The 262,385-nt window shown below is 46.4% G+C and overlaps 10 protein-coding genes and 4 pseudogenes across 16 annotated transcripts; 9 read left to right on the top strand and 5 right to left on the bottom strand.

Annotated features, from left to right (window-relative positions):
- Window positions 1-32,479: 32,479 nt before the first annotated feature.
- Window positions 32,480-33,758, bottom strand: LOC136544567 (zinc finger BED domain-containing protein RICESLEEPER 2-like). Its single transcript, XM_066536686.1, has one exon. The coding sequence runs from the start codon at window positions 33,749-33,751 to the stop codon at window positions 32,480-32,482; it is 1,272 nt and encodes a 423-aa protein (XP_066392783.1). The 5' UTR covers window positions 33,752-33,758.
- An 8,805-nt stretch (window positions 33,759-42,563) lies between these two features.
- On the top strand, window positions 42,564-45,677 carry LOC136542639 (uncharacterized). Its single transcript, XM_066535163.1, has 5 exons — window positions 42,564-42,837; window positions 42,956-43,029; window positions 43,291-43,423; window positions 44,571-44,828; window positions 44,923-45,677. The coding sequence occupies exons 1-5, from the start codon at window positions 42,712-42,714 to the stop codon at window positions 45,187-45,189; spliced, it is 858 nt and encodes a 285-aa protein (XP_066391260.1). The 5' UTR covers window positions 42,564-42,711; the 3' UTR covers window positions 45,190-45,677.
- Window positions 45,678-67,440: 21,763 nt separating this feature from the next.
- On the top strand, window positions 67,441-70,794 carry LOC136547263 (transcription elongation factor SPT4 homolog 1-like). The gene is made up of 5 exons (XM_066539224.1): window positions 67,441-67,663; window positions 68,166-68,257; window positions 68,713-68,768; window positions 70,371-70,432; window positions 70,521-70,794. The coding sequence occupies exons 1-5, from the start codon at window positions 67,535-67,537 to the stop codon at window positions 70,569-70,571; spliced, it is 390 nt and encodes a 129-aa protein (XP_066395321.1). The 5' UTR covers window positions 67,441-67,534; the 3' UTR covers window positions 70,572-70,794.
- Window positions 70,795-79,737: 8,943 nt separating this feature from the next.
- LOC136547262 (carotenoid cleavage dioxygenase 8 homolog A, chloroplastic-like) lies at window positions 79,738-82,257 on the top strand. The gene is made up of 5 exons (XM_066539223.1): window positions 79,738-80,008; window positions 80,085-80,858; window positions 80,968-81,146; window positions 81,722-82,017; window positions 82,100-82,257. The coding sequence occupies exons 1-5, from the start codon at window positions 79,769-79,771 to the stop codon at window positions 82,246-82,248; spliced, it is 1,638 nt and encodes a 545-aa protein (XP_066395320.1). The 5' UTR covers window positions 79,738-79,768; the 3' UTR covers window positions 82,249-82,257.
- A 2,886-nt stretch (window positions 82,258-85,143) lies between these two features.
- On the bottom strand, window positions 85,144-88,758 carry LOC136542638 (serine/arginine-rich splicing factor SC35-like; annotated as a pseudogene).
- Window positions 88,759-91,079: 2,321 nt separating this feature from the next.
- Window positions 91,080-93,024, bottom strand: LOC136547261 (copper-transporting ATPase PAA1, chloroplastic-like). Its single transcript, XM_066539222.1, has 4 exons — window positions 92,698-93,024; window positions 92,496-92,549; window positions 92,009-92,162; window positions 91,080-91,394 (listed from the first exon to the last, which is right to left on the bottom strand). Exons 1-4 carry the CDS (start codon window positions 92,953-92,955, stop codon window positions 91,390-91,392), a joined length of 471 nt encoding a protein of 156 aa, XP_066395319.1. The 5' UTR covers window positions 92,956-93,024; the 3' UTR covers window positions 91,080-91,389.
- A 334-nt stretch (window positions 93,025-93,358) lies between these two features.
- LOC136547260 (ras-related protein RABH1b-like) lies at window positions 93,359-123,897 on the bottom strand (annotated as a pseudogene).
- Window positions 123,898-133,950: 10,053 nt separating this feature from the next.
- LOC136542634 (calmodulin-binding transcription activator 2-like) lies at window positions 133,951-141,028 on the top strand. Of its 2 annotated transcripts, none has more exons than XM_066535157.1 (13): window positions 133,951-134,141; window positions 134,574-134,693; window positions 135,283-135,398; window positions 135,998-136,086; window positions 136,231-136,273; window positions 136,720-136,897; window positions 137,010-137,129; window positions 137,208-137,530; window positions 138,024-138,362; window positions 138,484-139,169; window positions 139,251-139,830; window positions 140,327-140,659; window positions 140,768-141,028. In XM_066535157.1, the coding sequence occupies exons 1-13, from the start codon at window positions 134,099-134,101 to the stop codon at window positions 140,882-140,884; spliced, it is 3,087 nt and encodes a 1,028-aa protein (XP_066391254.1). In that variant the 5' UTR covers window positions 133,951-134,098; the 3' UTR covers window positions 140,885-141,028. The 2 variants fall into 2 exon arrangements, with proteins under 2 accessions (XP_066391254.1, XP_066391253.1); XM_066535156.1 differs by having other exon boundaries at window positions 137,202-137,530.
- Window positions 141,029-142,999: 1,971 nt separating this feature from the next.
- LOC136542635 (putative pentatricopeptide repeat-containing protein At1g19290) lies at window positions 143,000-147,799 on the top strand. 5 transcript variants are annotated; one of them, XM_066535160.1, is made up of 5 exons: window positions 143,000-146,234; window positions 146,659-146,868; window positions 146,963-147,072; window positions 147,437-147,528; window positions 147,640-147,799. In XM_066535160.1, the coding sequence occupies exon 1, from the start codon at window positions 143,234-143,236 to the stop codon at window positions 146,129-146,131; it is 2,898 nt and encodes a 965-aa protein (XP_066391257.1). In that variant the 5' UTR covers window positions 143,000-143,233; the 3' UTR covers window positions 146,132-146,234; window positions 146,659-146,868; window positions 146,963-147,072; window positions 147,437-147,528; window positions 147,640-147,799. The 5 variants fall into 5 exon arrangements, with proteins under 5 accessions (XP_066391257.1, XP_066391256.1, XP_066391255.1 ...); XM_066535159.1 differs by having other exon boundaries at window positions 146,659-147,072; XM_066535158.1 differs by lacking the exons at window positions 146,659-146,868; window positions 146,963-147,072.
- Window positions 147,620-149,082, top strand: LOC136542637 (auxin response factor 17-like; annotated as a pseudogene).
- A 446-nt stretch (window positions 149,083-149,528) lies between these two features.
- Window positions 149,529-150,366, top strand: LOC136547259 (multifunctional methyltransferase subunit TRM112 homolog A-like). Its single transcript, XM_066539220.1, has one exon. It carries the CDS (start codon window positions 149,659-149,661, stop codon window positions 150,052-150,054), a length of 396 nt encoding a protein of 131 aa, XP_066395317.1. The 5' UTR covers window positions 149,529-149,658; the 3' UTR covers window positions 150,055-150,366.
- Window positions 150,367-176,483: 26,117 nt separating this feature from the next.
- On the top strand, window positions 176,484-180,408 carry LOC136542633 (signal peptidase complex-like protein DTM1). 2 transcript variants are annotated; one of them, XM_066535154.1, is made up of 3 exons: window positions 176,617-176,999; window positions 180,039-180,110; window positions 180,221-180,408. In XM_066535154.1, exons 1-3 carry the CDS (start codon window positions 176,749-176,751, stop codon window positions 180,234-180,236), a joined length of 339 nt encoding a protein of 112 aa, XP_066391251.1. In that variant the 5' UTR covers window positions 176,617-176,748; the 3' UTR covers window positions 180,237-180,408. The 2 variants fall into 2 exon arrangements, with proteins under 2 accessions (XP_066391252.1, XP_066391251.1); XM_066535155.1 differs by having other exon boundaries at window positions 176,484-176,999; window positions 180,039-180,408.
- A 31,536-nt stretch (window positions 180,409-211,944) lies between these two features.
- On the top strand, window positions 211,945-216,112 carry LOC136542632 (uncharacterized). The gene is made up of 5 exons (XM_066535152.1): window positions 211,945-212,784; window positions 214,968-215,060; window positions 215,256-215,323; window positions 215,431-215,572; window positions 215,829-216,112. Exons 1-5 carry the CDS (start codon window positions 212,089-212,091, stop codon window positions 215,832-215,834), a joined length of 1,005 nt encoding a protein of 334 aa, XP_066391249.1. The 5' UTR covers window positions 211,945-212,088; the 3' UTR covers window positions 215,835-216,112.
- A 149-nt stretch (window positions 216,113-216,261) lies between these two features.
- LOC136544566 (UDP-glycosyltransferase 85A3-like) lies at window positions 216,262-217,412 on the bottom strand (annotated as a pseudogene).
- Between the last annotated feature and the right edge of the window lie 44,973 nt (window positions 217,413-262,385).

Raw genomic sequence — 262,385 nt, 5'->3', positions numbered from 1 at the left:
TCTTTGCAATAAGTAAACCCTACGGTTAGCCCACTTCACCCCTTGTGCCTAGAAAGTGTTCCTATTGTTCTATCACATAAAAGTTTAGCAACCTATGTTCCAATCCTACTCTAGCATAACAATTCTATGAATGTAAAGACAAGAATTGAATTGCTCAAAGTAAATGTTTAAAGTAAATAGAGAAGGAGGAACGTGGCGATGTTTTGCCGAGGTATCAGAGAGTCGTCACTCCCCACTAGTCCTCGTTGGAGCACCCATGCAAGGGTGTAGCTCCCCCTTGATCCACACTAAGGATCAAGTGCTCTCTATGGGTTGATTCTTCAACACTCCGTCATGGTGAATCACCCACAACCGCTCACAACTTGAGTTGGGTCATCCACAAGCTTCCGTCAGATGATCACCAAACTCCCAATCACCATCAAGCCAGTCTACGTGATGACGATCACCAAGAGTAATAAGCATGAACTCTCACTTGACCACTGACAAGCCTAATGAGAAGGGTGGATACACACTTTGCTACTCTTGCTTTCACTAATAAGGCCTCTCTCTTGGATTCTCAAATCTCAATCACCTCACTAGGACATTGCTCTTCTTAGCACTCTCAAGGGTGTTTCTCAGCTGTTGAAATGAGCAAAAGTGATCCCTTAAGTGAATAGAGGAAGTATTTATAACCCCGCATTCAAAACAACCGTTATGTGCCATTTGTAGGGGTAACTAGATGCTCTGGTTAAGGTGACCAGACGCTCTAGTCAGTTCTCCCCGCCATCGAGTAGTTAAGTTGTGACTGGACACTGACCAGTGTCTGGTCACCACTGACCGAACATGTCTGGTCACAAAAACTGCCCTCTAGAACCTTACTGATGTTGACCAGACTCAGGAACCTAGCGTTCGGTCACTTTGCTGCTCAACGTCTGGTCAGTAGCTAGAACCTGATCAGCGTCCGGTCAGCACTAACCGAACGCGTCTGATCAGGATTCTCTCTCTCTCTAGAACCTTACTAGAGTTGACCAGACTCTAGCACCCAGCGTCCGGTCACAACCAAACGACTTCACCTTAATCAAATGAACTGACCGGACTCTAGGTCAGCGTCCGGTCACACCGGAACCAGCGTCTGGTCAACATTTGACCCTCCATTTACTTCCAACTCGAAATCATATGTGAATGAAGTTTGCTCCAATTGATCTTAGGGCTATTTAGGAGCTACCTAGAGATAGATTTGATAAGTGTGCACCACACCTAATCCACTAGACTCACCTAGGTCAAGCTACCCATCTATACCCCCTTAATAGTATGGCCAAAGGAAAAATAAAGTCCTAAACTACTCTAAGTGTCTCTTCAACACCAAACGACACTTAGAACTAGTCCATCCTTAACCTTGTCGTCCATCCTTTGAAAACCGAAATGATTTCCATCATAGGGGCATGACAACTATGATTGCCCAATCAATTTCCATTACCATGACCTAACTTAATTGCATCTATAAAACACACGTTAGTCACAGTAATCCTCTATAGCTACAGTGCCCCTGGTAGTCTCATCCTACTGGGCTACAGTCTCTGGCATCTCTGGGCGATGGCTTAGCTGGCTAAGCGCCCTTGGCCTGCTATGACAAAGCATTTGGGTCATGTTATATACAGAGAACTTGGTAGTAGCACCATAATACTCTGCCAACATCTCTAGAGGCCTCACTGTAACTGCCCTGTGAATCAGAAATGTAATCCAATGAGCATAAGACAGCTGACGATGACCCATGAACCCCTCTGCAAGGGTATCTTCCATCTCTAACAGTATGAGATCCCTAATATCAAACAAAGTCTGCTACATCAGAGAGTTCGATAGCCATAACTGAATACAAGTCAAGCCCTCGCGATATCCCATCCTCGGAAGCAAGGTCCTCCTCATAATAGCATCAAGCAGTTTGGCTGTAGGAGTAAGATCCCTGGGTGTCCTGCTCGACCCCTCGCTGAATGGCTCTGTGAAGCAATGGTGGACCAGATCTGTAGGGGGCACAAGACCACCGTGAGGGCATCTAGGAGGCATTGCTCCTGAAGCCTGAGTATCTCTCTAACCCTAAAGCTCATCAGCTTGTAGTCTCTGCCTCTGAATGCAAAATGTAAAAATCTATGTTGCAGGTCAATCCAAAGTGTAGCATAGAACTCATGGACCCATAATGGAACATATATGCTTGTCCGTCCGAGTAAGTCTATTCAGCCCTGGCAAGTAAGATAGGTAAGGGCAAATCTACTCTCCTATTGCTGCTATAATGGACTTAATGGAGCAAACCCTCTGAGGCCTGAAAGCAACCCCACTGTTAAGATATGCATTATGGAAATTCTCCTATAGTGGTGTATATAAACCCTCAGAAGCACGCTTCATCCCTCCTAGGCGGGAACCACTCCTCAAACTACACAAATCTGAGCTACTGCACCTGCATGGCCAGTGGTGGCCCTCAAATCTAGATGAGTCACTGGAGGCAGACCCTGTGGTCTAGGAGGTGGATGAGAACCCTCCTCTGTGTCTCTGGTCTCGGTGTCACCTGAGTATGAGAGAATGTTAGTGGGTGTCCCTTCATAAATTCACCACGCTTATCAATAGGTGGTGCTTGAGGCGGGCTGTTCAACACACTTTGAGCAATAGTCTATAATAACTGAGTCTGCATCATCAAAGCTTGCTCTATAGATGGAGGATTAGGTGGCGGTAGATTAGAATTGGTAGGATTCCTTCCTAGTGAGAGCTAGAATCTACAAAACACCTTCACTTTGACTATCCCCCATTAAGAAAAGATCAACTAGGGGACACAAAAAGGGTAGCTTGCACCTTTTACAGATGAGCTAATTAGTATCAAGATGTTTTGACATCCCAGTGATACTCTTGTGTATGGGCAAAAACAAGAAATCTGAAATTCCTTGCGAGTAGAAAAACAACAGCGCAATAAACAGCTGTAACTCTCATATGTTAATCCAATGAAGTTGTAGCTTATACTGTTGGAAAGCTTATAAAAATCTCCACAACTTCCTTATAGAACACTTTTCCAAATTTTGTAGTTCAGGTAGTCAAAATCAGTGCACAACAGAAACTACTCCAGATTTCAGACAGCACCAATGTATCGCCTTGTGATTTTCATAACTCCATAACCACAATAGCTATCAGGGTGATTCTTGTGGTCAGAGAAAGATATTGAAGTATACTATTGTTCATAATTTTCTTATGATTTTTTATAGTCCAAAATCAAAGATATAAGCCAAAGAGTGTAGGCTACTCTAAAAGGACAGGATAGAGGAAACAGGAGATAACCAAAACCCAACTATTTATTTCATTAATCCTTATACCTTAGGCCTATAAACTAAATGAAATTGTGAAAACCCACAAGATCATTGCAATCATTACAAAGATCCAAAATAAGCATAAGCATAATGACAATTCAACAAAGCAATAAAGGTGCACAACTCAATCATTGACTCAACTTGTGATACTATCGTCCTCATTGTACTAGGGGTAACAATCCTAAGACTCATCTTTAGATTATGCAAGAAGGTGGTGAGGAACACTTCTAAAAGCATATCAAATCAAGGAGTGAAGATAAGAATAAAGACTTTAAAATAAGCACCAAGGTAGAGATGAATAACAGAGGTAGAGATATAGTAGAGAAGAAAATATCATGGTTCATAGAGCAAGGGTTTTTGTAGCAACTTCTAAACCTTAGAACGACTAGTTTTCTACTAGGCTTGCATCCTACAGTCAGTATTGCTCCGATACCACTTTATAGCTCCTGGTTGTCGGGTATCATTAATAGGGATACCCAAAGCAAGGAAGTTAGCGCCCACGCTGACTCCCCCGGATGGCTCGAGACATATTAAAAGGTCTCGCTCGACCCCAGGGCCACAGGATCCGTCTCGCTCGGCCCTTGGGTGCGGGCTCCGTCTTGCCTGACCCCTCGGGTGCAGGCTCCATCTCGCCTGACCTCAAGGCCATGGGCTCCGTCTCGCCCGACCCCTTGGGTGCAGGCTCCGTCTTGCCTGACCTCAAGGCTACGGGCTCCGTCTCGCCCAACCCCTTGGGTGCGGGCTCTGTCTCGCACGACCCCTTGGATTCATGCTCCGTCTCACCTGACCCTAAGTCCATAGGTTTCGTCTCGTCCGACGAGGACCCATACCACTGCCAACCACTCTAGGTCCAAGCGTATGGGTTTGGGTCAAAACTCTGACACCAGGAAAGAAGATGGCACGCCTCGATATACCCCATGTCCATGACGGGCCATACCTGGTGATTCACATCAAGAACAGTGTTGGGCATACTGGTATTATTCTATCTAATCCTCATATAGATGCTGACAGGCACATCAACTCACCGCGACGTCCGTCGGGATAGAGTGGAACACCATCATCGGTAGATGATGCATGCGCATGGCACCAGTGACGAACATGGCCATGACATGGAGCCATCCCTGTTGACATCTATTGGATTGGTGGGACCAGCATGAATGAGGAGAAGGACCTGGTGGAAGCCTTCTTCTCTCTCTCTCCTTCTCCTTTTCCTCCTCTATAACCCACGCTTTCCCTTCGTCGATAAAAGGGAAAGTAGGGCGCCCCTACCAGGGGATCTAGACGTACAAATCAGAATACAAGAGCATGACATGAGCACATGACTGAGCAGCAATCGAGCTCTCAGCACCCATTCACCCCTTCCGCCAGAGACTTGGGACCCTCTCCTTCTGAAAGGTCCTAATGGCTAGAGGGGGGTGAATAGCCTAATAAAAATTTCTACAACAACACTTAACAAAATAGTTAGATAATTATGAGGCGAAGCAAGTGTTGCGCTAGCCTTCTCAAAATGCAAGCCATCTACCACAATTCTAGTTTAGATAGTGTCGATTCACACAAGAGGTATGACACTACCCTATGTTAGTGTGCTCTCAAAGGCTAATTAAAGAGCCACACCAACCAACCAAGCAAGCTCTCATAAATAGTTACACTAAAAAGCATGTCAACTAGTTTGTGATAATATAAAGAGAGTGATCAAGATAGTTATACCGCCGTGTAGAGGAGTGAACCAATCAATCATAAGGATGAATAACAATGAAGACCAATTACCTCGGAATCAAAGGATGAACACAATGATTTTTACTGAGGTTCACTTGCTTGCCGTCAAGCTACTCCTCGTTGTGGCGATTCACTCACTCGGAGGTTCATGTGCTAATTGGCTTTACACGCCAAACTCTCAATAGGGTGCCGCACAACCAACACAAGATGAGGATCACACAAGCCACGAGCAATTCATAAGAGTACCTTTTGGTGCTCCACCGGGGAAAGGTCAAGAACCCCTCACAATCACCACGATCGAAGCCAGAGACAATCACCACCCTCCGCTCAACGATCCTCGTTGCTCCAAGCCGTCTAGGTGGCAGCAACCACCAAGAGTAACAAGCAAAATCCGCAGCGAAACACGAATACCAAGTGCCTCTAGATGCAAACACTCAAGCAATGCACTTGGATCACTCCCAATCTCACTATGATGATGAATCAATGATGGAGATGAGTGGGAGGACTTTGGCTAGGATCACAAGGTTGCTATGTCAATGAAAATGGCCAAAGATGTGAGCCATAGCCGGCCATGGGGCTTAAATAGAAGCCCCCACGAAATAGAGCCGTTGTACCCCTTCACTGGGCACACTGCGCTCTGACCGGACGCTCCGGTCCAACTGACCAGACCCTAGACTCAGCGTCTGGTCCACTGATGGACGCCATGTGTCACCAGCTTCAAACGTTGTTCGTCAGTCTTCAACGGCTATGAAGCTGACCGGATGCTTCGGCAAAACTGACCGGACGCTGGAGCCTCAGCATTTGGTCGAGTACAGTAAGGGTCAAAAACCGGTTTTCCTCGACCAGACGTGTCTGGTCCACCTCGACCGGACACAGCCCAGCGTTCGGTGGTAAACCCTAGCCTCTGTACCGCCAGTCAACACGACCGGACGCAAGCAGTCAGCGTTCGGTGCTTTTGGATCCAGCGTCCGGTCACTTGACCGACGCTGGCATCTCCTCTGTTTTCACTTCTAACTTCTTCACCCTTGCTCCAATGTGCCAACCACAAAGTGTATCACCTTGTGCACATGTGTTAGCATATTTTCATAAATATTATCAAGGGTATTAGCATTCCACTAGATCCTAAATGCACATGCAATGAGTTAGAGCATCTAGTGGCACTTTGATAACCGTATTCCAATACGAGTTTCACCCCTCTTAATAGTATGGCTATCAAACCTAAATATGATCACACTCTCTAAGTGTCTTGATCACAAAAACAAAATAGCTCTTTTGGTTTATACCTTTGCCTTGAGCTTTTTGTTTTTCTCTTTTTTCTTTTCAAGTTTAAGCCCTTGATCATCGCCACGCCATCACCATTGTCATGCTATGATCTTCATAAGCTTCTCTACTTGAAGTGTGCTACCTATCTCATGATCACTTGATAAACTAGGTTAGCACTTAGGGTTTCATCAATTCACCAAAACCAAACTAGAGCTTTCACCCTCTCTCGCCTGTTTGCAACCCCTACTACAAACCAAGTGCTGGTAACACGAGCAGCAGCGAACTGGACGTAGAGATGTTCTGCCCGAACTAGTATAAACCCTTGTGTCCTCTGAGCACACCATCCAAGCCAGACGTGCAAATACAAATTTACTCATCGGTGGTCTAAAAACACCAATAGTTGGAGTGCCAAGTTGGGACTTTTTTGTGCGTCTCAATGTCCACATCAGGCCTCAGATGGCTAGTCACGGCATCAGCTAGGTCTCAAGCGTGCACGTACACTTTGGGAACCTCGACTTCATCATTACGATAGAGGGAGAGTTGGTGCAGGTTCCCATCGCCATCCAACCTCTCCAATCCATAGGCCTCAATGCGATCGCCAAGGCGCTTGAGGAGCTATAGTTGCACACACCGAAGGCCCATGCCCCTAGGAGCGACTAGCTCTTTAGCTTTGATTATAGGAGGCTAGAGTGCTAGCTCAGTGCCTTCTTGGGACCCCGATCATCCCAGAAGGACCTGGGCTGCCTCACCTTCTCGTTTGCCAATGTTATGACGTAACTTGCTGGAGGAGAGCCGCTCTCTCTGGAATACCTCATTCGGAGCACCCCAACAGCGCTCCCATTCGGTCTGCGCCATGCTGTAGAGATCGTTGGCCACCTTATGGCACAGCGTAAGCCCTCATCCCCTACGAACGACGAGTTCATGGGGATGACCGAATATGTTGAGGAATCTTTCTATGACCACCTCATGGGAGAATTGGAGTTACCCTCCGACTCTGACTCTAGAGGGGGAGCTATCACCCCTCATGAGAATGTTTCATGGTAGGTACCCCTGAGGGATACGTCAAAAGCATCCATGAGGGAGGGCTACCCTAATAGATGACCTCGACGACGAGGTTGAGGGGGACATAGGGGCCCTACCTCGCCTGTGGGTAGAGCAGCTAAGGGCGCCACACCAAGAGCTCAAAGAAGCACAACTCTAGCTCGAGCAGGAACACACGGAGCATGAGCAAGAGATCGAGCGCCACGAAGACGGTGGGCATACGCATACCGTGGCCCATGAGATGAACCGGAGGATCATCGAGGACAACGAAGCCCTCTAACACTTCACCTAGGCAAGCCAGAACATTGCTACCACGGCGGCCTTGCTCTGGGGGCTTTCGGAGCACACGACACCCAAGGATCATCAGCCCCATCACGAGATTCACACGCTACTCAAGGGTGTGGCGGCACAGCAGGCCGAGAGCTCACTCTCCTGATGACGTGAGCTTGATGCTAGCCAACACATCCTCAGAGTGACCTAACAAGGACATGTTAGTCCACCAGGCATAGCAAGGCGGTAGGCCATGCGGTATAGCCCGGTGCATGAGCGTCTCAGCCTCCACCATGACACGCGCGACACCCTAGATGCCCGCAGGCATGCCCACAGCAATGAGAAGGAGGAGGCTAGCCACGGCTACCACCCTTGTTGTGGTGGATGCTACGACAGTGCCAAGGACCGAAGCCTAAGTCTCGACTTGTCAGGACCTTAGGCCTTTTGGCTGACACATCCTGAACGTCATCTTCCCACTGTGGTTCCGACCACCGACCAACATCCAAAAATACTCCCAAGAAATAAACCCCAGACTGAGGCTTGAGGATTATGGGCTTGCTTGCCAAACCGGTGGAGCAGATAGTGACAATTTCATTATCCGCAACCTTCCATTATTCCTAGCCAATTCGGCATGAACGTGGTTGGAACACCTTCCACCCAATCAAATCCAAAGTTAGGCGGACTTAAAAGAAATCTTTGTGGGAAACTTCTAGGGCACATACGCGTGTCTTGGGAACCCATGGGACGTGTAGGTTGTCATGTTCGTTGCTCTCCTTCTAGAGGGTGTCCTTCACCTCGCTGAGCTCCTTCTCTAGGCCACGGCTCTTCACCACCTCTGCCTCGAGCTTGTCATTGAGGCCTGCCCAAGTCACATACCGACCGTGTCAAAAGGCTTACCATGGATTTCAGTGAGAAAGACAATAAGGAAAACCGGAGACTTACCGTTCACATCCGCCCAAAGCTTGCACACCTCATCCAGCTGCTAGGTCACCTCGGCCACCAGGTGCCAGACCTCTTCTTGGCACTGACCGGCCTCCATGGCAAGCCTAGCGGACACGCCATCAATCGCAACCTTCAGGTTCCTCTCCCTCTAAAGCTCATCCTCGAGGCGGTCGATCCACTACTGAGCATCGGCGTGCTCCTAGCGAGCCAGGTTAATCCCAGTGTAGAGCTCCTCTATGGCCCAGAGCAAATTGTCCCGCTCCTTCCATGGCCGCTCAGCCTCCATGGCATCCATACATGCCCTCTCGATCAGCGCCATGAGCTTCTCATCGGCCTCACGGGCATCGTCATAAGCATCCTTCTCCTTGACTCAAAGGTCAGACACCTCCTAGGCGGTAGGGACAAGCTCAGCCACCTCCTGACAGGAGGCAGCAAGCTATGCGGCCAGCCCTTACTCCACCATGTCTCCTCAGCGAGGAACTAGAACTTCTCTTGGCTATGGGCCATAAGGACCTACGAAGAAGACAAGACTTAGAGGCACAGAAAGAGAACATGGGGGTCAGAAAGCACGATCAATTCAAACCTAGCCAACTGGGGTGACAATGTCGCCCATCGAGCTCATCATGGTGGTCAGGGCACGAACTGTGTCCCCAACCTCTGTGTGGACACTCCCCCATTCCCTCTCCTCTTCTACGTCATCAAGGGCAGCCACCCAGACCAGAGACCAAGATGTCCCCGTGCTGACCTCAACCGACGCTGACCTCTCTTGCAGCGGTAGCTCCTCTAGAGCGGCTCCTCTAGTGATAGAGGGAGCGGGTGATGTGGAGACATAAGCCTACCCTATCTCCACATCTATGAAGCATGCCTCGGGTGTGCCCCCTTTTGTCCACCCTGCTTCAGACATGGCCACCTACATAGACGATGGCTCCGGCCATGCCGCCTCCGCCTGCAACATCGAGGACATGACTGGCCGTGCCACGCCCGCCACAGGCGCCCTGGACGCACTGTAACACCCCAGGTGTTTGTCACCAGTTAAGCAATGGGTTTGAGCTCAAACATGACATGTCAAGTGGTAATCAAGGTGTCAAGATCAAATCTACATGATGGAGCTTCAACTTAAACTTGGGCCACGCACAATTGCTTACATATAGACCCTTGTTAAGATTATGCAAGAGTAATTCTAAACATGCTTCTTCCATGTACATTACATCCACATGCATCCATCTAGACCCATGGAAAAGTTTCATGAAGTTTGGAATCAAAAAGTCACATGAAATGATAAGTCATATCTTTGCATGAATTGCTTTATCAAGTGAATGGAAACATATGAAGTCAACCAAACCTTGTAACCTTGCTCAAACAACTCTAATTGAACTCTACAACAAAAGTTATGAAGGGTTCATGTTGAGCGAAGGTGGAGAAAATGTCCAAAAATAATGGAAACCCTATATTTTGTAGCAGAAAGGACTTTGCGTTGACCGAGAAATAAAGTTGACTTTTGGACTAGATATGAGGTTTGACCAAAAATGAAAGTTGAAGAAAAGTTTGAGTATAACAAACTTTCTTAAAGGACCAAGTCATGATTTAGCTTCGAAATAGATCAAAACAGTGCTCAAAGTATAAGAGAAAAAGCTGAAATCAACCCGACCGTGTTTGTAGTCCGGATTTCACCGATATCGACGTTGACATCCTGCGTTCTCCAAATTTTGCTAAGCAACTTGAGTTAGTCCAAAAATAAAAGTTCAAGTTTATGTTATGGAGAAGAGAATGCAAAAAGTTGCACTAAGTTTGATCGAGTTTCGACCTCCGAAAGCGAGTTTCCGTGATCGCTGTTAACATATTGACACTATCATCTTGGAGCTTAATTATCCGCTGTTACAAAGCTCAAATGGCCGGGCACCTTAAATAAGAAACGTAGAGCAGGCCGAGGTGAACAAACTTTGTTTATGGCCCAATGTCTAATTCGGCCTGGAAGAGACCCAAAACGGTGTTCCACCTTGCCCACGTCGTTGCCCGCCACGTGCTCGGTGAAATGACTCAACGGGCAACACCTGTCTGTGGACGTGGCCACCATTGACGGGCTTTGCTGCCATGTGGCCGCCACGCGCCATGGCCAGCCTGACGCCGCTGCCCACTGGCGACCGCTTGAAGGCCGCGCCCGCCTGCCCTCCCACTCAACCTTGCTCTCTATTTCCCTCTCGCGCTCTCCTCGCTCCGCTCTGAGGCAGGACGCGCGTCCACCATGGCCGGCTGGCCAAGCTCACCGACGCCGCATTCCCGCTGCCCCCGTGCTTTCTTGTGTCCCACCACGTGCGCCACCGGCTCAACCGCCCTCTCTTTGGCCTTGCGAGCCACTGCCCGGCCCTTCTTCATGGCCGTAGCGCGCTGCCACAGGTGCCGTGGCCGCCGTGGGCACCTATGCACGTGGCCAGGCCATTCTAGCCCATCTCAGGACATGCAAGATGGTCCTACGAGTCCGCTATGCCCCCTTGGTGCTCGTCCACCCCTCCTTTGTCGCCGTTGAGAACCACGGTGGCCGGAAGACCGAGCGCCGGCGAGGCTACCACGGCCGTCGCTGGCTCACGTGGCCGGCCCTCCACCGGCAGTCTTCGTCCAAGTTTGGGACCTCCTACAGGTGCGGCTGGGCTCGTTGATGCTCCGAGACCCCTCCTTCGTCGCTGGCGATCACCACGGCGGCCGGAATCATGAGCTCCGGCGAACTGCTCTGTTTCCGGTCGAGGGATGAAGCTGATGGACTTCGCGCTCAAATTCGAGAAAAGGGGAGGTCCTAACTGCGAAGTCAGTGACTCATGTGAATAGTGCCGTAAGGACTGGTTTGTAATTATTTTGCAGGAACTTTGGAAATTCATAGTAAATCATAGAAAATTCGTAAAATAGTAAATGAGGACTTTTTGGAATCCTTGTGAAATTATCTATGCAGTGGATCTATAATATGGCATGTTTTAGTTTAAATATTTTGCGGTAAAAATAGATTTGTGCAGTAAGGTTGTAATGCTAGTTGAATTTGTTATTTTTCATAACTATAGATCTAGGGCTCCAAATGAAGTGAAATTTTTGTGGCATGCTACTCATGTGATAGTTGATGTGTGGTAAAAATTTCATGAGTATTGGATGAAGTATGAGTGAGTTATTGGTTTATCTTGCTCTCACGTGATTTCTTGCTTTAGCAACTTGTCTTTTTCATAGAGGTTGCTATACATATCCAAATGGAGTGAAATTTGTACAGTAGACTATTGAGAGGATATGTGAGCCACTGTAATTTTTGTAGAAGTTATTGTGCACTTTTGGTATATGTTCATTAAGTCACCTTGTTATCTAAAATAAATTAAGAAATGCATTAAAAGAATTTATTTGGTCATGGACACTAGGTTTTCTGGTGTTCTTTAGTCATTTGTGAAATGTTGGTAAAGTTGGTCTTGCCCAATTATGTATTTACAACATAAGTTAATAATTATTTTCTTACCGATGTGGTTTATGGACAGATATAGGAACTTAGCAAAGTTCTTCATGATAATGTGCTTTGTTGTGAAACTTGTTTATACAAAAGTTGTAGATAATTTATGTATCTAGCTTCTATTAAAATTTGGTGTCATTTGGCCAAGTAGTTTAAGAGTTACAGCTATTTAAAGTTGGGTTTCAGAAATGGCTGCTTTCTGTCAATTGTAGACCAGTTTATGTAAATAGATATATTTGACTTAGTTAACTTGAGAATCATGCTAAGATGATTAAAGATGAATTGTAGAAAATTTCATAAGCTTTCCATAATGTCTTCTTGCAAGTCATTTGGATTTATGTAACTCCAGTTATAGCTAAATCTTATAGCTGCTGTTTGCATGTCCAGAAATTGGCAGATTCCAATTATAGTGTTTGCTTGTATATTGTTAAGTGTGACTTATGCCTTGAATGATGACTGAGTTAGAGCACCTGAGATCTTGGGAAACTTGTGTCATGCTTGGTGTTGTTGTCTCCGTTTGCCATCTTAGCATGATTGATTGTGTGATGTTTAAGTTAAGCATCGCAAAGTACTTAAGTGTGTTAGTGTAAACTATGCTTGTCTTGCTTGCTATTTTGTGATGTGTCTCATGATACTATTCTTCATATTTATGCACTTGCATATTGCATCTCATCTAGGTACGCTAGATGAACCACATGAAGGACGTGATGTTGGAGCCAAACCCGAAGACAGTGTTTGATGGATCTATCCCGAAGATGGAAGGACTAAGCGAATGCTAGAACCGGAGATGTCACCAGGATGGTGCAAGCTAACTGAACTGACTTGTGTCAGATCCCAGGCAAGCCCCGGAGCATTATAAGTCTCCTACTTTATAAAAGCAATTATTTATATATATATATAGGAGTTATATATTATTGCATTAAGTTGTAGGAGTTGATTGAAACCGTTGATGCATTTATTACTATCCTTGCCTACCTTATTACCTTTTCCCTGTTAGGTCAGGATCGAATAACTGCTTAGCCTTGCTTAGACCAGTAGCGATCGGTGATACTCGATCACCTACATTATGGGTGGTTACTGGAAGAAATTGGCTATGGAAAGAATGATATCCTGGATTATAACCATATGTGATGGAAAACTGGAGACCGGACGGAAAAGTTGGAGGCAACCAGATAGGGTTCTGGGGTGCTGTTAGTTTCCGTCTGTGTCGATTAAGGACCGATCGTTGCTCGTCCCTCTTGTCATGTTGAACGCATGCCTCACATTTAGCTGGCCGAATAAAGTATCTTTCGACCGCGAAGCTAGTGGCACATTTCGGGCCGGGATCTACACGAGTGCGCGTATTGGTGCTGATGGGGGTATGACAGGGGCGTGAAGAGTGAGCCCAAGGGCAGGTGTGACCTGATTCCTGACAGTCGGGCGGTCCCTGGGTACTGCGGCTCCAGATTGTCCCGCGGCTACCTGAAAAGTGTCATTGGTGATCTGTAGCTCACTTGATCGGTGGGTGTGGTTTGTGTGAGGAATAAATCACCAGCTGGTTAGGAATCGATTCGAATCGCCATCGCTCCTGGATAGTGAGCACTTGACTCGAGTTACGTCATCATAGTAATTATTATGGAACAATGATGGTTATCTGGATGATATGGGATATGCTAAATCTAAATTGGTAACTGGATGTTATTGGTTAATCAAGTGATTGCTATAGTATAGGTGCTTACCTAGATGGATAGGTCATAATAAAGATGATGCAAAGTACTTAAAATGGTTTCTTCATGATAGCTTATGCTTTTCGCAAACAAGTCAGCTAGCCCACTAAAGAAAGCCATGCATAATCCTTGGTGTCGCTTTATTTTGGTTTAAGACGGGTAAGTCTGGCTGAGTACATTCGAGTACTCAGGGTTTATCCCACCTTGTTGCAGGTGATGTTCTCGACCTGTTGATGATGGTGGCTAACCACCGGTGGGCTTGGTGATTCTATACTTACTTCTCATCTATATGCTTTTGTCGGATGATGTCACTATGCTAGCAATATATTTGGAACTTATATTACTGTAATCATTTGAAAGCTATGTTGTTTTCACTAAGCGGTTTTGAAACCCAAACTTGTACTATTATTTGTTAACCCCTTTGTAATATTATTTCCGCTGCAACCTGATGTATGTGATGTGTATTTGCTTAATCACGCGATCTTGGTTGTGATGTTGATTTACCGAGGTCTTTTGGGACACTCGGCGGACTACCGGGTTTATATGAGTGAAAGTATGGGTGTGTCAACGTGTTAGCGGGGACAACCGTACTTGATCTTGTATAAATTGGGCGGTTCTGTCACAGCTGGTATCAGAGCGAGATTAAGCATAATACTGTCAGGTACATAGTTTTAAAAGCTAAGTTTTGGTTTTAAAAGGTCTATTTTAACTAAAACTTCAGCTACAAGCAAATTTGTCAAAACTTATTCACAAAACTATGCTAGCGACATCTTCCTTTATGCCCAGTTAAGGACTATTAGGTGGCTATCTAAGTACTAATTTTGAGGGATGTACTTTATTGCAATTTTTCTTTCGTCGTCCATATGGCGTGCTATTGTATGGATGCCATTCGCTTGAATGGTAATGTATGGATCAATTACCTCTACGTCTAGGTAAGTGTGAGTTGTGAGAGCATGACCGTCCAACTATCGGTCTAAGGGAGAGTTAGCTGTGGCTACTGGAATATTTACATGTTACACACATGTATATATGAAGGTACTTAATTGCGGGTATATTTATCGGGTAGCTATGGATATCGAAGTATATACATCTGGGGATGTATATATGGAGAGTATCTTAGTTTACTGCTTTCATTGTGTGCTTATTTATCTCTTTGTGGGGATGGGTTGCAATAAATTTGCCTATAGGTACGCTAACCACGAATGCGTAGATTGAATGTAGCTGACGACTAGCTATATATCGAGAGAGTACGTGTCATGCCACCGACATAGAACGTGATTGCCACCTTAGGCTGGCAATTTCATGAGGACGAATAGGACGAGCATGCATCATGATTGTGCTTGTGCATAAATATGCTTTCCTTCCTTTGTTCTAAGTACTAAGTAACTTGTGATCGATGTATTGCACTATCTTCCTTGTGTGGAGTTAAACCAGAATGCCTTGTTCCATGTTGCTTGAATAGGAAGTGCTTGAGAAAAGTGTGTGCTTAGCCTTGGTAGAAATAATTGTGGTTACATGCTTAACCTATAATGTCCTCTAGTTTAGCCAAGTGGTGGGTATATATGCTTGTTATCTAATTAGTGCCATAGTTATCACCCCTTTTGTCCTCGGTAAGCATACGAGTGTTGAAGAGCGCTATCCTAGAACCACGTCCAAGTTTTGGTAATCACTTGGTGGACACAAGACGTATATGGAAATTTGGCAAGAAGTCCCCTGCTCAGTTGTCTTTGGCAATTAAGCTATGCTCTCTTGCATTGCGTTTTGATTTTCGGATCCCCTGCTTGTTGACTCCTAACCTTGTGACTACCTTTGTTTGCTATCCCTCCTTCGCATAGTGCTTGCTCCTATGCAACCCAATTTGTGCCATGTGAGATTTCTTGTAGGTTATATGTTCAGTAATGGTGCCACGATTAGCGATCTATGGTGCCGCGACGAAACCGAGAGCCTCCTGTGGGCGCACACACAAGGTTGTGCTGCTCGGCACGCGCTGGTATCAAGGTTTCTAGTCATGATCCATTGCAGAACTACACCGATATGTTATTCTCACTTGAGCTCTTCCTTGGTTATCTCTCCTTATCATGTCAAGAGATCTATATGTTGAACTAGATGCAATAGGACTTCCTTCTAGAGTAGTCCAACGGTTAAAGAATAGGTCACTAACAGGAACATAAACAGACTGCAAGAGGGTAGACAAGTGACTCTGCTCGACGTGACTGTCCCTGTAATGACGTCGGTCATCTAGTGAGCAACTTATGTCATTTTCGTTGGATCAGAAAGATGCACCACCCTTAAGGTTGAACAAGTTATCAATCGGAAGGTAAATGGACTAGGATATTATGTGCTGTAGTAGGTCACCTAGTGCTCATGAGCTTCCTGTCCAAGTCTTGACCTTTATGTGCAAGGTGATCAACCGACCTTCTTTGGTGTGACCCCTTTCTGCTGACTTCAATGGCGACCATCTATAGGCTTTGACCACAATTTTTTTTATTATCAAGAGTGAAGATTTGGAACCTTTTTAGTGTTGAGGAATAACTGATTTGTTACCAGTAGGAAAGTTAGTCTTCAGTTAGGTAACGACTATTTGGTAACTATGAAGGCCAGATCTCACAGAACGATGTTGATTAAGGAAACAGCAAACCTGGCCCCACAATGCAAGTGCTACTTCTTCTCCAAATGTGCTATCAAGTCAATTCCATCTTGGACAATCATGTATATAGTGCAAGATGTGGTATCGGCTAGGTAGGAGCTAGCGAAAGCATGTCCCTAGTTTTTAGTCAGCATCTTTATGCCCCAAGGTGCCACTAACACATGTGTCCGGACTCTATTGGATGAAGTGTCGAAGGATATATAGGAATGGTTCCTTGTCAATGTAGAAATGCCCTATAGGTGGACTAATGCTTTGTGCCCTGCAAAAACAGCCCACAAGTCCAATGCTTGTGCATAGTCTAGTTGGTGTCTAGAACGATGGTTGAAGTGTTACCAGAGAAGCATGTGAGGAAAACTCTAGCCTCCATCCTTAGCTAGGGAAAGGCTGCTACTGCTATGAGAAAGGTTAGAGAGTGCAAAACACACACATCAATGTGTGAAAGCAAAGAAAAGGGAGAACACGAAATATGTCCAGATTTTGTGGCACTAAACCGGTTATCTTCAAGCCGGCGATTAGTGACTCAAACGAAGTTGGATTGACCCCAAACTTCGTGATCTCATTCCTTGCTTAGGGCCCTTCAATGTCTTAAGTTAGTTTGAGTATTGGTTGAGTAAAACATCGGATTAGAGAGATATCTTGTCGGCTTGGTTTGCTGCCATTTCCGAACATAGCAGTTTTGGTAGATGAATTGTTTGGATGGTCAAACGGTGTCCGATTAAGTTGAATTTTGGTGAGTAGTTAGACGACCCATGGATCTACAAGTCCACCAAATTTTGTGCATATTGGAGCAGTAATTTGTGAGATATGAATAGAAAACAAAAGGGTATAGAATCTACAATTTCGCGGTGACTGCGGTCATCATTTGCATTAGACGGTTGTGTTTGTAATTCATGCCAAGGAATTACAACTTGTAGGTATATTGCTGATTAAACAACCCTCCATACCCTTGAGAAGACTAATTGCACCCCTATGTGCCTTGCCTTTGCCCTCTTAGATCAGCAATGCGTGAGCAGTCAAGGTGTTCTACCAGTCAACTTGTGCCGTTGCAAGTCAAAAATAGATTGGAAGGGTGTCAAACCGCAGATTTTTTAGATTATGGTTTTTGAGATATTAATTGGCCTTAGAATGGAAGTCTCGACGACAAATGTAGTAAGAAAGCTGGTTTTGCTATGATGCAAGTCAACCCAACTTGCTGTGCAACTGCACCACGAAGGCAAATTGTGCTCGACCTGCTTGGTAGTGAACTAGTCCCTAGTTTTGTGATTACTTGCAACTTGTGTTGTCCTCCAAGCCTTGCTAACATCCTTCTACGTCAATGGTTCTCCAATGCTGACATGCCTTTGGTACCTTATATGTGTTTTTACCCAAGAGGTTACATTAGATTCCACCTAGAATCACTGTTGCAACTTGGATCCAAAGGCTCCCTAAGGAATGATCATCGAGAATGTTAGAGCCGACAGAGTCAGCTACTATGTTTACCACTCACTCATCAAACTCAGACCATACAATATTGTTATCAAAGAAAGAGCACTGCGCACATGGAACATTATGTAGCTTTCCATCAGTTGACATTTGAGTGATTGCACCGCTACAACCAGTTTGGATATTGGTTAACTAGCTTCTCATACCCTCAAAGGACGTTTACCCGTTTATGATCACATCCTTTACGAGAAGTTGTGCTCAAGCCACTTTTATAGAGAACTGCTTTTCAAACCTTGGGAGCAAATATAGCACCATTGCAAGGAATATCCGTCAACCGACTGCGGTCTAGTGCAAAGTCCATAGGGTCTGTGCTATATCCACTTGGGAAGTAGATGCTGCAAGTATTTAGTCTACGTTTGTATCGCTCTTCGTACATCAAGGACGAAGTACGTAGGGCATTGCTATCTTGGATTCCTCCCAAAGTAACAATACATCATGAAGGCCAACGAAGGAAATTCTTCAGATAAAACTTACTACAAAGGACAAGTATCAGAAAGTGTCTTGACCAAATTAGCCTCTCTTATGCTTGAAGCTAGGTAGCCTAAAGCTATGGCTGATGTTGGAAACTGGTAGCATGTCTCTCTTCCATAAAAGTCTTTCGTCCTGAATCTTGGGGCGCGATTCTTTTAAGGGGGGAGGGCTGTAACACCCCAGGTGTTTGTCACCAGTTAAGCAATGGGTTTGAGCTCAAACATGACATGTCAAGTGGTAATCAAGGTGTCAAGATCAAATCTACATGATGGAGCTTCAACTTAAACTTGGGCCACGCACAATTGCTTACATATAGACCCTTGTTAAGATTATGCAAGAGTAATTCTAAACATGCTTCTTCCATGTACATTACATCCACATGCATCCATCTAGACCCGTGGAAAAGTTTCATGAAGTTTGGAATCAAAAAGTCACATGAAATGATAAGTCATATCTTTGCATGAATTGCTTTATCAAGTGAATGGAAACATATGAAGTCAACCAAACCTTGTAACCTTGCTCAAACAACTCTAATTGAACTCTACAACAAAAGTTATGAAGGGTTCGTGTTGAGCGAAGGTGGAGAAAATGTCCAAAAATAATGGAAACCCTATATTTTGTAGCAGAAAGGACTTTGCGTTGGCCGAGAAATAAAGTTGACTTCTGGACTAGATATGAGGTTTGACCAAAAATGAAAGTTGAAGAAAATTTTGAGTATAACAAACTTTATTAAAGGACTAAGTCATGATTTAGCTTCGAAATAGATCAAAGCAGTGCTCAAAGTATAAGAGAAAAGGCTGAAATCAACCCGACCGTGTTTGTAGTCCGGATTTCACTGATATCGATGTTGACATCCTGCGTTCTCCAAATTTTGCTAAGCAACTTGAGTTAGTCCAAAAATAAAAGTTCAAGGTTATGTTATGGAGAAGAGAATGCAAAAAGTTGCACTAAGTTTGATCGAGTTTCGACCTCCGAAAGCGAGTTTCCGTGATCGCTGTTAACATATTGACACTATCATCTTGGAGCTTAATTATCCGCTGTTACAAAGCTCAAATGGCCAGGCACCTTAAATAAGAAACGTAGAGCAGGCCGAGGTGAACAAACTTTGTTTATGGCCCAATGTCTAATTCGGCCTGGAAGAGACCCAAAATGGTGTTCCACCTTGCCCACGTCGCTGCCCGCCACGTGCTCGGTGAAATGACTCAACGGGCAACACCTGTCTGTGGACGTGGCCACCATTGACGGGCTTTGCTGCCGTGTGGCCGCCACGCGCCATGGCCAGCCTGACGCCGCTGCCCGCTGGCGACCGCTTGAAGGCCGCGCCCGCCTGCCCTCCCACTCAACCTTGCTCTCTATTTCCCTCTCGCGCTCTCCTCGCTCCGCTCTGAGGCAGGACGCATGTCCGCCATGGCCGGCTGGCCAAGCTCGCCGATGCCGCATTCCCGCTGCCCCCGTGCTTTCTTGTGTCCCACCGCGTGCGCCACCGGCTCAACCGCCCTCTCTTTGGCCTTGCGAGCCACTGCCCGGCCCTTCTTCGCGGCCATAGCGCGCTGCCACAGGTGCCGTGGCCGCCGTGGGCACCTGTGCACGCGGTCAGGCCATTCTGGCCCATCTCAGGACATGCAAGATGGTCCTACGAGTCCGCTATGCCCCCTTGGTGCTCGTCCACCCCTCCTTTGCCGCCGTTGAGAACCACGGTGGCCGGAAGAGCGAGCGCCGGCGAGGCTGCCGCGGCCGTCGCTGGCTCACGTGGCCGGCCCTCCACCGGTAGTCTTCGTCCAAGTTTGGGACCTCCTACAGGTGCGGCTGGGCTCGTTGATGCTCCGGGACCCCTCCTTCGTCGCTGGCGATCACCACGGCGGCCGGAATCACGAGCTCCGGCGAACTGCTCTGTTTTCGGCCGAGGGATGAAGCTGATGGACTTCACGCTCAAATTCGAGAAAAGGGGAGGTCCTAACTGCGAAGTCAGTGACTCATGTGAATAGTGCCGCAAGGACTGGTTTGTAATTATTTTGCAGGAACTTTGGAAATTCATAGTAAATCGTAGAAAATTCGTAAAATAGTAAATGAGGACTTTTTGGAATCCTTGTGAAATTGTCTATGCAGTGGATCTATAATATGCATGTTTTAGTTTAAATATTTTGCGGTAAAAATAGATTTGTGCAGTAAGGTTGTAATGCTAGTTGAATTTGTTATTTTTCATAACTGTAGATCTAGGGCTCCAAATGAGGTGAAATTTTTGTGGCATGCTACTCATGTGATAGTTGATGTGTGGTAAAAATTTCATGAGTATTGGATGAAGTATGAGTGAGTTATTGGTTTATCTTGCTCTCACATGATTTCTTGCTTTAGCAACTTGTCTTTTTCATAGAGGTTGCTATATATATCCAAATGGAGTGAAATTTGTACAGTAGACTATTGAGAGGATATGTGAGCCACTGTAATTTTTGTAGAAGTTATTGTGCACTTTTGGCATATGTTCATTAAGTCACCTTGTTATCTAAAATAAATTAAGAAATGCATTAAAAGAATTTATTTGGTCATGGACACTAGGTTTTCTGGTGTTCTTTAGTCATGTGTGAAATGTTGGTAAAGTTGGTCTTGCCCAATTATGTATTTGCAACATAAGTTAATAATTATTTTCTTGCCGATGTGGTTTATGGACAGATCTAGGAACTTAGCAAAGTTCTTCATGATAATGTGCTTTGTTGTGAAACTTGTTTATACAAAAGTTGTAGATAATTCATGTATCTAGCTTCTATTAAAATTTGGTGTCATTTGGCCAAGTAGTTTAAGAGTTACAGCTGTTTAAAGTTGGGTTTCAGAAATGGCTGCTTTCTATCAATTGTAGACCAGTTTCTGTAAATAGATATATTTGACTTAGTTAACTTGAGAATCATGCTAAGATGATTAAAGATGAATTGTAGAAAATTTCATAAGCTTTCCATAATGTCTTCTTGCAAGTCATTTGGATTTGTGTAACTCCAGTTATAGCTAAATCTTATAGCTGCTGTTTGCATGTCCAGAAATTGGCAGATTCCAATTATAGTGTTTGCTTGTATATTGTTAAGTGTGACTTATGCCTTGAATGATGACTGAGTTAGAGCACCTGAGATCTTGGGAAACTTGTGTCATGCTTGGTGTTGTTGTCTCCGTTTGTCATCTTAGCATGATTGATTGTGTGATGTTTAAGTTAAGCATCGCAAAGTACTTAAGTGTGTTAGTGTAAACTATGCTTGTCTTGCTTGCTATTTTGTGATGTGTCTCATGATACTATTCTTCATATTTATGCACTTGCATATTGCATCTCATCTAGGTACGCTAGATGAACCACGTGAAGGACGTGATGTTGGAGCCAAACCCGAAGACAGTGTTTGATGGATCTATCCCGAAGATGGAAGGACTAAGCGAATGCTAGAACCGGAGATGTCACCAGGATGGTGCAAGCTAACTGAACTGACTTGTGTTGGATCCCAGGCAAGCCCCGGAGCATTATAAGTCTCCTACTTTATAAAAGCAATTATTTATATATATATATATATATAGGAGTTATATATTATTGCATTAAGTTGTGGGAGTTGATTGAAACCGTTGATGCATTTATTACTATCCTTGCCTACCTTATTACCTTTTCCCTGTTAGGTCAGGATCGAATAACTGCTTAGCCTTGCTTAGACCGGTAGCGATCGGTGATACTCGATCACCTACATTATGGGTGGTTACTGGAAGAAATTGGCTATGGAAAGAATGATATCCTGGATTATAACCATATGTGATGGAAAACTGGAGACCGGACAGAAAAGTTGGAGGCAACCAGACAGGGTTCTGGGGTGCTGTTAGTTTCCATCTGTGTCGATTAAGGACCGATCGTTGCTCGTCCCTCTTGTCATGTTGAACGCATGTCTCACATTTAGCTGGCCGAATAAAGTATCTTTCGACCGCGAAGCTAGTGGCACATTTCGGGCCGGGATCTACACGAGTGCGCGTATTGGTGCTGATGGGGGTATGACAGGGGCGCGAAGAGTGAGCCCAAGGGCAGGTGTGACCTGATTCCTGGCAGTCGGGCGGTCCCTGGGTACTGCGGCTCTAGATTGTCCCGCGGCTACCTGAAAAGTGTCATTGGTGATCTGTAGCTCACTTGATCGGTGGGTGTGATTTGTGTGAGGAATAAATCACCAGCTGGTTAGGAATCGATTCGAATCGCCATCGCTCCTAGATAGTGAGCACTTGACTCGAGTTACGGTATCGTAGTAATTATTATGGAACAATGATGGTTATCTGGATGATATGGGATATGCTAAATCTAAATTGGTAACTGGATGTTATTGGTTAATCAAGTGATTGCTATAGTACAGGTGCTTACCTAGATGGATAGGTCATAATAAAGATGATGCAAAGTACTTAAAATGGTTTCTTCATGATAGCTTATGCTTTTCGCAAACAAGTCAGCTAGCCCACTAAAGAAAGCCATGCATAATCCTTGGTGTCGCTTTATTTTGGTTTAAGACGGGTAAGTCTGGCTGAGTACATTCGAGTACTCAGGGTTTATCCCACCTTGTTGCAGGTGATGTTCTCGACCTATTGATGATGGTGGCTAACCACCGGTGGGCTCGGTGATTCTATACTTACTTCTCATCTATATGCTTTTGTCGGATGATGTCACTATGCTAGCAATATATTTGGAACTTATATTACTGTAATCATTTGAAAGCTATGTTGTTTTCACTAAGCGGTTTTGAAACCCAAACTTGTACTATTATTTGTTAACCCCTTTGTAATATTATTTCCGCTGCAACCCGATGTATGTGATGTGTATTTGGCTATTTGCTTAATCACGCGATCTTGGTTGTGATGTTGATTTACCGAGGTCTTTCAGGACACTCGGCGGACTACCGGGTTTATATGAGTGAAAGTATGGGTGTGTCAATGTGTTAGTGGGGACAACCATACTTGATCTTGTATAAATTGGGCAGTTCTGTCACATGCACCCTTCTCCTCCTGCTCTCCCATGGACATGGACATCGGATGCCCCTCCCCAGTCGATGCCGTGGCCACCCCAGCGCCACTCACGCTCACCACCGGCGCGGCGCTAGTCGGCTCCTAGCGTGTTTGCTGGAAGAGGATCTTTTTTAGAGCAAGCCGCAGGAGAGTCCCACATCCTCCGACGCTACAAGGGACATGGCGGTCAGTTCACGGCAAAAATTCATTAAGACAAATGGACAAAAAAAGTCTTGATTCACCTTGACACCATCACGCGAGGATGTTTTGCACTCGGCTTGCCTGACCCGACTGCTCCTCGTCGGCACGTTGCCGCTTTGAGCCCTCCCTCGGCTCGGAGGGCTCGGACAAATCAAAATGGCCGCCTCCTGTGGACTCTAGAGGCACCGCTGAGGGCTCAGATTGAGCAAAGTGACCCATTTTTGCCGGCTCCAGAGCCGCCGTCAAGGCCCAGACAAGGCGAGGCGGCCTAATTTTGCCAGCTGTGAGGTCGTCGTTGAAGGTCTGGACGGGGCAGGGCGATTTGATTCTGCCGGCTTTGGGGCGCATCCTTCCCCTCCTGGCCCATGGCATGCCATAGGAAGGGCCCTGCCTATGGCGAAGGCGGGTCCTTGTCCTGCTCATGCTTCTTCTTCTTCTTCTTCCTCCTCTTCTGCCAACAAACCATGACGCTGCTTCCCTCGCTGTAGTTTCGCTCGTTGCTTCGACCACCGTTTCCTCTCCTCATCATCCTTCTTCTTCTTCCTTTGTTCATCTATGGCATGGTTTGCCACCCAAACGACCACGTGCTCTGGCAACGGCGCGATAGAGTCCCGGAAGACTAAACCCATTGGCAGCTTGATGAAGCCCACGTCCGGCCACATCACATGATGCATCAGGATCGGGAACACGGCATTAGCCTCCCCCATGGCCTCCTTGATACATTGCATGACCTTGCTGTTGTGGAGCAGCCCCTGGGTGAGTGTCGTCCTGACGAGCTATGCATCGGGCGTCATCCCGTACAGCGGGAGGATGCGTGCCATCTAGGGTGCCACCCTCCTCGCATGATACCCCCCGATGACACTGGCCCCATGGAGGACGTGGGTCTTTAGGAATGTGATGGCCTCGAGGAGGTCGTGCATCCTCTTCTTCTCCTTAATGGGTGGCCCCCACGACCATGACGGTGGTACCTCTTCGATCAAGCACTCAGAGAAGACTGATAAGGGAGTGGTAGGGTCATCCTTCAGGTAGAACCAATGCGAGTGCCACCCCTTGTTGGATCTAGAGAGCTAATAGGGCATGTACTCGGCCACCCGCTGCACCTAGAGGTGGATGTGTATGCATCCTATCAGCACCGGAGTCTCCCTGCCTCTCTCCTTCTTTTTGATCAAGGAGATGGAGAAGAAATATCTCCATAGCTTGAAGTGAGGCTTGATCCCTAGGTACCGCTCACACATCACGATGAAGGCCATGATGTGCTAAATCCCATTGGGGTTCAAGTGCTGTAGCTTGATCTAATAGTGGTGCAGCAGACCCTGGAAGAACGGGTGGGGAGGAACCATGAGTCCACGCTCGTGGATGGGTACGAAGGAGACGACATAGCCGTCGAGCGGTGATGGCACTTCCTCATGGCCAGGCACGAGCCACTCTGCCGCATTGGTCCTCTCGTGGAGAAGACCACGCTTGACGACTCCCTCCATGCACACATGAGTAACATCGGAGCGGTACCATGAATCCATGGAGGATGGAGGCGGCTGCGGAGTAGCAAAGGCGACGACAGAGAAGCGGAAGCTAGAGATCTAGGGCTCCGGTGGTGGACTAGCAAGCACAGCAGATCCGAACGACGGTGGCAGAGAAATGGAGAAGGTAAGGTTGTGGTTTCAACGTGTAGAAATGTGAAGGGGGAGGCCACTATTTATAGGACGGAGCGAGACAAGAAGGCAAACCTTCCGCCGAAGTTCACGCACCCACTGCGCCACGTCTCGTCACCTCCCTCCAAAGATCATGCACACGCTATCTCTGGCTGGGCCCTCAAAGGACACATGGGATGACGGTTCACCCGGTCAATGGGCCAAGAACCATCGTAGGTAAGGAGGGATACGGAGCTAAAAACACTCCTATGACCCATTCAGGCCCATGAGTTCGAAGGCCAGCCCTTCGATGGGTTCACAACCACTCCAGGGCACCCTTAGAGCAAGGGGTGGAAAGTGATGGGCCCACTAGCAGTCAATACCTGGGTGCACGAGGCCGCGGGCATCCTGGCCCATGTTCAAGTCTTGGTCGGCTCCCAATTCATGGTTTTTCCTTGAAGAAAGGCAACGAGCCCTTGGGACCGGTCGAACGAAGCCAAGAACTATATGGATTGGCCACTGAGAATCTAGAGTCGGTCACCAGCTGACCCATGTTAGACCCCCATGAATGGGAAGCTGGGGCCCCACTTGGACTAGCCCATTAACAGCTCACTGAGCACCATGTTTCTTCCTTCGAGGAAAAATGTGGCACAGCTCAGCCCCTCTATTTTATCAAAAAAGACGCTAGAGGGATAACAATCACAAAGATGTACCAACCCTCGACCAGACCCTTGCTACGTGCGGGGGCTCGAGGGAAGTTGGACTCGCAAGGAGACTGAACACGCGGTCGTAGTACGACGATGGACTAATCGGAGCCTAGGGGACTAGAATAAAAAAAATCTTTCTAACCTATCGAATCCTATGGCTACATGCCCCCAAGAAGACCAATCATGACAAAAGGGAATCATCGTCCTACCAGGACACATTGTGGGCTACAAAATGAAGACCAAGGCCCTCAGAGTCCTCCCATCCAAAAAATCCTCCAGAGGAGTATCTACTCCTCAGTAGGCTCGGGGGCGACTATCGGGTATTATTATTAGGGATACCTAAAGCAAGGAAGTTAGCGCCAACGCTGACTCCCCCGGATGGGTCAAGACATATTAAAAGGTCTCACCCGACCCCAAGGCCGTAGGCTCTATCTCGCCCGACCCTTGGGTGAGGGCTCCGTCTCTTCCGACCCCTCGAGTGCAGGCTCTGTCTCGCCCGACCTCAAGGCCGTGGCCTCCGTCTCACCCGAATCCTCGGGTGCAGGCTCTATCTCGCCTGACCTTAAGGTCGTGGGCTCCGTCTCGCTTGACCCCTTAGGTTCGTGCTCTGTCTCGCCCAACCCTAAGGCCATAGGTTCCGTCTTGTCCGACCACTCTAAGTCCAAGAGTATGGGATTGGGTCAAAACTCTGAGACCAGAGAAGAAGCTAGCATGCCTCGATGTAACCCGTGGCCATGATAGGCCATAGCTGATGATTCACATCAAGAACAGTGTTGGGCATGCCGGTACTATTCTACCTAATCCTCGTACGGACGCTGATAGGCGCGTTAGCTCACCGTGATGTCCGTCCGGACAGAGTGGAATGCCATGATCGGCAGATGATGCCTACGCAAGGTGCCAATGATGAATAGGGCCATGACATGGAGCCATCCCTATTGACATCTATAGGATCAGCAGGACCCGCATGAAGGAGGAGAAGGACCCGGTGATCCTAGAAGCCTTCTTCTCTCTATCTTGTTCTTCTCCTTTTCCTCCTCAGTAACCTACGCTTTCCCATTGCCTATAAAAGGAAAAGCAGGGCACCCCTACTAGGGGATCCAGACACATGAATTAGAATACAAGAGCACGATACGAGCACACGGCTCAGCAGCAATCGAGCTCTCAGCACCCGTTCACCCCTTTCACCAGAGACTTGGGACCATCTCCCTCTCTCGCCTGTTTATAACCCCTACTGCGAACCAAGTGCCGGTAACACAAGCAGCAGCGAACTGGACGTAGGGACGTTCCACCCGAACTAGTATAAACCCTTGTGTCCTCTAAGCAAACCATTTGAGTCAAACGCACAAATACAAATTTACTCATCGGTGGTCCGAAAACACCCGCACTAGTTTTAAGAACAAAACTAGATACACACCATACATGAGCTCAGGAAGTCAAATCTCACATATAGCTACAAATAAGAGTAATATCAATAGACAATGCTCAATATATAACGTACTTAGTATAAAGAATATAACCTTAGATAGCAAACAGCGGAAAGACAACTCCGATCTTCGGGTGAAGACTCCAATTCCATAGGGACAACTGACTGGTTAATCACAAGCCTAATTCCTCCAAACTCTAGCAATCTAGTATCCATCCAAGATTTTTTCCAAAGATTTAAAAAGTAAAGCAAGCGTAAGTACATGTCGTACTCAACAAATATAACATGGGATTCATGAGGCTCAAAAGGCTGACACTGGTTCAACTTCGATTAGCTTTTAATGAGTTATAATTTTAAGCAATTGAGTAGCAATAAGTTTATCATAGCCCATGTAAACACATGATCAGGTAAACATGAGTAATGAATAGCATAAACGGTAATCATTAGTGAGCATCTTCATCATCAGTATCATCCATGTTCATCATCTATTCCATAAGGGTCCAAGGCCGCTCATGACCGTGAGCACGGCTGACATACCAGTTTTACAATCTACCAAGGTTGTACACTTTCACTGTGAGTCGTGAATTACCCTTTCGCTCGAGGTAGCTAATCTCTTGACCCACTTCCTAGGAAGGTCGACAGAGTTAACTATGAAGCCTTTCAAAGATTTGTCTAACAAGTTAGGACCATTAGATTCACTCGGCAAACAGATATAGGAACCCCCTATCGAATGGCACAATGACACACAACCTATACAAATAAGAGTAGAGGTTGTCCTATACCCGATTTGGCAAGCCATTCTTACACCATAAAAGGTAACCTCTAACAAGCTAGAAAAGATCCTCATACTGAGCTAAAGCTAGAGCTATGTAGCCCTCACAGTTGTACTATAAGTCCCAGATGTTCGCTTATAGATAAGTCCTTAGGGAGAGGAATCTAAAGCTCCATAAAAATAGCCCAATGCTCTAGCCCCCTTATTCCATGTTGCTAAAAAGCATCTTTTAGTGTTTATTGTATATACCATTAGTCAAGTTACAAGATCATGGTTGTAGTTGAGCACTACCCAATGCAATAACCCAAAGAAATCAAGGTATAAGGTAGCAAAGTACTAGAGAATCCTTAGTGGTAGTCAAGGTAGACACATGCAGTATGAATTAAATGATTAAAGGTGTATAAGTCAACAAGGAAGATCCCATGATATACTTGCCTTAAACTTAGATCTTCTTCTAATCAATTGTAACATCTAAAGGACTTCTTTTGGATCACCAACTTCTTCTATATCACCAACGCAAAACTCAGCGACGGGAAATGATCATAAAGCACTATACAAGCATCCATGCAATTATACACGAAGTAAACAATAGAACTAAATTAGAACAGTACACCAGACATGAAACAACGAGTGAAAAAAGGTTTTAAAGATGTTCTACACGTTGCTACGAACACACAGACGCGAAATGCACTCTAATCGGAGCTATAACGAAAAAGTTATGAATTAAACAAGATTTCCCTTAATAAAATAATAGATTAAATCTAATCTCAAATTTCAAAAGTTGAAAATGTATTTAACAGTAGAATGAATATGTAAATTACGCAATTACGAATCTAACGCAACTTGAACGGATCAAATCGGAGCTAAAACGGAGATTTTATGGCTAAAACAAGATCAGTGGCACTTCTGTAAATAGATGTAACTTGATTTTAGAATTTAAATTAATAAAATTGGATTTTAAACTGAGCCAGGGACGGCGAGCATGATAAAGAAGAAGTATAGGGATTCTTTAGAAAATGTGCAGGGACGATGGGTTCTATTACGTGAAACTACAGGGACTCTTTTGAAAGATTGTCGGCTGAAGAGGTATGGTTGGATTTAAGCCGTTCGATGGAGATTGGACGGTGGGGATTAGATGGGGGTGAGTGAGGGCGCGACCGGAACAGGGAACTAGCATGGCGGGACACCATTGCCAGCGACGCAGAGCTCGTCGACGAGCGCGAAAACGGTCCTAGAGACCACGAGAAGGCAAACCGGAAGCACGGGGAGGAAAAAGGAGAGAACTACGAACTCGGCTAGGCATCTTACCAGGGCGCGGAGCGCACAGAGGCGGTGCGTGGCTCGGCGAGGCGACGACGGACGGCGGCGCGGCGATTCGGCGACTTGGCTGCGGCTCCGAGGCTAGGGATGGAATCGGCATGGTGTGTGGCTGCTATTTATGGCCGGGAAACGTGAGGCGCAAGGCAAGGCGCGGAGTCATGGCAGCGGACAGAGTCCGTGGAGGGGACGACGGAGGTAGAAGATGGCGCGACTGACAACTGGGTCCCACAAGTCAGCGACAGGGGAGGCGCGGAAGAGAGGGGGCACGGCGACGCGGCTACGTGGCTAGGCCGGTGGCGGGGAAGCAGGCCGAGAGAGGAGAGAGGTGGCGCGAGCGCGCTGGGCCGCGGGAGAAGGAAAAGCGGAGCTGGGCCGAGAGCGGAGGCGAGGGGAAACTGGGCCGCGGCGATGGACTGGGCCAGAGCGGGAGGGGAAAAGGTGGGAACGGACCGGGCTGAGGAGAAAAGGCTGGCGGGCCAGATGAGAGAAAGGAAATTTCTTTTCTTTTTAACTCATTTCCTTTTATTTTAAAGCCATTTCAAAACCCTTTTTAAAAGCAATTTAAATTATTTTGAATTTTATCAAAGCCACACTTCCAATAATTTCCATGCACCAGCATGTATGCACAAACTAGTTGCTAAACCTTAGGATGAAATTTAATTTACTGAAAAATTTTATTTTTCTATATTTTCATGAGCACAAAAATATAAAATTAAATCTTTTTAGCCGTATTTAAAAAAACAAATTTTATGGTGTTACATGCAACTGCATGCTGGTGTTGACGACAGGCGTATAGAACTTGGCACGTGGGTTCTTTTAAGTCACACAGCAATAGTATTTCAGCAAGGATATGTATGGACTCAGGGGCGGATCCAGCAGTGGGGCGGGAGGGGGGGGCTCAAGCCCCCCTACCCATACAGAAGCAGTGCAAATTACTGTAGAGCCTCTATGATTTTTCAGGCAAAGTTCTATAGTGTAAGAGGGATGAGACTTAAGATCGAGCAACAGTGTTGTTCAGTCCCCCTAAAATATTTCGTAGATCCGCCGGTGTATGGACTATGATACGCGCGCATGCATATATGCATGCATGGTAGTGCTATGTACGTAGCTAGCATAGTCCTATTCCTATGGTAGTGCTATGTACGTAGCTAGCATAGTCCTATTCCTATATATGATTCGACTCTCATTAGTCATTTCACCTTTATTTCTGCGTAAATATTGCTCGACTTTCCTCTCACGCGCGCACACGCTGGCAGTTACCGCACCGGTGCATGCAGTGTTGGTCCCTGCAGGACGTGCACCAACCACCAAGGGTGATAGATGCACGGGCGGCAAAAGGACGGCACCATTATTTCCATGCGTACGTGAAATAAAGGCAGCTGTACGTGTGGATCACCCAGCGCCGACTTCCCTTTGTCTTTGGACACGGATAACATTTAGGGAAAATGAGTTTCATAGCGCAGAAAGATCATGAGAATCGGAAAATACCACGGAAAGATGTAGGTCACGTGAAATACTATTGAAAGATTACTCTGTTACCTGAAACTGGCATTCTGTCACGGTTTGAGCTAACGACGTAAATCCATACAGTCTAGCTGCTTCTTTCTCCTTCCCACGCGGAATGAGTGAAGCGCTGCAGCGAGGTCCGGACCTACCACCATGGTGCGCGGCTAGTTGCTGCCGCCGTTACAGAGCACGGCTCCCACGGGGGCGAGGCAGCTGCCGCCGGGCGTGGCCACTACGTTGGGGAGATGGCGTTGTCGGCATTGCCGAGCGCGGCCCGTGCGAGGGCGAGGCAGCAGTCGCCCTCCGCCGCCGTCGGGTGTGACCATTGCACTGGGAAGATGGCGCTATCGCTGTTGCCGAGCGCGGCCCCTGCGAGGGCGACGCATCCGCCGCCGCTGCCGCCGTTGCCGGGCATGGCCCCTGCGCTGAGGCAGATGGCGTTGTCACCAACCAGCATGGGCGCGCAGAGGTGTTGTCATCGACGAGGCCAGGTACTACTGCTTCCGCCGCCACCCTCGGGCATGGCCCCCGCGCGTGGAGAGATTGCCCGGTTGCCGACTAGCACGGACGGGGAGATGCGTCGTCACCGGCGAGGCCCGACGGAACGGAGCACGCCAGCCATCGTGGGCGGAGGCAGGGTGGAGCGCGCGCGCCAGCCAGCATGGGTGGAGGCAGGGTGCTGGCGCAGCGGAGCTCGACATCGTGGTCGCCGGCGCATGCGCAGCCCTCCTTTGCAGCGTCGGAGTGATGGATCGAGTGGATTTGTTTTTGTTTCTTCTTTATTTTTTTGCGTTTATTATATTGACGGAGATCCACGGTGCCGACGTCGTTGCCTCCGGGAGGGACGGAATGCTATTTTTAGATAACAGTCCTATTTTTTTATGGTATTTTACGTAACGATCTTTTTTTAGTGGTATTTTCTGATTCTTGCAATCTTTGAGGCTATGAAACTAATTTTCCCTAACATTTATCGTATAGAGAGACCTTATCTTCAAAACCATGTTGGAAACGAACAAAAGGAACAAACAAACACCACCTGCTGGTCGATCCAACAACGTTAGTACACGTATGATTAAACAAGGTAATCATGTCTTACTTGCATACCTGGGCATCGGGCCGGCCCGGCCCGGCACGGCACGATGGCTATCGGGCCAAGGAGGCACGCCGTGCCCTGCGGGCCGTGCCTCATCGGCCTGCGGGCCTGGCCTTCGGCCCAGGCACGGGCCTGTGGGCCATTTTTCGTGCCGTGCTGGCCCGTGAGGCACGGCAAAAATAACAGGCCGTGCCAGCCCACAGCCCGTTAAATTTAAAACACCTCCAAATAAACATCTCAATCCATTTAAATATCAAAAAGAGCTGTTTTGTGCAATGCTGCCTCATTAAAAACCTACCTAGGTAAAACTCACCCTTGTGAGAAACCCTAGGCAGGAAAAAAGAGTGCAGCCAGCTCCAAATATCTTAATCTTACATAGTTATTACAGACCATTGTTCAAATGTTCAAATGAAAACTAAGCAAGTGAGTGATGGACACATCCACTCTCAACTCACACAAAAGTACTCCAACACTCCCAGCCAACCAATGCCACTGTCAGCCACCAGATCCATCATCTTCACCTTCTGGTTCATCCAGGAACAGATTCTCGAATGCATCTTCAATTTCCTTGGTATCAGCAGCTTCATGTTGTTCCCTCTTCTCTCCTAGCTCCCAGTCCTTCAATAAGGTCAGCATCTCAACATGTTCTGGTTTCAAGCTCCGGCGCCGTTCTTCTAGGATCCTCCCTGCTAAGCTGAAACAAGACTCTGAAGAACAAGTGGAAACAGGAACTGACATGATATCTCTGGCCATAATAGCCAGGATGGGATAGGTTAGTTTGTGGTCCTTCCACCACAGAAGAATGTCAAAACCATCCTCATAAGTAGTTATGCAGTCGCTGTCCAAATAGCTTGAAAGTTCAGAAGCAGTAGAGTGAGAAGAAGAACAGACAGTGCCACTGGAAGGACCAGGCAGACCTGATCCTCCAAAAATTACCCCCCAAGCCTGTTTTCTCTTACCAGTGGGTGGGGTAGGACCAGCAACCCTTTGTGACCTGGTTACACCAAACTTTCTCAAATATTTCTCAAACATTTTATGCAACTCAGTTTTCAAATCAGCATAGTAAGTAGTGTAATCAGTACCAGTATATTCAGTAAGTAAATGGAGGACCCTTTGCATACCTCTCAGCTTAGCTCTAGGGTCAAGAATGAATGCAAATGAGTATAAGAGAGGAATGTCCTTCCAATACTTAAGAAATTTATGCTGCATAGGGTACACAAAGGGTCTAAGATTAACATCCCTTTCACATGCATGCAAATGGGTTGCAATCTCCAGAACATGGTGCAGCACAAGAGGACTGGTAGGATAATAAACACCAGACAGTGTAACAGTAGAGTCATAAAATACTTCCAGGAACTCCAATATTTTCCCAGCCACGTGCCAATGGGCTGGAGACAACAGTGCAGAACCATAATTTGAATTTATGAACACAGAAAATACTTCACTGTAAGGAACCAAGTGTTTTAGCATGAGATAAGTAGCATTCCATCTAACATCCATGTCTAAGCCAAATTTTCTAGGTCTCATACCTTTAGCTTCACAGTAGTTTCTAAACATAGCAATTCTTTGATTAGAGGAGTTCAAGAAATTAATTGCAGTTCTAAAATCCTCTATATAAGGTTTGATTCTTTTTAGTCCAGATTTGACTATCAGATTAATAATGTGACAAGCACAGCGTTGATGCACAAGACTGTAACCAGGTGCAGGATCATCAGGTGCAGGATCACAACCAAGATAACCAGCAAACATGGGTGTCAAAGTTTCCATAGCCTTAGCATTAGAAGATGCATTATCTAAAAGTGATACAAAAGATTTTATCAACCAAGCCATACTCCTCAACAATAGATGCAATAGAAGCAGAAATGTTTTCACCAGAATGCTTAACTTGAATCAACCTAAGACCAATAATCTTCTTTTGCAATTCCCAATCAGCATTCACATAGTGAGCAACAACAGATATGTAATCCTCTTTAGCATTACCAGACCATATGTCAGAAGTCAAAGCAACAGATGCAGAAGCATGCACACAGTTCCTAATCATAGCACGACGTTCAGCAAATAACTTATCCAGATCTCTAGTGGTGGTTCTTCTAGATGATCTAACAAATCTTGGGTTATGAGAATTTTTAATATATTCCTCAAATGCATCAGTGTCACCAAAACCAAGAGGAAGATCAAGCCTAGCAATCAATCTACACAGTTCAGTTCTAGCAACAGCAGGATCATAGTTCCAATTATGCAAAGACCCATCAGCATTAAAAGCTAGTCGAGACTGAACCCTAGAAGCATTATCAAGTTTCTGTTTGCAAGATTTTTGATGCCTAAGAATGTGACCAGTACCAGCAGTAGATCTAGCACTCAACACAGTTCTACACATCTTACATATAGCTCTAACACGCACATCGACACCATTAATCTTCTCATAAACCTCCTCAAAGTCACCCCAGCACTGAGACTTGCGCTTACCAAGTCCAGAAACAGCACTAGAGGAAGGAGTACGAGTACCATTACCATCAGCATTACCATTAACACCAGTGTAGTTGGAGTGGGTGTTGGAGTCCACCGTCCCTGTCCCTATTGCCCCTGCATCGACGGCATCGACGTCGATCGCCGGCTGTGTCCCGCGGGTGGCGTCATCAAACACCGCAAAGGGGTCACGGCCGTCGTCGTCGTGCTCCGGGGACAGCCCAGCCGTGACCAAGTCATCGTCGCCAGTCACAGGGAACATGGCACCGTCGACCTGCGGGTCACACGCCATGGGGCCCTCGGCCGCGGACGGCTGAACTCCAGCACCGTTCCTCAACGGTGCACGGCTACGGCTTGGCCGCGGTGCCATTGCCCGTCGTCCGTCTACGCCAAGGCTAGTTGACGACGAGGCATCGGCAGCAGACCTGCAAAGAAAAAGAACACGCAAAGAAGAAAAGGATGAGAAAATGATCCCAAAAACAGAATCAAAACACTGAGAAATGTATAGATCTAGGGGCTAGGGTTAGGGTTACGAATGGGGATGGACTTACCTACGCAACCGGAGCCGGATGAGAAAATGATCCCAAAAACAGAATCAAAACACTGAGAAACGTATAGATCTAGGGGCTAGGGTTAGGGTTACGAATGGGGATGGACTTGCCTGAGCAACCGAAGCCCGGCGCCGGAAAAGACGAGGGCCACACAAGGGCAAGACGGGATTAAGAAGGACGGCGAGCGACGGTGGAAGAGAGACGGGGAGGCGGACTTACATGTTCATCGACAAACAGAGGAGAAGGAGTAAAAAGGAAGACGGAGAGGGACTGAGGGAGCAGGGAACTCAGGGAGAGGTGATGGAGCGGCGGCGATATCACCGGATCCAAGGACGACGGTCGCACCGGCGACGAAGATGGATCGACGAGAGGAGACGAAGATGGACCGAGCGGGTGTCGAGTGTAGCTCGGTTGGGAGGCGAATGGGATTAGGGTTAGGGTGTCAAGTGCGGCTGCGGCCTGCGGTTGGGAGGCGAGGCGAATGGGGTTAGGGTTAGGGTGATGGAGCGGCGGCGATATCACTGGATCCAAGGACGACGGTCGCACCGGCGACGAAGATGGATCGACGAGAGGAGGCGAAGATGGACCGAGCGGGTGTCGAGTGCGGCTGCGGTTGGGAGGCGAATGGGATTAGGGTTAGGGTGTCGAGTGCGGCTGCGGCCTGCGGTTGGGAGGCGAGGCAAATGGGGTTAGTGTTAGGGTGGGGGTGGGGGCCGGCCGGGGGGGGTCTCGGTTATATGGGGAGCTGGGGAGGAGCCGAGGAGGCCAGGACCCAGGAGGGGAGGGGGCCGTTCTTGGGCCGCCGGCCTGCTTGCCTGCTTGCGGGCCGTGCCGTGCCGGCCTGTGGGCCTAGGGTTCGGCCCAAGCACGGCCTGCACCCCGTGCCGTGCCAGCCAGGGCCCATTGACCTTCGGGCCGGGCCGGGCTAGGGCCGGGCCTAAATAGCGGGCTCCGTGCCGGGCTCACGGGCTCGGGCTTTGTGCCCAGATATACTTACTTGAGAGACGACAGTGACGTGCCGGTGCAGTGGATTGTAAGTACATACTCGCATATATATACTACGTGCCATGCCACCACGGGGCCGGCCGGGCACACTGCAAGCTAGCAAAAATGCTTCTACGTCAAGTCAAAGCAATATACACACATACTCCTATCAACGTTTGTTGAAGTAGTAGCTCTCTCGTTTGTTAGTGCGGATTATTGGGAGTATTTTTCACCGGTAGAGATAATGCCAGCTTTGAATCTTTATTTATATGCCAGCTTTTTAGTAGAACTCATGGTTGTCTTTCAAAGGAATTTATAGGGTAGGGGTTGTCTTTCAAAGGAATTTATAGGGTAGGGGCCCTCCGCTTTCGTTTACCTAAAAACGGTAGTATATATATACACTGTTGATGCATAGTTGAAATGGATTAAAAATGGTTAAGCTTGCAGCCTCAATGCAACACCTGGCTCCAGCCACCTTGCACACACTAAGTCCAGTAATATTTGTAGGGGCGGCTCTAGAGACTTTGTATGGACGGTTTATTCAGCCACTCCTATCAAGCGTTTCTACAAATTATGCATTTGTAAAGGCGGTTCCTAAACCGCCCATACAAATCGATTTGTAGAGGCTGCTGGTGTTATTAGCCGCCCCTACAAATCAATTTACAGAAATCACGAAAAAGGGACAAAAAATAGTATTTTTTTAATCCGAGGAGGTCCCACCCCACACACTCACTCTATGGTTACAATTTTTTTTTATGATTTTTGCATCGGCCAAGATTCGAACCCGCAACCTCTCCCTCACGTGTAAACTCCTCTACCACTGCACCTTACGATCACTTGTGTTTATAATCAATTCTGGTTCCCCACATATTATACAAAACTGAGCATAAATTGATTGTTTGAGGACCTAAACTAATTCAAATAAAAAAGTTGTCAACTACAAAGTTTTATAACTTTTCGAGATCTACAACTTTTATTTTGGTAATTTCTCCATCCGAGGTCACTTATAAAATTTGAATTTCAAATTTGAAAAATTCGAACGTAGTTTTCCATGACAAGATGATTTCAAATGAGAAAGTTATCAACTACAAAGTTTCATAACTTTTCAAGATCTACAACTTTCATTTTTAATGTTTGTCCATCCGAGGTCGTTTAAAAAATTAAAATTTTAAATTTTTAGAAATTCAAACGTAGTTTTCCTTGACAAGATGATTTCAAATCAAAAAGTTGTCAACTACAAAGTTTTATATCTTTTCAAGATTTACAACTTTCATTTTGGTTGTTTCTCCATCCGAGGTCGTTTACAAAATTTGAATTTTAGTGCTTAATTTTTAATACTCGTGTCTATTTGTAGGGGTTGTTCAATATTGAGCCGCCCCTAGGGGCAGCTGGATATAGAGCCGCCCCTACAAATCGGGCCATTTGTAGAGGCGGCTAATAACACCGGCCGCCCCTACAAATCTATTTGTAAGAGCGGCTCATTTGGCAACCATTTATAGGGGCGGCTCAATATAGAGCCGCCCTACAAAGAAAGAGGGGCGTTGTCACAAATCGTTTTTGTAGCAGTGACAACCTTTTTCTTTTTGGAGCGTGCAAAAGCCATGATATTCGATTTTAAAAGGGGGGGAAAGAGTTGATGTAATATGTGTCATCTTCTCTTTTGCATTAATTAAATATATAAAAGGCCCATTGCGCGGTTAGGGATTTTGCACCATGCAGCAGAATGAATATTCTTGTTGCTAGTGGAGTACTTCCCAATCAGAAAAGCCAGCCAATGAATTAATTAATATTTTGGGCGATTCTTGTTTAATTTGGCCATGCTAGCTTCTGTCCGGGGCCTCTTAGCTTCTCAACCGCGTCGAGGAAAAGTCAGTTTGGGCAGTTGAAATGCCAACATCTTTTTTTTCTTTAGTTCTATCATTTTTCTGAAACGAACGTACAGGAAAGCTGCCTACTATGTTAAGGTCCTGTTTATCCAAAATCTAAAATTTTTCAAGATTCCCCGTCACATCAAATTTTGCGGCACATGCATGGAGCATTAAATATAGGTAAAAAGAATAACTAATTGCACAGTTTGCTCGTAATTGGCGAGACGAATCTTTTAAGCCTAAATAGTCCATAATTGAACAATTTTTGTCAAATACAAATGAAAGTGCTACAGTAACCAAAAGCCAAAAAAATTCGCATCTAAACGGGGCCTAAAATGAAGTGAAGCCTAGACTAAGCAATCTTTTTTTTTTCTTTCCCCTTTGGAGCCAAAGTTGAGAGGCAATTTGTAATTTGCTATTTGGTACAATGATCCTACTATACATACCCATGATTAGTTGATTACTACTAGCTGAGTTTTCATATGAACTAGAGGAATATGAGGCGAAAGAAAAAGGTTGAAGTAGCCATGCTAGGCTAGGACCATCACATCCATATTTTGTGAGCCCTAGCTTGATCTAGAGTCGTCATTTTCCACCGGAGGCACTATAAAAACCTTCACCAAAAGAAAAATATATATGAGTCCAAATGTGGAGCAAAAGCTTTTGACCTAAATATATAGCTCTACATGATTATAACTTATTATATGATTAATAGTAAGCACTCTTTTCTCCCCCCAAAAAATCATATCGCCTTGTGGTTTGGTAGCCATAGCACATAAAGTAATTATTTTTGCTCGTTGTGATGTCATGCTTATTTTAATATGTTCATCTATTCATTTGCTTCATTTTGCAGCGCCAAGCATGAGATGCGTACTTTATTAGTGACATCTGCACTTGAGACTTAAAAACTGTTGTATCGCGGTCATATTTGATCCTCCTTTACTTTGCAGTTATCAGCCCTGCTGCATCATATTTATTTTTCCTTTTCTTTTTCGTAATCAATAATGAATTTTTACTACTCTCGGGTGTAACTACTCCAATCTTCAATAAACCAACTTTCGTACTCATTTATCAATTTGAGTATGTTATATATACTTATTTTAAAATATTACAAATCTTACTATGTGAAAAAATCAAACAAGTCCATATTTTCTTAGTATATTGCTTGTTATAATACAATCATATATAATAGTATATAAAATAAGTATAAACCTATTATACTTGCATGTATAATATGACTCCGTCGGACCTTATTATATCTTTTTTTAGATATATATGTTTTTGAGCCAGTGCCGTGTTGTTGCGACATGCATGTTAGCCTGTTAGGTGTTGCTTCCACGTTTGGTACAGTTACCCTACTAGTAGCTTATCTAGCAAATTTGCTGAAACGGCTGTGCACTAGGCATTATTCCATGTGGCATGAAGGGAACCGTTGCTTTCTTGATACTACTGCTTGTCAGCATGATTTGTTTTATTTTGCTTAGCGCGTTTGGTACAATAAGGCTCGCAAAATCATGCCGAAACGGCCACTTCGTCGGGGCATTAGTGCCTACGAGAAAGCCGTTGGCCCATCCGCTCCGGTGGCGGTCCCGGCCCCGTACGTTGGTTAATGGTTATGGTTGGGACTTGGCCGGGAGTAGTTCCAAATCCCCTCACTTTCTTAGGAGGTCGCCATCATACATGCATCAAAACAGTGATGATCAAGGGCTGGCACAGTGGCACGTATGTATATGTACCTGCACGTACGTCTTAGAGTCGTTGGACACTTGGACCAACAAATTTTACATGTACGAATTACTACAAGTAATATACCTTCTCTCTTTTTTTGTTCATTGGGAGTTTGGAGTTCAACACATGCATATTTTGTTATGTGTGGGTTCATTATACATCAGCGAGGTTAGTGTATACGCGCGCGAATATATATTATGTGCCCTTAGATAAAATTCTAAAGATGGTTATGTTTCGTAGAGCATAGGTAGAAAAGAAAAACAACTCTACTAAACCCCTATTTTTTTTAAAAAAAAACATGTCCACGTTGGAGAGTTGAATCATTTTTTTTTACTTTAGGAGATCCTTTTCCCCATCCCTTTTAATAGTGATATACAAAAATAAGCCCAAGCCCCCTCAAACACAGGGGGAGATGCACCTGCTGCAATCCCAATTACAACAATTTCTCCTTCCTGTGTGCAGGACATGCCAACCCCTCACCATTTGTGCAACGTTCGCTGGCGGTTCACTGGTCGCGGTGCTAGGCCGAGCCGCTGCCACCCAAGCTTGGTTTGCGCAGAGATCTGCTCCAAGCTTGACTACCCGAGATGTGATTAGACATGCTCCGCATGCTTTAATTTGATTGGAGTTGGACAAGATGGAGTGAGACTGTGCGGGTGCTTCTACCTGCAAGGGCATGGTACTAGAGAGTTAGATTGGCTCACGCTCGCCCGAGTGACCTGTAGACCAGCGAGATCCATGACTACGTCAACCATGCCGCCTTGTTGCACCGTCGTTGCTTGCTCCCTTATGCCGTAGGAGGACCGAGCACATCTTTGCTCGCCCATGCGCCATCAAGACACTACTACACAAATCTTAACCGTGACGGTAAAAAAGATTAACCGAGGCGAAACCGCCTCGGTGAAAAGGTCACGATTAATCGTGGTCGTAACCGAGGCGGTTGCCCTGCCCGCCTCGGTTAATCAAATAAAAAATAAAAAAATAAAAAAAATCCATGGACATGACTGAGGAGCCCATCCACGGGCCCGCCGAGCCCATCCCCACACTGCCGCCGTAGCTCGCCCGATCCGGCTTCCCAGCGCTGGAGCTGACGAAGAGGTGAAGGAGGAGCGCCGTCGTAGCCCGCCTACGCCGCCTCGCTCGTCGGAGGAGGAGCGCCGCCTCGCTCGCCGGATCCGCCTCCCCGCCACCGGATCGGGACTCTCCGCCGCCAGATCCGGCCTCACTGGCCCAGGATCCGCCGCCGGAGGAGGGTCCGCGCCCCGCGCCGCTGCTCGCTTTGGAGAGGAGTGAGAGAGGGAGAGAGAGGAGTGAGAGAGGGAGAGGAGTGAAAGAGGGCGCTACTCCGCTGCTCGCTCAGGGAGAGAGGGCGATGCACCGGGCACCGCAGGGAGAGAGGGAGCGACGGGATTGAGGAGGGTGTGACTGAGTGAAACCTTAGTCACCGTATATATACTCAGGGATGATATCTGCTAGACCTCAAGGAACAAGAGTAGATATGAGCTCATCAAATCGGTGAACAATCAATGGAGGGGTGGGGGTGGATCTACATCTACGATTAGGGAGAGAGGGAAAGATAAGAAAACTTGGAGCGTAGGTAAAAAAAGAAAAAAAATGACAAATGGGACATTACTTAAGGTAATTAGGTATGACCACTTTTATTTCCGCTTATATTCAGATTTTTGATAAAAAGGTAAGAATCCCACCAAATGCTTCGTTTTTTCCTAGGGTATGATGATTACTCCCCTCATCTCAAAATGTAGGACGCGATTTGACATGATGTGGCCTTCAAAAAATATATTCTTACCTATAATTTCTCGTATAATATATAATTTATAGGATCAAAAGTTTGATCATTGGAAAGTATTTCTAAATACAAATCTAATGTAGTTACTTTTATAGTATAAACTTTTTATATGATTACGCTAATTGTTAGTCACAGATAACAACGTTTGAATGGAAATACGTGCAAACCTTATATTTCAGGATGGCGTGATTATAAGCAAAAACGATTAGGCCTATCGGTGATATGCAAATGCCCAATAATAATCCTAAAACCAACTATTGCCTATTGGGACATTCCATTACCACTCTACTGAAGAGTGAAGATTTGGTGAAGATGCTCTCTAAAGCAACAATATTTTCTCTCCAGCTTAAAAAAAAAAGTTCTCTCCATGGTAAAAAAAAAACCAATGCGTGCTCTTCCTCCCTCAGCATAAGGAACAAAGTCACCTGGACCAAGTTTTGTACTGCCGGCACTTTTTTAAATATGTACGATGTTTAAGATAAACTAATCAGTACAAAATAGAATAGTTAACCTGTCCTAAATGGTTGAACGTTTCAAACGGGATGGAAATTACACAACATTATACTCGTAATTATAATCGACCGTAGCACGTACTCCGTACTTGCATGACACAAGAATACAAGATCTAGAACATTCTTGTTGTCAGCCTGGATATCGTATCGTGGATTATTTACTGCTAGCTGGTTTGGTGTGAGAGAAAAACACTATTCCCAACTAGAAATTTACGATCGTTTAGAAACAAGCGAACATGCTTACCTGCCCCGTGTCCGTGGCTGACAAAACAAAAAGGAGAGAGAGGAGACAGAAACGGCGATCGTTACTCCGTGCGAGCCGCCCGCAAGCGTTCAAATTTTCAAATACTGACACGGCCGTAGCGTACGGCGTCGCGGACGCGATCGTTACGGGGCGTCCCGTCCCGTCCGGTCGTGACGCGGTCAACCCCTCCGCCGCGGGCCCCGCCTGGCAGCGCCTCGCGGAGGCCGTCCCGCCGATGCCCGGGCCCGCGTGTCATCGGCTGCGGAGGGTGGGTGGTGGTGTGGCTGGTGGGCGCGCCTTGGGCCTACAAAAGAGGGTGGGGCCCGTGAGCACCACACAGCGACCCCTCACCTTCCTTCCATTCGACTCCATACTCCACTGTCCACTCCCACCCTCGCCTTTTTAGAGAGAGAAACCCCGGCTGCCCCAGCGAGCTAGAGAGAGAAACCCCGGCCAAGGAGCACCGCCCCCAGTCCGTCCCCAGCAGGAGAGAGAGAGAGAGAGAGAGAGAGAGAGAGAGAGGGAGCTGTGCGAAGGAAAGAAGAGGCGGTGGGAGAGGAGTGCGACATGCAGAGGCCGGCGCCGGTGAGGAAGTCCCACACGTCGACGGCGGACCTGCTGATCTGGCCGGAGGGGGCGCCGCAGGAGTCGCCCATCGGGGCCACGCCGCCGTCCAACTGCCGGCCGCACCAGGTGAGCGGGCCCCCCGGTTCCCCACGGGGCGCCCTGGGAGTACCCACTCTCCTCTGTCATTGTTAATGGAGGAGGGGGTTCGCCCTGCCTGAACTTTTCTGTTCTCTGTTCGGTGCAGCCGTCGGAGGCGCTCAAGAAGGTGGTGTTCGGCGGGCAGGTGACGGAGGAGGAGGCCGAGAGCCTCAACAAGAGGTGAGTGTCCGGGCGTTTGCCCTGCCATATTCTCTTCCCGGATTGGTGGGATTTTGTGCTCTGATCTTGTTGCGTTGCCTGATGACGAGCTTCTGGCCTTGGCGACTAGATCTCCCGAGATTTACGGTCACAACTAGGCTCCTGATTTGTTTATGTTTTGGCACGTTCTGCATATCATTGTAGTTTCATTGGTTATTCAGATTTCAGATTAGCACATGAAGGGAGCTGTGGTTCACCAAGCTGGTTCTTTTTTCCCTTCAGGAAACCATGCTCTGCTCCCAAGTGGAAGGAGATGACAGGAAGCGGCATATTTGCAGCTGGGAGCGAGGCTGAAGAAGATGAATCTGCCAATGCCTCTGCAATTCCCACCCGAACGGCTCCAAAGAATTATCAGGTACTGCTTTGCCATTTTTTAAAGGACTATGTAGGTTAATTTTTATTCTGTTTTGTTTAGGCTGTACCCCTGGCAACCCTTCTGTGTTGATACTTGATAGTATAGTTTTATTTTCAGATGCTGCACTAATTTGTTAGTTTTGTAACAAGATGAAGAATTTGATTTATGTTCTTGCTTTGCTATAAATTTTAAACGCCATTGATATAAGCTGCTGGTTTCTATGATCAAACTTGTTTAATGTTGTACCTCTTACCTCAGAAGTTGTTGGGATGTATCTTGTGGGGAGGGTTTGGGCAAGCATTATTAGGGGGTGTTTGGATACCTCATCCTAAACTTTAGTCCCTGTCACATCGGATGTTTGACACTAATTAGGAGTATTAGACATAGACTAATTACAAAACTAATTGTACGAGGCTAATTTGTGAGACAAATCTATTAAGCCTAACGAGCCATGATTTGAAAATATGGTGCTACAGGAACATGTGCTAATAATAGATTACTTAGGTTTAATAAATTCGTCTCACGAATTATCCACGGCTTATACAATTAGTTTTATAATTAGCTCATATTTAGTCCTCCTAATTGACATCCAAACGTCCGATGTGACCCAGACTAAACTTTAGTCCCGGGATCCAAACACCCCTTTAGTTTGTATACATATTGGTTGGTGAGCTTTCCTTGTGATAGAACTGGACATTTTGATTTTTTTTTTTTGAGCATCTAGAACTGGACATTTTGATTGGTAAGTTGATCTGAACGAGAAATATTCAAGAACTTTGATTGATAGACAAACGTGACTTAGGTACTATTTACTGTAGACACCTTTTGTTTCTTAAGATGTCAATAAACAACAAACCTTGATTAAACTCTAAACATATATACTACATCAAGGTTCATGCTTTTCCCCTGTATAACTATGTATTTGCACTGAATTTTTCTGCAGACTGCTCAGCAACTCTAATATTTTTGCATATACTAATACACTATTCACAGCATACTCACTTTAGATGTTTTCTAACCCATAATCATCTTGATGTTGGCTTCGAAGTGAAAGGGTGAATATCCTTCGGGTTGTTATAGATTTAACTGCATGCGTAGGTGGAACACAGTTACACGGACTAATCCTACTGCATTTTCTCAATTACAGGCAATTAGTACTATAAGCCACATCTCATTTGCTGAGGAAGAAAGCATTTCTCCAAAGAAGCCGACTTCGATAGCAGAGGTGGCAAAGCAGCGCGAGCTAAGCGGCACGCTTCTGAGCGAGGATGACAGCAAGATGAAGAGGCAGATATCCGACCTGAAATCCAAGGGACTTAGCAGCCACGACATCTTTGCTCCTCCGGAAGATCCACGGCCACGCAACTCCGAGAACGGCTCGACCTCGCAGACCCCGGGCAAAAATGCATGTCCTGACCTCTGAACTCACCTCGTCCTAATATAAACCCCGTTACAACAGCTCCAGTGTTGCTCACTGTTGGTTTTCGTTCTCACCACAGGTAAGCAATATCAAGTTCGGCGAGGCCGACGAGGACAGCGTGGTGAAGACTGCGAAGAAGATCCCCACCAAGAAATTCACTGACCTCGCGGGCAATATCTTCAAGGGTGACGAGACCCCTGGGACGGCAGAGAAGCACCTGAGCACGGCGAAGCTGAAGGAGATGACCGGCAGCGATATCTTCACGGATGGGAAGGCCCCCTCCCGGGACTACCTGGGCGGGAACCGCAAGCCGCCCGGCGGGGAGAGCAGCATTGCACTGGTTTAACGGCAGCAGTTGCAGCTATTAGTTGATCTCCACCGGCCCTTGGATCTGCGTCCTGATCGAGGACGTCCAACCCTAATATGGTTGGTGGCCCCTATCGTACAACACTATAAAAGATAGGTGGGGATCATGGCTTTAACTATGAGGTTGACCTGAGCCGCCGTAACCACTAATAGAGAAACACTAATCCGATCTAAAGAAGAATGCTGCCAGCGATGGAAAGCTCCATCGACTTCGTCGTTGCCTCTGCATCGTCTCCACCACGCTGGACTCCACCGCGTCGAGCTCCCTTGACACCGGCGTCCACGAGGCTGCGGCGCAACTGTGCCAGGGCGAACTAGAGGAACCATAAGTAAGATGCTTACCTCGTTCTACGATTTAGAGGCACTGTTGTGTCTAACAATGGTACCAGAGCCAAGGTTGTCAGTGTGTAGATGTAGTATGGGATAAAGCATTGAAAAGAAATCAAAGAAAGAACAAGTGTTCGATCCGTTTCAGATTGAAACCCTAACACTAACCGGGTAAAAGAAAATAGAAAAGAGACCGGGAGGGTGGTGGACGTCACTGACTGCGGGTCAGCACCGCCACCGAGCAGGGGGAAAGGTGCCGCACTGTCGTCTTCGCCGACGCACGGCAAGAAAAGAACATCGGTGTTCGGATATGAGAAGAGAATATAAAGGGGTCTTGGCACTCGAGTCAAACCCTAACCCTAACCCCAAACCCAAATCATTTCAACTCTGAAAAGAAAAGAAAGAAGATCCAAAAGAGAAGGGGAAAAGGGGAAGGGACTAGAAACGATTAGAAAAGGAAAGAATGAATTAGATCCTTTCAGATCTGAGCAGACAGAAGGGGTTCCCTAACCCTAATTGGGTGAAGCAAAGAACAAAAGAAGAGGAATTCGGCCTAAAAGAGAATCAAAGCCGAACCCTAAACCTGTGAAGAACCTCTGGGGAAGAAGAACAGTGGGTCGGATTCCGAACCCTAACCCTAGATCTAAACCCCAATCCCCAACATCGGTTCGGATAAGAGAAGAATCCAAATTCAAAAGAAGGGGATGGGGAAGAAGAGGAAAGGCATCTACCTCGTCGTGCGTCGGGCTGATCCTTCGCCGGTGCGGGAGAAGAAGACCGAGCCGGGGGAGCTGTTGCCGGCCTAGGCCCAGGTTGCGGCCTGGGTGTGGGCAGCGCGTGTGGGGGTATTAACCCCTATACCCTTACGGCTAAGCTTGAGCTGGCCCGGATCGATGGGTTCAGTCCACCCGAAAGGTGACGTGCGGCCCAGTTAACCTGATCGGAGTCCCGCACAAGGAATCAAGACGGATTTGGCGACCAAGCAGGATCCTGGTCGGTTAGAATAGGAATCCTTATCCGGCCAGATATGGCAATTGTAACTGACTAGGATTAGTTTCCAGATCTGTAACCCTGCCCCCCGGACTATATAAGGCGGGCAGGGGACCCCTCTAAAAAATATCTCTCATTGACATACAGCAATACAAATCAGACGCAGGACGTAGGTATTACGCCTTCTTGGCGGCCGAACCTGGATAAAACCTCGTGTCTGTCTTGCGTCACCGTCTTGTTTGGGGCTTGCGCATCTGTCTGCCGATAATCTACTACCTTGGGCATACCCCTAGGTAGACTGCCGATCATATTTCATCGACAGTGGCGCGCCAGGTAGGGGTGTGCGTACTGCTCTCCAAGCAAACAAGATGGTCATCATCTCCGGCTCCATGGCTACGCCCAACGGCCTCACGTTCACCGTCGACCAGATCACCTGGACCACCAGCTCCGACGAGTCCATCGCCATGGCCACGGAGGAGGCATGGATTCAGCCTGCGCCGACGACTACTTCACCTGCATCGACTACGGCTCCGACCACGGTGAACACGGCTCCGACCACGGTGAACACGGCTCCGACCACGGTGAACACGGCTCCGACCACGATGGACCTGGCTCCGACCACGGGACATCTGGCTCCGACCACGCCTACAGCCACGCCAACAACCCGTCGTCCGCTTCCCCGCTACAAAGGGAAGCAGATCGACAACACCGACCTGCTCGACTCCGTTGATCGGGTCGGTATCCAACTCGCCGAAACCCTGGCTCTGGTAAGTACGATTCAAAGCCAACCTAACGAGCAGGTAACAGCTCCCCACAACAGATCTATCCGACCAGCTCGGGCCAGTCGTCCTGCACGGCTTGAAACAGATCTTGTGGTCGTATCTACTCCTGAGGGGCGCTCCGCTCGTCACCAGCCAGCCTTCGCGACGGGCCTCCGACTCTGCGAGTACGAAGTCCCGACGGAGAACCACCAGGTCCAGCCCTACGGCCTGCGAAACGCCGCCTTCAGCTACGCGTACAACCTACGATGCCGCTCGGATCTATGTCCTATACACCGATCTCGTCCGAAGCCATGCAACATCGTCAACATGGTCCGGATTGAAGATTATCAAGAAGGATCTGTCCACACAGTCCGAGAGGGTGACTCCAGCTCCTCATCCGGCATCGCATCCAACGCATCTGTCCACACCGAGCTTCAGCGTCACGAAGATGGAGGCGTCAAATACGATCTGGATCTACCAGACCGCGCCCCGGGTTTCCCCCAATTTCCGTCTTTCCCGCCAAGACGAGGGGATTTGATCCATGTTGTCAGCAACGACGAGCCGCCAGCAGTTGGCGAAACAGAACAAGAAAAGACTGCACGCGAAGCACGCAACATTGACCGGTTTAATCGCCGGCAAATCGAAGCTGAAGCAGACCAGGAGGCACGGCGCATAAGGATCCAACCGCGCGACCTCAACAATGCTTTCGACAGGGTGGGGGACAAACAAGTCTTCAAGACCCCAAGCGCCAACGTAGCCGTTGCCATGGCGACAATGCAGCGGCTGCCCAACACTCCAGAAACCCAAGCAGTCCGTGATGACATACAAGCGTATCTGACGGCTGCTATGGCTCAGACCGCAGAGATGAATCAAGCCCGGGCCCCATCCGTTTCGGTGGAATCAAGCCACAGCCGCCAATACTCAAGTCGCTCACAGCCGCTCAACCGACGTGGCTCGCGCAACAACGACCCGTCGGACAATCATCAAGGCGGAAACGGTGGTCATGATGGTGGTCGGGACGAAAACCGTCGCCGAGAGGATAACCGTCACGACGTTCGAGGTGACAACCGCCGAGATAACCGCGACAATCACCGTGATAACCACGGTCGCAGGGCTAGTCCAGATGGCAATCGAGATCGCCGCGACGGCAATAACGATCTTCGCCATTACCTCGGCGGACGTGATCTGCGTGCTCGCATCAACCAGAGAGCCAACGATCGTGCATCCCATGAAAGCTATCGCCGTATGGAGTATGACACCGCCCACGGCCCGCCGGGTCTGAAGCAGTTCACTCCACACCTTCGCCAAGTCATATGGCCCAAGAATTTCAAGCTCGAGAAACTTCAGAAGTACGACGGCAAGGAAAACCCCAAATTATGGGTCATGCTCTATGAAACCGTGTGCCGATCAGCCATGGCTGACGAGCACGTTATGTCTAACTACTTCCCAGTCGCCGTTGGTCATGCAGGTCACCAATGGCTAGTCAGCTTGCCGGCAAACTCTTTTGATTCTTGGCAGGAACTCAAGCAGGCCTTCATCGACAATATCATCGCTACTTGTGAACAACCCAGCAACAAGTATGATCTGTAACGGATCCGAGATCGGAAAGACGAACCACTGCGCGAATACGTTCGGCGTTTCTCGGAGATGCGCATCAAGGTTCCATCAATCTCCGACAACGAAGCAATCGAGGCTTTCGTCACCGGCCTCCGCTTCCACGACGCCCTAAGAGACAAGCTCCTCCGGAAAAGACCTGAGTCAGTCACAGCGCTCTTGGCCACCGCTAAGAAATATGCGGACGCTGACGACGCTAAAAAGATAATCGTCGAAGAAGAAGCAAGGGTCCCACGCTCCGACCACCCTCCACGCCACGACGATTACCGCGGCAACCATGGTCGGAACGACAATTTTGACCGCCGCAACCAGCGCAACGACTCCCACGACCACCGTGATCAACGTAATCAGCGGCGCAACCGCCGTGACGATTACAGGAGCAAGCGTGCTCGGGAAGACGACGGCGAGGTCAATACTGTGAAAAGGGCGGCGGACGTCGTAACTACGAGGACGACTACGCCAAGGCATTGAAGGGCCCCTGCCAGCTCCATCCCAAGTCGAACCATACCATGGAGAATTGTCGCGTCCTCAAGACTATCTACACGCGCCAACAGGCTCCGGATATGTCCGACAAGCCTAATGACGTGAGGGAACAGCGCAACGAGGACAACGACGACGACGATGCAGATCCTCGTCATAAATACGTCAAGCCGACTGATCGCGTGCACACCATCATCGGCGGCAAGGTGTCCATTGAGACCAAACGAGAACGCAAGCTGCTCGCCCGCGCCTGCTTGAACGTGGCAAAGAACGACAACCTTCTTACCGATCCGTGGCTTCCTCCGTGGTCTCACCGTGAAATCTACTTCAGCAAGAAGGACCAATGGGCCGCCATACCCGAGCCAGGGCGTTTTCCCCTGGTCCTCGATCCTTGTATCAACAAGGTTCAGTTCGACAGGGTTCTGATCGACGGCGGCAGCTCCATTGATATAATGTTCAAGAACAGCCTGCCCGCTCTGAAAATAGCCCAGGCGGACTTGAAGCCGTACGAGGCACAGTTCTGGGGCGTTCTCCCCGGACAGAGCTCCACACCTCTCGGGCAGATCACGCTACCTGTGCAGTTTGGGACTCCGGACCACTTCTGCACCGACTACGTCAACTTCGTGGTCGCTGATTTCGACGGCACCTACCATGCTATTCTTGGTCGACCGTCGCTCACCAAGTTCATGGCCATACCTCATTACAGGTATCTGGTGCTCAAAATGCCTACTGAGAAAGGAGTTTTAACCCTCAGGGGCAACGTATACGCAGCTTATACCTGCGAGGATGACAGCTTCAAAATAGCAGAGGCCCACGACCTCTCTATTCGCATGGCCGAGACCATGCTCGACGCTAAGAAGACCACGGCCGACCACTTGGAGATCCCAGAGCTCGAGGCTCCGCGCAAGAACATCAGGTCCAAGGAGCACAAGACGATCCAGCTGGTCGAGGGCGATCCCAGCAAAACGGCCCTCATCGGGGCCGACCTGGATCCTAAATAGGAAGACGCGCTCGTCAGGTTCTTGAGGGGCAACGTGGATGTGTTTGCATGGAAACCTTCCGACATGCCCAGTGTACCTCGGGACTTGATTGAGTACTCCTTAAATGTCAACAGCAAAGCCAAACCAATCAAGCAGAAGCTACGACGGTTCGCTCGCGACAAAAAGGAGGCGATTAGGGTAGAAGTTACACGGCTTTTGGCAGCCGGATTTATCAAAGAAGTGTATCATCCGGAATGGTTAGCCAACCCGGTTCTTGTACGCAAAAAGAATAATGAATGGAGAATGTGCGTTGATTACACTGATCTCAACAAACACTGCCCTAAGGACCCCTTTGGCTTACCTCGCATAGACGAGGTCGTAGATTCAACCGCCGGTTGCGAGCTGCTTTCCTTTCTCGATTGCTACTCTGGTTATCACCAGATCGCTCTCAAAAAGGACGACCAGATCAAGACGTCTTTCATCACGCCTTTCGGCGCCTACTGCTACACGACTATGTCGTTCGGGCTCAAAAACGCCGGTGCTACCTACCAACGCGCTATACAGGCCTGCCTCAACGACGAGATAAAAGACGGCCTCGTTGAGGCTTACGTCGACGATGTAGTTGTCAAAACCAAGGAAGCACATACCCTTGTTGACAATCTGGAACGCACCTTCGCAGCCCTTAATACGTTCCAATGGAAATTAAACCCAAAGAAGTGCATCTTTGGTGTCCCTTCTGGCATACTGCTCGGCAACGTCGTCAGTTACGACGGCATACGCCCTAACCCGGAGAAAGTCAAAGCTGTCTTAGACATGAAGCCCCCAAGAAAGGTGAAGGATGTCCAGAAGCTCACCGGCTGTATGGCTGCTCTAAGCCGTTTCATATCAAGATTAGGAGAAAAAGGACTACCGTTTTTCAAACTGCTCAAATCGTCCGAGAAGTTCGAGTGGTCGGAGGAAGCAGACGCTGCCTTCACGCAGCTGAAACAATACCTCACGTCACCTCCGGTACTTACTGCTCCCAGAGAAGACGAAACTCTCCTACTTTACATTGCGGCAACCGATCGGGTGGTTTCCACTACAATGGTGGTCGAGCGCGACGAGCCGGGCCATGCCTACAAGGTACAGCGGCCAATCTATTTCATTAGTGAGGTACTCAACGAATCCAAGACCAGGTACCCACAGATTCAGAAACTGCTCTACGCCATACTGATAACATCCCGAAAGTTGAGACATTACTTCGACGGATATCGTGTGGTGGTCATGACCGAGTATCCTTTGGGGGACATCATTCGCAATAAGGATGCGAACGGGCGCATCGTCAAATGGGCAATGGAGCTATGCCCCTTTTCCTTGGAATTTGCAAGCCGTACTACAATCAAGTCTCAGGCACTCGTCGATTTCATCGTCGAGTGGACAGACTTAAGCACGCCTGCCTCTCCGGGATCCGACGAATATTGGATGATGTACTTCGACGGTTCTCTCAACATTGACGGTGCGGGAGCAGGAGTTCTTTTCGTATCACCATCCAAGGAGCAGCTCCGGTACGTCCTCAGGATTTATTTCCCAGCATCTAATAATGCCGCCGAGTATGAAGCATGCCTGCATGGTCTACGCATTGCGGTTGAGCTCGGAGTTAAACATCTCTATGTTTACGGAGATTCGGCTCTGGTCATCAACCAACTCAACAAGGACTGGGACACGACCAGTGAAAAGATGGACGCATATTGCAAATCGATAAGAAAGCTGGAAGGCAGGTTCTATGGCATCGAGTACATACACGTGGTCCGGGACAAGAACCAGGCAGCGGATGCGTTGTCAAAGTTAGGATCATCCCGAGCCAAAATCCCACATGGCGTATTCGTCCAAGACCTGCTCACGCCTTCCATTGAAGACGAGGATTCAACGACCGACAAAGTTTCAGACCAGCAATTGGTGGCTACGGTTCCGGCGCCGAGCTCAACCAAGCCGCTTCTGACCACTCATGAGCCGGACTGGAGAACACTTTTCATCAAGTACTTAACAGACGGTAGCGGTTATATCGATCGAACAGAAAATGAACGCCTGATGCGTCGTAGTAAGCAGTATCTGCTCGTTGATGGCAAGTTATGGCGCAAAAACGTTAAGGAGGAAATCTTGATGAAGTGTATAACCCAGGAGGAAGGCAAGCATCTCCTAGACCAAATCCACTCTGGCTCCTGCGGCAACCACGTGGCCTCAAGAACACTGGTTGGTAAGGCTTTCCGAGCAGGGTTCTATTGGTCGTCAGCAGTGGCCGACGCAGAGAAGCTAGTCCGCCGCTGTGAAGGTTGTCAGTTCTTCTCCAAGAGAATCCATGTACCAGCACATGAGATCCAGACGATTCCAGCCTCTTGGCCCTTCGCATGCTGGGGACTGGACATGATCGGGCCTTTCAAACCAGCTCCTGGGAAATTTACATGCGTCTTCGTGCTAATTGATAAGTTTTCTAAGTGGATAGAATACATGCCTCTGGTACAGGCATCCTCAGAGAAAGCTGTCACATTCCTCGACCAGGTCATCCACCATTTCGGCGTGCCCAACAGCATCATTACTGATCTGGGTACTCAGTTCACCGGGAACGCTTTTTGGGACTTCTGCGATGAAAGGAGCATAGTTGTAAAATACGTCTCGGTGGCGCATCCTAGAGCTAATGGACAAGTCGAGTGGGCAAATGGCATGATCTTGGATGCATTGAAGAAGAGGATGTACAGAGAAAACGATAAAGCTCCTGGAAGATGGCTCAAGGAGTTACCAGCCGTTGTCTGGGGCCTCCGAACTCAGCCCAGTCGTAACACCGGCGTCTCACCATACTTTATGGTTTACGGCGCTGAGGCAGTCCTCCCACCAGATATAGCTTTCAGATCAGCACGGGTAGAGAACTTCGACGAAGGCAAGGTCGACGAAGTACGGGAGCTAGAAGTCAACAGCGCAGAAGAGAAAAGGCTTGATTCTTGCGTACGCACGGCCAAATACCTTGCTGTTTTGCGCAAGTACTACAACAAGAACGTTAAAGAGCATTTCTTCGTGGTCGGGGACTTAGTCCTGAAGTGGAAGACGAACCAGGCTGGTGTCCACAAACTCGCAACCCCATGGGAGGGACCCTTCATGGTCAAGGAAGTCACACGTCCAACGTCTTACAGGTTAGCTCATCTAGACGGCACGGACGTACCGAACTCATGGCACATCGACAAGCTTAGACGCTTCTATGCTTAACTACTGAGATATGTACTCTACTTGTATTTTCGATTTACTTTACTAAAGCAACTATGATTTCTCCGACCACTCTAATGTGTCACTCCGAATTTTATGGTTATTCTAACTAAAGCCAGTACAAGCCGACCACCACTCCTTCTACGGTTTTCGGAGCAGGCCCTGTCTCCGATTCCTCCCAACACGTGCACGGGATCCGCTCTCTACGTTGCGGGTGATCGGCAGGTCCCCCCTGGTTTGACTTGTCTGCGCCCACGTGTGCACAGGTTATAATACCTCACACTCCGACCACATGCCAGACTAGGGCCGCACAAACTTTTCAGGATGACGTGTCGAGCAAAACGGTACAACTAAACAGAACGTTAACACGTTCCCACTTAGTTACACCAACAAAAAATTTCAAGCTTAAAGTGCGTTTTGCATAAAACAAACAAGCTTATAATGATATACAGTTACGTTATTACAAGCTTGCCTGAAAAGGCTCAAGTTTACAATAACACAACTATGTCCTCCTTCTACAGCTTTAAGCCTATTACATTGGCTGGTCGGGGCGCATGGCATTTACTGCTCGCCGCCTCTGATACCCTACTCGAGTCTCCGAGACTCTAGAGCTAGTCAAACTGAAGGGGATGGCCCCGCCGGTGCCTGGCTGGTCGAGACCGCAGGCTTCGTTGGTTGGCTTGCAGCTGACAGCATTTCCAGCTGGCTTGTCGATGGCATACCCTGCACAGGTGCTGTCCCACCTCCGCACAGGTTAATATCGCCAATTATCTTTGACGACAAGTCCAGCTAGGCCGTCCGAAGCTCTTCGGCCTTGTCTGGGTCTATCTCCTTCGGGTACCCAGCCTCTAAGCGTTTGAGATCGATCAGGGGGTAGTGAGCACGCACCATGCTTAGCACATGGGCACCCGTGTACTCACCCGCCTCCTTCATGAAGTCTTGGAACCATCCCCATGCTTGCTTGCATCTCTCGACCAGCCCGAGCTGAGGTGTCCTTAGCTCTTGCTCTGTGAGCGCCGGGTCGATAAGGTCGAGGATGGGCACAATGCCAGTTGCCATTTCTTGGCACCGCTTGCTCCACGTGTCCCGCTCCTCGATGGCCTTAAGGCATTGTGCTTTCCAGTCGTCACGCTCCTTGATCACGGCTTCAAGGTGCCTCTTGGCATTGGCTTTCAAAACTGAAAACAGTACAAGACATCAAACGTGATGACACGACAAGGCAATGTGGGCAATTGAATGAGAAAGGTGGTCTGGAGTGCTTACTTTTCAGGTCGTCCTTCATTCTGTTAGTGTGGTCTTGGAGTTCCGACTGGCGGCGTGCCAGTTTCTCGTTGTCCTCCTTCAGGCGACCACATTCTGCAAGCGCACGGCTGTTCTCCCCCTGGAGGTGGGTCACTTCAGCTTCTAAACCTACATTACAGCTATTACTATCAAGAACAAAATAACACAAGTTCCGCACTTGCTATGATACGGTGAACACTTACCTGTTTTCTCCTACTCTTTGTTTTCGAGCTGGCCGACCAGGTTTTGGTTCTGTGCTTTTTGGTCTGTCCTCTCCTGGTCGGCGGTTTCAAGTTGGCACCGTAGGCGTTCTACTTCAGCCGTCAGCTTCTTATTGGTCATCATGATTCCTTCTATCTGGTCGAAGCACCTTTTTCGGTATCTTGCAGTTTTCATCAAGTCCTGCACACAGACAAGCTACGTCAGACAGTTCGACTACACAACAGGGTCAAGGGCTAAAACCAAATATACCTGGACTTCAGTCACCAGACGCTTGGCCGCCCGTTCGACTCTTAAGGTCTCTTCGACCTCTGGGATTTCCTCGTGCATGACCCATTCGTCGTTCCGATAGCGCGATACATATACATGTTGTCGCCTATCTTGGGGACGGCCCAGGACTTCTTCCACTTCCTCCTCTTCAGCCTCCTGTTCGGGAGGCGGCACTGGTCTGGAGTTCGCAGACTCCACGACCACCAGGGCTTTCCCATGAGCCATCGCGTCGGCAACCATGTCCCGGGCAACTTCTGGCTGCTGCTCCTCGGCTAGATCCAGCTCCCTTGGCGCCGTGGTATCCGCCTCATCAGGGTTCGTGCTTGGAGCACTTGTATTCTGCTCGGGGACTGGCGTCTGGTCGTCCACCTGCTGAGGCCCAGGCGGAGTCCCTGCCATGGGCTCCTCCACGGCTGGTTGCTGAGCAGTTTGTCTAGCTGTTGTTGGTAAGGACGTTCCGCACCCAGCTAGCTGGTCGGGGCTTTCGGTGGACGCCGATCTAATACGTTCAGAGACAAATTCAGAAGATAATATCATCCAATGCAAAATGCAAAGCTTACATCAAAAGTATAGATACTTACAGTTTTGACTTGCGGAAGGATGTGAGGAAGGAACGTCTCCTCGACCGCCCCTGCTCCGCTTGCTCAGCAGTTTCCACCGGGACTTGTTCAACCTCCGGTACGGGCGTCGGAATATGATGCGGCATGTTCTCTTCGTCTGTGCTCTGTGTTGTAGTGGTCGGTGCTGTGACCACTGCTGGCACAGAGAAGCCACCCTGCTCCAACGGTCCCACCTGCTTTCTCCTCTTTCGAGGGACGAGCCGGAAGATGTCCGCATCCTCTGCTTCGTCGTCCGACGGGGGGAAGATGGCTTGACGTCGTTTGCTGGCAGCCGGACGCTTGCCAGCGGCTCTGGTCGAGGCGTCCTCTACGGTCTCGAGTACCGCCCAGTGAATGTCGTCGGTCCTGGCGCTGGTCTGGGCGGCTGGCCTAGTAGCTTGTGGCCATTCTACACCGGGGGGAGGCGACACAAACACTCCTGCCCGGTCACGGCCATTACACTGAGACACAAAATGAAGGAAAAGACAGTTATTTTTTTGATGCAACATGACTCTACAGTTAAAAGGAGGCGTCATTTACCTTTGGGGGAGGGCGAGCCAGCTTGAAGGCGTGTTCGATGGCGTTCAGTGCAACATAATTGGGATCGGCCAGGTTGAACAGCTCTCCAATCCTGGCCTTGATTTCCATCTTGTCGAGCGGCTCCTTCCTGGTCCTCGTCGGATCAGCGCCTCCTTGGTACTCGAAGCCGGGGTGAATCCTTTTCTGGTAGGGCTGAATTCTTCGGCTGATGAAGTTGCCGACAACGCTCGGGCCATCAAGCCTTCCCCACGGGATCATCCCGAGCAGTTCGGCGATCTGCTCCAAGTTCTCGGGCCTCTCCGACCAGCTGCTTTTCTTCTCTGGAATCAGTCCCACATCGCACAGAGTGATGGTGTTCGGCTCTTCACGGATGTAGAACCACTTCTTGTACCACTCGTCCAATGAGGTGTTCCAGGGGCAGTGCAGGTATTGAGCCTTCATGCCGTCACGCAGGTTCAGGTAAACGCCCCCCGCGATCTTCGAGCCACCGCTTCCTTTCTTCCGAAGACAGAATAGGTGGCGAAAGAGGTCGAAATGGGGCTGGAAGCCACCATAAGCCTCGCAGAGATGGATAAAGGTGGAAACAAGAAGAATCGAGTTAGGATGCAGATTGCAAATCCTAATTTCGTAGTACAAGCAGAGACCCTGAAGGAAAGGGTGCACTGGAATCCCAAAACCCCGTTTGAAGAAATCTTCAAAGACCACAATCTCACCTGGTTGTGGATCGGGGAAGCTTTCTCCTTCCGGTGCACGCCATCCCGCAAGTGCCTTGTTGTGAAGCACTCCCATGGCGACGAGGTCCTCGATGGTCTGCTCGTTGCTCCGCGACTTCCACCATTCTTTCGCCATGACCCCGCCTTTCTTCTGGGCGTCTCTCTTCGCCATTAGTTCGTCCTTACTAAGTGGGTGGATGCGGGAGACCGAGGGGATTGGTGATGATTTTTGGGGGAATAGGGTTCGGCAGGAGGAAGAAGAAGGTTGTGGCGGCGGATGACAATGGGGAATGGTATGAGTAACTTACCAGATCTGCATTATATAAAACAACAAGCACCGTCGCTTCGTCCGCCCGAAAATATTGGGAGTCGTGCGCACGCGCCGCAGACGGTTGTTCACACAACCTCGAAATCTGGGCCAATAAACGCGCTCCTTCGTTAACAGTGTACGCGCCTCTTCGTTGATGGTGTAAGGGGGCCCACACTGACACACCTCAATACAGGTGTCAACCGACTGTTAGCAAAAAAAAAGAAGAAGAAGACGGAATGACGTACTATACCTCTTTACTTTTTTGACCAGACGTGTCAGACTGGCCTTGGCAGAGAATAGAGAAAAGTACACAAAATAATAGTACAAGCAGCGCAAGTGATCGTGGATTTGCCTTGACCACTACTGTGCTTGGATACTGCCCAGACCACTAATGTGCTCGGGGACTGCACAGACCACTACTGTGCTTGGATACTGCCCAGACCACTTTTGTGCTCGGGGATTGCTCCGACCACGGCCGTGCTCGGGGACTGCCCCGACCACTGCTTGCATAATGGTTCTCCTTGGCTACATGTAATTTATACTCACATACAGTTAAGAGACTTTTCTTTTAGACCTTGCTACAAGGCTCATACTTCGCCTTCCAGCAAGCTCGGGGACTACGTCGATACGATGCACCTGCCGGTGTATCTTGTTTTGCCTGTACGGTAATTGGATTCTTAACCTCAGCGGAATTTCTTTTTTAGACCCTGGCACCACGTACCTACGTCACCTACTACCAGGCTCGGGGACTAAGTGAGCACACTTCACCTTGCGGTGAATGTGTTTGTTTAAATCGACCCCTGTGTTTTGAATGATTATGAGGATTATTAGTATGCTCGGGGACTGCCCCGACCACTGCTTGAATAATGGTTCTTCTTGGCTACATGTGATTTGTACTCACATACAGTTAAGAGACTTTTCTTTTAGACCTTGCTACAAGGCTCATACTTTGCCTTCCAGCAAGCTCGGGGACTAAGTGGGCACACTTCACCTTGCGGTGAATGTGTTTGTTTTTCGACCCCTACGCTTCTGATGTTTAAGGATGCTATACATCAAGACCACTTACATTTCTTTTCAGAAATACAAGTGGGCACACTTCTCAGGACAGAAATCTTTTTCTTTTTTCTTAAGAGCACCATACATTCTTCGGACAACCTACTTCTCCGGTGATGACGGTGGTCGGAGGCGTCAAGAATTCAAGCCTTGCTTGTCGGAGAAGGTTCAAATGGCGTGTCGCAGCATAATACATGATGCTCGAGGACTAGCTGTGGGGGTATTAACTCCTATACCCTTACGGCTAAGCTTGAGCTGGCCCGGATCGATGGGTTCAGTCCACCCGAAAGGTGACGTGCGGCCCAGTTAACCTGATCGGAGTCCCGCACAAGGAATCAAGACGGATTTGGCGACCAAGCAGGATCCTGGTCGGTTAGAATAGGAATCCTTGTCCGGCCAGATATGGCAATTGTAACTGACTAGGATTAGTTTCCAGATCTGTAACCCTGCCCCCCGGACTATATAAGGCGGGCAGGGGACCCCTCTAAAAAATATCTCTCATTGACATACAGCAATACAAATCAGACGCAGGACGTAGGTATTACGCCTTCTTGGCGGCCGAACCTAGATAAAACCTCGTGTCTGTCTTGCGTCACCGTCTTGTTTGGGGCTTGCGCATCTGTCTGCCGATAATCTACTACCTTGGGCATACCCCTAGGTAGACTGCCGACCATATTTCGTCGACAGCGCGTGTGCGTGCGTTGATGTGGTAGGCTGGGCCGGTACTGTAGCTGCAGGCTAGGCCACAATGAACAATAAATAAAGCAGATTTTGATGATATTTGTCTACTTTAAATATCCCTGTTAAAATTTAAACCAACGGGATAATTTTTCAGATAATATTTGAGAAAAGTTTAATGCTTCTGAAAAATAGATAATGAATTTTTTTCATGTTTTCGCTGCTAAAGAAATTGTTTATTCTCCAGTTATTTTGAACCAACGTGATATTTAATTGGAGAAAAAGATATTTTGACATGATTATGATGTTGTTATTTTTTGACCAATGTTGTTAATAACAATATTGTAAATCTTAATGATTTTATGCATTAATTCTATTTCTATCCAACAGTGATGTAGAATTAGTGTATAAGAACAGTTGTAAATTTTATTGATTTTATGCATTAATTCTATTTCTTCCCAACGGTGATGTAGAATTAGTGTATAAGAATAGTTATAGATTTTAATGATTTTATGCATTAATTCTATTTTAGCCCAACAGTGATGTAGAATTAGTGTATAAGAATAGTTTTATGTTTTAATTTTGACCAACGTTGGAATTAAGGCATGCCATTGTTGTTATTTTTTAAGTTAAGAAAAAGTTTGATCTATCCTTCATCTTGTCTAAGGTGGACTGGGTAGTTACATCACCGTGTTACACTGAGCCTGTGGTACCGGTGAGGGAGACAAACGAGGATGATGTCGCTTGGGCAACTAAAGAGAGGGATTTTGAATCCTAAAAGATGTCATATGACCTTAAGCATAGAAAGTGGGTCACTGTCAACAAGAAATGTTTGGCTGTGATAAAGAACACGATTGAGACTGTAATTGTGGGCTCAATCCCAGAGTGTGACATGGTCACCGAGTACCTTGATAGAATAAAGAGTCAGTTCACTGGCTCTTCAAAGACATATGCTACCCAGCTTATAAAGCAGCTGGTGACAGAGAGTTACTCTGGAAATGGTGACATAAGAGAGCTCACGATGCGTCGTCGAAATTATGGTACTGTCGTTTAGGCTATATTTCGAGAGGGAGAATAGAAAGACTAGTTAAGAATGATATTCTTCCTCCATTGGAGCTCTCAGATTTAGAACAATGTAGATAATGCATAAGGGAAAGTATATTCTTCCTCCATTGGAGCTATCAGATTTAGAACAATGTAGAGAATGCATAAAGGAAAGTATATAAAGAAAATTAAGAAAGATGTCAAACGAAGCGCAGGAATTTTACAGATTATTCACACAGACATCTGTGGTCCGTTTTCCTATAAAGAGTGTGGATGGTTATGATTCGTTCATAACATTTACAAATGATTACTCCCATTATGACTATATTTATCCAATCAAAGAAAGAACAGAAGCATTGGATAAATTTAAGATATTTAAGGCAGAAGTTGAAAATCAACACAATTTATAGATTAAGATAGTCAGGTCCGATCGTGGGGGGGAGTACTACGGTTAGCATACCCCATATGGCCAAGTTCCTAGATCTTTTGCAAGGTTCTTACAGGAAAATGGTATAGTAGCCCAGTATTCTATACCGGACGAACCTTAGCAGAATGTAGTAGCTGAAAGACGCAATTGTACCCTGATGGACATGGTGCGCAGTATGATAAGTTACTCCACCTTACCGTTGAGCCTATGGATGGAGGCGTTAAAAACCGTCATTCATATTCTCAATAGAGTATCAAGTAAGTTGGTGCCTAAAACACCGTATGAGTTGTGGACAGAAAGAGTACCCTCACTAAACCACTTACATGTGTGGGAGAGTCCCGCTGAGGTTAAAGTATTTAACCCAAATATTGGGAAGCTAGATCCCAAAATAGTAAGTTATTATTTCATTGGCTACCCAGAAAAGTCAAAAGGTTTTTGTTTCTACTATCCAAACAGACATACAAGTTTGTGGAAATGAGACACGCTGTCTTTCTAGAGGATGAAATGATGAGGGGGAGCATGGTAGCTCGAGAAATTAACCTTGAAGAGAAGCGGGTGTATGCGTCCACTCCAATGATTCATGAGCCATTTTCTCACTATCTGCTGTCGCTACACCAACAGTGCAAGATACTGTGGTGCTAGCACCTGTTGTTATTCCGCCTGTGGCAACAATGAATGACGATAAGGAATCTGTTCTTCAGGATCCTGTAGAACCTATTGCCACACATGAGAGGGAGCAACAATAGCCTCAAACAGAAGATGTGTCAAATGTGGAGGCTCCTAGAAGGTCTCAAATAGTTAGAAAATCAGCTATTCCTGCTAACTATGAAGTATACAACACTGAAGAATTTCAAATGGAGAATGATCCCACCTCATTTGAAGAAGCCATGAGAAGTGATCATTCATCAAAGTGGCTTGAGGCCATGGAAGATGAAATAAAATAAATGAATGCCAATAAAGTTTGGGACTTGGAGATAATTCCTAAAGGAGCCAAAACAGTAGACTGTAAATGAGTCTACAAAACAAAACTTGACTCTCAAAGGAATATAGAGAGATATAAAGCACGACTTATGGCAAAAGGCTTTATGCAAAGAGAAGGGATTGATTACAATGAGACATTTTCTCCAGTCTTATGTAAGGATTCCTTTAGAATCATAATGGCATTAGTGACACATTGCGATTTAGAGTTACTTCAGATGGATGTAAAGACGTCATTTCTCAACGGAGACTTGGAGGAAAATGTTAACATGGCACAACCGAAAGGTTTTGTCATGGAAGGAAAAGAACGAATGGGTGCCGCCTAAAGAAATCCATTTTTGGATTAAAACAAGCTTCAAGACAGTGGTACTTGAAGTTTAATCAGACAATAAGGAATTTTGGGTTTAAAGAGAATGTAGAGGACAATTGTGTCTATGCAAAGTTTAAGAATATGAAGTTTATCTTCCTTGTCCTGTATGTGGACGATATCTTACTTGCTAGCAGTGATGTTAGTCTACTACTGGAGACAAAGAAGTTTTTATCCTCAAAATTTGATATGAAAGATCTTGATGAAGCCGTATTTGTTCTAGGAATTGAGATTCATCGAGATAGAAGTAAAGGGGTATTAGGACTGTCACAAAAGCCATACATAGAAAGGATCTTAAAGAAATTTAGTATGCACAAATATAGTCCCTCACCTGCTCCTATACTCAAGGGCGATAGATATGAGGATTTTCAATACCCCAGGAACCAATATGAGATCGATCAAATGAAAGTGGTCCCATATGCTTTAGCTGTCGGAAGCTTGCAATATGCTCAAGTGTGTACGTATCCTGACTTGGTATTTGTTACCGGGTTATTTGACAGATTCCAGAGCAATCCTAGAACAGAACACTGAAAATTAGTAAAGAAAGTCTTGCGTTATTTGCAATGAATGAAAAGCCTCATGATGACGTATAGAAGATATGATTCACTCCATATAGTGAGATATTCAGATTCTAATTGTGTGGGAGATGATAGAAAATCCACGTCTGGATATGTATTCACTCTCGCAGGGGGAGCTATTTCATCAAAAAGCTCAAAGCAAAACGTCACTACATCGTCCACAATGTATGACGGTTTATAGCGTGTTATGAGGCAACGGGGCAGGTGAACTGGCTAAAGAAGTTCATATCCAGTTTGAAGGTGGTTGACGACATCTATAGACCACTTAAGTTATACTACGATAATAATCCGACAGTACAATATGCTCACAATAATAAATCAAGTGGTGCTGTCAAACACATTGACATAAAGTATTATGTTGTGAAAGATAAAGTCCGGGATCATATCATAAGTCTTGAGCATATAAGTACCGAAAAGATGCTCGTGGATCCGCTTATAAAAGGCTTACCACCCAACGTGTTCAGTGAACATGTAGCTAGCATGGGTTTAAGAGAAAGCCTAAAATTTCTGGATAAAAGAAGGCCCAAAGTTAAGTATCTAATTCAGAACAGAGTGGTGTGTTGTAGCTGTTAAATCTATCGGCAATTGACTGTGACGATGAAACATGCTGTATGCGCTAATCTGTAATGGAATAAACAAAAGTAAATGATATGAAATTGAAAGATGGTAGTGAGATCAAGGGGGAGAATGTTAGTTGATCTCCACCAACGGTCTATTGAGCCCTTGGATCTACGCCCTGATCAAGGGCGCCCAACCCTAATATGGTTGGTGGGCCCTGTCGCACAGCACTATAAAAGATAGGTGGGGATCACGTCTCTAATTATGAGGTTGACCTGAGCTGCCGTAACCACCGACAGAGAAACACTAATCCAATCTAAAGAAAAGTGCTGTCAGCGACGGGAAGCTCCACCGACTCCGCCATCGCCTCTGCATTGTCTCCACCACGCTAGACTCCACCGCGCCGAGCTCCCTCGACACCGACGTCCACGAGGCTGCGGCGTAACTGCGCCAGGGCGAACTAGAGGAACCCTAAGTAAGGTGCTTAACCCGATCTATGGTTTAGAGACGCTGTTGTGTCTAACAGCAGCAACAACAACCTGATGGACATAGAGCCCCTACATCATTCGTTTCTTCCTCCTCGCCGTCGCCATCTCTAGGAGTGAGTCTTTTTCTTTTTTTATCCTTTCCTTGGAGGACCGATCGATTGGAACCCCCGATTTGCTTTCCTGTTTCCCGTGACTTGCGCCAGGTTTTTGTTGTTAATCCCCTCTGATGGTGGTGTTGTGTGGGTATGACAACAATGATGGTTATCTCTAATTTAACATTGATTTGGCTTGCCTCTTGTTGGTTGGTTGGCCGGTCGGTCATGGTGGGCCGTGCCATACCTGATGCAACAACAACCTAGCGGTTGTCGGGTACCATAAAAAGGGATCCCCTAAGCAAGAACCAAAAAAATCGCTTAGACCCCATCAAAATTAAAGCCAAGAGACAACTATTGGCTAACCTCCGGCCTTGTCCGAGGCCACCGGCTCTCTGCCTTGCTCGAGGCCTCGGATGGCCTATCGAATCTCCGCCTCGCACAAAAGGCCTCGGACGGGGAACCGATTCTCTGTCTCGCCCGAGGCCCCGCGCGTAATGCCTCGGACGAGATGCCGATTCTCCGTCTCGCTCGAGGCCGGCTCGGCAGTAACCCTGTCGCCCCTGCCTCGACCGATCTCCCCAACAGAGCGTCGCGTCCAATTAATGCGACCAACCACTCCCGCAACATCAGCCGGACGATGGCTCGACACAGCAGAGCGGCCGACGAGACGGGAAGTCGCATAACACCATACCGTCTGGGATGGGACAGGGCATGGGTTACCGGTCGCTGTGCTCGGTACTGTGCCCACGCACGGCGCCCGCACTACACTGTGCTACCTAACCTCTGCTCCAGGAACAACGCGGCGTGGGGAGTCAAGTTCGGGTCACTGTAGCCTCGGAATCAGTATACAGGACAAACTGCTCCCTCCAAGCCTCGGCAATCTACTTCAGGGTCTCGGCAACCTCGGGATTCATGCCCGTCGAGCCCCCCACGATAGCTCGGCCTCGGCACCAACTGAGCCTCGGCTCTTTACGCTGTCAACACACAGCGACCGGCACGTCGCCCGCCAGGCCCTGCGTCAAGCTATCACTGGAGCTCCCACGTCGCACAGGATCGGACGTGACCGGCGCGTTGCTCCAGCACTTCAAGGGCAGGACCACTCCATCGACCATGTCGCCACAGTGACAGGCTACAGGTCTCGGACATGCCGCCTCTGTTCGCACGACGCCATGTAGCTAACACATGTATCACCCCTATCCTCCCTTCAACTATAAAAGGGAGAGACCGGGGCCGTTTCTAGGGACGGAAGACATACTTACTCTCACGCTCACACACACTCAGGCATAGACGAGTTCACGAGATAGACGAACACACGCTCGACACTCTGTAACGTGCACGCTTCCCCGCTGCCTGGGATCAATATCTCAAGCAATCCACACCGCTTCACGCAGAGATCTGAGACTAGCTCCCTCTCTCGCCCTGCTTGTAACCCCCTACTACGAGCATTTCGGTGCAAGGAATACAAGATCGATCTCTCAGACTGGATGTAGGGCACCCATTGCCCGAACCAGTATAAACCTTGTGTCTCTTTGCATCACCATCCGGGATTAGGGGCACGCAGTACATTTTCACTAGTTGGTTGAGGGCCCGCCGGTCCAAAACACCGACAGCGGTGTATTTGCGTTGTTTTTTGGCTGATAAGCCTGGCCGGTGCTGGTTTGTTATGAGAGAAAAATACTGTTGGCTGGCTGATAAGCCCTGGCTGAAACCAACAAACGAACGGATGTTTCAGCTGCTGCAGGAGGATTTCCGTGACTGGATGTTTCAGCTGCTGCAGGAGGACGACGATGACGACCACAACGACAATCATCCCCTCCTTAGCGCTAATGCTGCCTTTTCCTAGTCCCTGATTTCTTTCAGTTGCATGAAGCGTCTCTGTTAGTAGGTCAGGAAGATGGAGATGGTCCCTCGATTGCTGCCCGGTGGTCAGTGGCCACCTAATCCCCATCTGATCGCTGCTACGAGAAAAAGGGAAAAAAAGCATGCCATTCTTCGTGGTCATGTTCCATTGGCGCCATTGGTGGGCGCAAGCCGCAAGGGTTTCTGTTGCTCTAGCCCTGAGCTGCTGACCACGCTAATGATAGTGGTGGACTGGTGGTGGCCATGCATGCAGCCATAGGATTCCCTGCCTTGCTTCTGAGTTCTGAGCAAGGCTCCTGCTCTGGCCGTCCCTGGGCCGGTGGTGACCACCGGGGATTATTCCCGTCTATCTATCGCTGCCATGGCAGGCGACTGGATCTCGTCGAGTCATTTAGGCCTTTTTTAGTTTCTACTTCTAAAATTTACTCCTTGTCCCATCGAATATTTACACACATACATAACGTATTAAATATAGACTAAAAATAACTAATTATATAGTTTACGACTAATTTGCGAGATAGATATTTTAAATCTAATTAGTCCATGATTTGACAATGTGATGCTACAATAACACATATGTTGATGATAGATTAATTAGGTTTAATAAATTCGTCTCGCTGATTATTGATGAATTCTATAATTTACTTTTTTACTAGTATCTAAATGCTCCATACGACACCCCATATAACACTCAACGTGACGTCTCAAAACTTTAACCATCGGATTTAAACAGGCCTTAGCGCGAAATGCTGTAGAGCCTCGTAGCTGCAGCATGCACTGTTGCTGATGTCATGGGAGTAGGCATTTGATGTGCAAAGTCTACAGTCTCAAGCTGTAGGATAAGAACAGTTGGGGCATAGAGCGAGGACCGTTTTGATGTGCCGTGCGTCTCCGTCTCCGTCCACGCCTCGTCCCCTCCCACGGTCCATGGGCCACCGCAAGCAACGCTTCCCGCAGCGCGCCCCCGCTCTCGTCCCTAGCCGAGTAACTCCACCGGTTTGAAAAAAAAAACAATTCTCTTTTCTAAAAGCATATAACGGAATGAGGTGAAAAAACTGCTCCAGTAAATTTACTTTCTCATTCTATTTTTCAATATTTTTCTCAATCCCTCGAGTAGAAGGGGCAGGCAGCTTTTTCCTCAATCCCTTTCCCTTTCTCAATCTGTTCCCTATACATTAAAGGTCTGTTTTCTTAATCTTGTTTAGCTACATATTACGAAATTAGATACCTTTAATTTGGTGGAGACGCTCTTAGTCCCTGTTTTGGAGAGCCGCGGTACGAGAAATCGAACTCCACATGTTAGTCCTGTGTATCCTATTTTAATACTACATTCATTCTAAATTATAGATCGTTTTAACTTTTCTAGTTCATCCATTGTATTATACGTTTAGATATATTATAAATCGCTTTGATTTTTTTAATTCATTTATTTTGCTATGCGTCTAGATATATTATTATATTTAGATGTATAGTAATATAAATATTAAAAAAATAAAACGACTTATAATTTGGAACCTCCGACCAGGTCCCACCTGCACCGCCGCTGGAAGGTCCGGAGCAACCTCTCGTAGTTGCCGATGACCGTCACACCTCACACGGGTGGGGGAGGAAACCGGAATGTGTAGTGCAGGTGTAGTTTTCTTCTTAAAACAAAATGGAAATAAGCAATTTGCGTCTGGGCCTCAACACCCACGCGCCCTTAGATGTCATGGGCTTCCTTGTAAGCCCAAACCTCCGAAATAAAGCCCAAAGGCTACAAGCTACCGGGGAAGACGGGAGAGACGAGAGTCGTCCATTCTGTGCGAACCAACGCGACGAGAGGGAGAGAGAAAGAGACAGAGAGAGAGAGAGCAGGAAACAGGGGCTAGACGCGGAGCGGCGAGCATGAGGGGCGGCGGCGGCGGCGGGATGATGGACGATGAAGAGCGGGTGGGCCACGCGGAGATCCCGACTAGCTTCGGCCCGGAGCTGCGCGCCTGCCTCCGATGCCGCCTCGTCAAGACCTACGACCAGGTACCCTCCTCCGCCGGCACCGCTCCCCTTCCCCCTCCTCGCGCCTAGGGCTGCGGTTTAGGTTCACCAGCCGCCCGTCGACAGGAGGGTTCTATTACTAGGGGTTTCGTTTCTCCGGGAGCAGTCCGTTCTCCGGCGGCTAGGGTTCAGGGTCCATGTTTTGACAATGTGGTGCAACAGTAAACATGTGCTAATGATGGATAAATTAGGCTTAATAGATTTGTCTCGCAAATTAGTCTCCATCTATGCTATTAGTTTTATAATTAGCTAATGTTTAGTCCTCCTAATTAGCATCCGAACGTCCGATGTGAGAGGGACTAAAGTTTAGTCAGGGAACAAAACCCCCCCTTAGCTCGCTGCCCCCTCGATTCCAGTCGATGCCAGATTTTTTGTTGTTGTGCCTTTTAGCATTGAATTCCTATTGCAGTTGTAGCGTTGATGCCGATGCTGGCCGCCTTCGCATGCTCACGTGTTTTATTGCTGTTTGGGGTGCTGTGTGCAGTTCAGGCAGAACGGCTGCGAGAACTGCCCGTTCCTGGAGATGGACAGGGAGCACGACAACGTCGTCAACTGCACCACCCCTAACTTCACCGGGTAACTCCACATCGTGTTGCTGGCATCTTATACGTGTTTTATTGTTGCTCTTGGTGCTTGCTCCCCTCTTTATTTCCACCTACAGTTCTAATTGCAGAGGGGATGAACTTAGTAACGATGAAATTAATATTTTGTGCTTTGATTTATCTCGAATTAATGAAAGAGATGAACAGCACAAACTAGTGTGCTGCCCTGTATTTTCATCCTTTGTGATTCTGGAGTTGCTCATGAAAGTGTTTTTCCATCCTTCATTATTCTAGAGTAGCTCATCGAAATGTCTAGCATAACGGATTATAAGTAGTATGAGCATTGGAACAATGAGATGCACAGATGTTGAATGATCAACAACAACAGCAACAACATAGCCTTCAGCAAAAAGCATTGATGCCCCTGATGTTATTTATGCAGTCCACTTTCGACAATAGCTAATTAATATGATTTTTTATCTTATGCAGAATTATCTCTCTGATGGACCCCAGTAGGAGTTGGGCAGCTCGTTGGTTGAGAATTGGTGAGCCTTGATCTCCTGTATCCTGCAATTTGTTTGTCCTCAATCTGCTGCATTCATTTTGTCTTTTTTTTCACTTGTGTAAGTTGTGTCTTCACCGAGCTTACTGCAGTATGCGTTTTATGCTGTAATGCCATTTTGAAGGACTCAGGCTGTATTGGTTATTTGTTCATTAACTGCATACTGGTCTGTTGCGACATTTTTACTGTAGCTTTTGGTAGTTGTTAAACACTTTTTAGGCAAAGTTCCTTAAGTTCAAATATATGAACTGAGTTTCATCTGCTTCTTACTCAGATCAATTCTTGCTGACCTGTTTTTATGTGGTTATTATTTGCCAAGGATCCTAAAACCAAAGCTAAAAATCTTGACCTGGGGGATTATCCTGTTCTAGCAACTTTAAGCTCAGAAAATTTGCCCCAAATCATGTCGTCCATAAGAAAATTCCTTGTTGATTAGGTCACTTGCTCACAAGAAGTACCAAAAAATTGCTGTCAAGAATTTGTGTTAATGCCGGTGGGCCAGACTTTCAGTGGTTTTATTTATAGACTTGGTGCGATTATTGAGTGCACCGTATGCTAAAAATTTCTGTTTCCTCTCCAAATTTCTATGGAGACTTGGCACAGACCATTGCTTCATAACGGATCTAATTCTTTGGTCTCTACACCTATAGAATTTGTGCCCTCTTAGTATCTTGAACTGTGAGCAAAGTCTCACTCACATCAGGTACAGGTTTTATATTAAATATTATTTATGTAGGGGTTCCCTTGGTTTACATGGTTTTCCAGTTTAGAGAGCAACATTCATGGAAAAGATGGTTTTGTTTTCAGTTGACATTTATAGTAAATTGCAGAGCTAAGGCTTTTTCATGTGGCATTGTAAAAAGTAAAAGAGATGAAAAGACATGTATATGTATACTTTTGTCATAAATTTTAGGTGGCTAGCATGCCTGTTTCATTATAATTTGCAAGTGTGTAGTAGTAGTAATTAAGAGCTTTACAAAATCATTCACTGTGAAGTTTTGAAAGATCACCTCTGTTTTTTGTGCAATACATGAATTAAGATATGTTAAAGCTTCTACATGATGAGCATTTCATTATAATTTGCAAGTGTGTAGTAGTAGTAGTAATTAAAAGCTTTACAAAATCATTCACTGTGAAGTTTTTGAAAGATCACCTCTGTTTTTGTGCAATACATGAATTAAGATATGTTAAAGCTTCTACATGATGAGCATTTCATTTACAAATTAATTCCTGCAGTTTATGTTTATGCTTGTAGTTTAGACCTAAATAAAATCAATGCCTTACAGATGGCAAACTTTGTTCAAAGTTCACTTCTGTTTTGGTCCTCACTTAGTAGCAGTTTGTGTTTCCATCTTTATAACCTGTGTTGGACGTCGATGGTTCCTGGTCGCCGGTTGGCTGAACCCATCATGTTCAGTTCAATTAGGCAGCTCTTTAGTTCAGAGGTGTTTGCGCTTTGGATTGTTAGACTTGTAATTTCGTTGCTGTTAAGTAATGAAATTCGGGTCGTCCGTGGTGGAAAAAAAGTCCATTTGTTGCACTGTGGCTTTACTGACCGAGATCATCCACCTATGTCAATCTACAGGTAGGTTCATTCCGGGGTGCTATACACTTGCTGTCTCGGAGGAGCTTCCAGAAGAGTATCAGGTATAAACTATGTACTTTTATTTTAGAAGCATTCGTTCTGCGATTTGATGAACTACTTGGGACCTCACGACTTTGTTCATCACCCCAGGGGATTTGTCAAGAGAACAACGTGCAGTATGTGCCGCCCAAGCGTGTCTAAGGCTCAAGATGGCCATGGTGTCTTGGTCCTGAAGCAGTATAGATAATTTGGTAGAAGTGCCTGTGCTTTGTTGCCAAGGGAACTGCTCGCCTTATGCATTGTATCTGAGTGCTAATCAGGACTTCAGTTAACCCTTCCGTGCTACTGATAAAGGAGTCTATTTAGGTGGTGAACTGGTTGTGGTTGAATCTACGAAATAATCATGATGCCCGTGCTTGACATCTGTGACCGTGCAGCTCATGTGCTTCTGTCATGTTCTTTCGCATCTATGTTTATACGAAGAAAATGGTTTAAATATCATACCTATTTTGTGTCATAAGTATTGCTAGTCTTTTTCTATAATTGTGGTTAAACTTTAGATAGTTTGACCAAGAAGATAGTAGATTTTGATGATGAAAGGTCCATAGTCCGGCCAATGATCTGAATCAACTATTATTATTTCAAGAGCAGAGCTTTTACATGTCATGATATCAAAGATGCATATCTCCCGAGTTATTCCTTAGCCTCAAGAAAATGCACGTGGCTTTGTGTCGTCTTGAAGGCATGACTATTGTTTGCAACGGCGGAACGAATTTTGTAAGCTACAAAGCATTAATACACTATTGTCAAAGAGCTGTACATCGCAATAACATATATGACGTGTGAAGGAGACAAATTCATTCATTGTACTTGCACAATGTTTGGTGGTTGATTTGAAGCTCTTGCCGCAGTCTCTTATAGCCTTGACTAGTTTTTTTCAGGACTGTTTGATCATCCAAGTCATTCAGATGCTCACAGATACCATCGACGTCCTCCCTTATAAAGGATTGACAACAGCGAAGGGTTGGCTCATCTGGACTTCCAGGTCCCTGCTTGATCATGTTATGACAAGCCTTGAAGACCTTAGCCTTTATAGTATACCAGTCCGTCTCTGCAATTGCTGGATCAAAGCTAAGCACCGTCAAAACAATTACAAAGGCCATGAGGGCAGGTGCTGATTTTCTGAAAACCATCATGTATGATGTCTTTCTTGAAGGTGTGCTATTTGGAAAGCAGTGGATAGCTGATAGTATATATAAGCATGCGAGGCCTGCACTATATGTCATCTAAAAGATGAAGAAATAATACTAGGAACCTGGTCATAATAGATATCTGAAATCTTCATGCCTTGATACCAAAATGTATACAAGAATATCTGACAAAGAGTAACTGTCCAAAAATCTTCATATGTCTATAATCACAATAAATGCTGGGCATCTACTAGCGTCCATTAGCTGAATAAATATCTATAACACTCTTATATCCTATGTCCGAAAATCAACGTTTGATGTCCCTACGTCCAGTACTCCAGTATCAACACAAGGCTTGACAGTGTGGTGATCTGAAAGTACCGTCCACGTCTCCAAAGCTGTAAGTTTTTTTAGAAGGGACGGCAAAAGTTTTGCCATGATTTATATTAGACGAAGGAAATAAAAAGTGAAAAATTAAACGGGCATATTTTGACCACACTCGATTTAATACAACTAATATGGCCGTTCCTGGAATCACATTACCTGTGCTATCCACTACGCGCAGAATCTGGATCAATGGCATATGAGAATGTCAGATAGCTCATCCAAGTTCTTGCTTAGTGAAAACAGTTAAGTTTACATCATTTTAGTCCAACACAAACTTAGTTCAACGGTCACACATCACAACTGAGTCTACACGTACGATAGTTTTAAAGATATATCTTGTGGTTGTGAGAGAGGGGTTTTTGAATTAGGTGCCTAAATCTAAACTTAAATTGTAGGGTTTAATTTAAAATACCACTAGAAAAGTCACAAACTACTCTAATAACATATGTACTTGAGGTTTTTCTAGTGTGCTTTCACTTATCCTCAGCGTAAAAGTGTTTTGCAACCTAGAGCCAATCCTATGATCGATGTCGAGGTTTCTACGGTCGACTAGTAAATTTATGGTCACGCATCGGTTTTGATGGTTTAAAACTCGGAGGTTTAGAATTTATAATCATTTAGGCAACCACGCCCTACATCCAATCGAGGGTGTTGAATCGTGTTCATAAACACTAAGGGATCACGTGTCTGCAGTAGGGTTACAAACGGTAGGGTGAGAGAGCTCAAGGAGCTATTGAAGAAGGTGATCAGAAAGATAAAAAATCTATTCTCAACATGCTTTTCAGCTTTTAGTTCATTTCCTCGTAAGCCAGTTTTTGGCTTTTCAAAAGCCAACTCGATAGCTGAGTTGTTTGTTTTAACTTTTGGCTGGCAGAAGCCAGATAAAAGCTATAACGAACATGCCTGTGTGGTGTAGCCCTCGTTGAGATAACCGAAGTGCATAAATGGAATGCGGAATTTAGAGTTTGCATTAGGAAATTATGGACTCATAAAGATTCCACCTTAGAAAACAGGGTGACCAATTTTAAAATACTATTACTAGGTGATCTAATTTTGACTGCACAGATCAAATTTCAGTTGATTTAAATTGTAAATCTTGATATATTAAATTTGAACTCAGCCACATGAATAGATGATCTCCCACCTTATATGATCACTTGCTAATGATATTCAAAATTCTTAAAACCTTTGAGATATGTGTATATGATATCCCGATGGAAGAGAGCTCACAAAAAAACAATAGAATATGCGTGCGCACACTTTGTCACCCTGATTGCGACCACCAATATTCCAAAATTTTTGAGCCAAAACTCAACTTGCAATAAAGATTTGATTTAATTTAACTTAACAAGTTCCAAAAAATTTTGTGAATATTTTTTATATATACTGATTGGTCAAATTTGAGGACATTTTAGGCTGATTGTATGGCTGACCGACCTATATAAGGCAGCTCGGCCTAGCTCCCGTGCCCATTTACTCTCTCCTCGATTCTGTAATACACAAGTGATCCAAGCTCCCCTGTAAAAGCCTAGCTCATTTGGACAAGTCTGAGATCAAAGGGACAACACCAAAAAGTGGAGTGTTGCCCTTTGATCCAACCAAACCCAAAATAATGCCCACTTCAACATGGAATATATTTTCGTATTATACCTATTTTGTGTCATAAATATTGATAATCTATAAACTTGGTCAAATTTTAGATAGTTTGACCAAGAATAGAATTATAATTGCATCCTTTCTAGATCGGTGGTAGTATATTTTAGTGACCAAGGATCCATTGTTCAATAGTCTGACTCAATTATTACTATTATTTCAACAGCAGAAGGGAGCTTTTACATGCTAGGATATCATTGATGCAATTAATGTCTGCTGAGTTATCCTTTGCCTCAAGAAATTACAGATGGCATTTTATCACCTTGAAGGCATGACTGCTCGCACAGGCAGGAGGATTACGAAAGCTACAAACAATTAACAAACTGTTGTCAAAGAGACGTGCATAGCAATAACAAACACATGTCAAAATGATTTATCGTACTTACTTTCACATTTATGGGTAGTTGGTTTGAATCTATGGCCGCAGCCTCTTATGACCTTGACAAGTTTTATAGGACTGACTGATTCTTCCTCTAACACATCCAGATGCTCACAGATACCATCGACATCCTCATGTTCTAAGGCTTGACAGCAGGGGTGAGTTGGCTCATCTGAACCTTTTGGTCCATACCGGATTGAATCATAACAAGCCTTAATGACCTTAGCCTTTATGTTGGACCAGTCCGTCTCTGCAATGGCTGGATCGAAGTTGAGCTTCGTCGGAATAATTACAAAGGCTATGAGGACCAGTGTCGACTTTGTGGGAGCCATATCATGTATGATGATGATGCCTTTATGCGAGGTGTGCTATATATGGATAGCCAATATTTATAAGCATGCGATGCCTGCACTATTTTCTAATTGTAGTATACCATTATTGGAGAATAATGTTGGGAACCTTTTGTATATCTAGCATCCAAATATCTAAAATCTTCATGTCTTGGATACCAAAATTAATGCTTGTTGTATGTATAAGATCCAACAAAGGGTAAATGTCCAGACATCTCCATATGTTTTTGGTCGCAAAAAATGTTAGATGTCTCCTGACGCTGTACTTTTCATGCAAAGTTGTTTTGCTCTTTCTTCTCTCAGAACAAGTGGAAGCTGGTAAATCTACTTTCTTGATCTTCACTGGCTTAAACAATCTGTTGCTAGTTGCTACAACCTCGAAAAGGTGGAGAAATCCAAACCGCAAGGTCGAGGTTGTGCCAGAAGAGATAATGCCGTCCTATAGCTCCCATAGTACTATTACCTTCCCTAATTCGTTTATACCCAATATCATTATTGTTTTCGCATTTTGAAATGACGATTTCTTAATGAAATTGTTTGCTGATGAATAGGCTACACATGAACGTTGTACCACCAAGAAAAAACATTCCAAAGTCCTTTCATCAGAAAGCGATATTCGAAGATATTGTTATTTGAGCAAGCGGCAAACTAAGCATAGCTCAGCTGGTTCGGTATTGTGGTGGAATCTTTCTACCTTGATTCAAGTTTTTGACTTGATGAGGGTGCTTGTGTTTCTCTGAAATTATTCTAGGATTTAATAATAATGTTCTTGTTTTTTTGGTCGTACGTGACGTGCCCGCAAGACGTTTGCGATGACTTCGTTAATCTTGATATCTGTCAGCTTAACCTTTTGAATGTGCTTAAAGGGATGGGTGTGCATGTATGCCTGAGGTGCAAAATGCAGTTATTTGAGCAAGCAAAATTTGATTCTGGGATTTTAATTAAATAAAAACAATTTACCTCCGCTGCAAACATACATTTGCTTAAATTTATGGCTCAATGACTTTTTTTACCTAGATAGTCATTGTGTTTCTCTCAATTATTTAGACATCAAATTAGCTCAAATTTTATGGCCAATATTACTTAATTGAGTATATTCACATTACTCAATTATATAACCCCAATTTGTTGTACTTTGGGGGTTAGTATATTCACATTACTCAATCATATAACCCCAATTTGTTGTACTTTGGGGGTTCATCATCGATTAATGGGGAATTTTTTCTGGACTAGCTAGAGCTTAGATCTTACATCTAGATTCAGGGAGAGATAGAATACTACTACTAATATATATGAATCCATGTTCATCATGTTATACTAGTAACTAGTAAACTATAGACATTTTCAAATCATTAGAAACCCAAATTGTTTTTTCACATGTTAATGTTTTTCTTTAGTTATTAATTCTAAACAAGTGCATGCAAATGGGGGCACATGCCCCTAAACAACTTTGCACTGATCCTATTGCCGCTTCTTCTAGCAAGGGTCCCTGATTTAACCCTAATTATCCTCTGTGATTCGTTCTTTATCACCTCATGTCAATACTACACTCACCATGGTCCTACTAGAAACAACACAAATTCTGCCTTAAAAATCTCTTTGAATCTTCCAACGATGGCAGACGATGGTCAAAGATGAGACCATTCCTCGCTTTCCAAATCGTCCAGCACATGAGTTGGTAGACGATGTGTTTCTTCATGTGTTTCTCACCACAAGGCCTTGTGGGGAACTCCTTTGTATAGACTCCATTCACATATAGGAACTCCTTGCAGCAGGCTTTCATAATGAGAATAATATGCTTTAAACCAAACATGAGCAGCATTTGCATTTCTATCAGGCACTTCCTCTCCATAAACTTTCATGAAACATACTCCAAAAAGATCGATTAACTTGTACCGCGGGACTAATAACAATGCAACCAAAAGGATTTTGTTTGCTTCATCCCAATATTTGTTGAACTTTGACTTCATGTCATCAGTCATCACACAGGACCTTCAAGAAATTATCACTTATGTTTTTTTCCATCAAGGACTAGTTCCATTATCCTCCAAACCTCTGTATTATATTACGTTGTGCCTACCTGGAGAGTAGCAAGGATGAGAGTTGGCAGAGCCGCAGAGGAGGGGGAGGACACGGAGAAGGCCATGGTGCAGGACTAATGGAGCAAGCAGTGAGCTTTGCACGCCTGCGCCGCTGTCGCCAATGCGAGTTTAATTCCTGCTGCCTAATAGAATTTGGATTGTCTAATTTTCTCTATCATATACAGAAATCTAGTGAAGTCCAAGTTCCAACGTCCAATTGGATTTAGACTAAGCCCAATCCAGTCCCAGGTCTAATTGTAGGGGACATCCAATCCCCAGATTCTTCTATCCCTAATAATAAAGAGGAAAATTTCTGGCTCTTTTTTTTCGTCCGTGGTTTCTAACGTCAAAATCCCAAGGGCTTACCACCACAGTGTACATGCTGATGTGAAGGTTCATGAAGTTTGTTTCATTTAGCGGTGCAAACACCTCCACGTATATATGACAACCTTGTTATGGTTGGTAAGACAATAAATAAATAAATAAAACTATGAAAATATGGTATTGCTTGCATATATTATATGTAGTAATGTTGAAATATATCCGCTGCTAGACTTGTCAGTTTACTTTAAATATGACGTAGCGGACTCCAAACATATGTTCTAGCTCCTCTTGCGTATGGGCGTTGCATGCTACTTGCAATGAGTTGTGTTAGCGTCAGAATCAAATTCCTCCTCAAGAATCATAAGAAAGGAAAGAAAAGAGAAGAAAAAATCGGCCTAAGCTCCAATACAATGGAAGAGGAGTTGGAAATCAATAAAAAAAGAACACAAGATTTTTCTGCCCTATTCTAAATTTCAGACTACTCCAATACAAATTGTTTAAAGCACTAAAGCTATTTTACACAGAAAGGAGTCCTTAGAAAGAGATGTTTGAAAATAGCAATCGAACTTATCTTCGATCCTATAGATAGAAAAAACCAACATTCCCTAGGCAATAGATCACAAATAAAATTTAAAATATATAAAAAACCGACAATCATGACAAGTGATTAGATCTGCAGCAAATTTTACAAATCAATTTGTTAGGTGAATAGATCTGCAATACATTTTACAAATTAATTTTTTAGGGGATTAAATAAGCATTAACTTTGATTTCATGGCTGCAATGCAACAAATACATATAGAAGTGTATTCTTTTTTTTTTTGGAGGAAGAGAGTACTTTGGTGCAATTTGATAAACTGATGTCCCATTCAAAAATGAATTGGATTACAAAGTGTTTTCATAGTCTGTCACTCTATCATGTACCATACAAGACATAGGACAAAGTTTGACTCCAAAGTGAATTCAAACACATGATGTGATGGTTGAATAAATCTTCTAGCCACAGGTGGTCTAAGTGACCATGCAACAAGCTCCCATTGCAACGCACGGGCATATTTGCTAGTAATACTAAAGCACTAAAATTTCTGTCCCAATAGATTTTTCGTCCAGCCTAAACCGCCATGTAAGGGTCTCGCATCCGTTTGACCGTAGCCGAGTCGTTCTAAAAGAAAGAGACCGTAACTAAGTCTGTTTTTTTTTCTGTTTCTGCCCGTTTTTTTTTTCTTTTCTTCTACCCGCTTTTCCGTGGAGCGTCCTCTAGTGTCCCTTTCATCCGCTTTTATGTGAGCATCAGCTTGATTTTCTTCTCTCCGTTCTACACCTTTTTTTTTCTTTTCTCTTTTCTAGAGTAGAGTATCTAATATTTTTCTTATAAATATAAAAAAATCAAGCGTGTTTGAACCCTTAACTTTTTCTAATAAACAAATATTTTGACCACTAAATTTTAATGTAGTTTTGATAAGGAATAATTTTTTACATTAAAAAAATAAGGAATAAATTTTACTTTTATTAGAATTTGAATCAGCCGATGGTCCAACTAATCGAACCATGAACTGAAATTTTAAGTAGTTTGTTATCCAATCTAATAAAATAAATCTATCTCGAAGCTGTATGCATATACCAATGCAATTGTTGATGTGAAAATTGAGAGATCTCTATTATAATCATGAATAGACAGACTAATCCCTGACACAAAATTCCTACCAACTTACGTCCTGTTTGCTTGGCTTATAAGCCGTACTTTTTCAGCCAACGAACAATATTTTTCTCTCACAACAAATCAGTCAACAGTACTTTCAGCCATGGCTTATCAGCCAAGCGAACAGAGCATTAGATTAGATAATAGAATTACATATTTTATGGGTCCTCAATAAAAATCAGGTACCTAGATATGTAACTCTACCAACACAATGGTAGTATCAAAATTAAAATTATGGTATATTTAACACTAAATATTTATATGCCTTACAAAGGAAGAAAAAATATAAATCAAGATTATATTTTCATTTAGAAACAGATATAATAGACATTATCATATTATTGCCAATATAAATAACTTATATCATAGATGTCATGATCATCAAAAAATAAATAAACTATAGCTTATTAACTTTATGGAAAGTGTAAAAAATAAATAGAACTGTAACATTTTCATTATCGTTTTCATTGAACTTTTGATAGTTTTTTTCTCTCGTTGCAACGCACATGCATATTTGCTAGTATCATAAAAAAAACGGATCATCCATCAACTGACAAACGCTCTAATAGTTAGCATCCATCCAACTAATAATTAGCAAGTTTATTAGTAGGTTTATTTGGATCCACTACTACTAATTTTAGCTGCTAATTTTTAGTGCTAATGATCCAAACAGGCCGCAATCTGCCCGCCAACGACTTCCGCTACGGAACGCGTGCATCGCCGGATGTACTTTGCGCGCACGGCGTGCCTGGGCGTTGGTGATGGCCAGCGCCGCCACTCCAGCGAGCTAAGCTTGGGAGTGGCACGCAAAAAGTTTGAGCAAAATCAAAGGCAAAACGTGATATCATGTAGACGACCGTGCCGATCGAGCAGGTAGCTAGTAAACTCCTAACAGCTAACAGGTAGTACGTCACTAGCCGACGGAAGACCTCGGCATGGAGCATGCACGCACGGAGGAGAAGAGGACGACGCGCTGGTAGCGGTAGTGGTACGTTTGCTTCCCGGCGATTAGTGCGGGTCAGCACTCAGCAAGAGGTACTAGCTAGCTAGAGCGGCGCCCGCGTGTCTGATATGGCCGCGACCGCGTTAAATTTGCACGTCCCAGTACGGTTCGGTCGCGCGCAGGTGCCCGTCGTCGCCCGTCGCCCCAACCGCCGCCCGCCGTCGTCGCTTCGCTTCGACCGCATTCAGTGGCGCTGGCGCGGGGGCCGGGAGGGCTGGCTTCTCCTGACGGCTGGCGCGTGGCCGCCATGCATCTCTTCGCCTCCACGGCATTCCGCTACTATTTCCATCGTGCCCGTTCCTCGAGCTTCGTCTATCCCTCACAGCACAAGAATGGCCACCTACCACTCCACGCTACGCGCTGCTCCTAAACCTGCATTCTTCTTGTCCAACTCTCTCTCCAATCAGACCTTCCTCAATATCAGCTTGGGAAGGGCAAGTCCTAGCCATGTCAGCTCGGTGAAGGCTGCCGCTGGAGAATGCTGGACGAAGCATCCTGCATGGAGCAATGTCCGGCAAGAACGGTGGGAGGGTCATTTGGCCGTGGAAGGACACCGCCTCCCTACCTGGCTGGTACGATCGACCTACTTTTCAGCAGAACATCGATCTTATAACATCGCATGTCTTGTAACTGCGTGCGCTTCCACAGAATGGCACGTACCTAAGGAACGGGCCAGGTCTCTGGGACGTCGGCGAGCACTCGTCGGACCACATATTCGACGGGTACGCCACACTGGTGCGCATCTCCTTCCGGCGAGGACGCGCCACCGGCGCACATCGTCAGGTCGAGTCGGACGCGTACAAAGCTGCCATGGCGCACGGCCGACCTCTCCACCGGGAGTTCTCCCAACTGTGTCGTCCCTCCTCCAAGCAGAAGCCTGGGGGGAGCCTGCTCGATCGCGTGTGCAACGTCGTCGGCCTCGGAAGTGGCGCTTTGCTCTCCGACAACGCTAACATCTCCGTGCTGCCGCTCGGTGACGGCCGGGTGATGTGCCTCACGGAGACCACCAAGAGCTCCCTTCTGATAGACCCGGAGACTCTCGACACGATCGGCAAGTTTCGGTACGCGGATAGGCTATGGGGTTTGCTACAGACCACGCACCCGGTTGTGACAGGGGCCGAGTTGTTGACGCTGCTCCCGGACATGGTCATCCGGCGTGGCCATCGTGTCGTCAGGATGGCAGCCGGGAGCAACGAGAGGAAAGTGATCGGGAGAGTGCACTGCCGGGGAGCAGGGCACGCACCACCGGGATGGGTGCATTCGTTCGCCGTCACGGACAAGTACATCGTCGTGCCGGAGATGCCACTGCGCTACTCCCTTACAGGCGTTCTCAAGTCTCAGCTCACACCTTGGTATATCTTCGACTGGCTACCGGAGTCTGGGAGCTACATGCACGTCATATGCAGGTTCACCGGAAAGACCGTAAGAACTACTCAACTCTTAACAGCATCATTATTAGGTATATATTCACGTTGATCTTTCCATGGATGTTCTTGATGCATACAATTTACATGTACCTTGCTTCTTGTAGGTGGCGAGCGTGGAGGTTCCTCCGTTCATGGCATTACACTTCATTAACGCATACGAACAGAGAGATGCGATCATCGCTGACTGCTGCGAGTACTATGCCGATCCTTCTGTCATCAAGGCACTTGCACTGCATAGACTACGATCACCCGGAATGAACAAGGATGCATTCCCTGATGCTAGGTATGAATGAATGTGCAGCTCGATCGAGCTACAAGGAATTATTATTATTATTTTGACAAGCAATTAGGAGTACTTTGTTAGACATAATTTGCTGCTCCCACCTCACCTTTACTGGTCGGCTCAGCTGTTCTCTCCTGGTTTAGGAGATGGAACTAGTCGGCTCGGCTGACCACTCACTGTTGTTGCAGCAGCAGTGAGGCAGTAGGTAGAAATGACTTACTTCAGTCATATAGTGTAGAGATGGCTGAGCTAAGCCTTGTACCTTAGGAGTAAGTAGTTGGTGTACTCACCAACAACTATATACCTTAGGAGTAGGTAGTTGGTGTACTCACCAACAACCATGTACCTAGTAGAGGTACAGCTAGAGTTGCATATATTCCATTCGAAGACAATGAAAAAACTCAGTTCAGTTTGCCACATCCAGAAGCAGAGCTTTCGGCCAGTGCTGGACTTGTGTTGTGTGTGTGAGCTATTCTCAATATCTTCTTCTATCCCTAGCCATAGTGAGTGAGTGCTTACCTGTGTAGGGTAGCCGAGAGACCAACATACTTGTTATCTTATGCATGCATGTGCAGGGTTGCCCGGTTCAGGATACCACTGGATGGTGGAACCCCCATGGGCGAGCTGGAGACTGTGCTGGACCCTGAGGTGCATGGCCGGGGAGTGGAGATGCCTTCCATCCATCCGGCTTACCAGGGTAAGGACTACCGTTATGTTTATGCTTGCGGCGCGCGACGGCCATGCAATTTCTTCAACTGCCTCACCAAGATCGACCTTGTGGAGAAAGAGGCCAAGAACTGGCACGAGCTGGGCTCTGTGCCATCAGAACCCTTCTTTGTGGCGAGGCCAGGGGGAACTGATGAAGATGACGGTAAGTATTATCGCTGAAATAGTTTCTTTGAGGTGATGATTTGTGATTCATTTGGACCACAATTAATTAGGAATGTTTGTAGGGGTTGTGATATCCATTGTAAGCACCATGGAAGGTGATGGGTATGCGCTCCTGCTGGACGCCGTGACTTTTGAAGAAATTGCTCGAGTAAGGCTCCCTTACGGCCTACCATACGGCTTCCACGGCTGCTGGATTCCAGAGAATATATGAGAACGCCATATTGCCCCTCAGTTCAGTATTGAAGTATGACCTATCAATTACTCCAGTACATCGATATGTATTCACATACAAATGCAGAAATCCAATTGCATTGGTAGCTATGATTTTACTATCCCATTACTATGGTAATGTTGTTGTTGACATCGATTCGGGTCACACATCGGTAAGGGCTAGACCACCCAGAGGCCACACACGGGCTAGCACTTCTCTGCTTGATTAGGTTTCTAGAGATTAATTTAATCAGGGACGCAGGGATTATTAAAATTTTAGACCATGGAACCTGTCTGTTTCTGACTTAAGGTATACTCCCTCCTTCCCCCAAAAAGTTATATAAATCGAATTTTTAAGTTTGATTAGGTTTATAGAAAATAATATCAACATTTGAATCTCAAAATATGTTTCATTATTAATCCAATGATAACTTTTTACTACCTCCGTCCCAAAATAAATGCACTTATAGGATTCAAATTATGTCCCAAAGTAATGGCTCATATAGCTATAAACTAGCCTTCTTTTAGCTATCTTACTTTTCAAGGCGCAATTATTACATGTTGGAGTAGGCTTTATAGGGGGATATAGGTAATTTTACTAGTAGCATTGGTATCTCCAACTAAATTTAGAAGTGTATTTATTTTGGGATGGAGGGAGTATGCATTATAAATATTAGTATTATTTCTGTATTCTATATTTAGTCAAAGATGGGACTAATTAACTCCTCAAAAAGTAATATAGGGATCAGTGTTGATGCTAAAGCTACATCTGTCCCTCTCGAAGTCTCGATCGATCAAGGCATCTAGCTTCTTTAGAGGGGAAGAGGACGATTGGACGAGAGAGTGACAGAGGTGCATTGTACATAGATACATTGCTTTAGGTCTTATTTGGATCCTACGGGATTTTTAGAATCCAAAATGAAAAAGATTGTAATCCTAGAATCCCATCCAAACAAACTAGATTCTAGTGAATTTTAACACACATATACACGGAAACCAATAAAACACATTAGATTTTTTTAACTAGATTCTTAAAATCCCAGTGGAACCAAACGAAAGCTTAGATTAGCCAAATTTTCTTAAGTTCGACAAAATTTATAGAAAGTAATATAAATATCTATATCTACAAATAGATTTATTGTACAAATATATTTTATAATTAATCTAACAATACTTAATTGGTACAATAAATATTTGTGTTTTTTCATATAAGTTTAATTAAACTTAAAATTGTTTGACTTCTTAAGAAGTGAGAATTACATTCTTTCTAATATAGAGGGAGTAAGGGAACGGAGGCGCCACAATTACACACACCCCCCGTGCTTTTAATTTAGACAGACACTACTCTCTAAAATGCTAAAAGGAAGAAGTAAATTAAGATCAACTTCAAGTACTCTCCCCCTCCCCGCGCGTGCTTTTAATTTAGACAAGCACTACTCTCTAAAATGCTAAAAGGAAGAAGTAAATTAAGAGCAACTTCAAGTACTAACTGAAGCTCTACCCTGAGGGGCTAAAATCCAAAATCTGCTCTCCAAAGGGACTCATTCCTCTCTCCCCTGAACCACCCCCGGATGTAGGAGGCCTCATCCTCTCCCCTACTTACTTTCTTTTTTTCCCAAAAAAGAATGACAAGCACCCCCGGACGTAGGAGGCCCTCATCCTCTCCCCTACTCTTACTTTCTTTTTTCCCACGTAGCTGACAAGCAGGGCCTGTGAGCAAGTCAAATATTAACCATAATTGTATCTCTTCAAATATTTTTTATAAAAATATTTTATGTACTATAAAAATAATAATTTTTGTAGGTTGGTGTATTCCGTAGTGACCAAACGGAAAAAGACTGACAATCTTTATGGGACATAGAGAGTAGTATTCCATAGTGACCAAGCATTTTTCGCTTTTGTTTTTTAAGCAAAGGAAAACAAGCAGAGAAGTGAGGAAGCATGAACGCACCGAGGCTAAAATATAACTCTGCACGCTGATCGGCAGTCACAGTCCGACACAGCGCCGGTATTCTAAACGCCCGGCACGGAGGTCGGAAGCTCATCATCAACTTTCGCATGGCAGGTTCAGCCCAGCGAATTTGCCGACGAACGTACTGTGCGACATGTCAGCACGCTCATCTACTCAGCGCTGCACAGTTCAGACTGGCGCGGTACATCAAAGTAAACAGGTATAGTTCCAGATGAAGACATGCAGTTCCTGAAGAGACCGGTGAAAATCAAGGCTATTCTCTGTCCATTTTTTTCAGTACCACGTGAGGTCAAATGATACGAGCGTAACTTATCAAAAAAACAATCAAATAAACAATTTAATTCAGCTGAGCATTAGTAACATTTAACCCGATTAACAATCCAACTAACAGTCAATGTTTACCAGTACTGAAAAGAGCAGAGCACAGCACCACCAAATGCTGAGCTGCTGAAGGTATCCCCCTTTTCACACACAAGCAGATCAAAGTTAGTGTTACAAAATCATCGGTAGTTACACAACTTGATCGGTCAACGGACTCCCCAAATGACATGGGACGAAGTCTTTGCAGCAAATCATCAGCATTCAGGTCCAGAAGGTCAATCGACCAGTCAGGCATTCTGTTGCCGAAACCTCTCCCACGCCTTCTATTGCTGAAGAAGGGTAGAGAGCACCAACAAATCCAAATACTCATATGCCATCACACCTTTCCTACTCTCAATGCATTAGTGCAGAGAACTTTCTAATTTCATGCAAAACATCAATTTGCAAGTGTAAGTGGGTGGTGAGTTTAATGAACAATTGGGGCAACCGGGCAAAGATACCCTTTTATGACTCATGAGCATGCCAATGAACTTGGATTGCACAACAGCATTCTGACACGAGAACAGCTTAAACAACACACACCTACTTACGCCAATGGAACAGTTCCAAAAGTAAGACTGAGCTCATGCATTCTTGATAAGACATGTTTGGCCAAATGTCAGAAATGAATTGACAGGACAAACAGTGCATGCAACAATTAATAGTGCACATGCAAGGCTTATGATCCAAAAACCCAAAACAGCTCTATGAAAAATCAGTGCAGACACTTCTAGATCCAAATACTAAAAGGGGTTTAACACCTAGCATGTAGATGGAATCTTACTTGTCAGCATAATAGGTGCAGACAGCAAATGGTGCAGGCAGCTGCAGTGCCATCATCTCATCAATCACCATCTCATCAGCCATCATCATCAACAACGCAAACAGCACAGATTATATCAACTTCAACAGTAAGCTACGTGCATGTTGACCGCATATCAGCCAGCACATCTTCACTCCATCATGTAACTAGAAAGGTGCAAGTCACCATGAATAGTAAGTACTAAATACTGATAAGATAGTGATAATAGGATAATACTAATATGAAGGTTAAAAGTGGAATGGAACTGGTGTACATAAAGTTTTTGATAAGCAGTTCAGGTGCCAAACGAAAGTAGTATTCCAAGGTTGAAGCAGCAACTGACAGACAGCACTACACAACTTTAACTGAGAACAGCCCACCATCGAGCAAATGCGTAGCCACACACAGGATCAGAGCAAGTCCATTCATCCTACAAGACAGCAACAATTTAGATTGACAAACTTTAGAGACGAATGACAATTCACAAAAATAATGAGAACAATCTAGGGACCTGAGCTGTTCAAGATGCTTTGCAAGTGAATTGTGCTTATGTCGAAGGGCTCCGAGAGCGCGGAGACCGGTCATCATTGTGCCTGACAGGAGATCTCTCAGGAGAAGGTGACTTCTTGCGAGGAGGGGAGCGACTAGGGCTCCTACTTGCAGGTGGCGCGCTGCTAACAATTGTAGAAAGAAAAAAAAATGTTTAATGCAATCTAGAAAGAAAAATGGTGTACCCAGTGCAGAGAGCTCCCGCTCTGTGCGGGGTCTGGGGAAGGGTGTCAGTGGCAAGCCTTACCCTCGCCTGTGCAATGCGAGGAGACCGCGACTCGAACCCGGGACCTTCTAGTCACAGGCGGTAAGACTCTACCGCTTGCACCAGGCCCGCCCTTCTTAATGCAAGCTAGAAAGACAGGAAGAAAAATGAAATCTGGCCCTCTCTAATTTTCAAACCTGTCTCTGCCACGCCTCTTGTAATCATCAGGACTGTAGCTGCGACTGCGGCTACGACTAGGGCTTCTTCGTGCAGGAGACAAACTGCCCATAATCACAGCAGAGAATGTGGTGAATAAGTGCAAACCAGCAAGATGGAACAATTAAACAAATGCTCTATGTATATACCTGTCTCTCCCACGCTTCTTGTAATCATCAGGACTGTAGCTGCGACTCGGGCTACGACGGCGGTAATCCCTATCTCTGTACCTGTCACGGGCGTATCTATCTCTACTCCGGCTATGGCTTCGCCTTCTATAATCTCTATCCTGGTAGTCATCTCGATAATCATCACGGTACCTTCAAATGAATCCAGTCACAGCATTAAGAAAACGAACAGAACAAAATTTGAATAAGCTCGAGCATAAACAGCAAATCACAAATTCACAGCCCATTTAAAGAATATAGCTTAATTCACCTTCACGGCAGAAATGACGACAAGGGTTAACAAAGCTATAGCTAATTCTGAAAATGAAATATGACTTTTGCACACAGGTGCTGCACGTGACAAGTGCATTCACACTTATCAATCAATGGTACACGCCACCATTAAACACACACAAACTACCCAATTTTACACCTTACTACCTTAGTGAAGTTAAAAGACAGTGGTGGGTAACATTTATTCTATAAATTTTGAAGAACAAAAACATGTGCATAACATTCAAAAAATGATGGCAGGCTATACCTCCGTCTTGGACTGCGGCTTCTGGAACGGCCCCTTGGCCTTGGAACTGGCTCCACTATTCTCCCTTTATTACTGTGAAAGTTGGACAATAAGAAGAATATCACGCATGGATTCAGTATGGACGATAAGAGCAGAGAAATTAACCCTGCAACAGTAGATATTTAACAAACTCGCACTAGGATGCTTTCCTATGAAAGCAATTAAAGGAAAAGTTGTGGTTGCTCAGTGTGTTCCTATGAGACATATGGTGATTCATGATTTAACTAATTTACTCTGTTATCATGTCGCACTAGGAACGTTTTTTTACATGGAAAATTAGGACATGTCATATTCACTAAAATGAAACCACAGTTTACTGTGTTCTTGTCAGTGAAGTACCAACAGACAAGACAAAATGAAACAAAAATAAATAAAGATACACCAAGAACTGTTGTTGCAGCATAAGTGGCTGTAGTATTGCATGAGGAACCAACATGACTAAATAAATTGTACCTGATTATTAAAATCCAACACAAGTACACTAATAGAGATGTCTAAACGTGGTTCAAACGTAAAACAGTCAGTCATATATATAGCATTATAAATGCTATACTAACCAGTGTTGTCTCTTTGCTCTAATGCAGGTATTGTACCAATGCACATGGCAAAAGGTTTCACTATTGGCTAATGTATCTATCCAACCAATAAACGATAGAGATTGAATTTAGGAATTATAAAATAAATGGCATATCACAATTCACAAGTACATTGATCAAGAACATGCAGAAAAATGGCAACTAAGAACTAAGTTAATCATTGAAGATCTCATGAACAGCCACAGAAGCAGGGGCCAAAAGTGATGTCTTACATCCGTTCAGCATTTGGGCCGTACTTGGCAAACTGCACCATGATCTCCCTCCCGTCTACCAATCTCCCTGCAAATAAAACGCAGCAAAGGTGAACAACCATGCAATCTTAAACCACACATGGAGTACACTAATTTCCACAGAGGTGAGAACCTCAAACTAAACTCACCATCGAGCCTATCAACTGCCTTCTGTGCCTCATCCTCGTACTTGTATCTCACGAACGCGAATCCGCGCGAGTCACCAGTCCTACAGCCATATAACCCTAGATGAGCACACACAAATTGGTGTTATCCCACATAAACACCTCCCGGAACGTACACGAGCGTCGCTCCCTAATTCCATATTCCACACCAGACACTCAGCCATCGCACGCGAATCAACTCTCGAATCGTAGATAGAAACATCCGTGGCCCCTGTTCGCCTCGCACTCACCTGCGGTCCCTTGGGATGTAGATGTCGACAATCTCGCCGTACTTGTCGAAGAGCGGGAAGAGGTCATCAGCAGTCGTGCCTGCGAGGCACCCAAATACAGATGAGGCACCAATTCAAAGCCCGTAGGGTAGCTGGAGACGGGAACGGAAGCGGGGAAGAGGGGAACTCACGGAAGGTGATGTTGAGGACGAGGAGTGAGTACGTGTCGCGAATCGGCGGCGGACCGGATCGACCGAAGCGTGACATCTCGCCGGAGCCGGAGGCGGCGCGGGACGGGGGGCTCGAGGAGCGGCGGGTGGATGAAGGGTGGGAAGGCGAGAGAGGGGAGAGGGGATGGGGAGGGAAGGGAAGGCCACAAAAGCTGCAGATTCTTCTAGGCATGCACGCACGCGGCAAGGTGAGACAACAAGTGGGCCCATTGCATACGAATATTTAGCCAATGGTCAGGCTATTCTTCGATGACGTTTTTGTTTCACACAATCAAACCGGCCCAACTCGAATCGAATTCCAAAAAAACGGCCTACTCCCTTTCAAAAGCGGAAATTTTTGCTGTTTCTTATATTTTCCATATATAAATGAATTGATTTCTATAAAAAAATTCAGGTTTCTATGAATTTTTGCGTTCTAAAAAGATCCTCACCCTACGTGATTTTTAAGAAGGGTTCTTTTATTTCTATGTATGCAAAAGTTTTATACTCAAACATCTATCTATCTATTGTTACGATTCACGAAGTTTTAGCGCCTTGGCAAGTAAAGAAAGCTTACAAAAAAAAGCATAGAATGGAGAGCCGGTCCTGGCTAAAATTGTTTAGCTGATGATTTTTATGGCTGATGTTGTTTTGTTGTGAGAGAAAAACAATGTACCATAGCTGATAAGCCGGGCTGATAAGTTCAAGCGAATGGAGATTATCAAAATTTTGGCATCGTTTTGGTTTGCTACTAAAATTTATCAACATTTATTATAATTAATATATCAAATCTATAGTATATTTTGTTTAAGTTTTAGCAACTTTTGAGGTATGGTAAATTTTGGTAGCCAACCAATTAAATGTAGACACGATGAGAAGGGCTAGGGGGACTATCCTCTCGTATTCGGGTTTATCCCCCGAATTTTGAGTGGACTACGTAATCCCTCTTCGACACCGTGAGTCACGTACTTACATGTTTGTTGTCCCTCCTTTTCAAGCCACGGCAGGCCATGGCGTGGGCAAGGTTGGAGCCATGGCAGGTGAGAGTAGAGGCTACCATGGCGGGCGGTGCCGCAGCCAGGGATGTCGGCACAACAGTGATGTCCATGGACGGCGAGGCCGAGGTCGGGGCACTGGGCGGGGGTGGAAGTGGTGTGCGGAGGCGGGGCGTCGAGCGCAAATGTGGTCGTACAGGGAAACGAAGAAGATGGTCATGTAGGCTGACGTGCATGTCCTACTGGATAGTTCCTAACAGATCTATCCCTCGTACCAAATACAATACAAAACAGGAGCATCTCTGTCCCTTCAACTAAACACACATGTCATCTTGTTTGTTTGAACTTATCAGTCGCCTTATCGGCTAGAATCTACAGTATTTTTCTCTCACGACAAAACAGCTTCAGCTGGCTTATCAGCCGGTTTTAATACCAGCCGAACAGGCCAAGACAGCTTGTTCGCTTAAATTTATCAGCCGGCTTATCAGCTAAAATCTACAGTATTTTTCTATCACAACAAAATAGTTTCAGCTAACTTATCAGCCAACTTTAATACCATCCGAACAGGCCGGCCCGTCCCTCCTCCGTTCCCAAACCAAAGGCAACTTTTAGAAAGGCACTCATTTGATGAAACTCTCCATTGGTGTAGTCTTCATTAATGGCTCTCTTCAGTCAAATTGGGTTGATCAGACTGCTTTTAAGGCCGGTCTTAATGAAAGTTTCACATAAATTTTATTTGCATTAGATAGGTTGTCACATAGGCATTTTTTATGACATAGCAGTGTATTTAAGAGGAGAGAGAAAAAATGTGACGCGATTACCAGCTCTCTATTAGTCTTGAAATTAAATGTCTATGAAACTCTAGAATGAAACTTTACATTAAGAGTGGATGTTTCGTCCAAATTTCATTTCACTGTATATGACAAGCAAGTCTTAGAAACAACTCGATGAAACTATTCACTGACACTGAGACAGGCAAGTACATGGACCGGGAGCACTTCATTAGCTGTACATTGAAATTTCCTAAAACAAACCGTTGAACATTAAAATGAAAAGTTCGAATAGGAAGACAGCTTCTTTATTGCCAACCTGTTAATCCAAACCTGGACAAAATATCAATGGTAGCAACATGATACTACCTCCCTCCCAAATCAAATCAACTATTAGGGCTAATTTGGAAGAAAGGGGAGGCACACCCAGGAATAAAAAATCCTCCACAAAGAACTAAATAATTATTCAAATTATTTTCCCATAGAGTTCCCACCCTAGAAAAAGTCAGGGTCCCAAAGGGATTTGAGTTTCCAAATTAGCCCTTAGAGTTATCCTAAATCAAACTATTTTAAGTTTGATCAAATTTATAGAAAAGAATGCCCGATATTTATGACACTAAATTAGTATCACTAGATACATCATCAAATATATTTCTATAATATACTTATTTGTGTCACATATATTGCTATTCTTTCTTATAAAGTTTGTTAAACACTTAAATTTAAAATAATTTGACTTATAATGATTTTAGAAATTGATTCATTTTAAGAGAATGGAGTATATTCATACTGAGATAGAGGGAGTACACTTTATTATATTTTCGAAGCAACGGGGAGCACAGAGCAAACTCCTTCCTTGCAACAGTGGCTTACTCCTACAATTTCAGCACTTTACCCTATACCAAATGACCTAGCTAAAGCGCATGGGAAAGGTAGGTACTAAGTATTATGCTAGCACACTAGCACTAAAGGCTTATAGTTCCATGCACAGCAAAGATGTAATTTGGGTACCAAAATTCTCAGTAACAGAGATGCTGGTACAAATTGCTCATTGAGGTGACATCTGAACTTCCATATCAGTTCTTTTTGGCTTCACCTTACTCTGTGAAAGAGATAAACAGGTATAGTTAAGTTCACGGCAGACTTAAGAGATATGATACTGAGGAAGTGCTACAGTCAATATCTGGACAAAACTGCCTCAGCTATTCGTCTACAACAATGCCTCAGATATCCTCAACATCATATATAGCATAAAAATCAGATTTACGTATTTTCCGAGAGCAATTTGCATTGTTCATTTAAGTTGGTGTTACTCATCATTTTATGACCAAATGCTGATTCCATTTCAATCCATTTTGCACAGTAAACGAAATCCATCAGTTGTTCGGCTGATGGTTTCTGCGGCTAATAAGCCGGCTGAAGCTGATTTGTTGTGAGAGAAAAACATTGTACCATAGCTGATAAGCCAAGCTGATAAGTTCAAGCGAAAAGCTTCTGGATCCGGAGCTAGAATTTTTCTCATGGTACTTTCCACTTTATAGTCAACTTTAATAACTATATCATAGGATTCATAGCTGAGCTTCTAGCATGTATCTTCATTTGATCATTCTATGGTTATCAGTGAATAATATGTAAGGTAGAGAATCATACAAACTCAAACACTTCAATGTATTCGCTGATCATCCTAAGATTGGGAAAAAGAAATACAACCATTACCTTGTAGGCGAGACTCAAATCCACAAGTGCCAAGGTGTTTAGCAAGCTTCTCTCCATACTGCTTCTGCCAGTCTTGTGTCCCCTTGGCCTCATCTGTTGTCCACACGACTGCACTTGCTTTCTTAAAATCAACGGTAGCAGAAGTAACCTCGGGCTACAAAAGTGTCCAGTTATAAGGGAAAGCAAATTGAAAGGTAATACTAGAAGAAATGAAAAAAGATCTTTTTTTTATCTCGAAATGAAAAAAGAACTTGGCATAGTACAGACCAATGCAGATGCAGATATAGGAAACAATCCATGAACAGATAAATTGCTCGGTTAGCTACATTTTTTTTATCTGAGCTATTAGTTAGCTACTTAGCTTTCACCGGTCATTATCTGCTTTTAATCTGTCATGCATTAGAACGTAAACCAACAATCATGGCGCAATATCATCTCTTCATCATTCCACGCCTCACAAACTCTGAACGGGAACAGATAAACATACTTGGCTCTCCAGGATCCGCTTCACGCTCGCAGCGCACCCGTCGCACATCATCCCCTGCAAACACCAAACAGGATTCAGGAAAGATCACGTCACAGGCCTAGTTAACCAACCATCGAAATCGAACAATCTATTCGAGAAGAGGACACGAGGGGAGGGGAGTTTCGAATTGGACTAGCGATTCTATTGATACAAGGATGCGTACCTGGACACTGAGCAGGATGGATTCGGATCCGGCATCCGCCGTATCCCCAGAAGACGCGGCGGCGGAGACCAAGGAACCAACGCCGGCATAGTCGCGGCTCCGGCGCGAGAGCAGGACGACGCTTCCGCTGCCAGAGGAGAAGGGGACAGAGTCGAGACGGCGAGCCGCCCTGGTGAAGGAGGCAGGGGAGAGGGGTTTGGAACGGTAGCCAGAAGTCGGGAGTGGTAACCTCGCGGTCATTAGCGCGAGAGACTCCATTGCTGACTCGGATGATCTCTCGTTTCCCCTGCTCGAGAGCGGAAACTCGAGATGGAAGAAGAGGGCTTATCCGATTCACAGTCGTTAGATCCGAGGGGATGGACTGCCACGTCATCCATTGTTTGCTTGTCCCGCTTGTCAGTGAGCTATGTGGGCCCGGTATGTTAGTGAGCTAGTATAGTGAATTTGCTCACGAAAGAGATTCCATAGCAGAAGAGCTGAATATTTCTGAAACTGCAAGAAAACATCTTGTCTTTCGCCGTACACAAAATCGTGATGGAAATCAAAAGACAAAGTAAGACTCACTACAGAAGAAGCATAAGGGAATTAAGGACAGCAGTAACACAACTGATATAACTGCTTAACAATTAACAACACGTTTGTCAAGCGAGCGTATGTGCAGAGCTAGCACTCTTCTAGCAGGCGCATCCGCTCCCCGCCTGCTGCTGCGAGTTGGACTGGCTTGAAGTCGGCTTCAGGTTCACGTCCACCATGTCCTCCTGCTTCGCCGACATCGTCTCCATTCCCGGCAGGGCCGCGGCGATCTTGCGGAACAGCGGCTGCACATATGAGAAATAACTGATGAGGTGCATGCAATCTGCGCAGGGCACATCAAAAGTCTAAGCATCTATGATCTATATCATTGCCTCATTGGAGACAAATGGCGTGCTCGGCATCTGAATCTGACCTTGATGTTGAAGCCGGCTTTCGCGCTGGTTTCGATGAACATGACGTTCAATTCTTTCGCCTTGCTCTCTCCTTCTTCTGTGGACACTTGTCTGGGCAGAACGAGGCAGAATGATCACGAACTTGCAAGGTAGCACCACTTGTATATTTCTCTGAATAAGCCTACAAACAAACTTGAGAGTTCAAATCAATATGGTCACCTCTTGTCAACAAGATCAGTTTTGTTCCCAACGAGCATGATTATCACATCGCCACCTCTCTCGGTGCGGACTTCATCGATCCACTTTGAGGTGTTCAGGAAGGACTGTGTATCTGCAGGGATGAACATTTCAGCTATGGTACCTATTCAGAGAAGAAAACTGAACAAGAACCAATGTCTATCTACAATGGTAACAGAAAAAGGAGCTGATGTCTTTTCCCCTTCATTAAAATTGAAATGCAACGGTAATTCACCATAAAGTTGATTGATTGCTATTTTGCTAAAATTAACATTTGCTGATACTCTAAGGTGTTCAAAAATGTGGTTCACTATACATGACATTGTTCGCTGGAACTGGAAAAGATCGGACACAAGCCGGTTGCATATAAAGTTTTTGGGTGACTTCCTGGATACATCATAAACAACCACCGCAACGGAAGAGTCCCTGATGTAGCTTGGAATAAGGCTCCTAAATCTCTCCTGTCCTGCAGTATCCCTGACAGCAAGAACAACGAAATGCTAACTGTTCTTCAAGAACATAACGTGAACTAATAAAGCTACTGAAACACAAATTGGTCATGCGAATCACTCGAAACTTAGATGCAGTCACTAAGTAGTTTCATATTTCATTTCATTTCATCTCATCTCATCTCATCTGTTAGCATCACGAAGTATCACTGATTTCATCATTTAAGTATCACTGTGACTGAACCTACTACGCTCGAATATGAACTACGGACAGACCAAAGATTGAGATGTTAGATCGATCTCTAATCCTGAATTGGGCTCAACGGCTCAGTTGGGCCTTTGATCTGCGTCCTAATCGAGGGCGCCCAACCCACTATAACTGCAGGGCCCCTGTCACACTACGCTATATATAGAGGTTGGGGTCGACGGCTCTGAGTACGAGGTTCGCCTGAGCCAAGCTCCCCACCGAAACCTAAACCATAATCCCGATCAGAGAGGGGGCGCAGCCAATGACGGAAAGCCACCAGCCGCGCCGCCCCGCTCCACCGACGTCGACGACTTCATTGACCTCTTCTCCGAACGTCGCTGTCCGTGCGCAGACTTCACCGACGAACGAGATGACGGCTTCTGGACCATCTCCCTCTGCGGTGTCAGGTTCGACACGTTCTTCTTCTATTCCTCTTTGTCCCTCTACTCTCGGTATCGCATTCACAGTATAGAGAACCCGCTAGACCTACTGTGTTCTTAACATTGGTACCAGAGTCAGGTTCTATTGAGTAGATCTCGGTATGGGTACAAATAGAAAAGAAAAGAAATCAAATGAAAGAGATGAACCGAATCGAACGAAACGAATCGGGAAAAGAAACCCTAGCCCTAGAAAGAGAAAGAGGACGATAGAGAAGGGGCTTCCTACCTGGGGCCCGACCGTCATGTCTTCACCGCCGGCCATCTCCGCGCGGGAAGAACCAGAGGCGCCGACCGGGCAGGTCACGCCACCGCGTGGCTCCGCCTCGGGCTCGGGTGTCAAGGGCACCGTAGCGCAACCCTTCGATGGCGGTGCGCTCACCCTCGGGTGAACGCACGCACTGATGAAGGGGCGCACGGCGGCGCCGCCACTGTAACACCTCGGGTGTTTAAATACTAAAACCTGACATATCATCATATGCATTACAAAGCATTTGGCATTTGGTGAAAACTTTGAGATGCACACACTAAAACAAGTTTATATTTATGTGTTAAGTATTGCTTGGTATTGTTTGAATCAAGTTTGAAACCTTTGTATTGATTTGAAATTCCGAAAACCCTGATTTTTCAATATTTAAATCCTACCCTGAAAATCCATTTTAAAATCTAAGCATATTTTGGGGTTGATCCTTAAAGCAAAAGTGTAGAGCTTGACAAGTTATACAAAGTTTATTTTTGGAGTTTTTCAAGTTGTTTAGAAAAATTTGGAGTAATTCAAAAAGGCGTAATTCGTTAAATATCCCCTATTTGAATTTAAAAGATCATTTCAAAATATAGACCGAATTAGGGGTTGGTTATAAAAGCAAAGTTGTAGAACTTTTGATTTTGAACAACTTTTGTTTTTGGAGATTTTTGAGTTGTTATGAAAATTTGGGAGTAATTTGTGAAATTTGGCGAATGGGAAACTTGTAATTTTGGTGAACAGTGTCCACCGCCGAAGCTACATTGCCGACGTTTCCTTCTTCGGCGTTCCAGGCGCAGTCGTGGCCGTTTTGGCGTCACGCTGGCGCGGTGAAGGCCACAGCGCAGCTTCCTCGAGCTTCTTGGCCCCCTTTATAGCCTGAGCCGCCGTTGTCTTTGTCTTTCTTCTTGCTCTGTTTTTCCCGTCGTCTTGCTCATCTCCGGCGAGCCCGCGCCCTCGTTGTTGTGCTCCATCGTCGCTGATAAGCTAGTTTCAGCTTCGCTTACTCCTTGCGCATTCAGCCGACCCACCAATTCGGCTTGTATTTGTCGGGAACTCGAGTTGCATCGTCTTCTTCCTCGCGGCTGGCAACTCCTCCGCCGAGCACGATTCGCCACGGCCAGAGCTCCACGGTGCATCTCTGTCCCTGGTTTTGGTTGATTCCGTTTCGTCTCGATGCTGTGGTACTTAATCCATAGTTGGTTGCTCATTTTGACCACTACAGTCGCCGGTTCTTCCTCACCGACGATCTTTGCTCCACCGTGATCGTCGTCACGCCTCTCCGTTGCTTCTCCGCCCTCGCTCCTTGCTTCAACGCGTTCGGGGTGAGCCACTGGTGCTTCCTGGATCCCTTGTTTGAGCTCTACCAGTTGCACGCCGCCGGCGTAGCGCTGCCGTGCCATCGCGTCCGCCATGGCCGACGACGAGCTAGTATAGGGCCGTAATCAGTGCTGATAGGGACGTCAATCGATGCGCCTAGTCTTGGTGATCATTTTGCTACTTTGGCCGTTGCCGTTGGACTCACCGTCGACGAGTTTACGTCGGTCAGCGCCATCGCCGTCATGGTCAAACGCGCGAGGTTAGGGATGACAGGTGGGGTCGGGTTGTCAGCGACTCAGCGTTCAAATGGATTTTTCTATTTTCAGATTTGAATGAATAGTGTCTGTTTTTGTTATTTTTATGTAGATTTCTTTAGAGCTCCAAAAATTATGAAAATTTTTGTGTGACCTCTATGTGATGTATATTATTTAAGAAAAATCTGAAATATTGTTTTTCAGCACTTTTTGAATGTGATAAAAATTGCCCAATTTATTAATAAATGAATTTCCATGATTTTTCTAGGCTTATTTAATTGTCCAAAAATTATGAAATTTGTTTTGCCACTTACTCATTATGTAATGAACATTTACAAAAATTTTGAGCTCCATTAGAATAAGTTGATTTATTTTATAATTTTGAATTAAATAATTAATTCATAAAAGCAAATAGTAACCTTTAATGATTTAGGTTTTGTTTGAAATTTTGGATTGAGTGATGACCTTGGGTCATTAGTAATGATCCTTGGCCATTGATGTATGTGTTACGAAAAAGATTTAGTTTGTTTGACTTGCAACTGTACCGCGAAGGAAAGTTGTATTCAAATTGTTAAATTTTGCATTCATCATCGAGCATCATGTTTCGTATTTCGCATCATGTTAAACATGGCATTGTTATTACGTGTAGTGAACGAAGATGAACACATGGTAGTTAATCAAGTTGTTGAGAAGGTTAATCCGTCTGTTGAGGTCGGATCGAATACTTATGAAACGTCGCAGGAATCGGATTTTTTTGTCAATGAAGGCAAGCCCCGGATGCATACAACCCTACCTTGTGTTTTACAAATTAATTTCGCTTTTGCTTTCCGTTACTGCATTAAGTGATTAGGAGTTAAGTAAGAGCCTAATTGGTGCATTACCAACCTTGTTATTTCATATTTACCATATTACCAGTTTTAAATTCGTATATGCCTAGTTTTGCTTAGCTATGCGTAGAACGATGAAGTCAAGTGATTAACTGTCACATGCAAGTTTTAAATGGAACCTTGGTTACTTATGTTATCATGTGATATGGGAATGTGGAGTAATAAATCTAGACCGGACGGACTCGGTGTGTGTGAGCCACAAGACATGGAGGTCTTGTGAGCGGGTTCTTTCCGCCTATATCGATTAAGGCACGTCCGTTGTTGAATTGCATGAGGTGAGAATTTGTAGTACTAACCACATACTCCGGTAAGCCTTTACTCGGCTATTCTATTATGAGAATGGCTACTCGCGCACTGGGAGTGGAGAGATGGTGAGAGTAGCGTGTACCCACGTGGCCATGGGCTAGAATGGTGGAGTACTGTATTCTCGGGTGGCGCGGATCCATTCTTGTTTTAGAGGATCTGAGTGCAGGTTGGTATATGTAGGTCAGGGACCTGCATATGTCGTGTGGTCTGGAATTCCTAGCTGGGTTTTAATCGGTTTGAATTGTCGTTGCTCCTCGGTTATGGAGACTCAACTCACTGTTCATCATCGTAGTATTAATAACTAGAACTTGAGAAAGGTTTGCGAAAGAGATTAATATGAAGTTCATGATCTCATTACGGATCATGGCAGATTCATATGTGGTACTTATAAAGTTTTACCTTTGAATTAAAGAATTTTGTTAAAGAGCTTTTACGCAAAAGAACTTTGATTATTGATAAAGCCATACCTTGAACCCATGAGCCGGCATTCCTGAGTTCTATCAGTTTTATTTCGGTTAAGTCTTGTTGAGTACTTTTGTACTCAGGGTTCGTTGACCTCTTGTTGCAGGTGAGCCTCATGAGCAGATCTGTTTTGGATCGTGTTGCATGACAGTTGTTCATTGTGATGACGATGAGAAGTAAATGTGTGGCCCTTGGGCAGGGCAGTTTCATTGTATGTTTTGTGTTATATTATAATGCCACTCCACTATTTCGTTTTGTAATAAACATCGAACCTAGTTGTGAGGTTTGAAACTACTGTTTTGTAAATTATGTTATTGTAAGACTTCCGCTGTTTTTACTCTGGTATTGATGTTTGAATAAATGTTGTAATACTGCAATGACTCTGTAACGTGATCCTGCTCGAAAATCGTGGATGATTCGGGGTTCCCCGAGGACACCCGACAGTCTTTTTAAGTTAATGGAAACATATGCATAAATGTCAAAGGTCGTCGGACAGTGACAGGTGTATGTGGGCCCTATAACTTAGGAGGTTCTGCCACAGCCACTTCCTCCGGACACCATGGCTGTTGCCTGCGCTTGCATGAAGAGCAGAAGGTGGCGAACAGAATGGGGGCTAGAGTTATGGGACAGCGGCTGGAGGTCGGTTTTGTCTCTGCGAGATTGAAGTATGTCCGTCGGATTCAGATCAACGGACGAGATCGCTCGGGCGAACATATTTGATGAATTTCAATTAAATTTTGATCCAATGACAATTTTGTTCAGAGAAAAGTACAGTACTATAAAGTTTCTAGAAAAATAATAATGAGAATATTTACGCTTTCCAATGCGTATTTAAAGTTGTTATTTTCATTATTAAATTCGAACCAACGGGAGAATTTAATTTTAAAAAATAGATATATTTTTAGTTTGTTATAATATTATTATTATTCTGACCAACATTGATTAATGACAATATTATGATGTTATTTATGAGTTTTGTCATGCATTAATTATATTTCTGCCCAACGTTGATGTAGAATTAGTGTAGAGGACAATTGTATGTTTTAATTTTGATCAACGTTGGAACTAAGGCATGCAATTATTATTACTATGTTTATGTTCTCACTCTATATGAATTGTGTTTTCATGCGGATACAACTTGATGGGTTGTATCAAATAAATCCTTACTCTCAAAGGTGATAACTATACGAAGTGGAAGAAAAAGATTGACCTATCCTTCATCTTGGCTGAGGTGGACTGGATAGTCACCTCACCGTGTCCCACTGAGCCTGTGGCACCGGTGAGGGAGACAAATGAGGCTAATGCCGCTTGGACAACTAGATAGAGGGATTTTGAATCTCAAAAGATGTCCTATGACCTTAAGCATAGGAAGTGGATCACTGTCAACAAGAAATGTTTGGCTGTGATAAAGAACACGATTGAGCCTGCAATTGTGGGCTCAATTCCAGAGTGTGACATGGTCACCGAGTATCTCGATAGAATAAAGAGTTAGTTCACTGGCTCTTCAAAGATATGTGCTACCCAGCTGATAAAACAGCTGGTGACAGAGAGGTACTCTAGAAATGGTGGCATAAGAGAGCACATACTAAGGATGGGCAATTTGGCATCCAAGCTAAAACCAATAGATCTGGCTCTCAAGGAAGAGCTCCTTATCCATCTGATTTTTGCTTCCTTGCCAAAGAAATTTAACACTTTTGTTGTCAACTACAACATACAGTCCGAGAAGTGGGACTTAGAGAGGCTCATGGCTATATGTATGCAAGAGGAGGAGAGAATGAAAGCTGCCAATGGTGACACTATTAATTATGTGAAAGACAACAAGAAAAAGAATAATAATGCTAACTCCTCCTCAAAGTCAAAGGGAAAGGGTCCCATGCTGCATCAGCCTTAGCAAAACAAGTTCACAGTAGAGAAAGACTAGTGTCTCTATTGTAAGAAGACGGGACATTATAAGAAAGATTGTCCCGATTACTTAAAGATGATCATGGCAAAGAAATGTGAGAATATTATTATGTTCATAAATGAATCCCCATATGTATAGTATTAGAAATCTACTTGGTGAATTGACTCAGGTGCAACTATTCATATTGATAATTCCTTACAGGGATTCCGTTCGACGAGGACTACGCAAAGAAGAGAAAGACATGTTAAATTTGTAAATAGAGTCCGAGCAGATGTTGAAGCCATTGGCGATCTTTCTCTAGAGCTTACTGATGGCTTCATACTTTTACTTAGAGATGTACTTTATGTTCCCTCTTTACAGAGAAACTTGATTAGTGTTTTATACTTGGACAATGATGGATATGATTGCCATTTTGGAAATAAAAAATGTAAGATAACATTTAATAATGCATGTGTTGGTCTTGCTATCTTACAAAATGAGCTTTATTTGTTATCACTATGCGATGATGTGAATGTTGTATGCGATGATGGGAACGTTACGTGCGACAATGAGAATGTATCCTCGTCTGCGGATGTAAATAGAAAACAAAAGAGAGCTCACGATACGTCATCTAAATTATGGCATTGTCGTTTAGGCCATATTTTGAGGGGGAGAATAGAAAGACTAGTTAAGAATGATATTCTTCCTCCATTAGAGTTTTTAGATTTAGAACAATACAGAGAATGCATAAAAGGAAAGTATATAAAGAAAATTAAGAAAGATGTCAAACGAAGTGCAGGAATTTTATAGATTATTCACACAGACATCTGTGGTCCATTTCCTATAAAGAGTGTGGATGATTATGATTCGTTCATAACATTCACAGATGATTACTCCCGTTATGGCTACATTTATCCAATCAAAGAAAGAACATAAGCATTGGATAAATTTAAGATATTTAAGGCAGAAGTTGAAAACCAACATAATTTAAAGATTAAGATAGTCAGGTCCGATCATGGGGGGAGTACTACGGTCGATATATCCCATATAGCCAAGTTCCTGGACCTTTTGCAAGGTTCTTACAGGAGAATGGCATAGTGGCCCAGTATTCTACACCGGGCGAACCTCAGCAGAATAGAGTAGCTGAAAGACGTAATCATACCCTGATGGATATGATGTGCAGTATGATAAGTTACTCCACCTTACCGTTGAGCTTGTGGATGGAGGCGTTAAAACCCGCCATTTATATTCTCAATAGAGTACCAAGTAAGTCGGTGCCCAAAACACCGTATGAGTTATGGACAGGAAGAGTACCCTCACTAAACCACTTACATGTGGGGAGGAGTCCTGCTGAGGCTAAAGTATTTAACCCAAACATTGGGAAGCTAGATTCCAAAACAGTAAGTTGCCATTTCATTGGCTACCTAGAAAAGTCAAAAGGTTTTTGTTTCTACTGTCCAGACATACATACAAAGTTTGTGGAAATAAGACACGCTATCTTCCTAGAGAATGAAATGATGAGGGGGAGCATAGTAGCTCAAGAAATTGACCTTGAAGAGAAGCGGGTGTATGCGCCCGCTCCATTGATTCATGAGCCATTTTTCTCACTACCTGCTATCGTTGCACCGACAGTGCAAGATACTGTGGTGCCAGCACCTGTTGTTATTCTGTTTGTGGCAACAATGAATGACGATGAGGAACCTGTTCTTTAGGATCCTATAGAACCTATTGCCACACATGAGGGGGAGCAACAATAGCCTCAAACATAAGATGTGCCAAATGTGGAGGGCCCTAGAAGGTCTCAAAGAGTTAGAAAATCAGCTATTCCTGCTGACTATAAAGTATACAACACTGAGGAATTTTAAATGGAGGATGATCCCACCTCATTTGAAGAAGCCATAAGAAGTGATCATTCATCAAAGTGGATTGAGGCTATAGAAGATGAAATAAATCTATGAATGCCAATAAAGTTTGGGACTTGGAAATAATTCCTAAATGAGCCAAAACAGTGGGTTGTAAATGGGTCTACAAAACAAAAGTTGACTCTCAAGGGAATATAGAGAGATATAAAGCGCGACTTTATGGCAAAAGGCTTTACACAAAGAGAAATGATTGATTACAATGAGACCTTTTCTCCAGTCTCATGTAAGGATTTCTTCAGAATCATAATAGCATTAGTGGCACATTACGATTAGAATTACATCAGATGGATTAAAGACGGCATTTCTCAATGGGAACTTGGAGAAAAATGTTTACATGGCACAACCGGAAGGTTTTATCATGAAAGGAAAAGAACGAATGGGATGCCACCTAAAAAAATCCATTTATGGATTAAAACAAGCTTCAAGACAGTGATACTTGAAGTTTGATCAGACAATAAGGAATTTTGGGTTTAAAGAGAATGCAGAGGACAATTATGTCTATGCAAAGTTTAAGAATGGGAAGTTTATCTTCCTTATCCTGTATGTGGATGATATCTTACTTGCTAGTAGTGATGTCAGTCTACTACTAGAGATAAAGAAGTTTTTGTCCTCAAAATTTGATATGAAAGATCATGGTGAAGTTTCGTTCGTTCTAGGGATCAAGATTCACCGAGATAGAAGTAAATGGGTATTAGGACTGTCACAAAAAGCATACATAGAAAAGATCTTAAAGAAATTCAATATGCATAAATGTAGTCCCTCACCTGCTCTTATAGTCAAGGGCGACATATATGGGGATTTTCAATGCCCTAGGAATCTGTGTGAGATCGATCAAATAAAAATGGTTCCATATGCTTCAGCTGTCGAAAGCTTGCAATATGCTCAAGTATGTATGCGCCCTGACTTGACATTTGTTACCAGGTTACTTGGTAGATTCTAGAGCAATCCTAGAACAAACACTGGAAATTAGTAAAGAAAGTCTTGCGTTATTTGCAAGGAATGAAAAGCTTCATGATGACGTATAGAAGATCAGATTCACTCCATATCATGAAATATTCAGATTCTGATTATGCAGGAGATGATAGAAAATCTACGTCTAGATATGTATTCACTCTCGTAGGGGGAGCTATTTTATGGAAAAGCTCAAAGCAAACCATCACTACATCGTCCACAATGTATGCCGAGTTTGTAGCGTGTTATGAGGCAACGGGGCAGGTGAACTGGCTAAAGAAGTTTGTACCCGGTTTGAAGGTGCTTGACAACATCTATAGACCACTTAAGTTATACTGCGATAATAATCCGGCAGTACAGTATGCTCACAACAATAAGTCAAGTGGTGCTGCCAAACACATTGACATAAAGTATTATGTTATGAAAGATAAAGTCCAGGATCATGTCATAAGTCTTGAGCATATAAGTACCGAAAAGATGCTCGTGGATCCGCTTACAAAAGACTTACCACCCAACGTGTTTAGAGAACATGTAGCCAGCATGGGTTTAAGGGAAAGCCTATAATTCCTGGACAAAAGAAGGCCTAAAGTTGAGTATCTATTTCATAACAGAGTGGTGTGTTGTTGTTGTTAAATCTATCAGTAATTGACTGTGATGATAAAACATGCTCTATGCGCTAATCTATAATGGAATGAATAAAAGTAAATGATATGAAATTGAAAGATAGTAGGAGATCAAGGGGGGATTATTAGATTGATCTCTAATCCCAAACTAGGCTCAATGACCCAGTTGGGCCTTTGATCCGCTCCCTGATCGGAGGCGCCCAACCCACTATGGCTAGAGGGCCCCTATCACACTGCGCTCTATATAGAGGTGGGGTCGACAGCTCTGAGTATGAGGTTCGTCTGAGCCAAGTTCCCCATCGAAACCTAAACCCTAATCCCAATCAGAGAGGGGCATAGCCAGTGACGGGAAGCCACCAGCCGCCTACCCCGCTCCACCGACATCGACGACTTCATTGACCTCTTCTCCAAACGTCGCTGCCCGTGCGCAGACTTCATCGACAAACGAGATGGCAGCTTTTGGACCATCTCCCTCTGCGGTGTCAGGTTTGACACGTTCTTCTTCTATTCCTCTCTGTCCCTCTACTCTTGATATCGCATTCACAGTATAGAGAACCCGCTAAACCTACTATGTTCTTAACATGAGATACTTACCAGAGTTGTAAACATATAGTTCAGTCTTCTAGATACAATGTTTTTGACAAAAAGTCAATGCCAATCATTGCCTGGACCAAGTACACACATGCAAGGACAAAAGGTGTAAGAAGCAAATTAACATATTCCCAAAATATATATTCAGTGCAATATTGATTCACCCAAAATATATGACATGCGTGTTGCATGCAGGAAGCTCCACTTTCCACAAAATGGATTATCAGGAATTCAGGAAGTAATCAAATTTGCAGACATGTCTAGGCCTTTGCATTCACCAGAAAACAGACCAACTATCCTGCAGCAACCGCTTACTAAAAAAAGAAACTCGGTCGGTGCGAGAAGACCACCCACATTTCATTAGGAGGGAAAACCCCAGCCTTTGCTCGATCAAAAAACTGCCAGGACCTTGACAATGCAGGGCCAATTTTTGTTCACGGTGAGGTGAATCATTTTAATGCATCCCAAAATTCATCTTCGTGGTGTCCCATTTGCTAAAGCTGCAGCATGTGCTTTCATTGTTCCGTCCAATAATATTTTCTTTAGAGTTGACCCACACAGACGACAACCACAAGTAGAGTTTGAAGTTTGGAGTCACCCTACTCCTACGTGACCAAACATCTTTAGGTTGTTAGATTGATCTCTTCTAATTGGGCCAACGGTCAATTGGGCCCTTAGATCCACGCCCTGATCGGGGGCGGCCAACCCTACATGGTTGGTGGACCCCCGTCACACTGCATTATAAAAAGAGAGGTGGGGGCCGGTGGCTCTCTTTATGAGGTTCACCGTGAGCAGTCATAGTCACCCCACCGACATAATCATAATCCAATCTAGAGGGTGCGCAGCCAGTGACAGGAAGCTCCATTGCCTCGCCGCCACCGGACCGCGTCACCGGACTTTACTACTACATCGCCACCGCCTCCATCGACTCGGACCGTACCACCACCATCGCCATGGATAGCTCCAGTAGCTCCTCTGCCAAGCCCTCTAATGGTCAGAGACCATTGCCCCTCTCCCTTCTTCTTCACCTAGATCTCATAGTTCATGTTCTAGGGTTTGTTCATCATGTTTATAGTAAAATATACCCACTAGATCTACGGCTAAGGTCCTGTAATGTTTCTATCAATGGTATCAGATGCCTAACTAGGTGTAGATCTAGCTATCAGAGTAGAAAACCGAGTAGCAGCATTTAGAAGGAGGTGATAGATCCGTTTCTGATCTAAGCAGAGGGTTCAACGAACCCTAAACCCAAATCGGGTGAAGAAAAGGAGTAAGAAAGGGTCTCGGTTTTGAAAAGGAACTTGAACCCTAACCCTAACCCGTGTAGACAACTCGGGGAAGAAGAACAATACTCAAACCCTAACCCCAACCCTAACCCTAACCCTACCCTAGAAAAATGAAAGGTTGGCGAAGGGAGAGACCTACCTAGGAATCTTCCTCACCGCCGATGGTACCGCCGTCGTGCAGGAAGACAGCACGTGCTGAGAGAGCCAGCATCACACTCAAGAGCACAGGGCACAAAAGAGCACCACCATGATGCCACTCGATGGCTCCACGCGTGGCTTCGGCCACACACGAGCACCGGCGAAGGGTGCCACGGCGGCGCAGCCACCTCCTACATTGACCTCAGGTGCGACGGGGAGAGAGGGCTAGATCTAGGGTTAAGGCCAAGCCCATCGTAGCGTGTATGGGGGATGAGGGCATCGTCGCCCAGACCGCTCGATGGCGGCCCACTCAGCCTATGGCGAGCGAGCGCGCCGATGAGGAGACCAGCGATGGTGCCACTATGTTTGTCTCTCTCTTCCTCTTCCGGCTGCACTGAGGAGAGGAAACGAGAGGAAGGCGAGAATGAGTTAGGGTTTAGGGCGCCCGCGACACGGAGGGGTTTTTGATCTCCCAAAAATGACGCCTAGCCATCGGATCTGGATGGACGGCTGAGAGCGCATCAGACCAGAATTGGCCTAGGCGGGAAGGCACTTTCCTGCCCCAAGCCTAGGTTGCGGCCTGGGCATGGGGGAGGCACCGCGAGCGCATGCGCGTGAGCCGCCGCTGCTGTCGGGCCACGCACTATTGCTGTTGGGCCGCTTACTGCTACGGCAGGCTGGGCCAAAATGAACAGCAAATGACGTTTGAAGTTTATTTATTTTCAGAAGCAGATTTGAATGAATTTTGATGAATTTAGAAGGTTTAAATTTTTTAGTAAAATTGCACCAACATGTTACTTTCCAAAAAGTAGATATGTATATGAAAATGCTTCTGAAAAGTAGATAATTATTATTTATTTATGTTTCCGCTGTGAAGTTAAAGTTTTTATCTTCTAATTAAATTAGAACGAACGGGAGGATTTAATTTTGAGGAGTAGTTATAATTTTTAGTAAATTTATGATTTTGCTATTTTTTGACCAAAGTTGTTGATAGCAATATTATAAATGTTTGATTTATATGTTTATGCATTAATACTATTTTCTGTCCAACGATGATGTAGAATTAATGTAGAAGAAGTTGTATGTTTTAATTTTGACCAACGTTAAATTAAGGCATGCAATTTATTTTGTTATGTTTTCTCACTTTTTTTTAACATCGTTTTTTAAAACTCAATCCAATGGCTTTTATCTCGCATATTCCGCCTCTTGAAGGGGACAATTATAGAGTATGGTGAGAGAAGTATGAGCTCGCACTTGCACTGTTCGAGAATGACTTAGCATTTACCTCTCCATGTCCTACTGAGCCAGAGGACCTAGTGAGGGCAGAAAATGAGACTAATGCTGATTTCAATGCTCGAAAACCTTGTGAAGGACAAGAAGAAGAAATTCAATAAGAATACCAAACCTTAAGGAAAAGCCCCTCAGACTGAGCATTATCAGAAGAACAACAATGCTCAAGTTAAAAAGGATGAGTGTAAATGGTGCCAGAAGCATGGATACTACCAGAGGGACTGTCTAGACTTCCTGAAGAACCTTCTAAAGAGATGTGAGGATTTTATTATATTTATAGATGAATCCTTGTATTTAAATTATGCAGATTCTATTTGGTGGATTGATTCAGGAGCAACTATTCATGTTGTAAATTCATTATAGGAATTCCATACGAGGAGAACCCTGCAAAGAGGAGAAAGAAGAATTAAAGTAGCAAATGGAGTTAAAGCTAAAGTTGAAGTCATTGGAGATCTTTCTCTAGAATTAGTTGATGGTTTTCTACTTAAACTTTCAGATGTTCTATTTGTACCCTCTTTGTGAAGAAACTTAATAAGTGTTTCACATTTAGATGACGATGGATATAATTGCCATTTTGGTAATGGCAAATGTCAGATTGTTTATAATAATAAATGTGTTGGTCTTGCCTTCCAACAAGACAAACTTTATTTATTATCACTTTCTGATAATATGAATGATGTAAGTACTAAGAATGAGAATGCTTCCTCGTCTATGAATGCAACAAATAAGCGAAAGAGAGTGCATGATGTATCTTCAAAATTATGGCACTATCGTTTAGGCCATATTTCGAGGGGGGAATTGAGCTATTGATTAAGAAATTAATTCTTCTGCCTTTATAATTTTTAGATTTAGAACAATGCATAGATTGCATAAAAGGAAAGTACATTAAGAAAATAAAGAAAGTTGACAAACGAATCATAGGAATTTTAGAAATAGTTCACACAGACATCTGTGGTCCTTTTCCTGTGAAAAACGTGGATGGTTATGATTCATTTATAATATTCACATATGACTATTCTTGTTTTGGCTATATTTATCCAATTAAGGAAAGATCTGAAGCATTGGATAAATTTAAAATGATCAAGGCCAAAGTAGAAAATCAGCACAACTAAAAGATTAAGGTAGTAAGGTCCGGCCATGGGGGAGAGTACTACGATCGACACACCCCATATGGCCAAGTTCCTGGACCCATTGCAAGGTACTTACAGGAAAATAACATAGTAGCCCGGTATTCTACACCGGACGAGCCTCAACAGAATGGAGTAGCTAAAAGACGCAATCGTACCTTAATAGATATGGTGAGAAGCATGATAAGTTACTCTACCCTACTGATAAGTTTATAGATGGAGGCGTTAAAAACCGCCATTCATATACTTAATCGAGTGTTGAGTAAGTCGTGGCCTAAAACACCGCATGAGTTGTGGACAGGAAAGGAACCCTCACTAAACTATTTACGTGTGTGGGGTTGTCCAGTTGAGGCAAAAGTATTTAACCCAAACATAGGGAAGCTGGACTCCAAGACAATCAGTTGTCATTTCATTGGCTATCCATAAAAGTCAAAAGGTTATCGCTTCTATTGTTCTAACAGACAAACAAAGTTTATAGAAACAAGACATGTTGTCTTCTTAGAGGATGATATGATCAAGGGGAGCATGGTAGTGTGTGAAATTAGTTTTGAAGAGAAGTGGGTATACGTGCCCACTCCTATGGTTCAGGAGCCATTCTTCACGCTAACTGTTGTTGTTGTACCAACAGTGCAAGAACTATAGTAAAACACCTGTTGTTAGTTCTCCTGTGGCAATAATGAATGAACATGAGGAACCTGTCCTTCAGGGTCCCCTAGAACCTGTTGTCACACATGTGGAAGAGCAACAACAGCCTCATATAGAACAAGCATCATCTAACGAGGCCCCTAGAAGGTCTCAAAGAGTTAGGAGATCAGCCATTCCTGATGACTATGAAGTTTATGAATATGAGGAATTTCAAATAGAGGGTGATCTCACCTCATTTGAAGAAGCCATGAGAAGCGCTCACTCATCCAAATGGCTTGAAGCCATGGAAGATGAAATGAAATCAATGAAAACTAACGGTGTTTGGAACTTAGAAACAATTCCTAAAAGAGCCAAGACAGTAGGTTGTAAATGGGTCTACAAAACTAAACATGACTCCAAAGGAAATATAGAAAGGTTTAAAGCATCACTTGTGGTGAAAGGTTTCACGCAAAGAGAAGGCATATATTACAATGAGACATTTTCTCCAGTCTCATGTAAGGATTCTTTTAGAATCATAATGGCACTTGTAGCACATTACAATTTAGAATTACATTAGATGGATGTAAAGACGACATTCCTAAATGGGGATCTAGAGGAAAATGTTTATATGGCACAACCAAAAGGTTTTGTTGTGAAAGAAAAAGAACGTATGGGATGCCGTCTGAAGAAATCCATTTACGGATTAAAACAAGCTTCAAGACAGTGGTATTTAAAGTTTGATAGTACAATAAGAAAGTTTGAGTTTTAAGAAAATGTAGAGGACAATTGCGTTTATGTAAAGTTCAAGAATGGGAAATACATTTTCCTAGTCTTGTATATGGATGACATCTTGCTCACTAGCAGTGATGTTAATCTACTACTAGAAATAAAGAAGTTCTTGTCCTCAAAGTTTGATATGAAAGATCTCGGTGAAGCTTCGTTCGTCCTAGGAATAGAGATTCACCGAGATAGAGAAAAGGGGGTTTTAAGATTACCACAAAAGGCATACTTAGAAAAAGTTCTAAAGAAATATAGTATGCAAAATTATAAGTCTTTGCCTGCTCCCATAGTCGAGGGCAATAGATATGGGGAATTTCAATATCCTAGGAACCAATATTAGATCGATCAAATGAAAGCGGTTCCATATAATTCAGCTATCGAAAGTTTGCAGTATGCTCAAGTGTGTACTCACTCTGACTTAGCATTTGTTACTGGGTTGCTTGGTAGATATTGGAGTAATCCAGGAATATAACACTAGAAATTAGTAAAGAAAGTTTTGCGTTACCTGCAAGGTACAAAGGGTCTCATGCTAACGTATAGAAGATCTGATTCTCTACACATAGAGGGGTATACAGATTTTGATTATGCGGGAGATGACAGAAAGTCCACGTCATGATACATATTCACTCTCATAGGAGGAGCTATATCATGGAAAAGCTCAAAGCAAATCATCACTATATCATCCACAATGTATACCGAGTTTGTAGCATGTTATGAGACAACAGGGCAGGTGAATTGGCTGAAGAAATTCATGCCTGGGTTGAAAGTGGTAGACGACATACATAAGCCACTTAAGTTATACTACGATAATAATCCAGCAGTATGTTATGCTCATAATAATAAGTCAAGTGGTGCTGCCAAACACATTGACATAAAGTATTATGTTGTGAAAGATAAAGTTCAGAATCATATAATTAGTCTTGAGCATGTAAGAACAGAAAAGATGCTCGTGGATCCGCTTATAAAAGGCTTACCACCTAACGTGTTCAGAGAACACTTAGCCAGTATGGGTTTAAGGGAAAGCCTATGATTCCTGGATAATAAGGGCCTAGTTGAGACTCTATTTCAAAATAGAGAGGTGCATTATAGCAGTTTAATCTAATGGCAGCTGACCATGATGATGAGGCACACTCCATACACTGATCTATGATGGAATGGGAACAAGATAAAGTAAGTAAGTTAAGTTTAAGTCATAAGGTGAGATCAAGGGGGAGAATGTTAGATTGATCTCTTCTAATTGGCCCAACGGCCAATTGGGCCCTTGGATCCGCACCCTGATCGGGGGCGCCCAACCCTACATGGTTGGTGGGCCCCTATCACACTACGCTATAAAAAGAGAGGTGGGTGTCGGTGGCTCTCTTCACAAGGTTCACCATGTGCAACCACAGTCACCCCACTGACATAACTCTAATCTGATCTAGAGGGTGTGCAACTAGTGATGGGAAGCTCCATTGCCTCACCGCCACCGAACCGTATCATCGGACTTTACTACTACATCGCCACCGCCTCCATCGACTCAAACCGCAACTCTGCCATCGCTATGGATGGCTCTAGCAGCTCCTCCACCAAGCCCTCTAACAGTCAGAGACCACTACCCCTCTCCTTTCTTCTTCACCTAGATCTTGTAGTTCATGTTCTAGGGTTTGTTCATCATGTTTATAGTAAGATGTACCCGCTAGATCTACGGCTAAGGTCCTATAATGTTTCTATCATAGGCATCACATGAAGCTAGAGAAACACGATGGCACATGTGGCATTGCCCACAATTTATGAAAGTATCTTCATTAGCGCCATTCTCTTTTGAGAGGAGAACTGGAGAAATGATAGAGCTAGCACCAACGAACGAAGGATCAATGAGGAAGAATGAGGATTTGGTTGGGCCAACCATGTTGGACCTGGGATCTCCCACATGGATCAGCCGACCGCTCGTCGACGTTGTCGACCACATACTATGGTTAGAGGTAGAAAAAGGAAGGGAGAACAGAGTGCGCGCACACACACAACATAAGCACCAGCGTTGGCCGGAGCTCTATAGAGGAGATGGCAAAACTGAACTCACTTACTTTACTAAGCTACAGTGGGAAGTTATATATATATAACTCTACCTAACTAATCCTAGTACGTAGACATGTCAGGCTGTCATGTTGCTACAGTAGCTAGATGTGACAGTAGAGCTAACTTTGACGCCTACCCCTGCTATGGCTACAGTGCGGCAGGGGAGCCTTTTGGTGCTTGCCCCTGCCACAGCTACAGTTGAAAGGGTCGAGATGGCGACTAGAGGGGGGGAGGGTGAATAGTCCTTTTTAAAACTTAATCATGTTGGCTAACCGAAACAAAGTGCGAAATTAAAACTATCGGTCTAGCCAAGACTACACCCCTCTATCTATGTTCACTAGCACCTTGCAAAGATACTAATAAAGCAATAAGGTGCCGGGCTAGCTAGAGCTCACCTAACCAATTCTAGGAGCAAGGTCACAAAACCTATGCCACTAGTACTTTAAGCAACAAGGGAGCTCCTACACATGCTAGTAAGTAAAAGCATAAAGTCAACTAAGCTCACTAGCAATGCTCAATAACAAGGCAACCAATGCCAAATTAGAGAGCACAATTATATAGCTACACAAACTAAGCAATGTGACTAATAAGGTTACACAAACCAAATTAGTCACGCAAGGGAGCTACTTCTATGCTACACAAGCAAGAAGGTAACTAGCAAGCTACACAAGCTAACTAATTACAAAAGCAACAACACAAGCTCAATGTATATGAATGTAATCGCAAGCTTGTGTAACGGGGATGCAAACCAATAGGAAGAACAAGGTTGACACGATGATTTTTCTCCCGAGGTTCACGTGTTTGCCAACATACTAGTCCTCGTTGTGTCGACCGCTCACTTGGTGGTTCGGCGGCTAATTGGCATCACCCGCCAAGCCCGCACGTCGGGCGCCGTAAGAACCTACCCTGGAAGTGAGGGTAGCTCAATGACACGCTTTACTAAAGTTGCTCTTCACGGCTCCCGCGGGGCGAGCACAATACCCCTCACAAGCACTTCTTCGGAGCGCCGCACAAGCTTCTTGCAGGCTTCGATGGAGACTACCACCAAGCTGTCTAGGAGGTGGCAACCTCCAAGAGTAACAAGCACCATCAGCTTGCAACTCGATCACCTAATGCCACTCGATGCAACCTCACGATGCAATCGCACTAGAATCGCTCACTCACACAATCGGATGAGCACTATCAAGTATGTGTGAGATAGAGGGCTCCTAAGCACTCTTAAGCATGGACACAAAGTCCCCTAGGGTACTCAGCACCAGCCATGGCCGAAGGCCACTTCTATTTATAGCCCCAAGGGCTAAACTAGCCGTTACCCCTTCACTGGGCAACTGTCAGGTCGACTGGACGCTCCGGTCATGTTGACCAGATGCTCCGGTCGTGTTGACCGGACGCTGGACCTCAGTGTCCGGTCACCCGCAGATGGACACGTGTCTCGATTCCAACGGTCACTTGACCTGACCGGACGCAGCAGCTTTAACTGATCGGACGCTGGACCTCAGCGTCCGGTCGTTTACAGTAAGGTACCGACCTTGACCGGACGCGTCCGGTCGCACTTGATCGGACGCAGCTCAGCATCTGGTCACACTCCAGCTCCTGTGTCACCATGTGTCAGCCTGACTGGATGCACTCAGCCAGCGTCCGGTCACTTCTAGTGCCAGCGTCCGGTGCACCTAGTGAGACTCTGTCTTTTCTGTGTGGGGCGCCAGTGGCACCGTCGGACTGTCCGCACTCTATGGGCGGACACTCCGCCGGTGGAGTTACTTCACCAAGTTGATCCACATCAACTCTAACTTCATCTCCTTTGTAAATGTGCCAACACTACCAAGTGTACACCACCATGTGTATGTGTATTAGCTTTTCACAATCATTTCCCAAAGGATGTTAGCCACTCAACTTGCCACGCCACTCGATCCTAGCGACGATGCAAAGTTAGATCACTCGAGTGGCACTAGATGACCGATATGCAAACAAGTTTGCCCCTCTTGATAGTACGGCCATCTATCCTAAACCCGGTCATAAACTTCTCTACACACCTATGACCGGTGAAATAAAATGCCCTAGGTTATACCTTTGCCTTGCGCATTCCATTCCATCTCCTCCAATATTGATGCAACACATGCACCAACACGATCAACAATGATATGATCCACTTCATATCATCACGTGATCATATTGGTTCATCGATCTTGACTTTACTTGCTCTTCACTGTTGCCATCGTCCATTGGCGCCAAGTCTTGCTCAAGCTTCACCGCCACGCGGTCCATCACTCCAAAGCCTTCGACTTGCCCTTCACGCTTGCAACCGGTCCATCAAGCCAAGTCTTGTCTTGATCTTCTCCACCTTGATCACATGACTCAATGGCATGTCTCATGTGCAATAAGCTCCTTCATCATCACATGTGTGAGCTTTGCAACATCTCCAAGCCATTTTCACCTCCATGGCATATGTTGCTCACACACATGTACCTGTGGACTAATCACCTGTGTATCTCACATAAACACAATTAGTCCACCTAAGTTGTCACTCAATTACCAAAAACCAAACAAGGACCTTTCAATCTCCCCCTTTTTAGTAATTGATGACAACTCTACAAAGATATATAAATTAAGCTCTTTTGGATTCATGTTGCTTGCCCAAGCAATTTTACCATGTGAAAATGATTTTGGACAAGTTTCATGAACCCCAAATGGTAGCAATTGCTCCCCCTACATATGTGCTAAGAGTTTGGATTGTAGCTTGCACATTTGCATGGATTAAAAATATGGGAGAGTAATTACTACAAAATGATGCTAAGGTGTATAGAATAAACCTTTGAAGCGTGTACCAATCGGAGTTGCACCTTTAAGTTCATCCTTAGCACCATGGTTAGCTAGATATCACTTGGCAATAAAACACTAGATATCTTGTGAGATCAACATTAAAAGCAAGGTACTAGCTTTACTTGAAAAGCATACCAAGTGTCTAGCTATCATCCTATGCATGCTAGTTATCAAATCATCAATCAAGCTCTACAACTAGCATACACCACACAAGCATGCATTATTGAATTTAAAAGCTTATGCAATGCAAGCAAGCACATGAATATGCACATATCAAATGCAATCAATCAAAGTTCATAAGCTTGCTCCCCCTACTTGTGTGCTTCTCTTGTCCAAGAATGATCCATCTCTTTTCTCCAATGTTGCTCCCTCTTTGTCCATATTCATGTCCAACCTCCTAAGCTTTCATATCTTATCTCTCTCCTTACACAATTTATCTCTCCCCCTTATAGAGGCTTTCATATCTTTGTACAATCTCTCCCCCTTTGTCATCAATTTCCATAAAAGGTGTGCTTCTCATTGATGTAAAGGTATGCATTTGGGGTAGATGGTTGAGGCTTGGATCTTGCATTTTTTTATGGACATCACTTGATTGTTGGAATGACATCATTTGTACATACCACTTGTAGCTTGTGTAGGGCTTCTTGAGATACCACACATAAGATTTTTTTTATCTTGTGATCAATTTGTGGGACACCTCCCCCTATGTGATAGCATGGGTCATCCATTTGATACACTTGAACTCTTATAGGTGAGGAATGCATTCTTCATTTGATGATCACTTAAAGTTGAGGATCACTTGTGGAACCATTATCTTGCATGATTGATACTATGTATAGATACCACTTGTAGGAAGTGAATACCATTTGAAAGAATCTTCTAGTATGGAACCACTTGTTTGATTTATTAATAAAGACTATTTCTTGAACATTTGCTATCTTCATGAGTACCACTTATAGGATATCACTTGTGAGTTGATCTAGACATTATTTGTAGATTCTTGATAAAATACTTGAGTCTAGATACCATTTGAAACAAACTAGATATCCATTTGCATTGTTGTCTTGTGCTTGTACTCTTATCACTATCATGAGCTTCTATGATTGACTTATACTAAAATGATTTGCCTAAGTTTCCAAGTTCCGTTTGAACCAATGACAAGCTTCTCCACACCTCTTGCAAGGGTTATCTTGCCAATGTTGTACTTGTCACTTGTTAGCAATCCAAATTAAGTCAAATACTTGGGTTCACTAGCTCATGAACAAATTCATGTATTAACCACTAGATCAAGTAATCATTCAAACAATAGTGGTAGGCTATAAATTTAAACATTTCATTTGTTATGCATGATCCTATGAAGCATGTACTATATGCACTAACTGCATACTAGTAAGGGATGAAATGATCATGCACATTACAATGATACCTTTGCTATGTTGGAGTAGAGGATAGTCAAATAGATTCCAATTCATTACTCCAATAGCAATATGAAGTCCAATTATAAGCTTGGTGAAGACCAATAGATACCATGTTAAATTTCTTTCTTCACCCATATGAAATGAATACCACTTATGATCAGGTGCACTTTCTTGTTGTGGTTGACTTGCTTTATCTTTTGATCTTTGCTTGTATGAGAGCATCAATTTGAGAATACCACTAGAAATATCATGACTAGCTCTCTTTTGGGTGTTGCTTGCTTTTCTTGATCAATCCTTTTGATTGCTTCAACTAAGCATCTTAAATGTTCCTTGGATCACCACTTCCATGTTAGCCTTCCAAGTACCACACTTGGTTCACCTACACATAGGCGGCAAGCCCCTACACTAGGGAGAAGTAACCTTTCTCCAAGAATCATTCTTGATACTCACTTGAAATGACTTGATTGATTGATCCAAGTGATGGACTTAACTTGATGAGTAACCTTGATTCCTTCTTTAAGTCCTTTTCTTTCTTCTTGTTTAAGTTCTTTTCTTTCTACCAAATGATTTCCAATCATATCCAGAACTTAACCTTCGACTTCATCTTGAGTTTGATCTTGATCTTCCAATTTGAGTACCAAATGTATGCAAAGTACATTCCACAATCAAATGGCCTTGTACTCTTTGCTTGTCATACTTTTAGATCATCTCAAAACCAAACTTAGGTACCTCAAACACTTGTAAACATGTTTCCAACTTGAGGACCTTTCAATCAAAGTGACTCTAGATCAATCCAACATTTGTCACTTTTTTTGACAGATTTTGTACCCTTCAAAGAAATAAGCATATCTCCCAAAGTACAAATCCAAATACTACAAAATTTGGTGGAGATGTTATTTACTAAGTTATTTAGCAGCTGTAAAAATTTGAGCTTCATTTGACTTCTAGATTGCTGCCATATATCAATTCTTCCACCACTGCTACATGCTGAAAACTGCTGCACTATAGCTGACAAGAACCACTCCAAAACCAAAGCATTTCTTATCCAATTTTCATGAAATTTCTACAGCATCTTATACCATAAGTCTAGAACATGTATACCAATTTTCATGCCAATCCAATAAGTTTTGATCACTCAAACATGGCTAAGATCACAGCTAGCTCAGATTTTGCAATATAGGACAGATTTCAACACTTGAGCTATACTTCATCAAATATGAATCAAACTTGAAGCTAACTTATTTGAATACTTTCATAAGACATATATCCATTCAAACCACTTCCTAAATGTCATCTTATGAACTTATCCAACACAAATCAATCCAAACTTGATTACTAAACAATTATCCATTCAATCATCTTATAGCAAGCAATAATGCATATTTATCCAATTCATTCAACTCATATGCATCCAAATAAAATGATCAACAAAAGATATACCTTGGTTAGCTCATGATCATCCAACTAGCAAGCTTCAACTCAATTATTTGCAAGTCATCAAATATTCCAATAAATTACCAACAACTTGAATTATAGCACTTGTATATTGATAGCGTTTGGACTTCACTCAATTTGTCATGGCATTGGGACAATGATCATCACTTAGCAATACTTGGCTCAACTATATAATCAACAAGATGAATATCATTTGAACCAAGCCTCCAATGTCGATGGTACCTGCAATCAATCATCCACTTTTTGATGGTACCCAAATAAGTTTGGGTCCTCTCAAGTTAGGAGCAACATACTTAGGCATAGCCTTAGTATGAGTAGCGGGATGTTTTGCAATTGCAACCAATGAGGTACCATTGCCATCCTTCCTAAGCATAGAATCATTATCAATTGAAATAGGCTTAGAAGTGTTACCTAGGGGACATGAATATGCCATGTGTCCTCTTTCCCGGCATGAGTAGCACTTTCTTTTTGCTTGAGCCTTCTCTTCTTTGCTCATGTGGTGCTTCTCATTGCCTTGCCTCTCATGGATTGCATGAGTCTTCTTCTCAAGCTTGGTGGGACACTTAGAGGCAAAGTGTCCTATATTTTCACACTTGAAGCACTTGATGTGAGCATAGACTTTCTTCTCATCTTCATTCTTGCTCATCATCTTGGCATCTTGAGTTTGCATTGGATGCCTTGCCTTTCCACCCCTTCTTGTTTTCTTCTTCTTTATCATCAAGTCACCACCATCTTCATGGTTGATCTTGATTTGAACTTGGGGTGTCTTCTCTTGCTCAACTTGTGGCTTTGGTTGAGGCTTCACTTGTTGCTTCACTAATTGCTTGGTTGGGCACATTGAGGTAAGATGACCCCAAGTGCGGCACTTGAAGCACTTGACATGCTTTAGCCTCTCTTCTTCTTTTATACTCTTGAGCTTCTCAATGTTAGGGCAACCATTTGCATGGTGTCCCGCTTCATGACACTGGTAGCACATGGTATGAGAGAGCTTTCTTTGTTGTAGCTTCTTCATTATTCTTTCTCTCTTTCTTTCACCATTTGTCATCTTCTTCTTGAAGCCAAGGCCACACTTGTCACTATAGTTTATTTGAGTCTTCAACATATGCTCAAAGCTGACTTTTGAGTTGTAGCACCTCTCTAACTTGTTGCTTAATTTCTTCACTTCACTTTTGAGCTCAATGTTCTCCTTCAAAATGTTAGTCTCACAAGACATAGAAGTAGAACAAGCATCTATATGTGAAGAGCATGGCATATCTAATAAATCATTACAAGAGATGGATACATGCTTCTTGCCTACATCACAAGGGTTAGCAACATTTTGCAATTTATCATTTGATCCATGTGATGAGCTCTCATTATTTTTAAGTTTCTTTGTAAACACTTTAATGAGAGAAGCGTGTTTTTCTAATAATTCATCATGAGATGCAAGTAGTGTCTCATGATTCAATTTTAGCTCATCAAGTGAAGATTTATAAGCATCAAGTAAGTCTTTATGTTCTTCACAAGAGTTCTTTAGAAATAAGTTTTTATTTTCTAATTTCAATGTTTTAACTTTCTCATTTTCTAAAGATATGGTCATGATAGCAAGTCTATTAACAAGCTCATCATATGAATCAACATGATCAACCACATTATCCTTTGATACCTTGGTGTCACCTTGTGACATGAAGCAATGTGGTGATGTAGTTGGAGAGCTTGTAGTAGCATCTTCATCATGGCTTGAGCATGAACCATCATCACTATCAAGTGTGCATGGGGTAGCATCATCACTTGCAACACTTGTGGCATCATCATCAACCTTGTCAAGTGAACTTGTAGTGGATCGATCATCATCATCATCACTTGACCATGAGGTGGAGCAATCTTTCACAATCACCAAATTGTGATCATGCTCAACACACTCATGCACCTCCTTCTTGGGCTCCTCCTCCTTCTTGAATTTGCCATCATCCCATGTGGAGGAATCACTGAAGGTTTCCTTGATGGACTCCCATATTTTATAAGCGGTTCCCTTGATGTTTACTTGTTTCATCAAATCAAAGATTAAAGCATCCATTAGAAAACAACAAGCATGTGCATCAAATTCATATAGAACACTTTGAGCTTTGGTGAGATTTCTATGGTCCAAGACATGGGTGAGACCACTTGTGACAACCCACCAAAATTTAGGTCCCTTTGCACGAAAATGATCAAGCATGTGATTTTTCCAAAGTGCAAAGTTTGTGCCATAAAAAATGTATGCCTCACAAATATCTAGCCCATTAGACGCCATCCTCTCGGGTCGGTGAAGACCACAGATGAGAGACCGTGCTCCGATACCAATTGAAAGGGTCGAGATGGTGACTAGAGGAGGGTGAATAGTCCTTTTTAAAACTTAATCACGTTGGCTAACCGAAACAAGTGCGGAATTAAAACTATCGGTCTAGCCAAGACTACACCCCACTATCTATGTTCACTAGCACCTTGCAAAGATAGTAATAAAGCAACAAGGTGCCAGGCTAGCTAGAGCTCACCTAACCAATTCTAGGAGCAAGGTCACAAAACCTATGCCACTAGTACTTTAAGCAACAAGGGAGCTCCTACACATGCTAGTAAGCAAAAGCACAAAGTCAACTAAGCTCACTAGCAATGCTCAATAACAAGGCAACCAATGCCAAATTAGAGAGCACAATTACTTAGCTACACAAACTAAGCAATGTGACTAACAAGGTTACACAAACTAAATTAGTCACACAAGGGAGCTACTTCTATGCTACACAAGCAAGAAGGTAACTAGCAAGCTACATAAGCTAACTAATTACAAAAGCAACAACACAAGCTCAATGTATATGAATGTAATCGCAAGCTTATGTAATGGGGATGCAAACCAACGGGAAGAACAAGGTTGACACGATGATTTTTCTCCCGAGGTTCATGTGTTTGCCAACACGCTAGTCCCCGTTGTGTCGACCGCTCACTTGGTGGTTCGGCGGCTAATTGGCATCACCCGCCAAGCCCGCACGTCAGGTGCCACAAGAACCTACCCTGGAAGTGAGGGTAGCTCAATGACACGCTTTACTAAAGTTGCTCTTCGCGGCTCCCGCGGGGCGAGCACAATACCCCTCACAAGCACTTCTCTGGAGCGCCGCACAAGCTTCTTACAGGCTTCGACGGAGACTACCACCAAGCTGTCTAGGAGGTGGCAACCTCCAAGAGTAACAAGCACCACCGACTTGCAACTCGATCACCTAGTGCCACTCGATGCAACCTCACGATGCAATCGCACTAGAATCGCTCACTCACACAATCGGATGATCACTATCAAGTATGTGTGAGATAGAGGGCTCCTAAGCACTCTTAAGCATGGACACAAAGTCCCCCAGAGTGCTCAGCACCAGCCATGGCCGAAGGCCACTTCTATTTATAGCCCCAAGGGCTAAACTAGTCGTTACCCCTTCACTGGGCAACTGTTGGGTCGACCGGACGCTCCGGTCGTGTTGACCGGACGCTGGACCTCAGCATCCGGTCGCCCACAGATGGACACGTGTCCTGATTCCAACGGTCACTTAACCTAACCGGACGCAGCAGCTTCAACTGACCGGATGCTGGACCTCAGCGTCTGGTCATTTACAGTAAGGTACCGACCTTGACTGGACGTGTCCGGTCGCACTTGATCGGACGCAGCCCAGCGTCCGGTCACACTCTAGCTCTTGTGTCACCATGCGTCAGCCTGACTGGACACACTCAGCCAGCGTCCGGTCACTTCTAGTGCCAGCGTCCAGTGCACCCAGTGAGACTCTATCTTTTCTGTGTGGGGACGCCGATGGCACCGTCGGACTGTCCGCACTCTACGGGCGGACACTCCACCGGTGGAGTTACTTCACCAAGTTGATCCACATCAACTCCAACTTCATCTCCTTTGTAAATGTGCCAACACCACCAAGTGTACACCACCATGTGTATGTGTATTAGCTTTTCACAATCATTTCCCAAAGGATGTTAGCCACTCAACTTGCCACGCCACTCGATCCTAGCGACGATGCAAAGTTAGATCACTCGAGTGGCACTAGATGACCGATATGCAAACAAGTTTGCCCCTCTTGATAGTACGGCCATCTATCCTAAACCCGGTCATAAACTTCTCTACACACCTATGACCGGTAAAATGAAATGCCCTAGGTTATACCTTTGCCTTGCGCATTCCATTCCATCTCCTCCAATATTGATGCAACACATGCACCAACACGATCAACAATGATATGATCCACTTCATATCATCACGTGATCATATTGGTTCATCGATCTTGACTTTACTTGCTCTTCACCGTTGCCATCGTCCATCGGCGCCAAGTCTTGCTCAAGCTTCACCGCCACATGGTCCATCACTCCAAAGCCTTCGACTTGCTCTTCACGCTTGCAACCGGTCCATCAAGCCAAGTCTTGTCTTGATCTTCTCCACCTTGATCACATGACTCAATGTCATGTCTCATGTGCAATAAGCTCCTTCATCATCACATGTGTGAGCTTTGCAACATCTCCAAGCCATTTTCACCTCCATAGCATATGTTGCTCACACACATGTACCTATGGACTAATCACCTATGTATCTCACATAAACACAATTAGTCCAACTAAGTTGTCACTCAATTACCAAAACCAAACAATGACCTTTCAACAGTGCAGCAGCAGGGAGCCCTTTTGGCGCCTACCCTTGCCGCCTGTTTAGAGATGGGAGAGCAGTAGATTACTTTACAAATCTTCTCATAATCCTACTGCTAACCCTAAAACCTCCACCATGTGAATCATCTTCTTCAACTCTGTGAACCAAAGACGGTCGAGCAGCTTGGTGAGGACGTCCATGAGTTGCTGACTAATTTCAACGAACTCGATGATGATCTGCCCTTTATCGACACAGTCCCTGAGTAAGAGGAACTTAATGTCGATGTACTTGCTCCGGTCATTTAGAACCAGATTCTTTGTGAGGACGATGATGGGCTGGTTGTCCACCATCAGGGCTAGTGGGTGAGCTTCCACACCGGTCAGCTCGACCAGTAGCCGGCGTAGCCACATAGCTTGGCACTCCGCTATGGCCGCCGCCACATACTCTATCTCGCATGTGGATAGCGCCACCACCTTCTGTTTCAATGATAGCCATGAGATTGGAGCTGACCCAAGGAAGACGAGCATGCCAGAGGTGCTCTGCCATCCATCGATGTCCCCCGCCATGTCTGCATCACTGAACACAGTGAGCTACAGTCACTTCTGCTGGTCTTGGGGAAGACGATCCCTTGATCCACCATCCTCTTGACATAGCGCAGCAGTCGCTTCACTGTGGCCCAGTGATCCTCTTAGAGATCCTCCATGAAGCAGCTGGCATAGCCCACGGCAAACGCAATATTCGACCTCATGTGGACTAGGTAGCACAGACCATTGACGATGCTCTGGTAGAGTGTTGCATCTACCCTCGCCGTGGTACTGGCCTTTGTTAGCTTCAGTCGCTCCTCCATCGGAGTCACGCACGTCTTGCACTTAGCCATGTCACTCTGCTCCAACAGCTTTGAGGCATAGCCTCTCTAACCGAGCGTGAGCACCTCTTTCCCCTGTCTCACCTCAATGCCAAGGTAGTAGGAGAGCGCATCGAGATCACTCATTCGAAAATGAGCCAACATCTTACGCTATTATTGGACCTAGGATCTCCTGCCTAGGTGAGCTGACCGCTCATCGGCATTGCTGACCACACACTATGGTTAGAGGTAGAAGAAGGGAGGCAGAACAGAGCGCACACACATAGCACAAGCACCAGCGTTGGCCGGAGCTCTGTAGAGGAAATGACAAAACTGAACTCACTCACTTTACTGAGTTGCAATGGGAAGCTATATATACAACTCTACCCATCTAATCCTAGTACATAGACATGCTAGGCTGCTACAGTGACTAAATGTGACAGCAGGGCTAGTTTTGGCGTCTGTTCCTACTGTGGCTACAATACGGCAGGGGAGCCTTTTAGCGTCTGCCCCTGTCACGGCTACAGTGCAGCAGCAGGGAGCCCTTTTGGTGCCTGCCCCTGCCGCTTGTTTAGAGATGGGAGAGTAGTAGATTACTTTACAAACCAAGCTACATGCATGTTGAGGCAATGAGATTAGAATCGAACACAACAGCGAATTGGAGGCTAATTCCCCATGATACCAAAGCCGATCATGAGGGACTATACATGCATCCTCAATTCCCACATCAAATGAGAACACGTACATTAACACATCTGATTGGCTAGCATTCAGCAGCAAGAGGACACAATCGATGCAATTGTAGTCACATGAGTCGGCAAATCGATCGCACGCAAAGGTGAGACAAGATTTATGGTAGCGGTTACCTGGTAGGTGGTGTTGAACTTGTCGTACATGAACCTGGTGATGATGCTGGTCTTGTCCATGGACTGGTCACCGAGGAACACCAGCTTGTACTTGGCCAACGCCAACACCACCGCCGGCGCCATCACGCGCACGCCACGCCCCCATGCCCCGTTGCGCTGCCTAGGCGATCGGATTCGGCTCCAATCCTCTTGATCTGAATGCTGGAGGAAGGCCGCCCAATCCTGAGATCTCCCACTGTTCTTGTGAGGCGAGGGCCATAGAAGAAGTGGAACGCAGAGGCCAGGCCACCACGACGCGCGCACGTCAGTGCTCCGTGGGGACGAGGGCATGGTTGACGGGAGAGAAATAAAGGTGTACCGTGTACATAAATGGTGCCGCCGCCGCTTTGGATGGGCTAGGAGCCTAAGATTTTTTTTGAGAGGAAGGAGACCAAGATGGATTGTGCTACATACTAAGGTTCAGGAGTAATGGCCCGGCCCATCATTCAAATTGATTTGATAACATCAACTTCAGCAAAATTCCAACCTCGAGGGATGTATGAAAACAAAAACAAATTGTTTACTAAATTTCTTTTTTTGTGAATGTTTACTAAATTTCTTGAAATATAACGATTTGAATATGAATGTTCCATGCTTCAAATCATTCAGGTTTTTACCCAGAAAAGGTTGTTGGTGAATACTATAGACATTTCTTTCATCCAAGACAATGATACGTAGATTTATACTTAAATCAACCAACACCCTTATAGTTGTTACAAACGATAGACAATATAAACGACAAAGAACAGTAGATCAAACACAGGAGACATGAGATTTTAACATGGAAAACCATCCTAAGGAAGAAGAAAAAAAACCACGGGCACCAGCCAGCAAATCTTCACTATATCGGGTGAGGTTACAAATGTCGGGAATTTACAACTTTTCTTATCCCAAGACGACGGCTTACAGGAAGTATATATAGAGATGGAAAAACCCTAATAGGCGACAATCCGTTAGAAGTTAGCCTTTATCTTGTACATAACTGAATTTAGATCATAACTCAACAATAGTAAATTATAGGTTAGCGTGTAGTTTGTCATCATAACAATATAACTTGACTTTCCGTATTTATCATAAGTTGACAGATTTACTTACCAAAATGGCACACTTTAGTGGCATGGTTTCACTAGGGCAGTGGTGTCATCCTATCCATTTAAAGTTTTACAATAGATCAAAAGTGTTACGTCTTTTATGCCTCTAGTTACCAACTTAATTTCCTTGACAGAAACTCGTAATGAGCTTCTATTATCTAGAGGGAAACTTCACACTATTCTAGCCAGCTATTAGATAGTTTGATTAGTCTTTCACTTCCATACCCAAGTCAGGAAGTGAATTGCATGCCTATAGGTGTTGACTATGGGTTATGCAGTGAGACCAAGAACCGGATAGTAGCACAAAACATAAATCTATACATGCTTATATATGTAGATGTTTGGTGATGAGGTAATATACCATGTCCTGTTTGGTGGATTGTATTTGTTTGTGCTCATATGGGTGTCGTAAGAGTGTTTATGTATTTAGGTTGTGGGATGTTGCCTAATATGGCTCTATTTCAAGGTATATGTCAAGAGATCCTCTACCTTTGGATGTTGGCTATGGGGATGTAATGTTTGTTGGAGCCATAGGACCTCTACCCTCTTTATATAGTCCGAGGACAAGCTTACACATGGGTTTTTTCTACTATAATTTATTTCCTAATTATTTTACATTAATCTATTCCATATATAGACATATCTAGCTAAAACCTTTTCTTGTAGTACATGGTAAGTTTAATCGAGTTCTACATTGTCTCTATGTGTCATATCATGTCATACTTGATGATACTTAGTGTTCGCATCGTCGATAACGTCACTATTAATTTAAGCCTCTATCAAAATTTCGTCTGGCACAATTCACAATCTTTCGGATCATGACAGGTGTGCTACCAATTTCTTGTAGAAACTTAGTGTTGGGCAGCCTTGCATATGTGAGAGACTCTCACTATTTTGCTTTTCATTGTGCATCTAAGGTTTGAGACATGATAGGATGAATGTGCGTGCATGTTTATACCATGTGAAACACATATCATAGTTTTATCCATAAGATACTAAAGGAGGACGAAGTACATAGATTGTCATATGTTTTTGAACTTTTGCACATCGACACAATAATATGTTTCTTGTATGTGTTAACCTCTTATTTTTCTAATAAAATAGCAAGATAAAATAGAGGGCATAATTGTATTCCCATTGCACAATATTGATATATCTCACGAGCAAAAGTCATGTATTACTTTCTTTTGTTGCCGTAGCATCAAGAATACGTCAAAGAAACGAGTTGGAAGCGTTAGCAGGAATAGTGATCTCTCAAAGCATAAATGGCACTCAAAGAATAAATAGTGATGTTTTTGTATATACTCCCTCCATCTATAAAAGTTTGTAATTTGAAAAGTTTCATTTTTCAAGAAGTCACACAATTTGAAATTTGATCAAAGTTATATAAAAAGGTACTAATATTTATGATACAAAATAAGCACCATTAAATTAATTATGAAATATATTTTTGTACAAAATCTAGTTGGAGACATAAATGTTAATTTTTTTATTATAAACTTGGCTAACGTTAAGCTTGTTTGACTTAGACAAATCCTACAGTTGCATCTTTTTGTGACAGAGAGAGTCTATCAACATAATTTACGAAACATGACATGATTACTACGTCACAAGTATAAGCCTACTCATAGTAATTCATAACATGCAAAGTCAACACCTAGAAGATTGTCGAAGTCCAAAAGGGTTGATTTCAAACGGTCCTTGCTTATTCGTGTCTCCTCCTTGGTAGAAAAGATCTGACAAACATATATAAACATTACACTATAAGTCACTTAACACCGATATATTGAGATTTGTAGCATTCTCAGACTACCTTGACGTGTAGATCCATTTAACCAATGTGTCCGAGCGTAGCCATGTAGTTTCTTGTAGGCACTCAGGCTCATGTGTTTTTTTGTAAATATACTAGCAAACATGTTTGTACGTTGTAACAGAACATACCTTTTGTTATGTGGTATTTAGAAGACTTTGCTCATGGATTTATACAATGATCATGTTATGTTTCTAATACATATTAGAATCAGTGTTGTGGTTAGATGTGCGCTGTTCGAAATGTGACCCTTATTGGATTTGAAATGTATTGGCTTTAGATTGGAAATGCAATCTTGTATTTGGATTATATAAACATGTGGATGGTAGAAGTGAGATGCGAAGAGGAGAGAGCGTGTAACATCCTAGATGTTAAAAAACAATTAAAATCTTGATCATGACAATCATCAAGCATAATCATCAAGCATTGTGGCATAAATGCACCTCATGTTTCAATTATAACATGTCCATGTTACATATGTTGTGTTAAATAAGTTGCATGAAATGTTGTCATTAATACCAATTAAGGTTCTTTGTGATTTTATATATGTGAATTTGCTTAAACAATTAAAATTTTGTTAAAATAAACTTTGTATTACAAGGTATGTACTCTCATGTGGAATAAAAGTTTGATAATGTTTTTGAATCAAACATGTTAAAATTGTGCTCCAAAAATTGAATTGAATGCTGATTTCCCTCGGTTTCTTTTGGATGTCCTGGAAAACAATTATTAAGTTCAAGTTTTGGGGAATTGTTAAATCAATTTTTAAAAATTGGGCAATTTTTATTGCATTTATTGGTACTATACGTGAGCTATGATAATATGTAATTGGTTGATATGTTTGATAGATATTTGACCACTAAATAATCTACCAATGTTTGTTAACCAAAACTGACTGAATTTCAGTTTTCAGTTTCAAGTATCTGTCTTCAAAATTAAAAATCTTCAAAACTATCAAGTTTTTGGGGTGGATCCTTAAAGCAAGGTTGGAGATCTCACTTAGATGAACAATCGATAGTAAGGAAGATTTTCAAGTTTATACATGGAAACGGGAGAAAAGGAAGAAGGAGCTCGGTCAGCTACACTAACCAGTGTTGTCTCTGTTTCCCCCTCTCTCTATTCACCGGTGGACACCGAAGCCGTTCTCGACACTTCGCACGCGCGCGCAGAGCGCATAGCTGGTTATGTGGGTGAGCCCGCGAAGGCGCTGGCCACCTCTCCATCCTCTCCCTTGCCGTTTAAATAGCCAGCGCCGACCGCCGTCTTTTCTTTTTCCTCTCTAGCTCGCCGTCGGCCGCCTTGGTTGCGCCGACCGATTTCGCCATTGATGCTCCACCTCCATTCAATTGCTCGCACAGTCGACTTTGCCTCATCCTTGCATCTCGTTTGAGCCCGGTCGCGCCATCTCTACCGGCCGGAATCACCCGCACGACCATTTCCCACCACAGCCGTCTACCATGGCCGCCGTGAGCTCCTCACCATGGCTAGGCCACACGGGAGTCACCAGAACGCCTCCGCAACACCGGTTCACGCCACCGCAACTGCCATCGACGCCAGCAGCCATCTCTGTCGCGTCTCTGCTTTGACCATCAGTCCGAGCGTGTTCGCGTGCATGAGAGTGAGAAGGTTCGTGTTGATCAAGTTTTGGAGAAGGTCCATCCACAGTGGTGTTGGTGCCAAGTTTAACCTCTAAATCTTTTTGAGGAAACTAACCTTCTCTGCAACATAGGCAAGCCCCGGAGCATAAATCCTCTCTTAGTTTTATAAATCTTTATTATACTTTAAGTCTTGTGAGATGTGCATTAAGTAATTAGGAGTTGGTCAGATACCGTTGCTGCATGATTACTTTGATTTTTAGGTATCCGTAGTTCTACCCTGTTAGTATGAATAAGTCGATATCTCTAATGCTTAGTAATGCTTAGACTTCGATAGAAGTCGAATGATGGTTTCATTGTTCGCGAGAAATAGGTTTTACCTTGCTCTTCTTAGCTCTGCTAATGGGTCATGAGAATACCATGATAAATGATAATGTTAAATGGAGACCGGGCGGGTAGCTTGCATTGAGAATGAAGTCTCTATGTAGTGCTCCGCCTATATCGATTGAGGACCGTACCGTTGTAGACATGTGTGAGTCGAGACTTTGCAGTAGTGGCCACATACTCCGGTAATCCTAATATCTCGGCTATTCCATTATGGGAAAGGACAACAGTGCACTGGGAGTGGAGAGATGACGAGAGTAGCATGTACCCACCCTACTGGAATAGGGTAGGGCGATGGAGTACTGTGCTCTCGGGTGACGCGAACCCGTTCTGGTTTTGGAGGATCCGAGTAAAGGTTGATATATGTAGGTCTGGGGCCTACATATGTCGTGTGGTAAGGAATCCCCAGTTGGGTTTTAATCGATTTGAATCGGTGCTCCTTGGAGAAGGAGACTTGATTCCCTGATCTGCATCGTAGTTAATCAATGGAACATGGTTACTTGTGGATATAATATAAGATGAGATGAGATGTTTAATGAAGTGATTGAATTAGATCAGGTGCAAACTTGATACCAATGATAACTTAATACGAAGCTAAAACACTGAAAGTAAGGATCCACTTTAGTAAGCTTTTCTGAAAAAGTTACTCTTACTTCAGACTTTCCCTTAAGCCCTCATGCCCTTGGAGTCTTTTCTATTAGTCGGGTAAGTCTTGTTGAGTACCCTTATGTACTCAGGGTTTGTTAAACCCTGTTGCATGATTTGACATGTGCGGCTAGTTGAGGTTATGTCGGTGAGCTCGACATGATTTGATCGTCTCTTCTATCTTAGCTACTTCACTTAAGTTACTTCCGTAGTTCTACTCAACTTTTGGAACTCAAGTGTTACTTAAAGGTACATAACATGTGTTTGTAACCTAATGTTGTAAATCTTCCGCAACTCCGATGTATTAATTTTTTTTATCAATGTTGAAATATTGTGGTAACTCCATTGTTGATCCTGTATAAGTTGTAAAACGTGGATGATTCGGGATTCCCTGAGGACACCCGACAGATAACCGGATTATCTGGCTTTCGTGTACAGCAGTCAAAGGCCTTTAGGACAATGACATGTACACGTGGGCCAGCATAATTTGAGTGGTTCTGCCACGAGATGCAATGGAATAAGGCGAACGTTGAAAGTTTGAATGAGAGAAATTTCTATTTTTTTAATATTAAAAGTATAGATATAGTTATTAGATATAGATAGATATAGACATATAGATATAGATATAGATACGCTAACACTCGACCCGGTTGACTTATTATGTAGTCATAGACGCCCGACCCCCAAGCCTCATTAAACAAACCAATTGTATTACTAACAAATTGGTCATCCTAACTTCCAATTCTTTCTTATAAAAAAATCTATTCTATTAAACAGGAAGCAGGCAGTATGGTAGCGATTAGCGACCACATCACACAAAGGTACAAAATCCAGCAACCACATCACACAAAGGTACAAAATCCTGCTAATGGTAGCGATTAGCGACTACTGGTCCTGAATTTCGGAGGGCAAAACAGTCAATTAGCAGCGGGAGTTACGTCGCTATCTACGGTCCTCACCTGCGTTCTCGAGCGGCATCATTACGATTGACAATTTACGACCTTACCCACTAGCTACCAATTGCGCAAAACCAAAGCACGAGTGCACGAACATGATTTCTTATAAAACGTTTTTCTTGAAGTCTATACTGTCTATTTTTCCTTTGCAATATAAATGTTATGTGTATACATGATGTAATAGTGTATTTGTGGTGAGTTTTTTCATTTTTTTTGTTTCAAACACAAGATGTTCTAGTATACACTAGGCACACTTGGCAAGAGTCATTAAGCAAAAGAATATGAAACGTGTCGTCTTGTGATACCTCATAAGGCATCTCTGGATATTATATATATATATATACACACAAGTATTTTTTTCTATAACTTGGTCAGTTTGACCAGTCCGGCTGCTAACACTTGGATACTATACAAGTAATGATCGATGTCAAACTAAGCTATTATTTTTCAAGTTGTTTTTGATATGCATGTGACGAAGGCAGAGCCAACTTCTACGTAGTACTATTAGAGTATGTTTGGATCGGACGCCTGATTTTAATCACCTGTCTCGCGCGTAACCGATGACACGGTATTTGATATTGGTTTTCAGAATAACGATGCTAACTACTCCCTAGTACTCTCTTCATCTACAAAATAATGCAACTAAAGGGTTTGTACCAATCAAACTAAGTTTAAAACAAATAGTATTAATATTTTTATTTTTAACAAAGTTATGGTAAACATATATTTCATAGTTAATCCAATATACTTATTCTGTATCGTGAGTGCCACAAAAATTTAGTCGAAATTTAAATTGTTTGACTCCTAAAAAGCGAGAATTATATATTTTTATATGGACCAAGGGAGTATTCACTAATGTTATCAATCACTGGATAATCGTCCGTACGTTACAGTGGGAAGTAACAAAAATTGCACGAGATATTTTGCATGTAGCCAAGTCAAAATCAAGACCATGCATGATAATTCAGTTTTGCCAACCTCTGATGGTCTTTGTGCTTTGTCCTGGATTGGACAATGATTACACATGACATGACGATAGGTAATTGCAATTAGCCAACTCACTCTGGATGTCCACGCTTGTAGTCCATGCATCAAGTGTTGTATTTCTTATCTGCTCCTTGGCATTCTCATGTCCTATGATCACACCTGTTGTAAACGCCCAATATATTTTATTTCCTGAATAAAAAAATATTTTATTTCCTAGTATCATATATGCATGCAAGCGTGATTGTTATTTGCACGCTTGATTTCCTTCCTGTTTGGCAAAGATATTGCCACACAGCCCGCAATCCCGTCTGGACGTTGTGATCACCTATTGGCCAACGTGTGGCTAAGCGCCGTACATAGAAAGGCTCCGGATTAAGGCATTGTTCGTTTGTTTTATAATTCGTATTTTTTTGCTTATTTTTTTTAGCTGGAACAATATTTTTCACTTATAATAAATTAGCCGAAACAGTGTTTCAATTTTTTTTTCAGCCAAGCGAACATGGCCTAAGAAAGGGAAGAAATCAGCAAGGAGAGAAATTAGATTAAAATATACAGACTCACGTAAACACAGGGAGCAAGGAAGGAAAGAATCAGATAGGCTGTTTCCGATTTTCATCTTATTTTCTCTGATTTTTCGTTGGGTGATTTCTAATTTTTTATATATACCTAAAAAATTTTGGGAGGACATGTCGAAGGAGCCGAGATAAAACCATTAAGGCCTTATTTGATGCATGTGTATCCACTTTAATCTACATGTATTGGAGTTGATTGGAATGAAACTTAGTTTAATTCCACTCAAATCCAACTTCAACACACGTGGATTGAGATGAATATATGCATATCGAAACAAGGCCTAGGTTCGGCTCTTAGGTGCTCCGGCTCCTTCACACAGCTATTGTACAACACTGTAGATCCTGGTAGCTGCAAAAAAAAACCCTGCTCTGGTTCCGGCACAAACGAACGGGAAACGAGGAGGAGTAGCCGGAGACGCGTTTTTGGTGCTCCACTCCACTGGCTCCGCCACAGGACCCCTACAGCTGTGGAGCTAGAGCCTATGGGAGCTGCATCAAACTAAAGATGTTAATGGGGACCCGATCCCCGATTCCCCGCGGGGAATTCCCCTATTAGGGGATGGGGATGGGACTAAATTTATCCCCACGGAGAATTAAATGGGAGAAAATCATTCCCTGTCGGGTCTGGCGGGGGCGGGTCTGGGAGCCTGTCCCCCGTCCCCGTTAACCCGTGTCCCCGTTTCTTCACCTGCTCATCACAGCCTCCAACAGTCCAACTCATTCCGTCGGCCCATCAGCCCAAAGCCCACGTAAGAATGCCACGTATATATATGGAAAAAACTAGCTCTGCCTCCCTGCCGTCGCACCCGCACTCTCTCTCTCGCTCAACAGTCTGCCGCACTCCCTCTTGCTCTCGCTCCACCTCTCATCCACCTCCGGCGCGGATCATGGCGGAGCGGCCCTCACAGCGCTCGGCGGCGCAGATCCATGCCGAGGCTGGGTGGATCTATGGCGGGGCAACACGGATCCAGGCCCGGCCCAGGCGGATCCTCGGTGTGGTGGCCCACCCATGACGGCATCGCGTAGGGCGGCACGGCCTCCCTCTCGCGGGTGCGGGCGGCGGCGTACCCCGACGGTGGATCCTCCCTCTCCCTCGAGCTTTGCGGCGGATCTAGCCAAGGAGCACCTCCAGCGGCGACGGATCCTCCCTCACCCTTGAGCTCGCCGACGAATCTGGCCAAGGAGCACCTCCAGCGGCGGCGGATCCTCCCTCTCCCTTGAGCTCGGCGGCGGATCTGGCCGAGGAGCACCTCCAGCGCCTTCTCCAGGCGGATCTGCGACTGTGGTGGTTAGATCCGCGGGCGAGGTGGCCGTGTGCTCGTCGATGGCGTCCACGACGACGACGGCGAGCGTGCTTCACATGTTGCGGGGATGGGGATCCCCGCGGGGATTAAATCCCCGAGCGGGGACGGGGATGGGGAAGAAGTGCTCCCCATGAGCCTTCACGGGGACGGGGACGGGGGAAATTTGCCCCCACGGGGATGGGGATGGGGCGGTAACCCCCGATGGGGAATTCCCCGTTGACATCTCGACATCAAACACGCTCTAAATTTAGCCAGAGTGACGGGTGGAAGCAGCCAAGATAAAACTGCTAAATTTAACGCTTTTTTAGTTGCATAAAATTGCGGCACGTCTCTTTTCGCTTCCTCGAATTCCACTCGCGTGATTTTTTTTTTTGAAGTCGCGGGCGTCTAAATCAAACTACTTTACTGTGACAGATAATCTTGTTCAACTGATTACATTGCTATTACTATCCCAAGAGTTGAACCAAAAGCACCTTAGATGCAAAACAAATCACTATATACATGGAAATATAAATGATTTTGGTCTAATCCGTTATAAAAAAGAATTGATCTGATATCTATTTTGCTATTCCGATTGATTGATATATCTAATCTTTGATTATATCTACAATATTATATATGGTAATAAAAACAAATATCCATCCCGAGCGAGGATCCACCGCGGATTCCGGTTTTCGTACGGGTGCCCCTGGTATCCCACCAGTAACCAGGGGCTATACGGTCATTTCCCACTATTCCCCTTCCATCTACTGCCCCCTTTTCTCACTCGTCACACTCACCGCCGTCGCAGCAAATATTCCATGCTCTTAAATCCCGTGAAGGGCCTCGCCGCGCAGACAAAAATCCCCAAATCCCCTCGTGAGCCCTGCAATTTTTAGCCTCCCGAGCCCTGCGATTGGACCCGGCAGTGGCGGCGCCAGCGGCCGCGGTCGGATCGTCGCATGGCGGAGATTCGCAAGTACGCCATGTCCAACCAGCCCCCAGGTACGTGCGGGTCCGCCTCTCTGTTTCCGCCACCGCTGAGTTGATCTGTATGCGTCCGTCGAGGTTTTCTCCTCGGAATTTAGGATTTTTTTCCCGTTTGTCTAGGGCTAAGCTGCCGCGTCGTGTTTATATCCGTTTAGGGTTTTGTGGATTGCGTGTTCGGGTGATTTTAGGGCTTCGTCTTTTGCTTAGAACAACTCCTCAGGGTTAGAACTATTGTGGATAGTTTTGTTTTTGGCTTGGGAGCTTGTTTTGCACTTTCGGGAGGCTCCCAGTTGTCTAGGAGGTATCACGGTGTCGAATTTCTGGAAACGAAAGGGAAATGGGTGACCATAGAAGGAAAATTTGTGCACGTGCTAGTGTGGAACCGTACAACAAGTGATTACTGGTGTTGTTGGCTGATGACTGATTAATGTCGCTGTTAATCTGCAGATATTCCTCAGATACTACTGGAAGCTCAGAATAGGTGGCTGCGGCCCACCGAAATCTGCCAAATATTGTCAAATTACAAGAAGTTTTCCATTGCGCCTGAGCCGCCAAACAGACCTCAAAGTAATGCTTGTTCTTACTCGAATTATTCCACCCCAGAACATGTCAGCATGCAGTGTTAGCCAGTTAGTCCTTTTTGGTATGCTGGATGCTGACTTGTGCTCAGGTGGCATTGGCATATAAGATGCTAGTGTAGTGGATGCATTCTGAGAATTTTTATGCTGTAGGAAGATATATTCTTCTGTTTTCTATGGAACATCAGGACTCCAGTTTTACTATTTTCCTTTTTTGTTTTGTTGGATACCAAAGATTTGTGCTCAGGTGCCATATACTTAATCATGCAAATGGCATCATGGGTACATTCGGAGGATCTTTTGTATTGAAACATATATTTCATATAATGTTCTAACTTCTCATTAATCAATCATGCTAATTGACTGGCTCATTGAACTTTTAGAAGATTAGGGACCATTAGTTCTTTTGTCACCAATCATTTGTTAATGACATCAGACATCAATACCTTACAGTAGGAACAGATTGTAGTTCATGAGTTTGTTTATGTTATCATGTGATCGCACTTCGCAATGAGCTTTCAGTATTTTTGGGTGTTGACTGATGCACTACTACTGTTCCTTGCTTGAAAATTTCTCAGGTGGTTCGCTGTTTCTGTTTGATCGGAAAATATTGAGATACTTCAGGAAGGATGGACACAACTGGAGAAAGAAAAAGGATGGAAAGACAGTTAAAGAAGCCCATGAGAAGCTTAAAGTTAGTGCACACAGAGCTCCTTTTCTTATTAAAATTTGAAGAAATTAAACACATGGTGGCTACTGCTGTGGTTTATGAAATGCACCGAATTAGTATCTTTAGTTTCTGGACGTAGATTGTTTTAGATACTGCATGTTATTATTATTATATAGAAGTAATGAAAATCTAGCCAATTTTTTTTCATACATCCAATTTAGATACAAGTGGTCAGAAGTTCAGAAGTTCTAAGTTCTGTTTTCCTTGATGACATTCTTCTGTGACCGGAGGTGGAAGAAGTGGTTGAGATTTTCATTTCATTAACTTATAGGCTAGTTAACATTGAGTCAGTTCATGGGGTCACTGATATTTCTTTTATGATGGCAGTAAAAAAATGTTTACTTCCTCCGACCAGAAATATACAATTTTACATAAATTAGCAATATAAGATTTACATTGTTCCTAGTCATTATGAAAATATTGTTATAACACTAATAAAAAGGATGATGGGAATTGCATGGTGCTGCCAAATGACTGCTACTTCTTTCTTGTATCTGGTTATCCATTGTTATTGATTGTGGTTCTGCCACTCGATTACTCAAGCTGAAACCTTGTCCTTTTAGGTTGGCAGTGTTGATGTACTTCATTGCTATTATGCCCATGGCGAGGAGAATGAGAACTTCCAAAGACGAACATATTGGCTGCTTGAAGAGTAAGTGCTAGATACAGTGTTATAGCATAACTGACTATATAACATAAATAAAAAACTTTTGAAGTCTATTCATACATCAGGCTGATAGCTGAGATGATCCCATAATAAAATTGAAATGATAATGATTATTATCCTGTTTTTCAGGGGTTTCATGAATATTGTTCTTGTTCACTACCTTGAAATCAAGGTATGTTTGCTTTCACAAGACAAGATGAATTTGCATCTCTCTATTTTCTTTGAAAGTTTTGTTAAGTGCCAGTTGAAAAGCTCATAGCCTCATATCCGTTCACCATCAATGCCAACATTGCTGGCATCTACTTCTACTTGTACATTTATGATAGCCACATGATCTCCTGATGGAAAAAGGAGATAACAGTTGAGGGGGAAAAGTGACTGTTCCAATTGTGACTAATAGTCTAGATCAGTGCATGAATATTTGCAAACTGAAAGCTCACTGCTCACTGCTGCGGTACCCTGTTCTCCAGATCACTTGCTAACTACAAAATAAATTATTTCTGGCAGTGAAGAAATTCTGTTAGGGTGCAAGAATATTCTGAATTCAGTTTTTGCTCTGATCCAAGCCTTATTTAAGAATATTTTATTTCCATATCTGATTGCCTTTTTTTTTTGCAGGGTGTCAAACAAAGTTTCAATAGTGCTAAAGAAGCTGAAGAGAATGCAGGATTATCTAATGCTGATAGTCCTGCATGTTCAAACTCTTTCGCTAGTCAGAGCCAGGTAGCCTCCCAATCTATGGATGCTGAAAGCCCAATTAGTGGACAGATTTCGGAATATGAAGATGCTGAAACAGGTCTTGCTGTTTCTCTATCTTCGTTCTGCATCATCTGTACTAAGTATACATTAGACGCTGCATGATGAACAATAAATGTTTAGTGTCTCTAATGCATAATTTGCTGCAACAGATAATTCTCGAGCAAGCTCCAGATACCACCCTTTCACTGAGATGCGGCAGCCTGTGGATGGTATCATGATGGGTAACTTATTTGGTGCTTCATCTCCAAGTGTTTCTGTAAATAATCTAGGCAAGCCTTTTACTCCACCTTCAAATGTTATATATAAATGTTGGCTTTTAGCTCATGTTTGATTTTCTACAGCTGCAGGTTATCATGGTGAAATGCAACCTACAGGAGCTAACTTAATCAATCATTTTGCCACTCACAATGACATAGCTAGTGTGTCCAATGAAACTGGCTCTGAGTTAGGAGGTGGTCCCAAAACTTCAATTGATTCAGTGCTGTTGGGTGAATCATTTCCAGAATATCCAGGCGGCTTCATGGATTCGACACTCTATTCTTCTGTTGCAACATTGGGTAACAGTCTGGACGATGGTTTGCAGACATTTATGTCTGAGGCGCTCTACACCAACAATCTCACGCAAAAGGAAGTTGATGCACTTAGTGCAGCAGGCATAACGTCCTCAAAGGTGATTTGCTACTTTCTCGTCTTGCTCAATGCCTCTAAAAGCATTATAGTTTCTGCTGCTGCTGTGTAACTTCTCTGCAAATATTCGTTTCTGTGACAGTTAGTTGTCAAGTCCACCTGCAGAGGTGGGAGTCCCTTAGCTCTGCAATATCATAGCAGTGCTCTATTGAAAGCTATAAGCACCTCCAGTTTGGATGCCACATAGAACATGACCCAGGAGAACGATTTACCTTTTTTTTCATTAAAAACACTAGGTGCTTCAACTTTTCATTGTTCAATGACCACTGTTGGCTTATTATGTCAAATTACTCAGTAGAAAGTACTAACTTCAGCAGTGCACTTATATTCTAGATTCCTAGCTTTCTAAAATTGTCTTGAATTGTTCAATATATCTGTGCGTTGCAATTTACTGTAGTATCTTAAGAATGATGCCGTAGGGCCCGGGAAGTTTACCTATTTCCATGGACTGGTATGATGTAACCCTCTATTTTCAGGCAGAGAGTGATGGTTATACAGATCAAAGTGTCAGGTATCCACTTTTAAAGCAGTCATCATCAGACCCCTTTAAGATGGAGCCAGATGGTTTGAAGAAATTCGACAGCTTTTCAAGGTGGATGAACAATGAGCTTCCAGAGGTTGCTGATTTGGATATCAAGTCCAGTTCTGATGCTTTCTGGAGTACTACTGAAACCGTGAATGTTGCTGATGGATCTAGTATACCTATTAATGAGCAGTTGGATGCATTTGTAGTCAGCCCCTCACTTTCCCAAGACCAGCTCTTCAGTATTATTGATGTATCTCCAAGCTGGGCATACAATGGCACAAAAACCAAGGTTTGTTCCATCTTCTATTATGTTTATGGGCCCCAATATATATGACTATGAGGGCATGAGGCGTCCAAAGCTTACTGCACTACTAATTAGCGTTGATTTTTTCCCTTCTTACACAATGCAGGTCTTAATTACTGGTACATTTTTGGCAAAAAAAGAAGATGTGGAAAATTGCAAGTGGTCTTGTATGTTTGGAGATGCTGAAGTCCCTGCTGAAGTTTTAGTGGATGGCTCCCTGCGTTGCTATACACCAGTACATCGTTCTGGACGAGTTCCATTTTATGTGACATGTTCAAATAGAGTAGCTTGTAGTGAAGTGCGAGAATTTGAGTTCCGTGATTCTGAGACCCATTATATGGATACTTCAGATCAGCATACTACCGGCATAAACGAAATGCATTTACATATCCGCCTTGATAAGTTACTTTCCCTGGAACAAGAAGACTACGAAAAGTATGTCTTGAGTAATGGAAATAAGTCTGAGTTGATCGACACTATCAATTCATTGATGCTTGATGATAATTTGTCTAATCTGGCATTGCCATCAGATGAGAAGGAATTGTCCACTGTACGGGATCAGAATCTTGAGAAACAGGTGAAAGAAAAGCTGTATTATTGGCTTATCCATAAGATACATGATGATGGAAAAGGTCCAAATGTCCTAGGCAAGGAAGGACAAGGTGCCATTCATTTAGTAGCTGCACTTGGCTATGATTGGGCTATCAAACCAATAGTTGCTGCAGGAGTAAATATAAACTTCAGGGATATTCGTGGATGGACTGCACTTCACTGGGCTGCATCTTGTGGAAGGTATTTCTAAAATAATTTTCCTCGTGATTTTTTTTCATCTGCCCTTCCATGCTGGACTTAATGGTATTTCTGTAATTTTAGGGAGTGGACAGTAGGTGCCCTGATAGCAAATGGAGCTGCACCTGGTCCTTTAACAGATCCAACACAGCAGTATCCATCTGGAAGAACTCCTGCTGATTTAGCATCAGAAAATGGTCACAAAGGCATTGCTGGTTTTCTTGCAGAGTCTGCTTTGACAAGTCACCTCTCAGCTCTTACACTAAAAGAGTCGCAGGGTGGCAATGTGGAAGAAATATGTGGATTAACAGCAACAGCAGCTGAAGATTTTGCAGAACCTAGTTCTTCTCAGCTTGCTTGTGTTAATTCTCAGGAAGAGTCCTTAAAAGATTCACTTGGTGCAGTTCGTAAATCAACTCAAGCCGCGGCCAGAATATTTCAAGCTTTTAGGGTGGAATCATTCCACAGAAAGAAGGTTATTGAATATGGAGATGATGATTGTGGATTGTCTGATGAACGGACACTTTCACTTGTTTCCCTTAGAAATCCGAAATCTGGACATGGTGATTTGCATTCTGCTGCTGTTCGTATCCAAAACAAGTTTAGAGGATGGAAAGGAAGAAAAGAGTTTATGATTATCCGGCAGAAAATTGTGAAGATACAGGTAATTTCTATTTGCTAGTCTACTTTTTTGGGTCTGAAATCTCATATAACCTTATGAAAGTTAGGTTATAGTGGTACTCTGTTTACCATTTTTGACATAGTTAATTTGAGAAATCACAGTTTTTAGTCATTTAGATCAAACTAATGGCCTACTCCTGTTGGATTTTTTTTCCTCGTTATGGAAATCTTTCCAAGTTCCACTTCCATGGTTAAGCAATGTTTTTCAGCCACTGGTAATTATAATTTTGTATTTGATGAAACAGCAGCCCAAAGTAAAGTTTGTGGTCGTAGTAGTAGTTATTTGAGGCACACTTCTTTTGTATATTGGGCTTATGTCTTCCCTGCAAAGTTCTTGATGTTTCAGTTTCAGACAGTTACATTTATTTGATGATGATTTAGAGCCATCACATTAAATTAGGCTGTCAAGTACAGCTGTAGCTGTAAAATTCCCATCCCTTTTTCTTCCCAGTATCTAAGAATACTCTCTTGTTTGTTAGGCCCATGTACGTGGACATCAGGTAAGGAAAAACTATCGGAAGGTAGTCTGGTCTGTTGGCATTGTGGAGAAAGTCATACTGAGGTGGAGGAGAAAGAGAAGGGGTCTGCGAGGTTTCCAACCTGAGAAACAACTTGAAGGTCCATCATGGCAGATCCAACCTGCAAAGGCAGAGGCTGAGGATGAATATGATTTCTTGAAGGATGGCAGGAAACAGGCTGAAGGCAGGTTGCAAAGAGCACTGTCTCGTGTGCGTTCAATGAATCAGTATCCTGAAGCAAGAGACCAGTACCGCAGGCTGCAAGCCTGTGTTAACAGCCTACAAGAGTCCCAGGTCCTCCCTTTTCTAACATAGTAGTCGCCCATTTTTCTTAAGCCCTCGCTTGAACAAGCTCGAGTAGTGATCAATCTTACTCTGTCTATGTTGTTGACGTTTGGACAGGCGATGCAGGACAGGATGCTGGCTGATTCAGCTGGCACCGATGGGGGTGATTTCATGGCTGAATTGGAGGAGCTATGCCGGGATGATGGGGATGCCCCGATGTCGACTATTTCGTGACATGGAGCTTACTAGACCAGTTAGGCAGTGACCTGTTCTTTATCAGACTAGATGTAAATTCTTGTTACTAAATGATCTCTACTCACCGTTGAACACCATATGATAATGATATAGCTAATACATGGACTTCTATAGTTCGATTTACCTGCTTGTTGCTCTGGCTACCGTCTCGTGCTTCTTATGCGTCCTCGTGAATGCGGTTGGGTGTTTGCAACTTTGTAGATGATCACCGTTGGGATCGTGGCTGTGGCTTTACTTTTGCAACAAATGTTTCTGGCACGAGCCTGACTTCCAAGAAACAACAAGAATGAAATAGGCAAGCTCGCGGGATGCAAGATATTAGCAGGATAACGATGGTAAGACATTAATATATTTCAAAGCAAATTAAGGTTTAATATGATAAAAATAGTGATACATACAATCGAATCAAGTAAAATAAATATTACCTTGATACTTTTTTTATTTTAATTCAATACAACAATCCTAGTGCAGTCAATCAAAAGGGTTTTGTGGTTTAGGCCTTGTTTGGTTTGTACCTCCTAAACTTTAGTCATTTAAATTTAGGGTTTGTTTGGTTTGGAGTGACTAAACTAGGCACCCCACTTTAATCTCTTCTGTTCACTTTTTTGTCAAACAAGACGACTAAAAAGTGACTAAATGGGTTTAGGGCCTGTTTATTTCTCTAGTCCTAGGACTAGAGACTAAAACAAAAACTTTCCTAATGGTGTTTGTTTGAATGGACTAGAGAGGACCAAAGGACATTAAAGCTGCTGAAGAAGGACTAAAAGACTCTTATGTGCAGAGTGGGGGGACTAGGAGGGGTGGGGACCGGAGAGGGGCATGGGGTGTCAATTTGGCCCCATAAGTTCCAAAAAGCTTCACCTCAAGGGACTTCTGCCTTTTAGTCAATAGTTCCTGTTTTAGTCCCTCTTGTTTAGTTAAAAGGGACTAAAGTGACTAAAATTTAGTATTTGGTCCCTATTCCCATGGAAAACAAAACAAGGCCTTAGTCATCTGGTCACCAAGAGGTGACTAAAGGGGACTACATAAAGTGCTAAAAAAGACAACCCTGCTCCTCATTACTACCCCTCCCCCATCCAAGAAAAAGATCATGAGCAATTAATAGGGGCGTTTTTTTTTTCAACAACTTTAGTGTCTTTTAGTCACTTAAACCAAACAGCCTAGGATTAAAGTTTAGTCCCTAGACTAAAATTTAGTCTAGAGACTAAACTAAACTAAACAGGCCCTTAGTCTCTTTTAGTCATTTTGAAGGCAAACACTGTGACTAAAAGAGACTAAAAGGCCTTTAGTCATCTAGTCACTAAATTGTGACCGAAGATACTAAAAGGCCAAAAATACAGAGGCTACTCCTCATCAATGCCAAACATTATGACTAAAAGGGACTAAAAGACCAAAAGTACAGGGTATTTTTGTCTTTGTATAGTAGCTTTAGTGCCCTTTAATTCTCTTCAGTCCCTGGAGCCAAACAGATAAGACTAAAGTTTAGTCCCTAGTTTTTGTCACTAAAGTTTAGGAGGTCCAAACTAAACAGGGCCTTACTAAGTCAAACACGAACATCTTGTATCCTTGTAACCTATCTAGCTAGAGCATGGAGCCTGGCCAGGCTCCTCCTTGCTAGGCAACCAAAAAATTGGAGCTGTTCAGCTGATAGTTTTTGCCGACTGAAGATGTTTTGTCGTGAGAAAAAAAATAATATATCATGATTGATAAGGGTGATAGGCAACAGACTTATAAGCGCAGCCTGGCCGGTGAAGTGCTGCAGGCAGCCGGATGTTTCCAGATTTGAGTGGCGCAAAATGGCGAGAGCCTAGCCCTTAGGAATCTATTTTCGTTGCCGGCGAGGCTGGCTCTGCTGGTGGCGCGTGCTTGCCGCTAACCTCTATTTTCTACGTTTTTTTTTTTTGGGAACACCTCTATTTTCTACCCGGGCTGTTTGAGTTTAGCGTGTATCCAAACAGCACCTCGTATAGGCCTGTCTATCGAACGGGGCAACCAAACGTCCAGCGTTTGCATGAACGAGTGGGCCTAGCGAGGCTGGGACGGGCCAGGCTCAATGTCGTAGAGGATTCAGCCATTCAGGGGGCGGCAGTTGAGGGCGGCGGTGCGGCACAGTCGAGGGAGGCGGCGCGCACGCGGCGCGGGTCGCGTTCAAGTCAAAGCACATCCCAGGCTGCCCCCCGTCCCTCCTCCGCACGGACCTGGCGCGGGGCACGGTCGAGGACGGCGGCGCAGGTCTCGAGGACGAGGACGAGGACGAGGACGCGAGGCGCTGGCGGTCTCCTCCCTCCCGCGCGGGCACCGGCGGCGAGTGGAGGAGTGGCGCTGGCAATGGCTAACGGCGGGGGGCAACAGCCGGTACGTTCTGCTGCACTTCTGCTCCACCTAAAATCTTGCCCGAGCTCCGCCACTGGCCATCCCCACTTGCCTCCCCAGATACGCTGCCGCCTCCTATCGCTCTCCTTCCTCCGCCGCGACATCCACTCCTCCGCGCCAACTTCGGCCGACGCCGCTACAGATGCCACACTCCTGGGCCGCCTCACCCGCCTCCTCCTCCTCCACCGCTTCTCCGCCGCCGCCCGCCTCCTCTCCTCCTCGGCCCCCCTCACCCCTGCACTCCTCCACGCGGCGCTGTGCCGGGTCCGCCTCGACCCCGACGCCGCGTTGCACCTCTTCCGCCTCGCCCCTTCCCGCCCCTCCCTCCTCGCGCACGCCCAGCTGGTCCACATCCTCGCCCGCGCCCGCCGCTCCGCCGACGCCCGCGCGATCCTGGCATCCCTCCTCTCCGCGCGGCCCCCGGCCCCGCCTCTCTTTCCGCACCTCGTCGAGGTATACAAGGAGTTTACTTTCTCCGCAGCCTCATTCGACCTGCTCCTCCGTGCGCTTGCCAACGCCGGCCAACTCGACGGCGCCCTCCAGGTGTTCGACGAAATGCGGACGCTCGGGTGCCGCCCTAGCATGCGGTCCTGTAACAGTATGCTCAACAGGCTAGCACAGACTGGGGACTTGAGCTCTGCAGTGGCAGTGTTTGAGCAGATGCAGAGTGCAGGGACTCTGCCAGACAAGTTCACCGTGGCGATTATGGCAAAGGCTTACTGCAGGATTAAGGGGGTGGGGCATGCATTGGAGTTCGTGGAGGAGATGAGAAAGATGGGTGTGGAGGTGAACCTAGTGGCATACCATGCGGTGATGAATGGCTATTGTGAGGTGGGGCAGACCAATGATGCAAGAAGGATTTTGGAGTCGCTGCCTGGGAGAGGTTTGTCACCAAATATAGTTACATATACATTGCTTGTGAAGGGATATTGTAATGAGAAGAACATGGAGGAGGCTGAGGGGGTTGTTCGGGAGATTAGGAAGAATAAGCAGCTTGTGGTTGATGAGGCTGTTTATGGTGCAGTGATCAATGGCTATTGCCAAATGGGAAGAATGGAGGACGCAGCTCGATTGCTGAATGAGATGATGGATGCTAAGCTCCAGGTTAATTTGTTTGTGTATAACACAATGATTAATGGATATTGCAAGTTGGGGAGAATGGTGGAAGCACATAACATTTTGCATGAAATGGAAGGTGTTGGTGTGAGGCCAGATACATACAGTTACAATAGCCTAGTTGATGGGTATTGCAGAAAGGGTTTGATGAACAAGGCTTTTGAAACATATGATACAATGGTAAGGAATGGATTCACGGTGACGACATTAACATATAATGCGCTCCTAAAAGGTTTTTGCTCGCTTGGCTCAATTGATGATGCACTTAGACTGTGGTTCTTCATGTTGAAGAAAGGTGTGGCACCTAATGAAATCAGTTGTAGCACCTTGCTTGATGGTTTCTTCAAGGCAGGGAAAACTGAGAAGGCCTTAAACCTTTGGAAAGAAACCTTAGCAAGGGGATTAGCAAAAAATATAACCACATTTAACACAGTTATCAATGGGTTGTGTAAGGTTGAGAGGATGCCCGAAGCAGAAGAGCTTGTTGACAGGATGAAGGAATGGAGATGTCCTCCTGATATTATAACTTACAGAACATTAGTTAGTGGTTATTGTAAGATAGGCGACATGGAAAGAGCTACTCGCATTATGAATGAAATGGAAAATTTAGGCTTTGCTCCTACAATTGAATTGTTCAATTCTTTGATAACTGGACATTTCATAGCTAAGCAACATGGAAAGGTGAATGATATACTCTTTGAAATGAGTACTAGGGGACTTTCTCCTAACACAGTCACATATGGAGCTCTGATTGCTGGATGGTGTAAAGAGGGAGATTTGCATACAGCCTATAACTTATATTTTGAAATGGTTGAGAAAGGTCTGACACCAAATCTTTTTATTTGCAGTGCTTTAGTGAGTTGTTTCTACAGGAAGGGAAAGGTTGATGAGGCCAATTTAGTGTTGCAAAATCTTGTAGGTACTGACATGATTCCAGATATCAGTGCGCCCAGACTTGAGATAGGGAAAGTAGCAAATGTCATTGATACTGTTGCTGGTGGAAATCATCTTTCTGCAAAAATCATGTGGAACATTGTTATTTTTGGTCTATGCAAATTGGGAAGGATTGAAGATGCTAAAAACTTGTTTGCAGATCTAAAAAGCAAGGGGTTTGTTGCTGACAATTTCACTTATTCTAGCCTCATCCATGGTTGTTCTGCTTCAGGATTTGTTGATGTAGCTTTTGATCTGAGGGATAAAATGTTGAGTGTCGGTCTCACTCCAAATATAGTAACCTACAATTCTCTTATATATGGTCTCTGCAAGTCCGGGGAGTTATGCAGGGCTGTTAATCTTTTTAAGAAGTTGCGGACAAAGGGTATATCCCCTAATGCTATCACCTATAATACATTAATTGATAAGCATTGCAAGGATGGTTACATAACAGAGGCCTTTAAGCTAAAACAAAGGATGATAGAGGAAGGTATTCAGCCTACAGTGTTCACCTATTCTATACTAATTAATGGTCTCTGTACTCAAGGTTATATGGAAGAAGCAATCAAACTTCTTGATCAAATGATTGAGAATAATGTAGATCCAAATTATGTCACATATTGGACGCTGATTCAAGGTTATGTTAGATGCGGTAACATGATAGAGATTTCAAAGATTTATGATAAGATGCATATCCGTGGATTTCTGCCCACCAATGTGTCTGGGGATGTAAAACAATCATGTCCTGCTGTATACAACCAGAATAGGAAAACATGTCAGATGAAGATGCACAACCAGTGCTAGCACATTCTTAGCATGTCTACTTTTCTCTTGGAAGATGCCAGTGACATATGGTTTGTATGAGGAGGCAAATCATGAGGAATCATTTATATCTAGGCATGATATGGTAAGTTATTTTGACCTAGTGTTCTTATATATCTGCAACCTTAGTGAAATTATGTTTATATATTCATTGCTCATAGCACATTAGGTACTTTTAAAAATGTGTTTTGACTAACCAGATATAATACTACTCATTAACTAATTTGAAGATCAAAATTGACCAAGGAGAATCTTAGTAGCTTATTGTTATTGGGGCGCTTTGTCAAGATTGAAGCAGTTCTAGAAGGAGCTGATAGAAATTCCAAGTCTGTATTAACAAGATGAAGGTAGCCAATTATCATGCGATACTTAAAGCACATTTAGAGTCTTTGATTTGATGTGTTATCTAGTGTCCTTATTTTCAATACTTAAATGTGATACTTAAATTGTCAATATTTATTTTGCTAAACCATGTGCTCAACAAGCAAGTGTCATGAATCATTTCTCAGCAATAAAATTATCTTCTGCAAAGGGACATGCAAAAGGGCATATCGTGAGAAATGTTTGGAACCTCAACAACAACAACAACAACAACAACAAAGCCTTTAAGTCCCAAACAAGTTGGGGTAGGCTAGAGTTGAAACCCAGCAGAAGCAATCAAGGTTCAGGCACGTGAATAGCTGTTTTCCAAGAACTCCTATCTAAGGCTAAGTCTTTGAGTATATTCCATCCTTTCAAGTCTCCTTTTATTGCCTCTACCCAAGTCAACTTCGGTCTTCCTCTGCCTCTTTTCACGTTACTATCCTGGCTTAGGATTCCACTACGCACCGGTGCCTCTGGAGGTCTCCGTTGGACATGTTCAAACCATCTCAACCGGTGTTGGACAAGCTTTTCTTCAATTGGTGCTACCCCTAATCTATCACGTATATCATCGTTCCGAACTCGATCCCTTCTTGTATGACCGCAAATCCAACGCAACATACGCATTTCCGTGACACTTATCTGTTGAACATGTCGTCTTTTCGTAACCTCCCTTAGACGAAAATGGTTATTATTTCTTGTTTTACTTCCAAATATGTGGCTCTATATATGTTTGACATGGTTATTTGTTGAGTTTAAAGCCTAACAAATCTGTTTTGAACTCCCCACCCCCTTCCCTGAAAACTTTGTTGCAGCCTTTCATGCTGTCTTTTTTTGTACTTAGTGTAATAATATTGTTACACGTGTTGCTGTACATTTCGTGGGAAGGGCTGTTGCATAACCTTCTAAATACTGTTCTTAATGCAGGTCAGCCAAAGCGGCATCTTCTAACTACAGGCTCGTGTGTCTTTGAAAGTTCAAAGAAACTCGTTGCTGGTGACTTCGTCCTTTTTTATCTGGTATATTCATACTTCCAGTATTTAAAACAGTCACTTCCTATCTTGTTCTGTCTCCTTCCCATCAGATGGTTTCTGTTTGGTTGATTTTTACATGTCTCATTGCCTTGTCAGGAATGACAACGATCAGCTTCTGCTGAGAATTTGCCGGGCAAATTGGCCACAAACTGTCATGCCATCTTCAGTCTTATCAAGTGATAGCATGCATATCGCTCTTCTTGCTGCAGCTGCTCATCCTGCTTCGACAAATAGCCGGTTTACAATTTTCTACAACCCAAGGTAGAACCTCTATAACCATTTATTTTTCAGGCGCTTTTCCTGTCAGATGTTTTTACATTTGCTTTTGCAGGGCAATACCTTTAGAGTTTGTCATATCGCTTGAAAAATATGTCGAGGCCGTGTACCATACCCTTATATCTGTGGGGATGCGTTTCAGGATGCTTTTTGAGACAGAAGACAGAAGAGTCTAGCGTTACGAGGTAAGTTCAAATCTGTTTAAAATACCAACCTTGTAGGTTTTACTTTTAGAGTTAATTTCCCATTTTCCTACACATTGTCTACTTTTGAGCATTAGTTCATGCGCCAACAAGATCTTTGGCTTAGGCCATATGTCAATATACCTCGTTCCTTACACTGAATACTGAACTAGCGATTACGCAGTCATAAGTGGTAATTAGCAGTCTAACCAGACCAGATGTATTCAATTCCAGATACATGGGGACAATTACAGGAATCAGTGATTATGATTCTGTTCAGTGGCCAAATTCACTGTGGTGTTCTGTTAAGGTATATTATGGACTTGTGCTTCTCTTGTTTCCTCTGCTTACTACAAGCCCTTGTCAACCATATCTGTTGCAAATTTTCAGTTGAAAGGGATATTACTCTGGTACTGCCTTAAAGTTTGTTATCTCACAGATACCTACTCCATGGTTTTGCATGATCACAAAATTTACCCGTGAATAAATATTGATTGGCTGGGATTAAAGAACTGCTGGTGAGAGACAGCCAAGGGTGTCACTATGGGATGAACTGCTGGTGAGCCTGTGATAACTTTCAATGTATCCATCTCCTTTTCCGCTCATGCTTGCATTCTCTGCACGGTATGAGGTGCAGAGCTAGCCTTTGTAGATATGTTAGCTTATTAAATAATTTTGCAATATGCATTCTATCTATCGCTTATAACCTTTCATGTGATGTCTATCCGTAGGTGGGCAGGACGATGACCTGGCTAACTCTCTCAGGCAAACCAGAAGGATAAATACGACGTGAAATCAGTGGTCAAAGGACCACTTTCTACCATCGAAGCTGTGGGAATATATAGCAAGCATAGGTTTTAGTGAATTATTGGAAAACATACTCGAAGCAACATGTAATAGATTAGCAATACTGAAGATAGCAAGTGTAGGTCATTGCATTAGAATTAACCTGTACATTTTTACCATGACGGGAACTACCTAATTGTACTGCTCATGGTCAGACAAAATGTTACATAGGCTGCAAAAGAATAAATACAAGATGCTTTGATTAACTCTGAATTTAACAGGCTGCAAAAGAAGATTCGGCCCCGTTCGCTGGTCTGAAACTTGGCTGAAACTGGTTGAAAAACACTGTTCTGGCTGCTGAAATGTTGTGAAAGAAAAATACTGTTCCGGCTGAAAAAATAAACCGAACAAATCAAATTTCAGACCAGCCGAACAAGGATGTGTTTGAAGAACTGTGAGTTTAATGCAATGTTAGTCATTAGATAGTAAACTAGACTACCGCTGAATAACTCTGAATCTGTCTGGATGAGAAGGGTAGGTGACGTAGGTCAGGGCAGAGCATTATTTCAGTAACAATGACTCAATGATACTGAACTAATACATTTTTTGAAGCCTGAATTGAGTTATTTCACAGCAACTTTGCACATGATCACATCACATGCATGAGATGCGATATTGCGAACCGTTGCCTGATCCTCTATGACAGCACGAATCCCAAAGCAGAAGGCCAAAAACCCGTCTTCCCCGGCTCCAGAATCGTCTAATCCTCCCGCTCCCGCATTCCCCATTGCACTCCGCTAGGGTTTTACTCGGCAGCCGCACCACGCCGCCGGAGCAGCGCGAGACCCGAGGCGAGCCACGCGAGAGAGACATGAGGCTCCTGACGCACAACATGCTGGCGTCGAACGTCCGGGGCGCAACCACCGGCTACCCGCTGACACTGGAGGCGACCAAGTGGTGCACCAAGGAGGTGGAGCTCAACGCCGACTTCATCCGCGGCCTCCTCCCCAAGATCGACTGGCGCGCGCTCGTCGCCGCCACCCGCGCGCTCGGCCTCCCCGAGCTCCTCCCCGAGGACCAGCCCCCCGAGGAGGAGATCTTCGCCGAGGGCGCCGCCGACGTCGAGGGCAGCGCCATCCGCCGCATCCACCACGCGCTCCTCGAGGTCCACGTCCAGGAGGGCTCCCTCGTCTGCCCCGACACCAGCCGCTGCTTCCCCATCAACAAGGGCATCCCCAACATGATGCTCCACGAGGACGAGGTCTGATCTGGCGTGTGTGTGAGTTTCGCCCTGGCCGCTTTTGCTTGCTCACCTGCTCGTCATGGTCTGTCGCGAAGGGTATCAGGGCTTGTGAACTTCGTACTCAGATTGTATCTGTGAAGTATGAATTGCAGTCTTGCAGGTTGGGGCCTTATAATACGATAGATAGCCGTGTAGTACTCGGTCTTTCCGTTTTGTGTTGGTAATTTGGTGAAAGAGGTAGTTATTTCTCAGACCTTACCCATGTAAACTCCAAATTGTGCACACCTTTTGGCATGGAAATTGTCGGTGATTCGGTGGAAGCAATTTTATCTGATCGATTTGGTGTTTGCAATTCATTCTGGTGGATCATGACTATAGGCCATAGCCCATAGACAGGTGTCTGTAATCTGGTTTCCAGTGAGGAAACTAGTTTTGGGTCGTGTAGTTTTGTACCAAACTATAACGTTTTCTTGTAGTTGTGCTCAGGGAGGTAAATGTGTTGGAAGCGCTTGCTTGGGTGGTCTAGTCATATCACTCTGTTTTAGGATTCTGGCATTGTGGTTATGTTGCTGGGCATTCAGATTTGCTTGAGTAGGTTGGTGAATATAAATGTTCCGGTTGTTTGCGCAGAATTGAAGATATGATATTGCCTGACTGAAACTGTTTGATTATGCTTCCTTCCAAACTACCAGTTGGTTCTTTGGTACAATTTGTTATTTAACATGCTAACAAGCGTCAATGCAGCACAAATCCTATAATGTCTTCTCTGCTCTGCATCTTCATCATTCTCAGTTTGTCATCATCTCTTTTGTTGGGAATATAAGTGTTATCTCTGTGCTCATGATCTGTGTATGTACTTAATGATCCATTTGAAATTGGGTTGAGATTACCAGTCTATGATATTTCAAGCATGTTGTGCTCCACAGCTTTCTTTGATAGTTGTTATATAATTGTCGGCATGACTATATTACAATTAACAGGCATGCTTTTGATGTCCATCAACAGATTCTTTAAACAGTTCACTCTTAAGTTATAGGGTGATATTTCTGATAGGGTAGGTTTTTGCCTTGTCAGCTGTAGCAGTGTGTTGCATTGACGAAATATCTGAATGTCATTTGACAATATGATTATGTCAGCAAATTTCTTTGCCTTGTGTTGTGGCATCCTACTTTTTGTTGGTAGAAGCCACCAAAATTCAATCATTCTGAGTTTGTGAAGAAAGATTTCATCTTCTTGCGTTGATCTTGTGATCTTAGGCAAATATTTATGACTAGATGGGGTCAAGAATCAAGATAGTTACACACCTATACTGAAATTTGTTTCATAAATGTGATCTGGTTACTGTTCAGATGTGCCCATTTTATAGAAGAATAATGTTCCGATTTCTGAACAATTGTGGTCTTTACATACAGTATCTTTGCGGTCATGTGTTGCATAGTATTTGCTCAATATGTCATGCAACTATTATTCTGTGTGTTTGATATTGAGTTGGTGCTGCCTTTAGAAACGTTGGTTTTCTTAACGATGAAAACCAAATCTAGCAATAGTCGACTGGTAAATCCGTGATGAATTTTCGCACTACCGTAGTTGTATTGTATATTTGTACATGGATCCACCGGTTCATGGAAGCGTCCATCAGTTAGTGACTGTTTTAGCGGTTTTAAAGGTTATTATTACGTGGCTAGAAAGCAGGCCTGGTTTCATCAGCTGATCGAGCTTAACGACTGGAGCCGGCTGCTTCCTCCTCACAAAACACTGTTCATCTTCCAGCCAGAACGGTGTTTTTCTCTTGCAACAAATCAGCCGAACGGGATCGTAGGAACTGAAGCATCTGATCTCTCAACGCTACATGGGGGCCGTACAGGTCAGTGCGACCATTAGTGCTACGTAGATGATGTGAGTGCTTCTTGGCTTAATGATGCTGGTGACGTCCTGCCCATACGCACGACACCGACGGCATCCAACAAGTCGTCGCTACTATCTGTAGACAGTCGTGGCTTTCTTTAGCCCGCTGCCTATGCTCTATATGCTAACACAGCAGTAGTAAATCGAGCCTTCTCCTTTTCTTTCGGTAAAAGAACATCATTAATTTCTGTAGTAGAAGAGCCACGGGGCACGGAGAATTGGCAGATGAATTTATGCGCTACGACTACGAGTCACGGCAAATGGATAGACACAGGAGGATGGGCGAAGTGGAAGGCGATGGAAATACGGAACACGACCTGAGCTGAGCATGAGATGCCACGATCCTGTGGTCGCGATGCCTTGACCTGTTTAACGGCGGCATGGCGATGGCCTGGATGGCTTGGCTTGGCTTGTTTTGTTCCCCCTGCAAAATTACTGGTCGACTCCACGGCGATCACCCGCCCTACTTAAATGCAGCGCAATGGCGTTGCACGACCATAATAACCATCCGATGGGAAAGGGAGGGGGGGGGGGGGGGGGGGGGGGGGGGGGGGGGTTGGGGTTGCAAGAAAAGGTATAGGCCAACAGTCACGTTTTCTCATACCAGACCAGGAGAAACAGTGCGCCACAGTCCCAAGATTGCTGCTGGTCATCGTGAGCGTCTCTGGTACGGTAGTGCTGCGCTGGTTACGCTGTACCAGACTACCAGTGCACCCATCCATGACCAGTTCTCTACGCTCACGCTGGTGGTGGCAAGGCCCCACAGTGCTTTGTTAACTAAGAGTAATTTCTGGACTCCGCGAGCGACGGCCAAATTTGCCGCGCAAATTAAAAACACGTTCCTGCTTGAGGGGTCCTTGGTTTGGAGCCTTCGACCAACAGTTAGCACGCGAAGCGCGTTCAGACGTTCACACCCGACTCGGAGCAGAGGGGAAAGAATTCCGCGTGATCCATCACGGAGAGTCGGCCGGGTCGCTGACCGCCGGCTGCGGGTGTATCGCGATCGCGGCCGATTACCGGCGGGCTGGCGCCTGGCGGCCGGCGGCCGGCGACCGCTGGCCTGGCGTGTGCGGGGTACGGACACGGACGCGTGCACGAAACCCGGGCTTTCGAATCGAATCCTCCCACCCCCACCTGTCCCGAGGGGGCCGGCTGATCGGGCCGGGCGGCTGGCCATCTACTCCCCTGCTTCCTCCCGCGCGAACCGCACGGAATCCTCTGCCCATCCGGGGCCAGCTCTCACTCCCACCGCCCAGAGGCCAGTACCGTACCGTACCGTCTCTCGTACGTGCCGGCGACGGAGAGGGCACGCCGGCACAGGGAAGCCTGCCATGCCAGCGTGGTGGGGGCTCCGTGGCCTGTTGTTGTACGCGCGGTGGTTAGGCAAGGCAGGCTGCCCTGCCGCCGGGTGACGTGCCGCAGCGCCGGCGTGCGCTGGTCGGTGGTCGCTTTTGGAGTGCGCGATTAGGCGACGGCGGGGGAGTGCCGCTCCGCTGGACTCATCTGGGGGAGGAAACGAAGCGTGTTCCTCGTGATCACTGCATGGAGGGAGCCTTGCGTTGATGTGGTGCACAACATTTTTTTTTGTCTCGTCGCATGACTCCGGCTGTCACGTCTTCGAGGGCGGGACCAACTTGGGTACTCGCTTCCGACTCCAACCACCTGCAAGGCTAGAGCTTTCGCTTTGCCTTGGAAGGAACACGACGCGACGCACGCAGCAGCTGGCACGACTAGTCCACACCACACGGCTGCACGCTATAGTTGTGCTTTTATTTTAGTGATGAGAAAACTTGGCAGACGCTTACGCAGAAAATGAGGAGAGAGAGAGGGTCAATTACGTACGCCCATTGGTTGATCTCAAATTTAGCTTCTCCGACGGGGGCCCCACCGGCCACCGTCTACGTACATACAGTTAGCTCAACCAGAATACCTAACAGATTCGCCCGTGGATTTGACTACCTGCGCCAGTCCTACTCTACTAACGTGATTACAAGGACGTGAACACGTTAGTCATGTTTCTTATGATAGTACCCGCGCGCAAAAACAAATGTTGTTTACGATCGAAATTGTCTACACAGGCTCGAGTAGCCAATTCGTCGGTGTAGAGAACGCGTGCCTTAACAGTTGAGAGTCAGATATGATAATTTTATCAATCTCAATTTATTTAATATGGATTCAAACTGTCTAGTCATAAAACTAGAACGAGCACACGCGGTTGTATAGATAAAACATTGCTTATGGAGTGGCGGTGATATTACAGAAGAGGCACTTATCTTGCTGCTCGGGAACCAGCATGTAGATCAAAGGAAGAAGGTGGCCTAGGAATTTTCAATATGAAGAACCAGAACACAGCATTGCTTCTAAATTTTTTGGATAAATTTTACAACAATGCTGATATTCCTTAGGTTCAGTTTACTTGGACAAAACTCTATTCAAATACAAGCACACCCCGCAAGCTAGAAGTCCAATTGGCTCCTTTTGGTGGAAGATGTCCTCAAGCTGTTTGGAAAATTCAGTGGCCTGGCTGCTTGCAACCCCAAATCACGTACTTCGGTGTTATTCTGGAAGGATAATTGATCAGGACAAATCCTTGAGAACAGTTATCCTCAGCTGTTTTCTTTTGCCGGAAACAAAAATTGCTCTTTGAAGTTCTTTATAGATCATGAGATAAACAACGTTCTCTGCTTACCGCTTACAACTCAGGCTTCAACACAACTCGGCGAATTACAGGACATGATCATTGGTAAGAATTGGAATCACAATGTGTCAGACTCTTGGACATACAGCAGGGGCTCGGCACAGTTCTGTTCAAAACAGGCTTACTCCATCTTGCAAGGATCAGTGGAAGCCTCCCCTCTATTCTCTTGGGTTTGGAAGTCAGGCAATTTGGGGATGGAAGCGCAGGTTCTTCTTTTGGCTGCTCATCAGGGATCAGATATATAAACAATTTGCATGTGACAGTGCATTGCTTAGGTGAACAGCTGACATTTTTAGATACATCATAGGGGGGTTTAGAATTATAAGAGATAGAGGTACCTATGAATTCACAGCAGACGTCTCATTATTGTGGGACGCATCATTTATCACCAAAACAATAGTGACATTAGATACTGCACCCCTATAAGGAGTGTCGGGGACCTAATACTGGGGTACCCAATGAGATGAGTTAATAACCATCAAACGCCGACGCTTCTAAACAGACAAGAACGCAGCTACGTTTCTTGCCCGAACGACTGAAGATTGGCTCCGCCTCACCCGACGTCCCGGGCTGGCTCCGCCTCGACTCCGCCTCGCCCGACGTCTGGGGGCAAGCTCCGCCTCGCTCGACGTTCAAGGCCAGGGCTCCGCCTCGCCCGACGTCCAAGGGCAGGGCTCCGCCTCGCCCGACGTTCCGGGCAGGTTTCGCCTCGCCCGACGTCTGGGGGCAAGCACTGCTTCGCCAGACGTCCGAGGGCAGGGCTCCGCCTCGCCCGACCCCCGAGGGCTGGCTCCGCCTCGTCCGACGTTTCGGGGCTGGCTCTGCCTCGCCCGACGACTGCACCATACTCCTTCATAATGACGAGCACAAGGTAAGACAGGACATTCGAGTCAACCGCAGTGCCGAGGACCATGCCCTGCACGCCTGCAGGAAAGTATCGTCAGGATACGACGAGACGGGCGCTTTAAGCCTTTCCCGGCCTGACAGAGCCCAAACAATGTTGTAGGCACCGACTTTTGTCTTACAGTGTTGTGGGCACCGCCATCAGCCCTCGGGCGTGGATCCTAGCATAAGCATACGACAACCACTACAATCCAGGAGGGAACTCACATCATCTACAGTACGGACGTATGGTCACTTCCCCGTCTGCTCCCCGTAGTGTCACGGCTCGGTACCCTGAGACGCCGCATCATCCGCCGGAGTAGGATGGGACGTGACCACTAGCTAACCGAAGCCAGAACACGGCCCTATCAGGATCAACAAACATGCTATCCCTGGCACCATCTGCCATGTCAGCAGGGCAGGCTCAGGGGAAAAGGAAGACCCGGCACCTTCGAATGACCCTCTCTACCTCTGGTTTTTTCCTCTTTCTCCTATATGTAATCCCTGCTCCCCCTTGTCTATAAAAGGGAGAGCAGGGCGCCCCACTAAGGGGATGGATCGATTCAACACGCATCACACACACACACACCCAAGCAGCAACCGAGCTCTTGGCACCCTTTCGACCTTTCCATCAGAGACTTGGGACCTATCCCTCTCTTGACCGTTTGTACCACCTACTACGAACCTTTTTCAGTGCTAATAACACGAGCAGCAACAAACTGGACGTATGGACATTCTGCCCGAACCAGTATAAACCTTGTGTCCTTTAGTACACCATCCGGGCCTAACGCGCAATAAATATAAATTTACTAGTTGGTGTTTGTTCAAAACACCGACAGTTGGCGGGCTAGGTAGGGGACCTTTGCGCGTTCCGACGATAAACATCAGGCCCCAGATGGCTAGCCACGGCAACAGCTGGGTCCCAGGTGCACACGTGCATTTCGGGAGCCTAGACTTCATCATCACAGTGGAAGGAGAGTTGGCATTGGCTCACACCGCCATCCAATCTCTCCCCTCCATCGGCCTCAACCATGAGAGGCTTGAGCGCCAGCTCGGTGTCTCCCTTGGACCCTAGCAATCCAGGGAAGTCCAGCGCCACCTCACCCTTCCTGATGCCAACGACACGATGCGGTTTTCCAAAGGAGGGTCCCTCTCTCTGGAACACCACATACGGAGCGCCCCGATAGCGCTTCCGTTCGGTCTCCGCAACGCTACGGCGACCGTTAGCCACCTTGCGGCGCGACGCATGGTTCTACCGCCCACAAACAACGAGTTCGTGGGGGTAATCGAACACGTCACGGAATATCTCCACAACCTCCTCGCAGAGGAGCCAGGGTCATCCTCTGGCTCTAACTCAAGCAGGAGGAGCCATCACCCCTCCCGGGAATGCTTCATGACGGGTACCCCCGAGGGACATGTCGAAATCATCCCCGCGGAGGAGGCTACCCCATAGGCAACCTCGGCGACGAAACCGAGGGGGACACAGCGGCCCCTCCTCGCATGGGGGTGGAGCAACTGAAAGCCTGAAAGCGAGAGATCGAGGAAGCCAGAATCCAACTTGTGCAGAAGTGCGCGGAGCTCGATCGAGAGATTGAACGTCGCGGAGATGGTGGGCGTGCAAGTGCCATGGCCCGTGATGTAAATTGGAGGATCATCGCCGATGATGAAGCCATTCCTCGCTTTGCTCGGGCAAGCCAGAACATCCCCGCCGCGATGGCCTTGCTCCATGGCCTTCTAGAGGCCACGACACCCGAGGATCGTCAGGCCCACAGTGAGATTCGCACGCTGCTCGAGCATGCGGCGGCGTAGCAGACAGAGATCTCATTGTCTCAGTGATGCGAGCTCGACACCAGCCAGCGCACGCCCTCGGCGCGCCCCACCAGAGACACGTCAGTCCACCAGGCACCATAGGGCGGCAGACAGCGCACCACGGTCTTGGTGCATCAGCGTCTCAGCCGCAACCGCGACGCACGCAGCACCCTCGACGCCCGCAGACGCACCTACGGCGACCCGAGAGAATGAGCCCGCCGCGGCTATCATCCTCGTCATGGCGGGCGCTATGACAGGGGCGAGGAACGGAGCCCAAGCCTCGGCCTACCAGGCCCTTAGGCCTTTGGTAGGCACATCCTCAACGCTGCTTTCCCGCCAAGGTACCGACCACCTACCAATACCCCTAAGTACTCTGGGGAGACAAAACTCGGACTTTGGCTCGAAGACTATCGGCTTGCCTGCTAAGCCGGTGGTGCGGATAATGATGACTTCATTATCCGCAACCTTCCACTGCTCTTGGCCGGTTCGGCACGAGCGTGGTTGGAACACCTACCGTCCAACGTGATCCAGAGTTGGGCGAATCTGAAAGAGATCTCTGTGGGGAACTTCCAGGGCACATACAAGTGCCCTAGGAACCCATGGGACCTCAAGAACTGTCGTCAGAAGGCCAGTGAGACCCTCCATGGGTACATCTGACACTTCTCCCGACAGTGCAACGAGCTCCCTAACGTCGCCAATGTCGACGTTATAGGAGCCTTCCTGTCCAAGACTACCTACGAGTCTTTGGTTCATAAGCTAGGATGCAAGGGCCCGCGAACCACCAATGAACTCATGGACATCATCACCAGCCACGCCTTAGGAGAAGAGGTGGTCGGAGCAATCTTTGATCGTCTCGAAGGCAAGGCAAGGCGGGATGAGGGCATCGGCGAAGGCACCTCTAATCGTTCCGCCAAAAGGAAGAACAAGAAGCAACAGCGCGAGGACTCGCTCATGGCCGCTGCTGACTACAAGGGTGGCCAGAAGCCCACGGAGGGCACTCCTAACCACTTCAAAAAATTACTCGAGCGGCCGTGCCCGAACCATGCCTTCTCGGTTAAGCATCTGCTCAAGGACTGTAGCCTCACATGACGGTTCTTGTCTGGAGGCTCCAACAAAGGGGGGGAGGGAAAGGACCCTGCCCCCACTACAGATGACGTCGAGGAGAAGGACGATGGATTTCCGATGCCAGATGACTGCCTTATGATCTTTGGAGGATCAGTAGCCTACGACTCCAAACATCGTCAAAAGGTCGCACGCCGCGAGGTCTACATGGCCGAACCGGCGACTCCTCCCTTCCTTCGGTGGTCAGAGTCCGCCATAACCTTCAATCGGACCGACCATCCGGATAGCGTTCCACACCCAGGGAGATATCCACTTGTGGTCGACCCGATCATCAGCCCAAAGCGACTCACCAAAGTACTGATGGATGGAGGCAGCGGCCTCAACATCATGTACGCCAAGACGCTCGACGAGATGGGCGTTGATCGGACACACCTCCACCCAACCCGAGCACCTTTCCATGGCATCATGCCTGAGAAGCAGGCCAAGCCACTCAGGCAGATCAATATGCCCGTTACCTTCGATGATTAGTTCAATTACAGGACTGAAACCCTCATCTTCGAGGTGGTTGGGTTCCCCAAAACCTTCCACACCATCCTGGGACGTCCGTGCTACGCGAAATTCATGGTCATCCCCAACTATACATACCTCAAGCTAAAGATACCGGCCCCCCATGGGGTCATCACCGTTGGCACCTCCTTCAAATGCGCCTATGAGTGCGAGGTCGAGTGCTGCGGTCACACCGCAGCAATCGTTGCCTCCAGGGAGCTTGCCACCCTCAAGGAGGAGGTCGCCGAAGAAGCGCCTGATGCCAAGAAGTTGACCAGGTCATTCGAGTCGGTAGAGGGCTCTAAACAAGTCCTCGTAGACCCCAGGAGCACCGAGGGCAAAACGGTACGTATTGGTACCACGCTTTCCTCCGAATAGGAAAGCGCGCTCGTTGACTTCCTCCATGACAACAAAGACATCTTTGCATGAAAACCCTCGGATATGCTAAGCATTCCAAGGGAGGTCGCCGAGCATACCTTGAAGATCCACCTAGGCTCCAAGCCAGTGAAGCAACGCCCGCGTCGCTTCGACAAGGAGAAACAAAGGGCTATGGATGAAGAGATAGCAAAACTATCGGCCGCCGGATTCATCAAGGAAGTATACCACCCAGAGTGGTTAGCCAATCTCGTTCTTGTATGAAAGAAGAGTGGGAAATGGAGGATATGTGTACACTATATGGGTCTCAACAAGGCATGCCCAAAGGATCCATTTCCTTTGTCGCGCATAGACCAAATTGTTGACTCTACCTTGGGGTGCGAAACCCTCTGCTTCCTTGATGCGTACTCCGGTTACCATCAAATCGTGATGAAAAGTCCGACCAGCTCGCGACATCTTTCATCACCCCCTTCGGATTGTTCTACTACATTTCAATGCCATCCGGTCTGAAGAACGCCAGGGCTACGTACCAGCATTATATGCTGAAATGCTTCGGGGACCTCATCAGGCGAATCATTGAGGCTTACGTTGATGACATCGTAGCTAAGTCCAAACGGGCTGACCACCTCGTTGTCGATCTTGAGCAGACCTTTGCAAAACTCTAAGCAAATGGCATCAAACTCAATCCCTAGAAGTGTGTTTTCGGGGTCCTAAGGGGCATGCTGCTCGACTTCATCATCTCCGAGCGCGGCATCGAAGCCAACCCAAAGAAAATCTCAGCCATCACAAGGATGGGCCTGATTCAGGACATAAAGGGGGTTCAGCAAGTCACAGGGTGCCTCGCTGCACTTAGTCGATTCATCTCATGCCTCGGCGAATGAGGTCTCCCCCTTTATCACCTCCTGAAGAAAGCCGACCGCTTCGAGTGGACGTCCAAGGCCTAGGAGGCACTTGACATGGTCAAATTGCTTCTGACAAGGGCCCTGATCTTGGTTCCTCCAAGCGACGGAGAATCCCTACTGCTATACATAGCGGCCACCACACAAGTGGTCAGCGCCGCCCTGGTAGTAGAGCGAGAGGAAGAGGGGCATGCCCTCAAGGTGCAGCGCCCTTTGTACTTCATCAGCGAAGTACTATCTGACTATAATACCCGCTACTCTTGAATCTAGAAGCTCTTGTACGCTATCCTCATCACCAAGAGGAAGCTACGCCACTACTTCGAGTCACACCCGGTGATGATCGTGACGTCGTTCCCCCTCAGCGAGGTCGTCCAAAGCCAAGACGCCACGGGAAGAACCGCAAAGTGGACGCTTGAGCTGATGGATCAGGGCATTACGTATGCTTCCCGAACGGCGATCAAGTCCTAGGTGTTGGCTGACTTCATTGTGGAATGGACCGAGGCCCAAACACCACTGACGGTCATCGATCAAGATTACTAGACGATGTACTTTGATGGATCACTGATGAAGAAGGGCGCTGACGTGGGACTGGTCTTCATATTGCTTGTCAGGTACGCATGAGGTACATGGTCTATCTCCATTTCCCCTCATCCAATAATGTGGTTGAGTATGAAGCGCTCATCAACGGCCTACGCATTGCCATCGAGTTGGGCATCCAACGCCTCGACATCCGAGGCGACTCTCAGCTGGTTGTTAACCAAGTCATGAAGGAGTCAAGCTGTCACGACACTAAGAAGGTTGCGTACTGCCAAGAAGTCCGACGGTTAGAGGACAAATTCGATGGCCTCGAACTTAACCACATCCCAAGACGCCTCAACAAGGCGGCCGATGCGCTTGCGAAGGCAGCATCCCGTCGAGAGCCAATGCCAATAGGTGTCTTTGCCAGTGACCAACACAAGCCCTTGGTGCGCTACAAAGGGTTAGAATGGGCCAACGATGGTCTATTCGATCCAACCTCGAGGGCTAACCAACCGACGGCTCTATCCGGCCCCGAGGTCATGGAGATTGAAGAGGATCTAGCGATAGAGCCCGACCCTCTGGTCGACTGGAGAATGCTCTACCTTGACTACCTCCTCTATGACATGCTGCCGACGAACAAGATGGAAGCTCGATGGCTCACACGTCGCGCCAAGTTCTTCGTTCTTATATAAGGCGGACTCTACAAATGAAGCCACACTGGGATCCTACAGCTCTATATCCCCATCGAATAGGAGAAGCTTTTGCTGAGTGATATCCACGATGGGGTCTACGTCACCACGCCGCGCCTAGAACCTTGGTTGGAAACACATTCCGACAGGGCTTCTACTGGCCCACTGCAGTTGCCGACGCCGAGCAGATCGTACGCACCTATGAAGGGTGTCAGTACTATGCTCGGCAAACTCACCTTCCAGCCTAGGCACTCTAGATCATCCCCATCATGTGGCCCTTTGAGGTCTGGGGGCTCAATCTGGTTGAGCCTCTCAAGAAGGCGCCCGAGGGCAACACCCACTTGCTTGTCACCATAGACAAGTTTACAAAGTGGATAGAAGCTCAGCCGATCTCCATGATCAAATCCGAGCAAGCCATGTTGTTCTTCCTTGACATCATCCATCGCTTTGGAGTACCGAACTTCATCATTACAGACAATGACACATAGTTCACCGGCAAAAAATTCCTTCGATTCTGTGATGAAAATCACAGCTAGGTCAATTGGGCTACCGTCACGCACCCCTGAACGAACGAGCAAGTCGAGCGCGCAAACAACATGCTCCTATAGGGCCTTAAGCCCAGGATCTTCAACCGGTTGAACAAATTTGGTGCACACTGGGTCGTCGAGCTTCCTGCGGTGCTCTAGAGCCTAAGGACAACTCTCAGCCGAGCCACCGGCTACATGCCTTTCTTCATGGTCTGTAGTTCCGAGGCCGTCGTCCCAACCGACCTCAACTATGGAGCGCCAAGGATCAGAGCATAAGACGAACAGGGAGCAGAGGCATCCCACGAAGACGCTATGGATCAGTTAGATGAAGCCCACGATGTCGCCCTCCTCTACTCGACCAAGTACCAACAGGCGTTGCGACGGTACCACAACCAACGGGTGCGGGACTGAGCCTTCAACGTCGGGGACTATGGGGGTATGGCCCCCAAGACATGGGCTGCGCCCCCAGGGGTGGCCCGGCCCACAAGGTTAAGGCATGCACGGCGCTGCTCGGCGTGCACCGCAAGACATTGTATAGTACCAAATATGATACTTTACTTGTAACCCTACCCCTCCGGACTATATAAGGAGAGGCAGGGGTCCCCTAGCGGAAAGGCTACATCAAGCTACTTGGTCATCCAGATCAATACAATACACCAAAGACACAGGACGTAGGGTATTACGTCGATCAGACGGCCCGAACCTGTCTAAATCGTTGTCTCTGCGCCTTGTGTCACCATCCGGTTCCTGATTATGCGCACCCCCACCGACAAATCTACCATCATGGGATACCCCTCGGTGGACTACCGAGCATATTCTGTCGACAGTTGGCACGCCAGGTAGGGGTGTGCGCTTGATCCATGGCGAGCCAGATGGACCTCAAATCAACAACGCGTTCTCGTCGTCAATCTTGTGGAGATCCATGCTGGTCTACGACGACGATTCATCGCTGCTACACCAGCCCCCACGACAGCAGATCCGATCTCGGAACCACCTCTGAGGTCGCCTTCACCAACAACTCACTGCCCGCCGGGTGTTCGCCGTCAACGCTGACCAGATAACGCCATACGTCGCCGACCAGACGCTCCGTCTAAAGCTAAGTCACGCTTTAATATTCTTCTAAATATTCTCCAATCTCCGTATATCACCATAATGTTTCTCCAAACTATTTTCTCCATATTTGCTCTCCAAACGATTTTCCGAACTCTCAAACAGTCACGTTGATGCTCGGATGCCTCTAGAGACGGCCCTGTCTCTGGCTCCTCCCTACACGTGCTACAGGCTCCGCACTCTGCGTTATGGGTGGTCGGCAGCGGCTCCTTGGTCACGCCTGTTCCTCCTACACGTGCATGGGCTCCGCGCTCGATGTTATGGACTATAGGCTAGCTAGGGCTGAAGACTCAGCTACACACTAACTGGTCAGGTGATTTATATTAAATATAAATATATTTTATGCCAACTGATTGCCGAGCTGCATACGCCGTTTCATCACCATTGCTGATTTTTCTCCAGAGTTCATCTATTTTTACATCATGTACTACCCGTTCTACATGTTTGTATTGCAGGATCATCGTCCAGGTGATCGGATCACCTGCTGCTCGGGCTTCTCCACCGATCAACTGGTCGGACCGTTTGATTCATAGACTCTGTCGCCGACCAGTTGATCGAACTGTTCGCCGGTCGTTTCTACTCAATGCTCACTTCGCCACCGATCAGTTGACCAGGCTATTTGTCGCTCGTGCTTCATCGCCAGCTACGCCGGTTACTCCTCAGCGCTCGGATTCTTCATGCTCGAGGACTAAGTGGGCACACTTCACCGCACGGACGTCGTCAGCTACATCGGTGCTCGGACCTCGCCGCCTATGCCGAGGACTCCTCGTTCCTCGGTGCTCGGACATCGCCGCCTATGCCAGGGACTCCTCGGTGCTCGGACATCGTTAGTGACACCGGGGACTCCTCGCTCCTCGGTGCTCGGTCATCGCCAGCGATGCCGGGGACTCCTCGCTCCTCGGTGCTCGGTCATCGCCAGTGACGTCGGGGACTCCTCGCTCCTCGGTGCTCGGTCATCACCGCCTATGCTGGGGACTCCTCGCTCCTCGGTGCTCGGTCATCGCCAGCGACGTTGAAGACTCCTCGCTCCTCGGCGCTCGGTCGTCGCCAGCTTCACCGGGGACTCCTCCGTGCTCGGTCATCGCCAGCGACACCGGGGACTCCTCGTTCCTCGGTGCTCGGTCATCGCCGCCTACGCCGAGGACTCCTCGCTCCTCGGTGCTCGGACTTCGCCGCCTACGCCAGGGACTCCTCGGTGCCCGGTCATCGCCAGCGACGCCGGGGACTCCTCGCTCCTTGGTACTCGGTCATCGCTAGCGATGCCGGGGACTCCTCACTCCTCGGTGCTCGGACATCGCTGTCTACATCGAGGACTCCTTGCTGCTCGGTGCTCGGTCATCGCCAGCGACGTCGGGGACTCCTCGGTGCTCGGTCATCGCCAGCGACGCTGGGGACTCCTCGCTCCTTGATGCTCAGACATCGTTGCTTACGCCGGGGACTCCTTGCTCCTCGGTGCTCGGACATCGCTAGCGATGCCAGGGACTCCTCGCTCCTCGGTGCTCGGTCATCGCCAGCGACATCGAAGACTCCTCACTCCTCGGCGCTCGGTCATCGCTAGCTTCGTCGGGGACTCCTCGGTGCTCGATCATCGCCAGCGACGCCGAGGACTCCTCGTTCCTCGGTGCTCGGTCATCGCCGCCTACGCCGAGGACTCCTCGCTCCTCGCTCCTCGGTGCTCGGACTTCGCCGCCTACGCCGGGGACTCCTCGGTGCCCGGTCATCGCCAGCGATGTCGGTGACTCCTCGATGCTCGGTCATCGCCAGCGATGCCAGGGACTCCTCGCTCCTCGATGCTCGGTCATCACCAGCGATGTCGGGGACTCCTCGCTCCTTGATGCTCGGACATCGCCAGCTTCGCCGGGGACTCTTCGGTGCTCGGTCATCGCCAGCGATGCCAGGGACTCCTCGTTCCTTGGTGCTCGGTCATCGCTGCCTACGCCGGGGACTCCTCGCTCCTCGCTCCTCGTTGCTCGGTCATCGCTAGCTACGCCGGGAACTCCCTGGGTGGTCGGACATCACCGGCTACGCTAGGGACTCCTCGGTGCTCGGATCTTGCTATGTCTCATTAGTATGCTATCAAGCTGCTCCTTGCTGTTCGGATCAGGGTGCTAATCTTGGGTAGCGCGTCTGGGGTCTTGATACGCGCATGTCAGACGCAGCAAGCTTTCAGACTTTTTTGACCCTGCTACAAGATTCATTCTTCATCTTCCAGCAGGCTCAGGGACTAAGTGGGCACACTTCACCTTGCGGTGAATGTGCTTGTTCTCATCTCAAGGCTACATCTGGGGACTGGCTGGCTGCTCGGCTGGTCTTCTACTTTCTGACCCTAGCACCACGTGACTACGTCACCTACTATCAGGCTTAGGGACTAGCTGTGGGGGTATGGCCCCAAGACATGGGCTGCGCCCCCAGGGGTGGCCTAGTCCACAAGGTTAAGGCATGCACGGCGCTGCTCGGCGTGCACCACAAGACATTGTATAGTACCAAATATGATACTTTACTTGTAACCCTGCCCCTCTGGACTATATAAGGAGAGGCAGGGGTCCCCTAGCGGATAGGCTACATCAAGCTACTTGGTTGTCCAGATCAATACAATACATCAAAGACATAGGACGTAGGGTATTATGTCGATCAGATAGCCCGAACCTATCTAAATCGCTGTCTCTACGCCTTTTGTCACCATTCGGTTCCTGATTACGCGCACTCCCACCGACAAATCTATCATCGCGGGATACCCCTTGGTGGACTGTCGAGCATATTCTATCGACAGGGACCTGGTTCTCCACCTCGTCCAGAGCAATAAGGACTGCCACAAGCTCTCCCCGCCTTGGGAGGGGTCATACGTCGTCGCGGAAGTACTCCGGCCTGGCACCTACAAGCTGAAAACCATCGACGATGAGGTCTTCACCAATGCTTGGAACATTGAGCAGCTACGCCATTTTCCCTTAAATAAACACATACTTTCTCTTACCAGTTTTGTCATCAAAATCCTCGATCTTTTGTGACATCCAAGCCCTGCAAGTGCGAGGGGTCGGACCTCACTCAGGGGCTGGTATGAATACGTTTATCTTGCATACATTCTATGTGTTATCTTGCAAACATTCTCTATGTTTTCTCTCTTTTCTCATGGTAAGTCCTAAAGGCTAGGATTTCGAGAACAAAATCTGAGTATAACTAGTAGGACTATGAAAAACCCACACCCCAACGGCTATGGCGTTCTTGCTCACTAGCGTGATTAGAATTGGCTCGCCTACACTCCGAGCTTTTGTGACCTTAACTATGGGAAGGGTCGGAAGGCATTAAAACTCTTTTGCCAAAAAGAGGGAGAAGGGCTGAAAAGCTGTTTGCCATAACAAAATTTGAGAACATGTTTGTTTTTGCACAAGTTCATCACTTACAAAGTGATTTCATCATGAAAAGGGACTGATATATTCATAAATACAAAAGACTGTTCACACGGGGGCTCCCCCACAACTTAAACGATTACATTTTCTAACCAGTTCTATTCTAAATAGTACTACGGTCGCCACGCCACGCTCTCCATTGGCGACGTCCTACCGCTCCGCGGGATCCTGGAGGGTGCCGTCATCTACAACGTCGAGCACCACGTTGGTGATCGTGGTGTCTTCACCAGGGCGTCCAGGGACTACGCCATCGTGATCAGTCACAACCCTGACAACAGCCTGGACGGGGGGCGCTGTCCGCCAAAGAACGGGCGCCATGGCTGATGGATGTCTCTAACATCTCATCAAACTTCATGAACTGGCCGATCTGAGCGGATGCAGGGGCGCAGCACCCCATCGACGCAATCCTGGGTGGCTTCCCCACCAACAAGGCTCGCCCAGAGAAGATTTGCCAGAAGTGGTCCTCGTATGGCTCCACCCCGACGAGGGCCTCACGGACGACGACAAAGTCAACGACGCTCATCACCATCCAGTGCGCCTCCTCCTTTGGTGGCAGCAGCCCCTTCTCGGCGAAGGCGGCTAGCACCATCTCATCTATGTTGCATGACCTCTAGCTTGACATCACGCTCTGAATTCATGAATGGATCTATGAGTTCTCCTCTCCCTCGCATTACCCTCTCTCACTTAGGAACCGCCGCGACATGCGAACACGTTTAGTAAGGAGAAAGGAGGAGAGGTAGTAGCTCGAGAATAAGCGAAGGAGTGGGACAAGAATCCCTCCCTCGCCCTATTTAAGGAGGAGACACAACAGTTGAAGAAAGGTGAAAGGTTGGGATGAAAAACCCACTTCCTTCCCCTATTCAATGCAGATGGGAATTCGATGGGACGCGTCTAGACCGATGGGACGTGCCTTGCTCAACGAGATAGCACCAGGTCAAACGAGATGTGGCTTGGGCATGGCCCACCACTACCGCACGCCGGCATGAGAAACAAGGCGCGCCCGCATGCAGACGACTCTCCGCTTCCCCTTGCAGGACCTGGAAGGACCTAGTGACGAAACATCCATCAATGGGAGCCCAACGGGCCTCCTGGGTCGATCGGACAGCCTAGGTGAACACCGAACAAATGGCCACCAAAAGATAAGCACATTTGTTTACTTACTTTGCGTGTCAATCTTACTATCGAGCCTCCGACCCCTGCAACGGTAGGGGCACGGACATCCCTCGGGGGCTACCGAGAGTGTCTACTTGATTACACATTCTCTATGCCCGACCCTTCCTTACATTTAAAAATCGGAGGCGCGGTGTGCGGGTGTCAAACTTTGAGTAAAACTGGACGAACCGCTAGACCCTACGCCGTAGCGGCTATGACATTTTTGTTCACCAGCATAATCGAATTCACAGTTCCTCGTACCCTAAGCTTTAGCATCCACCATCTCGAGAAGGGTTCGAAGGGGTCTGTCTGTGGAATCTCCTTCAAGGAGAAGCTATCAGGTTGCCTAAGCCAATCAAACGGCTCGGATCGCCACCGAGGGATAGAAAAGAAAACTTGTGATGCTCATGCAGGTTACGCTGGCCCCGTCGCAAACGTCGGACCTGAACCCCGCATGGACATGTCTGGTAGGAGCTTCCCATCGCTCACGCCACCGAGGTAAACATCACCGACCCTCGCTTTCATTTCCATTATACCATACATACATCCAAGCGTTGTATATGCAATTGCTGCATCCCAACGTTCGCGTCGCGTCACGAAGCGGTAGTCGCCTCATTCAATATGAGTGGCAACTGACTGAGGTTCGAAGGCCAGCCCATGAAGGGCTTGAGGCCGCCTCATGTCAAACAGAGCCAGGGGAGAAAATCCGAGATGAGCCCCAGCAGCCTTGCCCGACCCCGCTCAGAAGTGGACAGGGACATCTCGATCTTTCTCGTTCGATTCTAACCTTAAACTAAACCCACAGAATCTCCATCGAGGAGAGGCCAACGGGCCACCTGAGCCTATCGAATGGCTCGGGCATCTGCCAGAAGATGGGTTAAGAAGTAGTAGAATGCCACATGAGGGCTATGCTGACCCCATAAGCGGACGATGGACCCAAATTCCACATGAACATGCCCATTAGCGAGCTCATTGAGCGCGACACTCGATCCGTCGAGGCAAGTGTTGTTAGCTTAGCCCCTTTGGTTATGGAAACTAAGGACGGGGCGACGCGTGAAACATGGATGACCTCTATCAGACCCCAAAGGGCTCCGGGGATCAAGCCGCTCGATCCTAGATCGAGAGACCGAGGTTCAAAGGCTAGCCCATGAAGGGTTCATGGCCGCCTCACGTCGAACAAGAGCTAGGGGAGAAAACACAGATGAGCCACAACGGCCTTCGCCCAACCTGCATAGAGGCGGATAGGGTCATCTCAACCTTCTAGTTTAATCCAGCCTCTAGCCGAGCCTATAGAATCCCCATTGAGGGGAAATCTATTGAAAGGCGAGTTACGGAACAATGGAATGCCACCCGAGGGCTTTGCCAACCCTGTCACAAGCGACGAGACCAGATTCCGTTCAAACATCCCCGTTAGCAAGCTCATCGAGCGTGTCAATCGAGCCATCGAGGCAGGCGACGTCGCCTCAACCCCTCCAGTTATGAAAATGATGAACGGAGCGACAGTTACAAAACAAGCCAACCCTTGACCAAATCCTCGCCACGCGCGGGGGCTCGGGGAACGCCAGGCTTGCAATGAGACCAAACGCACGATCACAGAATGATAGCTAAAATCCTAAGTAAGGGGTACGTGCGAATACAAGAGTAAGTTCGCTACCCTCGCTTCAGTCTCTAGTAACATCTGGCCCCAACGACCGTAAGGGGTCGGATCTCACTCGGGGGCTGATAAAGGTATAAATACCTCATTTTTTTGAAACAGTCGCTGTGTCAGACCTCTTCCTCACGTTAAGGTTAGTGGCAAGGTTTGTGGGAACAAATAAATGAGCATGCCTGGTAAGGACTGCAAAAAACCCATGCCCCGATGGCTATGGCAACTTTGCTCACCAGTATAATCAAAATTCCCCTCTTATACACCTTGGGCCCTATGGCCTTAACAAACGGAAGGGTCAGATTGCATGAGCACCATTTTTCGAATGCAAAAAGGGAAGAACCAAAACAAACGAAACAAAATTGTGAATTTGTTTAACGAAACAAAGTTGTGAATCGGTTTTCAAAAAATGAAAGTGCCGACACTGGTCCAAGATTACAGATAAATGTCCATCGGACTCATTCGACTAACTACACCCTCTCAGGGAGAACCAAATCTTCAATTCTGCTCGCTAGGGTTTCCACAAAAGGAGTCACCGTCGCTTCTACGGCATCCAGCTTAGGGCGTTCATAACCAGGCGCGAAGCCAAGGCTCATCGCCTCGAAATCGATGTTGTCATCGTAATGCGAGCGAGGCGACGGTGAAGGTTTGGGTGATCCCTATGCGAAGAGCTTCCATCTCCAGCTAGCGCACCTGCGCCGTGATATCTGTGGCATGGGCCATGAGCGAGCTGGTTCCCTCCGCCTGCACCACCTGTAGGTCGTCGCAGACTATGCCATGGGCAACCTTCAGGATATCTAGCTCATTGCTCTCCACCTGAAGAAGACTCCTCATGTTGGCAAGATCTGTGCCTAGTCCGGCAGCTTCGCCCTTGGCCTCTAGCTTCTAGGCTCTTACAGTCTCTAGCTCAGCCTGGAGGGAGCTAATCCTCTATTATGCCTCATCGCGCTCTCGGATGGCCTGGTCACGCTCCCCGCATGTCGCGCCACGCTCTGAGCGGAGCCTCTCCATGGTATGGCGCAGCTCGTCTCACTTTGTGCATAGCCGAGCGATCGTCTTGGCATCCAGTTTCGCCCTCTGCTCTAGGGCCATGGACCTCTCCTCGGCTCCTAGCCGGAGATCCTGCTCCTTCTCAGCCTCGTCCAAAAGGTCGATGATCCGCTGGTAGGCCTCGGCATCCCGCTAGCGCCGCTCATCCCGCTCCTTCTGCACTTTGGCAGCTTCCTCCTGATCCTACCACGCCCTCTCTAATAGCTCATCAAAAGACTTCTCAGTGAGCTCCGCATCCCCGTGGGCCTTGGCCTCCTGCCATCGAAGATCATCTGCCTCCACGGCAAGGGGAGTCAACTCCGCCACCCTCTGTCAGAGCTGGACAGTCACATCCCTATGTAGCAATGCCTTAACGACAAGGCGGTCCAACCCTCCTTGTGTTCATGAAGGAACCGGGATTTCTCCCGGCTGTGACTTATAAGAGACTAAAAAAGGACGGTGGTCAGAAAACAAAAATAGATGAAGAAAAAATAGATCGAGAGGCAGGACCAAGAGAATACCTGGCCGATGGGAATGATTACATCTTGAAGGATGCCACTAGACTAGTTCAGAGCTTCCAGCGTAGCCATGAACCCCTCGCTGAGCTTCTCCTGCTCCATGCCCTCGACGACATTGTCGAGGGTGAAGAGTTCCGACGTCGGGTCCCATGGACTCACCTAACGGAATGGGGGCTCATCCCACACGGGCGGGTGGTGGACCTCTGATGGCAGGACCAGGGACAACTCCCTATCGATCTCCTCAGCAACCATCGTGGTGCCCGAGGCTCCCTAGGCCATGACCCCCTCGGTCCTACCCATGGCGGGCGTCATCTCTAGGGCCACCGGTAGCACGGGACGCACCGCTACCTCGGACGCCTCCACCACCGCTCGTAGCTGCGACCCATCCATCATAGCCACCATCACCTCTGCCTCCATTGGTGGGACCTCGTCTGGCTATGTCATGCCTATCGTGGTCAACGCAACGGGTGCGGCCGACAGCTTCACCCGCCCTAGCGTCGGCAGCGGCATCACTTCCGTTGCCGGTTGAGCGGCAACCTCCGAGGGCGCCTCCATAGCCTCACCAATAGCTTGACCCATAGAGGGCATGGGCACCACCATGGGCAGTGACAGACCGGCCGATAAGGCTGTGACGCGGGCTCCTCTCTCGCCCGAAATGGGGCGACGTCAGGCAGCTGCCCCTGCCTTGCTTGAAGGGTGAGGGTTTTCTTGGGCGCCAGCGCTATGGAAGTGCCTTGTCTAACCCGTCTCTCGACACTGCAGAGGAAACAAAAGGCGTGAGTCACTATGAAAAATAGAGAAAAATAGAGGAATCTGCAACTTACATCAGCATTGTTGGGCGGTGGAGATGTTTGGGGGATAAACCCCCAGCTCCCTACTCCACCTTGTCGGGGTGGGACCATTTTGAGCCCGTCCCATGCTCTCAGGCCGAGGGGCTCGCCTCCCTTGTATCTGGGGGCACAACGGCAGAGCCACGCCCCTCTCTCGGCACCACCCCCGTCGGCTATTTGGGGCACGACGGTGGATCAGCCCGCTCCCATCGGCTCTTGGGGTGCGGTGATGGGTCCGCCCATCCCCGTTGGTTCCTGAGGCACGGCGGCAAATCCGCCCGCCCCTGATGGTGTAAGGACGGGCCGTCGGTCCGGCCCGCCTCCTCCGTACGTGAAACGGGAAGAGTCCCTGTATTGACGAGTGGGTACCTGTCAGCGACTACCTCGTCATATTCCTCGCCACCGTCATCATCATTGTCACTGTCTGTCTCCTCTCCTTGCTCCTGTGCCAGCTGTTTCCGCTGCTTCTTCCTCCTTTTGACCTCATTCGTCTTCTTGTCCCAATCGACCGCGGTGCGATTCGCCGCCGCCACGAGCAGATCCTTCGATAGCGGAGCCACGCGATCCATAAGGATGAGCCTCTTCGGCTGGTCCCGCTATCTCAATATCAGCATCAAGGGGTTAGAAGTTTAGTTAAAAAAGAAAGCACGGGGAAAGAGAACTTACGAAGTCAATGTACCCCAATTCCGGCCGCATTGGGGGTGCCCCAGCACCGGATACACGAAATCAAGAACGACACTGGCGTCGTTCTTCGAAGGCTCCATCGCCTCCTTGATGCGCTGTGCCACTTTGGAGGGGAAGAGCGCTTCATTGACAAGCGCCGTCCCTTCAAGTGATGTTACGGGTGCCATCAGGTACAGGGGAAGCGCACGACTCATCAGCGGCGCCACCCTCCACGCGTGGTAGGCGCCGATGATCCCCGACCCCTTCACGCCCCTCTCCTTCAAAATTTGGAGGGTGGTGAGATGGTCTTGGATTTTCTTCTTGTCTTTATCCGAGACCCCCCACATTCTCCATGATTCTAGAACCTCTTCGATGAGGTGTCTGGTGAATGCTGGCAAGGGGACAGTTGCGTCGTTCTTGACGTAAAACCAATGCGAATGCCATCCCTTGTTGGAGGTCAACAGACGCATCGATGGGTACTCGTTGACCCGATTATTGCGGAGCGAGATGCCGGCGCACCCCATTGGCACGCTCAGCTCTTGCTTCTTCTCCCGCTTCTTCAAGAGGGTGACAGCGAAGAGATGCCACCACAGGTCGAAGTGGGGACTAATCCCCAAGAACCCCTCACACAGGGCGACGAACGCCGCAATATGTTGGACCCCATTGGGAGTAAGATGTTGTAGCTCCACCTTGTAGTAATGCAGCAGCCCCCGAAGGAACTTGTGGGTGGGGGTGGCGAATCCCCGCTCGTGAAAGCGAGCGAAGGACACGACGTAGCCTTCGATCGGCGACGGCACGTCTTCATTGCCGGGTAGCAGGCACTCCTCGGTGGCGGTCCACGCTCAAAGAAGGCCACGACGAACGAGGCCCTCCAGGCGCTGGAGGATGACATCGGATCTACACCACTGCTCCATTAGATGATGGGGGTGGTTGGATGCGAGCTTGACGGCGTCTGCGATGTGGGTGCGGGAGGCTCAGGCAATTGGTGGTGGAGGTTGTAGATGCAAAGGCGAGGAGGCATAGTACGAAATCCTGGGGGCGAACCCGTTGATTTTATAGGGGCGATGGATGCAAGAAGGGCAACCGTCAGCCTAGATCTCCATGCCTGCCATGATACACCACCACGTCACATCATGGGATATGCATCCGCGATCCCTATCCTTTCCCACCAAAGTCATGTCGGACGTTTCGCCTTCCTAGGTAGACCAAGACTCTTTTCCCGCAGAGGAGATACGGGTCAAAAAATATTTCTCTAGCCCGCCTGGGCCAGGAGTTTGAGGGCTGGCCCAATAGTTTCGATGGCCGTCCCAACGAGGGATGGGTCCGTGAGCGGCCAAACCTTAAGCGCACGGACCTCAAGGGAGTCTCAATTAGCAGTCGAGTCTCAACCGGGCTGACCCTGGACGAATCCCCACGAATGGGATACCAGGGCTCCCTTTAACTATCTAGTTGTCAAACACCAAATCTCACAGCCATACCCGTGAAGGATCCAAATTACCCCCCGGGCGATTCTATCTGAATCACCCGAGGGCTCGGGGGCTACACCCGTCCAGTGCGCTCGCGCGCACCCTCTGGCAAGTCAAATCACCCCCGGGTGATTCTATCCGAATCACCCGGGGGCTCGAGGGCTACTATCGGGGACCTAATACTGAGGTACCCAATGAGATAGAGCTAATAACCATCAAACGCTGATGCTTCCAAATAGATAAGAATGCAACTACACTTCTTGCCCGAACGACTGAAGATTGGCTCCGCCTTGCCCGACGTCCCGGGCTGGCTCCGCATTGCCCGACGTCTAAGGGCAGGCTCTGCCTCGCCCGACGTCCGAGGGCAGACTCTGCCTTGCCCGACGTCTAGGGGCAAGCTCCGCCTCACCCGACGTCCGAGGGTAGGGCTTTGCCTCGCCCGATGTTCTGAGCTGGCTCCGCCTCACCCGACGTTTAAGGGCAGGGTTCGCCTCGCCCAACATCCGAGGGTAGGCTCCGTCTCGCCCGATGTCTGGGGGCAAGCTCCGCCTCACCCGACCCCCGAGGGTTGGCTCCGCCTCGCCCGACCCTCAAGGGCTAGGCTCCGCCTCGCCCGACGACTGCACCCTACTCCTTCATAATGATGAGCACAGGGTAAGATAGGACATTCGAGTCAACCGCAGTACCAAGGACCATGCCCTGCACGTCTGCAGAAAAGTACCATCAGGATATGACGGGACGGGCACTTTAAGCCCTTCCCGGCCTAATAGAGCCCGAACAGTATTGTAGGCGCCGACTTTTGTCTTACAGTGTTGTGGGCGCCGCCATCAGCCCTCGGGCGCGGATCCTAGCATAAGCATACGATAACCACTACAATCCATGAGGGAAATCACATCATCTACAGTACGAACGTATAGTCACTTCCCGGTCTGCTCCCCATAGGGTCACGACTCGGTACCATGAGACGCCGCATCGTCCGCCGGAGTAGGATGGGACATGACCACTAGCTAACCGAAGCCAGAGCACGGCCCTATCAGGATCAACAAATATGCTATCCCTGACACCGTCTGTCATGTCAGCAGGGTAGGCTCAGGGAAAAAGGAAGACCCGGCACCTTCGAATGACCCTCTCTACCTCTGGTTTTTTTCTCTTTCTCCCATGTGTAATCCCTGCTCCCCCTTGTCTATAAAGGGAGGGCAGGGCGCCCCACTAAAGGGACGGATCGATTCAACACACATCACATACATACAACCAAGCAGCAACCGAGCTCTTGGCATCCTTTCGATCTTTACATCAGAGAACTAGGACCTGTCCCTCTCTCGACCGTTTGTACCCCATACTACGAATCTTTTTCAGTGCTAATAACACGAGCAGCAGCAAACTAGACGTAGGGACATTTTGCCCGAACCAGTATAAACCTTGTGTCCTTTAGTACATCACCCGGGCCTAACACATAACAAATATAAATTTACTAGTTGATGTTTGTTCGAAACACCGACAAGGGGCGGACCTAGGTAGTGCCGAATGAGGGCTTAAGCCGCCACTCAAAAAATTGTTTTCACTGATTTTGGAGTATTTTCACCATTGTTGCCCCACACAAGTTAATGACAAGTCTCCACAACAAGAAATGTGGAATTAATCTAATGATCGTCATTAGTGCGCCTCCAGTTAATTTTTATCTTAAGTCCACCCGTGCCCCTAAAAACACATGCATGCGTGTCCTGCCCTACGTCCAACTCCGAATACAGCAGGGATGTTTTACTATCGATGAACATATTACTTGTCATTGGAAGAATATAACACATTAATTTAATCTTGAATAAAACAGAAAACTGCGAGCAACTACGAAAGCCATGTACATGTTCCGTTATAACGAACCTAAGCAACCAAACTATTGCTCAATTCACATTTCATACATTATTTTTTCTGACTGAAGTTCTCAAATTTTGACTCAGACTTGTCTAAAACAAGTCATGGCAAGTACAGACTGCTTGCATCGTGAAAGCGAGTGTTTCCAGAAAATCTACAAAATTGCTGGAAATGTTGAATACGCGATGCCCCGTACTTTATAGTTGCATCTCAACACATGTATCATATTCGTTTTCGCTTGATCGTTTCTATGATGCTATTTTATTATAAAAAAATACTAACGTACTCCCTCCATCCCAAATTATAAGTCATTCCAAAAATCTTGGAGAGTCAAACTTTTTCAAGTTTGACTAAAATTATAGAGAGAAACACAAAGATTGATGACATCAAATAGGTATAATATGAAAATATAACTAATGAAGAATCTAATGATACTTACTTGGTATGATAAATATTATTATTTTATTATATAAATTTAGTCAAACTTGAAAAACTTTGACTCTCCAAGATTTTTGGAATAACTTACAATTTGGGACGGAGGGAGTAACCGATAAGCATGATACGTGTGTCTCACCCCATGCCCGCCTCCCGACGATCTAGTTGGCAGTTGTCGACGGACCCGCCCTGAAAAAGCCCATGACGGTCAGTGACCGAATGAATGAACGTGTGGCGTGCGTTACGGCGTTTCGTTTTCTCGGCTAAGCTGCTTGACACGTGGGCTAATAACTTAATTAACTCCTGACAGCGGCCTGCTGATCCAATGGCTGGACCGAAGAGGGCCCCACATGTCTGCCTGCCAAACCCCACCGCCCACGCCATAAAAATAGACCGAGTCCATGTCGCGGAGCCAGTGCCTTCGCGCAGTCGCAGAGACTAGAGAGACCAGCAGCGGCAGCAAAGCCACGGCAGCAGTCGAAACGAGCCTAGGCCAAGCCAGGGGGAGGGGAAGGGAAACCGAGGCAGGCGGCGGCGGCGGCGGCAGCGCAGGGCGTACGCGCTTCTCGTTTCGTCTCCCCTGCAGCCCAGGGGAAGGACGAGGGAGGGGGAGGCACAGCTTCGAGAAGGTCTGTACGGTCCAGGGCGTGAGGCTGGCGGCCGAGGGTCCGGGCGCTGCGGGCGGCATGGGGAGGGACGAGCTGCTACGGCGGAGCCTCGTGGCGCTGGCGGCGGCCGTGGTGCTCACGGGGCTGGCCACGGCGTCGCTAAGCAAGGCGGCGGCCACGTACGGCTTCGGCATCCTCGCCATCGCCGGCGTGCTGCTCCCGGACTGGGAGTTCTTCGACCGCGACTACTCCCAGTGGCTCACCCCCATGCCCGCCTCCCGACGCACGGCCGCGGCCGCGGCCGCCGACCGGGAGCACGACGTCTGGAAGTAAGACTCCCCAGCCTTTCCCTCCCTCCCTCCCTCCCTCCCTCTCTCTCCCCTGTTCTGTGATCTTTCGCCACGGTCTGTACGTCTGTGGAATTTATGTTCTTGGGAGGCTCGGGCAGTGCCAAAGATTGCTCGCTCTTAGGTTTCTCAAAAGTAGTAAAATTTTGGTCGTTCTTTTTTGGGGGGCACTCCGTACATAAGATCTTGCTTTATTTGGAAATCGAGTCGAGGTACAAAACCACAAATTGCGTCTTTGGTTTCATTCAGAATTCAGATGTAAGTTCTGCTCGTTAAAAGTACCTGACATTGAAACTCCAAGCCACTTCCTCTTTCCAGGATTCAACTTCTTAGACAAAACTCGTGGTTTTGATTTGTCCGGAAGAGAGTTAAACTTCTAATGCACTCTTGCCAGACAATAGTTAGGCATGTTTCTTCATATATATTCAGATTTTTCTGATAAAAGATGCATGTTGTTTTAAACAAAAATCTAGTAGATCGGTGAGGTACTCAGATTTGTTCCTGTTCCTGTTCCTGTGGATTCGACACAAAGGATCGAATGCATGTCGATCTCTGTATGGTCCAGAATATCATCGCATTAATTCGTGATCTACAATCATAACAATTGATGGGCCCTGAAGATACAATATGATCACGGAAACAAATCAAATTGCTTGAATGATATTTAGAAGAAAAAAAAATTGTCTCCCAGTAGCAGTGCCATTTGCGATAGGGGACTTGCTGGCCTATATAAACTAGTTTAGTTGCAGAATAATAGGGTCGTTGGCTGGTGGTCCACCTGCTTTCAATGCTGCTCGATCGCATAGGTTCAGCGGCATATTGCTTTTTTTTTTTTGCTACAGCACCTGGAGGTTGGTTTATGGTTGTGTCTACCAGTCTAGGAAACTTTTATGAGTCAAAATTATGTGGATGTAAGTTTTAGTCATTGATTATTTGCATGACCTGATAACAGTTGGGCTGTTGGTATTTTAAGTGGTGGATTAGGTTTGTAGTTGGACTATGAGCAGCTGAAATATCGCCTTTGGGAAAGGTGGAACAAGTCACTTCTTTTGACCTGGAAAAAACTAGGATAGTGTTTGGTTCACACAGATGTAACGCAACTTGATTACGGCAGGTAATAGGTTCCATTACTCAATGTTTGTTTCCGCGCTCCTGTAATCGAGTCCCTCCGGCAACCAATACCGTTCTATATAAAAGTGATACAGCTCCAAACCCGATGTAATCAAATACCGTTTTGTCGGTGTCTCCTGCAATCCTGTCCCCTTTGTGGTTTCCCATACCATTTCAGCAACCAAACAGCTCGCGATGATTTGTCTAGAGACGACCTAACTATCTTATGTTTTATTTTAATTAGTAAATAAAGCTCAAAATAAAAGGTTTTTTAGGTAATGGGGAAAAAATGTGGCTGCAGACCTCATCAGAGAAGAGGCATCAGTCAGTCCGCACTTATTACAAGAAACCCCCAGCTCACACACTGAGTTTTGAAATGAAAGGTGACTGTTACTTTGGTGCTGCTGATTGATTGGGCAATAGAATTCCAAGCATAACAGGTTTCAGCATAAGGTGTAACTGTAATCACCATTGAGAGATGCAAGTTGATCCTCAGCCCTTGCAACAACTTAGTATTTACTAACAACTTATCTAAATGAGAGCATAGTTGGGTACATTCCTGAATTCTCTAGACTGGTCTTCTTGATAGCTGAACGTAGTGTTTTTTTTGGTCCCATGCTTGTTACTTGTCAGACATTCAGACCTGCACCTCTTACAGCATTATAATTATTAGCACCCAAGATAAGTGATGATCTGATAAAGATTTTGAGTGGGTGTTCTGATCGTGTTTCAGCCTGGCGTCAATTTAGTTGTTCTGCTTGCTTGTATCTTTAAACATCGGGTGAAATCACTACCAATATGAACTACCATTGTCCAGCTGTTTACATATGTTGTTGGTTTATCTTTTTAGTCAGTGGGCACTAAAGTGAAGGGCAGTGTGTGGTGCAGTGAGTGAGACCAGATCTAACCTTTTAATATCTGGTGAAACCTGCAAATAAAACAATCCTTCCTTTGTAAACCTAACGTAAAATACTAATGTGGCAGCCATTTTTGTTCACTACTTTTATGTTGTTGAAAACAAGTGTATGGACAATAAGCATGTCTGTGCCCCTGCTGTTTTACAAATGATTGCACCATTTGGTTTCTGAAGTTCAACTTGGTGCCTAACAATGAGTATAGTTCGTGTCTTGACAATAGCTATAATATTCAGAGCAATAAGATTTACTTGACCCTGTCTGCATGAGGCTTTGCTAGTTCTAATTTTCTAATATCTTTGGTTCATGACTTATAGAAGTACTAACATTATTTCTGTAGTTGGAGTAGGCTTTGGTAGCTCACGAAAATCTGATGATAGTCTCTGAGGCTGGTTGGTGCTTAACTTTGTGATTTAATCAACGAAACTCGTTGAAAATTTCAGCCATGATTTGGCTAGACCAACATGGACTTTTATATCACCAGGTTGTTGAGCTTTCACCTAATTTCAGCCATGGTTTGGCATGAGAGTTTGACAGGTATATTTTGGAAACATCTGTGGGACATAGTTCCCATCAGTTCGAAACAACTGCAAATCGCGAGTGACCGCACGTTTATTGAAAATAAATGGGCATCAACACCACGGACTGTACTTGACTCTCTCATCATGCTTTGTGTTACCTTATCACATCGAGAAAACTAGGCCTACCTGCTTTCTTGATGACATCAAGAAGAATATTTTGCTCTGATAAAGTATGGATTGCCCCTAATGGTGGACATGTAGGCGATTACCGTCGAATGCTATTCTTCACCTTGCCTGTTCCCAGCATTCTTTCAGTGTTGCATTCAGTATGCGTGATACTAAAACATCTGTGTTGCATTCAGTATGCGTGAAACTAAAACAGCAACTTCTAGTTCTGCTTCAGATGTATCTCCAGTTTGTACTTTGCTATTAATCCAAATACTGACCTTCATTCCCTGTTTTCTTGGCTCCTACAGATTCAAGCCCTATCCACTCAGGGTGGCCATGCTGACGACGATCTACGGGTTCGGTCTTTACAAGTGGTGGATGTACGTATCTAGCTAGTGGGTCCTCCTCTCCCTCCTGCATCTCTTCCCCTGAGCGAAGTTCCTTTTTTTTAAGAAGAAAAATACCATGATAGTGCTTTGTCATATCTCAGCCATTGTTCACCGTGATCAGATGAGCCAGCTATATCGCCTGGCTAATACGCTGCTGATATGAAAAATCTTCTAATGGGGAACGACCCTCGACACAAGTTGGTGTATGTAATGTAACTAGCGGGTTTTTGTAATGTGCAAACGCCAATCATTTGTTAGCTGGAAACATGAATCTAGGTTTTATTCTTTATCCCCTTTGTCACTCTTGTGGTATTCCTTTCGTGCTGGTGCGGTTTCTCTTGGCCATCAACATAGCTTCTGAAGGTATGAACATGAATCTTAGTTTGCACAGCTCTTTTGTCCGCCAGTTACTTCTTCCCTGTATGTTCTGCCTACTTGGGTTTCTTTGAAATCAGTCAATCCCGAATGAACTTGTTTTGTCATTTCGTGAATTCGTGTGAGTGGTGTTCATAGGTTTAGGTTGGAAGCTAGGCGTCGTTTGGCAGGGATTCTTCACGAGAACTGATTCTGGGGAAGAACAGGAGAATCCTCGCGAAACAGGCCCTAGTTGGCTAGTTTCTTTTGCGTTTATGTGGCGTGAATGCGTGATGGGCTGGCCAACCAGAAAATGGCCGAGCAGCACGGCTGCACGGGGCACGACAGTGTAGTGTGCAGGTGCACGATGACGAATTACCATCCGTCCGTGCCTCGCACCAGCGGAGGGGTTGGGTTGAGATGCATGCCGGGCCGGGGCCCGCCCGAGCAGCGGACGGGGCGGCGTTTCTGGAACGCCCTGCAGGCCGGCCAAGCATGTGCCAAACCAAGCGAGTCCGGTCACGTCGTGCCCGTGATCGTGACATGGTGAGCGTGTCGGCTGGGTGGGAGCTGCCAGGGCCAGGTGCCATGTGGGGTTGGAATTGGTGTATGATATGGATCTCTTCCGTGGCTCGCACTCAGACCGGTTTCGTTTCCTCCCGGAGGAATCCAGGAACCGGTCCAGCCTCTTCCTGATTCGAACCTTGAGGCGGGCGCTAAAGGATCAGATTAGGGGTGTTTAAGTATAGAAGCTAAAGTTTAGGATGTGTCGGGGACCAATACTATGGTACTAGAAGAGGAGGAGCTAATGATTATCAACATTGATTTATCCGAGCAGTCAAGAGCGCGATTACAGCTCCAACCGACTCTCAGGTGCGCGGGTTGCGTCTCGTCCGACCCCGAGGCCGTGGTTTCCGTCTCGCCTGACTTTTAGGCCGCGGGCTTCGCCTTGCCCGACCCCGAGGCCGCGTTTTCTGCCTCGCCCGACCTCTGGGGGCGGGCTCCGTCTCGCCCGACCCCTTGGGTTCGTGCTTCGTCTCACCCGACGGGGACCTATACCGCCGTCAACCACTTCAGGTCCAAGCGTATGGGCCTGGGTCAAAGCTCTGACACCAGGGAAGAGACTGACACGTCTCGATGTAACCCGTGGCCATGACGGGCCATACCTGAGGGTTCACATCAAGATCAGCGTCGGGCGTGCCGGTGCTGTTCTGTCTAACCCTCGTACGAACGATGACAGGCGCGTCAGTTCACCACGATATCCGCCGGGACGGGATGGAACGCCATGACTGACAGACGACGCCTGCGCATGGCGCCAGTGACGGATAGGGCCGCGACGTAGAGCCGTCCCTGTTGACATCTATAGGATCGGCAGGACCCGCATGAAGGAGAAGAAGGACCCGGCGATCCTGAAAGCCTTCCTTCCTTTCGTTCTTCACCTTTTCCTCCGCTTTAACCCACGCTTTCCCTTAGCTTATAAAAGAAAAAGCAGGACGCCCCATGAAGGGGATGAACCATCGCCCCATCGAGATCCGATCCAAATCCGTACAAGAGCACGACACGAACACACGGTTGGGCAGCAATCGAGCTCTCAGCACCCACTCACTCCTTCCACCAGAGACTTGGGATCATTTTCCTCTCTCGTCCGTTTGTAACCACTACTATAAAGTTGCAGTGCTAGTAACACGAGCAGCAGCGATGAACTGGACGTAGGGTCTTTCTGTCTGAACCAGTATAAACCACGTGTCCTCTAAGCACACCATCCAAGCTAGACGCACAATACTAGAAATTTACTCGTCGGTGGTAACTCGAAACACCGACAGTTGATGCACCAGGTGGGGGCCTTTTACGCGTCTCGACATCCACACCAGGCCTCGGATGGCTAGTCACGGCATCAGCTGGGTCCCGGGCATGCACGTGCGCTTTGTGAACATGGACTTCATCGTCACAACATAGGGAGAGTTGGCATAGGCTCCCGTCGCCGTCCAACCTCTCCACTCCGCCAGCCTCGATGCGATCGCCGAGGCGCTTGAGGATCTGCCGCTGCACACACTGGAGGCCCGCGTCCCCAGGAGCGACCAGCTCATCAACTTCGATTACGAGAGGCTAGAGCGCTAGCTCGGCGCCTTCCTGGGACCCCGACCATCCCGGGCGGATCTGCGCCACCTTACCTTCATGTCTGCCAACGTCATGATGTAGCTTGCTAAAGGAGAGCCGCTCTCCTCGGAATACCTCGTCTAGAGTTCCCCAACGACGCTCCTGCCTGGCCTGCCAACGCTGCAGAGACTGTTGGTCACCTTGTGGCGCAACGCACCCCCCCATCCCTTACAAACGATGAGTTCGTAGGGATGACCGAATATGTCGCAGCGCAGAGACCGTTGGGCACCTTATGGCGCAATGTACTCCCATATCCCTACGAATGACCGAATATGTTGCAGAATCTTTCCACGACCTTCTCGTAGGAGAATCGGAGTCGCCCTCCAGCTCTGACTCCAGCAGGGGTAGCCATCACCCCTCTCATGAATGTTTCATGGCAGATACCCCCGAGGGACACATCGAAAGCATCCACGAGGGAGTGGCTACCCCAACGAACGACTTCGACGACGAGGTCAAGAGGGATGTAGGGGATGTAGGGGCCCCACCTCACCTGCGGGTAGAATAGCTGAAGGCCCGGCACCAAGAGCTTGAGAAAGCATGACTCTAGCTTGAGCGAGAACACGTGGAGATCGAGCGAGAGATCAAGCGCCACGGAAACAGCAGGTGTGCGCGCGCCGTGGCCCGCGACGTCAACTGGAGGATCATCATGGACGACGAAGCCCTCCCACACTTCACCCGGGCAAGCCAGAACATCGCTGCTACGGCGGCCTTGCTCCGGGGGCTTTCGGGGCCCATGACACCCGAGATGTCATCGTCGGGCCCATCGCGAGATTCGCACGCTACTCGAGCGTGCGGCGACGCAGTAGGCCGAGAGCTCACTGTCCCGAAGACGTGAGCTCAACACCAGCCAGTGCGCGCCCTCAGAGCAACCCGACAAGGAAGTGTCAGTCTACCAGGCACGGCAAGGCAACGAGCCACGCGCCGCGGTCCCGATGCATGAGCGTCTCGGCCGCAACTGTGACGCGCGTGACACCCTTGATGCCCGTAGGCGTGCCTGCGGCGATGGGATGGAGGGGGCTAACCATGGCTACCACCCTCGTCGTGGCGGACGCTATGACAACGGTGAGGACCGAAGCCCGAGCCCCAACTTGCTAGGACCTCAGGCCTTTGGCCGACACAACCTTAACGCCGCCTTTCCACCATGGTACCGACCACCAACCAACATCTCGAAATACTCTAGAGAAACGAACCCCGGACTGTGACTCGAGGATTATCGGCTTGCTTGCCAAGCCGATGGAGCGGATAATGATGATTTCATTATCCGCAACCTTCCATTGTTCCTAGCCGATTCAGCGCGAACGTGGTTGGAACACCTTTTGCCCAACCAAATCCAAAGTTGGGCGGACCTAAAAGAGATCTTCGTGGGAAACTTTTAGGGCACATACGCGTGTCTTGGGAACCCATGGGATCTAAAAAACTATGGACAGAAGCCTGGGTAAACTCTTCATGGGTACATCCGGCGCTTCCCCCGACAGTGCAACGAGCTGCCCAACGTCGTCGATGCCAACGTCATAGGAGCCTTCCTGTCTAGGACCACCTACAAGTCCCTACTTCACAAGCTAGGACGTAAGGGCCCGCGAACCACCAAGGAGCTCCAAGACATCACAACCAGCCACGCCTCGGGCGAGGAGGCGGTCGGGGCAATTTTCGACGCCTCGAAGGCAAGGCAAAGCAGGACAAGGACGCCGGCGAAGGCGCCTCCAATCGTTCCAGCAAGAAGAAGAAGAAGCGGCGTGAGTGCTCGCTCGTGGCCACCGCTGATGGCAAGGGTGGTCGGAAGCCCGCCGAGGGCACCCCAGACCACTTTGAGAAGCTGCTCGAAGGACCATATCCGAACCATGCTTTCTCCATCAAGCACCTATACAAGGACTGTGTCCTCATGAAGTGGTTCTTGTTCAGAGGCTCCAACAAGGGGGAGCATAGGGGGGTCCCCAAGCCAGCCACAAACGACGCCGAGGGGAAGGACAATGACTTTCCAATGTTGGACGGCTGCCTCATGATCTTCGGAGGGTTGGTGGCCTACGACTACAAGCGTCGCTAGAAGCTTACAAGCCGTGAGGTGTACACGGCCAAGCCGGCCACGCCTACCTTCCTCCGATGGTCGGAGTCCACCATAACCTTTGATCAGACTGACCACCCGGAAAACGTCCCACAATCGGGAAGATATCCGCTCATGGTAGACCCGACCATCGGCACAAAGTGGCTCACCAAGGTGCTGATGGATGGAGGCAGTGGCCTCAACATCATGTACGTTAAAACGCTCGACGCCATGGGCATCGACCGAGTGCGCATCTGCCTGACTGGGGCACCTTTCCACAGCATCGTGCTAGGAAAACTAGCCATGCCACTTGGGCAGATCGATCTGCCCATCACCTTTGGGGATCTAACCAATTATAGGACGGAGACCCTTACCTTCGAGGTGGTCGGGTTCCACGGAACCTACCATGCCATCTTGGGACGTCCATGCTACATGAAGTTCATGGCTGTCCCCAACTACACCTATCTAAAGTTAAAGATGCCAGGTCCATACGGGGTCATCACCATCAACACCTCCTTCCAGCGCGCCTACGAGTGCGAGGTCGAGTGCTGTGAACACGCCATGGTAATTGTCGCCTCCAAAGAGCTTACAGCCATCAGGAAGGAGGTCGTCGAAGAAGCACCCGACCCCAAGCAGTCGACTAGGTCTTTCAAGACTATGGAGGGCACCAAGGAGGTCCTCATAGACCCTAGCGGCTCCAAGGGCAAAGTGGTGAGCATTGGCACCACGCTTTCCTCTGAATAGGAAAACGTGCTTGTCGACTTCCTCTATGCCAACAGAGACATCTTTGCGTGGAGACCCTCAGACATGCCAGGCATTCTGAGAGAAGTCGTCGAGCATGCCTTAAAGATCAGGCCAGGTTCCAAGCCGATGAAGCAGCGCCTGTGTCGCTTCGATGAGGAGAAGCGCGGGGCCATCGGCGAGGAGATCATAAAGCTTTTGGCGGCTGGGTTCATCAAGGAAGTATACCATCCCAAGTGGTTAGCCAATCCCATTCTTGTACAAAAAAAGAGTGGGAAATGAAGAATGTGTGTTGACTACACGGATCTCAACAAAGCATGTCCAAAGGATGTGTTTCCTTTGCCACACATAGACCAAGTAGTCGACTCGACCTCAGGGTGTGAAACCCTTTGCTTCCTTGATGCGTACTCCGAGTACCATTAAATCACGATAAAAAAGTCTGACCAGCTCGTGACATCTTTCATCGCCCCCATTCGGATCATTCTGCTACATCACAATGCCGTTCGGGCTGAAGAATGCGGGGGCTATGTACCAACGTTGCATGCTCAAGTATTTCGGGGATCTCATCGGGCGGACTGTTGAGGCCTACGTGGATGACATAGTGCCATAGTGGTCAAGTCTAAACAGGCTGACCAGGTCGTAGCCAACCTAGATTAGACCTTCACGAAACTCTAAGCGAACGGTATCAATCTCAACCCCGAGAAGTGTATTTTTGGGGTCCCAAGGGGTATGCTGCTCGGTTTTATCGTCTTCGAGCGTGGTATCGAAGACAACCCAGAGAAGATCTCAGCCATCATGAGGATGGACCCGATTCAGAACATAAAGAGGGTACAACAAGTTGCAGGGTGCCTCGCCGTGCTTAGCCGCTTTATCTCGCGCCTCGGCGAATGAGGGCTCCCCCTCTATCGGCTTCTAAAGAAGGCCGACCGTTCGAATGGACGCCTAAGGCCCAAAAGGCACTTGACATGGTCAAGCAGCTTCTGACGAAGGCCCCAATCCTGGTTCCTCCGACCGATGGAAAACCGCTTCTACTCTACATTGCAGCCACCACGCAAGTGGTCAACGCCACCCTGGTGGTAGAGCGAGAAGAAGAGGGACACGCCCTCAAAGTGCAGCATCCCGTGTACTTCATTAGCGAGGTCTTGTCCGATTCCAAGACCCGCTACCCCAAAATCTAGAAGCTCCTATATGTCGTCCTTATCGCCAAGACAAAGTTACGTCACTACTTCGAGTCGCATCCAGTGACGGTCGTGATGTCCTTGCCTCTCGGTGAGGTCATCCAAAATCAGAATGCCACAGGAAGAATCATAAAGTGGGCACTCGAGCTGATGGGCCAAGACATTTCATATGCCCCTCGGACGGCCATCAAGTCCCAAGTGCTGGATGATTTCATTACAGAGTGGACCAAGGTCCAAATGCCGCCAGCAGTCGTCGACCAAGAGTACTAGACGATGTACTTCGACGGATCGTTGATGAAGAAAGGCGTCGGCGCGGGACTGGTCATCGTTTTGCCCCTCGAGGTATGCATGAGGTACATGGTTCGCATCCATTTCCCCTTCTCCAACAATGTGGCCGAGTATGAGGGACTCATCAATGGCCTACGCATCATCATCGAGTTGGGTATCCGACGGCCCGACGTCCAGGGTGACTCCTAGCTGGTCATCGACCAAGTCATGAAGGAATCAAGCTGCCACAATGCCAAGATGGTTGCGTATTGCTGAGAAGTTCACCAGCTAACGGACAAGTTCGATAGTCTCGAGCTCAATCACATTCTGAGGCATCTCAACGAGGTAGCCGATGCGCTGGCAAAAACGGCATCTGGCCAAGAGCCGGTGCCAATAGGCGTCTTCGCCAACGATCAGAACAAGCCCTCGATCCACTACGAGGAGCTGGAACAAGCCAGTAATTGGCACCTACCCTAGGCTTAGGGGCTAACCAGCCGTTGGCTCCATCCGACCTTGAAGTCATGGAGCTTGATGAGGATCCAGCAACAGAGCTCGACCCTCTGGCCGACTAGAGCACGCCTTACCTCGACTACCTCCTCCATGAAGCACTGTCGATGGACAAAATGGAGGCTCGGCGGCTCGCACGTCACACCAAGTCCTTTGTCCTTATTGAGGGTGAGCTCTACAGGCAAAGCCACATCGGGATCCTACGACGCTGAATCCCCATTGAACAAGGGAAGTGGTTGCTGAATGATATCCACGGTGGGGTCTGCGGTCACCATGCCGCGCCTAGAACTGTGGTCAGAAACACATTCCGACAAGGCTTCTACTGGCCAACCGCGGTAGCCGACGGTGAACATATTCTGCGCACCTACAAAGGGTGTCAATACTATGCTCGGCAGACCCACCTACTATTCCAAGCACTCCAAACGAACCCCATCAATTGGTCATTCATGGTCTAGGGGCTCGATCTGGTCGAACCGCTCAAGAGGGTGCCCGGGGGCTATACGCACTTGCTTGTCACCATAGACAAGTTTACAAAGTGGATAGAGGCTCGACCGATCTCCACGATCAAGTTCGAGCAAGCCGTACTGTTCTTCCTTGACATCGTCCATCGCTTTGGAGTTTCAAACTCCATTATCATGGACAACGACACGCAGTTCACTAGAAAGAAGTTCCTCTGATTCTACGATGAATACCACATCCACGTCGATTGGGCCACCATGGCGCACCCCCGCACGAATGGGTAGGTCGAGCACACGAACAACATGGTCCTACAAGGTCTCAAGCCTAAGATCTTCAACCGGTTGAATAAGTTTGGCGGACGATGGGTCATGGACCTTCCCACGGTGCTCTAGAGCATGAGGACGACCTTGAGCCAGGCCACCGGCTACACACTATTCTTCATGGTCTATGGTTCCGAGGCTATCCTCCTGACCGACCTCGATTATGGGGCGCCGAGGGTTAGGGCGTACGACAAACAGGGAGCCGAGGCATCCCTCGAGGATGCCATGGACTAGCTAGATGAAGCGCGCGACATAGTCCTCCTCCACTCAGCCAAGTACCCGCAAGCGTTGCGCCAGTACCACAGTCGTCGAGTGCGGGTCGGGCCTTCAATGTCTGGGACCTAGTGCTCTGCCTCGTCCAGAGCAACAAGAACTGCCACAAGCTCTCTCCACCATGGGAGGGACTATACATCATCGTGGAGGTGCTCCAACCAGGCACCTACAAGCTCAAGACCATCGACAACAAAGTCATCATCAACGCCTGGAATATTGAATAGCTATGTCACTTTTACCCTTAATATACACACACTTTCTCTTATCAGTTTCGCTATCAACTCCCTGATCTTTAGTGACACTCGACCCCAGCAACGACAAGGGGTCGGGCCTCACTCAGGAGCTGATAAGAGCATATCTATCCGATAGACATTCTCTATGCCCAACTCTTTCTCACGTTAAGACCTAGAAGCAAGGGTTGCAGAAACAAACGCTGAGTAAAACTGGTCGAACTGTAAGAAACCTATGCCCCAGCGGCTACGATGCTTTTGCTCACCGGTGTGATCAGAGTTTGTTCACCCACACCCTGAGCTTTATGGCCTTAATGATGGAAAGAGTCAGAACGCATTTAAGAGTATATCCACCTGGCAAACGTTCTCTGTACCTGACCCTCTCTCACGATAAGATATAGAGGCAAGGGTTGCAGAAACGTACGCTGAGTAAAACTGGTCAGACTGCAAGAAACCTACGCCCTAGCGGCTATGGCATTTTTGCTCACCAGCGTGATCAGATTTTGTTCACCCACACCCCGAGCTTTACGGCCTTAACGATGGAAAGGGTCGGAACACACTAACCTTTTTATACAAAGAGGGGAGAAGGGCTAAAAATCTGTTTGGCCATAACGAAATCTAAGAGCTTGTTCACTCGTTACGAGTTTGCCGCCTAGCTTATCTGCCTAACTAATTTCTTGGGGGTGATCTCATCCTCTATCTCCATAAGAAAGTCCTATGCCAGCGAGCCACCTGAGTCGGTCTCTGAAATGACTCGGCCATCTACTGGAAGGTGGGTTAAGGAGTAGTGGAATGCCACACGAGGGCTATGTCGACCCCATCACGAACGATGGACCTTGATTCCACTTGGACATAACCGTTAGTGAGCTCACCGAGCATGACACTCGAGCCATTGAGGTAAGTGTCGTTAGCTCAACCCCTCCGGTTGCGGAAACCACGGACAAGGTGACAATCACAAAGATGAGCCGACCCTCGACCGGACCCCTGCTACGCACGAGGGCTCGAGAAAAGTTGGACTCACAAGGAGATCGAATGCGCGGTCATAGAACGATGGCTCAGATGCTAAGGAAGGGGTACGTACAAAAACTAAGAATAACGTTTCTAAAACAAGAGACGATTTCTCCTACTTGTTTCATTATTGTCTCCTCGGTCTTTAGTGAAACCCGACCCCGACAATGATAAGGGGTCGGGTCTCACTCGGGGGCTGATAAGGGTATATATACCCTTTCTGAAACAATCACCATGCCTGACCCCTTTCTCACGTTAAAACCTAGAGGCAAGGTTTGCGGAAATGACCGCTGAGTAAAACTAGTTGGACTGCAAGAAACCTACACCCCAGTGGCTATGACACTCTTGCTTACCAACATGACCAGAGTTTTCTCACCCACACCTCGAGCTCTATGGTCTTAACAACAGGAAGGGTTGAAATGCACTAACCCCTTTTTTACACATAAAAAGGAAGAAAGAACAGACTTGTTCAAACAAAACAAAAGAATAGATTTGTTCAAATGAAACAAAAGAACAGACTTGTTCAAACGAAACACAAGGGTTAGAACTTGTCCGCTTATTACAAAAACAACCGCCCAACCTATTTAACTAACTAGCCCCTCTGAGGGAGAACTATGCCTTCAATCCTGTCCTCCAGGTCCTACGAAAGGGGAGCCACAGCCATTTCCATCTCCAGCTTGTGGACTTCATAACCGGGCACGTAGCCATGGCTCATCGCCTCTAGATCGATGTTGTCCCCATAATAAGAATAAGCAACCGCGAAGGACTGATTGACCCTGGCGTGAAGGGCATTCCTCTCGAGCTGGCGCACCCGAGCCATGATCTCAATGGCATGAGCCATGAGCGAGCTGGTCTCCTCTGACTGCACCACCTCAAGGTCATCGCAGACCACTCCAAGGGTGGTGCTCAGGATACTGAGCTCGTCACTCTCCGCGTGAAGATTTCACCTCACCTCAGCGAGATCCATAGCCAGCCAGACAGAAATGCTCTTGGCCGCCAGCTTCTGGGTCGTCTTCCTTTTGAGCTCGGCCTAGAGGGAGCCGACCTTCTACTACACATCGTCGCACTCTTGGCAGGCCTGGTCACGTTCTCAAAAAGCCTAGTCGTGCTCCTCGCAAGCCGCACCACGTTCTGAGTGGAGCCTCTTCGTGGTCTGGATTAGCTCATCCCGCTCCTTGCATAGCTAAGCGACCGCCACGGCATCTAGGCTCACCCTTTACTCTAGGGCCACGAGCTTCTCCTCGACCCTCAGCTTCAGATCCCTTTCTTTCTCAACCTCGCCCAGAAGGTCAAGGATCCGCTACCGCCGAGTTTTGGCGTCCTTCTGGAGCAACTCATCTCGCTCCTTCCTAACCCTAGTGGCTTCTTTATCATCCTTCCATGACCTCGTCGATAGGGCCTCGAACGCCTTCTTAGCCTCGTCAGCATCCCGACGGGCCTCGATCACCCACGACCGAAGATTGGCTACCTTCTTGGTGAGGGGGGTCAGCTCGACCACCCTCTGCTGGGTGGCAATGAGCTGAGCTGTCACCTCTCCACATAGTTGTGCCTCCTTGATGAGGTGGTCCCATGCTTCCTTCTATTGATGAAGGAACCGAGATTTCCCCTGGCTGCGAGCTATAAGGGACTATAGGGAGATGATGGTTAGGATACAAAAAGTATATAGAGGAAGAAAAGGGCAAGAAGTAAGACCAAACAATACTTGACCGGAGAGAACAACAACGCCGCGTAATGCGCCCGTGGCGTGGTCCAGGGCCTCAAGCACGGACGCGATCCCTAACTCAAGGATCTCCCGCTCCATGCTCTCTGCGGCGTCGTCAAGGGTAAAAAGTGTCGACGTTGGATCCTGCAGATCTGTCCACTAGAGCAGGGGCTCACCCCACGTGGGCGAGCCACTGCCACCGATGTTAGGGCTAGGGATGACTCCCCACCGGCCCCAAGCATCGCCGACCCCTCTCGCCGTGATGTCCCTACCGGGATCCCCCCTCCGGTGATGGAAGGGGTCAGCGGTGTAGATGCGAACCTCTCTCCTAGCACCACGACTCCCGGGGACCCCTTGGCTGGGTCCCCCTCTGTCTGGCCCATGTCAGGGGCCATAGCTTGGGTCACCGATGGCATGGGTCGTGCCAATGCCTCAGGCAACACTGTGGTTGCACCCGACTATGATCCATCTATCATGGCTGCCACCACCTCCACCTACGTCGGTGGAGTCATGACCGGCTGTGTTGCTCCCGCCATGGTTGGCGCCACAAGCGCGGTCGGTAGCCCTGTCCGTTTTGCCATCGGCAGCGGTATTGTGACCGTCATCGGCTGCTCTGTGGCCTCCGATGGCGCCCCTTGAACACCCGTGTTCACCCATACCATCGAGGGTATAGGCACCACCATGGGCGGCGCCTGACCGGGCGGCGACACGGTCATAGTGGCGCCGCTTCCACCCAAAACAGGCACGACACCAGCCGACGGCCGCCGCGCCAATTGCAGGGCAATGCTCTTCTTCAGCGCCAGCACCAAAGGATTCCGATGCCTACCAATGCTGCAAGGGATAAAAAGCATAAGTCATGATGAAATAACAGAGGAATTGATAACACCTCAGCGCCGTTGGGTGGCATATGCGTTTGGGGGATGAACCCCCCGACCCTTGCTTCACCTTGTCTGAACGAGGCCGTTTCAAGCCCACCCCTGCTCCTGGGCAAGGGGGCTTGCCCCTGGCAGCTCCTAAGGCACATTGGTGGAACGCCCTGCTCCCCTTGGCTCTTAGGGTGTGATGGCAGAGCCGCCCGCCTCCGCTAGCACCTCGGACACAATGGCAGAGCTGCCCGCCTCTGTTAGCTCCTGGGGCAGGCCGACGATATGGCTTGCCTTAGCCAGCTCTCCAGACGTGCTCTCCCCTCCATGGAATGGGAAGGGTCCCGACGCCTATTAGCGCATCCTCGTTCTCCAGGTTGTTCCACTTGATATCGTTGGCTACCATTTCTTCTTCCTCCATCACCTCATCATCGTCACCATTATCGTCATCATCGTCGCCGTCAGTGTCCTCCTTTCATTCCCACGCCCATAGCTTCCACTGCTTTTTCCTCTTCTTGTCCTCCTTCATCTTCCTTAGTCGCTCGCCCTCGACGTGATTCGCCACCCTCATGGCTGAATCCCTCGGCAGCGGCACCGAATGATCCATGAGGATGAGGTCCCTTGGCTGGTCTCACAGGGTTAGGAAATCAATTGAAGACAAGGCAAGAGAAAGGGAAACTTATGAAGACAACATAGCCTAGCTCTGGCTGCATCGAAGGATGCCCTGACATCGGGTAGACGAAGTCGAGGGTGGCACCCGCATTGTCTCACAAAGGCTCCATCACCTCCTAGATGCATTGCGTGATCTCAGAGTTGGGGAGCGTTCCCTCGGCGAGCGCTATTCCGTCGAACGACGCCTTGGACACCATCGCGTATAGCGGGAGCACACGCGTCATCAACAGTGCCATCCTCCTCGCGTGGTAAGCCCTGATGACGCCCGACCCTTTTAGGCCGTTCTCCTTTAGGATGTGGATGGTGGCGATGTGGTCTTGGATCTTTTTCTTGTCCTTCTCCAAGATGCCCCACTTCCTCCATTGCTCAAGGGCCTCTTCGATTAGGCGCCCGGTGAACTCTGGTAGAGGGGCGGTGGCATCATTGTTGAGGTAGAACCACTGCGAGTGCCACCCCTTGTTGGACGTTGAGAGCCACGTGGATGGGTACTCGCCGAACTGATTGTTCTAAAGTTGGATGCCAGCGCACCCCATCAGCATGTGCAGCTCCTGCCTACCGCCCTTCTCCCTCTTCTTCTGGATGTTGACGGCGAAGAAATATCTCCATAAGTTGAAGTGAGGGTTGATCTTTAGGAATCCTTCACACAGCACGACGAACGCCGCCATGTGCTAGATCCTGTTGGGATTGAGATGCTACAGCTCAATCTTATAGAAGTGCTATAGCCCCTAGAGGAATTTATGGGCGGGGTTCACGAGTCCATGCTCGTGGAAGTGGGTGAATGACATCACATAGCCGTTGAGTGGTGATGGCGAATCCTCATCGCCGGGCAGCAACCACTCCTCGGTCGAGGTCCGCGATGGAGAAGACCGCGATGGACGAGGCCCTCCATACGCTGGAAGGTGATGTCGGAATGGCACCACGGATCCATTGGAGATGGGGCGGATGGATGAGAGCTCAACGGTGGCAGAGATGCGGAGGCAGGAAACCTAAGTGTTGGCGGTAGTGGCGTGGATGCAGAGGTAAGGATGCAGGCATGCGTATGAAACACGGAGAGCTAACCCTTTGGTTTTATAGGGGCGATGGGTGCGAGAAAACCAACCGCCCACCTAGATCTTTGTGCTTGCCACAACCTGTCACCACGTCTCATCGCGGGGTGTGCGCACGCAACCTATGCCCGTCCTCTCAGAAAACATGTCAGATGTTTCGCCTCCCCAAACAGACCACAAGCCGTCTAGGCCTAGGAGTTCAAAGGTAAGAGGGATACAGAGCTAAAATGCTCCTATGGCCTGTCTAGGCCCAGGAATTTGAAGGTTGGCCCACCGACGGGTTTGACAACCGCTCTGAGCACCTTTAGAGTGAGGAGTGCAAAGAGATGGGCCCGCTAGTGGCCAGTACCTGGGCGCACGAGCACCATGGGCATCTCGGCCCATGTTCGAGTCTAGGTCGGATACGATCCATGGTTTTTCCTCAAAGAAAGGCAGAGAGCACTTGGGACTGGTCGAACGGACCCGAGAACTATATGGATTGACTGCTGAGAATCTAGAGTTGGTGACCAGCTGACCGCAGTTGGACCCTAGTGAATGGGATGTTGGGGCCCCACTCGGACTAGCCCGTTAACGGCTCACCGAGCACCATGATTCGTCTATAGAGGAAAATCATGGCACGGCTCAGCCCCTTTGTTTTTATCAGAAAAAAACGCTTCAAGGAAGACGATCACAAAGATGAGCCGACCCTCGACCGGACCCCTGCTACGAGGCTACAGATTCCACCTCGCCTGACCTCTGGGGGCGGGCTCCGTCTCGCCCAACCCCGAGGCCATGGTTTCTGCCTCGCTCGACTCCTTGGTTTCAGGATCCGCCTCACCCGACCCCGAGGCCGCTGTTTCCGCCTCGCCAGACCCTGAGATCATGGGCTCTGCCTCACTCGACCCCGAGGCCACGGGCTCTGCCTCGCCCGACCCCTTGGGTTCATGCTCCATCTCACCCGACGGGGACCCATACCATCGCCAACCACTTCAGGTCCAAACGTGTTAGGGACCTAATACCGGGGTACCCAATGAGGTGGGACTAATAACCATCGAACGTTAACACTTCCAATTAGACGGGAACACCACTGCGTTTTTTGTCCGAACGATGGAAGACTGGTTCCGCCTCGCCCAACCCCCGAGGGCTAGGCTCTGCCTCGCCCGACGCTCGAGGGCTAAGCTCCACCCCGCCCGACGGCCGAAGGCAGACTCCGCCTTGCCCGACGAGTACACCCTGTACCTTCATAATGATGAGCATAGGGTACGACATGACATTCGAGTCAAACGCAGCACCAAGGACCATGCCCTACGCCATGGTAGGAAAGTACCACCAGGATACAACAAGATGGGCGCTTTAGACCATTCTGGCATGGCAGAGTCCGAATAGTGTTGTAGGCGCCGCCTTCAGCCCTCGGACATGGAACCTAACATAGACATACGACAACCACTATGGTCCAGGAAGAGACTCATGCCCTCTACAGTGATGGGCGTACTGTCGCTGCACCATTCGCTCCCCACAAGACCACATGTCAACACCCTTGTCCGACACGCCGCCCGAAGGGGCGGGACGGGACGTGGCCACTTGCTGATCCATTAAGGGCATGGCATCGTCAGGAGATGGGCACCCGACGAACGTGCCAATCCCTGACACTGTCTGGCCATGTCAGCAAGGCTGGCTCAGTAGAAAAGGAGGGCACAACACCTTCGGAGGTCTTCTTAGCCTCTGGTTTTTTCCTTTCTCCCATCTGTAACCCATGCTCCCTCCTTGGTCTATAAAAGGGAGGGCAGGGCCCCTCGCTAAAGGGATCGACTCTTGACACACGACACTTCACACACAGCTGAGCAGCGACCTAAGCTCTCGGCAACCCTTTCGACCATTCCATCAGAGACTTGGGACCCATCCCTCTCTTGATCGTTTGTACCCCCTACTACGAACCTTTTTCGATGCTAATAACATGAGCAGGAACAGACTGGACGTAGGGACATTCAGCCCGAACCAGTATAAACCTTGTGTCCTTTAGCGCACCATCCGGGCCTAACGCACATCAATTATAAATTTACTAGCGGGTGTTTGTTCGAAACACCAACTGTTGGCGCGCTAGGTAGGGGCCTTTGCGCATTCCAAATCAGGACGCGGATGGCTAACCACGTAATCAGCTGGGTCTTGGGTGCACACGTCCATTTAGGTGACCTGGACTTCATTGTCACACTAGGAGGAGAGTTGGCGCTGGCCCACACGGCCGTCCAGTCTCTCCCCTCCGTCAAATTCAGCTACCGGAGGCTTGAGGGCCAGCCCGGCGTCTCCCTTGGACCCCAGCCATCTAGGGAGGCCCCGCGCCGCCTAACCCTCTCTCCGGAACGCTCCACATGGCGCGCCTCGATGGCATTTCTGTTCGGTCTCCGCAATGCCACGGCGACCGTAAGCCACCTTGTGGCCCAGCGCGTGATCCCGTTTCCTGCGAACAACGAGTTCATGGGGATGATCGAAAGCATCACAGAATCCCTCCATGGCCTCCTCGCAGAAGGCCCGAGGTCGGACTCTGGTTTTGACTCTGGTAGGGGGAGCCATCATCCCTCCCGGGAATGCTTCATGGCGGAAACCTCCGAGGGACACATTAAAAGTGCCTCCGAGGAGGAGGTCACCCCGACAGGCAACCTCGGCAACGGAGCCGAAGGGGGAGCAGTGGCCCCACCTCACATAGGGGTGGAGCAGCTGAGAGCCCAAAAGTGATAAATAGAAGAAGCCGGATAGCAGCTTGTTCGGGAATACGAGAAGATCGACGAGGAGATCAGGTGCCACAGAGATAGAGGGCATGCACGCGTCGTGGCCCACGACGTAAACCGAAGGATCATCGCCGACAATGAAACCCTTCCCCACTTTGCTCGTGCAAGCTAGAACATCGCTACTGCGATGGCCCTACTTCATGGCCTTCCAGAGGCAGCGACGCCCAAGGATCACCAGGTCCACCGCAAGATTCGCACGCTACTTGAGCGTACGGCAGCGCAATAGGCGGAGAGCTCGATGTCTCGGCGATGCGAGCCCGACGCTAGCCAGCATACCCCCTCGGTGTGCCCTGCCAGGGATGCGTCGATCCACCAAGCGCCGCAAGGCGGTAGGCAGCGCGCTGCAATCCTAGTACATCAACGTCTCGGCCACAACCACGATGCACGTAGCACCATCGACGCCCGCAGGAGCGCCTACGGTGACCCAAGGGAAGGAGCCCACCACGGCTATCATCCTCGATGCAGTAGACGCTACGACAGCGGCAAGGACCAGAGCCCGAGCCCCAGCCTGCCAGGCCCTTAGGCCTTCAGCCAGCACATCCTCAACGCTGCGTTCCCACCAAGGTATCGACCACCAACCAACATCCCTAAGTACTCCAGGGAGACAAACCCCGGGCTTTGGCTTGAAGACTATCGGCTTGCCTGTCAAGCCGGTGGTGCGGATAATGACGACTTCATTATCTGCAACCTTCCACTGTTCCTCACCGATTCAGCACGAGCGTGGTTGGAGCACCTTCCGTCCAACGCCATCCAAGGTTGGGCGGACCTAAGGGAGATCTATGTGGGGAACTTCCAGGGCACGTACAAGCCTCCTGGGAACCCCTAGGACCTCAAGAACTATCACCAGAAGGCCGGCGAAGCCCTCCGCGGGTACATCCGGTGCTTCTCCCGATAGTGCAACGAGCTTCCTAACGTCGCTGATATCGACGTGATAGGAGCCTTCCTGTCCAGGACAACCTACGAGTCTTGGGTTCACAAGCTGAGATGCAAGGCCCTATGGACCACCAAGGAACTCCTGGACATCGCCACCAGCCATGCCTCAGGAGAGGAGGCGGTTGGAGCAATCTTCGACCATTCTGATGGCAAGGCGAGGCGGGACGAGGGCGTCGGCGAAGGCGTCTGCAACCGTTCCGCCAAAAGAAAGAATAAGAAGCAACGACGTGATGACTCGCTCGTGGTCACTGCCGACTGCAAGGGTGGTTGGAATCCTACGGAGGGCACTTCGAATCACTTCGAAAAAATGCTTGAAGGGCCATGCCCGAACCACGCCTTTCCCATAAAACACCTGCTCAAGGACTGCAGCCTCATGCGGTAGTTCTTGGTCGGAAGCGCCAACAAGGGGGAGCAGGGGAAGGAACCCGCCCCCACTACCGACGACGCCGAGGAGAAGGATGATGGCTTTCCAACACTAGACAGCTACCTCATGATCTTTAGAGGATCAACGGCCTATGACTCCAAACGTCGTTAGAAGGTCGCACGCCACCAAGTCTACACGGCCCAACCGGCGACACCTCTTTTTCTTCGGTGGTCGGAGTCTGCCATATCCTTTGATCGGACCGACCATCTGGACACCATCCCACACCCAGGAAGGTATCCGTATGTCGTTGACCCGATCGTCGGCCCAAAGCACCTCACCAAAGTTCAGATGGATGGAGGCAGCGGCCTCAACATCATGTATGCAAAGACACTCGATGTAAAGGGCGTCGACCGAACACACCTCCGCCCAATCTGAGCGCCTTTCCACGGCATCATCCCTAGAAAGTAGGCCATTCCACTCGAACAGATTGATCTGCCCGTTACCTTTGGGTATCAGTTCAATTACAGGACTGAGACCCTCACCTTCGAGGTAGTAGGGTTCCCCAGAACCTTCCACACCATCCTGGGACGTCCAGGCTATGTGAAGTTCATGGCCATCCCCAACTACACATACCTCAAGCTGAAGATGCCAGGCCCACACGGGGTCATCACTATCGGCACCTCCTTCTAGCGGGCCTACGAGTGTGAGGTCAAGTGCTGCGGCCACGCCACAGCAATCATCGCCTCTGGGGAACTCGCCGCCCTCAAGGAGGAGGTCACCGAAGAAGCGCCTGACGCAAAGAAATCAACTGGATCGTTCGAATCAGTAGAGGGCTCCAAGGAGGTCCTCATAGACCCCAGCAGTTCTGAGGGTAAAATGGTACGCATTGGTACTGCACTCTCCTCCGAATAGGAAAGCGCGCCCGTCGACTTCCTCCGTGACAACAAAGACATCTTTGCATGGAAACCCTCGGATATGCCAGGCATCCCAAGGGAGGTCGCCAAGCATACCTTGAAAATCCACCCAGGCTCCAAGCCGGTGAAGCAACGCCTGCACCGCTTCGACAAGGAAAAGCGCAGGGCCATCGGTGAAGAGATAGCAAAATTGCTGGCTGCCGGATTCATCAGGGAAGTACACCACCCAGAGTGGTTAGCAAATCCCATTCTTGTACAAAAGAAGAGCGGGAAATGGAGGATGTGTGTCGACTACACGGGTCTCAACAAGGTGTGCCCAAAGGACCCATTTCCTTTACCATGCATAGACCAAATAGTCGATTCTACCTCAGGGTGCAAAACCCCCTGCTTCCTTGACGCGTACTCCGGCTACCACCAAATCACGATGAAAGAGTCCGACCAGCTCGCAATGTCTTTTATCACCCCCTTCGGATCGTTCTACTACATCTCAATGCCGTTCGGTCTAAAGAACGCTAGGGCAACTTACCAGCGCTGTATGCTCAACTGCTTTGGGGACCTCATCGGGCGGACCGTTGAGGCCTACGTCGACATCGTAGTTAAGTCCAAACAGGATGGCCACCTTGTCGCCGATCTTGAACAAACCTTTGCTAAACTCTAGGCAAATGGCATCAAACTCAATCCCGAGAAGTGTGTTTTTAGGGTCCCGAGGGGCATGCTGCTCGGCTTCATCATCTCCGAGCGCGGCATCGAAGCTAACCCGGAGAAAATCTCAGCCATCACAAGGATGGGCCTGATCCAGAACATAAAGGGGGTTCAGCAGATCGCAAGGTGCCTCACCGCCCTCAGCCGATTCATCTCATGCCTTGGCAAACGAGGACTCCCCCTTTATTGGCTCCTAAAGAAAGTCAGCCGCTTCGAGTGGACAGCCGAGGCCCAAGAGGCACTTGACATGGTCAAGCTACTTCTAACAAAACCCCCAGTCCTAGTTCCTCCAAGCGACGAAGAATCCCTCCTGCTATACATAGCGGCCACCACGTAGGTGGTCAGCGCCGCCCTAGTGGTAGAGCGGGAAGAAGAGGGGCACGCCCTCAAGGTGTAGCGCCCTGTGTACTTCATCAGTAAGGTACTGTCTGACTCCAAAACCCGCTACTCCCAAATCTAGAAACTCCTATACGCCATCCTCATCACCAAGAGGAGGCTACGCCATTACTTCCAGTCACACCCTATGACTGTCGTAACATCATTCCCCCTTGGTGAGGTTGTCCATAGCCAGGACACCATAGGAAGAACCGCAAAGTGGGCACTCGAGCTGATGGATCAAGGCATCATGTATGCCCCCGAACGGTGATCAAGTCCCAGGTGCTGGCTGACTTCATCGCGAAGTGGACCGAGGTCCAGATGCCACCGGCGATCATCGATCAAGAGTACTAGACGATGTACTTCGACGGGTCGCTGATGATGAAGGGCACCGACGTGGGGCTGGTCTTCGTATCACCCCTTGGGGTCCACATGAGGTACAAGGTTCGGCTCCATTTCCCCTCATCAAATAATGTGGCCGAATACGAGGCACTCATCAACGGCCTGCGTATCACCATCGAGCTGGGCATCCGATGCCTCGACATTCTGGGTGACTCTCAGCTAGTTGTTAACCAAGTCATGAAGGAGTCCAGCTGCCACGACGCCAAGATGGCTGCGTACTGCCAAGAAGTCTGACGGCTAGAGGACAAGTTTAATGGCCTTGAACTTAATCACATCCCGAGGCACCTCAATGAGGCGTCCGACGCACTCATGAAGGCGGCATCCGGTCGAGAGCCGGTGCCAACGGGCGTCTTCGCCAGTGACCAACACAAACCCTCGGTGCCCTACGAAGGGTCAGAGCGGGACAAAGATGGCCCATCTGATCCGGCCCCGAGGGCTAAACCGTCGACTGCTCTGTCCAACCCTGAGGTCATGGAGCTTGAAGAGGATCTAGCTATAGAGCCCGACCCTCTGGATGACCAGAGAACGCCCTACCTCAACTACCTCCTCCGCGACACATTGCCGACGGACAAGACGGAACCTCGACGGCTCGCACATCGCGCCAAGTCTTTCGTTCTTGTAGAGGGTGAACTCTACAGATGGAGCCACACTGAGATCCTGCAGCTCTGCATCCCTAGCGAACAGGGAAGACTTCTGCTGAGCAACATCCATGGTGGGGTCTGCGGTCACCATGCCGCACCGAGGACCTTGGTTGGAAATGCATTCTGACAGGGCTTCTACTGGCCCACTGCAGTAGCCGACACCAAGCAAATCGTACGCACCTGCGAAGGGTGTCAGTACTATACTTGGTAGACTCACCTCCCAGCCTAGGCACTCTAGATGATCCCCATCACGTGGCCCTTTGCGGTCTAGGGGCTCGACCTGGTTGGGCCACTCAAAAAGGCGCCCGAGGGCTTAACCCACTTGCTTGTCACCATAGATAAGTTTACGAAATGGATTGAAGCTCGACCCGACTCCACGGTCAAATCTGAGCAAGCTATGCTGTTCTTCCTCGACATCATCCATCGCTTTGGAGTACCAAACTCCATCATCATAGATAATGGCACGTAGTTCACCGATAGGAAATTCATTCGATTCTGCAATGAACAACACATCCAGATCGATTAGGCGGCCGTCGCGCACCCCCGGACGAACAGGCAGGTCGAGTGCACAAACGGCATGCTCCTATAGGGCCTCAAGCCTAGGATCTTCAACCGGTTGAACAAGTTCGGCGCGCACTGGGTTGCCGAGCTCCCGGTGGTGCTCTAGAGCCTAAGGACAACTCCCAGCCGGGTCACCGGCTACACACCTTTCTTCATAGTCTATGGTTCCGAGGCCGTTCTCCCAACAGACCTCGACTATGGAGCACCAAGAATCAGAGCATACGATGAACAGGGAGCCAAGGCATCCCACCAAGACACCATGGACCAACTAGACGAAGCCCACGAAATCACCCTCCTCTATTCGGCCAAGTACCAGTAGGCATTGCGATGGTACCATAGCCGACGGGTGTGGGACCAAGCCTTCAACGTCGGGGACCTTGTCCTCCGCCTCGTGCAGAGCAACAAGGACCGCCACAAGCTCTCCCCACCCTGGGAGGGGCCGTACGTCGTCGTGGAAGTACTCTGCCTAGGCGCCTACAAGTTGAAAACCATCAACAGCGAGGTCTTCACCAACGCCTGGAACATTGAGCAGCTACGTCATTTTTACCCTTAAATAAACGCATACTTTTCCTTATCAGTTTTTTTTACAAATCCCCGATCTTTAGTGACATCCAACCCCTGCAAATTGCGAGGGGTCGGACCTCACTCGGGGGCTGATACAAATGATACAAGTACGTTTATCTTGCAAACACTTCCTGTGTTACCTTTGCAAATATTCTCTAAGTTTTCCACTATTCCCATAACAAGTCCTAAGGGCTAGGATTTCGGGAACAAATTCTAAGTACAACTGGTAGGACTGCGGGAAACCCACACCCCAGCGGCTATGACCTCCTTGCTCACCAGCGTGATCAGAACTTTTTCACCCGCACTCTTAGCCTTTACAACCTAAGCCATGGGAAGGGTCGGAGGGCACCGAAACCTCTTCTACAAAGAGAGGAAGCTGAAAAGACTGTTTTCCATAACAAAAGATGAAAATTTGTTTATTGTTCATTCTTTGCACAAATTCGCCACTTACAAAGTGATTTCATCATGAAAAGGACTAATGTACTCTTAAATTCAAAGGACTATTCACTCGGGGGCTCCCCCACAAACTTATTCAATTACAGTCTTTGCCGAGCTTTACTACGAGTACTACATCAGCGACATCCTACCGCTCCGCGGGATCCTCGAAGGCGCCGTCATCTGCAACGTCGAGCACCACGCTCTCCAATGGGCCTCCTAGGTCGATCGGGTGGCCTAGGCAAAACAATGAACGAACGACCGCTGAAAGATAAGCACCTCTGTTTACTTACTTTGAGTGTTAATTTTTTTACCGAGCCTTCGACCCAAGCAACAGCAAAGGCACAGACATTGCTCGGGGGCTGCCGAGGGTGTCTATTTGTTTAGACACCCTCTTCGCCCGACCCCTCCTTACGTTTAAAACCAAAAGCGCGGTGTGTGGGTATAAAACTTTGAATACAACTGGACGAACCGCCAGACCCTATGCCTCGGTGGCTACGGTGTTTTTGTTCACCAGCATAAATTGAACTCATAGTTCTCCGCACCGCAAGCCTCGGCTCCCGCCTTCCCGAGAAGGGTTTGGAGGGGTCCCCCTGCAGAACCTCCTTCGAGGAGAAGCTGTCAGGTCAACTAAATCAATCGAGCGGCTCGGGTCACCGCCGAGAGACAGGAAACAAAAAATAGCGATGCTTATGCAGGTTACGCCGACCTCATCGCAAACATCGGGCCCGAACCCTGCACGGACATGTCTGGTATGAGCTTCCCATCGCTCATATCATCAAGGTAACGTTGCCAAACCCCACTTTCATTTCAATGAAGTGACACACTAAAACCATACATCCAAACGTTGCATATGCAAATCCCTACATCTCAACGCTTCATGTCGCGTCATGAAGTGGCAACCGCCTCATTCAACATGAGCGGCGACCGACCGAGGTTCGAAGGCCAGCCCACGATGGGCTCGAGGCCACCTCGCGTCAAACAGAGCTAGGGGAGAAAAACAGAGACGAGCCCCAGCGGCCTTGCCTGACCCCGCTCAGAAGCAGACGGGGACATCTCGACCTTTCTTGTTCGATTCTAACCCTGAGCCAAACCCATAGAATCTCCATCGAGGAGAGGCCAATGGGCCACCTGAGCCCAATGAACGGCTTGGGCATCTACCAGGAGGCGGGTTAAGAAGTAGTGGAATGCCACATAAGGGCTCTGCCGACCCTGTCAGCGAATGATGGATCCGAATTCCACACTAACATACCCGTTAGCGAGCTCATTGAGCGCGACACTCGAGCCATCGAGGCAAGTATCGTCAACTCAGCCTCTCCAGTTGCAGAAACCAAGGACGGGGTAACACGCGAAAACATGGCCGACCCCTATCAGACCCTAAGGGGCTCGAGGGCTCGAGCCGCTCGATCCAAGATTGAGAGACCGAGGTTCGAAGGCTGACCCACGAAGGGTTCGGGGCCACCTCGCGTCGAACAAGAGCCAGGGGAGAAAACGTAGATGAGCCTCAGTGGCCTTTGCCCAACCCGCATTGAGGTGGATAGGGTCATCTCAACCTTTTAGTTTAATCTAGCCCCTAGCCGAGGCCATAGAAACCCCATTAAGGGGGAATCTGTTGGAAGGCAGGGCAAGGAGCAACAGAATGCCACCCGAGGGCTTTGCCGACTCTGTCGCAAAGCGATGGGATCGGATTCCACATGAACATTCCTGTTAGCAAGCTCATGAAGCACGTCACTTGAGCCATCGAGGCAAGTAACATCGCCTTAACCCCTCCAGCTATGAAAAACTGCGGACGGGGCGACACTCATAAGACAAGCCGGCCCTTGACCGAATCCCACCACGCGTGGGGGCTCGAGGAAGGTTCGGGACTAGCGGCAAGGTTCGAGGGAACAAATTGGTAAGACCGCAAAAAGCCCACGGCCAGACGGCTATGGTAATTTTGCTCACCAGCACAATCAAAATTTCCCCTAAGCACCTTGGGCCCTATGGTCTTAACAAACGGAAGGGTCGATCGTGTAAATCTTTTCTCATCGCAAAAATGGAAGAAGGTAAGATCGAACAAACAAAATGAAATTGCAAAACAAAGCCACAAATCTGTTTTTAGACACAAAAGAACCGACACTTGTTCACATATTACGGATAAATGTTTATCAAACTGATTTAAATAACTACTTCCGCGGAGGGAGAACCGCTTCTTTCAGCCTGTTCGCCAGGTTCAGCGCAAGGGGAGTCATCGCCCTCTCCATCTCGTCCAGCTCAGCATCTTCATAGACAGGCACGAAGCCTTGGCTCATTACGTCCAAGTTGATCTCTCGATCATAATGAGAACAGGCAATGGTGAAGGCCTGGGTGATCCTGGCATGAAAGACATCCTCCTCAAGTTGGCTTACCCACGCTGTGATACCCGCGGCATGAGTCGTGAGCGAGCTGGTTCCCTCTAGCTGCGCCACCCTTAGGGCATCGATGACCACCCCGACAGTGGCTTGCAGAAGGTCATGCTCATCACTCTTGGTCTGAAGGATCCCTCGCACTTCAGTGAGCTCCTTGCTTAGCCCGGCCGAGATGCTCTCGGCGTCCAACCTTTGGCTCACCGCGGCTCCAAGATCCGCTCGGAGGGAGTTGACCACCTGACGTGCCTCATCGCGCTCTCGAACGGCTCGGTCGCGCTCCTCGCGGGATCATGCCACGCTCCAACCGAAGTCTTTCTTTGGTTCGGTGCAGCTCGTCCTGCTCCCCGCACAACCGGGCGATCACCTCGGCATCCCGGTCCACCCTCTGCTGCAGGGCCGTGGACCTATCCTCGGCCTTCCACCTGAGATCCTGCTTCGTCTCTAGCTCAGCCACGACCTTGATGGCCCGCTCACTAGCCACGGCATCTTTCTGGAGCAGCTCGTCCTGCTCCTTTTGGATCCTGGCGGCCGCCTCCTCGTCCAGCTTCACCCTCACCGACAAGTCCTCGAACATCCCATGGATCTCCTCCGCGTCCCGACGCGCCTTGGCCTCCCGCTACTGGGCGGCAGCCAGCTGCGCGCCCACATCTCCTCGCAGTCGGGCCTCCTCGGTAAGGTGGTCCCATTTCGCCTTTTGCTCACGGAGGCACCGGGACTTGTTCCGGCTACGAGCAATGATACACTGAAAAGAAGACCGGTATCAAAAACACAAAAATACGTGAAGAAAGAAGAAAATGAGGGAGAACATCAAGCGGATACCCAGCCAGTAGGAATGAGGATTTCACGTAGGGCACCACTAGCCTGGCTCAAAGCATCCATCATAGCCGAGAACCCGATGTCAAGATTTTGCTGCTCCAAGCTCTCGGTAGCATCATCAAGCGAGAAATGAGCCGATGTTGGGTCCTCGGCGGCCATCCACTGCAGCGGCGGCTACCCCCACGTGAGGGAGTGGCTGCCCCTTGACAACAAGGCTGGGGGTGACCTCCTGTGGGTCCTCTCCACCACCCCACGACACTCGGAGACCCATCGGCCGTGTCCTCCTCCATCCGGCCCGCCTTGGGCACTGCAGCCTAGGTCACCGGTGGCATGGATTGCGTCGCCCCATCGGACGCCACCACAGCTGCATCCGACTACGCCTGGCTCATCGTGGTTGGGGACCCTCTGGCCGTGTCCTCCTCTGCCCGGCCCACGTCGGGCGCCGTCACTTGGGCCGCCGGAGGCACAGATTGTGCCGCCCCCTCGGACACCACCATGGCCGCGTCCGGCTGCTCCTAGCTTGGCGCGGTCATGGCCACCCCCACCGGTGACACCAGACCCCTAGTTGTCGGTGTCGCACCCATCACGGAAGACACCGCCCGCTCGGCAATCACCGAGGGCGCAGGCGCAACCACGGGCGCCGCCGGATCGGCCAACAAGGCCGCAGCATCAACGCTGCTCCTACCCGAAATAGGGGCGACGTCGGGCAATGCTGTCCATCCCGCCTGAAGGGCAAGGCTCTTCTTGGGCGCCAGCCCCAGAGAGTGGCCCCGTCGCAAGAATCTACAAGAGGAAAAAAGGCATAAGGTCAAAACAGAAAAATAAAAAGGGGAAAAATAGGGGAGTCAGTGGCCTACTCTAGCGCCTTTGGGCGGTGGGAACATTTTGGGGATGAACCCCCAGACCCCCACCCCGACTTGTCTTGGCGGGACCGCTTCGAGCCTGCCCCTGCTCTCGGGTAGGGGGGCTCATCTCCCTCATCTCCGAGGGTGCGGCAACAGAGCCGCCCCTCTCCGTCGATGCCTCGGGCGTGGCGGTGGACCCGCCCGCCCCCATCAACTCGTGGGGCGCGGCAGCAGAGCCGCCCCCCTCTATCAGCACCACGAGGGCGGCGGGCGACCTGTCTCCCCCCATCCACCGATCCTCCGGCGGCACCCCGGATGGGGCGGCAAATTCTCTGGCTCCCACCAGCCCCAAGGACTCGCTTCCCTCTACGTGGAAGGGGAGGGGTCCCTGCATGGGTCGGTGGGCGACTATCAGCATATCTTCGTCCTCCAAGATGTCCCAATCCACGCCAGTGGCTACCTCGTCATCGTCGTCGTCGTCGTCACTATCTGTTTCCTCTGCTCGATCATGCGCTTGCTGCTTCCATAGCCGCTCCTTCTTCTGGAGCTCCCTCGTCCTTTTGTCCCAGGCAGTCACGATACGATTTGTGGCCACCAGGATCCGGTCCTTCGGCAGCGGAGTCGGGCTATCCATGAGGATAAGACTCCTCAGTTGGTCCCGCTATCCTGAGGTCAGCGTCAAAGGGTTGGAAGTTCAAGTAAAGAAAAATACACGGGAAAGGAGAACTTATGAAATCGATGAACCCCGGTTCTGGCCGCATCGGAGGATGTCTTGGCACCGGATACACAAAGTCAAGGACAATGCCATCGGTGTCCTTCGAAAGATCCATCGCCTCCTTGATCCGCTGCACCACTTCGGTGGGAAGGAGCGCTCTGTCGGCGAGCGTCGTCCCTTCAAGCGATGCCTCGAGCACCATCAGGTACAGGGGGAGCGCGTGGCTCATCAGCGGCACTACCCTCCGCGTGTGGTAGGCGCCGATGATCCCTGACCCCTTCACGCCCCTGTCCTTCAGAATTTGAAGGGCGGCGAGGTGGTCCTTGATCCTCTTCTTATCTTTGTCTGGGACACCCCACCTCCACGACCTCGGAGCCTATTCGATGAGGCGCCCGGTGTACACCGGCAAGGGGGCGGTCATGTCGTTCTTGATGTAGAACCACTATGAGTGCCACCCCTTATTGGAGGTCGACAAGCGCATCAATGGGTAGTCGGTCGCCCGGGTGTTGCGCAGACGAACGCTGGCACAACCTATCGGCATGCTCAGCTCCTGCTTCTCGACCCACTTCTTCGACAGACTGACGGTGAAGAAGTGCCACCATAGATTGAAGTGGGGAATGATCCCCGGGAACCCCTCACACAGAGCGATGAACGTCGCAATATGCTGGATCCCATTGGGATTAAGATGCTACAACTCCACTTGGTAGTAATCCAACAGCCCCCGAAGAAACACATGGACAAGGATGGCGAATCCCCGCTCAAGGAAGAGAGCAAAGGACACGACATATCCCTCGGGCGGCGATGGCTCGTCCTCATCACTAGGAAGCAACCACTCCATGAAGGCGGAACATGGGCGAAGGAGGCCACGACAGATGAGGCCCTCTAGGCGCTGAGAGGTAATGTTGGATCTACACCATGGCTCCATTGAAATGGCGGCTGCGCTGCGGATGCAAGCTTGACGGCGGCTGCGATGTGGATGCAAGCTCGATGGCGGCTGCGATGCGGATGCGAGCCCGACGGCAGCTGCGATGCGGATGCAAGCTCGGTGGCGGCGGTAGTACTGGTGCGGGAAGCTCTGGCGATTGGTGGTGGAGGTTGGCGATGCAAAGGCGAAAAGGAGGAGTACGGAACCCTAGGGGCGAACCCTGTGGTTTTATAGGGGCAACGGATGCGAGAAGCGCAACCATCCGCCTCAATCTCTGAGCCCACCACGACATGCCGCCATGTCACATTGCGGGATACGCGCCCGCGATCCCTATCCTTTCCCACAAAAATCACCCGGATGGTTTGCCTTCCCGAACGGATCAGACTCTCCCTCCACGGAGGGGATACGGGCCAGAAAATCTCTTCGCCGGCCCAGGTGGGCCCAGAAAGCCCAAGGATCGGCCTGACGGTCTTGATGGCCATCCCAACGAGGGACGGGGCCACGAGTGACTAAGACCAAGGTACGCGAACATCAGCAGGGGGGTCTCGATCCACAATCGAGTCCCAGCCAGGCTGACCCTAGACGAAACCCCCATGAACAGGATACCAGGGTTCCCTTAAAACTATCTAGCTGACAAAAATCAAATCCCACAGCCTTACCCGCGAAGGATCCGAAATTACCCCCCCGGGCGGTTCTATCCGAATCACCCAGGGGCTCGGGGGCTACACCCGTCGAGTGCGCTCGTACGCACCCTCTGGCGAATCAAAATACCCCTGGGCGGTTCTATCTGAATCACCCAGGGGCTTGGGGGGCTACACCCGTCGGGTGCATTCGCGCGCACCCTCTGGTGAATTGAAACCCCCGGGTGGTTCTATCCGAATCACCCGGGGGCTTAGGGGCTACACCCGTCGAGTGCGCTCGCGCGCACCCTCTGGCGAATCAAAATACCCCTCGGGCGGTTCACCCGGGGGCTTGGAGGCTACACCCGTCGGGTGCGCTCGCGCGCACCCTCTGACGAATCAAAATACCCCCCGGGCGATTCTTTCCGAGTCACCCAGGGGCTCAGGGGCTACACCCGACAAGTGCGCTCGCGCGCACCCTCTGGCGAATCGAAATACCCTCCAGGCGATTCTATCCAAATCACCTGGGGGCTCGGGGGCTACTGTCGGGGACCTAATACCGGGGTACCCAATGAGGTGGGACTAATAACCATCGAACGTTAACACTTCCGATCAGACAGGAACGCCACTGCATTTTTTGTCCGAATGACAGAAGACTGGTTCCGCCTTGCCCGACCCCCGAGGGCTAGGCTCCGCCTCGCCCGAAGGCTAGGGGCTGGCTCCGCCTCACCTGACCCCCGAGGGCTAGCTCCGCCTCACCCAACCCTCGAGGGCTAGGCTCCGCCCTGCCCGATGCCCGAGGGTAGACTCTGCCTCACCCGACGAGTACACCCTGTACCTTCATAATGATGAGCATAGGGTACGACATGACATTCAAGTCAAACGCAGCACCAAGGACCATGCCCTACGCCGCGGCAGGAAAGTACCGCCAGGATATGACGGGATGGGCGCTTTAGACCATTCTGGTATGGCAGAGTCCGAATAGTGTTGTAGGCGTCGCCTTCAGCCCTCGGACACGGAACCTAACATAGACATACGACAACCACTACGGTCCAGGAAGAGACTCGCGCCCTCTACAGTGATGGACGTACTGTCGCCGCGCCGTCCGCTCCCCACAGGGCCACAGGTCAACACCCTTATCTGACACGTCGCCCGAAGGGGTGGGACAGGACATGGCCACTTGCTGATCCGGTAAGGGCATGGCGTCGTCAGGGCATGGGCACCCGGCGAACGTGCCAATCCCTGACACCGTCTGGCCATGTCAGCAAGGCTGGCTCAGTAGAAAAGGTGGGCACAACACCTTCGGAGGGGCTTCTTGGCCTCTGGTTTTTTTCCTTTCTCCCATCTGTAACCCCTGCTCCCCCCTTGGTCTATAAAAGGGAGGGCAGGGCCCCCCGCTAAAGGGATCGACTCTTGACACACGACACTTCACACACAGCTGAGCAGCGACCTAAGCTCTCAGCAACCCTTTCGACCATTCCATCAGAGACTTGGGACTCGTCCCTCTCTCGATCGTTTGTACCCCCTACTACGAACTTTTTTCGGTGCTAATAACATGAGCAGGAACAGACTGGACGTAGGGACATTCAGCCCGAACCAGTATAAACCTTGTGTCCTTTAGCGCACCATCCCAGCCTAACGCGCATCAATTATAAATTTACTAGCCGGTGTTTGTTCGAAACATCGACAAAACGTATGGGCCTGGGTCAAAGCTTTGACACCAGGGAAGGGACTGACATGCCTCGATATAACCCGTGGCCATGACGGGCCATACCTGAGGGTTCACATCAAGAACAGCGTCGGGCGTGCCGGTGCTGTTCTGCCTAACCCTCGTACGAACGACGACAGGCGCGCCAGTTCACCACGATGTCCGCCGGGACGGGATGGAACGCCATGACTGGCAGACGACGCCTGCAAATGGTGTCGGTGACGGACGGGGCCACGACGTGGAGCCGTCCCTATTGACATCTACAGGATCGGCGGGACTCACATGAAGGAGAAGAAGGACCCGACGATCCTAAAAGCCTTCCTCCCTCTCATTCTTCTCCTTTTCCTCCGCTTTAACCCGCACTTTCCCTTAGCTTATAAAAGGAAAAGCAGGATGTCCCATGAACGGGATGAACCATCGCCCCATCGAGATCCGATCCAAATCCGCAGAAGAGCACGACACGAACACACGACTGAGCAGCGATCGAGCTCTCGGCACCCACTCACTTCTTCCACCAGAGACTTGGGATTCTTTCCCTCTCTCGCTCTTTTGTAACCCCTACTATAAACTTTCAGTGCTAGTAACACGAGCAGCAGCGATGAACTGGACGTAGAGACTTTCTGCCCGAACCAGTATAAACCCCGTGTCCTCTAAACACACCATCCGAGCCAGATACGCAATACTAGAAATTTACTCGTCGGTGGTAACTTGAAACACTGACAGGGTGTCACATCGGGTGTCACATGGAGTATCATATGAGAGTGTTCGGATAATAATAATAAAATAAATTACACAAGTCCTCAGTAATCCACGAGATGTCCAGTGTATTGCATGGACCTCGACGGCATGGCGAACCCAAACGCCATCCTAGGCCTCTTTCTCCCTGTCCAGTGTATTGTATGGGCCCGCACAATGTGCCGACGTTGCAAACATCGTAGCGATGTACTCCCTCTGTCCACAAAAGAATGTAACTACGGGTTACATGCTAGTAAAAGTGGTTTAGATTTAACCAAATTTCTAGAAATACTATTCACATGTAAAGCTCCAAAATAGTTTATTTTAAATATATATTTTATAATTAATCTAATAATATTTATTTAATATTATCAATACTTTTTTATCTATAATTGATCGAAGGATACTAAACAATGAACAGAGGGAGTAACGTTTTTATTTCCCTTTGATCGACAATTTCCCTTGGTGCTAGACTGCTAGCACTACATGCAAATGCAATGCCAGTATGCCACTTGCCCACTTCACCGCGCAGCGACCGAGTGACACTCTCTCCTGGTCCTAGCATTTTATTACGCGACGATGACGAGCATCATCTGAAAACAACCCCATAACCATACACACAGGCCACGGCCGACGCCACCGCCAAGATTAGCAGGACAGAACCCGCAGGATTAACCAGGCCACCCACGCCCGCGCCCGGCTGGGCCCTCCCGCTCCCCCTCCCCGCGCGATCGCCGCCGCCGCAAAGCAATGCCTCCCCCTCCGCCGGCGGCCGCCCGCAGCAGGGGCCGGTGCAGCGCGCTCAGCTTCGCGGCGGCGCGGGACCGCTGCTTCAGCCACCGCTTCCGCAGGGCGGGGCTGCGCCCGCTCGCCGTGCCGCTCCCGGGGCCCGGCCCGGACCCGGACTCCGACCCCAACCCGGCCACCACCGTCCACATGTGGGTGCCCGCGGGCCCGCCGCCGCGGAACCCGCTGCTCCTCCTGCACGGCTTCGGCGCCTCCGCCACGTGGCAGTGGGCGCCCTACCTCCGCGCGCTGATCGCCGCCGGGTTCGACCCCATCGTGCCCGACCTCGTCTTCTTCGGCGCCTCCTGCACGCGCCTCCCCGACCGCTCCGACGCCTTCCAGGCCTCCGCCATCAAGGCCGCCATGGACGCCATCGGGGTCCCCAGGTTCGGCCTCGTCGGCGTCAGCTACGGCGGCTTCGTCGGACACCGGATGGCCGCCATGTTCCCGGAGGCCGTGGACCGGGTCGCCTTGGTCTGCGCGGGGGTCTGCCTCGAGGAGAAGGACCTGGCCGAGGGACTCTTCCCCGTGGTTGGGGTCGGGGAGGCCGCCGCGCTGCTCGTGCCGCGCCGACCGGAGGAGGTGCGCCGCCTCGTCCGCCTCACCTTCGTGCGCCCGCCGCTCATCATGCCCTCCTGCTTCCTCTGGGACTACATCAGGGTTGGTTATTACTTACTACTCGGTTTCAGTCTTTCAGTGTTCGGATTCTGTCAAATTTGGTTTGAATTTCCACCGGGTATACTCTGTTGGATTCTTACATTATCGGCTATATAACATCTGGTGAGATTATAAAAATCTCATTAGGGGGGAATATTTATGCACCTCTAGATGAGAGAATGTTGTGTTCTGTGTGCTGTGGGATGGTAACTGCGTTGGATCGTAGTATTTCACTTCAGAAATTAGCAAAAAAAAAACATATGGATTTTTTCTCTCTCTCTCTCCCTCTCTTTTCTTCCGTTTCCTGGCTTGTCTGAGAGAGATACTGATACGGATACGGAAATACGATCACCAGCGCTGCTGCAGGTAGAGGCAGGCGTGCACACTCACGTGCGCAGCAGATTCCTCCCTTCCCTCACCGACCCGCGCTGCCCCATCCACCTTCCTGCCTTGCGGGCCCGTGCACACTGGAGTCTGGACGGCACGGACGCGCTTCAGGGCCGCATGAGCCCGCCGGTCGTGCGGCCGGACCCGATTTATCCTTTATCCTGTATAGAAAAAAATTGTTTCATGTGATCTATAGATCTATGATCTTGTGATTTATAAATGTCTGGAGGTAGAAAAAGACTGGAGGTAGAAGAAGGCTAGAGGTAGAACGAGGATAGAGGTTGTTGGATTTTAATTCTATGGTGCAAAAAAATTTATGTGTTGAAACTCTATAAAACACATGGTTATTAGGTAGACAGACTCCGCTTCTCTCTCGTGAAAATGCAAAGAGGGCCCCAAGTTGCCCTTCACACTTGGGCAGTTGTGCTGCACCATTTGAATGTCTGGGACTGAAATTGCTATGGCTTCGGCCATCTTAATCGCCTGGTTTCAGTCTACCAGTAGACGCTTAGCAGAGTAGTTAACAATTCACTAGATATCTTATTGTAACCATTCTTCTCCTGAATGAGAATTCTTGTAGTGGACGCTGGACACTAGCGTTGTTGGATCGTTACCAATGGTTAACACGTAGATTTGGTGGAGCCGACAAAGCCTCACAAAACTTACACGTGTCGATAGCTTGGGAGCATATCATCGTTTTGGCCTTTGTCTTTGTTCGCATATTTGGATACTCTGTTATTCGCTTCTGTGGAAGGCAGAGGCAGGGGCAGCATGGCCACCAGCCATTTGCACGTGCAAGGCCGGTGGTGGGCTGTGAGTACTATTTGGTTCCGGGACTAAAGTTTGGTTCCTGTCAGAGTATTAAACATAGAGAATATCACCTGAAATAACCACGGATGTATAGTTGTAGTTGTGATGTTCTTTGAGCTTTCCCTAAGTACCATGGCAGAAATTTACTTGAAGTTGATGTGCCTATTTCGTTGAAGTGGAGCGAGCCTTGTTCACAAATCCTTCTTCAAATCAAGCTTAATTTGCTTTTATCTGATCACTTGTTAGGGATTTCAAACACTTTTAAGTACATGCATGGAGCTTAACTCTCTATCTGAACTTTAAATTCTTTTGCAAGTGAACCTTTATTCCTGAACACGCAAGTTCATTTCCATGATGTGCCTCATCATTCTTTACTACAAAGCTACTTCTTTCCCTTCTAGAAGACTCTACAAAGCTTCCTACTTTGCCTTTTTCTTTTGACAAGGGCTCACTTCCCTTTTGATCAGGTACTTTCATGACTGGAAAGGTAACTGAAACCATTCTTCTGGTAGTGGCTCGGTGGTTATCTGGCTGCAGACATTAGAGCAGTTTTTTTTGCGATCTGAGTGCATCTCATAAGCTTACACATCTTTTTTTTTTTAAACGCAAAGCTTACACATCTATAAGATGTACACTAGTGACATGGATGTGCTGCTTAACAGGATATTTTTATGCATCAAACAATGTAGCCAACGAACTAGTGAGATTAATTCCAAGTAAATGGATACATCTCTATCTTAGGTAACGTCATTGATGTGAACCAAATTTTCATTCTTTGTGTGATAAAAGCCTAAGATTGGCAATGTTCCAAAGATGCAAATGGATGAAAAGTGAAAATTAAACCGTTTGAAAAGCTTGCAATGCTTCATCATTAATACTTTATCACTGTGAAAAAATCATGCAGAGGTTCAGGAGATCTACAGTAAAACAACCTTGTTTGATTTGCTGATGACCGTTCTGACAAGTGTGGCCTTGTTTTACTGCATCAGGTGATGGGCTCTGATCATATCCAGGAGAAGACTGAGCTGCTATACGCTTTGATTAATGGGAGACAACTCTGTACTCTTCCAAAATTGACCCAGGTACATAAATCCTAGTGACTAATGCTGAAGTCCAGCGTGTTTATATCGTTATTACATTTGAGAGAACTGACTGACACCTGCTTGTGACAGTATATTCTTGAACTTCTTATTATCTCAATGACCGTGACACAAAAAAAAACAATGATTTGCAGTCTCTTTTATTGATACTACTTTTCTCAATTCGATCTATTGCAGCCAACGCTTATAATCTGGGGGGAGCAAGATCGGGTGTTCCCAATGGAGCTGGCTCACAGATTGAACCGGTTCGCTGATGCTACCTCTGAAACTCTCTTATTCGAGATGAAGTTTAATTTACCACGGTCCCCATGAAAATTGTTACGAAATTGCTGATCACTTGACAAATCGACAGGCATCTAGAGGGGAATTCTCGATTAGTTGTTATAAAGAATGCTGGGCATGCAGTCAATATTGAGAAGCCCAAGGAAGTGTGCCGGAACATCATTGAGTTTTTCAAGGAGCCGGTTGCTGGAGCTGCAAACGCAGACGACAAGGTCTGAACCTTTCATCTCTAACCAAGAGACTGAGCTCTGTCAATCTGCGGAGTTGCAAGACTAATTTATTGATTTTTGGCTTGCTCAATCCCTCGATTGCTCAACAGATGATGTACTAGCAGTCTAGCCCTTCTTTAAAACACACTTACGCAAACGAACATAGATCATGCAGACACGCATGCAACCATGCATGCTAGATTGCTAGTTGGTTCCCGGCGGCAAATCTTATAACGCTGTGCTGTGGTTCATCTCGCAGGTGTAGCTCCCACCAATGGCGGACAGATCTTCTACCGGTGAGGCTTAAGTTGCCTGCAATATGATAACCAAGTTTGGGAACAATCCTTATGATGCTACTGCTCCTGAAGATGATAGTTGATAAATCTTTGGAGTCATTATTTGCAAATGTGAATTTTGCTCTTACTAGTTTTGTCCTAAGTTGAATAATTTTAGGCCCTGTTTAAATTACAACTGGATTATTTCAATCTAAATTATGTATATTATTTTTATAATTATAGTAATTGGAGTGTTGGATTTCGATTATTGTTGGTTAAAGTGAGAATGGCTACAATCCAGCATTGTTTAGATTACAACTAGATTATTTTAGCTGATAACAACGGATCCAATCATGGCTTTCAACTCAATAAATTTATAGAGAAGAGTATCAGTATTAATGATCTGACTAGAAAACATATTTCATGCCAAATCTAATAAAAATACTTATTTTTAGGAGTATGTTGGTACATTTTTGTATAAACTTAATCAAATCATAATGATTTTCTTTTATAGGGCAGAAGAGTATTATTGTATTGATTTACATCAACCATCTACGGTCCCACACGGAAGTACAGCATTACAGCACACGCTCTGAATAATTTCAGCACTTGCGCGCGCGATCTCTTGCATGAACCTGTCGAGGTTGACGCGCGACGACCCGCCCGGCGCGACGGCCGCCCTGGCCTTCTCCTTCCGCTCCGCGGCCCTCCTCCTGGCCGGTGCGCCCCTCCCCTGGGCGCCCATCAGCTCCCTGACGGCCGCCTCCACCTCGCGATGCCCCGCCTCGCGCGGCATCTCCAGGCCCACCCCCCACTCCTCGCACGCGTACCGGCAGTTGGTCACCTGCTCCGAGAAGAAGGGCCAGCACAGCAGCGGAACCCCGGCGCGGAGGCTCTCCAGCGTGGAGTTCCACCCGCAGTGGCTGAGGAACCCGCCCGTGGCGCGGTGCTCCAGGACGGCCTCCTGGTCGCACCACCCCACCGTGAGCCCGCGCCCGGCCACCGCCTCCGCGAACCCCTTCGGGAGAGCCCACCCGCCGGCGTCGCGCACCGTGTCCGGCCGGACCACCCACAGGAACGGGCACCCCGCGGCGGCCAGCCCCCACGCGAACTCGTCCATCTGCTCGCCCGTCAGCACCGTGATGCTCCCGAAGTTGACGTACGCCACGGAGCCCTTGCCGTCCTCCTCCGCGCCGTGCCCGTCCAGCCACGCCGCGCACCGGTCGTCGTCCCTCCACAGGCTCGAGGTCAGAGAGGGCAGGTACGACGGCGGGGAGACCTCAGGGCCGAGCGGGCCGACGGTGAAGGTGTTGGGGAGGCGGGCCCGGATGGCGTCGAGGGAACGGCGCTCCAGGTCGTCGAAGGTGTTGAGGAGGATGCCGTCGGCGGCCGGGGAGTCGAGCTCTGCACTGCTTGATGATGATGGTCAGCATGGTGTCGTCGGGGTCCGTGGTGCGGATGAACGTCGGGAGGTCGCGGAGGCGGGCGCCGGGCAGCATGTCGGCGATCCAGTCCACCGGGGTGTCCAGGTACCCGTTGGTGAAGCACGTCTCATCTGCGCGTATATGTGCGAGTTAACAATAATGCAGAAAAATGGAACCTAATGCCGACTTCAACTGTGAGTAGTCGCAAAAAAAAAAAGACCTTCAAACTGTGAGTTATGCGTCTGATTGCATGAATGTGTATGCGATATTGCTGCTTATGTGTAATACAAAGATATGAATTACCTTAAGCCTCTCTACCTTAATTCTTAAGGTGTAGAAATCACCACCTTAATTCTTAAGGTGTTGGGGCTAGCGCAACAGGGTAATTAAAAAATATCTCGACGGTTTTGAATTTTTTTTTATAGTTATTGCATAAAACGTTAGGATAAATAGCATTATCTTGACGGTTTGTGAAAAACACATAGGAAAATTGATATTATTTCGACGGTTCCTGCAAAACACGCAGGAAAATTAAACAACCGTCAGGGAAATTCATAATTAATTTCCCTAACGGTGCACCGTCAGACATTTTTTAATTACCCTGTCACGCTAGACCTGACGGTGCACAGTCAGGAAAATTGATTTTATATTTTCCTGACGGTATTTTCAATTTCCCTGACGTTAAGTGCACCATCAGGGAATTTCTGCTTTCTAGTAGTGAAATAAAATTAAAGCAGTCTTCTACATGCATCATGCATCACTTACACAAAAAAAAACCCAAAATATGCCCTCAATAAATTTCGTCTATGTAATTTGAGCAATCTGTGAGATTCACATATGTAATATATGCACCCCCGGTAGATGCAATGAAAAGAAGTCACGCCTACTTCATTAAAGTGTTAGGGGGGCGGGGGGTGCTTGCATTGGGCTACTAATAAGCTCCTAAAGCTAGTACTGGTAGAGTCAAACACCCTAACTAATCCTTTAAATAAGAGCTCAAAATGAGCTCTTTAAACATTGGTGCCTACTGTTTATTATTCATCGGCTTGCCGGAATCAGTGCAAAAAAAAAAAAAGGTGAGAATCTTCATATACCCTCTGGACTATGAAGCTTTTTTATAATAAAATCAGAACCGCAAGCTAAGAAAAAGTTATTATTGGCTTTCAAATGATTATAGAATCTGGATTTTGAATAGCAATCTGGATTCTAGTTTTTTTTTAAATAGAGGCATGTTTGGGTCTCTATATTCTAGACGAAGATTAATTATTATAGATGGTTGAAGGTGTTTCACACCCATTTTATCTCTAAATACTAAGATGGATATGGATAGTTGGATTATCATAATCTAGCGGCTGGATTATAAAAATCTCCCCTAGAATCCATATGTTGGATCTCATTCTCTATTTTTAGGAGACCCAAACATGGCCTAAGGACTACTAACTATTAGCTACAAAATCGAATTGGGTCAATAAGCTAAAAGGTCAACTAATAGCTCCGGTGTGTGTGTGTGTCTATATATATATATATATATATATATATATATATATATATATATATATATATATATATATATATATATATATATATATATATATATATTAGTTGGCTTCTCCATGCCAACAATTAGCATGATCCAAATATGGCGTTAATTTGAGAAAAAAAACTTCTTAGTGCGTATCTCTATCTCTTCTCTATCTATACAGCTAAAATATATAGATTGTCAACATCTACCCGGCAAGACCAAAACACTCATGCGATCCATATCCGACAGGCAAATAATCACTGCATGGAGACACTGGAAGGCAAGTAAATAAAATAGAATAAAACTCACGGAATCACTGGTAGACAAATAATCACCGTATGGAGACACGGAAGGCAAGTAAATAAAATAGAATAAAATGGAAAGAGAATTATAGAAAGAGAAAGGAATTTATTGGAATATCACCACGCAATGATCATGATCGTGATCCAAATCTCGTTCGTTGTCCTTCGCGTTGCGTGCTGACAACAAATACTTTTTTCCCAAAAAATAAATTATTGACATGCCTCATGCGGGCTAAGATATTGTAAGTCGAGTATACATGTTTTAGCAAAGCAGAGCATGGATAAATTCAATTCGATGCCTAGCAATAAATTTTCAGCCTTTGAGGCAACTGATGTTTCTCGTAACTTTCAGACAACAACCTCCAAGCCTAGCTTTTATTTCAGATTCATTACGATAATAAATATGTTTCTAGACATTATCATGGTATAATACACGTAAAAAATTGAATTGATATATTCTTGATTTTGACTTGGCTAACAAACATCTCATTCAATTTATGTTGCACCTGTTACAACGCACGGGCACTCATCTAGTTACTGTTATATATACATAAAAGGTCTTGCAATATGTACATGTATATTCAACGTTGTAACTATGATTAATTATCTAACTGAATTCCAGCCATATAATTGGTTATTATTAATAGGGCCCCAGTGGCGGAGCCAGGAATTTCATGGAGCCTGGGCGAGACACAGCGCCATGCTAATAGTAAGGCCACTCTCAACGCAGAAACCACATGATTTCTATGTTCATTAATTAGGATATCAACTAAGTAAAAAGATGACGTGATACTGCAATTAAAAGAATGAATGAAATAGTTTCTTAACAAGAAACCATGCTAGACAGGAACCAAGATATGAAGAGATGTGATAGGTAGATGAAGGAGAGAAAATATATGTCATTAGACAAAAGATTATTCTATAGAAACTATCCATTAGGAATATACTCTCTCTGTCTCCAAAAAAGACACTATGAGATGCGTGCTAGTCAAATTTTCTCAAGTTTATTTGACTAGCTTTATAGAAAATTTTAGCAACAGTTGTACCACTATATAAATTTATTATGAAAATATATTCCGTGATTTATCTAATGATACTAATTATGTATTATAAATATTAATATTATTGTATATACAATTGGTCAAAGTTAAAAAAAACTTGACTTCTCAGGAACTAAAAATGACATTCTTTGTGGAATGGAGAGAGTAGTTTATATATGTAGTGTCTATATAAATTAATAGAATTATCTATCGTTTTTAGTATTGTTAGTGTCCTAACAAAGCTATGTAAAGTAGAACACATAATAATTATATAATATACAAGAAAAATTAGACAACCAAAATAGTTTTAAATTTTAAAGTAAAATAATACTAAGCGTAGGCGGCGCCTGCTAGCTTTTTCCTCATCTTTATACGTAGCTATTATTACTAAGTCTCTTCGGCTATTTGGGCTAACGTGTTTGCAGCGCCAGCAGAGAAGCCCGGCCACCGGCCCAGGGTGGCCGGGCCTTTGGCTCGGCCAGTGATAGGGCCTATAAATCTAAAAATATACTGTGATGAGAACTGACGTTGTGCACTTAGAAATATACTGTTAGGCGCCAAAATAAATAGGGCCTATAAATTTAAAAATAAAAAACTTAGAGCTAGCGGCCATCACATCTTAAAGTAGCATCTCCAATCAGTCTAATCTGATGTGATCTAATCTTCTCTGGTCAACCATCTCTCAGTGGGCCGTCCCAGTGAGACACCGTGACGACCCCTTTTAGCTCGCTCGGCCGGACAATGTTTTAAATGCCCTTTATCTTGTCCTATGTGGAAGATTGTGGTAGGTTATCTCCTATTTCATGTATGTTGGAGACGAAGGGTTGGACTTGATGATGGCAATGGCATACATTATTACTATCACCGATGACTGAAAAGTCTGAAAGCTAGACAGGAAATGCATTAGATAATACACTATGGCGGTCAAGTGTTTGTGTGCTAATTTAGTTAAACGCGGTAGAATGTTTCTCCTTGTGCTTATCTATAAGGATTGAAAGGGTCCGTATACCAAATAGAAACGAGGAGAAAAAAAAGGCACATCGTCGGCCACTTATTAGTCATGATACAGTGTTTTTCTAACAAATCAACGAATAGTATTTTTCAGCCTAACTTTTCAGCGAAAGGTGTGTCTATCTTTCTAAAATATTGTATATAGTTAGACTGTGAAAGTGGACTATTACGTATGATGGTGCATTAGTCCATAGTTTTCTTTTTAAAAGATCTTTTGGAAGTTGATGCTCTCCAGATTTTATTCTATTCGAAATTCAAAGTCCATTTTGCACATACATGATGCGTTAGCTTTTGGTGCTGCTAGCTGGGGTAAGTCTCATCTTTCAAGTCAACAAGTGTTTAATCCTTGTAAGTAAAGTTCAGACGCTCGGGAAGAACATAATTATTTCGAATGAATTAACAGAGGAACATAATTAGTATTATTAGCAAGTGCATTTCACATATATGAAATAATGGAACACATAATTTAGTCATGGATCCAGAAGCAGGGGCAGATCCAACGGGGGGCGGGGCTCGAGCCCCCCCTAGCCATACCGGAGCAGTGGAACCCCCTGGAGCTTATATGAATTTTTAGGCAAAGTTCTATAGTGTAAGTGGGGCTGAGACTTAAGATCAAGCAACAGTCAGATATATGTGTTGTTCACCCCCCCTAAAATTTTTCCTGGATCCGCCGCTGCGACCAGAAGCTACATCAATCAATCATGAACTGAATTATGTTCACAAAAAAATCATGAACTGAATTAGAACTTAGCTCATGATCCAGAAGAAATGAAGAATGCAAACTACTATTGTAGTTAGTACCAAACTAAAAGTTGATGGTCAGGTCGATCAGAGCTGCAAATTTTACGATGCACACTATCTTTTTTCTCGACCGTATCACGAGGTCGGAGCCCCTGGAAGAAGCAGTACTGTAGCACAGAGCTGGAGAAGCTCGAAATCGTGGCTCCACCGACTCCTCCTCTTCTCAGTTCATTTTCTGCCTCGAAATCCAAAATGGCTCCGTGCTACAGTACTGCTGCAGTGATTTCACAGAGGAGCCGGAGCCCATGGGAGCTATGCCAAATACAGCCTAAGTTTGTGTGCTCTCAAAAGCTAACTAAAGAGCCACACTAACCAAACTAACAAGCTCTCACAACTAGCTACACTAAAAAGCTTGACAACTAGTTTGCGGTAATGTAAAGAGAGTGAGCAATTTGTTTATACCGTCGTATCGAGGAAGGAGCCAATCAATCACAAGAATGAATATCAATGAAGACCAATCACCTCAAAATCAAATGATGAACACAATGATTTTTTACCGAGGTTCACTTGCTTGCCGCCAAGCTACTCCTCGTTGTGGTGATTCACTCACTTGGAGGTCCACGCGCTAATTGGCTTCATACGTCAAACCCTCAACACAAGATGAGGATCACACAAGCCACGAGCAATCCACTAGAGTACCTTTTGGCGCTCCGTCGGGGAAAGGTCAAGAATCCCTCACAATCACCACGATCGGAGCCGGAGACAATCACCACCCTCCGCTCAACGATCCTCGCTGCTCCAAGCCGTCTAGGTGGCGCCAACCACCAAGAGTAACAAGCGAATCCCGCAGCGAAACACGAACACCAAGTGTCTCTAGATGCAAACACTCAAGCAATGCACTTGGATTCTCTCCCAAACTCACAAAGATGTTGAATCTATGATGGAGATGAGTGGGAGGCCTTTGGCTAAGCTCACAAGGTCGCTATGCCAATGCAAATGGCCAAGAGGGTGAGCTTGAGCCGGCCATGGGGCTTAAATAGAGAGCCCCCACGAATAGAGCTATTGGGCTCCTCACTGCACTAAACACGGGGCGACCGAACGCTCCGGTCAGATTGACCGAACGCTGGACCCAGTGTCCGGTCGTGCGATGCACGTCATGTGTCCCCTCTCTTCAAATACTGAGCGCTCGATCTCAATGGTCAAGTGATGACCAGACGCAGTAGCTCAAAGTGACCGGACGCTGAGCCCTAGCGTCCGGTCATTTCCAGTAAGCATCCAGAGACGACTTTTCAAGACCGAACGCGTCCGGTCATGCTCGACCGGACTCACCCAGCGTCCAGTCACACGGTGACTCTTCTGTGCACTGCCACATCAGCTGGATCGGACACACCTTGTCAGCGTCCGATCACCAAGTGACCTAGCGTCCAGTCAAAGACCGACTCCAGCATCTTTGTTGTATCATTGACTGAACGCACAGGTCCCACTGAGACTAGCGTCCGGTCACTTTGTGACCAGTGTGACTAACTCCTTTTCAACTCTATCTTCTTCACTCTTGCTCAAATGTACCAACCACCAAGTGTATCACCTTATGCACATGTGTTAGCATATTTTCACAAACATTTTCAAGGGTGTTAGCACTCCACTAGATCCAAAATGCATATGCAATGAGTTAGAGCATCTAGTGGCACTTTGACACCCATGTTTCGATACGAGTTTCACCTCTCTTAATAGTATGGCCATCGATCCTAAATGTGATCACACTCACTAAGTGTCTCGATCACCAAAACAAAATGGCTCCTACAATTTATACCTTTGCCTTGAGCCTTTTATTTTTCTCTTTCTTCTTTTTAAGTCCAAGCACTTGATCATCACCATGGCATCATCATCATCATGTCATGATCTTCATTTGCTTCACCACTTAGAATGTGCTACCTATCTCATGATCACTTGATTAAACTAGGTTAGCACTTAGCGTTTCATCAATTCACCAAAACCAAATTAGAGCTTTCAATCTCTCCCTTTTTGGTAATTGATGACAATCCTTTCACAAAGATATGAATTGAAATTCAATTGAATCCATGTTGCTTGTCCAAGCATTTTAACCATGTGTAAAAGAATATGGATAAGTTTCGTGAACTCCAAATGATAGCAATTGCTCCCCCTACATATGTGCTAAGAGTTTGGATTATAACTTGCACATATGCTTAGATAGGAAATATAGGAGACAATGTCTACCAAATGATGCTAAGATATAAATGATGGACCTTTGAAGCGTGATACCAATCGGAGTGCACCAACATACCATCCTTAGCACCATGGTTAGCTCGATACCACTTGGAAACACTTGAAATGAAATCACTAGATAAACTTATGCATGCTAGATTTTCATTTCATCATTCAAACCTACAACTAGCATACAATGAGTGTTTTATTCTTTCTCTCAACAAGGCCATTTGATTGTGGAGTGTACTTGGCCGAGAATTGATGTCTAATTCCAAATTCATCACACAACTCATCAATTCTAGTGTTCTTGAACTCACTACAATTGTCACTTCTTACTCTCTTGATGGTTGTTTCAAACTCATTGTGAATGCCCTTGACAAATGATTTGAATGTTGCAAACACATCACTTTTGTAACCGGGGCATATGTTTCTCCAAAGTCAAGACCTTCAATTTGTGTATAGCCTTGTGCTACTCATCTTGCTTTATTCCTTACTACTTTCCTATCTTGATCTTGTTTGTTTCTAAAGACCCATTTGTCGATACGGGACCCACGGGATACCCCATAGGGAAAGGAGAAGATCTAGTCTAATTAGGATTCTTTCCATGTAATCTTAGTAGTAATATTATTCTATAATTCTACTAGGAACTCTTATTGTAAACCGACTAGGACTCTAGCCTCCTGACTATATAAAGGAGGGTGGAGTTCCTAGAGAAGGGACTTAAATAACGCAACACTTTACAATCAATCCAACGTAAAGGCTAACGCTGACTGGACGTAGGGCTATTACTCGGTCACGGTCGAGGGCCCGAACCAGAATAAATCGACTGTCTCTTACATTAACCGTCGAGTTCTGCATACGCTGAAACCCGAACAAACTGCCCTGGGTATCCCCGTGGCAGGCTATCGGTGGTGAAACATCGACACCATTTGGTTCCAATCATATTGTGTCCCTTTGGTCTCTCTACTAATTTCTATACTTGATTTCTTGTGAAGTTATTCAATTCTTCATGCATAGCATTCACCCAATCAACATCCTTCAAGGCTTCATCTATCTTCTTTGGTTCAATGGATGACACAAATGAGAAATGCTCATAAAATGAAGCCAATCTTGATCTTGTTTGTACACCTCTAGAAATATCACTAATGATAGTGTCCAATGGATGATCCCTTACAACATTGGTTGGTTGGAGGATTGGAACTTAATTGCTTGCACTTGCTTGATCATTGGGTTGAGATGATGTACTAGCCACTTGATCTTGTTCATTTTCATGAAAGCCACTTGTACTAGCTTGATTTATATCATCTTGCACATTTGAGTTAGAGAGCACTTACACTTGATCATATTCATCATCATTCACTTGTCTAGGCCTCAATTCACCAACATCCATGTTCTTCATGGCATTTGAGAGTTGAATGCCTCTAACATCTTCCAAGTTCTCATTCTCTACTTGTGAACCCTTGGTTTCATTAAATTCAACATCATGAACTTCCTCAAGAGTACCACTATCCAAATTCCAAACTCTATATGCTTTGCTTGTAGTAGAATAACCAAGTAGGAATCCTTCATCACATTTCTTGTCAAACTTGCCCAATCTAGTGCCTTTCTTTAAGATATAGCATTTGCAACCAAAGACCCAAAAATATGCAATGTTGGGTTTTCTACCATTTAAGAGCTCATATGGTGTCTTCTCTTTCAATGGGTGACAATAGAGACGGTTGCTACAATAGCAAGCTGTGTTGATAGTTTTGGCCCAAAAAGATTGACTCATATTGTACTCACTAAGTATAGACCTTGCCATATCAATGAGTGTTCTATTCTTTCTCTCAACAAGACCATTTGATTGTGGAGTGTACTTGGCCGAGAATTGATGTCTAATTCTAAATTCATCACACAACTCATAAATTCTAGTGTTCTTGAACTCACTACCATTGTCACTTCTTACTCTCTTGATGGTTGTTTCAAACTCATTGTGAATGTCCTTGACAAATGATTTAAATGTTGTAAACACATCACCTTTGTCCACTAGAAAGAATACCCATGTGTATCTAGTGTAATCATCCATTATCACAAAGCCATATTTGTTACCACCAATGCTAGTGTATTATTGAAAGTTCTAGTTTGGTTTTGGTAAATTGTTGAAACCCTAAGTGCTAACCTAGTTTATCAAGTGATCATGAGATAGGTAGCACACTCCAAGTAGTAAAGCATATGAAGATCATAGCATGATGATGATGATGCCATGATGATGATCAAGTGCTTGGACTTGGAAAGGAGAAAGAGAAAAACAAAAAGCTCAAGGCAAAGGTATAAACCATAGGAGCTATTTTATTTTGATGATCAAGACACTTAGAGAGTGTGATCACATTTAGGATTGATAGCCGTACTATTAAGAGGGGTGAAACTCGTATCGGAATGTGGTTATCAAAGTGCCACTAGATGCTCTAACTCATTGCATATGCATTTAGGATCTAGTGGAATGCTAACACCCTTGAAAATGTTTGTGAAAATATGCTAACTTATGTGCACAAGGTGATATACTTGGTGGTTGGCACATTTGATCAAGGGTGAAGAAGTGAGAGGTGAAAAGGAGTTAGTCTCGCTGGTCACATGGTGACCGGACGCTGGTCTCAGAGGGACCGGCGCGTCCGATCAAGTGTGGCAGCATAGACGCCAGCGTCGGTCATCAATCGGACACTGGGTCTTGGACTAACCGGACGCTGAGGTCTAGGGTCTGATCTTGTTGTCGGGCAACACAGAGAAAAGTCACTGAGTGACCGGACACTGACAGGGTTCAGTCAAGCATGACCAGACGTGTCCGGTCGAAGAAAATCGTTTCTGGAACCTTACTGGAAATGATCAGATGCTAGAGGATGAGCGTCCGGTCAGTTTGTGCGTTGTGTCCGGTCAACAGATGACTGTTGAAATCTAATGAACAGTATTTGAAGTAGGGGACACATGGCATGTATCACGTGACCAGACGCTGAGGGCCAGCGTCCGGTCGATCGGACCAGAGCATCTGGTCACCCCGCGTTGTGCCTAGTGAAGGGATACAACGGCTCTATTTCATAGGGGCTTCTATTTAAGCCCCATAGTCGACTCAAGCTCACTCTCTTAGCCATTTTCATTGACATAGCAACCTTGTGAGCTTAGCCAAAGCCCTCCCACTCATCTCCATCATTGATTCATCATCTTTGTGAGATTGGGAGTGAATCCAAGTGCATTGCTTGCGTGATTGTATCTAGAGGCACTTGGCGTTCGTGTTTCGCTGTGGATTTTGCTTGTTACTCTTGGTGGTTAACGCCACCTAGATAGCTTGGAGCAGCAAGGATCGTTGAACGGAGGGTGGTGATTGTCTCTGGCTCTGATCATGGTGATTGTGAGGGGTTCTTGACCTTTTTCCGGTGGAGAGCCAAAAGGTACTCTAGTGGATTGCTCGTGGCTTGTGTGATCCTCATCTTGTGTTGGTTGTGTGGCACCCTATTGAGGGTTTGGCGTGTGAAGCCAATTAGCGCGTGAACCTCCAAGTGAGTGAATCACCACAACGAGGACTAGCTTGCCGGCAAGCAAGTGAACCTCGGTAAAAAATCTTTGTGTTCATCATTTGATTCCAAGGTGATTCGTCGTCATTGTTATTCATCCTTGTGATTGATTGGTTCCTTCCTCAATAAGGCGGTATAAACCTCTTGATCACTCTCTTTATATTTACCGCAAACTAGTTGTCAAGGTCTTTAGTGTAGCTAGTCATGAGAGCTTGTTTGCTTGGTTAGTGTGGCTCTTTAGTTAGCATTTGAGAGCACACTAATATAGGGTAGTGTCATAGCTATTGTGTGGATAGATACTATCTAACTAGAATTGTGGTAGGTGGCTTGCATTTTGAGTAGGCTAGCGCAACACTTGCTTTGCCTCATAATTGTCTAACCATTTTGTTAAGTGTTGTTGTATAAATTTTATTAGGCTATTCACCCCCCCTCTAGCCATTAGGACCTTTCAAGTGGTATCAGAGCCGAGGTCACCGTGATTTGAGGCTTAACAACCTTCGGTGTAAAAATGGCTTAAATCAACAACACCAAGAAGCCACCCTAATTTGATGGCTCAAATTATCCTTATTGGAAGGCTAAGATGACAACATATGTTAAGTCAATCAATAGAAAGATTTAGAAAGTGGTAGAAACAAAGATTGAGATACAAGATGAAGAGGCTCCCATCGGCGCCGAAGAAATACTTCTCCAAAACAATGACATTGCTCTTAGTGCTATCCATGATGCTTTGGATGAGAGAACCTTTGAGCAAATCAAGAATATTGAGAGAGCTCATGAGGCATGGAAGAAGTTGAAAGAGTCATTTGAGGGCACTCAAGCCATGAAGGGTGCAAAGGCATATATTCTCAAAGAAAAGTTTGCAAGCTTCAAGATAAAGGAAGATAAGAGTGTGCCGGACATGTTCCATCGGATGGAAGTGATTGTCAATGATCTCAAAGCATTTGGTGAGAAGATAGAGGACAAGGACTTCTCAAATAAGTTCTTGAGATGTTTACCCATAAGATTTGGCATGTTGGTCACCTTGCTAGTAAGGACCGGTTTGAACACAATGACACCAAACCAAATCTTGGGAGATATTATGACCGATGATGCTTATAGAGATGAAGATGAGAAGAAAGAAAAGGAGAAGAAAGATGAGAAGAAGGATGACAAGAAGAAGAGCATGGCATTCAAGGCCACATCATCCAAGGGCAAAGCTAAGCAAGAAACATAAAGTGAAGATGATGATTCATGGGATGATGATGATGATGAGAAGATGGCTCTCTTTGTCAAGAGATTTGGCAAGTTCATGGTGAAGAAGGGCTACCGCGCTAGAAGGAAGAAGTCTGCATCTAAGAACAAAGAAGAGTCAAGAAGGTGCTTCAAGTGTGGAAGCAAAGATCATCTTGTTGCTCAATGTCCATACAATAGTGACAATGATGATGACAACAAGAAGAACAAGAAGAAGGACAATAAGGAAAAGAAAGAGAAGAAGGACAAGATGGCCTTCAAGAAGAAGAAGGGTGGTTTATATGTGGTCACTTGGGATAGTGATGCTTCCTCAAGTGATGATGATGATGATAGTGATGATAACAAGACCACCAAGAAGAAGGTTCTTGTAAGCATTGCTATCAATGAGAAGCCTTCTCTCTTCGAATCTTCATCATGCTTCATGGCTAAGGCCACTAAGGTACAAACTAGTGATGATGAAAGCGATGAAGAACATGATGATGAAAATGAAAATAAAAATAATTATGATAGTGATAGTGAAGATGATGAACCTACTAAGGATGAATTATTTGACATGCTAGAAGATGCTAGAGAACACTTTGACATCAAGAGAAGAGAATACAAAAGCTTGCGTAAGGAACTAAAAGCCCTTAAACAAGCCTTTGATAAGCTCAATGCATCTCATGAGAGGCAAGAGAAAGCCCATGAGAAGCTTGGCAAGGCTCACAAAAAGCTTGAAAATGCTTATTCCTCTTTGCTTGATGAGCAAAATAAAAGGAAGCATGTTGAAACTTGCAATGTAGGTTTAACTTATGATTTAATTGATCCATCACTATCTATACCTATCATTGTTGCTCCTACTAACCCTTCTTATAGTACTTCCACTTCCACCTCATCTAGTAGTGATGGTCTCACTTATGATACCTCACTAGTGGTTGAGAATGAGAACCTCAAGAAGGAGGTCAATAAGCTCACTCACACCTTAGCTAAAACTTATGGTGGTGAGGACCGCTTGCTTATGTGTTTGGGTAGACAAAGAGCTTCTCTCTACAAAGAGAGATTGGGCTATACCCCCAAGAAAGGCAAGGCGGCCTTTGCTCCTCACAAGACTAGTTTTGTGAAGAACAATGGTCGGTTTTGCACTAGTTGCAAGCAAGTGGGTCATAAAGAGCAAGAATGCAACAACAAGACAAAAAATGCTAATGTATCATCCATAAAGCTTGATTCATGCTATATGCTTACTAAGGGTACAAATGGTATGAAGGCTAAGTTCATTGGTAAACCATGGATGGGCTCAAAGAAGAAAGTCATTTGGGTACCAAAGAGCTTAGTAACTAACCTTCAAGGACCCAAGCAAGTTTGGGTACCTAAAAAGAATTGATCTTCTTTTGTAGGTCAATTACAAAGCCGAAGGAAGGCATTGAGTTCTTGATAGTGGGTGCACTCAACACATGACCGATGATGCAAGAATGTTTAACTCAATCAACACCAATGGCAATGATGGTTATAATAGTATCACATTTGGTGATAATGGCAAAGGCAAAGTCAAAGGGCTTGGTAAGATTGCAATATCCAATGACATGAGCACATCTAATGTGTTGCTAGTAGAGAGCTTGAACTTCAATTTACTATCTGTGGCTCAATTGTATGTCTTGGATTCAGATGCATATTTGGGGTAGATAATGTAGAAATCATAAGTGTAGATGGCTCTAACTTAATCTTCAAAGGCTTTAGATATAAAAATCTATACTTGGTTGATTTCAATGCTAGTGAGGCTAGATTATCAACATGCTTGTTCACTAAGTCTAGCATGGGTTGGTTATGGCATAGAAGGCTTGGTCATGTTGGAATGAAACAATTGAATAGATTGGTTAAGCATGACTTAGTTAAAGGCTTGAAAGATGTTGTGTTTGAAAAGGATAAGCTTTGTAGCTCTTGTCAAGCCAGCAAACAAGTTGGAAACACCCATCCTAAAAAAATTATGATGAGCACTAGTAAGGCATTTGAGTTATTGCACTTGGATTTGTTTTGGCCAACACAATATACTAGTATCGGTGGAAATAAATATGGCTTTATGACAATAGATGACTACACTAGATACACATGGGCATTCTTTCTAGTGGACAAAAGTGATGTATTTGCAACATTCAAATTATTTGTCAAATGCATTCACAATGAGTTTGAAACAACCATCAAGAGAGTTAGAAGTGACAATGGTAGTGAGTTCAAGAACACTAGAATTAATGAGTTATGTGATGAATTTGGAATTAGACATCAATTCTTGGCCAAGTACACTCCATAATCAAATGGTCTTATTGAGAGGAAGAATAGAACACTCATTAATATGGCAAGGTCTATGCTTAGTGAGTACAATGTGAGTCAATCTTTTGGGGTCGAAGCTATCAACACGGCTTGCTATTGTAGCAACCGCCTCTATTGTCATCGATTGAAAGAGAAGACACCATATGAGCTCTTGAATGGTAGAAAGCCCAACATTGCATATTTTCGGGTCTTTGATTGCAAATGCTATATCTTAAAGAAAGGCACAAGATTGGTCAAGTTTGATAAGAAATGTGATGAAGGATTCCTATTTGGATATTCCACTACAAGCAAAGCATATAGAGTTTGGAATTTGGATAGTGGTACTCTTGAGGAAGTTCATGATGTTGAATTTGATGAAACCAAGGGTTCACAAGTAGAGAATGAGAACTTAAAAGATGTTAGAGGCATTCAACTTTCAAATGCCATGAAGAACATGGATATTGGTGAATTAAGGCCTAGGCAAGTGAATGATGATAAAGATGATCAAGTGCAAGTGCTCTCTAACTCAAATGTGCAAGATGATACAAATCAAGTTAGTGCAAGTGGATCTCATGATAATGAACAAGATCAAGTGGCTAGTACATCATCTCAACGCAATGATTAAGCAAGTGCAAGCAATCAAGTTCCAATCCTCCAACCAACCAATATTGCAAGGGATCATCCATTGGACACTATCATTGGTGATATTTCAAGAGGTGTGCAAACTAGATCAAGATTGGCTTCATTTTGTGAGTGTTGGTGTGGGACCCACGGGATACCCCATAAGGAAGGGAGAAGATCTAATCTAACTAGGATTCTTCCCCTGTAATCTTAGTAGTAGTATTATTCTATAATCCTACTAGGAACTCTCATTGTAAACCGACTAGGACTCTGGCTTCCTGACTATATAAAAGAGGGCAGGGCTCCTTGGATCGAGAGTTCAGAGAACAATGGTACGACACAACACTTTACGATTAATCCAACATAAGGCTATTACTCGATCAAAGATCGAGGGTCTAAACCTGGATAAATCGACTATCTCTTGCGTTAACCATCAAGTTCCACATATGCTAAAGCCCGAACAAACTGCCCCGGGGACCCCCATGGTAGGCTATCGGTGGTCAAACATCGACAGCTGGCACGCTAGGTAGGGGCTTTCGGTGACTTTGCATCCGAGAGCTCGATGGACCTCGACAACATGATCTTCTCAAAGGGATCAACCTTCATCTTCGGTTCATGGATCTATGAGGCAAGCGACGATGGCAAGCTCCAAGGTCATCTCCTCAAAGATTCAGATCATCATCAGAACTTTTCCATTTTGGCGACAACAATAGATCAGCTTGCCGGAAGATTCGCGCAACTCGTGATGTCCAATCCAACTAAGATTTCATGACTTCACGCATCCGATTCAAACTCAGGTTCTGCTTCCAAGATGGAGTCTTATCCGAGTTCTTTCAAAAAACTAAGTTCTTTTTCGACAAGGCTCCGGAATACGACATCAACCTATCAAGAATACTACTCGGAGTATACTCAGAGTACTTTCAAGAAGTTGGGTCCTCTTCCGTTCAGACTCCACAATATGGCAACATCTTATCAGACATGGCCCGAAGGATCCACCAATCTAGTACTTAGAATGCCACTGAAAGGAGCCCAGGAAGGTCTCGTCTTAACCATAACATCTCAAGACTACATCATCCACTGGCCAGGTTCCGTTCCTAAGGATAGCGGCACTCAACTAGTCGATAACGTGACAACAACAGCTCTACCCTACCAAGAAGGAGACTCGATCTGTGACCTTGAAGCCTCTACTGAAGTTATCAACAACTCTGGCAGTATGGAAACCAACGACGATGACGGAACAACTCACGCTAGAGAAGTATTCATGATTCATCGTCCTCGATCACCATTGGTCCCCCCAGAAGCACCCGACGTTAGGTCTTCAGATGAATCTGAGTCCAACATATCACTATTTACCCAGGGGCATGATGGTGAGACCGAGAGTCAGAGGCAAGCCAGAGAAAGAAAGAACAAATTGAAACAAGGACATCAACACCGTGCTAAGTAGCGCAAGGAAGCTTAGATCAAATATGAATCAGATCTAGCCAAGTACAATAGAAGAAAATTAGAGTGAGAGGTCAAAGAAGGATGAGCAGTGAATACACCCTATGATAAGATCTGAGAAGCATTAGAAGAACTCAGGGTGACTTCATATCCCAATGAAAAACAAGAACAGCTCTGGGACTTCCTTCGATCAATAGTCCTTAGGACGCACGATGGAAGGGCAACATCTCATGAGTAGGAAGATCAAAATCAAAGGAAGTCTGCCTTCGAGAGACTTGGACCAAGTGGAAGTCACAACAGAGAAAGTAAAAGAGACCATTGTCAAAACGACCGAGTCGAACAACCAAGAAAGGCCAGAAGCAAAGCACCTACATGGACAGCTACGCAAAACTACTCTCACCAAGACAACAGTTGGCAAGAAGAGAGCGCTGAATCAGAATACACAGAAGCCAGAACGCACAATAGATTCCCCTGTTTTGCAAACAGACTTGCTTCAATATGACTGCCTCACAAGTTCAAGCTATCCAACCATTCCAAGTATGATGGCAAGACCGAACCAAAGTAATGGCTCAGGATTTACTCACAATTGATTAAATTGGCCGAAGGAGACGATGACACCAAGATCTTGTTCTTTCCCATGGCCCTAGAAACCATGCCACTTCAATGGTTTGACAAATTGAATTCAGGATCAATCAGAAATTGGGAGGACTTGCAAAGAGCTTTCTATGAAAATTTTGCAGGCATCATTACACACCCAATCACCCACGCAGAGCTAAAAGGACTCAAGCAGAAAAGAGGCGAAAGTCTTAGAAATTACTATCGACGATTTGGCGAACTACGAGCTCAAGTACATGACATCACCCAACGAGAAGTAATCGAAGCTTTCTCTCACGGAATCATGGCTAGGTGGCAATTCCAAGACTTCTGTAAAGAAAACCCAAGAAACAATGAAGAATTTAGACAAACAGTGGAAAAGATGATTACTGTAGAGGAAAAGACACAAGAAAGATTCCCGGATAGAAATAACAGAGACAACTTGGACAGGCAAAAGCCTCGAAACAACAGACATCAGGAAAGAAAACTTGGACCAGGCAACACCATAGCAGTGACTGACAAATCAAGGAAGTTTACAAAGCCCAGAAGGTATGATGACATTGAAAACATGCGTTGCGTCTTGCACCCCAAAGGAAATCACACCATCGGAGATTGCTACACCTTCAAAGATCGATATACAAGAAAGGATACTAAAGAAAATACCAAAGAAGGCAATTAGAAAAAAGAAGAAGGCAACCACGAAGACAAGGGATTCCAAAAATCTAGGGGGACAGTAGCAGTAATCTTTGCCGGGGTTCCAGATTCCAGAAGCAAACATCAAGAAAAGCTAGCGCTGCGAACCATCATGGCAGCAGAACTGGCTACTCCAAGATATCTCAACTGGTCATAGCATCCAATCCAATTTTCAAGAGAAGACCAATGGACCAGTGTAGGAAACACAAGCCATTACCCATTGGTTCTAGACCCAACTATTGCCAGTATGACTATTACGAAAGTACTAATCGACGGAGGAGCCGGACTCAACATTATTTTTTCAGAAACTCTAAGGAAGATGGGACTACAACTCGTCGGGATGATTACACCAACAAGCACGCCTTTTTATGGCATAGTACCTAGCAAGGCAGCAATGCCACTTGGACAAATCACTCTACCGGTTACTTTTGGGACTCCCTCGAACTACCGTATAGAGTTCATTAAGTTTGAAGTTGCGGACTTTGATTCATCATATCACACAATCCTTGGGCGCCCAGCACTAGCAAAATTTATGGCAATACCACATTATCCATACCTGTTGCTTAAGATGCCAGGGCCTAACAGTGTCATTTCTCTTCGGAGTGATTTGAAGCGCGCTTTTGACTATGATGTTCAGGCAATCCAAATTATAGCAAAAGCACAGGCCAACGATGGAAGAAAAGAAATAGCCACTGTTGCAGTAGAAATGAGCCCAGAAGAGCTAGAGATACTAGCTAAAAAACCCAGCATCCTAGCACCACCAAAAGAAGCCGACGTCAAGCAAATCGACCTGGGCACCGGTGATCCCTCAAAAACAGCAACCATCAGCGCCCACCTATCAGCAAAATAGGAACTCGCGCTCACCAACTTTCTTTGGGACAACAAAGATATCTTCGCTTGGAAGCTGGCCGACATGCCAGGGGTCCCAAGAGAGTTGGCTGAGCACAGAATTGATATCAATAAAAGCTCCAAGCCTATGAAGCAACGACTACGACGATTCTCACCAGACAAGAAGGCAACAATTAAAAAAGAAATCACAAAACTAATGGCAGACGGATTCATTAGAGAAATCCTCCATCCAGATTGGCTAGCAAACCCAATTCTGGTACAGAAAAAGAATATGGACGAGTGGCGCATGTGTGTCAACTACATAGACCTCAACAAACACTGCCCGAAAGATCCGTTCGGACTACCACGCATTGATCAGATAGTTGATTCAATAGTAGGATCTGCTCTATTATCCTTCCTTGATTGCTATTTAGGATATCACCAGATCGCATTAAAGGAACAAGACTAGAGCAAGACATCTTTCATCACTCCATTCGGTGCCTACTGCTACAAAACCATGTCATTTGGACTCAAGAACGCTGGTGCCACTTACCAAAGAGCTATCCAAATGTGCCTCGATGATCAGATCGACGAAAATGTAGAAGCATACGTGGATGACATAGTAGTAAAAACAAAGAACCCGGATACACTCATTGAAGACTTAAAGCAAACCTTTGAAAACCTGAAAAGATGGAGGTGGAAATTGAATCCAAACAAGTGTATATTTGGAGTTCCTTTAGGACAACTACTCGGATTCTTGGTCAGTCATCGCGGAATCGAAGCAAGCGCCAAGCAGATTCGAGCCATAATAGAGATGGGCCCTCCTCGAAGTGTCAAAGATGTGCAGAAACTAACAGGCTGCATGGCGGCCCTCAATCATTTCATATCAAGACTAGGCAAAAATGGGTTACCTTTCTTTAGATTGCTAAAGAAAACAGACAAGTTTGAGTGGATAGAAGGAGCCAACGAAGCTTTCAAGAAGCTCAAGGCATATCTCACATCCTCACCCGTTCTCATACCTCCGAAGAAATACGAAGACATGATGCTGTACATTGCGGCAACTTCCACTATGATCAGCACAGCAATTGTTGTAGAAAGAGAAGAAGGGCGTGTATATAAAGTACAACGCCCTGTATATTACATCAGCGAAGTACTGTCAGAATCAAAAATCCGGTACCCGCATGTACAAAAACTACTCTACGCCCTACTGATCACTTCACGCAAGCTTCACCACTATTTTGAAGGCCACAAGATTACCGTGGTGACAGATTTCCCACTCGGAGACATCCTACACAACAGAGACGCAACAGGGCGCATATCTAAGTGAGCAGTTGAACTTGGTGCTCTCAACATCGATTTCACCCCATGAAAGGCAATTAAATCTCAAGCCCTGGCTGATTTTGTTGCCGAATGGATAGAAATTCAACAACCTATGTCAAGTACCATCCTTGATCATTGGAAGATGTACTTTGATGGATCACTCAAGCTAGGTGGAGCCGGGGTAGGCGTCCTCCTAATTTCTCTAGACAAAAAACAACTCAAATACGTCCTTCAGATATTATGGCAAGCTACAAATAATGAAGCAGAATACGAAGCCCTCATCCATGGGCTACGAGTGGCAATCACCCTAGAAATCAAGCGTTTACTCATTTACAGTGATTCAGCAGTGGTAATCAATCAAGTCAACAAAGATTGGGACTGCACTAAAGAAAACATGGGCGCTTACTGTGCTGAAATATGAAAGCTCGAAAAACATTTTCAAGGATTAGAAATTCTACATGTCCTGCGTGATTCTAATATTGCGATAGACGTCCTCACCAAGCTTGAATCAGATAGGGCAAAGGTCCCACCTGGTGTATTCATAGAGGAGTTATCAGCTCCCTCTATCAAACAACGCAGTGAGATAACCCCTAAAATCTCAGACAAAGGCACCCAGATTTTGGTAATCACCACTTCATGGACCCAGGTTTTTATTGATTACATCAAAGAGAATAAGTTGCCAGCAGAAAAAGAAGAAGCTACCCGAGTTGTTCGCAGAAGCAAGAATTACATCCTAGTAGGAGCAAGCTCTACAGAAGAGCCGCATCATCAGGAGTACTCTTAAAATGCATCTCATTTGAAGAGGGCAAAGAGATCCTAGACGAAATACACTCAGGTTGCTATGGAAATCACGCCGCTTCAAGAACACTAGTCGGCAAAGCATTCCACACCGGTTACTACTGGCCAACCGCTTTGAAAGACGTAGAAGAACTCATCAGAAAATGCAAAGGTTGTCAAATGTTCACAAGACAAGCTCATGTGCCAGCTCACAACCTCATCTACATCCCACCCGCTTGGCCTTTCTCCTACTGGGGGCTAGATCAAGTAGGACCTCTCAAGAAAGCAAAAGGCGGTTTCGAGTACATCTTCGTAGCAATTGACAAGTTCACCAAGTGGATTGAATACAAACCACTCGTAAAATACAGCGTAGCCAAAGCAGTCTAGTTCATCCAAGATGTTATGCACTGCTTCGGCATGCCCAATCGAATCATCACAGATTTGGGTTCTCCCTTCACGGCCGCTGAATTCCAAAGTTGGGCACAAGACCACGGCTTCAAAATAGATTACGCATCAGTCGCACATCCAGAGGCCAATGGACGGGTAGAAAGGGCTAATGGACTCATACTAGCCAGATTAAAACCAAGATTGTATGAAGAACTAGTAGACAATGGATCAAAATGGATTGAAGAATTACCCAAGGTCGTATGGGGGCTATGAACTCAAATAAGCAGAGCCATCAGATACTCACCTTTCTTCCTGGTTTATGGATCAGAAGTCGTACTACCTGTAGACTTGATCTGGACATCACCAAGGATAGAACAATACGATGAAGGAGAAGCAGAACAAACCCGAAGTTTAGAACTCGACTGTATAGAAGAAGTCAGAGTAAACGCTACCCTTCAATTAGCAAGATACCTCTAAGGACTAAGACGCCACTACAACAAGAATACCCAGTCTCGATCATTACAAGTCGGACACCTAGTACTAAGAAGAATACAAAAAACCAACGGACGCCATAAACTACTCAGTCCATGGGAAGGTCCTTTTATCGTCACAAAAGTCACCGGACCAGGCACATACAAGTTGATAACTGAAGATGGAAAAGAAGTCAACAATACATGGCACATCAGCCAGCTACGAAGATTCTACGCATGAAAACAACTTAAGGGAAAATATATATACAAGCCACAAGAGATCAATGTTCATGATCAATAAAGATAGCGCTCATCAACAACATATGTACTATTATGACCTATCAATATTCATGATCAATAAAGATGGTTCTTTCTCAACAAACATATGTCTTATTATGGCTTTCCCCGAGTTGTTTCCAATGAGCACCAAAAAGCAAAATGGTTGAAAAGACGCCTGAGCATACCGGCCGAGAGCAAAAGAGCTGAAAACATGCTTGAGCCCACCGATGAGGGTAGCTAACAAGCTAACACCCGAACTAAAAAGCAAAATGGCTGAAAAGACGCCTAAGCATACTGGCCAATAGCAAAAGAGCTGAAAACATGCTTGAGCCCACCGATGAGGGTAGCTAACAAGCTAACACCCGAACCAAAAAGCAAAATGGCTGAAAAGACGCCTGAGCATACCGGCCGAGAGCAAAAGAGCTGAAAACATGCTTGAGCCCACCGATGAGGGTAGCTAACAAGCTAACACCCGAACCAAAAAGCAAAATGGCTGAAAAGACACATGAGCATACCAGCCGAGAGCAAAAGAGCTAAAAACATGCTTGAGCCCACCGATAAGGGTAGCTAATAAGCTAACACCCGAACCAAAAAGCAAAATGACTAAAAAGACACCTGAGCATACCGGCCGAGAGCAAAAGAGCTGAAAACATGCTTGAGCCCGCCGATGAGGGTAGCTAATAAGCTAACACCCGAACCAAAAAGCAAAATGGCTGAAAAGACGCCTGAGCATACCGATCGAGAGCAAAAGAGCTGAAAAGATGCTTGAGCATGCCGATGAGGGTAGCTAATAAGCTAACACCCGAACCAAAAAGCAAAACAACTAAAACTAAGCCTGAACATAAATCAGAGCAACTTCAAGACAAGACCCTCTAGCTCCTTATTCCAAATAGCAAGAGACTCGGGGGCTACACTCAGAAGATCCCAAGAAGCGCTACACGGTTTCGCTCAAGAAAGCACTCAGACAACGCTTGTCCCTGCTAAACAAGACTTGAAGAAAACAAGACGAGGCTTCCAGAGCTCTACCATGAAGTGCTCGGGGGCTTGCCGGCCCTAGGATATTTTTGCAACCAGAGATAGGACCAAATGCTGACCACACTCCGAGTTAAGCCAAGAAGAAGAAGCTGGAGATATCCTAAGTCTTTTTAGTACTAACAAGAACACAAAGTTTGTCGAGACAACGATATATACTGAGTTGTTTACAAGTCACAGACGAAAGCCAGACAAGCACTCGACAAATCAAGGAAGTCTGTCAAGACATCAATATACATATACCAAGTTGTTTACAAGGCACAAACAAAAGCTAGAAAAGTACTCGACAGATCAAGAAAGTTTGTCAAGACAATGATTTACCTAAGCCGAGTTGTTTACGAGATAAAGAAATACAGACAAAGAAGACATCAACAAAAAATAAAGATTCTCCATTCAGTTTTCAAGTATAGTGTTTTGATACAGAAGCTAGAATACAAAGGTCGATTACAATAGGCATTGTCATCAGGAGAAGAAACATCAATGTTAAGATTATCTACAATCTTCCTGGCTAAGTCATCAACCTCAGGCGCCAGCCTCTTAACAGCATCCAGGTACTCCTGGCTCTTGGCTTCATCAGCAACCTTAGACAAAGGGAAGTCTGGAGAAAGAACCCAGACCTGGGCAAGAAGTTTCCTAGTACAAAGATGGGCACACCGCTTCACGAACTCCTAGAAATGGGTCGGCACTTAGGGAATGAATTGAGCCCAAGAATGACCATCGTCTGCTGAAGTCCGAAGAAGGTCGGCTACTGACCGAAAAGACTTCCACAAAGCTTTCTAGTTTTTAGTAGCCGTTGCCAACTTACCAGTCAAGTCCTCGATGGTCTTTTGGGCATGCACAAGATCTCTATCAGCTCCATGCCTAATCAATTTAGCAAGCATGAGTTTTTCTTCAGCTTGAGTAATTACCTCCTCAGCCTTATTGTGGCTAGTTCGAACGAGTGTCTTCATCTCCTCGAGACCCTCCGAGAGCTTCTGCTTTTCAACTCAGAGAGCTAGACCAAACAAGAAAAGACAAGTCAGTAGAAAAGCAAATTTGAATACAAAGGGAAGCAAAAAAGAACTCGTGATACCATGGCACTCTTTCTTCATGGCCTCCATATTTTTCAAGGCCTCTCGGGCAGCTGCATCCCTCTACTTCTCTGCCTCAACTACCCAAGCACGGAGAGCCTTCTCCTCATTCTGATGCGTCTGACGCTCAGACTCCAACTTGGCCCGATAGAGGTCAAGCTTAGTCTTTAGAGACTCACCTCAGAAGACAACTTTTTCTCGTTCTCAGACAAGAAAAAGAAGTTGGTATGATCATGAGAAAAAGACTGAGCAAAAAGAGAGAGAAAAACAAGATATAAGGACAGAAGAAAAATGAACATCCAAAGAAAGAACTGTAGAAAAACTTACCTAGAGCCTTTCCCCAAAAGAAGTCACAAGGGTCGACAAGCTTCCCTAGGTGGCTGTTAGCTCCGACAATCGATGAGTGGCATCAAACTGCTGCAACACATCATCAGCCAAAGGCAGACCACCAGAAGCAAGAAGAGGAGAGGGAGAAGACAGCTGAGGTGAAGAAGGCACGACCAGGGCAATCTCCTAGGAAGCAATGGCCAATCCCTCAGGTGAACCCGCCGCCATGGCCACGGTCACCTCGGGAGCCGAAACGGCCAATCCCTCAGATGAGCCCACCGCCATGGCCATGGTCACCTCGGGAGCCGACAATTTAGTAGTAGCAGACTCTGTCCCCCTCACAGCCACCTCAGCGACCGTGCGTTCCGAGTCCTGAGACTTAGTACGCAAGGGCGCACCCGAGGTTTGACAAGAAGTCGACTAGAGGCTCAGGGAAGACGAAGGCCTAAAAGTTGACAAGGAAACTCGACAATAAGAATAAGAAAAAAGGAGAATAGAAGCAAAGAAATAAAACCAGAATTCACTCACTCAGCTATCTTCTTCTTCATAAAGCCAAAAGAAGATCTCGTAGGGGAACCACAGCAGCAAAGACATCACTGCCACCCTGCGACAGGAGCGATGCGGCCGGTACTAGAGCACCAGAAGAACTCAACCCCGATGACCGCTTACTACAAGAGGACAAGACCAAAGTCAAAACAAAAAGAAGGGTTCAACAACAGGAAAACAAGAAAAGAACTCACCGATGAGTAATGAGGGGAGCATCATCATCCTCTTCCTCCTCACTCTCGACCAAGGCCACCATAGCGCCAGCTGAAAAAAGGACAAAAGTACTCGGTCAAAGATAAAAACAAACAGCAAAGGGACAGAGCGTATTAATATGCTCACCTAAGAGCATGCTAGCTACAACTAGAGTACCTAGACGAGTACTCAACTGGCGAGACTTCTTGGCAGCAGATGGAGTAGAAGAAGAACTATCCACTCACCCACTCTTTCCGAAAGTACGAGGAGCTCGAGGAACTAGATGAGGAACATACTCTTCATATATGTTAGAAAATGTGGAAGAAACACCAGGAAGCATCATGGTAGTTTGAGACTTACTGGTCAAAGATGCCCCAGCAAGACTACCCCCAGCCTCCACAGTTGTAGGGAGATCATCAAGGGGAATTGGATCAGCAAAATTACGCCCCAATGCCTATAAAAAGAGTAAAACAACAAGACAAGGAAGATTAAGCAAAAGTGGATACAATGAAAGAGAATCAAAAGTACCCACATAAAGAAAAGAACAACTCACAGCAGGGGGCGGATTCTTTGCGCTGTACTCAAGGACAGCAAGCGGAACAACGCTTACTCCTTTAAGCATCTTCTAGAGATGCTTGAGCACTTCCTCATTGGTCAACTCAAGGGTAGGGACCATACGAGAAGGGTCCTTCGCCCTAGAGTACTTGAAACCATAATGTTCGCGCTCCTTCAAAGGTTGAACTCGGCGACAAAGAAAACTTGAAATAATCCCAAAGCCGGTCAAGCCATGTTGTTTCAGAGTGCACATCCTATCGAGAAAAGGCTTGATCATCTGGAGCTCAGCAGTCATCACTGGGTTCTTTTCCCATCGGTCATTAACCAAGGGACCAAATCCGGAGTGAACAGAAAGAGGAGGAATCAAGTTGGCAGTATAGAACCAGTTAGCACGCTAATCCCTTACAGAATCAACTAGGTCATAGTAAAAAAATTTGTTGTTAAGACCCTGGCGAAACTGGACCCCGCAGCCACCAAGAACATTGGTGTCATCGCGGCAGGGTTGGGGCTTCAGGCGAAAAAAGTAGCAAAAGAGGGAAAGAGAAGGAGGAATTCCAAGGAAGGTTTCACAAAGATGAACGAAAACGTAAAGATGAAGGACAGCATTGGGGGCAAGGTGATTTAGGCTAATCCCAAAATAGCCGAGAAACCAATGAAGAAAAGCAGAAACCGAGAGGCAAAGTCCAGCATGGATAAAGGAAATGAAGAGGATAATCTCACCCGGACCTAGAGCAGGGACCCAATGCTCACCTAGAGCCCTCCATTCAGCAATGTCCTTGCTCTGGATCAGACCATCGCCAACAAGCTTGCAAAGCTGGTCTTCAGTCGTTGTCGGAGCTAGCCAAACCTTCTAGGCAGCCCTCATGGCCATGAACTCTTGGTTCTCAATCACGGAAAGTGATGATTCCTCGTCCACAAAGGCTGCCTAGGACTTGCTCGCGGCTTTCTTCGTACCCATGTACTAGTGGAAGCAAAAAGGCACTAGGGAAAGAGAAGGCTTGGACGACAGTGCTCAGATGACGGCGGCAATGGCGATGGTGGAGTTGCGAAGGCTAGGGTTTCAAGGCAAAGGTAGGGTACCAAAGAAAAGGAGGAGAAAGGCCTTTAAATAGATTTTACACCGATAAAAACATGGCCCACCAGGCCTGTTTTAACACGGCATGAGGATGCAACGGTCCATTTACCGACACAGCTAAAATGACGGATGGCTCAAATCCACACAACGGTACAGTTCAATTGACAGATTTTAAACTTATCCATCCAGCACCACGGCGGAGTTATCATATTACCACAAAAAGAACTCATCAACAATAAAGCAAAGAAGGGTTATCTCACAAGGAGCGCAACAACCCGGTACTTATAGAAAGAACTCAGAAATCTCATCAACAACCGGGATATCAGGAAAATAAAGAATTACAACTCAGAAGACAAGATTCTTTCCATTATAACTAGTTTCAAAAATAGAAGATTACACATCTTACAAGACCCAATGAACTCGGTACCATGAAAAGCAAAGTAGCAAAGAGGAACCTGGACATGGCTAGGCTCTAGAATGACTACGTGTTCCAAATTGCTACTCGGAAGGACAAACCGCCCCCGGCTACACTACTTTCTTCAAAGGATGGACGCAGTGCATCCAAGGTGGAAATTAGTAGCACGGTGGGACAACATGGAGCAGAGAAGGCCGGCAGACATCTGTCTACCCAAGTCCGATGTGATGCTGGATATGATGCTGATCTGCACCGGACAGTCTCAGGGCAGGCGACGAGGATCAACCCAGAACTGCTAGATGAAGGATCGCATCCCACATCACAAGACTCCCTCCAACTACCGCCACGTACTTCCAAGTACAATGCTGCTACAGAATTAGCCTACCTCTAATCCCTATCACAAGACTCCCACCAGCTACGGCAAGATACGTAAGAACTATAAAATACGCCCGGGGGCTGCTCTACTTCACAAACTAACATATTCATGACTACGGAGACTTCAGACCACGTAACAAAAATGCTCGATGAATCAAAACAGCATAGGAGGAGGATATTTATAGGCCAAAGAAGCGGTGCATATGGACCAGGAGCACCAGCAGAACAAACCTAACAAAGGACATAGTGAAAAGATAGAATTCAATGAAAGAGGACTCAGGCGTGAAGGAACATACTCAAGGACAGGCATATTCAAAAGGATATACCAACATTGTACAACTCGTGAACAAACAGCATTCACACTCAACCACCACCATACAACTACATCTAAAAATAGCAGACTACTAGAGAATATGCCTAAGACCCTGCATCCGAGTTCTTCCAAAACAAAACAACCTGGATATATGCTCGGGGGCTGCAATAGGAGAGGTTTTCAGTTCTTTCGAACAACTCAGATTCAAGACCCTCCAACTTTTTGTTCCAAATAGCAAGAGGCTCGGGGGCTACACTCAGTGAGTGCACTTTTTCCTTCAAAAAAGCGCATGTCACCAAGAGGACTACTTCAAGACAGACGACTTCAAGGCCACATGACAAAAAGAACCCTGTAACACCCTAGGTGTTAGCCTTGCATAAATTGATTTGCATTGCATAAGCATGAGCATCAAGCATTCATATTTACTCTTTTACATTTGAAACATATGAATGAAACATACGAAACATGTCTTGTTATTTCATGTTTTCTGTGTGTATGCTTATGATCATGAGTGAATAGGTGTGAGTAGTTGACATGAGTCACTAAATATATTAGCTACACTTATGATGACTAGTGGATCAATATTCATGAAGATCATTTTGTCTAATCTAGTACTTAAGTGATACTATGTGTGTTGAATTGGATAGCCCTATGTATGACCAATGCATGAAATGAGTGTGTGACCTTGCAATTAGCTTAAACATGTCTAGAGTACCATTATGAACAACTTTGATATTCATGGTTAAGGGTAAATAAGTCATTAGGTCAGAGTTCAAGTACCAGTCATCCTTTGAATGTGACATGTTTGACCAAGTTTGAACTACGTGCTATAGACTTTGCATGAAGGTGGTCACTAAAGCAAAGTTGTAGTATTTGATGTGGGGAACAACTTTTATGTTTATGTCATAGACTAGTTTAGCTCCTAACATGCTTGAAATTGGCTTCCAAGAATCAGCTTTTCACTATTTTGAGCACTTAGGAAATTTTTACAAGTGTTTGACGCCGACAGTTTGACAGGCCAACCTTTGGGATGACATTACTCCTGAACCATTGCGAATTAGGTCTTGATCATTTAAGACGAATTATAGATGGTACTTAGAGCTACAACTCTTGTGTAGATTGTATGAGCTAATACTTCACGATTTAGTAGAAAGAACGACGTCAAATTGCGTCATCAGGCTCTGATCGCGGGTCTGATGGTCGTCTTCGTCAGGCCGAGTGGCCGACCGCCGTCAGGCCGAGTGCGCCAAGTGGAGTCCATACGCCATCGCAGCCCCTGCAGGTTAGGCTGTCGCTGCCACGACATCACCACGAGGCTGTTGGCTCGCCTATTTGCTTCGCCTACGCCGTGTCTCGCCTCGTCAGAACCCGTGGAAGCCGAGCGCAGCGCCTTCTGTCATTGCCACCGAGAGTGTTGCGGCCGCCATCTCCCTCGCCACTGCATCCTTGCCGCCTTCAGCTAGCCCACAGCGCCGCCGTAGTTGCCTTTAGCACGTCCACGTTGCGGTTGAGCCGGTGAGTCTTAGTTGAGATCGCATTTTTTCTTCCCCGCGGCGAAACGCCATTGCCGCCGTGAACTCCGTCGAGCTCCTGTGCACTCGCTGCTACGTTTCACCTTGCTACATCTTGCCCACAGTTTTCCCACCATCTCCTATACCTATTCCTCCCTCTGGTCGAGCCTATCATGCTGTGTCGCTGGCGCTTACGCCGAGTCCATAGCCACCATGCTTCGACCTCACCGGAGTTGGGCTCACCGTGGCCGGAGCAATAGGGGCGTCTCCTTTCTCCTTTCTCTTCTTGGATAGCATCACCATGACCCCGTGAAGCTCATACCGAGCTTGGCCTGGGCAATGGGGACTCACCGTCGCCGGAGTCCCGCAGCGACCTCGCCGCTGTCCGCCTTTGCCGACGCAGTCATAGCTAGAGCGTGGTAGCGGTCGGGAAAAGGGTATGGGTAGGTGCGTATCGTCGCTAGGAACACGCCTGTGCCTTTGGCCTCGCCGGAGATGTGGCCGCCGGCGAGTTTCGCCGTTGCCGCGCCGTCAAGTGAGCCATCCCCTGTTTTCTTGTCGCTGACGTGTGGTCCCCGCTGACGTGTGGGTCCCGACCGTCAGTGACTCAGACCCAGTAGGATAGCTCATTTGTTCAGTTTTTGAATGTATTTTGTAAAAATTGTATCTCAAGTTTGGTAGATCCAATTTGAGTGAGTCCAATTTTATTAGGATCTGAGTAAAGTCTAGTATCTAAGAAAAATATAACATCAACACTTATAGTATAATTTTTTGTATGAATTAAATAGGAACTTGAAATGCATTTTTAGATACATGCAAACTTGTTTGAATTTTATCTTGAGTTTCTGTGGTCCAAAAATTATGAAATTTTGTGGGTATGCTAGTCTTGCTTAGTAGAAGCTCTGGTAAAAATTTGAGTCATTCCAAGTATGGTTTTTGAGTTATAGATTTTCCTTTTATCATTGAGTAATACTTTTGTGAATTTTCATAATTTTTCTATAGATCCAGTAAAGGTAAAATTTGGTGAGTGCTATTCTTATGCTAGAATGATACTAGGAAAAATGTGAAATCTGTTGCTTGACACTTTTAACTAAGGTTTCCTATTTATGCCTTTTTAAGCATTTATGCCTTGTCATTTTTGTGTAGGCTATTTTACTTATCCAAATGCCATGAAAATTTTATGATAGTCTACTTAGAGTAGTACTATGCTACTGTAATTTTCTCATATTTTTATGAGCACTAGAAATACATGTTGCTATGTAGCCCTAGTTAAAATGAAATAAAATAATCTTCTTTAATGCGAGTTTAGTTGATAATGTTCGCTTTGGTGTATCTTTGAAGCATCTTAATTTGCTGTGGCGATTTGGCATGTTAGTACAGTGGTTGTCATAGTAGATAATAGTACATGTTCTTCGATGATGTTGACTACCTTGTAGAAGAGCTTTGCTACGACCTATACATGCTCCTCTACATTTCATGCATCATAATCATTACATGTCATCTCTCCGATGCACCTCCGCATTAGCACTTATGCATCTGCATCATACAGGATCGTAGGAGGAATTACAAGTAGCAGTTCAGGAAGAGCAGACCAGGACCGATCCACAAGAAGTCCAGGCACCGGAGGTGCCCGAGGAAGAGGAGCAAGGAGAGGACTTGCCGGAGTGCGTGGATCACCAACCTAGTTCGTTCGAACGAGGCAAGCCCCGGAGCATTCTAAGTCTCCTACTTTATGAAAGCAATTCTTTCTATATATATATGAGTTTACATATTGTGCATTAAGTTGTAGGAGTTGATTGAAACCGTTGATGCATTCCTTACTATCCTTGCCTACCTTATTACCTTTTCCCTGTTAGGTCAGGATCGAATAACTGCTTAGCCTTGCTTAGACCGATAGAGATCGGTGATACCCGATCACCTACATTATAGGTGGTTACTGAAAGAAATTGGCTATGGAAAGAATGATATCCTAGAATTAACCATATGTGATGGAAAACTGGAGACTAGACGAAAAAAGTTGGAGGCAACTAGACAGGGTTCTGGGGTGCTATTAGTTTCTGTCTGTGTCGATTAAGGACCAATCGTTGCTCGTCCCTCTTGTCATGTTGAACGCATGCCTCACATTTAGCTGGCCGAATAAAGTACTTTTCAACCACGAAGCTAGTGGCACTATTCGGGCCGGGATCTACACGGGTGCGCGTATTGATGCTGATGGGGCTATGATAGGGGCACGAAGAGTGAGCCCAAGGGTAGGTGTGACCTGATTCCTGGCAGTCGGGCGGTCCCTGGGTACTGCGGCTCCAGATTGTCCCGCGGCTACCTGAAAAGTGTCATTGGTGATCTGTAGCTCACTTGATTGGTGGGTGTGGTTTGTGTGAGGAATAAATCACCAGCTGGTTAGGAATCGATTCGAATCGCCATCGCTCCTGGATAGTGAGCACTTGACTCGAGCTACATCATCGTAGTAATTATTATGGAACAATGATGGTTATCTAGATGGTATGGACATGCTAAAGCTAAATTGGTAACTGGATGTTAATGGTTAATCATGTGATTGCTATAGTATAGGTGCTTACCTAGATGAATAGGTTATAATAAAGAGGATGCAAAGTATTTAAAATGATGTTTTCAGGATAGCTTATGCTTTTCGCAAACAGGTTAGCTAGCCCACTAAAGAAAGCCTTGCATAATCCTTGGTGTCGCTTTATTTTGGTTTAAGACGGGTAAGTCTAGCTGAGTACCTTCTCGTACTCAGGGCGTTGTTCCCATTGTTGTTGCAGATGGTCAAATGTACTATGGCTATTGCATTAACTGCCTGTATCCGGCGATGGGTGACAACTAGGACCAAGGGCAATGGTCACTCCGTATTTCTCATCTGCTACTTTTGTGGGAGACGACTATGTACTGGCACTGTATCTGAACTAAAAGTGTGTGTGTGGCTTTAAAACTATTTACTTCTGCTATTTCTGTTGAACTTGGTTTGTAATAACTTTATGTTCTACACTCTGATGTATCTACTATCGTTGTGAACTTTATGTAACGTGTGACGGTACTTGCTAAACTTGTGCGATCTTGGTTTGTATGTCGATTGGTTTGAAATCCTTCGTGGTTTCACGGACTACCGGGTTATACGGGCTTAAGTTCGTTAAATTATCTGCTTCGGTGGAAGATTTTCTTACTTAATCTAGTATAATTGGTCGGTTCTGTTACAAACCCGAACAAAGCTATATCCAAGCTCTTTTCGACAAAAAGAACCCGGACATAGCTATATCCGAGCTCTTTTCGACAAAGAACCCGAGTATATGCTCAGGAGCCCTTCGACAAAGAATTAGGGCGATTTCAAGAAAAGACCCTCAAGCTCAGGATTCAAGACCCTCTAACTTTTTGTTCCAAATAGCAAGAGGCTCGGGGGCTACACTCAGTGAGTGCACTTTTCCCTTCAAAAAAGCACACATCACTCAGAAGACTTCTTCAAGACAGACGACTTCAAGGCCACATGACAAAAAGAACCCGAACAAAGCTATATCCGAGCTCTTTTCGACAAAAAGAACCCAGACATAGCTATATCCGAGCTCTTTTCGATAAAGAACCCGGATATATGCTCGGGAGCCCTTCGATGAAGAATTAGGGCGATTTCAAGAAAAGCCCCTCAAGCTCCTTGTGACAAACAACAAGAGGCTTGGGGGCTACATCCAAATGGGAGTACTTTTTTCTTCAAAAAGGTACACACCACGCAAAGATCTCACGAAGCGCTACACGGTTTCGCTCAAGAAAGCACTTGGACGACGCTTGTTCCTGCTCAACAAGACTTGAAGGAACAAGACGAGGCTTCTAGAACTCAACCATGAAGTGCTCGGGGGCTTGTCGGTGCGGGACCCATAGGATACCCCATAAGGAAGGGAGAAGATCTAGTCTAACTAGGATTCTTCCCCTGTAATCTTAGTAGTAGTATTATTCTATAATCCTACTAGGAACTCTCATTATAAACCGACTAGGACTCTGGCCTCCTGACTATATAAAGGAGGGTAGGGCTCCTTGGATCAGGAGTTCAGAGAACAATGGTACGACACAACACTTTACGATCAATCCAACACAAGGCTAACGTCGACTGGAAGTAGGGCTATTACTCAATCAAAGATTGAGGGTCTGAACTAGGATAAATCGACTGTCTCTTGCATTAACCATCAAGTTCCGCATACACTGAAGCCCGAACAAACTACCCCGGGGACACCCGTGGCAGGCTATCGGTGGTCAAACATCGACAGTGAGGATTTCTCATTTGTGTCATCCATTGAACCAAAGAAGATAGAAGAAGCATTGAAGGATGTTGATTAGGTGAATGCTATGCATGAAGAATTGAATAATTTCACAAGAAATCAAGTATGGGAATTAGTGGAAAGACCAAAGGGACATAATGTGATTGGAACCAAATGGGTCTTTAGAAACAAGCAAGATCAAGATGGGATAGTAGTAAGGAACAAAGTAAGATTAGTAGCACAAGGCTATACATAAGTTGAAGGTCTTGACTTTGGAGAAACATATGCCCTGGTTGCTAGATTGGAAGCAATTAGAATTTTGCTAGCCTATGCTTGTGCCCATGACATCAAACTCTATCAAATAGATATTAAGAGTGCATTTCTCAATGGCTACATCAATGAAGAAGTATATGTTGAGCAACCTCCAAGTTTTGAAGATGACAAGAAGCCCAACCATATGTACAAGTTAAAGAATGCATTGTATAGCTTGAAGCAAGCACCTAGAGCATGGTATGAGAGATTGAGGGACTTCCTACTCTCTAAAGGGTTCATGATGGGCAAGGTTGACACCACTCTTTTCATCAAGAAGATTGGAAAAGATTTATTTGTGCTGCAAATCTATGTTGATGACATTATATTTGGATCAACAAATCAAGACTTTTGTGATGAGTTTGGAAAGATGATGGCTAGTGAGTTTGAGATGTCCATGATTGGAGAGTTAAGTTACTTTCTTCATCTTCAAATCAAGTAATTGAAGAATGGTACATTTGTGAGTCAAGGCAAGTATATCAAGGACATAATCAAGAAGTTTGGCATGAGTGATAGCAAGGCCATTAGCACCACAATAGGAATCAATGGCAACTTGGATAGTGATGCAAGTGAAAATATAGTGGATCAAAAGTTATATCGGTCTAAGATTGGAAGCCTACTCTATGTGACCGCATCAAGGCTGGATGTCATGTTTAGTGTATGCATGTGTGCAAGATTTCAAGCCACACCAAGAGAAAGTCATTTGAAGGCTACACAGAGAATATTGAGGTACTTGAAGCATACACAAAATGTTGGTTTGTGGCATCCCAAAGGAGCAAAGTTTGAGCTAGTTGGTTACTCCGACTCGGATTATGCAGGATGCAAGGTTGAAAGGAAGAGCACCTCGGGCACATGTCAATTGTTAGGAAGATCACTTGTTTTATGGTCATCAAAGAAGCAAAATAGTGTTGCATTATCAACCACCGAAGCCAAATACATATCCGCTGGTAGTTGTTGTGCACAAATACTTTGGATGAAGGCCACTTTGAGTGATTTTGGAATCAAGTTCAAAAAAGTGCCATTGCTATGTGACAATGAGAGTGCAATCAAATTGACCAACAATCCGGTTTAATATGCAAGAACAAATCACATTGATGTCCACCACCATTTCATAAGAGATCACCAACAAAAAGGGGACATTTGCATTGAGAGTGTAGGCACCGAAGATCAACTTACCGATATATTCACCAAGCCATTGGATGAGAAAAGGTTTTGCAAGCTAAGTAATGAGTTGAACATATTGGATTTCTCAAATATGTGTTGATGCACCCCCTACTTATATGATATGCCTCTCCTTCGAGCAATCCAGGGTAAAAGTTAATTGGCATGACATACATTCTTGCTAAGGACATGTTTAGTGCATCTAGTCATTTCTCCATTTTATTAGGCTCATTCATGAAAATCAAATGAATTTGATGTTTATATGGTATCACTATTGCTTCTATGCTTGACTTAATCTAGTGGTAGCATATGACATGTTTATGGGCATGTAAACCTAGTGTTTAATCTAGAAAATGAGCTCTAAGTGTTTAACTGAACATGGTACAAGAAAACCCTTACTTGGAGGTGTGAAAAAGCTTGTTCTTGGATCAAACCGAGTTAAATATCTTTGGTAAATGATCTAGATTAAACCAAATTTGGGAAAATGATCCTCACCCCATTGATTGACATTGATAATCTCTACCCACCTAGATTTTAAACCTTTGTGGTCATTGATGACAAAGGGGGAGAAATAGTGCACAAAGATAGTGAAGAGACAACACAAAGGGGAAGAAAAATAAAGATACAAGTGATAGGAGGAGAACTTGGTGCACAAAGATTGTGAAGAGACAACACAAAGGGGAAGAGAAATAAAGATACAAGTGATAGGGGAGAACTTAAGAAATAAAGATACAAGTGATAGGGGGAGAACTTGACATAAGGGGAGAAAAGGAAAGGGATCAATTAAATTTTTGAGCACACAAGTAGGGGAAGCAAGCTCATGAACTTGTATGGTGCATTTGAATGTGCATTTCATATGTTTGCTTGCATGGCATAAGTTCTAAACTTAAAATATCCATGCTTGTGTGATGTATGCTAGTTGTAAGATTAAATGATGAAATGAAATCACTAGATAACTTTCATTTCCAAGTAAGTTTTTTATAAGTGGTATCTTTTCAAAGTATGTTTTCAAGTGATATAAAGCCAACCATGGTGCTAAGGATGGTATAATGGTGCACTCCGATTGGTATCACACTTCAAAGGTCCATCTTTTATACCTTAGCATCATTTGATAGACATTGTCTCCTATATTTTCTATCTAAACATATGTGCAAGCTATAATCCAAACTCTTAGCACATATGTAGGGGGGGCAATTGCTACCATTTGGGGTTCATGAAACTTATCCATATCCTTTTACACATGGTAAATATGCTTGGGCAAGCAACATGGATTCAATTGAATTTCAATTCATATCTTTGTGTAAGGGTTGTCATCAATTACCAAAAAGGGGGAGATTGAAAGCTCTAGTTTGGTTTTGGTGAATTGATGAAACCCTAAGTGCTAACCTAGTTTATCAAGTGATCATGAGATAGGTAGCACACTCCAAGTAGTAAAGCATATGAAGATCATAGCATGATGATGATGATGCCATGATGATGATCAAGTACTTGGACTTGGAAAGGAGAAAGAGAAAAACAAAAAGCTCAAGGCAAAGGTATAAACCATAGGAGCTATTTTGTTTTGGTGATCAATACACTTAGAGAGTGTGATCACATTTAGGATTGATAGTCATACTATTAAGAGAGGTGAAACTCATATCGGAATGCGGTTATCAAAGTGCCACTAGATGCTCTAACTCATTGCATATGCATTTAGGATCTAGTGGAATGCTAACACCCTTGAAAATGTTTGTGAAAATATGCTAACTTATGTGCACAAGGTGATATACTTGGTGGTTGGCACATTGAGCAAGGGTGAAGAAGTTAGAGGTGAAAAGGAGTTAGTCTCGCTGGTCACAAGGTGACCGGACACTGGTCTCAGAGGGACTGGCACGTCCGGTCAAGTGTGGCAGCATAGATGCCAGCGTCGGTCATCGACCAAACACTGGGTCTTGGACTAACCGGACGCTGAGGTCTAGGGTCCGATCTTATTGTCGGGCAGCGTAGAGAAAAGTCACTGAGTGACCGGACGCGTCCGGTCGAAGAAAATCATTTCTGGAACCTTACTAGAAACAACCGGACGCTGGAGGATGAGCGTCCGATCAGTTTGTGCGCTGTGTCCAGTCAACAGATGACCATTGAAATCTAACGAACGGTATTTGAAGCAGGGAACATGTGGCATGTATCACGTGACCGAACGCTAAGGGCCAGCGTCCGGTCGATCGGACCAGAGCGTCCGGCCACCCTACGTTGTGCCCAGTGAAGGGGTACAATGGCTCTATTTCATAGGGGCTTCTATTTAAGTCCCATAGCCATCTCAAGCTCACTCTCTTGGCCATTTTCATTGACATAGCAACCTTGTGAGCTTAGGCCAAAGCCCTCCCACTCATCTCCATCATTGATTCATCATCTTTGTGAGATTGTGAGTGAATCCAAGTGCATTGCTTGAGTGATTGCATCTAGAGGCACTTGGCGTTCGTGTTTCGCAGCGGATTTCACTTGTTACTCTTGGTGGTTGCCGCCACCTAGATGGCTTGGAGCAGTGAGGATCGTTGAGTGGAGGGTGGTGATTGTGTGACAGAACCACCCAATTTATACAAGATCAAGTACGGTTGTCCCCGCTAACACGTTGACACACCCATACTTTCACTCATATAAACTCGGTAGTTCGCCGAGTGTCCCGAAAGACCCCGGTAAATCAACATCACAACCAAGATTGTGTGATTAAGCAAATACACATCACATACACAGGGTTGCAGTGGAAATAATATTACAAATGGGTTCACAAATAAAAGTATCAGTTTGGGTTTCAAAACCGCTTAGTGAAAACAACATAACTTTCAAATGATTACATTAATATAAGTTCCAAATATATTGCTAGCATAAGTGACATCATCTGACAAAAGCATATAGATGAGAAGTAAGTATAGAATCACCGAGCCCACCGGCGGTTAGCCACCATCTTCAACAAGTCGAGAACATCACCTGCAATAAGGTGGGATAAACCCTGAGTACTCGAATGTACTCAGCCAGACTTACCCGTCTTAAACCAAAATAAAGCGACACCAAGGATTATGCATGGCTTTCTTTAGTGGGCTAGCTGACTTGTTTGCGAAAAGCATAAGCTATCATGAAGAAACCATTTTAAGTACTTTGCATCATCTTTATTATGACCTATCCATCTAGGTAAGCACCTGTGCTATAGCAATCACTTGATTAACCAATAACATCCAGTTACCAATTTAGATTTAGCATATCACATACCATCCAGATAACCATCATTGTTCCATAATAATTACTACGATGCCATAACTCGAGTCAAGTGCTCACTATCCAGGAGCGATGACGATTCGAATCGATTCCTAACCAGCTGGTGATTTATTCCTTACACAAACCTCACTCACCCGCTAAAGTGAGATATTGATCACCGAGTCAACTATCCAGGAATCTCGAGTTTGCCAGGAACCACATGTACCCAGGGGCCGACCGACTGCACTTTGGTCTTATCATCTCGCCACCGTGTCCTACCACACCTGCTCTGGCATAGTGCGTTGCGGGCAATCTACTCAGCCCGAATAATCTCCCAGCTTCGCGGTCGGAAGGTACTTTATCCGGCTAGCTAAATGTAAGGCATGCGTTCAACATGACTCAAGGGCCAACAACGGTCGGTCCTTAATCGACACGGATGGAAACTAACAGCACCCCAGAACCCTGTCTGGTTGCCTCCAACTTTTCCGTCCGGTCTCCAATTATCCATCACACATGGTTAATTCTAGGATATCATTCTTTTCATAGCTAAATTCTTCCAGTAACCACCTATAAATGTAGGTGACCGGATATCACCGATCGCTACCGGTCTAAGCAAGGCTAAGCAGTTATTCGATCCTGACCTAACAGGGTAAAAGGGTAATAAGGTAGGCAAGGATAGTAATAAATGCATCAACGGTTTCGATCAACTCCTACAACTTAATGCAACAATATATAACTCATATATAGAAAGAATTGCTTTTATAAATTAGGAGACTTATAATGCTCTGGGGCTTGCCTGGGATCCGACACAAGTCGGTTCAGTTAGCTTGCACCGTCCTAGTGACGTCTCAGGTCCTAGCATTCGCTTAGTCCTTCCATCTTCGGGATAGATCCTCCATACATCGTCTTCGGGTTCGGCTCCAACATCATGTTCTTCACGTGGTTCATCTAGCGCACCTAGATGAGATGCCAGATGCATGTGTATGAATGTGATGAATGGTAACACAAGATGCATCACATAAGCATACAAGACAAACAAGTTATTATGCAAGACATAGACACCAATAGCTATTTAACTAACATCACACCACTAACTATAGAGAGCAAGCACATCAAGCATGGCACAAGTTTCCCAAGATCTTAGGTGCTCTAACTCAGTCATCATTCAAGGCATAAGTCACACTTAACAATATACAAGCAAACACTATAATTGGAATCTGTCAATTTCTGGATATGCAAACAGCAGCTACAAGATTTAGCTATAACTAGAGTTACACAAATCCAAATGACTTGCAAGAAGACATTCTGGAAAGCTTATGAAATTATCTACAACTTTTGTATAAACAAGTTTCACAACAAAGCACATTATCATGAAGAACTTTGCTAAGTTCCCAGATCTGTCCATAAACCACATCGACAAGAAAATAATTATTAACTTATGTTGCAAATTCATAATTGGGCAAAACCAACTTTACCAACATTTCACACATGACTAAATAACACCAGAAAACCTAGTGTCCATGACCAAATAAATTCTTTTAACGCATTTCTTAATTTATTTTAGATAACAAGGTGACTTAATGAACATATACCAAAAGTATACAATAAATTCTACAAAAATTACAGTGGCTCACATATCCTCTCAATAGTCTACTGTACAAATTTTACTCCATTTGAATATGTATAGCAACCTCTATGAAAAGAACAAGTTGCTAAAGCAAGAAATCATATGAGAGCGAGATAAAACCAATAACTCACCCATACTTCACCCAATACTCATGAAATTTTTACCACACATCAACTATCATATGAGTAGTATGCCACAAAAATTTCACTTCATTTAGAGCCCTAGATCTATAGTTATGAAAAATAACAAATTCAACTAGCATTACAACCTTACTGCACAAATCTATTTTTACCGCAAAATATTTAAACTAAAACATGCCATATTATAGATCCACTACATAGACAATTTCACAAGGATTCCAAAAAGTCCTCATTTACTATTTTACGAATTTTCTACGATTTACTATGAATTTCCAAAGTTCCTGCAAAATAATTACAAACCAGTCCTTACGGCACTATTCACATGAGTCACAGGTTCTGCAGAAAGGCCCTTCTCTTTTCTTGAATTCGAGCATGAAGCCCCTGGTCGGAAAACAGAGCAGAGGAGCGGCCGGCTCGCGGCTCTGGCCGGCTGTGGGCGTCGATGGCGGCAGTGGAGTGGCGGGGGAGGACCAGGGGTCCCGCGCGCACACGCTGGGCTGCTCAGCTTAGCCCGACGCAGCCTGTGGTGGCGCGGCCACAGTAGCCGCGGCGGCGACGGTAGTTGCTCCGACGGCGGGGAGCATCAGCGGCCAAAGGCGCCGGTAAAGGAGGTCCAGAGGCGCGGCGTGGTGAGAGGAAGGTGGTCCTGCGGTCCATTTGGGTGGAGGGAGGCCGTGGGCAAGAAAACGTGGCGGCAACGAGCTTGAGTGTCGCCGGCCATGGCGGACAGCTGCACGGGAGCGAGGAGAGCGAGAGAGAGGGAGCGAGCAGGGAGTGGAGAGGGGGAAGGAGAGGGTGTGCTGGTGCCCCTCCTCATCGGCAGCAGGGCGCAGGGCATGTGGTCGAAGGTGGGACGCGCGGCAGCGGTGGAGGCGCATGGCGGCCACGTTCACAACACGCGTCGCCGTTCGGGCATTTCCCCGAGCACGTGGCGGGCGTCGGTGAGGGCGACGTGGGGAGCCAATTTGGGCCACTTCCAGGCCGAATCAGTCCTTGGGCCAAAAATGAAGTTTGTTCACCTCGGCCTGCTCTACATTTTTCATTTAGAGACCAAGGTCATTAAAGCTCTTCAACAGCGAGTAATTAAGCCACAAACTGTCAGTGTCAGCGCCTTGATAACGGTCACGGAAATTCACTTTCAGAAGTCAAAACTCGGTCAAACTCAGTGCAACTTTTTGCATGCTCTTCTCCATAATATAACCTTCAACTTTTATTTTTGGACCAACTCAAGTTGCTTAACAAATTTCGGAGAACGCGGAATGCCAACGTCGTTGCTTAGCGAAACTCCAGACTTAGGATATTTCTAAGTGCTGAAAACAACAGCAAATTCGATCTTGTGACCTTGATTTGACTTACTTCCAAGCTGATCTATCTCTTAGTCCAAAAACAAAGTTTGTTCTACATGATATGGACTACAACTTTCATTTAAGGTCCAACCTCAAAATCGGTATAGAACCTGCTGTTCTACTTTGACCAAAGTAGGATCATGATGAAGCTTAAATTATCCTTTTTGATCTATTAGAGCATTTTCTTAGCATTTGCCCAACATGAACCTTTTATGACTTTTGTTGTAGAGTTCATCTAGAGTCATTTTGGCAAGGTTGCAAGGTTTGGTTGACATCTCATGTTCTCATTCACTTAATAGTGCAATTCAAGCACTTAGTAAAAATCATTCCAACAAGGATATAACTTATCATTTCATGTGACTTTTTGATTCCAAACTTCATGAAACTTTTTGAGTGTCCAATATAGATGGGTATTGATGTGAGACACATGAAGATATCCCAATCACACCACCCAAGCATATATCTTGAAAATGGGTCTATAGGCGAGCAAAGGTGCAATATCCAAGTTTAGGTTGGGGCTCGTTTCTATAGGTTTGACCTTGACATCTTCATCATCACTTAATATACCATGTTTTAGCTCAAACCCATTGCTTAACTGGTGGCAAACACCTAAGGTGTTACAGATTGTCTCCAGCTCTGATCATGGTGATTGTGAGGGGTTCTTGACCTTTCCCCGATGGAGAGCCAAAAGATACTCTAGTGGATTGCTCATGGCTTATGTGATCCTCATCTTGTCTTAGTTGTGTGGCACCCTATTGAGGGTTTGGCGTGTGAAGCCAATTAGCACGTGAATCTTCAAGTGAGTGAATCACCACAACGAGGACTAGCTTGTCGGCAAGCAAGTGAACCTCGGTAAAAAATCTTTGTGTTCATCATTTGATTCCGAGGTGATTGATCTTTATTATTATTCATCCTTGTGATTGATTGGTTCCTTCCTCGATAAGGCGGTATAACCCTCTTGATCACTCTCTTTACATTTACCGTAAACTAGTTGTCAAGCTCTTTAGTGTAGCTAGTTGTGAGAGCTTGTTTGCTTGGTTGGTGTGGCTCTTTAGTTAGTATTTGAGAGCACACTAACATAGGGTAGTGTTATAGCTATTGTGTGGATAGATACTATCTAACTAGAATTGTGGTAGGTTGCATTCTGAGTAGGCTAGCGCAACACTTCGTCTTATAATTGTCTAACCATTTTGTTAAGTGTTGTTGTATAAATTTTATTAGGCTATTCACCCCCCCCTCTAGCCATTAGGACCTTTCAATTGTGTTGGCCCAAACAAATTCATGTGCAATAACTCAAATGCTTTACTAGTGCTCATTATGCTTTTCTTAGGATGGGTGTTTCTAACTTATTTTCTGGCTTGACAAGAGCTACAAAGCTTATCCTTCTCAAACACAACATCTTTCAACCTCTAACTAAGTCATGCTTAACCAATCTATTCAATTGTTTCATTCCAATATGACCAAGCCTTCTATGCCATAACCAACCCATGCTAGACTTAGTGAATAAGCATGCAGATAATCTAGCTTCACTAGCATTGAAATCAACCAAGTATAGATTCTCATATCTAAAGTCTTTGAAGATCAAGTTAGAGCCATCTACACTTATGATCTCTACATCATCTACCCCAAATATGTATTTGAATCCAAAATCACACAATTGAGCCATGGATAGCAAGTTGAAGTTCAAGCTCTCTACTAGCAATACATTGGATATGCGCATGTCATTGGATATTGCAATCTTACCAAGCCCTTTGACCTTGCCTTTGCCATTATCACCAAATGTGATACTATCATAACCATCATTGCTATTGGTGTTGATTGAGTTGAACATTCTTGCATCACCGATCATGTGTTGAGTGCACCCACTATCAAGAACCCAATGCCTTCCTTCGGTTTTGTAATTAAGCTATAAAAAAGATCAATTCTTTTTAGGTACCCAAACTTGCTTGGGTCCTTGAAGGTTAGTCACTAAGCTCTTTGGTACCCAAATGACTTTCTTCTTTGAGCCAATCCATGGTTTACTAATGAACTTAGCCTTTACACCATTTGCACCCTTTGTAAGCATATAAAAAGAATCAAGCTTAATTGAGGAACTAGTGCAAAACCGACCATTGTTCTTCACAAAACTAGTCTTGTGAGGAGCCAAAGCCGCCTTGCCTTTCTTAGGGGTATAGCTCAATCCCTCTTTGTAGAAAGAAGCTCTTTGGCTACCCAAGCACATAAGTAAGCGGTCCTCACCACCATAGGCCTTAGCCAAGGTGTGAGTGAGCTTATTGACCTCCTTCTTGAGGTTCTCATTCTCAACCATTAGTGAGGTATCACAAGTAAAACCATCACTACTAGATGAGGTGGAAGTACAAGTACTACAAGGGTTAGCGGGAGGAACAATGATAGGCATAGATAATGATTCATCAATTATATCACAAGTTAATCCTACATTGCAAGTTTCAACATGCTTCTTTTTATTTTGCTCATCAAGCAAAGAGGAATGAGCCTTTTCAAGCTTTTTATGAGCCTTCCCAAGCTTCTCATGGGCTTCCTCTAGCCTCTCATGAGATGCATTGAGCTCATCAAAGGCTTGGTTAAGGGCTTTTAGTTCCTTACGCAAGCTTTTGCATTCCCTTCTCTTAATATCAAAGTGTTCTCTAGCATCTTCTAGCATGACAAATAGTTCATCCTTAGTAGATTCATCATCATCACTATCACTTTTATTTTCATTTTCATTATCATGTTCCTCATCACTTCTATCATTACAAATTTGTACCTTAGTGGCCATGAAGCATGATGGAGTGTCTAAGAGAGAAAGCTTCTCATTGATTTGCAATGCTTGCAAGTGCCTTCTTTTTGGTGGTCTTGTCATCATCATTATCATCATCATCATCACTTGAGGAAGCATCACTATCCCAAGTGACCACATATGAACCACCCTTCTTCTTCTTGAAGGTCATCTTGTCTTTCTTCTCTTTCTTTTCCTTCTTGTCCTTCTTCTTATTCTTCTTGTTGTCATCATCATTGTCACTATTGTATGGACATTGAGCAACAAGATAATCTTTGCTTCCACATTTGAAGCACCTTCTTGACTCTTCCTTGTTCTTGGATGAAGATTTCTTTCTTCTAGCATGGTACCCTTTCTTCATCATGAATTTGCCAAATTTCTTAACAAAGAGAGCCATCTTCTCATCATCATCATCATCATCATCATCCCATGAACCATCATCTTCACTTGATGTTTCTTGCTTTGCCTTGCCCTTAGATGATGTGGCCTTGAATGCCACACTCTTCTTCTTCTCATCTTTCTTCTTCTTTTCTTCCTTCTCATCATCATCTCTATATGTATCATCGGTCATTATATCTCGCAACACTTGGTTTGGTGTCATGGTGTCCAAACCACTTCTCACTAGAATAGTGACCAATGTGCCAAATCTTGAAGGTAAGCATCTCAAGAACTTGTGCGAGAAGTCCTTGTCCTTCACCTCTTCTCCAAGTGCTTTGAGATCATTGACAAGCACTTGAAGCCTATGGAACATCTCCAGTACACTCTCATCTTCCTTCATATTGAAGCTTGCAAACTTCTCTTTGAGAATGTATGCCTTTGCACCCTTCATGGCTTGAGTGCCCTCAAATGATTCTTCCAACTTATTCCAAGCCTCATGAGCCATCTCAATATTCTTGATTTACTCAAATGTTCTCTTATCAATTGCATCATGAATGGCACTTAGAGCAATATCATTGTTTTGGAGAAGCACTTCTTCGACCGCGGTGGGATTCTCTGGATCACCAATCTCAATTTTGATTTCTACCACCTTTCACACTTTTCTATTGATTGACTTGATATGTGTGGTCATCTTTGATTTTCAATACGGATAATTTATGCCATCAAAATAGGGTGGCTTCTTGGTGTTGTTGATTTAAGCCATTTTTACACCGAAGGTTGTTAAGCCTCAAATCATGATGATTTTGGCTCTGATACCACTTGAAAGGTCCTAATGGCTAGAGGGGGGGTGAATAACTTATTAAAAAATTCTACAACAACACTTAACAAACCGGTTAGACAATTATGAGGCGAAGCAAGTGTTGCGCTAGCCTACTAAAATAGCAAGCCACCTACCACAATTCTAGTTTATATAGTTTCTATCCACACAATAACTATGACACTACACTAAGTTTGTGTGCTCTCAAAAGCTAACTAAACAGCCACACTAACCAAACTAACAAGCTCTCATAACTAGCTATACTAAAGAGCTTGACAACTAGTTTGCGATAATATAAAGAAAGTGAGCAATTTGTTTATACCGCCATGTCGAGGAAGGAGCCAATCAATCACAAGAATGAATACCAA

Source organism: Miscanthus floridulus, chromosome 3, assembly GCF_019320115.1.
Source record: "Miscanthus floridulus cultivar M001 chromosome 3, ASM1932011v1, whole genome shotgun sequence".
NCBI classification, from domain to species: Eukaryota; Viridiplantae; Streptophyta; class Magnoliopsida; order Poales; family Poaceae; genus Miscanthus; species Miscanthus floridulus.
Note: the sequence above shows the minus strand (reverse complement) of the source record. Positions and strands in the feature narration are given on the sequence as shown.

Bases quoted from the DNA above. Each gene is read 5' to 3' on its own strand.
- LOC136544567 (XM_066536686.1), bottom strand. From the start codon at position 33,751: ATGGAAACTTTGACACCCATGTTTGCTGGTTATCTTGGTTGTGATCCT.
- LOC136542639 (XM_066535163.1), top strand. From the start codon at position 42,712: ATGCAGAGGCCGGCGCCGGTGAGGAAGTCCCACACGTCGACGGCGGAC. The intron at 43,030-43,290 runs GTGAGTGTCCGG...TTTTCCCTTCAG, and splicing joins GCCGAGAGCCTCAACAAGAG to GAAACCATGCTCTGCTCCCA. The intron at 44,829-44,922 runs GCATGTCCTGAC...TTCTCACCACAG, and splicing joins CGCAGACCCCGGGCAAAAAT to GTAAGCAATATCAAGTTCGG.
- LOC136547263 (XM_066539224.1), top strand. From the start codon at position 67,535: ATGAGGGGCGGCGGCGGCGGCGGGATGATGGACGATGAAGAGCGGGTG. The intron at 68,769-70,370 runs GTGAGCCTTGAT...GTCAATCTACAG, and splicing joins AGCTCGTTGGTTGAGAATTG to GTAGGTTCATTCCGGGGTGC. The intron at 70,433-70,520 runs GTATAAACTATG...TCATCACCCCAG, and splicing joins AGCTTCCAGAAGAGTATCAG to GGGATTTGTCAAGAGAACAA.
- LOC136547262 (XM_066539223.1), top strand. From the start codon at position 79,769: ATGGCCACCTACCACTCCACGCTACGCGCTGCTCCTAAACCTGCATTC. The intron at 80,009-80,084 runs GTACGATCGACC...GCGCTTCCACAG, and splicing joins ACCGCCTCCCTACCTGGCTG to AATGGCACGTACCTAAGGAA. The intron at 81,147-81,721 runs GTATGAATGAAT...ATGCATGTGCAG, and splicing joins GATGCATTCCCTGATGCTAG to GGTTGCCCGGTTCAGGATAC.
- LOC136547261 (XM_066539222.1), bottom strand. From the start codon at position 92,955: ATGGAGTCTCTCGCGCTAATGACCGCGAGGTTACCACTCCCGACTTCT. The intron at 92,550-92,697 runs GTACGCATCCTT...TGGTGTTTGCAG, and splicing joins CCATCCTGCTCAGTGTCCAG to GGGATGATGTGCGACGGGTG. The intron at 92,163-92,495 runs GTATGTTTATCT...ACACTTTTGTAG, and splicing joins AGCGGATCCTGGAGAGCCAA to CCCGAGGTTACTTCTGCTAC.
- LOC136542634 (XM_066535156.1), top strand. From the start codon at position 134,099: ATGGCGGAGATTCGCAAGTACGCCATGTCCAACCAGCCCCCAG. The intron at 135,399-135,997 runs GTTAGTGCACAC...TTGTCCTTTTAG, and splicing joins AAGCCCATGAGAAGCTTAAA to GTTGGCAGTGTTGATGTACT. The intron at 138,363-138,483 runs GTTTGTTCCATC...TACACAATGCAG, and splicing joins ACAATGGCACAAAAACCAAG to GTCTTAATTACTGGTACATT.
- LOC136542635 (XM_066535158.1), top strand. From the start codon at position 143,234: ATGGCTAACGGCGGGGGGCAACAGCCGGTACGTTCTGCTGCACTTCTG.
- LOC136547259 (XM_066539220.1), top strand. From the start codon at position 149,659: ATGAGGCTCCTGACGCACAACATGCTGGCGTCGAACGTCCGGGGCGCA.
- LOC136542633 (XM_066535155.1), top strand. From the start codon at position 176,749: ATGGGGAGGGACGAGCTGCTACGGCGGAGCCTCGTGGCGCTGGCGGCG. The intron at 177,000-180,038 runs GTAAGACTCCCC...TGGCTCCTACAG, and splicing joins CGGGAGCACGACGTCTGGAA to ATTCAAGCCCTATCCACTCA.
- LOC136542632 (XM_066535152.1), top strand. From the start codon at position 212,089: ATGCCTCCCCCTCCGCCGGCGGCCGCCCGCAGCAGGGGCCGGTGCAGC. The intron at 212,785-214,967 runs GTTGGTTATTAC...TTACTGCATCAG, and splicing joins TCCTCTGGGACTACATCAGG to GTGATGGGCTCTGATCATAT. The intron at 215,061-215,255 runs GTACATAAATCC...GATCTATTGCAG, and splicing joins CTCTTCCAAAATTGACCCAG to CCAACGCTTATAATCTGGGG.